This window comes from Tauraco erythrolophus, chromosome 3 (assembly GCF_009769465.1).
Source record: "Tauraco erythrolophus isolate bTauEry1 chromosome 3, bTauEry1.pri, whole genome shotgun sequence".
Classification (NCBI taxonomy): Eukaryota; Metazoa; Chordata; class Aves; order Musophagiformes; family Musophagidae; genus Tauraco; species Tauraco erythrolophus.
The window spans coordinates 42402069-42690426 of record NC_141467.1 but is presented as its reverse complement, the minus strand read 5'-3'; the positions used below and the strand labels follow the sequence as shown (position 1 = coordinate 42690426).

General features: G+C 36.3%; 3 protein-coding genes across 3 annotated transcripts in view; 1 reads left to right on the top strand and 2 right to left on the bottom strand.

Moving 5' to 3' along the window:
- LOC104370974 (protein-glutamine gamma-glutamyltransferase 5) overlaps positions 1-12258 on the bottom strand; it is a 13837-nt gene extending 1579 nt beyond the window's left edge. The window contains exons 1-13 of the mRNA XM_009982393.2: positions 12096-12258; positions 9566-9745; positions 9014-9256; positions 7935-8053; positions 7324-7452; positions 6909-7086; positions 5837-5969; positions 4714-4817; positions 4367-4609; positions 2637-2963; positions 1567-1724; positions 1121-1254; positions 1-144 (exon numbers count right to left, since the gene is read on the bottom strand). The exon at positions 1-144 is cut by the window's left edge and continues 1579 nt beyond it. Of these exons, the coding sequence (XP_009980695.2) occupies positions 1-144; positions 1121-1254; positions 1567-1724; positions 2637-2963; positions 4367-4609; positions 4714-4817; positions 5837-5969; positions 6909-7086; positions 7324-7452; positions 7935-8053; positions 9014-9256; positions 9566-9745; positions 12096-12258 (2255 nt within the window). The remainder of the gene's footprint in view (positions 145-1120; positions 1255-1566; positions 1725-2636; positions 2964-4366; positions 4610-4713; positions 4818-5836; positions 5970-6908; positions 7087-7323; positions 7453-7934; positions 8054-9013; positions 9257-9565; positions 9746-12095) is intronic.
- Positions 12259-37779: 25521 nt separating this feature from the next.
- On the bottom strand, positions 37780-67875 carry TMX3 (thioredoxin related transmembrane protein 3). Its single transcript, XM_086609179.1, has 16 exons — positions 67830-67875; positions 67500-67554; positions 63994-64033; positions 62553-62676; positions 59466-59511; positions 57796-57876; positions 56314-56413; positions 55983-56060; positions 53717-53783; positions 51093-51191; positions 49034-49091; positions 48128-48181; positions 47764-47820; positions 44119-44248; positions 41864-41932; positions 37780-40775 (listed from the first exon to the last, which is right to left on the bottom strand). The coding sequence occupies exons 1-16, from the start codon at positions 67873-67875 to the stop codon at positions 40509-40511; spliced, it is 1371 nt and encodes a 456-aa protein (XP_086465305.1). The 3' UTR covers positions 37780-40508.
- A 47674-nt stretch (positions 67876-115549) lies between these two features.
- Positions 115550-279814, top strand: CCDC102B (coiled-coil domain containing 102B). The gene is made up of 5 exons (XM_086609237.1): positions 115550-116152; positions 117947-118161; positions 123287-123395; positions 152268-152474; positions 279725-279814. The coding sequence occupies exons 1-5, from the start codon at positions 115550-115552 to the stop codon at positions 279812-279814; spliced, it is 1224 nt and encodes a 407-aa protein (XP_086465363.1).
- Positions 279815-288358: the final 8544 nt, after the last annotated feature.

The following is a 288358-nucleotide window of genomic DNA, read 5'->3' as shown; positions in this document are numbered from 1 at the left end:
CAACACACTTCAGCCTTGGTGCATCCCTTGCAGTAGGCAAACTTGTGGCATCCAAAGTTGGCCAGGAGCCGGTGGCTGCCAAGCCTGTAAGGTGTGAACTCCACAATGGTCCGTGCCTGTTGGTTAGATGCCAGCGTTCCCAAACTGGACCAAGAGAAGCAAAAGAATTAGGACCCCGGGGTAGCTCAGAGACCTGAAGCACTACAAGATGAGCACACACAATTAGGTTTGATTTCCTATGACATGTTTTCAGAGACAACCTGCTGTGACAACTTTGCTATTCTTGCCTTCCTTCCCCAAAAAACATACTGTCGTGAAAAGCATGGTAACAACTTCTGTCCCAAAAGGAGGTTTGGGAAACCTCCAGTCAATTCCGTAATTGGACCTGGAAACTCATTCATGATACCCTCTTAAATTCTTGAAAAAATGTAGCACCCTTCTGCCTCAAAGATACAGTTACTGCTTCCCATTTCCAGTAGTCTAAGTTGGATTGGGATGCTTTGTAGAATCAAGTTCATCATTATTCAATGAGAACAATTCCTTATTGCTTCCCCTAAAAACTAGTCATACTTCTGTCAGTTCTTGTCATGAAGAAGAGCTATGCATATTAATGAATAGACACATTTCCTAGGATGTTATAGCATCCTGGAAGTTTCCAGCTTCCTATGATTAACGTGTTATGAGCTTAGAATGCATATTGCTATTTCTCACTGTCATTTTCTAATTGTTCACGTATGTGGTGCCAGTTCATGAATATTTAGAGGAATTCTATTAAAAACTCAATAGGATTATAAGGGCTTGGGGACCAAGCTAGAATTTCTTGTGAAGAAAAGAGTGCATTCACTTTCAGACAGAAATTTGAAACACACACTTAAATTAAATCTTGAGAAAAACAAAGCAGCAGTATACCTCGCAAGCTTTACATGATCCATCAGTTTCAAGAGCAGTGAGGCTTTTAGTGGAGTCTCAAATCAATAAAGGGCAAAAAGCCTTGTTCAGGTTCTAAATACCAGAAGTATCAAAACTATTGTTTTGATTGTCTTCCTCAAAACCTGCTCAGATCTATCACAACTTAGTCAACCCCCAATATTGTCCCCATTTAAATAATTGATTATCTTACTCAATGGTCATCGGCTCTTTGAACAAACCACAGCCTTCTAACGTCATTACGCAGTTCTTCATATCTTCCTGGAGAGGATTGCAGAAGGAGATCTCTGCAGTACATGGTACTTTCAGTCTGGGCTGGCTCAGTAGCTAGTCAGAAAATAAACAAACAAATTTTATGTTTTGTAACCCTTACAAAATTATCAGTGAAATAAATGTAAGGGGGAGAAAAAAGGAAAAAAAATTATTCATACACGTTTCTTTCTAGTTTACTTGTATGATCTCTATACATCACTCTAACTGTTATACATTTAAAATCACACTGATCTTGCTAAAATAAAAATACAATAAAAGAAAAGAAAAAAGAATTTCAAGTTTATTGGCATTGTACCTAGGAGGTGGCCAATGAGAATTCTTACGTCTGTTTCTTAGATCATAAATATCATGTTTAGAGTTCTTTACCTTCACAATAACAGGTGGTCTGTTGATCACGATATCCCTGCTCACCATTAGAACTTCTCCACACTCTGGGTCTGAGACAGCAACTACTTTCATAATGTTGTGATCACAGAGATAAGGTCCATATTGACTATATGATATACATAGCGGAATTTTTTTCACTGTAAAACAAATTTATTTTAATTATTTTTTCTGGTTTTTTGGCTAGTATTTTCACTTTCTTTTGTCCTAAAGTGTCACTGGCACTTACAATGGCTTAATTAAACATCAAGTTATCACAGCATTTTTGAAAACAGATACGATTTTTCCTGGCTTAGGGTGATACATTGTTCTCTTCAACAAAGAGCTTCACACTTTTCAGTTAATATACCTTTACCACTGCATTTACAAGGAGATTAGTTTAGTAGTAGTAGTAGTAGTAGTAGTAGTAGTAGTCATCGTCGTCAAAATTTGGAGACTTTTATTCCAATGTAATTCTTAAAGCAATAATTCAAATGTAGGCAAATTAAAGCTTAGGAACACAAAATGTAAATATCAGGTAAGAAATTTTGTCTTATAATAATATGTTTTAATTAAAGGGATAATTTTTCTTCCGGAAAAAGATATTAACCATCAAAATGAGTGTTTATGCTCTGATACACCTTTGCACTTCCCAGCATATGGTATATTTGGAAATAATGACTTCAGTGCTCAAATCGAGTGTCTTACACTAGATAATATCTTCTGGCCAAAGGAAATAAATTGCTTTTCTGATAAACAGCTGTAATTTTATCTCTGTATTGAATAGAGAATCTAGAATTCAGTTTTTAACAGAAACAAGTTTTTAAATGATCATCAGCTTTCTAAGCCTTGAGACATTAAGCAAAGACTATGAATTACCTGTCACTATACATGCAGTATTAACACTGCTTTGATTTTTGAGTGATTACCCTAAAGTGAATTCAGCTGTCAATATTTGACATTGTATTCCTTTCACTTCCCACCACTACTAGGAAGTTTCCACTAATCCTAAAAAGCAAAGTATCTCCTGAGAACAGTAGATAGAAGGGCATTAGACAAATTCACCCTCTTACCTTCCCTCGGACCCAATGTAACATTCACACTGTCTTTCCAGAACTGATCCATTGGGCAACCACTATACGTTATTATTTGTGCACTCAAATTAAACTTTAGGTTTTTGTTTTCACTACGCAAATTTTCAAGCAGCCAGTGCAGTTGGACATCTTCACCGTACATTGGGCAGTTGGCCATCTTTAGCCTCATATTAACACCAGAGTCACTCAAAAATGGGTTTTTCAGAGCTGATAACTCTCTCTCAATATGACAGTTGGAAGCATTGCAGTACCCTGGGTGAATTCTTCTGTAAGCCCTGTAATAGGCTTCTTTGTTTTTCACAGAACCTGTTGAAGAAGATATATGATAATGAATCTGCTGGAGGCACAAGAAGTCATAGCTACACAAATAATAAAGATAATTACATTTCTTCATCCTCCTTCCTGAAACCTAATGTGGTGGTTTGGTGTACAACAAATCCACCAGATAATGAAACACAAGACACAGTAGTACGAATGTATAGAATAAAATAATTATCTCAGAAAAAAAAACATTCAAAAAATTATTTTACTTTTCGCATTTAAATTTAAAAATGGTCATGTAAATCTCAGAATTTATATTTAGTGCAAAACTCAAAATATAACTGTTCATAAGGGTTAGGGTGAATACTAAATGCTACCATGTCTCTCAAAAGGCAAAACGCACCATTCAAACAAAGAAACTGTCAATTGTTTTCCCTTTTGTTCCTGTTAAAAAAAAGAAAAAAACAACCCAAAAAAACCCCAAAACAAACAGAACTTGCAATTTTACAATCAACTGTGATCCACTCTTCATTCCTTTAAGGCAATTTTGCTCGTTAAACTTCTCTCTACCAGTGGAAGGTGAAAATCAGTAATCAGTAGCCCAAAGTAAGAACAGTAGAATACCCTAATAATACATTAATTTATTAAGTATATTTTCTGATAGACCTGGAACAAGAAGCAACAAGTAAGAAGTTAATCCTGGGTTTAAAAGAATTTAGGGGTTTTTAGATTATCTAAAGTCTGCTAATACTTTAAACTACTGTACAGCTGAGACCAAAACATACGTACGAATAGTGGTATTAAAATGGCTGGAAGGTATGTCCTGTGAGGAGTGGCTAAGGCCTTTGTTTAGTTTGGAGAAAAGGAGGCTGAGGGGGGACCTCATTGCTCTCTACAGCTTCCTGAGGAGCAGAAGTGGAGAGGGAGGTGCTGATCTCTTCTCCCCTGGGATCCAGTGACAGGGCACATGGAAATGGCTCAAAGCGGCATCAGGGGAGGTTTAGACTGGACATTAGGAAATATTTCTTTACCAAGAGGGTGGTCAAACACTGGAACAGGCTTCCAAGAGAAGTGGTCAATGTCCCAGGCCTGTCAGTGCCTTAAAAAGAGGCATTTGGACAATGCCCGTAATAATACGCTTTAACTTTTGGTCAGCCCTGAAGCGGTCAGACAGCTGGACTAGATGATTGTAGTAGGTCCCTTCCAACTGAAATATCCTATCCTATCCCATCCTAAATAGTTTTAATTATTGTGTGCTTTGTTTAAATCATCTAAATACATTTAGAAGTTTAAGAATCAAGATCTTTGAACAGAAAGGCATCTTTCTCTCTCTCCAAGAGAAGACAACTTCCGATTGTTCTGCTCATTTTAACACAGATTACCTCGATAATTTTATACGATTAGCATTTAAAGTTTCCTCTAAACCATTTAATGACTTTTCATCATACCTAGTTCATACTTGTAAGCCCCAGTGATATCTTCGAATTGCTCACTGCCAACGCGCTTGGTAATTAGATGTTGTCCACATGGCCAAGCATCGCAGAAAAATTTTGATTTTTTGGCATTGTTTTGGGAAAGCCAGCCAACATAGTTTGAATTTACTCGAGAAAACATATGATGACCATCATAGTCCAAGTCCAGTTCCCCTTCTCTGATGCTTCGAACCCATGTAGGACCGCTGCAAGCTGAACCTAAGCCAGATAATGAAAATGTTATAATAGGTTTTAACTTGAGTAGTAGACAAACTCAGCAAGATAAGCTATGGAAAACAATTACAGTTGTAGTAAACAGCTACCTCTGCCCGTTTCCAAAGGTGTTGGATCGAGACACTGCCAATCACCACAGCATTGATTTAGGTCTCTGCGAGCCATCCAAGATTCATTCCAACAGTGATATCGCCTGTAGGATGCAGGAATATGAGATTAAAGGCATCTCTTGGATCATAAAGTTCAATGCCTTACACAATGGAAGAAAATCATGTCAGAGGTACCCTTTTAATCAACTGAAGAATCTCTATGTGTTAACACTATTAATGATGTTTGGAGACAGGAATTATTTGGTTTGCTTTATATCACTCAGACTGCAAATTTGTTCCAGGACCCTGCAAACTTGTTTGTAAAACAGTCATCTTACAGCTCTTTTTTTTTTTTTTAAGTTGGTAATTTGCCAACACAGTTCTTTTAAGTAGTTTCTTTTCCTAATATTTTTCCCTTGGTTCTTTAGATGAAAATCACATCCTGTCTTAGTTGTCTTTTTAATGGCTTAACAAAGATTAAACCCCTAAGTCTTTTGTGCTAAAATAAGATCCTTATTCCCTTAGTATTTCAGTTTAACCTCATCTTTTTGACATGTGAAAGGGCAGAAAATTCACTAAAAGCTCTCGTAGATGAGACTGGGATACAAACAAAATTCTGATGCAGTGAAACTATGAACATACAGGCCAAGGGCGAAAACATGCAATTCTGCTATGATGAGTGATAATGTCATAGTCATATGAACATGAATTGAAAGATTTACAAGAATGAAGCAATCCATGATAAGGAACCTCAGGAAGACAGCATAATCATCACCTAAGTGATCATGACTGAAGATAATAGTCCTAATTTGTGATAAATTTCCCCTTGCATTTTTTTATCTACTTAATATTTTTACAGCTACTAAGATTGATGGCCTTATTCTTTCGACTGAGAAGGATAAGCAGGTAGCATCAATTCTCACAAGTGGGTTGTTTTTTTGGAAAATATAGATTGAACAGACTGCCTCTTCAATAATTTTGTATTTTTTAAATGCATGGTTAGGAAACTGAACAGCTTTGCCATACCAATGAAAGATACACGCTGATCTGCTGGATATACACTAGTCTTTCTATCTTTTAATTTTTGACAAAAATTAAAAGAGCTTGTTTATTTCTTATTTACCATAGCTTGTCTTTACCACACAGGTTTTTTCCAGTACAGTCAAAGATCTCATTGATACCAAGGGGATTCTCAATTGAGCATGGAAAACAGAAGTTAGTGACAACACGGCTTGGAATTCCCAAACATCTCATCACTGTAATGAAAAAAATATTCATGAGTCATTAAAAGTAGTAATTAATCAAGCAAATCCTTCACTTATTTTATAAATAATTTTCCTATATTCTACTTTGCAATTATATAAACACAATAGACAGGAGGCAATATTTGGAATGCAGTGATTCTGTCTTCAAAACTTCTTTAAACTCTGAAAAGAGTCTATCAGAAAGGAATGGCTGTTAATCTTCTAGCTTTAAAAAAACCCACAACAAACAACTAAAAAATATCTAACAACAACAAAAAAAAACAACCCAAAACTAGATCTCTTATAAGTTCAGAAATAATGATCCTGATCCTGAATTAATAAAACACTGCCTTTTTTTGTAAACAGAGTGTAGTACATACAGATTCATCTACAGAATATCAATTTAATTTTCTTCAATGTAGAAGCAGGTTCAGTAAATAAATGGTATGAAGTTGGAACTCAGATTTTTTGTCTAATAAACTAAATTAAATAGTTTAGTTCACTATTATCTCATCCTTGCAGTAAGAGAATATATAGTAGCCTGCTGCTTTTATATTTTGGACGAGACATTGCTAGAGGTCTTCTAGCATGTTCATAACAGCATTTTTTCTCATCCTTCAAACTTCACCCAAAGGATAAATTTTGGCTCCCTGATGATGCACTTGTGTTTTAACAAATGCTACAGTATTGATAGCTGCATGGTATAAAGGTCACAGAAAAGACAGTACTGCTTTTTTCCTTGCTCTTCATGCTGTATAGGAAAGCAATAGGTTGATGATTAAAACTATGTTAGGAGTCATGCCATAACAAGAGAAAAATACTCCATTTCTTTTCTAGTAAAATGCTTAGGAGTAATATTCTTCCAGTAATTTTTAAGGTCAGAGGTTTTTGATCCTGGTTTTCTCTCTTCCTTTTTGGACAACTGGGTAAGGGCAGACTGAAATAACATACCTGTGCACATGACTGAAGCAAGAGACCCACAGTACCCATATCTGACTGGTTTGCATCTGCCGTTGTACCACTGCTGAAGAATAGGGACGCTTCCATTCCAGGAAAATGGTTTTGTTCCTTTCAGGTAATCATTGTTTTCTGGAATCTTCATGATACTGCTAGTGGTATGGCTGCTTATCTAGAAAGAGAAAAGACAAACAACCTTTTCAAATAGCTGACCATGTGTTCACATCCTAAGCACATCATAAAATCTTCAGAGATTAGTGTTACAAGTTAGTTTTCCTATGAATTTGAGCACAGAAGAGATTTTCCCTGCTACTCATACTGTGTTAGACTACAGTGCAATTTGTCCTTCTATAATACAATTAAGTGTTATCCTGTCTATTCAGAGGTCACACACCACTAAAGGCCTTACCATGTGATTTACCACCATGCTGACATGCACAGGATCATTGCGCCAACAATGGTCACGATCAGAGCCATGATGGTAACTCGCACCCATGTCTAGAATCTTCAAGCAGATATCCAGAATCCCATCTTCAAACTGAGGAAACAGAAGTTAACAGAGGCATCATGATATTCTGACATTGGTAAAGTTTTTTTCATGTATACGAGCTGCCCTCTCTCCTCCTCTTTTTTTTTCTTTTTTTTTTAAAAATCAAACACAGCTCCTAGTGGCTGCATGGTTTTGTCTACCTGTCTGAAGGAAAACCAAAGGGAAAAACATGTGATTTTTGCTTATGTTTGACAACGGAATAATTTTCCTTCAGAAACATAACATTTTGTTTCACCTTTTCTGAGAACATTCTGCAATTTCCTTAATTGTACTACAGAAAACTTCCTTCCAGTTGTTTAGACTGCAGTGAGCATCTCAAACATTTTGTTCTGTGCATGCATAGTCTGCACTGGTCCTAAAAGCCTTTTGCACTCAGTAACATTGCTTGCATTTCTGAAAAAAATATCAATAACACTTCATTTATCCATATATGGATGACATCTACTTCTGAACAAGTCTTCAGAAAGTACCTGTCCAAAGTGCCATGGTCGAGAGGTAATATGCTTGTAAACTCCTTCATACAGTATCCCATGCTCATTCAGAACATATTCTTCTCTATGGATCTGATTGTCCATATATACAGGGTCATCTGGAAAAGATGCAGAGCTGTCAGTGAGACAATATGTACATTTCTTGCACTTCTGTATCTCTTACTTCACTGGATCCCTCTTTATTTTCCTACCTGTTTTTGATTTATACTTTTAAACACGTTCAAGAGTGTGGGCTCTTTAAACATTCACAGGCAACTCATTCCTACTTAAAGTTAGATATTATCTTTATAAAAAGTCTCTCCCTGCTGTAATACATCTGAATTACAGAACTTGAAATTTATCTTCACACTAAGCTGTTCCAGGAGTCAAACATTGTGACTTAGAGTTGGATATCTGATTTTGATCAAATCAAAAGAACAATGTTAATATTTGCCATGTAATGATTTTGGCAAGGTCCTACAGACTCCAGAATTGCTTGCTTCCAGAACCAGATCTACAGGATTTCATTTGTATTTGTAATATATTATTTCATGATGATACCACAGAATTCACAGAATCACAAAATGGTTGAGGTTGAAAGGGATGCCTGAAGGTCATTTAGTTCAATCCCCTTGCTCAAGGAGACAACTGGATCCGATTACCCAAGACCATGTCCAGATGATTTTTGAATATCTCCAAGGTGGAAGACTCCACAACCTCTCTGGGTAACCTGTGCCAGTGCTCAATCACCTTCACAGTAAAAAAGCGTTTCCTGATGTTCAGAGTTTCACTTTGTGCCCATTCTTTCTTGCCCTGTCAAGCCACTGTAAAAGGGGGTGGGCTGAGGGGGTGGAATTACACTACATCCCTACTGCCATCAACAAACCAAATCAAAACACTGGCTTGAGACAGTCTTGAACTTGCAGGAAAAAACAAAAACAAAAACAAAATCTTCCCTGTTTCTCATGATTTCTGTGACTCCATCCCTTAGCTGGTAGGTAAGTAATAAATATGTTCAACATTTTCACTCATGACTAACGTTTTTCTTAAGACTATCTGATCATCACTAGAGTTCTTACCTGCACACCAAGGGTTAAATAGGACATAAAAATCTCCAAGACAGCGCTGATATGTGTGACCACAAGATGTGATTTGCATATTGAGAATATAACGGCCGATGCAGGCATTGGAGGGAGGAAACACGCTGATATTGATGCATTTTGGCTGATGAATTTTGTAGGAAGCACTCCAGCAGGTTTGATCTAGACATCTGCCCATTGGGAAGCTACATTTCGTCTCATTTGATTCACAGGGTCTGAGGCCTTTTCAGGAAAATAAATAACAACTTCAATCAGACTAAACAAAGCACATGTAAAAGGCAAGTAATTTGCTTAGCCATCATTTGCAACGCAAAGCTCCCAAGGGTGGATCGCTTTTTCACTTGTCAATTCTGTAGAAGAAGTGAGAAAACTTTACATGTTAGCATAACTGCCCGAGTTAGGGGAAGGAAGTCTCTTGGCATAAAAAATGGATGAGTAGATACAAGATACTATTTGTCACTGAAGACTATGGGAAACACTACTTAACAGCAAAGGACTGGGAAAGACGGAACAGAGTTTGGGAGTGACTACCTGTCTCCACGGTGAAAATGGCCTGGTCCATCGAATCATCCCATTCTCGATTTTGGAAGCGAGCATAAAAGCTGAAGGCTTGCCCTCTCCTTATTATCTGTCTGTCAGTTCCAAAGAAGCGAGTATTATGAATCTGGCAGTTGGAAGGACAGTTCAGGTCGACTTCTCCCAGCTCAATGACTGCAGGATGTAGAAAAGAACAAATGGAAAAAAACAGATAATTGCATCCTCATCATTGGCTGAAGTCAAGATTACAGGAAAGAGAAGATAATGATGAAAGACAGAGAGAATTGTTTCAAAAAATTAATTCAAGAGTTCGTTCAAAATTCAGCAACACTGAGATTGAGACATATATGCATAAAAGTATTCTTAAAAGTTCACCATTTCCCTAGCTTCCAGGTGGAATCTTGTATAACACTGCTTTATAAAGCTGTGCTTCAAGTTTCACATCTTTTATATAGTGCCTTCTTGCTTTATAAATACCTGATGCCAGGGGATGATATTAGTATCTCTACTTGAAAAATTGATTTTGAATTGTAATATTCTCTCTGTATTACAACACGCTGTCTACACACTTTTCAGCCACAGCTAGACAGCCAACGTCTTGCACATGCTATCAGTTGAGAGTTGGTTTTTGTATGAGTAATAAAATAATAAAGTAAACTGAATAAATAAGAGATTTGATAACAAATGTAGGTGTTTGAAAGCTTAAGTGGCACTCCAAATGAGTCATGAAAAAAATAGATACGAATAAATAGCCCCCCAGAATTGTAAATACTGTTAAATATGCATGCAAATGTCTCAATCTGCATTTCTCAGAGTCATAAAAGGTCTGCAGACATCTTTGAGGAACTTAATGGAAAAGGAAATATTCACAAATTGTGACACTTAAAAAAATGCTGACAATCTATCCCAAGTGCTATGATTAGCTTGACAAAAGTCTTGGCTGATTCCCCTTAGGCATCCTGCTTGGATATCAGCCATTTCATAGGAATAATTATGATCCTGGTGCCAGAAGGATGGGTGGCAACACTTTTTTTTTACTTATTTGCATACAACTTTTTATTTTCAAAAGTGCTTCACTCTAATTGAAGACAATGGGAGCCACAGATTCTCAGCAGTTTTAGAAATTGGGCTTACTGAACTACAAAGTCTTGTGTGTTATTTTAATTCTAAAGGGTTAAGTTTGGTCCTGCTAAGCCTGCAGAACAACCAAACAATGCAACTTTTCCAACTTATATAGGCACTGAGTTGAATACAGAGTTGGTATTTAGGGGAAACTAATTTTTCTTATCCCGAGCAAAGAATGTATCCACATAAAAGGACACTCACAGCTAAGCTCATGGGACCGAGACACTTTTAACACAAATGAGTGGAGTTTCACAGGATCACATTCTGAAGGAATTGAAAGGAATTGGGAGGGAAGGGTGGATAGGAAAAAAAAAAAAGCAGCTTTTTCTGATTTGTTTCCTTGAATCAAAATAATTTCATTTTTCATCTAGCCATTTAAATTTGAATTGGTCATTCAGCTCTTCTGCAAAGATCAGTAGATAAATAGAGACCTGGGCGTTACCCATGTTAAAAACATGCACACTATCAACAATAACCAAAAAATATGGCAATGCATTACATCATTATTACTCATGAATGCATCATACCTGCTGACAAGAAAGAGCAGCAGAATTGAACTGAAAATCTCATCCCTTAATGACAGTTGTCAACCATAATGCAAAGTGTTCTGGTTGAACAGAAAGGATTAGAAGCACTTATAGCACACATGACAAATTCCTGTGGTCAAGAACACTGAAAGAACCTGATAGATCCTCGCCCGTCCTCTGGAGGTGTTTATAAACCAAGACAACTACGCTTTATCCACTCATTAATCCAGCTGAACCAGAATATCAGGGAGTTGAGATATTACATGTTTCCCAGGGAAGTTCCCTAAAGACAGCCCACAGTTTGCTTATCAGAGTTAGTTATCACAACTGGATCACAAAGGAGCTAACAACTGCCTTCTTGAGCAAAGGCAGCGCAGAGAAAATACTAAAGGTTAAGCTAAACAATTTCACATGTCTTACTGGTTTTCTCTCTCTGGCAGAAACCTGACCTCCAATACCAGTCACTGAGTTTTCTCTATCAATTTACATTTTGCCTTTATTCCAGAGAGAATACTTCAGCTGCTCACTGTGAAATAATTGCTTGTAGCATGAGAATATTGAAAACTGGTACTTCATAGTTTATGCTGGAAAAAAAATGTGTGCTTTTCCATGTTTTTTCTTATTCTCAGAATTGGCTGTTGTTTCATCAGTTCTCCTCTGTAGCCCTCTTTTTCCTTCCTAAAAGGAAAGGGTTTTTTTTCAAAAGTTTTTTTTTTCTTTCTCCCTAAGTCTACAAATAAAATCTAAACCATAGATGACTCTATTCCACATAGCAATATGTACAATTTTTTTTTTTTGTCCTTACACCTGATGGTTTAATTATTTCCGCCTCAGTACTGAGTCAAGAGATAGTAAAGTTTCAAGACACTCACCTTCCATTTTTCTTCTACATGTACTAGAATCTGAAGCACAGTACTGGTGTAGGTACCTGCTCCTCAGCAAGCTGCACTGCAAGGTCTGGCTGATCTCCTCTGCGAACCAACCCAAATTACTCTCAGTAACATTTATATTCAGAACTAAAAAGCTGTCACACATATTGCGTCAACAAAATACTAGCTTACAAAGAGGCCCCACCCATGTGTCTCCTGATGCTCATAAATGATTCATTTTAACTTCCAGCATTATTAGGGAGAGTCCTGGGGCTGAAGGGAGGGAGACATCTTGGTACCTCACCTATAGCATAGTACTCCCAATGTCCCACAACTTGCTATGTCTCAAAAACATTTTAAGGCCAGGATGAATCTAAACACATTTCAGCTAAGCCATTATTTTTAGCCATGTAAAGTTCCCATAAATCCCAGCACTTACTGTTCCCTTCCAGCTAGACATCTTCTATCACCTACAGGAAAACAATGAAGAACACTAGACTTAAGCTGAATTTAGACTTTCTGAATATGATGACCAGTGGACATTTTTGTTATAAAATAAGCAGACATGCCAGCTTACAGGATGTCTGCATAGCACTCCAAGTGGAGGTCAGAGTAAAACAAACAGTTACAAATTTTCCCAGCTAAACTGTAAAATAAACAGAGGCAATGCATTAAATGCTTTTGAAGTTGAAAGTAAAATTTAATCTAAAAATTTTAGAATTTATTTATAATTTGTATGTATTTATGTTCTAGCATACAACCAGTTTTGCAGCTTTTTAGTTTATTCCACCTCATTTCCTTTAAAATTATGAAAATAATTTGAGATTTTTCCAATAATTTCTGTGAAAAGAAAACATTTAAATATTTTGACACAAAAGTGTATTCTTTTATTTAAATTCCAGGCATATTTAATAAAATAAAACAACGACAACAATGTTCTCTCTGCTCACTCAGTGATGAGGACATCAGCCTGCAAATGGGCGAGATGGATTGAAATTTCCTCTGCCAAAACAAGAATGAAGCTGTTTCATGTGTCTGGATTCTAGACAGTGCTTTAAGAACTCATAGAATGAAACAGCTCAACTAATAGTGAAATAACTTGGTAAGCATAACTTAACAACTCAAGTATTGTGAAATAACTTCACAGAAATTAAAGCAAAGAAAAAAATCAGAACATCGACAGTGGGTTTGGAAGAGAGTGGTTAAAATAGCTATATGACTCATGCATATGAAAGTGAACATAATATTCAGTGTGTTCATATTTGAAATTCGTAAATATTTGGCTATTCAGTGGGCAGACAAGAAAAAAGTTAAATCTAAATATTTCATTCATTTCTCATATATCTAATAATGTTCTTTTTTATATTTGTCATTTAACTACTAAATTTCAAGTCACTGAAAAATTAAAATTAAAAACAATACTATTCCATATAAAATAACTTAGCAGCCATAAATACATAATCAACTTTAAATCAACCTGTAAAATGGGAATGGTAGTGGTCTAGTCACCCATCGGAGACCTGCCTACAAAAGTATGCCCATACTGGTGTCCAGAAAACAGAACAGAAAAGTACCAAAGTTGGTCACAGGTTCCAAGAACAGATTAAAATCCCCTCAGACACCTTTACTTCAGTCATCTGTCTAAAATATTTTGGTAAATGAAAGCCTGTGACAAATAAAAGAAAACAAATAAGCATCAGTAAGTGGCTGCACTGGTGGGTTCAAAGAGACTTAATTAAGAGTTTAAAATAATAAAGGTCTGAATCAGGAGTGAAACACTCTCTGCATGGATATGAGTCACTGACTTCAGTAAGTATGCTTGCTTAGATCCTTGAAGTTGCTCTGGTGCCTATCTGTCTCTGCAGGATCACTATATAGATACCCAGCCTCAAAGCAAAGCCTCTCAAATACCCAAGTTCCTACCTATCAGTGTTCGAAAAGTCATCCAATTGCTGTTGCCAGCTCACTGCTATCAGACTGGTTGGTCCTCTCACTCAAGCCCAAGTCTCAAGTGCCTAAAATAAGAATCTTTAACAAGGTAGAAAATCATAGCATACTAGCTCTCTAGGTGTACTCAGTCTATTCTTACCTCTCTTGCCTTCCAAGCCCTGCATCATACAAGTTGGACTCAGGTACTCCATGCAACAGGGCCCCCATCCTAAAAAAAAAGGGATGTGAGAGACTGAGCACAAACAGGAAATGGAGCTATGGTTCAAAGAAAGGTTTTGCCTCTCAGCTTATGGCCTGTCTAAACAACTGATGCGTCCTAATTACTGACCTCCAAGGCAGGTTGCTGCCCTCTCTCCAAGGAGTCTTCTCCTGGATAAGAAACTGTTCCCCTCCCTGCCTGACAGCGAGGTACATCAAGCTAGGCCTGATAGTCCCTTGGTCCCAGCTAGGGGTGCTTTACCCCTCTACCTCCAGCTTTTGCTCTAACACTTCACTCATTGTTCACTCAAGGTGTCCTCTCCACAGTTATTAGGCATCCACCATTCACTGAAACATACAAATAAGTTGATACGCCTGATGCAGGCCTGAAAATTCTGTAGGACAGCACATTTATGAGGATTTAGGCACTTCCAGAATTATAAGCCATTTATGTTATTAAGTTTCTTTAAAGATCTTGGCTTTGGCCCTTGCTACCCAAACATCTCTGAGATAATAGTCTAGGGAGGATTTTTTTAATTTCTGAAGTAATTGATACTTACAATAGTACAGACTACATTTACCTTTTACAACGTTTTTTTTTTTAAATATTTCTTGCATTACAATAGACTGACATATGATTAGCATTGACAAAGTCAAGTAGTGTGCCTGCTAAGGCTCTGAAATCTTCATAGCTTTCTATTGCCCATTATGCCACCAGGAAAGGGCAAGGATTGAAGAACAGGGCATTGCTATCACAGAAAGAACACCTGTGAACGGCACTGATGCAGTTCGACAGCATCACTAACATATTCGGGAACAATGGAGAAGTCACAGCAACCAAGCATCCAAGAAATCCTTTGAACAAAAAGGAACACAAAATGACAGCTCAACAGGGGTAAAGGAAAGAATCAGAAAATATGTGAATTATGATTAAAGCGTTTTGGTGAAAGTGTCATCTAGTGGAAAGCTGGAGTAACTACAGTGCTTAAAAAACATTTTAGCTACTCAACTTAAAGATGTGTCATAGGCAGCCCTAAAGTTCACTTTTTGCGCTTGATCATATAATTGTATTCCTTTAATCACTAGACCTGGAGTTCACCTTATTATCGAGCTTACAATTTTATAGAAATAGCAACGAGTGATGGAGTAAAATGTTACCCGTCAAGCTGGGATATTTGAAGTAATTGACTGGCATCACTATCTGCTCCTAAGAGTTCAGGAATATTCATATCTAACAAAGAAAGGGGATAGAGAAGAAAAAAATCGGATGCCATAGCTTAACTAAAATAAGCACGTGTTTGTAAGGAATCCACATCCGACATTTAGAAGCTTCATATTACAAGGGCAATACACTGGCAAACTAAGAAGAACTCCGTCGCAGAACACACCCAGAAGTTTCTTAAAATTCATAAATCGATTTGCTATGAGGGTGCCTTTCATTAAAGAACCTGAAAGTCTTGGCAGCTACTCTGTTGAGTGCAAGCAAGTATCACAACACACTATTTACAGATGAATTAGGACAAAGAAATGCTTCAAATGAAATCTTAAACAAGAAGCCTGTGTGTTTTAAGAAGTACATGGCAGCTTTGTTTTTCTAGAAGCTCGAGGAAATTAGTAGCATTAAATAATTATAGGTGGTTTCTGACACAACAAAACCACCTGTCTTCATACAAAGAAACCAAAGACTCCTTCAAGGCAGCTCCCATTGAAGCTGGTCCATAGGACTCACTTTGTGTTCTGACGGAGCTACTTGCTCTCTTGTCTCTTAGCCTTTTACCGAGTTTACATTAACTGTGTAAGCCACTTTTTTGCTTCATTCAATAGAATATTTTTCGCAATATCCACAGTGCCCATGAGAATGACACACACCTATAGTGTTGCAGAAAGGTCAAACAATTATAGGATATGTAACTCGTAAGAGCAAGCAACATCATCATTTGCGCTTAAGGCATACTGTCATCATATTTAGAAAAGAACCCAGGTAAAATGCTAACCTGAGTCATACTGTAGGGCCTTTCTTCTGTATTTCACCTTTGTTCTACAGTATTTCCATAGTGTTTTTTTTTTTTAACTGGCTCATTTTTCATGTACCTTAATAACAGCAGCAACAGTGACCAGGTGAATTTAATACAGTAAAACTACAAACATTGCATAAACTGAAATTAATAAGTTCAATAGAAAGGAAAATCTTGTCTACCAAAAAAAAGAAACAAAATAAAACAACAACAAAACACCAACCCCTTTTCACAAACTGAAGTTAGAATTTATAGCTGAGTAATTTGCCAGGTAACCTACTCTGAATACTGTAAGTTCACTTTCAAATGAGCTTGTTCACAACTGTATTTAAAAACGGAAGTGGAATAAGTTAGCAGTACTGTAAATTCAAACCTCAGGTCACTAAGCAGTAACTTTCCCACACAGAGAAACCCATAAATCACCAGGTCTGTGATTATAACCCACCAGTCTAACTGCCCAAGCAATGGAGTAGATACCATAGATCTTTTACCTGGACAGGCAATGCTAATTGGAAAAGATTCCGTCTGAGCAGCATGAGTTAAAAGAATAAAACAAGGAGGGACATTTACTGGGTTGGATCACAGGAGGTTTGAGGCTTTCTGGAAGAATGCAAGTTGGGTCCTATTCTGTTCCTTAATTTAAAGCTTCAACATTTAATGAAGCCTGTTTGCTGTTAAAAAAAAAATAAAAATCAATTTTCTTCTCTAATGCTTTTTTGAAGATGTTAATTTAAAATTTCTTTACATAGGAGTAGAGCTCAGCGTCTTGAGACACAGGGCTAAAATACAGATCTCTATCCCAGTAAAAAGTAAGAGTCTCGACTACTGATATTTACAATAAAAAGAGCTCTTACTTTTATATGGGAACTATCTAATGTTAAAAACAGAGATGAGGAAATATTTTGGTTCTGACAAACTGATTTCAGTACATGCCTGACATAACTTTTTTTTTCCAAGATTTCTAAAATTTCCCATGCATTGTTTATTTTGAAGTTAAAAAATATGTAGTTCCATTTTTATTTTAAGCAGTTGGGAGCAGAAGAATAGTAAGTTAAAATTAACAAGGACAGATTATTAAAATTTTTGGTTGTTTCAGATCTCTACAGTGGATATCTTACATACACAGAATGGTGTGTATATATAGAAGACGATATCGTGTATGAAGAGTAAGGAAGAACCCATGTATTAAAGATGCAAACCCCAGCTAGATTTTTTTTTAAAATATATATATGCAGACACACTCTTCAGTGAGAAATAGCATAGTAACTCACTTGTAAGCTCCAGTGTCACAAAGGTTTTTGCAGGGGGAAAGAATCAAATAAATTTAAACTCATTTGTAAATTGTTTAATTTTTTATTTTTTTTTTTAGACTATCAAAACTGACAGCTAGTGATTTCTCTGCTCATTCAGGAATAATTAGAGAGCAGATCTGGGCAGACAAACTAACACGTTTGCTGGAATGTCAGGCAGTGGCATTGCTCTAATGGTATTTGCCTGAGCTTTCAGAACATTCCCAATAGTAGGAGATTAGTGATTGATTTTAGTAAAACATGGAGCTCTGTTTTCAGCAGCATAAATACAGCATAAGACCTAGAATGAAAGGTGTTAAAGAGGGATAGGGAGCTGGAAGCACTGATTTAGATAGAGGCAGGCAGTAGTGCAAGTCAAAATGATAGCTAGCTGTCTTCAGTATCTTCACATATTGGTTTTAGATGTGTAATAGGCTCCATTCCACTCCGAATTGCTCATCCAACTCAGACTTGAGTCCTTCAACAGATTCTTACCTCTAGTTCATTATTGTGTCATAAGGGACAGGCAGCTCAACTCAGACACTAATGGTAATATATGAAAGGAGGTCAAAACATAAGCCAGGACTAGCACGAAGACAGCTGACGTCTCTCAATATGAAGCGGTAAATATTTCCACAGCTCCTGCACAAGCATGGTGTACAAACACAATCTTAGAATGATGCAGCAAATACTTCCAACTCTTTTACAAACACATCTCTACAAATGCAGGTATAAATGCCAACACCTTTCTTTGAAGGCACTTGTCTGCCTCTACTAGAAGTTCCTGAGTCAGTATGCTTTCTTTAATTCAGTAGACATTCTTGGCTTGCTTTAAGATCTCTGCCTTTTGGCAAGATGATCTTTGATGTGTCATTTAGCACCTTAACATATAGTGGTCATGATCAGATTTTTAACAAGACCATTTCATAGTATTTTATCTTTTCCACAGTAGTTTCTGATACACACTTCAGTTTACATTTATTAAGCTTCACTAAGCAAAATACCCATTAACATATTCTATAAAAGCTATATACATGTGCTACCATCTTCAAAATGAAAAGATATCGTAACAAAAGGAACTACCTTAGCTTAACTTAGCTTTAACATAGTTTTTATTCAGTAAGCATTAGACAGAGAAAAGCAAACACTGTTTGTACACACAGTGCAAATGTTTTGGCAAAACATGTTTGCAAAACATCTTGTAGTTAATCTCGATTCAATATCAATTTGTACTATCAAAAGATATTAGACAGTTCAAAAGAAGATAACTGTTTTGGTTGTTTGGTATTTTGTTTTTAGCAGGATCCAGTATATAATGTCATTATGCTCACTGGACTGAATTTTAAGTAAATTATCTAATTTAAGGCAAGCGTAAGGTGCAAGTTTCATCTAGCCATGCTTTATTTTGTCCTGATAATGGGCATGGACAACTGGTTTTCACAAATCTTAATGAAATTCTCTCACACATAGAAAAAAAATAGTATAGGACTGAATATACATCCTTTTGTACCAATATGACCAGTAATTCAGATATGATTGGCTAAGTACTATTCCCCATTATAAGTAGGCAACTTCACCTAACGCATCTGGGCAAAAATTCACAAAGCTGAAGTTTTTGTGTATTGAATTATTTTCAATAGAGAATCCAGAGTAAGATTCTGCTTTCAATTACTTCTATAGCTGTTTAAATACATTTCTAAGTGCACAAACTTTCCAAATTTCAGCTGATACACAGAAAGAAAATCCAGCTCACAACTTTCCTCTTGGCACTTCACTATCAGAACAGTGAGAAATACTTCATTAACACAGTAAAAAAAGTGGAATGACAACTTAATTGCATCATGAAAATAAGCATGGAGACATCTACACACCCAGGTATCACATATTTCAAACAGCACCTTCCAGTTTTTCCAGTCAGCCTTTAAATAGGACTATATTTTTAGGACGTACTAAAATGCTTTGGGCTAGTTTACTGCGTACAAGCACGGATCCTCTTCATGCAGAAGTTACAGTAGCCATGAGCTTGGTTTGCTGCCTTTTAAACTAATCCAGCTATCTTCAGTTACACCTTTGTCTAATTGTGCTTTCAATTGCTTTTTAAAACTTTTTTTTAACATCAAGCTTCTCAGTTTTGGTGCAACGAAAATGAATATTCATGAGATCTACTGCAAATAATTTTCCTATGCTTAGAAATCAGTAGGAATATCAAGTCTGTTCTTTGCGGGTTTCAAAAACTACACATTAGAGTGCCATCCTAACATCCTATACAACAATCTGAAATGAGTTCTTTCTTCATAAGCACACATCCAGCTGAGCAGTAATTACAGTGAAATGAGCTGTCATCTTTCCAAAGAACAGTAATTAGGAATATGAGCCTGGATGTCTTGTATGGTTACGGAAACATTTTTTTTCCTTTCCAGCTAGTGATCATCCAAATAGTAAATTATTAAAAGGAAAATGGCAAAGGGTGTGGATAGTGGCTGTCATCAGCCTTGTGCACCAGCTCCAAACTCTGTCATCTTCCTTTGGAAGAGAAAGCATGATGATGCAAAAGTTAAAATTCTTTGTGCTTCCTTGGAGAAGAAGACGAGCACAGGTAATTCATCTTATTTATTATTGGCAATACTTAAAGACAAACCTCCCATGTTTTTCTACAAATCTGGGAAAATATCTCTATATTAGACTAGCCTTATTATGTGGGGCAGAGTCAAAGACCACCTCACACAAAAAGTAGCTCTGTATCTATGATTATTATAATAATTTAAATCAACACCTAAGAGCACAGGCATGTAAGTACCTCTCTGTCTGAAACCTTAGAATCATCACCAGCTTTCCTTTTCCTAATCAGACCAATTTTTAACACTTACATACTAGTGTGAACTGATTGCCAAGAGGAATGAAAAAGACCTCCTGGGCTGTATCACTGCTCCATTGCACTGGGAACAGGAATCTTTCCTGTTACATACATGGGTAAGAAGTACCTAATGAACAAGAATCTGGAGCCTTTTTTTTTGTTTAATTTCTCAATTTCAAATAAACATTTAAACAAAGTAATTACTACCAGCTCTTGGTATTGTTTATATCATTTTTCAATTAACACTACAAGGGTAACTGGTACCTTCTTCAGAGTTTTTCGAGTGATACATACCAATCTGGTATATGACAAATAACAATCACATTTTCTTACGACTTACGAGAACCAGCTTCCAGAAATATAGGAGAAGCTACTTCAAAACAAACAGCGTAGGTGTGACTTTAACTCTTATCCCCCAAATCGTATGTGATCTAATCCTAAAACAGCAAAGTTTAGTCCATCATTTGGGTGAAAAATCATAGTGTTAATTAAATAAGCACCTCTTTTTGATTTTTCCCCTCTTTTTTTTTTTATCTATAACATAGCAAATTTCTGTGAATTTCCCCCTTAATAAGTGAGCACATTCCAATGAAAACAGTGGGTTTTTTTATCTACTGCTAATTCTGAATTTGTTCAGAAAAATATTTTTTAGGACATAGGATATGTAAGCACTGAAGAAAAGCTTGATAAAAATTGTGAAGAAAGAGCAAAGCAGGACTAAAAGACTATCGTTTAGTTAGAAAATGCTCCCCTCTCTTCTGAGTACTTTGATTTTTTTTTTATTTTTTTAGAATAAGTCAATGTCATCAAATCTATTAAAAATGATTCCCCTTCCAAATATTTGTTTTTCTTCCTCCAAGCAATAATACTTTTCAGGTTTTGCATTTAGTAACCAATAAACTGCATACAAACCACAGGCATTTTAAGACACAAAGCAACACATTGTGTTTCATCAACCTCACCGTGACGAAGCAGGTTTGTACATATTCCTGAAGCAGGTTATTGCACACTTCGAAGAAATTCCAAAGATGTGATGGCTGCTTGGAATATAAAAAGTTTTGAAATTGATAACACTACAACACAGCAGTGTAATTTAAACAAATCCCCAGTAAAATATAAAAGATAGGACACAGGACTAGAACAATAATGTGTTGGGGCGTTATGCAACATTTACAAACACCTTAGTTACAACCTGAATAAAGAACTACAAGCAAGCTAATAACACAGCTCATGGCTTAATCCCAACACAGTAACCAGAGATATGTATTTTTCAAACGTTTGATGTTTGACATACAAAACTGTAATTATAGGGATATTCCTATTTAGCTGTGCGTAAGTAATAGTGAACACTTTATAATAGCCTCACACGCAAAAAGAACAGGCCTAGCAGCACCTCAAAGAGCACGTCTATCTAACATTTGTCATTTACCATGGTCAACAAATCGCTCTTGCAGAACAGGTTACACGTTTGTACTGAAATTCCACTGCCTTCGTTATGACAGCAAAGAGCTTCCAACCTAGGAAAACATCAGGGCAGATCTGGATCTGAGAACGGGTTTGTCACTATGACGGTATTTTTCTTTAACTATTTTTCTTTTTATGGAGAAATATGTATCATATATTAAATCCTGCATGTTGTACCAGGACAGATACAAATCTTACCAGTCTTTTCTAAAACTGAATGTACGCCTAAATCCTTCACCATACCTTTTTTTCCTTTTGTGTAGAAAAAAAGCAACAATATATTTTCCACATGGAAAAACAGACATAGTAATTAGGTTAATCCAATATATCCTTTCAATTCTGCCTATATCACTGACCAAAACATATTCTTTTCATCATTTTCCCCATACATTTTCAGTTCTTATATATGATTTGGGGGAAACCATGATGAAGTTATGAACTAGACTAATTTGTTTTGGAGTAATTTATAATCTACTGGAAATTAGATAATGCTTTCCTGTGATTCACTGTTTATTGATATAAATCAATCTTGCTTATTTAAATCTGTATTCTGCTACTGTACTGACCTTTGAAAAGTATCTGTTGTGACAATCCATTGGTACAATATAAAACTCACAGAAATTTCATAGATTTCATAGATTTCTAGGTTGGAAAAGACCTTAGAGGTCATCCAGTCCAACCATCCCTAATCCCCCATTAAACCATATCCCTAAGCAGTTCATCCACCCTTTTCTTAAACACATCCAGGGATGGGGACTCAACCACCTCCCTGGGCAGCCTATTCCAGTGGCTGACAACCCTTTCAGAGAAGAAATACTTCCTAACATCCAACCTGAATCTCCCCTGACTAAGCTTATACCCATTTCCTCTTGTTCTATCACCCATCACTAATGTAAAGAGCCCTTCCCCCACCTCCCCACCATCCCTTCTCAAGTATTTGTAGGCTGTAATCAGGTCTCCCCTCAGCCTCCTCTTCTCCAGGCTAAACAGCCCCAACTCCCTCAGCTGCTCCCCATAAGTTTTATTTTCCAGCCCCTTGACCAGTTTAGTCGCCCTTCTTTGGACTCGCTCCAGGAGCTCAATATCTCTCTTAAAGCGAGGGGCCCAAAACCGGACACAATATTCCAGGTGCGGCCTCACCAGTGCCGAGTACAGGGACAGGATCACTTCCCTATTCCTGCTGGTCACACTATTCTTGATACACGCCAGTATCCCATTGGCCTTTTTGGCCACCTGGGCACACTGCTGGCTCATATCAAGCCGGTAGTCAGCCAACACCCCCAGGTGCTTCTCTGCCAGGCAGCTCTTCAGCCACTCTTCCCCGAGCCTATAGCGATGCTTGGGGTTTTTATACCCCAAGTGAAGGACTCTGCACTTGGCCTTATTAAAGCTCATGCCATTGGCCTCAGCCCAACGATCCAGTCTGTTCAAATCCCTCTGAAGGGCCTCCCTACCCTTGAGCAGATCGACACAGCCTCCCAGCTTGGTGTCGTCTGCAAATTTACTGAGGGTACATTCAATCCCCTCATCCAGGTCATTGATAAAGATGTTAAACAGAACTGGACCCAGCACTGAGCCCTGGGGAACCCCACTGGTGACCGGCCTCCAGCCGGATTTAGCCCCATTTACCACCACTCTTTGGGCCCGGCCGTCCAGCCAGTTTTTAACCCAAAGGAGGGTGTGCCTATCCAGGCCAGCAGTTATCAGTTTCTCATATATTTGGCTATATCTGGCATGTTAGAAAACTTTCTGAAACACTCAGCTGACTCTCCTTCAAATTAATTTTTAAAAATGTATTCAGAAATTCTTGGAGTAGTAAGAGCAAGTAAAAATGACAGTACATAACAGAAAAATGTTATTCCTTACCAGACATATTATTAACCTAACTATGACTTTTCCTTCCCACACTTAAGAGAAACTTAAACAGATTAAGCAATTATTTCTAAAACAAAAATAAAAGCCTTTCCATTAAACAGAAAAAAACCCACATGACTTCAATGATTATAAAAAAACCAATGCCAACTGTACTTTAAGTTAGAATCTAAGCCTAACTTCTCATTTTTTATTAAGAATCACTATAAAACACTGGGTTTAAAAGGCAATCTAAACACAACTGGAGTAAAATGCCTTTTTTTAAAAAAGCCTTGCTACAATAAAAAGTATTCATTGTAATCAGAAGTGCAAAAATGTAGCCAAGTAAGGTTTATATGGAGCGTTGTTGAATCTTTTGGTGACTTCTTTGTCCACCATTTAGTTAGTTCATTATGAATTTAAGAAGAAATAGCCAAAGAAGAATCATAACTCAGCAAGTGCATTACCAAACCCCTGCATTTTTTTTTCTTTCTTTACTTTTTTTTTTTTTCCCCGATTAGTGAAACTGGCACAGAAAATAAGCATTAAAAATACAAAATATTGGGGGTGGGGGGGGGTGTAGAAAGACTTACTGTAAAGGTTTCTATGATCTTTCCAGCAGTTCCTACAGGAAAATCCTATACAGCTCAAGGTCAGATTGCCAAAGTATCTAACATCTATGTATTATAAGCATGATAGAGACATAAAATGTGTTGCATGAACAGCATTCAGGCACCTAAGTAGCTGAGACTATTAGCTTGCTTCACATTGGAAGTGAAGAAGGGTGGCTTAAAGACCTTACATACTGCTCTATTGAGTTCTCAGAAAAGGAGTTTTAATGTACTGTTGGAAAAATGGGTAAAACCTAGCTCACACTCCATTGTCTTGGAGTATATTAAAAAAAGTTAGAAGGCAGCACTAAAAGTTGCATTTTAGTAGAAAATATGATGTAAGAGTCCCAGAAATTCAATAGTGACAATTTCATAAAGGATCACATTAGAAATGTGACTAGAAGAGAGAGAGTATCTCCATACTAGAAACACATACATTCACAAACTACAGTCGAGTGGAATAGTATGAGGAGAAAGATACTGAAACTAATAAACATACAAATATAATCCACTTTTATGATCCTTATTTCAAGGAATAGACTTGAAAACATTTTTTTGAAAATTCTTTTGAAAAACACTATTTTTTTTTTTCCAAAGAATTATTTCTAAATATGTAATTATATTTCAGAGACTTCCGGAGGCCTTGCACTAGGAGGACTGGATTAGGCTGTTAATTATTAAGATCCCACATTAACACACAGAGTTAGATTCAGAGACTTGGCATTTTCTAATATTATCGTATTAACAGAGAGGCACTGCTGGAAGATTAAGGCTTGAAAGCCCAATTAAATTCCATGTTCTATTTTCACAAGCAACTGTCCAGAACTGCCTTAATTTTTGTTGAAAAATGCATAGTGTTAACTACAGAGATGTTCTTTTAATTTTCTGTAGAACAGACCACCGATGGTATTCTAAATTTATTTTGCAGGGAAGACAATCTACATTTTCCCTATTAACCTCCCCACTAATTGAGTCACATTCTGTTAAAAAATTGAATTATACAACTGATTGACAATGATAATCTTTTTCCCTTTTTATTCATCAACACGAGTTTTTCCTGAATCTCAGACTATTTAAAGTCTATATAATTAAACAATCCTTTAATATTGCCCTCATGAATACATGAAACTGAAAAAGATATAAACATTAATTTAAATAAGCATATTATCATTGTTACCTGTGTGATCTAGTAACACCTATGTGATTTCCGTATGAAATTTTATTTTATTAATGATAAATTTATTTAGAAGTTTTATGCTGTCTCTCATTGAGACTCTGAGTTTTAGAGACAGTTTAATCATTCCTATACTTACACTGCCCATATTTAAAGACGTTTCATAGCAACTGTGTAGATACATGGAGTCTATAAAATTATAAATTTAGATTGTTTACCATTACACAGCAAGATACTATAGAACAGCATTACCTTAAAATTCTGTTTCTTATAGTTGTGTTTCAGAGAGTTGACAGGGAGAGGTTATTTTGCTTTGAACAATCTGTTGACTGACTTCTGTTAAATCACTACCTTAGTCTTTCAGCTCCAGACGCCATCGTTCAAGTATTTCAATGAACAACAGTTTACCAGACCTCAACTGTGGTCCTACAGGACCAGTATAATACATTTTTTTTCTGGGCAATCTAAGCTGTGTCATAGACTAAACACCGTCATATAAAAATCAAACATTTCAGCTCATTGCATCAGACACAGATATCAGAAATTACACTAACTAGCAGTGTTAATGCCTAAGCTTTAATAATCACAGGTAAATTAACTTTTAATTTGTAATGTTTGGGGGTTGCATCGTACAGCAAGAGACAGTTTGACGAATCATTGTTTTTCCTATCCCATTTTCATAGGCCGCACAGGAATTTAAAACTTGCACAACTAGATGTTTGCTAACACAAAGCAATTGACAAACAAGCAATTCACCAAAAAATTACCTTGTCAAAAGGTAATAAACTACAGTGGTTGAAAGATTTGAAGAATCCAAAAAGATCTTATCATTCTGCTCAAGCATAAACTATTTGGACTGACTAGGAAATATTCTTGTGAACATTGCAGAAGCACTGGTCATGCCTGAAACATGCAAAATGAGATATTTTCATTATGAGAACTACCCAGAAGCTTACCAGTTGCACAGGTCCCAGTAGTTTGTTTCTATGTTGATATTTATGTTAATAAAGAAGAGGAAGGAGAAAGATGCCTCCATGAATACACCTCGGCTGGATGAGAATCAGAGTGCCGTTATGGCATTCTGGAAAACAAAGAGCATTAGTTATGCTCAGCTAAAATAGTTTTGCCAAGAGAACAAACATATCAACCACTCTTTGACAGTAACCATTGTGTTTTCCACAGATATGCCATTGTGTTAAAATGACTCACTTCTAGAGCACATTATTATCTACTTTCTCTAGATTTCACTTAAAACTATCAAAACAGGAGACAGGAAGGAAAGAAAAGTCCTTTGAAAAAAATAATTGTTTTTTTCAATCTGAAAAATATATGCCCTGTGTCTGTATTCTAAATAAGTAGACATCAATTGCTGATCCAAAGATTAACTATATGAACAACAGGAGCAGCAGATAAATTTGTATTTACAGTACTTTAAGCACAGAAATCAGTAATTGGCTAGAGGGAAAGAAGTAATTTGCAAGACCATGTTTATCATTTGAGGTCCAGACAAAATTAATTAGTAAATGCTTATCTGTATGGTCTTCATTGAAAGGAAGCCTTAAATTCTTAATTAACTGTAGTAAAAATTCAAAAGAGGAAAATCTAAAATTCTCTTTTCTAAATACAGGAATGAAACACAACAATTCTCATGAGGAAAACTCAAAAATAACAGGTTTTATGTACTGCATATAAAACTGTTAAATCTCAAAACTGTAAGTTACCTGTAACAAGCATTCCCCTTATTTTAAGAATAGGAATAAATTCTGTTAATTTCAAGTCAAAATTAACGAACAAATCTATGTGAGATATCAGAATATTGAGCATGTTGGGCCACTGAGGAGACAACATCATTATGAAACAGTCTGAGAGGTCATGCAGTAGCCTGAAAAAAGATTTTTAACTACAGATTTTTTCATCATTATTTGATACTACTGGAGTATTTCTGACTGGTAATATACAGAGAAGGAAAGAAAGGAGAATCAAAACAAGCTTGGAAAAGGGCAGGAGAAAGCAAGATGGTAAAAGATTTAGATGGTACAATACAAAAGGAAGACAGACAACAAACTTTAGAAGAAAGGGGAAAAGAGGGGAAGCAAAACAGAATAAATTAACAGATATAATAGGCAAGTGACCAACTTGTTGGAAAAAAGCAGCCTTTTCAGCCAAGAAGAGTGGTCAAGGCTGTTACTAAGTCATCAGTACACATCTCTGGCCACTGCTGGTTAAAGGTGCCTTTTGCCTTTCTGTCAAGTTACTAGAAGCATAATCTATATAGTATTTGGTACTGTATCCTCTGTTTCTCCAAGGTTACAACCACAATGTTCTCATCTAACTCAGGAAATGCACTTCCAGAACAAAGCATTGCAGGCATTTGAGATTTTCATTTGAATTTCTCTTGCAACAGTTCTTAAATCTAGCCACCTCACAAAGCTCTTAGATTCTGATACAGAAAATTCTAACAAAAAAATTGCAACTGCCAGACAGATTAGTCTAAAATTCATGTAGTTACCTCTCTCTATACATGAAACAAATTTCCCTCCTAAAATGCAAGTCTGAAAACCCTGTCCCTTTCTATAATCTAGCTCCTGTTTCTCATAGTTGTTTGCATAGGTAGTCATGCACAAATGAAAAGGTTTGCTGAGTCTCAACTCAGACCTTAAGCATTGGATATAAGAAAAAAAAAGTTTCACTCTGAGGGTATTGAGGCACTGCAACAGGTTGCCTAGAGAAGCTGTAGATGCTCCATCCCTGGAAGTGTTCAAGGCCAGGCTGGATGAGGCTTTGAGCAACCTGGTGTAGTGGAAGGTGTCCCTGCCCATGGCAGGGGGGTTGGAACTAGATGATCTTTGAGGTCCCTTCCAACCCAAACCATTCAATGATTCTATGGAATCTGCCACCCAGGTAAGCTGCAGGTCTTGTTCCCCAAGTGTATTGGCTCAGGTTGCCACTGGGGAACTCACTTGTGGGAGCTGTGCCAGGGTGGAGGAACTCCTCCGCCTGGTGACAGAGCTCAGAGAGGAGGTAAACAAGTTGAGGGCCATCAGGGAGTGCGAGAGGGAGATTGACCAATGGACCAGTACCCTGTGCTCCCTCCCACAGACCCAACAGGCTACCACACCTTCTCAGACTGAGGAGCCCCCACCCTCTCCCCACCTGGCCGGGAAGAGGAATCCAGGTGGGAATGAGCAATGGCAGCAGGTCCCTGCCCGGCGCGGCAAGCCTGCCCCCTCTGCTCCTGCAACTACCTCCCAGGTTCCATTACACAACAGATTTGAAGCTCTGCAAGTGGAACCAACACCCAGGGAGGATGACGATACACACACGCTAGTATCCTTCCCTAGGACCACACATATCATCAAGACAGCCTCAGTTAAGAAGAAAAGGCGGGTGATTGTTTTAGGAGACTCCCTTTTGAGGGGTGTGGAGGGCCAGATTTGTAGACCTGACCCTTTACACAGGGAGGTCTGCTCCCTTCCTGGGGCAACAATTAGGGATGTAATAAAAAAACTCCCATCTATAGTCAGGCCCAAAGATTACTACCCTCTTCTTATTTTCCAAGTTGGTATGGATGACATTAGGAAAAGAAACATCCGGACTATTAAGAAAGATCTCAGGGTTTTGGGAAGAATGTTGAAGGGATCGGGGGCCCAAGTAATATTCTCTTCTATCTTACCGACTCTGGGACATGACACAGGATGGAAAACAAAGATCGAGGATTTAAATAATTGGCTACAAAAGTGGTGTGAGGAAAACAACCTAGGCTTCTTTAACCACGGGCTGACCTTAATGCCAGATCTTCTATCTAGGGACGGGGCGGGTTTGTCTCCACGGGGGAAAAGGCTGCTCGCTACAGAACTAGCTGGGATCATCAACAGGGCTTTAAACTAGATGTGAAGGGGGTGGGGGGTATTGTCAGACTTAGAGGATTAACAACCGAGGACGGCCCTCCATTGTCGGATGAAAGGAGTGTAGCCACTCGGGGAAGAGTGGCTGGAGAGCTGCTTGGCGGAGAAGGACCTGGGGGTCTTGGTTGACTACTGGCTTGATATGAGCCAGCAGTGTGCCCAGGTGGCCAAAAAGGCCAATGGGATACTGGCGTGTATCAAGAATAGTGTGACCAGCAGGAGCAGGGAAGTGATCCTGCCCCTGTACTCGGCACTGGTGAGGCCGCACCTGGAATATTGTGTCCAGTTTTGGGCCCCTCGCTTTAAGAGAGATATTGAGCTCCTGGAGCGAGTCCAAAGAAGGGCGACTAAACTGGTCAAGGGGCTGGAAAATAAAACTTATGAGGAGCGGCTGAGGGAGTTGGGGCTGTTTAGCCTGGAGAAGAGGAGGCTGAGGGGAGACCTGATTACAGCCTACAAATACTTGAGAAGGGATGGTGGGGAGGTGGGGGAAGGGCTCTTTACATTAGTGATGGGTGATAGAACAAGAGGAAATGGGTATAAGCTTAGTCAGGGGAGATTCAGGTTGGATGTTAGGAAGTATTTCTTCTCTGAAAGGGTTGTCAGCCACTGGAATAGGCTGCCCAGGGAGGTGGTTGAGTCCCCATCCCTGGATGTGTTTAAGAATAGGGTGGATGATCTACTTGAGGATATGGTTTAATGGGGATTAGGGATGGTTGGACTCGATGATCTCTAAGGTCTTTTCCAACCTAGAAATCTATGAATCTATGAATCTATGATTCTATGATTCTGTGGTTTTAAATATACACGCAGAACTGTAAAGCAGAATTTATCTACAAATGCATAACCTAGTGAGTAATTCTATCACTATCACAGTGATTGCCCACAGTTACACTCTGAGAAGTGCATCCTTCCCACTCTTATCTAGTTATATTCTGTGCAAGATGCATTTTGCCTAACACATCAAGACTCAAGATTTCTCGTCTTCCATGTTAACTGTCTCCTAGCAAGGAGAGGTTAAGATATGTTACAAACAATATTATCACACTACTGAAAGAGGGATCACGGGATAGCCACCCAGAGTTTCTTCAATTCAAGGACTCTGCTAAATCACCTTTGTTTTCTGCATGAAATAAGCAAAGGATGAAATAAATACCTAAGCCAGCATAGCCAGCTTATCACGAAATATCCTTAAAAAGTTTCCCGCTCTGCTGCTGCCTCCAAACTCTCATTGCTGTCCCATACCCTGGCATGACATTCTGACCAAAGACGTGCATTCACCTGGATCAGTCCGTTTATCCACTTCCAGCACTGCTTTTCCAACAGCTTGTGCGGCCATAATTTGAAGGGCAGCGTACAAAGGCATGAGGATAGAAACTCCTTAAGCCAGGACTGTCATTAAAGTTGCAGAATAATGAAACCGTGGCCTAAGTAACTTGCCTAAAACTGCACTCCAAGTCAAAGGAAGACGGCCAAAAACTGAACTTAATGCTCCATGGCATGTCTACACTCTAATTTAAACATGACAGGGCGAGTTCACTGCCCAAGGACAGGCACCGACCAACCTCCATCTCTGCTCATGAACTCACCGTCCCCAGAGTGGAGTGGCCTTGTCCTAGCTTCAAATGAGTGCACACAGGTCTGAGCAGAGGAAACACCCCACAGGCTTTTGCATTTGCTCACCTCTGTACCTCACGTATTCTTCCTTGCCGTATAATACATCATCACAGCGATGCAATGATGACTTTCTAAAGTGTTGAGAAAGAGTCCTCTCCCCTGTGTCTTCAGATGGTCATTGAAACTACCCACAGCAGCACACATCCCACATGGCAAAGCTGAGGCTCCCAAAGCCTCTGTTACTGCCACTTTTCGGGCTCACCTTCATTGTGGCCGACTTCCAACTCTTCCTGAAAACCACTGGGGTACCCACGTGTATGCGACAGAGGCTAACGGGGCCACTGTTCACCAAAGCCGCTGTTCTGCGCAGTCGAGCTCCTGCTTCTGGGAAGCGACGAGGGAAAAGAAACCGGTGTTGGAGCTCAGCCGTGCTAGTTCACACCAAGAGCCTGCACTGGGGCATTTTTTCTTCTAAAAGGAAGAAATGAAAAGAACTGCCAGTCCCATGAAAACTTCTCATTTTTTCTTACCAACACGGTGCATCATATCCTGCTAGAGCCTTAAGCTTATAAACGCTTTTTTAAGACGACTGGTATGATAGAGTGGTATGTTATTTGAACGTGAGTATTACAAGCATCATTATTTTATTACGCACTTCCATTATAATTCTTTCCCAGCCTCCATCGCACCTTAACATGAGGAATAGTCTTACTTTAAGATCATCATGCCTTTAGCCCTCACTGAGAACTTCACTCTCCTGTGAGCCTTGCTGCATGTTTCTAGCCAAGATCACACCTTTTGGATGCAACAGTTAAGGATTTCAGCATGAAAAATTCCTCCTGCCTCATAAACATTATTTACAAAATTAGAAGAAGGCTTGCAACTTCTTTCTTGGGATTAAGCCATAGATAATCATTCTCCATTAGCTGACACACAAAGCCTGTGTTAGATTAATTTTCCATGCATGGCTCAAGATTTTCCAAAGCTAAGTGAGCATCTCGACGTCTTATTTCTAGCATGTCTTAGCATTTAGATTTCTGACAACTGAAGCTGACACAGAGTTATGGTCCACTGAAAGAACCCTGTGCTTCTGCACTATGCTTGAATTCCAGGTGCTCTCCAGAAACTAAAACCCAACACACATTCACATGAATGCACTGACAGCTTTCCCCTTGAAGACAGATCACTTAAATTATAACAACACATGATGCAAAGTGTTACAATATAAATATATTATGTTCAGGTCAAGATTCATATTTGCACTTAAATTATATTCTAAAAAATCAAGTATGATTTATTCTGCTAGAAATCCTTCTATTTTAAATCCTGAAAATGTGATACAAGAAGCTCCCAGCTACTTAAAGGTCCATTCCAAAGAATATTTTTCATATTGTGGTACATCTGTCTGTCAGAAGCACTCAACATAGAACAATACTTCTGTTCAACATTTAGAAAATATTACTACTCTCCTTTTAACCACTTTGAAAGCCTTTTGATACTTCCTACTTCACAGTAGGATCAACTAAATCTTAAAAAGTGAACACCACAATATATTGCATCATCTCTTGCAATCCATAGCATTTGGGATGTGATAGAACTATTTTGGGATTTCATAAAAGAGCCACAAAGAATAAAAATATGCATTCTTTCTGCATGTTTTTTTAAAAAAGTATAATTTTTAAAAGATGGAGAAGATATGCATCACAGTATTGCCATTTCAAGGTTTAATTCAATTGTCAAGTGTTTTTTATTTGCGTAAAGTATAATTTTGCATGAAGGCACAGCATAATTTATAATTATTTTCTCCACTGAGACTTGGACACAGTTATTAAATGATAAATCTGCTGAAGGCAATTAATCTCTTTCTCCAGCTCAGGAGAAACTAATGCATTGCCAAGGACTTGTCTGGGCCGACAAGTATTTCTCCCATCACAGATGCATTTTCTGTATACCAGAAAATACCCTCAAATTTAATTTTCAGAGTGACTGAAAAGACGGAAACCTTAGCTTTCTTTCACTTTATGAAAAAGGAGATTTCTTACTTCAAAGGGGAATTCTGTTCTTAGAAACTTTTTCTCTACAGACCTCTACCACCAGGCCTTCCCCTACTTGAGATGCAGTCTACCATAGGACCGCCTTTTTTCCTATAATTCCTCTTGTTCTAACAAATGTTCTGCTAAAGGACAGGAAAGTTATTCTAATTCTTGAAGATTTAAATGTTTGGTGACAAAAAGACTGTCCAAAAATGTCACTTTTTTTTTTTTTTCCTCAGAGTCTGCTTTTAGACAATGTTGTCTAATAAATTTTAACATAGACCTGAGGACAACAGCTTATGTTTAGTGAGTTGAGTGATCCTGCAAGAAGTGTTAAGTAGAAGCAGCTCAACTGGCTCGATATGCAAAGGTGAGATCAAAAGATACATAATTTACAAAAGCAAAGAGGAAATAAACAAAATTAGTCAATGGCCATTCAAAACACCAGTCTGCAGAGTGTACTGTCAGGATATTCCGACAAACTCTTTTAGAGAAGCTTAGTCAGCAAAACAGTAAAGATTAAGTGGTGGGTTGACCATGGCTGGATGCCAGGCACCCACCAAAGCTGCTCTATCAGTCCCCTCCTCAGCTGAACAGGGGAGGGAAAATATAATAAAAGGCTCATGGGTCAAGATAAGGAAAGGGAGAGATCATTCACCAATTACCGTCACAGGCAAAACAGGCTTAACTCGGGGAAATTAATTTAATTTATTACCAGTCAAATCAGAGTAGGGTAGTGAGAAAATAAAAACAAACCTTAAAATACCTTCCCCCCACCCCTCCCTTCTTCACAGGCTCAACTTTACTCTTGATTTTCTCTGCCTCCTTCCCCAGCAGCACAGGGAATGGGGAATGAGGGTTGCGGTCAGTTCGTCACACCTTGTCTCTGCCACTTCTTCCTCCTCAGGACGAGGACTCCTCACACTCTTCCCTTGCTCCAGTGTAAGGTCCCTCCCATGGGAGACAGTCCTTCATATACTTTTCCAACGTGAGTCCTTCCCACAGGCCACAGTTCTTCACTAACTTCTCCAGCGTGGGTCCTTTCCACATGTCCTGTCCATGGAGTGTAGTCCTCCAGGAACAGACTGCTCCAGCATGGGTCCCTCACAGGGTCACAAGTCCTGCCAGCAAACGTGCTCTAGCTTGGGATCCTCTCTCCACGGGTCCACAGGTCCTGCCACGAGCCTGCTCCAGTGTGGGCTTCTCATGGGGTTACAGCCTCCTTAGGATGCATCCACCTGCTCCGGTATGGGGTCCTCCAGAGGCTGCAGGTGGATCTGTGTTCCATCATTAACCTCCATGGGCTACAGGTGCACAGCCAGCTTCACCATGGTCTTCACCACAAGCTGCTGTGAGATCACTGACCTTGGTGTCTGCAGAGCTGTTTGTCTCACATATTCTCACTCCTGTCTCTGGCTGCAGTTGCTGTTGTGCTTTAATTTTTTTCCCTTCTTAAATACATTATCACAGAGGCACTACCACCATCGCTGATGGGCTCAGCCAGCTGGCATTGGCCCTATTGAACACAGGGGAAGCTTCCAGCAGCTTCTCACAGAAGCCACTCCTGTAGCCCCTGAGCTACCAAAACTTTGCCATGCAAACTCAACACAATTTAATTAAAAAGCTACAGTCAGTTTTAAGTCAAAATAACTCAATGATGAAAGAAAAAAAAAAATTTACTTTGGGAAGAGATTAAAAACTTAGGTACCAAAGTCCCAAAGTCTGTTTTCTTTTAATACTGAGTCACTTGAAGTTTTTACAGTCTATGAACAGTACACAGTATGCTTTGGACTAAGAGTCAATATTTACTATTCAAGTAAAAAAAAAAAAAGAAATTGCAGTGACTGTTTTTTATTATTTTTAAAAGAACAGCACTTCTTTAAGATGAAAATAAAAATCCTACATTATCAATTAGATCTTGAATTCTTGAAAGTATTAAGACTACAAGCTGCCACCTTTGCAAGAATTTATATATACTCTAAGTTTCCTTCAAAGCAGCAGTGTAGCAATCTAAGATGAAATAGTTGGGTTTTGTTTTTTGTTTCAAACAAATGATGAACATTAAACTACGTTATTTTGAGTGACTTGGAGTGTATGTTTCTGGTGAGAAACAGCAAAAACATCCATAAGTAATCTTGATGAGGAAGTAATGCTACTTGCTCTGTATCAGGCAAACTTATCCAGCCAATGGCTCTCTAAAGTAAATAAAGATACAATGTTTCTTTCAGAAGGTCTCAACATCCTGCTAGCTATGCATGTATGTTAAATGTAGCTCCACCCATATCAAAACATAAGACACAGATGCGAGAATACACGGCCCTGCTCTGTTTTTTTCTCTCATTCCCATTTCTCCAGTCTGTGCATTTTCATCCTCTTCATGTGTCACGTAGTGCATACCAAAGTTTCAATCTCTTAACTCAAGACAGTCTAAAACCACCCACCATTTTGGTCAGGACAGTCATTAACCCAGCAGAAGACTATGTCAACCTTGAAACGGGGCCTGCTGAGGACCAGAAGCGATGCGATGAAAGTGGAGTGACAAAAGCACACACCAGAAAAGCAAAGCCATTTTCAGTACAAGTAAGCTGTCATTATACACTCATTCAGAGATGTTTTCACTCTTCTCCAATCCAAACTTACGGGGAAACTGAGCTACAAAGCAATACTATTCCTCTCATTCGTAATCGTCTTAAAGGTTTCCTTGCTCCTTTTCAAAGGACTTTCTACTAGATATTTCAGTTTTCCTTGTTAAAAGCCACCATACTCCATTCAAAAATGCTTTATGTAAAATATTTGTAGTCTATTTATCCTTGCTAAACAACTGCAAGCATTTTTGTACTCCTTGGTGTATAAGCAGAAGGACGTTTGCTAGCAACAGAAGAGCTCACGTCAGGTGCTAAATGGTGCTTTATGTCAGTAAATTGATATACAGGATAGTAGTGGCAATCTTTTAAAACAGTTAAAATTTCAGAAATCAGTGAAAGATATTTGTTTTGGGAATGCCTACTCTGCCCAGGCAGACTACGAAAACCTTGCCAGTTGAGTTCAACGCAGCATTGTCAAAACTGTATTTGACGGTTACAGCAAAACAACGTGCAACAGCTTCATACGATTCAATCTGCTCGCAGTGTGCTCAGCGGTGAGAACAAAACAGCAGAAAGCTGCTCAGCTCCCCGAGAAGAGTGGAGAGCCAGTACCACTCTGTCACAGTGCAATAAAACCTGAAACATCTGTAGTCCCACGGGATTTTAACAGCTTAAAGGAAGTACATTCTGGTTTTGCAGCCTTTTCACCGACTCGAGCTTTTGGCTGTCATCAGAACAACTCTCCACCCTCCCACTTCTTCAAATATGCTGACAAAAGAGGAACAGGGTAAATTAGTTCTGGGCCAAAACAGAGCAAGCTAAACCTTCTACTTAAACAGTTCACGAAAACTCAGCACTTCTGTGCCGTTTTGAACACATCAGACCTCCCAGAGTGTAATTGTTCCATCTTTTAAGCAGTGAGCACCACAGTGTGGGCAGTACCTGTTAAAACAGCCCAGGTGAATAACGAAGCAGTAAGAGATTGCGCACGTCCCAGCGTCAAGGCTGCTCAAGTTCTTCCAGAAGCAGATGTATACTAGAACAGTCTGCCTCAGGTTCCCTTTGCAACTGAAACTCTTGTAAGAATTTGAGAGTATGCTATTTTAAAATTATGGTATTTTAAAATTTATTTTTCAGAAACGAGTTTGTTTTATACTGCTATGATGCTCGCTGAATAAAAGACAAGTAAATGTTAACTCCTACGTCTAGAGAAGACCTTAAAAATATTGACAAGAAGGTATCAGACAGGATGAACTCCTTTTTTCCTTTAAAAGCTACCAGCCGTATTTCTGCACTGCATTACTCGGAGCCTAAAGTACACTTACAATGGGTGTCCCAGGAAACATGGCATTATGGTTCAACCCATCCAACGACTTATCGCCACGCAGCCGCTCACTCACCCTACCCCATCCTCAGGGAATGGGGAAGAGAATTAAAGGGGAAACGGGAAGGAGACCCGTGGGTTGAGATAAGAACAATTTAACAATCATAATAATATAAAATTAAAGTAGTAATGATAAAATAATATATGAACATATATGTATAATGACGATAATATATATAAACAAGTAATGCACAATGTAATTGCTCACCACCGGGTGACCAACGTCTGTCCCATCCCAGCAAGCAATCTTGAAGCAGGTATTGAAGTCCTGACACTGCAATCCCAGACGAGTGAGAGTCCCGAAAAGAGAGCAAGAGAGAGAGCACTCTGAGACACCGAGAGAGTCCTCAGAAGAGAAAAGAGCCCTCGGAAGAGCAAGAGCACTTCTCAGTCAACTCTTATCTATATACTGAGCATTACGTTGTGCTATAGGGAATACTCCCTTGGCCAATTTGGCCCTCAATCCTAAATTCAAATCGTAAAGGGAGTTGTGGGCCCTTTGTCGCGGCCATGCTCCCCCCCCCAGCCTGTTATGCTCCTGCAGACTGGCAAAGCATGGGAAGCTGAAAGGTCCTTGATGCCTCAGCACCAACTATAAACATCAGTGCACTATCAACGTTCTTCCCATAACAAATCCCAGGCTAGCTGCTAAAAAGAAAAACTAACTCTGTCCCAGTCAAAACCAGGACACACGGCCTTCTGCACAATGTGTAGTATCTAAGCTTAACACAGTGTAAATTAAGGAAAGGAAACAAGCTCTTTTAAATGTTTTTATTACAGAAAAACAAAAGGCTTACATTTGACTTAAAAAAGCAGCATTATTTTGTGAATTCCAAGTTATTACAGTGAAGTTGCTTTAAGAAACTTTGAGACCAAAGAAAAAAATGAAATGCCAGATCTCCCCCTCAGACAGCATTCTAGCTATGACCACAGCAAACTCCTTAATTTCACATCACTTCCAACACCCAGAATACGACTTTTACGCTCTTCTCCTCCCTGTGTCTTGTTGAACATAGCTGGAGAAGGATTTGGGGAAAACGGCAGTACATTTCAAGTTCGATTTTCAACAGCTCAGTACACATCCAATTGATACTGCAGTTCACAAGTGACGGAGACACACGCTTTCCTCCTAACCCCAGCCGCTAAACGTCACAGTTTTAACAGATCCCAGTGTGATCTGCTTCTTACACAGCATTTATCATATTCAGGTCCGTGTCTCAGAAGATTTCTCAGCAAGTTATTTGGCTGCTACTGATCATAAACACAAACAAAAACAAACACAAAAGTGAAGGCTCATAGTTGAAACAGTTCTTAGCAGTGCAGCAGAACATGGAATTTTTTTTTATTACACACCATAGAAGGAAAAGCAGTGTTCCAGTGACCACTTCAGGTTTTTACTAGGTCAAAAGCTGCAGGTTTCCAGCCTGACCCAAAATTAAATATGTAACTGTTCTGTATTTGAAATCTTAAGAGACAAAAAACAACAAAACATATTACTGCCTTAATAGTCCTACATTTTGACTAACAGCACTCAGTCGTTGTCATGGCTAAAGTCCAAAGAAATGTACAGGCTTGTCACTAAGTGGTTTTTATTTCTTTTTTAAAACAACTCAAGAGCTCTACACCATGTTAAAAAAAATTCTAAACACATTTTTAAGCATCTCACTCTTCAAATATATGCTAAAACTACACCTCAGACTCCGCAAAAAAAAATAAAAGCAAAAAAAGCAAGAAAACTCAAGTCACTATGTACAACTAGTTATAATGACAAAAAATGAAAAAAAGGCAATTCATAGAAGGAAAAAGGAGAAAACACAAAAGCAAAAAACCCCAGCATATCAGACACCTGCTACTCAGTATTCTATGAACTTTTTTTATTTTTTAATCTCCTCTCAAAAGGAAAAAGGTTGGACTCAAAATCAGACATGAAATTTTTCTTTAAAAAATTCCTAATCTCCTTAGATATAATTTATACTGTTTGATAACAAAAATCTTTGAAGTCAGGTATCTACGTACTGTACTCCTCACTGCAACATGTTACCAAGCTACTTAAACAGAAGAAACAAGTTTCTTTCCTACAAGGAAAAAGGATGCAAACGTTTTCCCTGGTTATGATTTGTATCATCATCAGGTTTACTCAAACACAGAACTTGTCTATTTAAGATTACTCATGTTTTTTATTTAAAATCCCTCAATTTAGTGCTATAGCATAGTAATTTCTTACGTGATCAAGCTGCCTTATAAGGAGAACATTATTATGTATTATATTTTACAGTATTACAGCCTTAAAAAAAAAAAAAAAGAAAAAAACAGCATGAATACTAAAAGGAAGAGCAATGTAAGTTTTGTTTCTGTGGTACTCTCCATGACATTGATGCCAAAGGCTGCTTTATAGCTTATCCTTGGATATTTTAACCCCGGACACAAATCAGTCCTTTTCACAGTCACAGGGTTGTATTCAAGGGATTTTTACGATTAAACAGGTAACAAAAACGCATTACACTGACCAATCTCTATGAATGTCATTATTACACTCCATTAACTCCCATCTTCAGAGTAGGTAACAGTCTCAAAGGAAGGTACCAACACCACCTCAAAAGATACGTAACAATCTGAATTAAACACTGTAAAACAAATTTACACCATTGAAAACGCTTGTCAGTAGAGGATTATGCAAAATAGAGGGTGTTTATATTTACGTCTTCCTTTATCAAGTTATACTGTGGATTCAGAAAACTTAGAGATCATTTGCACTATAAGTTTGTGTAAGCACTCATACAAAACAATTTAACAGGCAACCATGTTCTAAAATGTGTGTAATTTAGTTTTCCAATACTTTTAGCTGCTAAAGCGCTAATAAAGACTTCATTTAACATGTAACTCCCACTTCCTATATCAAGTAAACATTCTTGACTGCCAATAATTACATTATTACATGATAAAACAGTTCTCTAATTCCTAAAAATTTACATTTAACTTGAGAAAATAGAAGAGTTTGGGTTTTTTTTTATTGAAAATAACATGCAACAGGTAGAACGTGACTTCTTGGAAAATGTTCGAGTTGTCTTTAGCTATCAGGCTCTGAAAGACTTTACAGACTTCTTAATTTTTCTTAGTTTTTTTCAGCCTTTATTTTATATGAATAAGTGTTTAACTCAGCTGTAGTGGTAGTAGTTCATCACGTACACTGAGGTCAAGTGACATTATCTCACTGTTCTGGAAATGAACAATTCAAAACTCTTCAAAAAAATGGTCTAGAATTGTACGTGCAAATTCCTTCCAGTTGGAATTGCTTTTTGTTAATCTAAAGACGATGAAGAGAACATTCATATTTTTTGTCAATTTCTGAGAAAAGTTGAATACATGCAAGTCAAAACTACCATAATGCAGACAAAAAGGTCCTCTTTCATGAAGGTCATCAATAAATGACTACCCTCAATAAATAAGTCTATTTGGAAATTCTAAATAATTATTTTGCTAAACAACTTAGTCTTTTTTCTTTTCCACTATGTCTTTTTGTTTAAGCTCTCCATCTGAAAGTTCTGTGTATTTTCCATTCTTTTCCTCCTCTTGTTCTTCCTCACTGCCTTCATCCGTGAGCTCCCGATCACTGTTTTCCTTTTTAGCTGCCTCATGTTCATCTACCCCTCCATCTGTATCAGCTGTGCAGATTCCATAACACATAATGCTGATGACCCCCAGGGGCAACCCAAAGAGAAAGCATCCCAGAAGTGGAGAACTCTTGAACACAGACTGTTGAAACACAAATATGAAGTTAATAATACTTTCAGTGAATATACAAAATTACTGTATTATTTCTCATACTACTCTGTGTATTTATTCAGAAACATCCAAAATGCCAGAATCAGGTTGTTTGGGTTTTTTTTTCGTTTTGGGTTTTTTTTCAGAAATAATTAGTCGTCCTCATTTTAACAATCTGTAATATGAAGTCCATAAAAAAAGTCTTAGAACTTCAAAGATTACAATGTTGCATTGGGATAGTTGATGCTAACATGCCAACTGCATATCCTAGTCATTATTTGAAGCTTGAGAAACAATTGTTCTAATAGTGTTAAAATAACACTTTGAAACAACTAGTTTCATCTCTTACTTGTGCCTCATTCTCAAACTTAGTTTGAGTAATAAGGGATCTGCAGAACCGTTCTCTTATTAGATTCCTATTGAAGAGTAGTCTAATAGCACAGGAGGAAGGACTTTTGGTTTCAGAAACTGATGGCTAAATGTTGCACATTCACAGAAGTCTGGAAGCCACTCATACAAAACCATGAGATTTTTCAATTTAAATTCACAGCATAAGTTTCTTTGCTTGTGTAGGACAAGCGAAGAACTGGATTTGCATACATCTTCCCAACAAAATTCTGTTAAACATAATTAACCTATAAGAAAGCTGATAAAAATATTTTTTTAAAACACCAAGTGTAGTATTTAACTCCCTTATGTCCTAACTAGTTAGACTGAAACAGTAACATTTCTCTGAATGTGAAACTTACCAATTTCAGTGAAAGAATGTCAAAAGGGTGAAGGAAAAGATTTTGAATTCTCCCTTTTCTATCCCTTAAAATACATGTAAGACTAACACAGAAAAGGAATGAAGAATGGAGAAACTAACATATATTGAATATTTAGGACACTGGAAAACATTATTAAAAACTTTCATCAGGAAGTTTGTTTGGCTTAAATCTCATGTAAATATACCTGTAACATATACGCAATACATATAATATAAACAAACTCACCTAAAAATATTTCTAAGCCCTCTGAAAATATTTGCATCTTGACTCACAAGGGCACCATCTAATTTAACGAAAATTAAAACTTACCACTACAGTAGACTTGGCATCATAGATTATTCTCTTGATTCGTTGCAGAAGTCCATCACCACCCTGTGCCTGAAATTTCAAATGGAACCATGTCAAAACTGCTGACACTTTTCAGCTACGATTCCAAAAGTTCATTCTTCAGACCTTGCAATCTTAAGTCCCTTTAGAAGGAAACGAAAAGTAATTATTCTTGCATCTCATGATGCCCAGACACTCCAACTTCTCAAGCATGGACAAACATTTCAATAGTCTCATGAAAAATTATCTCACAGTTGTTTTAAACCATCAGTGCATCAGTAGCCTGGTTTTAAACAATCAGTGCATCAGTAGCCTGCCACTTCACTCTGTTACCTTAGAGGAACGCTAACAAAAAATACCAACTGTCCTGATGTAACAACTATAAAGTTACAGAGACGTTCTGAACTTTCCTGCAGCTGATGGATATCTACTTATGGATTACAACAGAAGCAGTTAGAAAAATTTAAGAACTAAGTAAGAAGAAGATATGAAAGTGTAACAAAGAAAACTTGTATCAAGCAATGACACACTATACCTACATTGCCACCTAATTTAGAAGTCTCCAAAATAACTACATGAATCCAGAAGCAATTTGCCTGTTGAACAGGACTAGTTTTCACCTGTCTTAAGCTGCCAGAGAAACAAATGGGAAGACAACCTTCGTTTTGGAAGTCAAATGACCAGCACTTGGCTCTCACCAAAACCCCTTAAATTACAAAAAAAGCCACAAAGATGAAACAGACTCGCAGAAGGCTACCTATAGGGCCTTACAGAAAATAACAAGAAAGTCGAGGTGAATAATCCAACGCCTCCCAAGAAAGGGAGGGGGAGAATGTTATACTTTTCAGAAATTTCACTGTGGTTCAGAAAGTCTGCATCCTACTACTCGTTTACCAGCAGACTTTAAAGACTGTCATTCCTCAACAGCTGCATAATTTCTTGGGCCTGAATGTAGCCAAAGTAGTGGCATTTTATCTCCACAGACACCATTTAGCTTACACGAAGCCTCATCCTGTGTTGTCTGTCGTGTATTAGCACTCTCACATACTACAGAGATGTGAATTCAGACAGACCTTTAATCATTCTAGCTGAAATACTGCACACAAAAGGTAGAAAGACCTAAGCGATACTATGGCAAAAAACACAAGGCATCACAAACGAATTTCCTCAAAGTTAAAAAACACACAGAAACCAATTTCACTTGTTGTTTCAATCAGAAGGATATATGTTTAAATAGAGTTAAATAGATGTTTGATAACACAATTCAATGCAATTAAAGCGTTAAAAAAGCGAGAACTGAAGAACAAAGAACCACCAAATAAGTCACAGGAATACCTCTCACCTTGCAACTGGAAGCCAGTAAAGTCATGAACAGCAAGCAAATCCACCCATATTCTGTTGCTACATCAATTTGTCAGATTAAACAAACTAAAGGACCCCATATGACTGAAACGATCTACAGTATTACTTGTCATTACCACCTGATGACCCAAAACTGCAGGCATAAAGTGGGATTCAGCTAACACAGTAAGCATTCAGTATACAGTGAACTGGGGCTTAAACTAACACAAGCCTCTCCCAAGAGGCAGCACAATGACTTGTTAGCACTGCGCCCCTTCATGGCAAAGCTTTCTTGCCCCATAAGTGCAAACGAGAGCTCTGATCCATGACTTCTTTCTTCACCCACACAACATAGTTTTCAGTACAACTTACAGAACACTGAGGGAATATGCAAACCTAAGTTAGTTTTGCCAACATTAAAAAATTGTCCAAGACATCAATTCCAGAGGGACTGATTAATTTTGTTGTTTTAACAAAAGACAGTTCATTTTTAGCTTTGGAGCAGAGACATGACTAAGCCTATGTCTGTTTGTAACACGCATCACAGGTATACCACTGGTTTTTGAATCTGAACTTATTCATCAAGCTATTGGATTTATTAGTTTACTGCTCAAAAGAAAGGGTAGAGTTGAATTATGCATTACAAAGAAAATTTTAAACAACTGCATTTAAAGTAAACCAGGAGATGAATAAAAAGCTGTCCACTTACTAGAGACACCAGTGAAAGGAATATCAAGAGAAGACAGGTAACTTGACGCTATAAACAAAAAAAGTTTGCCTTCCACAAGAGGTTCTGCACATGGCATAACAATCAGAGTCAGCAAATTTTCTTCCTACTTTACCATCTAAGGAAATAAACATCAACCAACATATTCCAAGTCACAATGAGGACTTACTTCAGCTGTACCATCCAAGATATTGTTAATAAACTGAACCATGTCTTCTGTGTTCTCAATGTGCCTGTCTGGTAGAAAATACTGCTGATTGGAGGTATTCAGTACAACAATAGTAGGGATTGTCAAGTCACTGGAAACATAAAACACAGTTTACACATTTAAAGAGCTACTGTGTAAAACACTGTAATTCAAACAATTCCTACATCAATTAAAAGGGTATCCATTAATCTTCATGTGTGTTCCTTACAGCACTTCCTTAAGGCAAGAGGGAAGGAGGGAGAGAATCACCTGAATGGTACAAGCATGTTTCTCATTAGTATTTTTTCCTTCACATCTGTGTCAGTGATGCTATTGAAGCTTATTGCCTTCTACATACCCATAGAGACTGCAAATCAGGTACCTTATGACTTAACAATTAGTAAGAGATCACAGATAGTAGCCTTGTATTTGAAATGTGCTATTAGCACAACACATTAAGTGTTTCAGTGCACAACGGGAAAAGCGTCATTCAAAAATTCAGTCCCATACAGCCATAGTCCAATTGATCAGCTCTGTCAATCAACCTTTACCTGTGGAGTCAAAAGAATAAGTCACATCAACCAAAGCTTTTCTACACCTCTTTTAGATATGGCAGATGAACTACAGAGATTTTAAACAATTATTACTCAGCATATGCGTATCATAGAATCAGAAAGAAAGGAAAAAAAAAAGAAAAAAAAAGGTTAGAAATTATCTCTGGAGATAAACCAGTATAATTCACTGTTGAAAGTAGCCCTACGTTGAAAATTAGATCAGGTTTAGGAAAATCTAATACTGCACAAGCACATTGTTCAACAAGAAAGATTAAAATACATTCAATAAGTAAGGTGAAAAGTCTCCTGTACTCTTTGCCAATTTTCCACAGTTCTGTCAATAAAGAATTTAAGTACCAGGTTGCTTTCCTTCACAGAAGCAATGCAAATCTTGTTTTTCTGTATTTTCACTCTTGTCTAATAGTGCCCCACTCATGTACATTTGTAACCCATGTAATATTGATGATGATTTCAGTCTTAACTGTAGCTATTGATCTACAATCAATTATTTCATGAAAATATTGTTTAGCATTTGCTCAAGATTCCCATTTTTCTTTGAAGTCATACAAATTATTCTAAATTTTCTCACACATTTTAGGTGGTTTGTTAGTTTCTTTTTCATTTAAATTCGAGTCCAAATCTACAAGTGAACAAGCCTAATACTCATATATGGAATTTTTCTAAACTCCTAGACAGCTGAATACTTTAAGACTTAAGGTGTGGACCACATTCCCAGTACTCAAGCTGAAAGCATGGTGACACCTCAAAAAATATAAGGCCAACTTCAGAGATAATGAAATAATTTCATCCTTCCAAAGGAACTTTAAAAAACCCAAGCAAACAACAAAACTTTGTTAGTAGTGACAATCTGCAACATAAAATTCTCTAAAACTCTTCCCTTGACATTTTAATTCTCTATTAGGAACAAACAAGAAATGTAAGTAGAAGGCCATCAAACCAAGTCACGTGCTTTTGCAAGTTCTTGGTAACAAGTTACGAACTTCTGCCAGAATACCTCATATCCCAGCCAAACAAGAACAAGTTTTATTACTTCGATGCAGAAAAGATCCCTTCCTTCCCCAAAGAAAAAAAAAAAAAAGAAAAAAAAAGTGCTTCTATTGCCTTTAACAGTCTGGTAACTGAGGTTCTTGGAGTTGGTTGTAGAGCAGCTGAAAGATAAACTCCATATAGAAATTTTATATGCTATATAGAGATTCATAAAAATACATTTAATATGTTTCTTCCAAGAGCTGAGGAATTTATACTTCACATACACCTAGAGTTGACATTCCAACGATGCTATATACCTTGGCTTACAAAAAGGTTTATATTTGCTTTCCGTAAAATACGTAACATTGTTTTCTTTTTTTGTGCGTAGTTTTAACGAGACCATTTTCAGTCCAGCAAGAGCATGTTCATTCACTGATGAAGAGACAGATAAATCATAACATCTACTCTAGGCGCTACAGCCAAGTTAATAAATGTACTTCCATCAGGGACCACTACTTCTGTCCCCATGAATTACACAATATTTTGTCCTTTGTGAAGAAACAGAATTTGTTCCTGTGTGCCCCTAGGATAGTAAGAAAAGCATTCTGCAAAAGATGTCTCCTACTCAGGAGCCTTTTTCTGTTTCCCCTGGCTGCCACCTCGTGGAAGACTGAAGCGTTTGCAACACGGTTTCACTCCAACTATTCAAGTAGCCTCATGAAGAGCAGCTACTTTTAACACTGAACATACTTTGCTGCATTCTTCTGCTGCTTTCCACTTATGCGGGAAATGTATACGTTCTGTTTAAAAAATAATTAAAAGCCTGTGAGCACTTTAACAGCAACTTCCTGTATACTACAAATTATGAAATCAGGGATTTTGCAGATTAAGTCAAACAATCCACTGGAACAGATCTTGCCACAAGATCGCTACCGCTGTGAAGTGACATTTCTGTCTTCTTCCCCCTTCATTTTCTTCCTCCCACAGACCTCATCTCCCGCCCCTGCTCCTTTGCACATCAGTTCTGGTAATCAGCAGAATACATTTAAGAGTTTTGCTGTATCAGCAAAATAACTCCCCTACTCGCCTAGCCAAAAAAGCAAATGCTTTTCTGCCAGGTAATAGGCTGGAACAGCTCAGCAGACACTCAGACAGAAGAGGCTGCAAAGGAGAAGCAACTAATGAACTCGGGAAGGTCTCACTTTTGGCAACTATAAAGCACTAGATTAATCACATCACTTCAACTGAGACACAGTTGTTGTTAAATTAATTGTATTCCAGTGTTAATCTGCAGACATTCCACAGAAATACAGACCTTGCGCCTCCTGAATCCCTGTGAAGCTCCTAGAACCTTTAGGGGCACAAATACATGCTTTGTTCATGCTTTGATCCCCAAGAAAGGGGTTGAAAAACTTACAGAGCTGGCATATTGACTCCTGTTTTTCCCTTTTTTCATTCCAAAGGCGAGAGGAGAACAAGAAGTCAACTGTAGATGCCAAGCAATTTAACTCTCTCATTATGTACTTTTAGACAAGCATCATAATAAGTACAAACATCAAGCATCTTCTTAAACTACTTATATATTTCAAAATGTACCACATACATAAAGTGCAGACAGCATCTTCCATGCATTTTATGCTTCTTCTCTGCAGAAGCATATTTCTACGCATCAATCTTAAACATGCACCAAGAATTAAATGTGCCTCTTCAGAATAAAAAACGTCGATAATGCATAACCATTATTTACATTTCCTGTTACAATTTCACATAACTTTTGTCTAGTGCCCTGTAAATTTAACGAAGGAAAAAAATCCACAGTTCTAATAGAGTAATTAATTTAACAAAGTAGACCTGAAAGCTAAGCTTTGTCAATCAGCATTATCAGTAAGAGAAACTTCTAACATTAAATTATACAGTTTAATTCAACAAAAAAACTGATACTATTTACATACTGAATTCTGAGGACAGTGATTGTTTTTTTAACCCATGAAAAGTAGGAATTCTTCAGAAGATTGTTTTCAATTAAATATACTTAGCAACAAATACAAGAAAATAAAGAATATTCAAATAAGAATTTACTTACTCCATTAGTAAGCTATTAATGTAATCATTTCCATCCATATGGCCAAACTGGAAATCCCTGTAAGAGAAGCAGTGAAAAGCAGAACGATGAAAAAGAAAACAGAATAACGGGTTTCAGCAGAAGTTCTTACTTAAACACTTTTCCTATAACTGAAGATGAGAGCACACACTCCGCAATATAATTCAGAAATTGACGATCTACAGGACAATCAGCATCCCAAAACGCACTTGGTTCATGGAATAGTCTTACTAAGTATCAGTATATGAATATAAAAGCAGGCACTGTAACATTTTTCATGTAGAAAAAAAACAACTGCTGCTTCGAAAGGTTAATGCAGAAGTTCATTCATACCACATGTGCTTACCTGTGAAAGTGATCCCGATAATCTCTAGCAACTTCCTGAATAATAGATTTTAGTCTGGAGGGGAAAAAAGTGATATTGATAATCCAGGATATACACTATCAAAATATAAACAATAAACATTGAGATTTTCCCAGTAAGCAGCAAGTAGTACCTCATCAGCAATAAGAATTCCCTATTCCATTAACAAAAACCACCTCGATCATCTTGCTTGGTTTCTAAAGGTTCTAAGGGACCATCTACCACATCACCTCAGCACGAGAAAAAAAGTCAGGCTGCTTCACTCCATCTATTGCCTTCTGATATGCAGCACTGTAACTCTGAAGAAAATTCAAAAAGGACTGGGCAAATAGCATACAGTACTCGAACGGTATTTTCTGTCTAATTATGTGTGCAATTAGAAAGGGACAGAGGAAGGTCTTGTTCCTCTCCATCTCTTCAGCAAACTCCAACCCACCGGAAAACATCCCTTCTTAAAATAAGTTCCACAGACAACTAATACACAAGTCTCACTAAATAAATTTTTAACACAAATGAGCTGAAGAACAGTCATTTGTTTAAACATACTAAGTTCATATCAAAGTCATCTGAATGCAAGCATTTTTGTCTATGTTTAAAAGGTGACACATTAGCTTTAAAAAGCTATGCAATCACTGTTTGCTCCTGTGATCTCATTAACAAATGGCAGAAGAGCAATACAGGAACTCCCATCACCTCACTGAACTCACATGTGCTTCAACAGAGCCATAAATTAACTTACTTCGGTAGGCTGAAGTCATAAATTAGAGAACATCCACAAGTTACAACCATTCATTTAACCTGGCATTTCTGAATATTTAAGAAACTTCCATGACTCTATGTCATACCAGCACGTATCTCTCATAGCGTCACCAATACTCAAGTCTGTACCTGGTATGTTCCACTGAAGAGTTTTTATCATCAATGACTGCAATAGCCACAAGTTTTCCTAAAATAAGGAATAAAATACTTGAAACCATTTAAAAAGAAACATGTATTCTCAGATGGAAAATACACCAATCTAGATCAGATACTCTCCAGGGACAGGAATTAGTTTTAAGTATAAACCAACCTTGATACCAAATAGCCTCTTCTAGCTCACTAAATCGTGGTTTTCTTAAAGCTACTGAAAATAAATTAAGATGTGGCTTAATGTCACACCACTAGCATTCTATGAAAAGCCTATCTAAAGAAAGAAGTTGAAAGGTGAAAATGCACAGATAAAAATTAATTCCCTACTCAAGCTGCATATTTGCATATAGCTAAATATGAGGCTATGAAAATATTTATTATATACTGGCAATTAAAAACTGATTCTAAGTGATTGACTCACTATTGCATGGATTCAGTACTGACTATTTTTCACACTATTGAAAATCTAGAGTATTACCCTTATAGAAAAATAAAAATACATGGAAAGTTTACTGGCAGAGACCAGAATTCATTACATCAGAATAACAACTTGGTTCACAGACCTCTGTCACAGGATCTTAAAGACCAAACACCAGAATATATAAATCTTTTCAGGATTAACTTTGTGAAGTTTTTCTGATTAAAAAAAAAAAAAAAAGAAGCCTCCTAAGGTAAATGAGATCAAAATGTGTTTAGAAAGCTGGCCAAAGGTTCTCCAAATGAAGTACTTCCTACTAGGAAAGCAGATCTGTTAACAGTGTAGTCACCAGCTGTGTTAAATAAAGCCTCTAGAGCACAGAAGAACAGTTTACGTCTCTCTAGATGCCACGATTCACTCAAAACCCTCCCCATCAAGCCAATCTACTGCTCAGTTCCTACCTACCACCATGCCACAGGAAGCATTCCTCTCAAGAAAATAAACTCACTCTTCTTCAAGTAGCACTGAAGAGTTTTGAGAGCAAGAACAATGACTGATCCTCAGGCTTGCTTTGTGAAATAGCAATAGCTTCTCCCCCCTTGCTTCTTCCTCAGTCGTCACTTTTCCCATTTTTTTTTCCACACCCTAAGACACTACCAGTGAATACACTAGGAGATGACTACTTTTTAGACCCAAAAAGAGATGTAGATAAATTTCAGGTACTGTGTATTTATACATAAAGCTCTTAAAAATAAATGATGGCTTCTCCATTGTAATAATAAATTCAGGGGTTTTTTTGTAATTTAAGAAACTGTTAGACAAAAATGTAACAGGAATAAATATGCTACATATAAATAACTTCTAACAGCACTTCTGTAAATTACCTTTTAAAACAGTTGTAATAATATTAGTTTCACAAACATGTAAGAACCTAGATGTTCCATAATCTTTAAAAGCTGAAAGAACTCAATGTTACATTGAATATAAACTTATTTCTTTTGAAACAGAATGCAGATCATAAGGCTTGGAAAAATCAACAGTATTTCTTCTGCTACTTCAGAGTATGTGTAACTTAAGAGCAGTACAAGTCATTTGCCTATTCCAGAAGTCCCTTGGCTGTAAAGCTGTCAGTTGGCTTGCAAAAGAATTTAAAGTATTCCAAGAAAAGTCCTGTTTGGCACATGCTCTCCTCCCTTCCTTACAATATTAACTTTAAAAGATATCTGAATCCATTAGATGTAAGACATATCTAAACACATTCACATCTGATACTTCTAAACCCAGTCACAAAATTCCTTGTAAGTATTCCAAGAGTTAATATGTAATTTATGCAAAATCTAAGATTCTCTTAAATTAAGTGTCTTAGTAATTTTTTGAGAATGTTACAGGATTAGACACACTAACTTTTACGTTGTGAAGAAAGGACTACTGTAGGTTTTGGATGAAGCCTCTAGTCAATAGAAAAGGTCTCACCAACATCAAAAAAAGATTGACCCTATCAACTCTAACTCTGAGATTAATTCAGTTTTGAGGTTTTAAAACCGCATTCCTAGCACTTCTTATATTTTCTTAGAATTAAGTACAAGAGATGGGAAAAGCTCAGTGGTAGCAGCCTCTCACCTGTATCTCCAAGTTCATATAGCGTAAAGCCATCTACATTAAGATAACCTTGAAATCTTTCTCTATTTATCCAGGATGACAAATCACCATCTTCATATTCTAAAAAAAAAACCCAAACCAAAACAAAACAAAAAAACAAAGAAGAGAGAGAATGCTGAAAGTTAAAAACATATCATGCATTAATTTTTTTTTTTTTTTAAGGTGGGCAATCAGATTTAGTTATTTCAGTATTATAGAGGCAAACATTTTTTTTCCGCCTTTTTTCCTTTTATTGTTGTTAGATAAGATCTCACACATTTCTGGATATTTCTCTTCAGTTTTAAAACTACTAATGGTATTTTCATTGTTGAATAAAAAGTAAATGTATTAAAGCAAAGTATGAAAAGTTGACTTGATGATTATTTTTTCCCAAATCAAGGATAAACATTACTATTCCAGAAGATAACTGTGACCCAGTGAAGAAAAGAACAGTTCGATCACTGTTTTGAAAGGGAAGCGGTCAAGTTTCAAAGTGAAGATATACAAAAATAAAGAAGGCAATACTTGTGAAAGTCCTTAAATGAACAGAAAGCAACCAAGAAAAAACAGATGCATTAACAGCATTGTGAATGTAAACGAACAAATATTTACATATGATTCAGAATCAGTTATACTGAAGGCTACAATTTCAGATGCTAGATGTTTTCAGTTGTAAAGGATCAAATTCTAACACATATCAGCAACACCTTTAAAATTAGATCTTAATCACGAGTAAAAAAGAAAAGTGCATATAAACATATATACGATGTATAGATACACACACACGTATAAACACACATTAAATAAATCTGCATTAAAGTCTATTGTATAGAGTGAATTATCAATAACTTCAGGTCAACAACTAATTGTCAAACTTTTTCTTACAGTGAGCTCTTAAAATTTCTGCCTATCACAGTAGTTGCACATATAATCTTATCTAGTCTCTTATACTGCGTCTTTGCAACTTGTCTGATTTACAGCAGTATTTCTAGTACATTATAAAAGAGTGACATTTTCAGAAAGTAAATGAGAAGCCTAGATTACAAGTTTCATGTCTGTTTTGAAAGGTGTGGAAAAAGCAAGTAGGTCACACAGCAAAAGGCAATTCAGAAGTCTTCCTCTTTGACCAGTTTTCCTTCTCCAGGCCTGTTAGGAAAAAACAAACAAAGCGACCCCAAAACAACACAACCAAAAGTCCCAAAACACTAATGCAAACCAAGGAGGCTGTAAAGTGTATTTTTATCTGGCAGATGACTGGTAAGGCAACAGATTGAAGAGGAAGAGAAGTATAGCCATTCTATGAAATCACAAAGAATATACTTGATGGCCCATCTGGAGTATTTTGCTGTGGTACTATTGATCCTCAGCAATTAAAACAGCAGAATAATCTTCTAAGTGATATTAAGTTTTCAACTTAAACTAAAAATTTGTATTTAAAACAATCTAAATCAAGAGTAGATGTACTTGTAAATAAGCAGTGTACCTATAAGCCAACCCATAAGATGCAATCAATGTATTTGCATCTAACAGACCATAAAGCACGGGCTTTACAGTATATAGTCCAAGTATCATCTAGCACTTATATACAGATATCAAACATACGAATATACAATTTTTATATAAATGGCAGGTGTACTGCTGTCAGTAGTGTTACAAAACACTACCAGTCTCAGATGGCCATGCTACAGTCTACACAACGAACAAGTCAGTCAAAGTAGTTTATCCAGCCTAAAATTGCTTATCAACTGCTCCAGTGACAACAGCTCACATCTCCTTAACCTCTTTTTGTGCAGGACACGTTCAGGAAGGGAAAAACAGAACTGAATGGTCAACCGTTCTATGTATGAATAGCACATCCTGTCAGGTATATACGGAGGTATAGGTTATGCTGTCTGATCCTTTCCCACTACCAATACCCAAGTAACACAAATGTGAAAGTCACATACGCTCAAAGCTATCAGAAAAGGCCCTCCAAATTTTCATATTGGGAATAAAGGTAGAATCAGTTTCCTCTTCCTTCGCAGTTTTTGAAGGAAGGCTTGCTGTACTAAGAAAACATACATCCTGTACTGCCAATGCACAAAAATCTCAAACTAGACCCTTTTACACAAGCTCTGAGCAGAGTACACACCTGAAAAAAGTCAAGTTAACTTCAAGAGAGAGAGATCTGTCAGGACGAGCACTTAGAGAAAATCTGATTAACTGTTTGGAACTGGAAATTCATTTTATGTGTGACTTCTCCTCAGCAAGAGTTTTCTTCTATTTTGCATATGATGAATTCGGACAGTGAGTGAAGGGATAACTTTTGTTAAGTGTATTAATGCCAGCAAAGCAATAATTTTAGAAGCTACATCTTACTGATAACACAAAGCAAACGTCATCACTTCTACTTCGGTATTGCTAAACCCAATTCCTTCTCAAATGCATTTTGTTCCGTAAGAACTAATTAGTTTTACCTCTTCTCCTTCATGAAAGAGCTGTTATTTATCATAAAATTGGGAAATTCCCAGCACCCCAATACAACCTTCAAAAAAATCCCAACTGTTCCACTTTCTCCATATATACTTTAAATGTCTTGCCTTATGGTAGTGTCCACTTTTACTTACCATCATAAACAAAGTAAGTTCCATCTTTGAAGACCACAACAGCCGGCAATTCAGGCAACGTCACATACTGAAAGAGAGGTGGTTTTCAATTAATCCATGGAAGATTAAAAGGTTGTTAAACAAAGAAACAAAATCTTAAACTGTGGAAATGCAGTCCGTGGGGAAAATCTCAAAGTACATTTAAATGATTTCTGTCTACATTTACTAAAATTAATTTATCAGCTTCCATATATGAAAAAATAACGCAACATAAACATAGCTTTGAGATGTAGGTCTCAAAGCGTAAACGAAGCAGGATTTTTACTAGTACCTGCAGTAGCATGAAGGATATTCTATTGGTTGGACATGAATTTTAGACAGAAGATCAAAACTTGAGGGTTTTATCAATCATGCTCTCTGTTCCCGATTTGTGCTGCTGTCAGCGTACCTGTCACACTGTTACTTCTACTAAACAGACAGTCAATATTGTAGGGTAAAATAGTAACGTTGATAACATGTCCCACTAAACCTGGGCTATTTCCTGCGGTTCAGGCTCATGGGAATATAAAGACGGTTTCAGCAGACAGGGATGCAAATAGTCCTAATTTAGGCAAACAGAACAATGAACACCTGTATTACCATCTACAACATGGTATTTAGGATAGTCAGCAACATACTCAAAAAAATACATTTCCCTTGGAACTTGAAAGAATATTATCCAGCTCATGTTTTCAGTAAACTGCCACAGAACAAATATCACATCTACTCCTTTTCTGCTTGCTATCATTCTAAATTAAAATTCTAATAGCATCTGTGGTTAAGAAGGACTCTATCATGAGCTTAGTTTTGATGATGATGTTCGCTGAGTTGTCTAATTTACTGGTATGTTTGGGAAACATAAGAACAGTATCATGAGTGCTTTACCAAATGATATGCCTTCTGTAATCATTCTAAATTATCTTTCTTGGAAATAAATGTAAAAGCAGTAGGTTTATAATGTAACAGCTCACATGAATGAGCAAGACAAAGGTAATTCCAGATGAGGGTTTATCCTCTATTTATCCAAAACATAGTTTAGCATCTTTAAAGCAGAAATCAGTCTACGTACAAGTTTACGGCTTGCAAAAGATGCCTGAAGCTTGGAAGAAGATTACCTAAGATGACAAAACAAAGCCAAACAGTGAACACTGTCATGCAAAGCCTCATTACAACTAGCAACCAGTGATTTCACAAGATTTTTCTTCTCTCCATAGAATACTGCATATCTTCACTATATCAGTGTAAATGACACTTGTGGGAAATGCCATTTGGTGGGAAAAAGAGCTCACTGCTTGTATCACTGAGACCACAGAATCTCAAGAGCTCCAGCCTTTTACACTCTTTCCACTTCATGAGTGAACAGCACTTTTCTTGCTCAGACGGGGTTCAAGTGCAAATAGCAATATTCAAATTGAGGTAGTTTTTGATACAAGGCTTCTGGAAATCTAACAATACACTATTTATAATGTGGTCAGTTCTACTTATGATGTTTGAAAAAGCAGGTGCCTAAAAAAAATAAAAGCTAGTTCTCACTCTGCTAATCCCAAACTAATTTCAAAGCCATGCGCTATCAGGCTTGGAGCAGACTTAGGTCCCACTTGGAGATAACAATAAATGAAAAAGCCTCTTGATTTTGCTTCAACACATAAGCAACAACGGTTAGACTAACAACAGCAGTACCAATTTTTTCCACCCTTGTGACTAACTAATTTCCTTGTTACAGAATTGTCCAAAGAGCCATGAGAATTCCACAGCCAGTAGACTGGATCAGTTGTCCCCTGGGCAGACTAACGTTTTGATCAGCTGCACTGCACACGGTGAAAATAACTTACCTTTTCACTTCTCTGATTATTAGGGTACCAGTGCTACTCCATGCCACAGATCCTTAAACTAGTTACAAAAGTTGTTGATGAAAGGGCTGCCAGGAGCAAGAAGAGCTTTGCATTGGCTAAAAATGAAAGTATCTACCTTCTAGAGCAGATTGTATGGTCCATGTTGAGCTCTGCATACCTTCTGATATCTACTGATCAAGTACTTTGGCCAATACAAAGCAATGACAGACTGAAATTTAGTTTGTATTCTTTAACCATGTAGACTCAAAAATTAAATGTTTCAGTGTAATTAGTTTGAAAATTTATCAAAGCCAAACATATTGTAAGAAGCCATGTCTGTGCCATCAAAACAGTAAAATTATAGATATGAGAACTATGCTATTTCCGAGGAAATAGTAGGAACTGAAACAGCTTACCTCAGGCAGCACATCTTCTGAGGCAGAAAAAAAGTATGTATAAACTATTAGTTCTGAAGCAACTTCAATGTATTTTTCCTGCAAAAATACAAACAACATTTTTTAATTTCTGAACTTTTAGTATGCTTCAAAAAAAAGTTGTGTGACATACCTTATCTTCAAAGAGTAATTAGAAAACATGGGTATGACACGAGATTGTAAAAGCACTTTAATAAATGTAAAAAAAAATTAGAATTTATTACAAGCATGCACTTCAGCCTTTGAACTTTATAGACGATATTACGTTTGTGAATAGTCAAAAGAAGTAACTTTATTTAACCAAGCTGCAAACCTTTAAAGGAGATTCACCACCAACATACACAAAAAGCACACGATGCCTCTTTTGCACATGCTCGAACATATGCTGGCTAGGAAGTGGCCTGATAAGAGGTCTAGGAGGAGGAAAAAAAGATAAAGAAAAACACCTCAGTTTCTGCAAGCTGCAAAAGCCAAACAAATAAAAATCCTCAATAAAATGTCATACAGTTTTTTGTTTTTTTTTTTTCTTTAAACTGCATTCCTCAGTGCAAATTCATTTAATTTTTCCATTTGTTTCAGTTTCCACTAAAAGCAAAACAACTAAAAATCCCTCTAAAATAAACTTATGTTCCTCAAATAGCACATTTAAATTTGAAATTAACATCTTAGTATATAATGCTCCTATGAGGCAAACATGCATGCCGTTGACTGGCCACAAGATCACGGATTAGGTTGCGTTGGAAGGGACTTTAAAGATCATCTAGTCCAACCGCCATGTCACAGGCAGAGACACCTTCTACATCAGGTTGCTCAAAGCCCCATCCAATGTGACCCTTGGACACTCCCAGGGACAGGGCATCCACAACTTCTCTGGGCAACCTGTTCCAGTGCCTCACCATCCTTATAGCAAAAGAAGTCTTCCTTATGTCCAATCTGAATCTATTCTCTTTCTGTTTATAACCATTGTCCCTTATCCTGTCAGTACAGATCCTGATAAAAAGTCTGTCTCCATCTTTCTTATAAGCCCTCTTCATATAGTGAAAAGCCACATTAAGATCTCAGTCATTTGAGAGAGAAATTCTGAATGTAAGCACAGCAGCTAGAAAACGTGGACTTAGAAATAAATGATCTTACAAAATTCTAGTAAAGTACTAGAGATCACTGATTTTCCTAAACCACAGAATTCTGAACATTAATTAATATTATGTACCTATATTAATGTTTCTTAATTATATCTAAGAACAAAGGAAAGAAATATGATTTTTTTTCTCCCCAAAGATTACTGCCTATAGCATTTTGAGGCCACAAGCCACTGCAGGAAAGGAAGATAAAAACAAGAGAAACTGTTATGAACAATTCTGTAAAAGCAACGCTTATGTTGCCAATTGCCATAAGTTTTCAGATGCATAAGCATATACGAAACTGATATTTTTAAGGTAACTTTTGAGTATTAAACAGATTCTGCCTTAGTAATGATGTCTATCTATCAGCCAACATTTAGGTCAGTATTCTTGTTTCTGGATTCCATGAGTTTCATTTGTTCACAGTTTCCACTACTTTGAAAAGCCCTCAGTTCTTGCACTGTAAAAAAGGTATTACGACTAGCCAGTCTCTACTTACCTTTTCCATACCACTTACCAACAGTCTCACATGCAACCACAGGTATAGTACATATAGTTTTTCACTTCAAATCAATGTCTTGTTCTTTTTTAAATTGATGTAATTTTTGGCCCAACTCAAAATCCTGTGCAAGTTTTAAGCCACCAGAACCAGTCTCACAGAAGAATATACTTACCCTGCTACTCTATTAGCAAATTCAATTATATCATCTTTAGTTCTAGGTCCTCTATAGTTGTATGCCAAGTCCCCTTTTAAGCTAGATAAATAGGAAAGACAAAAAATAGAACAGAATTGAAATCAACTAAACTACATCTGCACATGTAGGTTTACTCAATCTTTACATGTTTATTACAGCCACCTTACAGCAAGCGATAAGAAAGATAATTTTTCACATAGCCAGATAAAAGAAGTGGTCAGCAAAATATAAAACTCAGTAATGCAATACAACGCGTTTATAGAGTAAAAGCTTATTTACATAACATCTGATTTACTGACTTTTCAAAATAATAAACATTCTTTTATGATTATTTTTTCCTAGAGCATGCCAGTCATTTACTCTGTAAACATACAGGTCAGCTGGAACACTTGCTTATGACCACACAAAAAACCACACGCCCAAACTAAACTCCAAATATCCAACATTTATACCGCTTAGGGATTAGTCCTTGTAAAAACCAAACATATAAACTTCTTTAATGCTTTATAATAATTCAGAAGTATCAAATGACCTGCAAAACCTTCTGAATTTATGCACTAAATTAAGCTTCCACAAGTGATGGTCAGTTTGCTGTACTCTGCTGACATCAGATGCAGCAGATTTGCATTACAAGAATACTCAAGTAAGTTTCACTAATTCTAACAGGTTTTCTTTGAATCCATACAGGTGTAAGAAACTCACAGGAAAAAAAATAATCATCAACCACATTTTCTATGCCTCCATATGCCAATAAAGTTTTCCATCCTTAAAGATCAATAAGCTAAACATTTCTGCCACCCTTTTGAGAAAACTAACTTGACAAGATTTATTATGTATTATGAATACTATTTGCTTAAACAATAACCTGCTAACAAACACAGTACGTTCATAGTAAAAAATACTCAAAATTACTATGCCTTTATTTAACACGACCTTGTACTGGACTGCATACTTTACATGTTAAAACATCATGTACATATAACAACATCATGTTGTCCTCTATTGATTTTTTTTTTCATTCCATGAAGAAAAAAAAATACATATGCTTCTCTTGTCAAACAACTGCTCTCACACTTCACCCTATATCATAACCACTACTGTCATCTACATAAGATTTTCAAGTAAACTGAAGAGAAGAGAGAGGTAATTAAAAATAAGAAAATGCAATCGGCAACTCACAAAAGTTAACAGGAAGACTCAGGTATGCAGTTACTGACTGAATCATTGTTAAGGTGTCAAATCAATTGGTGCACAAAATTTCTTTTAAGAATAATAATTTAATACATGTGCATATTTGAAATATATATTTATACACGTAGACTTTTACAAAGTTGCCTAGAAAACAGCAGTTAAATGAATTCTGAATTTGCTAACTTGCCTTTAAGAGTTCTGTTTCTAAAGACAAAGCTGGGTATTACTGAATTTCAAAGTAAAACAGTCCAGTAGAAATAAAAGATAATGTCAAAATGAGATGGTGGAGTATTTCTGTTTGGTCTTGGTTTTGGTTTTGATTTGGGGGCTTTTTTCTGGTTTCTTTGTTTGTACAGGATTTTTAAGCAGAGTCCACTATTTTTTTTTTTTTTGTACTGTCATGGAATCAGTGGTAAGACAGGTGACTCTTAGAAATTCAATGGGATGCATCAACTTACAGCTTAATTGTTGGATAGCCTCGCACTCCAAACTCAGATGCAATACCTGAAAGAAACATGTAAATATCAAAGTAAATTGAGACTTTCTTGCTCTCCTACCTTAAATCTTTAAACATAGTTTACTGTTCAAGTCAGATAAAACAAATGAAAAACCTACCACTTAGTACAATTTACTTGCTTTAAAGAAGCTGCTGTTATGAAGCTACATCATTAAATTTTGGACCTCTTTCTGGGGTATTGCAAGGTCCCAGCATAGGCTCTCAATTCGCAGGCCACAAGTCAAATGTCGTGAGAATACTCTAAATACATCGCTTGGTCAGTTTTCAACAAAAGGTAGTACGCATTTGATATGCACATACAATTGGCTGGAAATATGAGAGGCAAGAATTAAGCATCATGGATGTAGAGCGGTAAATACTAATGCTTAAAACAAACATAAAGGACATCTAACTACTCATGCTACAAAAAAGAGTAACAATAAAAGTGTAGTATCGTACTGTAGCAGTTTCAAAAAGTCAGTTTTTAAATCATATTCTGCAGACGTAGATGTCTACAGTTATCAGCTTCACCAGAAATAGACACTTTCTAAGCAATCAGTTACTCCTGCTTATCAATGTGGTAAAAAGTAGGACAATTGCAGAACTTTTTCTCCCATGTCATGTTTGTTTAAAACCTTGTATATTACTTCCATCAATTAGAGGAGTACAATTTGCAACTACCCTTCCAGTTGCGAACATGGCAACTGCTACGTTAAACAACGCTTTCCAGTCAATTTGTGTTTTCCAAAAGTTAAACTAAGTAGTCTTCAAAAAAGACTAAAATTAGTCTAAAATTCTGACAACGCTTGTGCAATTCCCTACTGAAAAACAAACCTTGCAGTCAAAATGCACCAAGACTCAATACTTTTAACATAAACTTTCTGAAGCTACCAACCACATGCCAGAGCAGAAGATGTGGGAAGACTTGTGTGCAGGACTCTCAGCTTAGAAATCATGACCTTAAGGTTGTTTGCCTGGATCAAAACCCTAATTGCACAGAACTCCAAATAAAACTAGCAGCTCACCTACTGGCATCTTAGCCAAAGGAGACTGAACTGAGAAATACGTGTACTAGGATCAATTTGATTTTGATTCTTTTCTCTCACAGCTGTACTACACAGATCTAGAATGCATTAGTGTATTAGAACGTTCAATCAGAAAAAGCTGTTGCCAGGCAGTTAATTTCTCCTTGTACGCTCTTGAGACCAGTCAGAACTACAAAACAGAGATTTTTTTTTTTTTAATATATACTTTTTAAAACATCCCAGCCATGGAGATTATTAAAATCCTCTTGACATCATGGAAGTGACTGACTTATTTACATCATCATCATCTCCACTTGTTGATATGAGGAATACAGTACAGGCAAACAGCAGCAATTAAGCCAGATCCAGCTGCGACACATTTCTACTTCGGTCACAGTCAGTAGGCTGCTGAGTCTAACCCCCATGAAAATTCAACTGATGCCACACCGAGTGATTGTTTTGTGGATATAACTGCTGCATCCGCATTCCACCCAGCTACCAGAGGCGACACTTATTGGATGCTTTACGTGTTCAGCTGTGATCTCAACCCTCTGATGACAAGGTACCCAAAGTTCAGATTTTTCACACTACGTGACGTTCCTATTAGGAACACAGAACTATGCAGAGCCAACCACTCATCTTCCTTCCTAGTCACACGTGTGTGCCCAGCTGCATTTCCTTCTGATACTCTCAAGAATGAATTACTTGGATTTCAGAGAATCTTTACATTGGGAAGACATTAAGGAGAGTTGACTGAGCTTTTCATATCCAGATGTTGTAAAATTTCCACTTTTAAAATGAAAGTATGAAAGCATTCCGAAAGATTTATCGGACTCTATTCTTCATAAAACTGGTAACAAACCTGAGAAGAAAAACATTTTCAGGGCACAAAAGAAACCTTGTAGATTTTAGTAATTTTTAAATATGCAAAACTGAATTTTAAAACAAAATCAAAGTGCCGATTTTGTTCTAGGTATCAAATATAAAAAAATCAGGACCAGGATGGTAGATGCAAATATTTCAAGGTAAAAGTTTATATAATTTAAATGATAAAGAATTTGACATACATGATTGGAATATTAGAGATCCACCAAATCTATTCCCACTTTTGAAGTTACCTGGTTGCATGATTTTGAAACTTTTAGGTCTCCAGACTTATTTTTCTTTAGCAAATAAGTACCTTTAAGATGAAACATGAGGTCAAATTTATGGGGTTATACTGAAAAAACTATATATAATAACTGGTGTTTGAGACAAGATAATTTTAATCTCAAAAGACCAAACTCTACTACATGTAAGCACAGAAAAACTAGAGTATCACTGAAAAAAGTATTCTGTGTAATATTTTACACAAATATAACAATCCTGAATAATCACATTTAACAGGTATTAACTAAAACCATTATGTGTATTAACAGAGCTTTATCAAATACAGATGCCACTTGGGCCCCACCGCTCCCTATGCCTTCTTTCTCAAATATCCTCCTGGTTCAACATAGATTTAAGCAAAATGACAATAAACAAGCACAATAAAACTAAGAAAACACTGTTAAGAATGCAACAATCCTCTCATGTCTACCCAAACCACTCCTCTGAAGATCTAAAGTTTTGAGTTTTCTCTGAAAAGGTCACTACGTATGAAAGGCATCATCAACGACAAAAGCATTAAAATAGCTGAAATTCGTTCTTCAAGAAGACATTTACAGAGAAACTTGAGGAGAAATTGGCTCAACACTGATGTAATGACTTCAGCAGGATTTTCCTGTAACGTCCTAAGGGCTGGCTACCCGAGAAGAATACCAGCGAGAAGAATTCCCTACACAAGCAGAAACAAGTGTGATAAAAACCGCTTACTACAGCATATCACCACTTTTAGAAAGAAAAAGATCAGGAAATTGTTTTCCAGTGACTGTTTGTGTACATTTGCTATGATATGAAACAGAAGAATGAGTAAAGAAAAAAAAATAAGGACAGTTTCAAAACAGAGGCTGTCATGAAATTACCCCTAACTAAACCATACTCACTAGAAAAGGAAGTTGCATCCATCTTCCCAACTTTTACTGGAGAGCCCATGTTTTTAATTTCCATACCCACTTCATTCCACACAGGCTCCAGTTTCTTGCAGTGGCCACACCAAGGTGCATAAAACTGAGAAGCAAATACATTTGATTAAAAAAAAAAAAGTTAATGAATAGAAAATTAAGAGAAGTTGATTTTATTATTAACCCTCGAATACATTAGGAAGGCTTATTTTCCAGTTGTGGTGTTTTTTAAGTCTTAATAAAACTGCAAGTTAATCATAAAGCTGGAGTGACAAACAGAGCTTGTAGGATTTGGTGCTACTTTTAATATGAAAACACAAGTTTGAAAAGAATACATTCAATTGCTAGACTATTAAATGATTTCTTATTTCAAAATAGACTGTGTAGTAACTTTTTTTAACTGTGTAGTAACTTTTTTTAAAAAAAACCTCTTTTGGAATATCTTCCTCTTTTTTTGAAAGTTAAAAGATCATAGAATCAATCTATATAGGAATATGAATTTATTTGCCATTAAGGCAACACTATTCTTTGAAAGGAAGGGCAAAATATATATATATGCTTATACAGGTGTGTGTGTACACATACGTGCGTGTGTATTTCCCAAGCCGCCCTCTTGATTTCAGTTCTTCAGCAACCACTCTTACACAAGAACACCATAAAATTGATTGTGTTTTCTCAGGGCCAGGGAGAGCTGAGAGACTTCATTTCATCTTTCTGCCTACATCTTGCTGCAATACCTCAGTGAAATTAATAGGGAATATTATCAATGTTTTGGTATAACAAGATCAGGTCCCAAATTGACAAAGTTGGATTTTATTTTCCTATACATTACTGATCAACTCTAAATCACCATATATAGTTTTCCCCACTCAAGAATCACAAATCTGAGTTATACGATTTGGGAATTATAGTTCATATTTGAGTGAGCTAAAAAGAATTTTATCTCATTCGCAAACAAGCTCAATCTTTTTAGTAATTCCTTGCCTCTGAAACAAGGAGCACTGAATCTTTCCAAATCTGGTAGAAAAGTAAAAGCAGCCTCTCATATTTGGTGTTGTAGTGCTAAATGTCTAGAACACAAATTAGTCAGTATAACTAGAGAATGGAATTGTAAAAATTCTGAACAGAGGTTATCACTTCCTGACTGTAAGTGTTAGGTCATCTGCTTTCATTTTTTAAGGTCTGTAAAACGTAGGATGAAGCCTGTCTGTGTCCAGCACTCAGTCTAATTCCTGGTTCATCCTGAACAATACAGGCAGATTGCTTATCCATCCTGTCAAAAGAATTACTGTCATGTAATTATTCTGCACCACGTACAAATGATTTTCCAAACAATGAAGCAGCGTTACTACAGACTGTAGCATTGCAAATTTTGTGGTTCGATTTCCACTAGTAGGTCTTCCCATTTTTCTCATATACTCACATCTACAAGCCAAATATCATCTTTCCGGTTTTCTTTAAACCTAGGAGGGGAAAACAATGAAATAAATACATGATATATCTGAAAATAAATACGTGCATGTGTGAAACAGACAAAGTCTACAATTAAGTTATAAAAATATAGATGCAAGAATTCTGTTTTGTTTCTTTCTTTGGGGTGGGGGGAAGGAGGAAATAGTTCTTTTTCAGAACTAAGATTGTGTCTCTGAACATAACGCTACATACACAGTTGTACCAATTAGGTTTATATAATCATTTGTTAAGACAAAAAAAACAACAAACTAGAAAAACAGTAAGAAATCAGAAAACACAGAAAAAATATTTCATTAGGATCTGTAATCTAAAAGGAAGAAGTATTTTGCAGCTGTTCTAATTAAATAGTGCTGTTAACTGTTTAGAAAATGTTACATTTTTATAGATCAACTAAAACAGACTCTTAAAGCTTTGGTTTACACTTAATTTTTGCTTTACTGAATGTAGACTAACCAAATTATCTTCAATGTTAACATGCAAAGAAATTCTGGTTCAACCTCCTTCAACATTCTACTATAGGTGTGACAGTTTTTATCAAAGGTGCACATGAGAAACCAACTTACTGGAATAAGTATGTTCAAGTTATTGATAAAAAACAGAGATACACAGGTACTACTGAATACTCTTAATGCTAGAGCAATGACATCTTAATGAAGTGACTAGCTTTATTAAATGTAAACCTGTCAGTAAATGTTAAAACTTCTGAAACAAAAATAGGAGAACATCATAAATCAAAGTTCCTTGGTACCTCTTGAAACATTGCTCATACATGTCACTGAACTATTGCCACTACAAGATCACAGAAATTATTGCATTACTTAAGTATTTGTACGTTGAAAATTAAAGAAGCCAGAATTTCAATGTACAGTTTATTCTTGTAAAAGATGGTCTTCATAAAAGTGAATAGAACTGGGAGAAGTGTCATATGCTATAAAATACAGCATACAACATTCTTACCATAACACTCTTACTGTGAGAGGAGATGAAAATACATGTAATTACCCAACAAGTGTGTGATCTAGATTCTAAGTTAAGATACAACTAATAGAAGTTATAGCTCAACTCATGAATTACCAACATGCAGCATGCCTATACATGGCTCATAGGCAGTAAGCAGAATCAGAGAACATTTATTGCATTTTATTTAAAGTTGAGTAGATTTTTAATGGTCAATAATAGTCTCAAAAAAACCCCAAAACTAATGGTGATGCTGGTCTACCGCTTGAAAAAAAACATTCAGAAATCATGAATATAATCTAATTACAGTGCTGAATGTTTGCAACTTAGAATTGCAGCATTCCACTGGTAAATTTAAGACTTTTGTTTGCTTGATGGCGTATCAAGGTTGCAATGCTTGTAAAGCAGAAAAGCTATTTGCAGCGACTAACATAAAAATGTTGCTTTCCTGTAGCAATTTTAAGTCACAAAATTGCTTCGTCAACCACCTCACTAAAAATTTACTTCACCACCCTAAGTGCTACAAAGCTAACGAAAGAACTAGTTAGAGTCTAGCATCTCTTGAGAACTCTAATGAGGCTCCATCTAACTTCCAATTAAAAAGTCAAATAATCGGTGATGATGCAAGAGGCAGAAAGCAGCTACTAAATCATCAGATCTGGGCCATGCTTCAATTTATAATATCACCTCTGGTTTGTAAAAGAAGAATTTACAATTAAATGCTCTCCTCCCCCTGACACAGTATGACTGTTACAGAAGATTGCAAAGAGCATTAGAGCACTGAGAAAGGTAGAATGAAATCTTAAAAAAACAGTAGACAGCAAGGAAAAGAGGGAAAGAAAAGAAACTTCTGGAGGGCGAACACTTCAATGGAATTTAATAACTTTGGCCTCACATATTATAAAAAAATACTATAGTTTTTACAATAATAAATTTCAAGTTGTACCTCTCATTTACAAGGACCTATTTAATTAAAATATCAACTTCCACAGAAACTAAAATCTGAAGTGTGACAAAAAACAACTATCTAAACTCATTCTAGTTTTGGTAACATCAACGATGAAATTACTAGACAATATTAAAGAAGTTCAATTAGCTAAAGAAAAAAACAAACTAAACTCTATCCTGAACAACTCATCACTTAATTTTTCTTCCCAATTGCAAATACAGGCATCTGTATGGTTTTGTAGTTGAAAAATCCATTTTTTAAAATAGGATTTCATCAGCTTTTTTTAAAAAGTTATGTGACTACAGAATTATGATTCTTCATTCCAAAACAGCAATTACATTTAAATTTACACCTGTGGAAACATGATATGGGAACACGATACAGGACCACAGATATTTTATCACTTTATATTTGCTCACTATTTTATTCACTTAACCCCTTTATCTTCAGTCCTTGAAAATACAAGGTATGTTTCAAAAACAAGATTTAAAAATCAAGTCCAAGCAGCTCCTGTGCTTCAGTTGCTGTTTTACAACGCTTTAAACACCAGAGATGCTGATGTAACTCTCCTCAATATCCTTTCCAAACGTTCCTGTTCTCTCCCCTATAATTCCACGGTACCTCATTCGATCCTACGATTATCAGCTCTAGCTAAATCAGCAATACAATAAAAGAGTGAACAGTTTTCTTACTGTCTAGTTCTATGATGCAATTTATCATAGATTGAATCCTCATGAAAACATTGCCTTTGACTGGCTTAAATTTATCATAAGACAGCCATCGAATGCCACGTTCTCCTCCCCTATCAGCTAGTATCTTCTATACCTTCTATTTCAATTCTAATAATCGTGCTGCTTTACAGCACTTCAGATCAACTTGCTGATCTGACAAAAAAAAAATTTTCATTTTTGGAAAGTTATTTTTTAACGAGAATAGCAAGTATGTAGCCATCGAACTGCTAAAGCAAGACAGGACACGCCACTACACAACCAAGTCAAGGGCAGGACCACCCGTTTCAACACCTCCACAGTCTCAGGGCTAAGTCTTTGGTAAAAGTCCATTTTTGCACTGGAATATACTCAGCACTTCAAGCAGCCATGAACTAGTCCTGCAGGCTCCTTCTCTCTTCCATTTCTGGCCATGCATGAATGCACTTTTACCCGTTCTCCCTACTCCTTGTGGCAGCTACGCAGCAAACTAATTTGGTTAAACGCAATCAGCTTTCATTTGAGGCAGGTATCAATCCACCAATATATTCACTCTATCAAAAAGAAAGAGCGAGCAAGGATCCTGAGAATGTTTTTGGCAACAGGGCCCAAGATGACAGCTTTAAAAAAAAATTGCAAAATTGAAATGTTCCTCAGCTTCATTAATTGCACCTACTTAATACAAACCACAATCTTTCTGCCATTCCTGCTAAGGAAAAAAAACTTTTTCAGTGTAGCTTTCTTGACAGCTACACTCCACGCAAAGCTGTCAGTCTGGGGTCGTGCCCCCCCCAAAGAGACAAACGACACTTAAGTAATAAGGCAAGATGTCCCAGTACTTACGACTCATCTAGATCCTCCACAAAACCCGCACCTGATGCCACCACATGCGCAACCACTGCGAGGTGAGGAAAAGCGTACCGTGAGTGATCTCCAGACCAAAGCGGGGGTGCTCACCCCAGCGAAGCTGACCGGCTCGCCGCCACCGCGCCCTCCCCCCCTACCCTCACGCCTCCCGCGCTTTCCCACAGCCCCAGTCTCCGCCGCCCGTCCCTGACGGCCGCAGCGCTGCCCGCCGCTCCCCGCCGTTCTCCCGCCTGCCAAGCCCACCGCTTTTCCCCCCGCGCCTGCCAGGCCTCAGCCCCTAGCAGCCGGCGGCCGCCCGGCGCTTACCTGCCGCCCACAGGAGCCACCGCCGCCGCCCACTCGCCGCTGCCATGTTGACAGAAGCCCCGGCGCGGCCGGAAGGGGAAGCGGCGTGCGGCGGTTCGCGCACTGCGCAGGCGCGGGGGCCCCGGGGCCGGGCCGGGCGGGGCCGTGGCGAGTCCCTTCGGGGGGGCGGGCGGAGGCGGAGGCTCCGCCCGAGTGGGCGAACGGCAGCGACCGGCCGGCCCGGGGCGTCGGGTCCCGCGGCCGGCTCTTCGTGCCGGCGGAAGGCGCCCTTGGGGGCGGGGTGGGGAAGTGGGGAAGGCGGTCGTGACACCCTGACGCGGTGTCGGGACGCGGCGTACGTGGACGTTGTCATCGCCCGTGTGGTCACCAGACTCTCTCGTTAAGTAAAATCAATGCTCTGATTCCTTGGGAAGTGAGTTTCAGCAGGAAAACGTGTTCCATCCGGCATGTTGCCAGCTGTCTTCGATGGGTAGAGCTCCTCCCTTGCTGTGTCAGCAGCGCTGCCTCAGCGCGTTTAATGAAAAACACGGGATTGCTCCCTGTTGCTTAACGTCCATCTCGTTCTTTTCAGCATTCCGCATTCTTTCAAATCCGTTACAGTCTTTCCTGTCTTCAGTTAGCTTGTTTTTCTTTTCAGCACAGATCTGCAGGTCCTGGAAGGGCAAGTAAACCAGCTGAGAAACCTTTTCTCAGTTAAAGCAGGTCTGAGACTGTTCAGCCTGGAGAAGAGAAGGCTCAGGGAGATCTTGTCGATGTGTAGAAGTACCTGAAGGGAGGGTGCAAAGGGCATGGAGCCAGGCTCTTTCCAGTGATGCCCGGTGACAGGACCAGAGGCAGCAGGCACACACTGAAAAAGGAGGTTCCCTCTGAACGTCAGGAAACGCTTTTTCACTGTGAGGGTCACCAAGCACTGCCCACCAGTCTCCCACCTTGGATAAGTGCAAAAGCCTGGACATGGCCCTGAACAACCAGCTGAAAGTGCTGCTTGCCGCTCGAGCAGGGGGCTTGGACCACGTGACCTCCAGAGATACCTTCCAACCTCAACCATTCTGTGATTCCAAGATCTGTTCCTTTTCAGTTGTGACTCTTTCTGTGCAATTCTTTCATACGCCTTTCTCTCCCATACTTTCCTCAGCTGTGCATGCAAATGTTTGAGGTCTTTGTCGGAGAAGGATAGATTCTTTCCAGTGACAAATTCATTCCTCTGACTTCAGTGTTCAAGTCTCCTTCTCTAATGACAGGGTCTACAAGCAGCAAACATTGCCATTGCCTCACTTTTGGGTGGGGGTGTGTGTGTGCGCGTGTGTGCTCATGCATATATCTACACATATGTAGATACGTGTTCTCTAGCATACAAACAAACTGGCTATTATTATTATTATTATTACCTTCCTTGCCAGGCCGTTGCTGGCCGTACACCTTCACTTGATGCTTTGTGGGTATAGCATGTTGGATTCTTCAAATGATCCCCAGAGTTGTCCAGTCCTTTGGAAAAGCCAGCTACAATATCATAGATTTATTGACTGAGAAATGGCCAAGACCTGAGAGTGTATGCCCTAGTTCACATTAGAATTCAAAAGTATCTGACTCTGGCCTATGGTAGATGTATCTTTTTCCTACCTACATTTCACTGAAAGATTATGCAGCATTGCATATCTTGGTAAGACTTTCACTTTTTTATATTTCTCCTCGCCCTGCCCCCGTCAATAGAACTAATAAGTAGCTGACATCTGTATGAGATGAACTACGGGAATTGTTCACTGAATGCATAGAATTTCTGTTCCACAGCATTTCACTTTCTTTATACCACAGTTAGCTAAGTGGTGTCTGTATGCCTGACCAAATGAGAGTTGGCATCTGTTTTGATCCTAATCTAGCTGCTGTCTAGACTGAGACAATGAAAACAATTTACTCCATCAATCCTTCAGTGGAAAATCCATTCGGGAGAAAATGGGAATAGCCAAGTAACTGTTAAATTAGTATAATCCTATTCTCTTACTCAGTTCACAGTTGGCCTTTTTTTTTCACTTTTAAAGTGGAAAGAACATTTTATATAGTTTTGTATAGATTTGAATAAAGCTAATTGCACATCCTTTAAATCCTATTTGTCAGCTCTGAAGTTTATTCTCTCTGCAAATAATCAAATATGATTGTTCTAACTTTTGCATTTTGCAAGCCAAAGTTGTCTTCTGCAAGCCTGTACACTGTTCTTGAACTATATTGGTTTTAAATTTAAGTAGTCACTGTATATTTACTTCTTTGTAACTAAATTTATGTACACCCACATAGGCAACACTGTGCTATATTTATTTATACAATTTATAGTGCAGCTTTACTGCCTAATATGCAATATGCATATAAAAGATAGTTCTTGCACTGAAAGCCAAGTAACAAAGTATCATGGCAAAAACATGTGACATGCAAAAGAAATAAACAGGAAAACGATAGATGAAGTCTAGAGAAATCTCAAGGGATTTTTGTGTTTGTATTATTTCTACTATGGTTATTTAATTCGAAAAAATGCAGGATTAATAGATTACTATTAATAGATTACTAAACTCACTGGAGTTTAGTGTTAAGAAGGATAATGAGAGAAGAAAAGGAGTGGCTTTGGTAAATGAACTGAGCAGGAGGTATGAAAGATGAGAGAAAGACAAGAAGCAAAAAGCACAGAGAATACTGTTGAAATCTTGGGAGGTGCTGCAGGAAGAAGTGAGAATGACGGGGAGATCAGAAATCAATGAAACACTGGTGTCACGTTATGACACGAGGTCAGGGAGCAATTTGACCCATCTACCAGCTTCCCAAGAAAGATGAGACCCTTGTACCCGACCCGCCTACCCCAGCTGGGCAGCCCACTAAGTCAGAGGGTGTTCACCTAACCTATTCAGCAACCCCATGGGCAGTGCAATGGGCCAAATCCCCAATTTCTGTTATTTTTCCACAACTGGAAATTTAAAAGACAAATTCACCTACAAGGTTTCAAAGGCTCCTTCCAATCCATGTTGTGCAGGAAGATTTCATGGTCCTGCTGTCCCAGATAGTTCTTTTTTTGAATCTGATAGATGGGGAGGTGCAACAAAGGCAAGATACAAGCCTTGCCTCCTGGCTTGCTGAAGGCTGCTTTTCAGAGCTTTTTTTGCTATTGCAAGATTTTCAGTCTGTTTGTGCAGATTGTCCACTTTTCTTGCCCTGTGTGGAGGGCAAGGAAAAAGACCTACCTGTAACTCTGAATCATGCAATGTGGATTTATTTTTACTAGAATGTGTGGAATTTTGCCTTAACAGAAATAATCTCTTTCGAATAATTTTTTGTCTGAAATTCGTTAACATTTTAAACAGAATACCAACATCAGTTTCAATACACGTAGGTATGAATAAAATACTTAGAATATTGAAGTTCTTTGTGCTCGTCTTTATTATTGTGCAGTGAACAGTGCATCTGTGACACCATGCTAAAGGAGACTTTCCAGCACTGCCCAGCCAGGCATAATAGGTCGTAGAGAAGGATCCGACTAAAAGTGTAGAGAGAGGAGTGAAGAGTGGAAAGAAAAAAAAAGAATAAAGGGGAGAAAAAGACAAAAGAAAGCAAAGTGAGAGCTTGAACAAGAAAAAGAGGCATAGAAGATGGAAGAGCATTCTGAGATGGACAAAGTTTTGGAGGTGGATTTGATGGTGAGACGATAACGCAACCCACATCAAGAGGTTACAATAGGGAGGGAAGAAATTGTAAGTTACAAAAAGAAGCTGAGATGCTGCACAGAGAACAGGTTCTGTCTAATGAAGGTGGCAGAACAAGAAATTCACGTGCCTTCTCATTTTGCCACCAGTAGTATCTCTCAATGATACTACTATTTTTGTGTATATTTTATTACTTGTTTTGTATAAATTTTACTGCATATTTTGACTTCATCGTATATTTTTTACTAAATATATTTTGTTATATAACATGAAAAGTGTAAACATCAAAATGAAGTTTACAAAATGCTTTTTCTGAACATCTGCACAAAAAATTCATATAAAATATTTTCCAGCTATTCATGTTTTCCTTGCTGTTACATGAAATATGAGAATGTGTAGAAAAATATATATTTTCATTTTAGTAGAAGTAGTCCCAGAGTTAACTTAGTAATTTCAAAATGAGAAGAGATTTCTTTTTGAAAGTACAGGAAAATATTTTTCTTATTCCTTAATAAGGTATAAGTGTTCTGTACTTTGAGAATATCCACCTGCTTGGTATTTACCTTTTATCAAACAGTTAAGATTACAGTGCTCGCAGTGAAGAACTACTGTCAAAGACATGTTAAGCAAAACAAAAATCTAAATAAATACTGCTCAAGTAGCTTTTCACATAAACCAGACAAACTGTCACAATGAAGGGGAAGGGAGGATACGTACTTTAATTTGAAAGTGATAAGTGCACGTTTGCGAACAAATGCTTCTTGTGTTGTTTCATTTTCACAAAACACGTCTATGCACTCTTAGGACTACGTGCCGGCTACGGAAGTGTTTGTCTTCATGGGTAACACAAGTGCTATTGCAAACAAGAATATCAGTATTGTTCAGTATTGAGTTTTGTAATAGGCAATGTGCAAAGTTATGCTGCTCACATAGTTCGTATTAGCGGTTTATTTCTCTTCCATGACAGGAATAAGCTGTGCTGGTGTGTCGTATCTTCCCATAATAACTGCATCCGTGATAGTGGGTTTGTACCACTTGAACTGTGTCAGTACCTTCCTGTTGGTACAGCCCAAGCCTGTTTCATAAAATGAACTAAACCATTAATACGGTTGTCATTAATCATAGTTCAATTCGAAGTAGTGAAATAATTTCCTGGCTAGGTAATTAGAAGACTAGATAACTGCACATGTTCTGGTATGCTTTGGGGGACTTTTTTTGCATGCTTTGCATGACAACATTTGCAGTTTTGCAAGGCACAACATGAATTAGAATCTGAATTAAAAACATAGTTGTAATGGCATTAATATTGTTTACACTGGCAGCAGAATTATCTTATAATACAATAAGCTTATATACAAGCTTATCTTGTATTAACATTTCACCTTTTATATAACTTCAGTTTTTCGAACAGCTTGAACTGATCTTTGGGCAGGTTTTTTTTTCGGGTTGGAGATTGAATTTTTTTTTTTTAAACATTACATTTTTACATTCCTTTCATTACAGAGACATCTGGTGGTCTTTGGGTGCATTTACAAAAATAACATTTTCCTTTTTGTCTGGGTTTACTTTAAAGTTTTCTTTATCATTTATAATATATCATTTATATTTAGAACCTCCTATATTATGGTACTACATCATTTGAAAACTAAATTGAGACCATTTGCATATTATCCAGTATGTACTGAATATTGATTCTCGTGATTGATCACAGTTTTTTTCTTGCATCTTCCCTATCAGAGCTATATGGAGGAGAGATTTGGGAATATTATAGCCTAAGGGAAGTTAGAATGTATTTCTTCCAAAATTTAGTGTTAGAATAATCAGTATTTGGTTTTCATGTTTTCAGCATTCAGTTTATGGTTTTGTTTTCGATTTGTCTGGTTTAAGAGATTGAAATGATGACCAAAAAGTTACGTCAGAACAAGTTTAATGTCCAGATTGACATGTTAATACATAAAGGAAGTGCTTTCTACACTAGAAACACTGACAAGAACAGGACTATGCTACCATAGAAAAGTTTTAATAATGCTCCATGCATATGGCATTTTATAAATAATAAGCCATTACAGGTAATTACGCAGCATAATAGGTAATTACACGGGATACTAACGTTAGATCTCTTCTCACACCACGCCCAGACTGTCAGGCAGACAGAGTCAATCAGATCCTGGAGCAACGCCTGTGGTGTTACAGCAGCTTCTTCCAGTTTCCATCTCTGTAGTCATCCCGCCACAGCAGCTCTTGGCACCCACTCGCAGCAGGAACCTGTTTGCACAACTCCACCAGATTCATGACCTCTTCATAGCGCAGCTGGGCACGGCCGCAACCAGCTGCAAGCAGGAGAACAGGCAGCATCATCCAGCCATGGCCTTGTTAACCAGCAGCTAGGTTTGGCTTTTAGGTAAAAAAATCCCCATCCGCTCTTTCCACATGGGCATGTACTGCAAAGTATGTTTTAAAAGCTAGATATCTGTATTTTACTTAGGGTGGGGGGAGTGGGAGTCGAATTGGATTTTTTGCAGCTAAAATGAGTGCTATTCACTTCAAGGAATACAAGTAACATAGGAACAATCTTATCCAAATTTAGAATGTAGTTTTATGGCTTTTACCTTGGTGAAACAAAATTGGCATTACAGTTATTTTTATTGGAAATTATTTTTATGGAGTTCTGGGTTTGGTTTTTTTTTTTCATTTGCCAGTTGTTAGACCTGTCTGTGCCCATGATGTAATTTGTCAGTCTTTAAGGGCTAATTAATGCTTTTTTTTTTTTTTTAAAGAAACGTTTACAAACACTTTGAAGTGATTTTTGCAATGCTTACAACTGCACTTCAGTTGAGGACTGGTTTTCACACCTGAATTTCTGTTATGCTTAGTGCAGTGATTTTCTGTATGTTGCAACACTAATTTGATACAATCTGAAACTTCAAGAGAATAATTCATGCAAAAGAAATGTAGGAAACTCTAGGGAGCTGTCCTATGCTTTATGATTTATGTTTAGCTTTACTATAGTTTTCACTCTTTCACTGGCTGCCAGAAACCTTGCCCATCACTCTGCCTATAAGAACAAGAACAGATTCATCATATTTTTGGGTGATCCAGAGGAAATGTAAAGAGTTATTCAACAGTGTTTTCTGCCCAACTTAGCCACAGCATTTTCTAGCAAAAGATATTCAGCATATAGGAGGAAAGAACAAGAAAAAAAAAAAGACGTGTTTTAAATTAATGTTAGTTAACATAGCTGGTGGTGTAATTTAAGTCAAAATACATTAGTAATAGTGTGGTTGGATAAATTTAGAAGTATCCTTGGTGTGCAGCTGATGCCACCTGGCAAATAGGAACCTTGTAGTTTGGGTCAGCAGGCAGGCAAAAAGTTGAAGTGATGCATGTGCAAAGTTACTAGTGAATTCTTAAGGACAAGATTCAGAGTAATTAAAACAAAGATTGCCTGTCCATATTGATGATTTTTATACCTGGTCTAGAAAACCGAATGCCTGTATTTACAAGTTTTATTTTTCTTTAACAGAGAAAGATGGTTGCAGCCAAGGAAATAATGCTTTTGGAATTTACTTCAACTCATTTGGCAAGAAGTTCTTCTTTAACTTCATGAAACTGTGCAGTATCCAGGATCTGAGAGTCAGGCTTCCATTATTGTCACTCACTTAATAAGGGAATGTCTCCCAGTCGTATGGAGTGAATGACAAATATGTCCCATATGCTCTGAACCCACAGCAGATGTAAAGTTAAACTAGAATACACTTTCCCTTTAGGTTTTATTAGTTGTTTCTTTTTTTTTTTTTTTTTAAGTTTTATTGTTTCTTAGCACTAGTAAGTAGAATTATCTTTCCCATTTCAGTCTGCATTTTGCTATATATGACTTCATTCTTATTGCACCTATTCTGTAACATGGACATTTTGCTTGTGAAAAGTCCAGCTAATAATCATGTTATTTTATATAACATTATAATAATAATGTTATTATTTTATATAATTTTCATCTGAAGAAATTACTTGTGCCTGTGCAATCAAGGAGACAGCTTTAGTAGCTAAGTAGCTAGTAGAATGTTCTAATTATTCAATTGTTAACTATTGTATTTACTATAGTGTGAATAATGAGATGCTAATAGTTTCAATTTTTAATCAATTTGCTTAAAATATACTTATTCCAATTTTGAATTATTTTATGTGCCCCATTTAATTTTCATAATTAGTCATCAGTAAGCAAATCTACATAAATATCACAGCTATTGGCATAAAATGTAATAAACGAGCATTTGTATTAAAACTTGGATTTTAATTTGATTTCATACTACCAGACAAAGCAGTCAGTTACTATTCACAATTAACTGTGTGCTCAGAATGCAGACTAGAAATTACATAGATATAATTTTCCAGGTATGTAAAAGATAAATGGACAGAAATATTTTGGAGACAATTGTAAACAAAAGCAAAGAAAGAAAAAAATTAGATTTATTTTATTTAATTAGTTCACTAGAAGTTATTATCCTGATACTGTGGAAAATCTGATTTCACCCCTCACTAGGCTGTATTTCATGTATGTGGAAAGCATATTGTCAACGAGAAACTATGCAACATCGGCAGGAGGAACTGGAACAAAACGTGATTGTAGTTGTTCTGTAGCCTCCTTCTTCATTGGCAACTCCACGGTTAAAAATTTCTACAGTTAAAATGGAAAATTATTTTGCAATTTCAGGTTAAGGTGCCATATCAGATTAAATGTGAGTAAAATAACTGCTTAATACTGATCACTGTGACTGTAGTACCTATATATCTCATTAACCACACAAGATTTATCCCATTTGGTTTATGCAAGTTATGTGTCACTATGTGTATGATGACCACTATCCTTCTTGAATTTGAATAGGTTAATTTGTTTCTCTTGGTCTGCACATGTCCATGTATCACCAGATACCTAAATATTTTCTTCCACCTCCTTGTAATGGAGGATTTTTACAGACATACTGTAGTATGAGCTGTAATATGCTTTCATGGAGAAAAAAAAAATAAAGAAAAATAAATTCTTTTTTGTTTATTAAGCACAACGTTATATTGTTTTAGATGGACATGCAAGCAGATTTTTATTTGTTTGCAGTGATTCTGACATTTTTGCTTCTTCAAGAATCCTTTGACAAAGAGGGTGATTAATTCCCAGAGTTTTTTTCTTTGGTGAAACAGTGTCTAAGTCGCGGATAATAGCAAGCATCTGCAGAGCTCTATTTGTAGAGCCCACAGGATGCAAGTAGATTGTGGGGTGCTAATGTAATAGCTGTGATAAAAAACAGACGCTGTATTAAAGCAAACCAACCTCTTTGCCTGGTAACTATTACGATTTCCATATGGTATCCCCCTCTATATACTTTCTGCATAAGAAAAGTGGCCTTTCGAAAGAGAGTCGCTGCAGTACGTTATGCAGAACTTAAATTGTGTTACATTCAGAGTCTTTCACCCAGGACATCTTTCCATGGTTGCACAGGGGCAGAAAAGCTGAAGAGCAGGCCAGTGGCACAGGACGTCCATGAGCAGCCAGAGCCTGTGAGACTGTGGAACACCAAGAGAGGAGCCCCAGTGGGCCAGGAGGGCAGTGAGGGCTCCCCATGGGGGTCTGTCAGGGCAGGGCCAGCCCCCAGATAGGAGCAGGGCAGCCGGTGGGGGTATGGGGGCATCCCAGCCCTGGGCACTGGGTGACTGCTTGGTCCCACGGGTGGGCAGCTGGAGACTCACCCTGCCGGGGTGTCGCTGGGGCTGATGGCTGCGAGTATGAGAGGGATTGTTCTGTTTGAAGAGGAGGGTACAGCAGAACTCACAAAGATCGCTCTTGGTATCTCAAAACATCCCCGTGACCGTGGCAGTACTGTGAATTTGCTTTTAGAGGCAGACGTTTTCTGTCGCTGGACACCCAGTGCTGCACTGCGATGACCTTTGCTCTGTTCCGGCTTTGTGATTTCCCATTGTCCTGAGGTTAGAGGCTTCGAATTAAGGTTCGTGTTTTCCCATGGTTCAAATGTAAGATTTTTTTTTTTTTTAAAGTAACCTGAAAGTGTTAAGATATTATGCATCCTGTTTGGACTTTGAGACATAATTGCCTGTGCAAAAATTCAACATTTGCCAGACAAGATTTCAATAGCAACTAGCGAGATTTTTAGGATTATGAGCTCATGTAATTGACAGAAGTATAATTAGAGAAGAATTTTCTAAATGCTCTCCCAAAATACCAAAATTTCAAAAGGACTCACTCGTCAGCAAAATACCTGCACAAGGTACAGAATTAGATAGGCAATACAATATACATGAATAAAATATTACTGTTTTACATAACTGGTAGTGCACAAAAACGACGCACAGCTGGACACCAGGCTGAGGCCCCTAAGAAAAACTTTCTCAGCCTACTTTTTACAGCCTATGTAGAAAACAACCCTGTTGCCAGATGTTTTGTTGAAGTTAGATCTGTGATATCCCCTCTGGAATGATGGCCAGCATCTTCTTAACGAACAGCTTAGCTTATGCCTTAACTTTCCAGCATCCCACTGATTTTCACAGAACTCTATGTCCTCCTTTCAGGCTTTGAAGCTGCAAAAGAAAGTAACGTTTTGTTGGCTTGTGAACCAGTCTGTCAACATCTTGGGACTGTAAATTACAGCATGCTTACTACAGTTTGCTTGGATTGGCAGAAACTAGTTGTACACATGTCAGCATCCTGTGATTATTAGCAGCAGTAGAAACTGGAAGAGCTAACATAATAAGAGACTAAACAAGATATCTGTTAAGAATATTTTAGAGGGTTGCTGTTATTCTGTTCTGATTCTTCCATTCATGTGAGGAATTATTCTGCATTTACTGATCTGAAAACATTATGTTCTGGTAGGCAATCATACAATCTTGTTTGAATTAAAAAAAAAACAAAAAACTCCCAGCAGTTTTATTTATACTATTTTAAATTTATTTGCTTATTTTGGCACTCTCTTTTTCTCCTATATCTAAGAATTTGGTTTCTGAACATTTTTTTAAAGATTCTAATCTGACAGTGTCTAGGAGTCTGAATTCCATATCATCTGTCATTTATTTCCTGTGTGACATACATTGTATGCATTTACTTCATCTGCAAACGAAGTAAAATATTCATTTTATAATGAATGAACAGAAAAACAGAAAAAATATTATCATAAGGTTATTGTGGGATTTAATTTTTGTAAAGCACACTCTAATTCCTTCCATTGAGAAGTCTCGTGAGAGAAAATTTATGCTGTTCAGAACACTAACTCTGAATAATATGAACATATAAACTACAAATATAATTTAAAATCTCACTTTGGGAAGATTTACTTTGGCTTTGAGTTAAATAAGTCATTATGTATGATCCATAGATATTCCCTGCATTATACCAACACCAATATGAAAAAAGGATTAAGGAGTTTAAGTTCTTATACAGTGGAACGGGAATGTGGGAGAAGTTGACACATTACATGAAATAAAGTTTTCTTAATTTCTGTCTATATATATCCTGATATTCCCCTGATAGCATTGCTTATACAGTATAGTTTAACATTTTTTTTTTGGTATTTGTATTTGTAATAGCATCTATCTTTACAGTTTTATCATTAAACCTCTTAATACAATATGGATGAATTTGAAATATTCATGAACATCAAGAAAAATGTGACAGGCAGGAGGCCCAGGTAAAGTCTGGAGTAGGATTTGAAGGACAGAATTTAATAACCTGCTATGCCAGAGACTTTCTTTCTGAGAACCCACAGTCATTGTGTTCACAAGAATTTGGGTGTTTTGAGAATCTTTTGTTTCCAGATGCCTGCAGGTATTCTTTAACAGGATTTCATCAGAATTATTTGTGTCGCTCCATGCTGATTTAGATGTACTTTTATCAGCTGCATACATTGAGAACTGGGATGCCAGTAACTGAAAATCAGTTTCTATGTGGATTCTTCCATAGTGTTTTTAAATGAATACATGGTTTCTAAAAACTTCTGTTTTCTAGAGCTATTTGGCCTTAGTCTGCTTTATTTTAATGCAAGACCCACACTAAATCCAAAAGCAAAGAACTAGGTAGGCTTTTCAGCAAAATGTTTTTCACTAAAAATGTGTATCAGCAACAAAACTGTTGATGCAAAAGTGTTGTCTTCAATTGACATTTTATGGGTGCAAAGAAAAGGAGGGCTTATGTTCTAAAAATGGCATTACTTTGAAAATGAATAAAATATCTCTTCTTTTTCGGTCACTAATTTTGGATTTTGAGATGACTACATGAAGACATTAAGTTCTCTCATTTTGTCCTTTCTAAAGTTTTCCTCTGTATTTCTACAGTTGGTTGTTAAAAATTTCTGGATAATAATTGCGTTTTATTCTATTTTCTCATAGGACAGGAAAACGTTTTGCTAGCTGTACAATGGACACAGCATCCTTCCTTAGACACTGCAAACCCACCTCTTCCTCCACTTCATGTGGGCCGCTTTCACCGTGAGCAGAGCCTCTGTAGCAAGATACAACTGAGGGGTACGAAAGGATTGTTCGTTGGATAACACATGTGACAACAGGCTAGAACTAGCAAGCTCCTAGGTTAGGTATGGATGTGCTTGCAACCCCTTTGAGAGTGGCTGAGTCCTCGTGGGCCAGACAAGCTGCCGGTCAGCTGGGGAAGGGCCAGGCTCCTCCAAAGGGGATGACCTGCCCTGCTTCTGCTGCTGAGTTACTGCCTTCCAGTTCCCTTGAGCTGGCGGGAGGGAAAGGTCTTACAGTTTTACGTCAGTACTTTTCCCTTTGAGTCCTGGAGCTGTTAAGTGTTGCTGATTCGACTGCACTTCCATCTGTTTTCACTTTTCTTATCTTGCCTAATTTTAGCTCGCCTGCTTTCTCACACCTAAACAAGAATTTTCTCAGTGAATTGGAGCCAAGGTCGGGTGAAGGGGCTGTACAAACTAGGGCCGCGGATCTCAGATGGCCAAACCCCACAGCTGAGGGTCACGCAGCAATTAACAAGAGAAGTTACTGAGAGGATAGTGCTGATATAGAAGCCAGGAGGGCAGTGAAGCAAAAAATCCAAGTCAGATATGGGAAAAATGGGCAAAAGAGCATAGCATAAATGGTTTAGGATACTGGATTTGTTGTATGAGTATGATGAATCATACAAGTCTATCTTTGAGTTTCATGTCCCTGAATACAGATATGAAGTCATGGCCAAGTATCAAGGTATGATGATGAAAGATAACTGTCAAAGGTGTCAAAAATAATTATATCTTTTAAAATACATATATATAATTCAGTTGACTTCTGTAATACATTTTTGTTTTATATTGATTTGTTTTAAAATGTCCAAATTGACTGAATTGGGAAAAAAGACATCGTTAGGTGCCCTGCGTTATGGCCTTCAGGCACCACCAGCCATGCCTGTCCCTGCCCACTCCCAGGTCTCCCCCACCCTGCCCACAGCCCAGGACCCCATTGCAGCCCCCTGGACCCACCAGCCCCTGCCCCAGCGACACCCTAGCCAGGCTAGTCTCCAGCTCCCCCCAGCCCTGCCCTGCCTGGCCATGGGCCCCCAGAGCCAGGCTCACATCCTGGCCTCAGCCCATTCCCAGGGAGGTGCCCCATGCCTGGGGCTGGGGCTGCCTCGGTGCCTTCGGCTGCCTGCTCCTGGGTGGGGGGACGGACCCACTGGGAGCCCCTGCTGCCCTCCCAGCCCCTGTGGTGTCCTGGTACCTTGCACAAAACTGTATTCAGAGACCATTAGCAGTTAAAAGTCCTACACACAGTACTATTCATCAAAGCACATGACATCCCAAGGAAATTTTACAGCCTCATAATGAATATATTAGTATTGATTCAAAAAGTAGGTGAAATTTAACCACAAGGGAGATAATGTAGACTGATTAGTACTACCGCAGTGGTGCTCAGGACATTATTTTCTTTCTTTCATGGTTCTGCTACTGAGATGCTTGTAAGTATGATAAAGACAAATAACTTTCCACCTAGTCTCTCTATGGGAAGATGAGAAAAATGATATTTTTGCTTTTGTTGAAATCTGCTTTGCAGAGATTTGGGGTTTTTTACTATGATCTGTGGACAAAGAACTGAGATCTATTATTTCATATGCATGCACAATACACCTCAGTCAAGATCTGCTGAAACAGTTTCCATATCTATTGTGCTTTACAACACACAGGCTCAATTATTATTCAAATACCTTTACATTGTCCCAGTCTCACCGCAGGTTCAGGCTGGGTGGAACTTGGTGAATAAGACTGTTTATTCTTCAGTGTCTGCTCACAGTGTTCATTTCTGGAAACGGACCAGGCAAGAGATTCTGGCTTATTCATTATACATTAATTGATTTTTAAGCTTATTTGACAGTACAAATGCTTTATATGATCATACAGTAATGCTGAATTTGGATACTATAGTCTGACTCACAGTGCATAAGGTACATAGCATTCCACAGAACAGCAAAACAGCCCTTGTTACTAATTTTTAAGTCTTGTAAACATCATTATGGATAAATAATTTACAAAGTTACTTAACTGTTTATCAATATTTCCTTAGTACCCTTCATGTGAAACAGGTTATTCTTAAGCCCAAGTGCCTGTACCATTGTCTCAGCTTCACTAGTCAGCTCCAATCAGGACTCTCCTAACTAAACCATAAAAAGTTTTATTAAAACTGATATAGGAGCTGATTTAATCTTTTCCCATGCAGAAGCCACATGGAGTCAAGTTTAAACATAGTTAAGTTTCTAACTGCCTGGAAGCATGTATCCCTCCCAGAATGTAGCCATTTAATTGAGAAAAAAAAAACATCTGAAACCACTAATACGTGTATGTCCAATCTTCAAAAGGTGGCAAAACTGATGTTTTTCACATGTTTGGAAATGATAGCACTTATGCTGAGAATTGTCCCAGAACATTTTTGCTGCTGAGTCTGTTTTATTGGGAAGTTAAAAAAATTTTCCATTTACAACATTTTTTTCTCTTTGTATTTTGCCATGGTGATGAGAGCCATCATTTTAGTGTAGCTATGGCCAAGGTTTATTTGTCAGAATCTGAATCTGTATTTTCATACCTTATTAGATTTATAAACAATGACTTCTGCAGCACAATTATTGCTCCAGAAGCAAGTGTTTTCTAGAGAATATGCGGTCACTATCAGAACAAAGAAAGAAAGATAAATAGATAGGAAAATAGTTATTTAAAATATTATACAAACAATATTATAAATACGAAAATATTCTCAAAAATTCTAGTTGTTTCCATAACTCAATATAGTTAAGTTTTGCAAGCTTACAAATTATTTTTCTAATAGTATATGCAGATTTTATTTAAGCATGGATTTTATTTAAGCACAGATTTTATTGATTTCATCACTATTTCATATAGATAACATAAATACTCTTTAAATGGCTCAATTAGCTGTTTCGATTAAAATTCTCTATTTCTCCTATTCTAGAATATTAATATTATTAGCCAATAAAAATCTGAACTAACTGTGGTTATGTGCTCACAGGGAAAAAAGATACCAGAATAACTTCTAACTTCAGTTGTAGTCTGCTTCAGGAAACACATATAGAAAACTCAATTTCACGTCATGATTTTGCACACAGAAAGCCTTATCCTGTTTAATATTAGATAACCTATTCTCTTTCTTAGTTGTATTCTGTTGACTGTTACCAACCTCAATTTGTTTGTGTATTTAGTTATGTTAGTGTGGCATATTTAGTTATGTTAGTATGGCAATTGACACATCATAGATATATAAGGAGAATTATACATAAATGCATAAATATTGAGTAAGAAAGACAATATTTGCACAGGTAGTTAACATTTTGTATTAGACATTTTTACATTGTTGCAAAAAAAGGTCATATTTTTTGGCCAGTTTTTCTAAGCTATGTTACCTCTCTCTAAAATCTTGCTCCTTTCATGTATTTAGGTGATCACGCATCTAATGAGGCTCTAGGGAGAACGGAACAGGAATTCTAATTGGCAAAATGCAAAGCTGTTCAGTGTCTTCAAACATTAAAAATATTAAACTTAGGTAAAGGAGGAGCAAGCTATCACTGCTTCTTTGGTTCTGTACATTATCCACTTTCCTCAAGCGAAGAAGAGTATGTTAAGATGAGATACTACATTAGTTCTACTTTCCAAGTTGCAGTTGTTGGCATTGGTTGACAGTGATTCCTTTGTAGCATGAAGTATCAGCATAATCATAATCTTTTCTGCTTTTTAGCCTCAGTTAGAAGTTTAAAGATTCCTGTTGACGTTCTTTCTGACTTCAGTTGAATCTAGTCTTCATCTGGCAAAGGAAATATTTGTAGCTTAATCAAACATACCTCCGATAAAATATTATATGTTAGTCAACGATACTAGTACAATTTAACTGTGTACTCAGCCTTATATAAAAAAACATGGAATGAACTTCAGAAGAGAAAATTTTGTCATGTATCTCCTTGGTTTCATCTAGACATATTGCACAAGTCAGAGAGAACTAAGGGGAAGTATTAAGTGACTGGGAGAGGATTGGAAAGAAGTAATTTTTATCCTTGTGAAGAAATCTAGGGCTCTAGAGCAAGGAGGTGGTGGGTGACAGCCAACATGGCTTCACCAAAGGCAGATCGTGCCTGACCAACTTGGTGGCCTTTTATGATGGGGTGACAACATCGGTGGACAAGGGTCGACCAACGGATGTCATCTACCTGGACTTGTGCAAAGCTTTTGACACTGTCCCGCACGACATTCTTCTCTCTAAACTAGAGAGGCATGGGTTTGATGGATGGACCACTCGGTGGATAAGGAATTGGCTCAATGGCCGTACTCAGAGAGTAGTGGTCAACGGCTCGATGTCCATGTGGAGACCGGTCACGAGTGGCGTCCCTCAGGGGTCCGTGTTGGGCCCGGCCCTCTTCAACATCTTTGTTGGTGACGTGGACAGTGGCATGGAGTGCACCCTCAGCAAGTTCGCCGATGACACCAAGCTGTGTGGTGCCGTCGACACGCTGGAAGGGAGGGATGCCATCCAGAGGGACCTCGACAGGCTGGAGAGGTGGGCCCGTACCAACCTCATGAAGTTTAACCAGGCCAAGTGCAAGGTCCTACATCTGGGTCATGGCAATCCCAGGCACAATTACAGACTGGGTGGAGAATGGATCGTGAGCAGCCCTGAGGAGAAGGACTTGGGAGTACTGGTGGACGAGAAGCTCAATATGAGCCGGCAATGTGCTCTTGCGGCCCAGAAGGCCAACCGCGTCCTGGGCTGCATCAAGAGGAGCGTGGCCAGCAGGTCGAGGGAGGTGATTCTCCCCCTCTACTCTGCCCTCGTGAGACCTCACTTGGAGTATTGCGTCCAGTTCTGGAGCCCCCAACATAAGAAGGACATGGACCAGTTGGAGAGGGTCCAGAGGAGGGCCACGAAGATGATAAGAGGGCTGGAGCACCTTTCCTATGAGGACAGGCTGGAAGAGTTGGGGCTGTTCAGCCTGGAGAAGAGGAGGCTCCGGGGTGACCTTATAGCGGTCTTCCAGTACCTCAAGGGGGCCTACAAGAAAGATGGGGAGAAGCTGTTCAGGAGGGCCAGTTGTGATAGGACAAGGGGTAATGGTTTTAAAATAGAGGGAGGTAGATTCAGGTTGGATATTAGGAAAAAATTTTTTACCATGAGAGTTGTAGAACACTGGAACAGGTTGCCCAGAGAGGTGGTGGATGCTCCATCCCTGGAGACGTTCAAGGCCCGGTTGGATGAGGCCCTGAGAAACCTGATCTAGTTGGAGATATCCCTGTTCCTTGCAGGGGGGTTGGACTAGATGACCTTTGAAGGTCCCTTCCAGCCCTAACGATTCTATGATTCTATGATTCTATGAAGGCACTCAGGCCAGATGCCTTTGGCAGCTCTACCTTCAATCTACAATTGACTGAGTCTCCCTACAGCTGTCCAGGGACAGCAGCAGCAGCAAATGCAGTAACAGCTAATGCCAATGCAGGTGTTCTCACTCACCGTGAAAATCAGGCATCTACAGGATCATAATCTACTGAAAGCAGTTTTTCCAGTTTCTCTATCCTTCTGCTTGCTAATTAAATCTTGTTGAGCCATTTCCACATATTGCTGAGAATTTTGAGCTTTGGAAGATAATAATCTTTTAGATGAGATAAAGTAAGGTAAATGTGTTCTGTAAATGGTATGCTATCTTTAATGTGGAAATGGTGTAACTTGGCCTTGGAGGCCACAATCCACCTGTGCTCATATAAGATATGTTTAAACTATATGTGATGTTGAAATTGGAAAAATTAATAACTAAGGACTACCAGGTCAAATTATGGTTTCATTTAGATTTATAAAGCAGAATTCATGGATTATTAGCCAGATGACAGATCCTGGTGCACATAAAGAGCAGTTTAAAGACAAAAGCATGTGTCTGACTAAATAACCTGATGTCATATGTCTCCTCACATAGGATTTAACAAAGTCAATAAATAAGGAAGAAAAAACTCATGTCAAAGATAAGGTGTTTTTCTTATTTCATATGTGCTTTTTTGAGTACAAAAGCATATTATTATCAGAGTTATGAATCTTTTTGATTCATTCGGATTACCTCTGCCTTATATACTTGTATATCCTCCTTTTACTTATACACACAGCCTTCAGGAATGGTATTCAGCTGGTAGTAGGCTTCATATCCTATTTCAGTGAATATCAGTTTGCCATCTAATTTATCTTTTCATATAAATTAAAATACTTTGTAGCCAAACTATAAAATTAATTTTAACTAAACATTAACTAAAAACATTTTAACTAAAATATGTCCGTGGTCATATGCATGAGTGTTTTTTTCTGATCGGGAGAGATAATTTGGTCACAAAATGCATAAGAGAACACTGCATTTATTTGTGAATAAAGACAAAGCTAAAACCACACATAATTTAAACTAACAAGTTAACTTCAGCTTGACTTCAATGGATTCAAAATCAACCACAGATTCAGAAAAAATGTATCCCACTGCACAGAAAATATGTGCGTATGAAAAAAATAAATGGAAAAAGATATGATCTATCTGTCTTTTAAATTTGCTCTTTTAGTCATGGGACTGTTGACAACTAGATCACTCAAGTTGAGGCTTGCCAACAGATGTATTTAGCCAAAGGGAAATAATGGAACTTTTACCACTTACCTTCATTAGCAATAATATAATTCTTACTGCCAGCTGAATAATGGCAAGTACTGACAATTTAACAGAAAGTGGCATTGTTTCTTTTACTTAAGAAAAACGTTATATCCAGTGTTCTGAAAGCTCAGTTGTAGTTGCCCTTCTAAATGCCATATAGATTAGGCAAAATTAACGCTTACTTGGAATGTTTCTTGTTTTGCTTGAGAAGTCAAATGCCATCATCCCTTCACAATACTGTCTGCATTTCAGTTTATCTACTTTAGCTTAAAAAGACAAACGCTTGCATAGTTTTGATTTGTAATCAATATGGCACTCCTATTGCCACTAAATCTTTTCATTGTGGTACATTAAATTGCTATAATACGTCACATAATACATCAAAATATCAGACAGGTACAATGGTAATTTTTTGTTTTTAACACTTCTTGTATTTTCCTTACTCACCAGCTTTCTGTCTTTAATTGCTCTCTTTGGCGGGTGGGCAGAGAGGAGAAAAGAAACAATTGAGCAGGAAGATGCAATAGAAGTTCTATATTGAATTTTTCTGCATCTTCAGAGACATATCATCAGCAAAATTCTATAACGTTTTTTATACAGATCCTTTGATTTTTGTAGACAAAAACTCTAGATGTACAGATATGATTACAAATCACCTTTAACATTTCTGTAAATCTTTTTATGATTAATTTATTTCAACATTTTTCAAGACTATATTTCCTAGAAAATTTCAGCTATTCCTTAAACTTCTAACACTAGATGAATTCATCCTTGGCTAAGGGAATCAGTCAAAATGATGCTGATCCTAGCGAAACTCTGGCAAGTGAAAAGCAGATCACCTGCTCAGGTATTAGGCAGGCCTTAATTCTCCATCCCTGTTTGAAGAACAGTAGAACTCCTCAGGCACTAAAACATTTAAGGCTTATCACTGTGACAAACTGATAGTAGCCACTACCCATCTAGAAAGATGATCAGTAATCTAAGCATACTTGATTTACTAAATGAGTTTATTAATGGTTTCTGTTTCTAATTCTGATATCTGAATTTGCCTGCATATTTCTTCTCATTGCAAATCCATAGTTTTGAAGCATGTTTTTGATTTACAGCAACATAGTTTTTAGTGGTCATTAAAGATGAGTCTTTATAGCTCAATTATGAGGGGCAGAGAACAGAACTCCTTTCATGTTAGAAAGTGATCTCTCTCAACTCTAGCACTGATTTTCTTTAGACAAGGAATGGAGTGGAGATCAAGCAGAACGAGAAATGGAAAAGTCTCACCAATTACTTTCTGAATGTATGCTTGCACTGTAAGACAAACCTTTTTTTTTTTTTAGAATACAAAAACAGATGCTGCTGTAAGGGTGAAGGGATCCTTTCTTATAGATATTTTCATACATCAATTTGGTTGGTTTACTTTAGTTTCTCCTCCCACACACACACACTTTCCATGTTATTGCCATCTTCATATAACTATCCTAAATATTAGAATGAGGGATTAAGTTACTAATATTTTAGATTTTGAAAATGATCCTTGTAGCTGCTCACATTATCTGTCTGAATTGTATTAATGAGCGAAGTTTCCCCAGAACAGTTTTTATTGTTTCTCTTACTTTCCTGTCCTTTTCTTCTTGTTCAGAAGAAAATGCTCGCCACCAACTTAGGTCAAATTAAACAGTACAGAATGTATGTCTTTGGCTTGTCTGTGATAGGATCTTGGATATTGGGAAAGTTCATCCTTTCATTTCTGCGGGGCATTCCTATGCTTAAATAATTCAAAATAAATTCAATCAACTCATTAATAATATTAATAATTTCCTGGGAAATGGATGTACTTCTCAGGCTAATCCATAGCAGCCACTTTCATATGTGTTAACTTTAGGGCTCTCAAGGGTACAGTTAGAATGGCTTATTTTACCAAGGGGCTCCTTGTTAATGAAGGTTTATGTGGAAAAGTTTTTTAAAGAAGACCTATCGGAGGAAGTGTGAGTTATCTTAGATGCAAGACATTTGTGATAATCTTAACCCTCAGCTGTGTCATGCTGTCGTTGTGGGTATTCATCTATTCAAACTGATGCTGACATGTAAACTTTGAAATGTCAATAGAAATGGCTGTGAGACTAGATGGAAAGACCCAGATAAATTGTGCATAGTACTTTTAATAAGAGGATATTTTTAAACCACAACAAAGATTCATGTGTTTAGATTAATGTCAACTCTCTTTTACAACCACTTCTAGTACATGGTACGGTGTAGTACTTGTGGCTTATTTGTAGCGTATAAGTACAGCCACAAACACTGTTTCTGCTGTCACAACTGAAAAGTGATTTGCACCACAACTTTAATTCAAGACATTTGCCTGACACGCTGCCCAGACCAATGCATTCTTCTTTTTTTATGCTCTTCAGTAATACTGTTGGAATGAGTTTGCATATCTCTTTGTGGTACTTATGCTGTATATAATAGTCTTAGGTAATTAATAATGTTTGATTGAAGCTGTGACTAATTTTAACAATAATAACAGGTAAGTTGACAAATAATAGAGTAAAAGCTTGCAAGAAAAGATTGCAGTGTTTCTCATTAGGCTGCTGAGAAGTTATTTATTAGCTAAAATTGGTTATTGAATTATCCAAAAGACTACATTTTTGATCATACTTTAGTAAAGAAAATTGAAGAAAGATAGAAATGTTCTGTTGCTGTAGTTATTGTGCATGAAAAATGAAAAAAAAAAATTACACTGATCCTATCCAAAACCAAAAAACAGACTCATGCTTGACTTTCTACATATAAATGTGATCTGGGTTCTAATTTTGATTTAATCCCGGGTAAGGACAACGCACCTAATCAAAGTCATCATAGGATTGTGGAGCAAGGTCTTAAACACAGTCTTTTTACAGTCTCTTTAGTTGCTATTGACCTATGAGTAGTGCTAAGACACTGACTTTCAACATCTGTATGCAGCTGATGTTCATCTTCATTTGGACTGCAGAAAAAAATCAGGAACACATCTTCATTTATAATCTTTGGATTTAAAGAGCTAATTATGATAGCTTCTTTTCTGAAATAGATACAGATGAAATCCAGATATTCAGAAACCTAAATGAAAACATTCTTTTTATTAATAACATAGAACCTTCAGTCTTGCCAAATTTTGTCACTTAAAATGTTGAAGATACAAGATGTTTTCATTATTGAGAACAGCAACTCTACAGCCAGAGAGACACTGTTGCTTGTAAAAGTCAATAAACCATAACTTTTTAGCTCAGTAACTGTATTTACAGCGATTAAAGTTTTCATGGCAGCCACTGTTACTGTTTGAATATTGAGTACCTGCAGTAATGCTCTCCTAGTAAAAGAAATAACAACTTTTATATCAAAAAAGAAAATTATGAGTTTTCATTTACTGTGAAAAATTGGAAATAATCAATTTTCAGTATGGGATAGGCAGTGCTCAATACGAATTTAGACATCTTCCCTGCTTTAAGTATGGTCTGATGAAACACTAATCACATTGCATTGCTGTTGCAATCCCCTGTATAGAGCAGAGCTATGCTTGTGGGAGATACTATTATTCTTAGGATAGAGGAGCAGGGGTTGTTTCTAGAGCCGTGCTTATTAATAGCAGTCACATTCTAAGGATGCAAAGTAGCATCTCATCCTGCAGTCTTCCCAATGTGATGTTGGAGGATCCACATACTTCTTGTACACTTCTTTGCAGTATTTGTCAACCTTTTTTGAAAAAATACATTTACTTTATGATTGATATCTGAGGAAAACAAACTGAGATATCTGAACATACGAACGATTCATCAAGAAATAAATTTTTCCTAAACATGTGAGGTATCATAATTTTTATTATAGTATGGGACCTTTCACATTTTTCATCAGAAATACACATAGAGATTACTTGATTTTTTTTTTTGTAGGAAGGTATTGATTAGTACTGATTCAGATTTTTGTGTTTGATTGAAGGTGATGAAATGAAAATTTTTTTGAAGTCTGTGTCTTCTTTCCACCTACATAAGCATGTCTCTTTAATCAGTGCATTGGTGAACAAATCTAGAATTCACAGCAGCATCACACCTGTGTGCAGGTCATCACATCACACCTTTGGCAAGACGGCCTCTCCATACACTCTGGTTACTCTGAAGAGCAAGAAAAAACATATCTCTTTGATTCAACTCTTTTTATTTTTTTATATTGAAATATTAATCTAGAAACAATATTTTTTCCTTCAGAAAAAAAAAGAAACTGCTTAATTTAGTCTTAATTTGATTGTGTTTAAATTCTTCTAAGGTTTATTGCTGCTGTTTCAACATTGCATTCTTTCAACAGGAAACTGTAGTCATAAATAAAAATTATGAAGTTATATTTGTGTTTTCTCTATCAGCTGTAGCAGACATTTTTAATAATATTTTTATTGAGACTTTATTTGGAACTTATTTTACTGGGTTATTTATAATTAATGGAAAGCGGAAACATTTCTGTAGGCATTCAGTAGAAAATAATATGAATATCACAAAAGGAGAACAATTCTTGCATTTTTACTTCTATTTCTCATCTTAAAATTGCTGGAGTGTTGTCTTTTTGCAAATTCTATAACTTCTTTTAAAAATAAATATCAGCTGGTGAGGAGCCACCTGGAATACAATCAGTAACAGTTGAAATACTGATCTGACTTATCTTCATTTAAAAAAAAAATAAAAAAAATAAAGGACTCAAATTTTGCTACCATGTGGAAATAAGTTCCAGTGCACAGGAACCTTCAAATTTAGAGCCTATTTTATAACTTGCCGTGCTTATATTTCTGATTATTGAGAATCAGTGGCACTTCTGCCAAGCTGAGGCCTGTTGAAGTATACTTACCTATAATGAGCAATGCAGTTTCAGGTGTTACGTGCTAATTTTCACTAAAACGTGTAATGAACAACAGAGTGAAGCTTATATTTTCAGTGAATCTTTAAGAACAAATGTAATTTTATCACAACTTTGGTATATGTATGTGCTGTGATGTATTGAATAGCCTAACACCAGAAGCTGGCTGCCTATGGCTTGGACGGGCGTACACTTCACTGGATCACAAACTGGCTGGATGGCCGGGCCCAGAGAGTGGTGGTGAATGGAGTTAAATCCAGCTGGCAGCCAGTCACCAGTGGTGTTCCGCAGGGCTCAGTGTTGGGGCCTGTTCTCTTTAACATCTTTATCAGTGATCTGAATGAGGGGATCGAGTGCACCCTCAGCAAGTTTGCAGATGACACTAAATTGAGAGGTAGTGTTGATCTGCCTGAGGGTCGGGAGGCTCTACAGAGGGACCAGGGCAGACTGGATCGATGGGCTGAGGCTAACTGTATGAAATTCAACAAGACCAAGTGCTGGGTCTTGCACTTGGGCCACAACAACCCCCTGCAGCGTTACAGGCTTGGGGAAGTGTGGCTGGAAAGCTGCACAGCAGACAAGGACCTGGGGGTGCTGGTCGACAGCTGATTGAACATGAGCCAGCAGTGTGCCCAAGCAGCCAAGAAAGCCAATGGAATCGTGGCATGTATCAGAAACAGTGTGGCCAGCAGGAGCAGGGAAGTGATTGTCCCCCTATACTCAGCACTGGTGAGGCCACACCTGGAGTACTGTGTCCAGTTTTGGGCCCCTCACTTCAAGAAGGACGTTGAGGTGCTGGAGTGGGTTCAGAGAAGAGCAACAAAACTAGTGAAGGGTTTAGAGAACTCGTCCTACGAGGAGCGGCTGAGGGAGCTGGGACTGTTTAGTCTGGAGAAGAGGAGGCTCAGGGGGGACCTTATCGCTCTCTACAATTACCTGAAAGGAAGTTGTAGGGAGATGGGGGTTGGTCTCTTCTCCCACGTTATGAATGACAGGACGAGAGGGAATGGCCTCAAGTTGTGCCAGGGGAAATTTAGGTTAGATATCAGGAAGAATTTCTTTACAGAGAGGGTTGTGAAGTATCGGAACAGGATGCCTAGGGAAGTGGTGGAGTCCCCATCCCTGGAGGTGTTTAAAAACGGTGTAGATTTGGTGTTGAACAACATGGTTTAGGGACCCTGACAGTGCAGGGTGAATGGTTGGACTCAATGATCTTGAAGGTCTCTTCCAACCAGATGATTCTATGATTCTATGTAGTTTTTTCCTGTTTCACTTCTAATAAGCAAAGAACTTCAAGCAGCAACACAGACCTGTACAAGATAAGTTGTCTCATTTATCTGCTGTAACTGTTTGCACCTATGAGTCAATATAACTTGCACAGGTGAAGTCAGAATTGAACTAACAAGCTGAGCAAAGTATTACTTCTAGATAAACTTCTTCCTATTTTTTATGACTGTGACAGAATAAAATGAAGAAGTTTTCTCAAGATGTTACTGTTTTACGTTGCTTATGAGTTTTGTATTCTGTTTTAAAGTTACCTAGGTAGGACAGAGATGTTAAATGCATAAGTGGTTTTATTTATGTAATCCTGTTATGCCTGTGTGTAACCTATTGTTGCCTCCTTTGAAGGTTTTATGACCCTTGTTACACAATGATTATTTTGTTCAAAGATCACTGATTAAGTTTTTAGGTTAGTAGTGTTAATTGATGATGTCAAATTAATACATCTGGAGGAGAGGAGGCTCCGGGGTGACCTTATAGCGGTCTTCCAGTACCTCAAGGGGGCCTACAGGAAAGATGGGGAGAGGCTGTTCAGGAGGGCCTGTTGTGATAGGACAAGGGGTAATGGTTTTAAAATAGAGGGAGGTAGATTCAGATTGGATATTAGGAAAAAATTTTTTACCATGAGAGTTGTAGAACACTGGAACAGGTTGCCCAGAGAGGTGGTGGATGCTCCATCCCTGGAGATGTTCAAGGCCAGGTTGGACGAGGCCCTGAGCAACCTGATCTAGTTGGAGATATCCCTGTTTGTTGCAGGGGGGTTGGACTAGATGACCTTTGAAGGTCCCTTCCAGCCCTAACCATTCTATGATTCTATGATTCTATGATAATACTACTGAATTGAAAAGCTATAGAAACAAAGCTTTATTGTGATTGCTTGTTTAGTACGTGCTAGAACTTAGAAGAAAACGGAGGGAAAATATTATCCTTCTTTCGAAGTTCTAATTTTAGACAGCAATTCTAGAAAAGAATTACACTAATTGTGTCTTCTTCCTAGTCTGTATGTCAAAGAAAGAGAACTGCACCATGTTTTTCCATGCTGACTAGCCTATGTATAAGGTTGGGTGGTGTCTTATTTTTGGCGGTTTTGATTACTGACCTCATAGCTTCACAGGCTTGCTTTTTTGCTATGTAAGTTTGGGCTTTGCTGCTGCTGCAGAGACAAAAGTAAAAATGATATGACTTTTTTTCCCCTACTTTCTCCTTCTCCTGCCTTGAAAGTACCTTCTACCGTCAGTTTTCTTCTATTTATTTTCATCTTCTAAGAGAGTGTGTCTGGGGTTAAGGTACAGTAAAGATGACCCTCACAATGAATTTGAAAATGTAAGGATAGATATTTATTGCTTCACTTCTATGAAATTGTGCAGAATAACATGAAATAATAGTCAGATTAAAAACAAAGTCAATCAAAACAGAAAAACTAGCATATTTATGTGTTTTTTGAGAATACTTGAGGAAGCCCAGTTTCAAAGGTTATAATTTTAGTGCTTCATAGCCCTCTCTATTTTCCAGTTTAGTTAATAGGAATGTTCCAATTTATTGCTATTTGTACTTGAAGGCTTTATTGTTTTCGGTTTGACAGTAATGTGATTTAGTTTATTATATCTGCTAAGGAAATTGCGTCAATATAGTAAATATTGTCAACTTGTGTGTTTTGAAAAAGACTTACTCTAACTTTCTCCTCTGAGACAAATTTAAATAATTTTATTCATTGGCTCAGTAATCATGAAAAAGACTGGGTCTCTTCCTTTGTGATCTCAAAGGGATGGATCTAAGGGATTTAAAAGTTCAAAATTTGGCTTTCATGTTCTGTTAATGCTTCTCTTTGGATCTTGAAAAGCAGGTCAGGCATGTTGCCAGAGTTAAAATGTACTCAAAGTGAAGGGAGTCTACAAGCACTAGTCAGGGCTGCAACAGTCCTGTTGATAGCTATTGTCAGGTGTCAAAATGTGTTGCAGATTATTGATGCTGACTACAATCTTTATCATATTTTCTCAGTTTTCTTACAAAGATAACAACCATGGTCTTATTCTCTTGATGAGGATATGAATGTTCTTAGTATGAACTTACTGAGAATTGTTTACATACCTGGAGGTTTCTAGGAAGACAATTCAGCTCCCTATGGGAAAGTAACGTTAGCAAGCTTGTGTTGGCATCTGTTCCGTAATTATTACAGTAATAGGCCTAACATCAAGGTCAAATGGTCAAATAAGATTGAAAAGGAAGACTATGATTGCAACTAAAAATACAAAAATAGCTATTTCATTTTTTTTCCCCCCAATAAACATTTTAAATTGCTTATCAAATCTAGCACCATAAGTGTGTCAGATTCCTTGCTACCTTTCCCTAATTGTAACTCATTGTACTTTACCTAGTAGTTCCCCAGCATTATGGAGATTTGCAATCCACCAGCTTATTTAGTACAAAAAAGCTGTAGTTTTGTTGGAGTTTTTGGTTTTGTTTTAAATTTGATTCTCTTATTGAAGTTGATGATATATTTCATCAAAGTTTATAAAACATGTCATCTGCATAGTTTGGTCCATACAATTTTATGTGGTGACTTCTCAAATTTACAGTGTAATCTTTAAATTAAATTTCAATGGATCTATAACAATGGTATAAAGTCAAGATTCTTCCAAGAATTGGCGATTACTAGAGAGTGTAACAGAATAGAACCTGCGTTTTGGTTATAATTTATTAGTGATCTGTTATGTGTAATTCTGTTTCGTGCCTTTTTTTCCTTAAGAGTACAGTTTTCCTTGTCAAAAAGTAGTTAATGACAACAGTCCTTATTTTTTAAAATGAGTGTCCAGGAGAAAGAACTGAAAAAGAGACTTTGGGGATTTTTAAAACATCCATGGCAAAGAATTCAATATATACGTAGCAGTACTTCCTTTTCACTTGTGTTCAGTTATGCAATTTGCTCTCAGATAAAATGAGTGTGTGTTCTTCAGAAACTGAGAATTTGTTTGAGTATGGGCAATGGAACAGGCTTCTTGGATGCATTCAGAGATTGCAGTAAGCAAAGAATGGTGGAAAGTGAGTTCTGTATCTCAGGAATGGGTTGAAATGAGATTAGTTACAAAGGAATAACATATTATGTAAGTTATGACATATGTTTAACTTGATTTTTAAAATGTGAATTGTTTTCCTACAGTAGGAATAATGGAATTTAGCCAGAGAGGATGCTAGTGGGAGATGAGATATGGAAACCATGGAAGATGCACAAAGTAGCTGTTGTCTTATTATTTTATTGTTTTGGTGTGAGTTTTCTTGGTTTTAATTTAGTACAGACTTGGGATTTGGTTTTGCTGTGTTTTTTTTTCTTTTGTTTTGTTTGGGTTTTTTTGCTTTGGTTTGGGGTTGGTTTGTAGTTTGTTTTTTTTTTCAGTTTTTTTCTTTGTTTTTGGTTTGGGTTTTTTTTTTTGCTTTTGTTGAGGGTTAGGGTTTTTTTTGCTTTATTTTGGTTTTGTGGTTGTCTCTTGGCAGTGGAATAGATTTTGTGAGTCATGGAAGTCACATAATGCCCACGTAGTTGATGGAAGTGGATGGGAGGTTTTGCTTATTCATTGCCTTAAAATAAATTTAAAAAAAAAACTAAATCCCAGTGTCAGACAGTCCCCTTATTTCAGCGAAGAGTTCTGCAGCCACAGCTACTATTCATCATGAAAATACTGCCTGCTATACTGCTGTTAAAAAGCGGTGGGATATTAAAAGGGAAGTAGAGATATGTTCTTTAAAGCTATAAGCAGGGAAATCTGGCTTCTCAGTCTGAGATCTGTACATGATGAAGGTTTTGGTTTTTGTGTGTTTTTTTTTTTAATTAGAAATATTTAGCTTTTCAGAGCTGTGACAAACCATTTCAGCTGTGTCCGACTTTATCAGCTTTATGTCTCAAGGACTTGCCATTTAGGTGACCTGTGATATCAGTCTTGGGACAGTGGTGTCATGCTTTGTCACTTGTTTGAGCTTATATTCTTTAAAGAAATATTTATTAGCTCCTATTTTAATACTATAACCCTAAATTTTAATGCAAAGGTATTTTGTTTTTCAGAAATGAGCTTTCCAAATCCACGGTTTTTAACCTTTTCTCACCATGTTCTTTTCGTATCTCTGACAATCTAAAATACTACATTTTTCATAATAATATCCAACAGCCTCTGACTAATTACTGAGTCAATATATTTTCATAGATGATGTACAGTCATACAGAAGCAAACACTAGTCTTACTGGAGGATATTTAAAACTCAGGAGGTATACTAAGAGCAGGTAGTGGCATAAGAATCCACAACCTGGAAAAGACTAGTACCTGTGCTTAACTACTGTGATTAGAATAATTAATTTAAGCTTATACATAACATTTAGGGGACTGAGGCCACAGACTTCTAGTTCAGAAAGGGAGAGAGAAATAAAAACTCAACAAAGCAATATTTAGTGAAGAATAATTTGGCAAAGGTGGAGTTTTTTTTGGATAAATGACTTGTACTTAAAAGAAAAATGTGGGTTTAGTTTTGATAAAGCCTTACCAATGAGAATCTTTTTCAAGTTACTGTGGAGTGGCCTTAATGCTGTAAATAATCCCATTGGCCAAGTCCCAGTACTGTGCAGATGAGAAAAGGATGCAGGAAATTCTGTTGTTTACACATGTGTCTGTAACACTGAGAAGGAAGAGGAGCCCAGCAAACCCAGAGGGTAAGGGGTCTTAAGCTTGTGGGTTTACTGTTTAATTTTTATATTTCTCTTCAGGGACTAAGTGTGGGTTGCTCTCATGCTGATGGTAAGGAGCAAAACAATCTGAAATACTCAGCAAAAGTACTGAAAATCAGAAGATATAGTATTTGAAGTATGTGGCTAAGTTAGATCTAGCTAGATTTTTCTTTTCTGTCCTTTTCACTGCTATCGAATGGTATTAATTCTAACACTCTATTAAACAGCTTGTTTTTCAGATGTAGTAGGATCCTTACTTACCATAATCAGGTAAGTTTTCAAAACTTTCAGAGTGACAGGTTGTTAAATGGTTATTTCTTATTTTTTGTTTAGAAACTAGTATAAATGCAGAAAGTTCAAGGATTATACTGTTTCAATAGTGAAAACCTTTTTTAAATCACTACGTGAAATGTGTCTGCAACAGGATGAACTGTTAAAGCTTTGGCAACTTTGAATCATTATCAATATTATGAATATAAGTGTCATGAGAATACTATTATGAGTTTGCAGCAGTTCATACTGCATTTTTTTTGTTAAAAAGCAGTGTTTTTACAGTGTTTCTATTTTTGTATGAATTGTATAATCATAACTTTCTTCAAAAAATATCTGATGAGAAAAAAGTGTGTTCTTAGCTATATGATATTATTCTAAGGCAATTGATTTATTGATACTACGATCTGTTGATGCCAGACAAATATATTTAGTTCGTCATTATTTGAAAGGCAAATATCCCAGATGATATGAGACTGTGTGGATTATCCATCGCCAGTGAGAATCAAGGGTCAAATTTCAAAAGTAACGTTCATAAGTTTAATAAGTATTTATAACCAATAGTACTAACAGGCCTCCTACTGACTATCCAGATAGCTGCATTTTGTCTGTCTTTGTTCACACTGATTCTTACAACCATTTTGTGAAACAGACTCTGCTATAAATAATCCTATTGCTAGAAGCCTAGCTTTTGGTTTAGACTACCTATATTAGAAAATGTAATTTTTTTTTTTTTTTGAGTCTCTGAAAGCAATTCTTTACATAATGTAATGAAGATAAAAGTATTTCCATAATATATTAGGTATTGTTAATAGAACTAGTCATATCATTCTGTCATGAAACCTCCCAAACCTCCCAGAGAATACTGCAAAAAACTTAGTGAAAAATGTGAAATAAGACATCTGTCACTTTTCTGTATTTGCATGTAACCAGTTTTGAATTAAGGCCACTCTTTCAGCTTAAATGTAAGGTATTAATGTTGACTTCAAGTAGGTCTGAGAAATAAATCATTAGAGAATGAATACTCTAAAGCAGCTGGTAATGAACAGACTTAAAACACCGTCATTGATTTCAGCACCAAAAGGGGTAGATCTTGGAATCATTTAAAGTGTAAATTTGATATTCTACTAGTTGATTCTTCTGTAGGTTGAAGAGATTAGCAAATTATTACCCACAATAATAATTTCATAGTGATAACCATTATTCTCTTAGAATCTACTAAATTCAACAAACAAAAAAATAAAATTTTATGTTCCAAATTGCTTTCAATAAAGCATTCAGAATAAAGCAGTTTGTCTAATCGTTTTCCTCTGAGCTATAATTGGTAAGTATATATGGAAATTTAAGGCAATATTCTATCAGGAAAAACTACTAGTGCAAATTTTAATTCAATTAGCTATATTTTTGTAGCTTATAAAATATTCTTAAAATGAAGTATATATATTTTTATTTAAATACTGCTTTCTAAACTTTGTTTGTTTGTTTGTTTGTTTCTGTCTAATACTTATACCAATTGCTAATAGATGAAGAAGTCACTATAATAGTACAGATGAATAAAGTGTAGTTAGAATTCCAAGGGTAAAGCAATTCTAACGTTTTCATTCAGGCTACATTAATTGAATCTGTAAACAGGCATATGTAGCACATTCTCTGAAGCATATAGTGCAGCTTTTCATTGTTGGGTTTGGTTTTGTCCCCTTCAACAACCCACTGAACACTCCAGCATCAAGAAAAGGAATACAGGTCACCATGATGTGCACAAGCTTTCCAGGGTGCTTAGTAGACATGTCATGCTGTCCATCACTAAAAGTTTTATCAAGGTACTGAGGGGGTTGGGGGGGAAAGTCACAAAAGCATGAATTTTTCTCTTTCAAGGATCCTTGTTTACAGGATGCAAGGTACGTCAGAGAGAGATGAGAAATTTGGCTCCCTAGAGGAGGTAGGAAACAGTTCCTTCGATGTCAGTAAATCATTTATATACACATGAAGGATGCTGTTACTAATGTCATTATTGATACTTTAATTGAGAAGACCATGGATCTGGCTATGGTGCATTGCAAACTCCGTAGCCAGTGGGTCTAAAGGAATTTACCTTTCTATGATGAAGGTATCCCAAGAAAACTACATTTGGAAACAGCAGTTTGAAGGGAAGTCCCACGGAAAACAGAGATAAGTACTTTACTTGCAGTTATGTTAAACTGTATTTTAGCAAAATGGAGAAAAGGGAAGAAAGAATAACAACAAACTTTTGAGTTATTGAAATCCTCCATTTAAGTTTGCTTGTTTTGTTTTCCTAACACAAATTGATTCATAACCTATATTCCTGTAAATTCTCAGTCTCCATCCTCTTTAATGATTGTCTATACTTCAGCTTCCTTTTTCTTACTCTTCACTTCTTTCTCAGCTTTGACTCTTCCACTCTACTTAGTGAGTTATGATGGTAAATGAAAACTGAACATTAATCTCACAATTTTTAAAGGACTGCTTTAACATCAAAGATTTTCTTGCACTCCCAAAACAGATCTTTATTGCAGTTACAATTGTGTCTGGTAAGCTTCTATATAACTAACATAATAGACAAATTAATTTATAAACAGCACTTTTATTTTTATTAATAGTCCAATCCATTTGTAGGAATTCTTATTGGGCTTTTATTTTCCAGGTTGCTAGAAATGCCTTTTATAACTCTACGTCTTTTAATAAGGTATTAACAGGATTGTACAAGAGAGATTTACTTTTTGCTTAACTGACATTGCATAAAGACGTGTCAATATCTAGAAACTACATTATCTTTTTATTAGTTTCCTGTTAAGGCTGCTAGAAACCATGCTCCACATTCTTTCGGAAAAGCAAGTCTCTAAGCAAAGGACAGTATCACTCCTATTTCCTTTTTAGTCCATATGATAATCTTTCATTGACTGGTTTGTTGTGAAAATGAGCCTCCCTGAACAGCTTGATTCTCTGCTCATGCTGATTTGAGTAATCTAGGTCTCATTTACATTGGGTTAAATGAGACAGGTTTTATGCCAAATCCCTTCTTATTTAATGTAAATCACATTACTGGAGGAATACCAGGAAGGAAGTGTCATGAAAGCTCTTATTGTTTCAATTATTTTTTTTAATGTACTTTCAGTTGATTTGAAGGTTTCTCCCTAACTTTTGTAGGTATCCACATTGGCAAAAGGATGCCAACTTCCCATCTGTCCGAAGGACAGCATTCAAAAGAAATTAAACAGAAGGAGCCAGGCTGAGTAACCATTACTTACACAATTAATTTCTTCTCTTTATTGGGACTACTCATTGGCCTGCTGTGGGCACTGAGAATAAATAGAGATGCTTCTCTATAGATTTAAGTGACCTCTAGGGTACAACACATGGTACTTTGTGGATAATTTTATGTGACCACTCTAGTAACAGTAGTACCATGGCTTATGTGACAGTATGAATTATTTCATAAGTGCATTTCCCTCAAAGAACACTTACTGGAGTTGGAGTCATTGCAGGATGCTATCTTACAGAATTAAATCCCACAAAGGAGTCCTTGAACTGTTGAAACACATAAGATAGTGTTAAAATATTACAGTGGCTAAGAACAATTAAGAATAATTACATATAAATGTCCAAGAAGTAATCCTTTTAAAAGAATATTTTTTAAAGAATTAATTATAGAAGAAAATTTCTAAAACCATTCTGATAAAACTGAACGCATTTCTGCACAACAGAAATGCTAATTCTGATACGACTATATCAAAGCAGTTGAGCAAGCCAAAGGGATAGGCTCTGACCCAGAGAAAACAAAATATTCATGAGCGTTCTTACTTGTCTGCTTATGTGGGTGGGAAAATCATTTGGTTCCACATTGACTCTGAGTAGTGTTTTGCAGAATAAATTTTTTGTGTCCTAATAAGCATTGGAATGTTTCATGTCTTGGTCTGAAACAATGCATCAGATATCTGTGATTAATTTTCTCTACTCCCAGTATTATAAAAGTGCTTTTGAAAGTAGGTCATTTTTTGAATAGATAAAGATCATAAATGATTTCAACTATAACAAGACATTTCTTAATCTCTCATTTCATAAAGCACATGATTTTAAGATATTGTCAAGAATTTTTAAAAATTGAAGAATTTCTCAGAATATAAGCAGGGATTAAAAACTTAACTTTTTCAGAGACATGCCTTTACCAAAAAACCCCCGAACTACCCAAACAAAAAACCCTCAGTGTTGTTTTGTTAGTAAGCAAAAAAAGTCTGTAAATGATAGTGAAGATATCCAGTTGAAAGTCACTTTCCAACTGGGTAACTCACAAAGAGTTGTTAAAAATGCGGTATAAGCTCTAGAAGAAAAACTTGTGATTGTTTTTATTTAGATAATGAAACTTCTCTATACATTTAAGTGACTTCTACTGTTTGGATGGACAGCTTTTAGCATTGAGTCTGACCTGATTGTTCTTCAGTAAAGTGGTTACAGAAGTCTGTCTTCAGTTGCTGTTTTCAACTTTTGAAACTGAAAAGGAGCCCAGCTGACCTGATCCATAGCCCAACTTGAAATATGCAGAAAAAACTCCACAGATCTTTGAAGTCCTCACTGCCATTTAGGTGTAGCTGAGCATTTTAAATTTTGGCTGTACCCAGTAAGAACTTACAGAGGCTCTCAAAAAGAGATTAATTGGCTTTCATAAATAAATAAATAAATAAAACATTACATAGCAGAATGCTGATGTTAGTAACAGCTGGGAAAGGAACCTAACCATTGAGAACCTGACATGACACAATGGTCTTTGGTCTGAATAGTGTACTGTAAGCTTATTTAAAGCTTACTTGCAAATATTTATGTTTCAAATAACTTGAATTGATTAATGAATGCTCTGGATGAAAATAAACAGCTGAATGAATTATTTTTAGTTTTCTTTTCTTCTTTGACTTTATCTTAAAACTGGATTCAATGCTTGTAAATTTTAAACAGACTTCTAAAAACAATTATGAATGACATTGTCAAAGGCAAATCTAACCTTATGGATGATATGTGTCTTGGATATTTTTTCCCATACATTTCTGGAGTCTTCCTTCTTTCTGGAAAGTTCAGAGCAAATCCATGAAAGATATTCTGTGTCATGTCAAAGGGCTATCTGTCAGCATATGCAAGAGAGTGCATGTGTGTACTGGCTGAGCTGTGTATCCTGTACTAACATACTGACAACTCTGTGTGGAGTCTGTTGAGATTCTCTGTTGTTGACTGACAACTGAGCTGAGCAGTGTCAAAAGCTACCTGCTTCCACCTCAGCTGTGGAACTGCTGAAAAAAAAAAATCGGAAACCACTTTAATATGATTAAGAGCAAATCTCATTGTGTCTGAAGAACGAGATGCCTAGGTGTTTTCACACATCACACAAAGCGTTCATTTGCATCTTTAGCCATAAGCATTAAAAAAGATTGTATTTTAATATACTAAACTAATATTAACTATTTTGAACCCTATTCTTCTGAAGCAATTACCTATTTCAAATTCAAGAACAAATTACTATTGTTCTAAAAAATCTCTTTACGCTATTCAGGAGGTGCCTAATAGACCAGACCTTTAACTGATACTAATTCGTTTGTATGTATTAACATTGTCTTAGTTTAAATACACTCTGAATTTGGTATGAATTTAAGTTATTATTCATAGCCTGCCTTTCCTAACAATCATAAAGAACATCATTCAGACAATAAAGGTATTCTGTGGTAGACTACCAATGTCCATATAGAATCAACGAGATTAGGCGAGTCAGCTACTTACTTAGTCCAGAAGTTTGCATTTGGTTTTGTAAACCTGTTTATAAGTTGGTTATCCTGAGAAGATCTAAAACTTTAACAGTTCATATTTGTCCTAATTACCTAGGGTGTTGATTTTTGCTTCTCTTTTTCATCGATCATATCCTAATAAAAAGTGATAGGCAACCTCAAACGTGGGCCAGCCAAGCAAACTCTTGTGTCTCAAATGCCGCAGCTAGCTAGTTAAATTGGGCTAAGCTTATCTTGGCTTCTGCTTAATACTTAGTTTTTCTTAAGATTGTCTGGGAAAGTTGTTTGTTTCACATACACTCCCCTCCCCCTCTCCATGGTCTGATTATATAACATATTTTTTCAAGTGTAGTGGCTGAGAAATGAGTATCAATTCTACAGACTCTAATATATAAAAATTATGGTTGCTATACTATGAAGGTTTCTAATCAATCAAAATATTCTCGGGGAAATGAAGTTACTGTAAATTATCAGCAGTACTTCAGAGCTTCTTTTGGACTTATGAGTAGTAAATGATAACATCTGTATGTACAAATATTTGTTACCCATATTTAACCCTAAGGATTTGAATACAACTTCAAAAACCTGTGAAGAAACATCAGTTTGTCTATGTAAAAAATCTTGGAAGATATTGCAATGATATGTAATTACTTGTGTCAACCAATTAACATAAATCGCAATGAGTATGTAATACTGGTTCTCATCTTGAAGTAGCATCCAAACTGCTTAGAGTTGATTGAAAGCGGCAGCCAAAATAGGTAAAAAAAAAAAAGAAAAGAAAAGAAAATTTCGTCTTTATATTTATTGTAATCTGTGACTCCCTTCCAAATTGTATTTTTTTATGAATGTGTATGTGTACAGTATGTATATAACCTGCATAATATTATATAAAATATATTAATGTGTTTAAAAAGAAATTGAAACAGTGAACAGGATTTTACTCTAAAATGAATATTTAGAAATGAGGAGAAAGTGGTAAAAGGAAGAACAGTACATAGGGCCACAGAGAAGTGGAGGAAACTCTCTTCTGGTGCATCCTTTTACAAAGAGAATGACAGCGTTTCATTTTGAGCAAGAACCTCTAAGATCACCATTGGCAGAAATAATGTAAGATATGCTGTGAAAGAATTCTTGTCCTTAGTTACTGCTTTTAATTCTTGGCACCTTATGTCTTAAGATGACTTAAAAGAACAAAATTTATTTTCTTAGGGGTGTTTTTATTCTGTAGAAAGAAAAAAATGCTCAGTTCTTAAAAGCTTTTAGCCCTGCTACTTTGCTTCTGTGGTCGAATTCTCCTTTTGGCATAGAAAGTTTTCACTATATTTTACAGAAGCGATTCACACATTGAGAGAAATATATACCTCACGTTTACAGGAATCACAGTAAAGGTAATAGTTTCAAGGTAGAATTAAATGTTTCCTGCAAGTGACCAATTATTACCGTTACATCTTTTCTCGATTGTTTCCACTTCTACTTAGAATTGACCTTCAGCCTGTGAATTATCTGGGAATGCTTGATTATCTTGTTCACCACTTTCTTCATACACAGTGTTCTGCACATTCACAGTTTGTGTTGGCAGAGCAGGTTCATGGGGATAAAGCCAAGGTTTTTACACATTATTCTTTCTTCTTTTTCCCTATGCCTTACGACTGTACCTTTCCACATTGCTATATCAAGGCCTGCCTAATAGTGGAAATAAGACTATTAGTTTGCTTCTAATTCAATTATCTTAGAAAGTGATGAAGAAGGACAGAAGAAAATTATGCGACATCATATCTTTGTAAGGAGCCAAAGGCCTCCGTAAGAATAAGTATTAGGCATGCACCATATATCTTAGCTCAGAAAAGATGAAAAAGGATAATCTTTCACAGGGGTTTGTCTTGTCGATCTGAAGAAACAATCTGGCTACCACTCAACTTCAAGAAAAATTAAGCTATGTGAAATATGATGTTACAGTGTCTATTTTCAGAGTAGTTCCGTATTGTAGTACTTATTTGGGTTTAACATTTCCTAAAATTTTGCTCATACTTAACTAATTAAATGCCTAGTTTTGCATATATCCAGTATTTGTCTTGATAGTTGTTGCTTCATTCCAAAGTAGCCAAGTATTAAATTATTCTAAACTTTAAATACTTAACACTAGAATATGTAAATCAGTTTATCTGGTGTGCGAGGAGTAGATGTTCTTTTGATCGTCTCTTGCTTTCTGCAAACTTGTTTTAAGAACAAACCTTTCCTTTGTGTATCACCATTTCTACTCCTCTGTCTCCTGGAAACAAGAAGCAGAAACTTGCAATAACAGAAGTGGGAAAGTTAGCCAATTGAATTTTATGGTGATGTGCAATCAGGTTTCATATCTGAAGATATATAAAAACAGCATTTCTTTCTAGAATATATGCATTTGATGCATTGATGACAGTGCATAGACCCTGATATCTATTGCAGAAGCGATACAAATGTAATCCAATAAAATGATCAAATTTGTAGCAAATAGAGATTTTCAAGAGTGGATTGCAGCAGTCTTAAATATGTCGGCATTAACTGCTGCATGTTTGTGGTTTTTTTTTATTTATTTGTTTTTGATTTATTTTTTAGTTTTAGTTCAGCAAGAAAACACATTACTCCCCTTGAAACATAAGATAAACTGGCAGGGTTTTTTTTGAAACAGATAGTCTGAGTTTACTTTTCAGTCATTATAGTGAAAATGGATTAAAAAGGAATTAAAAGTTAAGAGAAAATCTTTTCCATATGTCACTGAATTCTCAAGGAGATATGGTGTGTTTATTTTTTCTGTAACTGTGTGAGTGAATTCTGATGCTAATATGTATAATGAAATATCAGGATTTTTTTTATTTAGAAGCATGTAAATAACAAATCTTTATTTGTAATATGCAACATTGAAAACAAAATTATTTTTTTTCCCACATAATCTGCTGATTTTTTAAAAAGTTCAAGAATCAAGTTGGTTAGAACAAAGTTCTAGAGCATGAATATGTTCACATGAAAAACAATAGATCAAGATGTTCCTATATTCTTCCTATCAAAAGTTATTTATATTATAAAATTACTTGATTTTTAAAAATAAGTTAGCTGTAAAGATTGCAGAAGTCAAAATATGGGTATACTGTAGGGTTCTCGACAATGCAGAATTGCTGCTTCTAAGGCAGTTCATTGTCACAAAATGGGCTTATTTCTTATGGCACTTCTCTACTTATATGGTGTTTTGTAAGCCATAGAATCATAGAATCATAGAATGGTTAGGGTTGGAAAGGACCTTAAAGATCATCTAGTTCCAACCCCCCTGCCATTGGCAGAGAAACCCTCCACTACACCAGGTTGCCCAAAGCCTCATCCAACCTGGCCTTGAACGCTTCCAGGGATGGGGCATCCACAACTAAAGTGGCAAGCCACTTGGATAAAAGTTGTGTATTCAGAGATTCAAAATTAATTCCACCTTGTTTCCTGGCTGTTATGGCAATGTTGTTAAAACTGTCAGAAGGAGACATACACAGCTCCTCAGAAATCACGCTGCTCAGAGAGTCATGGAATGGCCAAGGTTAGAGGGGACCTCTAGAGATCATTTAATCCAGCTGCCCTGCTCGGAGCAGATTACTCAGGACTTCTATAGAGCATGCCTTTGTTTCAAAACAATTGGTGCCAAACTAGAGATTTTAATTTCTCTAAAATGGGCAGGACCACTTCCACATGGAATTGTAAATTGTATTTCAAAGGACTGGAGTAACTTATGGGGAAAGACAGCAAATGAGGATAAATTGGCAATGTGACTGGTGTGGCCAGCCTGAGGGCCACTCAGGGCTACCTCACATTTCTTTATGTAAAGTTATAAATTATATCTATATAATTTAACCCTACATGTCTTTATATGAATTATGAAAACCTTCAGGAGAAGCAAGCTACTATTAACAATACAAAGAATTCCTCCTCTGGAGATCCATGGGAGATCATCCCATGAATACTGGAAGATCAAGTAGCAGCATACTTAATATTGTTGTAGAGTGTAAAATGCTTATTTCAGCGTTGTGGTGATTGCTTTATTTTCCTTTGGTTTCTGCATAATCCTGTCTTGCTTCTGACTAAATCAGAAAAATCACTTACTAATCCCTCTGTGCTTTATTACCTTTCAGTCACTATCTTTAATGTGCTCATCCTTCACCTTTTCTCCTGTGAATTTAGCTACACATGGACTGCTAATATAATAATACACTTTCTGGGGTATTATATTATATTATATTATATTATATTATATTATATTATATTATATTATATTATATTATATTATATTATATTATATTATATTATATTATATTATCATATCATATTATATCATATTACATCATATTATATTATATATATATATATACACCTTGTCTGTCTGTCACAATATTTTATATGGTAATAAAATGCAATTTTCCCCACAGAACTACCATTTTCCTGAAGTTACTTTCTGGTTTTGAACTTTTTAGGCTTGATAGAGTGGTTAAGAAACTTTTCTTCTAGATATTTTGATAGAAGGCCAAGCTGAAACTTCGATCTCTCATTTTGACTTCTCTCTCTCTGTCATATTATTCCTTCTTATCATCTAGTGGTGATCACCTCAGAAGTGGATATGACTCCAGACAGATTCTGTTAACAAGTGTTTACTTACATTTGGTCCTACTCCTTTTACTGCCTCCGGAATTTTTTAACCTCTCCTGAGATTAAATTTATTTATTTATTTATTCTCAAGGCAATGGTGTTTATACAATAAGGAAATAATGAGGAAAATATATTCAGTTGTCCCAAGATTTTTATCTTTGGCCCGACCTATAGGAAGTATAGAAGACTTTACTCAGCATTTCTGTCTTTACTGCATCTCAGCCAGTCTAAATATTGTGGGTTTATATTTGCTTAGTTCTATCTTTGGGATTTTTTTATTATTTTTTGAAAGAACATCTGAGTTTTAATCTTGTCCGTTAGGAACTTTTAAAATTAAGGAACTTTGAAATTAAGATTTAGGCCCGATATTGTCTCTTACACTTCAAAAATTCAGGCTAAGGATAGGTTACAGAAGGAAGATGAGGTTGCATAATTTTTATTTTACGTGTCAAGACACTAATGAATTGTGGCTGTGATTTCATTTGATCTCAAAGACATACTTAACAAACCATACTTTTCAAAGCGATGAAGTGAGAAAACCTGTTTCTTTCAAGCACTTCACAGACTTCATAATCGAATTAAAAAAAAAACCAAAACTCACAAGTCCACAAACATTTCTATTTTTGAAGTTAGAAAGATAACTTTATATTTTATGGTTTTCACAACATAATTGCTTTTAATTACTGGATATGAGAAGTAAATAAAGCGGGATTTGAAGATAAATTAGCCTTGTATTTAAATTTTGATATTAAAAGGAATGTAGGTAGAGAAGTGTAAATGGAGGGGAAAAAAAAGATCACATAACCCTTAACAGGGAGTAAATAATTTGCATTGTTTTTCTCTTTGGGATATTTTTTGGCTGATTTTTAGTTATGACACATGTAAGGAATATAATGTTTGGAAACAGCATAAACAACTTAAAAATATACCATATGGTTTAATATTGTTAAGTTTTATAGCTGTGGAAAAAATAAATAGAATGATCTTTGGCTGTGCATTGAAAAGTCTTGAAATCACCATCTTTTAATTTTCAGTTCTAAAATAACCATTTGATTTGCTAACAAAGACCATGATCATACCCAGACTGTGGAAGTGTAATAATCTGCATATGTTGTCATGGTCTTTTTGGATCTCTCAATTTTACAGCACAATATACGCTGTAAATTAAACTTTCTTTTATGAGCTGTAAGAAAAAAAAATCTCAACCACCCCTCCCACCAAAAAAAAACCCTACCAAACATACAAAGACATCCAACAACGGATGAATCATCTTTGTACAGACTAGTCCAACACGTGAATTCACTATTTTATTAATTCATGAACTCTCTAACAAGTTCTCTAATTTGTGACTTGTCTATGAGCAAAATAGTTTCTGAGCTGTTGGTGAGAACACTCACGTCTTCCTCCTCTGTCATGGTGGAGGTCACACTGGCAAGCACAAAAGCCTCAGCAATCTGTCTGCTGTTTGGATCTGCTTCAAAAACTTTAGGGTTAAGCTATTATGCTTTTCAGCTTGGAAATTTGTTCTATAGCATTTCCATGAATTAGCGGGTTCTGAAGAAACTGCCAGACAATTACCTTGCAGAGATGAAGGAGATGATAGCTGCAGGTGACATCAGCCCTTATCTCTTGCTGTCTATTGTGTCCTATGTACAGGTCACTCTCACTTTGACTTAATGGCACTGCTCCTAGCATACATCAGACTTTAGCATGAGTTGTGTGCTCATTTTTATCATATTTTTACTTTTTTCCTCCAAAAGTTTTCCAGGTCATTCTGGTTACCCAAGCTTCAGTTCCTCCTAATATTGACGATTTATTTGCTATGGTTTCAGTATCAAATTAGTTCAGTTCTTATATTAATTTCACCCAACAGAGTTTGAATAATATCTCTTTTAGTGCTATGTCCTATTGATCTATGACTTTGTAGCCACCAATCATAAAGATGGTCACTATAATCAGTAAAAGTTTTATTTCATGCACACATTGGTTAAGTTCAAATGTACATTCATTGTCATTAATTTTAGAGCCATAGCACTTACAAAGGCACGTGTGGTTTTAATGGTTCATTTTGTCCTATTACATTTATAGAATAGACAAAAGAAAATTAACTGGCTTAATGTGAAGCAGATATTTTCTGTAAAGTTATAGGATCCCTTTAAAAAAAAATGTTTGGCTGAGTGAGGTCTTCGTAATTAAGAGGCATGTAACTGAAGATTATGTCATGCAATTAATAAAAGAGTGTTGAAATATTATCCTCAAGTTGCTGATCTAGCTACTGAAAAACCTGAGTTCAGTGAGCAGGTATTAACATGGGGGAAGTGTAATAATTCTTTTCTTTCCTGTAGTTCTGTTAACTGTGGCACCAAGGGTTAATACTTTTCTCTTTGCCCATAACAATAATAGCCTGTAATAACACATCAAGATCTCTTCTTTTACTTACGGGTGTTTATGATTGTTAGGTATATAACCAAAGGTTGCAATATAATGAAACATGGTTTAGACCTATATTCCTTGTAGTTTTCACTAAATGTCTGCACCTTTTTTTCCCTCTGAGAACCGTCAGATCTCCCTCTTTCTCTCATACTATCTGCACTCCACTCACATGACGCAATGAATGTTGCTTCCCATATTTTGTGCATACTTATTTTAGATTATTCAGCTAAGAAAAACTACTCTCAAAGGGATTCTGTGTTACTTCTTATCCCTGAATTGTTGAGTGGAAAAATCCTGACTTTCATCCAGTTCTCTAAATTTATCTTATCTTTCCATTCAATTATCTCTCATTAAGTAATTAAGCTCACTGAAGTCCATATGCTGTGCTAGCTTGTCTGCTGCTGCAAACTCAAGCTAGCACTTTAAAACTAGCTGCAGACAGTATTCTTTTCTCTCAATTTTCAGACTTGTGAAATTTCTGATGTTTCAAGGTCTGTGTCTGTAATAATATTAACACATAGCTTTCTTCTCTTAGTTATATTTAACATATGCCTTAGAAATTATTCTCATTCTCCCCTGGAACAGATTGGCAATATTCTATAGATGAGAGTTTTCAAAGATCAATGTAGATTCACGATGTTTTACAGTGAATTATTTTTTTATGAGGTAGTCATATACCAGAGAAGAGATTTTTTTTTAAAGTATCACTGTAACCACAGAAATGATTAAAGATTCAGTATCAACTGATTCAGTATTACAACAATCTTCAGTTAAACTTTTAAAAATTATTATTTTGTCAGTGCAATATTTTTGAGAACATGAAAGATCGGATTGATGTGAAGTATAAAAAACAAACAAACAAAACCAAAACTGTGAGGTTCTTTCTATTTCAGGCACTCTCATAATAATAACACGTTTTTGTTATTTTTAAATATTTGCTTCCTTTCAAGACGATTATTTTAGTCTATTTCTTTTAAAATAGATACAAGTATAAGTCTTAATTGTTTACTGTTGAAATAGAATTCCTATTGCCATTTTTATCAGAGTTTCTCTACAACTATTTAATAACAGTTGCACTGTTCAGACATGGATATTAAACTAGCTGCATAATAATATCCATCCTTAATGCTATTAGCCTTGTGTTTTATCACTCATGGGAAGCTATTAGTCTTCTGGTTAAGTGAAAATGTTCATGAGGAATTACTGCAGAAAATGTAAACATTACATTAAAACATCCAATTCTAGACATGCTAGGATTTTTCTAGAAAATAATTAAAAAATAAACAAAATGTTTGGAAATACCAGTACAATTATGTGCGGCAGTTTAAAGGGTAGTTTATTTGCTTTCATCACCCATGGTCATAGAGGCTGACTAATCTGACTGTTACAGTTACCGTAATGGATCAGCATGATACATCATAGTCGTTTGTCAAGAAAGGAAGTTTGCAGGTAAAAACTTACTTTAGCCAAAAAAGGTGTTCCTGCCCAAGCCTTTTCTCCATAGGAGAGTGAATTTGCTCTAGCCATCACTGAAATACATTCTCCTCTTTCCATTTCATACAATATTCTCACAAAAGTCAGATACCACGTTTTAAATCTAATATTGTAAACAATATATAGATTTTTCTTGGTTTGTTTGTTCACAAACTCTTGGCTATTGGTCCCTAAATATTATGTAATTCTACTAGCTATATAAATTTAACGCAGTTCTGTGATGCTGTCAAAGGAACAGTCCTTCTTCCCTCCCATCTTGTGTTTCCACGCCATGTTTTGTGGAAACACTAGGTTTCAGGCAGCCACTAGTGAACTATGAGGGCTCTGATGAAACTGAAAAATGCCTAGCTGTGAACGTTGCATCTGTTTGATCTGATTATTTCACTGCTTTTACTTAGAGGAAGAACTACGTAGTCAAGAACATGTAGATGCACGTGTGAGAAAGGAGGGGCTGCCTTTTCAGCAGCAGTGCAGTACAGCACTTCTGCAAAGCAGAAAGTCTTAATTTCATTAATGACAATGGGGAAACAACCTTTTACTTCAGTTAAACCACGGCTGTATCCAGAAGACTTGTTGATGTTTCACTAGAAAATGAAATGGAAAATCAACAAAGTAAAAACAGTATTGTGATTATTTTTTTCTTGAGGTTATTAATAAATTAATAAAATCAAAGTCATGAATCATGCTTCCCACATTCTATATACTCATGTTCTCTCGTGTCAAGTGTAGTATTTAATTATAAGGTATTATTTGAATTAAGAGGCCACCACTGTACCTCGCTCACTAAACAGAAAATAAATCTAAAAGATTTCAAAGACATGTTGCACTTTTGTACACTTCTATTGTTTTTAGGAAGTGATAAAACTTCTAAAATAAGTTGCATAGAAAAAATGTCATGGATGAAACAGAGATCTGAAAAGCCTTCAGTGAATCATGGGCTCTTTTTTTTATTCTTTTATTTCTTTCATTCTTTTATTTTTGAGAATTTGGCTTCATCACTTCCTCTGTGCTTCAGTGATAATATTTAATTGTTTATATTGCGTTCAAAGGGGACAGAATGAGACAGTCTAAAAGCAAGCAATGAAAGCTACTAATTATTTGTACATATACCAGGGTGAAAACACACTACCTGACCAAAGAAAGCTTGGATGTGTTTCTACATAGTGAACCACCAAGATATTTTGAAGCTGTATTCCAATACAAGAATTATGGATTTTCATGTAGACCCTTCAGTGCTGTCCTTCTATTTGAAAATAAAAAATTATTTGCACACCTAGCAATAACAATGCATCCTTCTTTGGGCAATGCTTTTCAATAACTGCGTCAAGTAGTAAATTATCCTCTTTTTACAAGTAGGGAAATTCAGGCGTGTATTGATGATTTACTATTTGACTGACTTCTGTCAAAGCAGAGACCAAAGACAAGGTCTGTTGTTCTAGTCATGAACCTACTGTATCTACTTCATTGATGTTTAAGATTATTCATGGTCAGATATGAGTTAAATAATAGTTTTCACCAATATAAATACAATTTGCCTTCATAGGTATCAGAGTTTTTCTTCAGTAAGTTACTCTAGCTGTTGAACAAAAGAATTGGTGCCGTTCTAGCTTTTTTATTTTTTATTTTCTCCCTAAGACTTTATCCTACAAACTGACAAGAATGTTCTTCAGTTTAGTCAACCTATTCGACAAGCCTCGACTTATTTCAATTACATTTTAAGGACTAATAAGAAAAATTATAGGGATGATTCTACAAAGCCATCAGGTCTTGAATGATTTTACAGGTTTTTATCACTTTGTAATTTGATGTTTGAAGTTTTTTTGGTTTTCAAGATAAGAAATTATATTTTTTAAAAAATCCTCTTTGCTGAAGACCTTGCTTCAAGATTTAAGAGCAAGTAATTCTTCAATAGTAAGAAATCTCCTTTGACTGTCTTCCAGTTAAAAAACGTGTTCTTTTCATCTCGGATAAGTTTAATTTAGAAGTCTGTGGAGAAATTGAAACTTTGGGCAAGCATGATGTGTGTTATTAGGTGACATCTGTAGTACTTTGTTGTGTACTACATGACTACTTTACATCAACAGCAAAGACTTGACCTTGACCGAGCTTTGACAGTGGCTGTTCAACACCTGTGGGTGCTTGTGGTGCTACACCAGAGAGTGATAATGAAGGGAATTGGAGTCCTTTACTGTCCTTTTCCTTCTCGTCTCATATCCGTACTTTCTACAACAGTTCTCCAGAAGCTTCTAACAAATGGCAAATAAATGTCCTGGAAAGCACTGAAAAGTCGAAAACAGCTGGGAAACTGGAACTAAAAACTGCAAAACTTTTATTCAGCTGAAATGAAACATGACTGAATCATAATGCCAAGACTATCTACTCTTCAGCGTTTTGTTTAGTGCACTGGCCGTCTTCTGTGTTTCAACTACAGATGTTAACACGAATTGCTGTAACATAAACATTATTTTTGTACAGGTAGATGTTGGAATATGGTAGCAATTTTTCCACTTTAAACAATTTAGTCTTCTACTGGTATAGAAAGTGTTTTCGCTGTTTGGTGTTTGGGTTTTTCTGAGATAGTCAAGAGGAAAAAACAAGAAGGCATAAGTGGGAAAGTAATTTCTGAGACATTAATTTTCCCCTGGGCTGAATGAATAATAGCAGATAAATAATGAAAAGGAATGCAGAAAGACTTACTAGTAGAGTTATATCATCATGAGGTAGGCTATACAATATGGTAGGATAGTGCTACCTTTTCAAAAATAATGTAAAAATATACTTCCTGGATAGCTTCTGGAATGTGGACAGCAAAATAAAGCCTATAAATATGTTTGGTTTTTTTTCATGAAACAAAGAAAATCCAAAAGTCAGTTGTTTTTTTTATTTTTTTTCTTCATTTTTTTTTTCTTTGTTTAGGACGCAAATTATAAGGTAAGTTTTACCTATTAAGAAGTTCCACAGTTTGGGAAAGAAGGCAAGTGAATCTGTGATTGTGGCTCTAGACAAATACTTTCCTCTTACTAGATATTTAAGATATATATTGATTCAATTTAACTTTATCTTGAAGGAAGAAAGCTTTTGCCTGGCTTCTCTAGGCTCAAAAATTTTCAAGAACACTATGATTGTTTAACAACACTTCCTTTGCTAGCAATTCACAGTCAAGTAATAGATATGTCTGTTTATGCTATACTCAAAGTATTACATAAAATATATTTTAATAGCTACTTCTTTTTCATGAAGCACATTTCTAAAACATCAACAGTATTATCAAGATTAACTATTTTTTTACAGTTTGAGGTTTTTCATATAATTTAATTGAGGGAAGCTAAATTATTGTCTGTCTTTGTCTTTTTTAGGAGTGAAATTAGATTATGAATCAAAACATGAATTTAGGCTCTGTTCAGAAACTAATGGAAGAGACCCAGGTATTTGAGACCCAACCAAGACAACCTTACAAGTTAAGTGGAAGTTGCCAACCAGGTGACCATCTCTGTAATTCAAATCTGCCATCTCAAAGTTTCTACCCTTGTTCATCTCTTTATCCATATATGCATATAAATTACAGCAGTGATTTGGAAATTTTTGAAGCAGTAAGAATTCGGGAACTGGAAGAAGTCAAAGCCAGAGCTGCCCAAATGGAGAAGACCATGCGCTGGTGGTCCGATTGTACCGCTAACTGGAGGGAGAAATGGAGCAAAGTTAGAGCAGAAAGAAATAAAGCTCGTGAGGAAGCAAGACAATTGAGAATCAAATTAGACAGTGTTGTAAAAGAACTGAGTATGCTTAAAAAAATAAATCAAGATTTAGTAAGTCAGAAGGAAAACTTTGAAAATGTGACTGCTTGGAAAACAGAATTCAGTTGCTCAGAATTATCTTATATTAAAAAAGACCTAAATCAGTTAACATTTCTGGAACAAGAACCTATGAAAGAACTGAGAAAACCCAAGATTCCTGGGGAAAAAGACAAAAAGAAGGTAAAGAATGGGAAATTTTTTTAGTTCATGAAGAAACGGGAGGTTATGCATCTGTATCTAGAAATGGGATTTTTCAAGGATTTTGACTAAAATCCTACCTGATCCATTCAATAGTCAAACCACTGTTTTCACCTATTTAATATTCCTAATATAGAGAAATGTGAAAAAAAATCATACTCTTTAACTCTGACTAAATGTTTGAGTAACTGTTATATCCAATAACTTATTGTTCTGACTCTCATGTTTTAAGGTAGCAGACTACCTCTGTTATCTGAATTCTCTGTGTTTTCTGTACTTTTTTTTTTTCATCAAAAAAACCAATGTGGGTTCTTGGCTTCTAAAATAAAATAATTGAATTCTCCCTTAACACAAGTTCTGAAATGATGGAAGAGGTGAGACAAATTCTCCTGCAAAGTGGCAAAATTTTTATTTGGCAAGGAGAGCAATTAAATCCTTAAGCAAAATTAAACAATCAAGTATGGGCATGGTTTAATCCAGCTCCTAGTTCTATACAAAAGAACCAACTGTATTCATCAAAATGGAACTATGTGCTCGTGTTTTACCAGTTTTAATTCTATGCCTTGTCATGCATTATATAGTCTTCATAGACAGCACCATGTAAAAACTATACTTGTTATTTGTCTGACAGATAGCAGTCATTATAGATGTAGGAATTTTTTCCTACATTGTAGGATGTAGGAAATTTTTTACTTCAGTTCAAAGAAAATTATCAGGATCTTAGGCCTGAATGCGTTGTGTTCAGAATATTCACTCACTCTGTAATGCAAATAAATTACATTATGTTCCTGTGAGTTCTAAAAAAAAAACACCATAGTGCTGTAGTGAGAATAAATTTGAAAAAAAAATGCACGCCTTTCATATTTTTGGGCAGACAAATGAGCTGTAGGAAGGCAATGACACAAAATATATTTTAGCTCTTTAGTATAAAATAATGCAGTACTTGAAAACTGAAGCTTAATATTTCAATTGAAAACAGTCTTTTCAGCTACTTCTGGTATTTTCTGATGTAGATTTCAGGCATTCTTTTAAAAACTCAAAAGAATAGAGTGATATGAAATAGGACTGTTGATAATTTGCTAAAATGATACTAGGTTTTAAACACAATGCTTCAGAGGTGATAAAATTTAAACAAATCTAAAGGAAACTATAGTTTATAACAGATGTTCAGTCTTTCTAATAAAGAAGTATTTTAGGTTTTTATTATTCAAATTTTTATCAGTTTTGCTTATGTTTTGTATGTAAAACATATGTCTTAGTACTTCTAGTTTATGAATTGGATCCAAATTGCTATGTTATGCAGGTAACTTTGGTCCTTATACAAAACTTGTATAAGTCTATCACCTGCTTCAACATGATTTACATTAGATGTTTAAGAGTTCTTAATGAAGAGTTTCTCAAAATATTGTTTGTATACATAAATTGCATTCCTGGTTTTATTGGTTCCAGGATTTTTTCTGCACCAAAGTTATAGCCAACTAATGGTAATTAGAATTTATTTCTTCAGTAAAGATACATTAGAAATATTTTGGATATGAAGCTTGGAATCACAGAATGTGTGAGATGTTACAAAATGACAATGAGCCAACAGCAATGACTTCTTTTCACAGTCTATCCATATACAATGCAACTGTACAAGATGTTACGTATTCTTTTTTTTTTCTCCTACATGACGTCAATGTCTAGAAGAGTCTTGTTAGGCCCTGCAGAAGTTATGTTAGACTTTTCCCTTCATTTCTGTTTTTCTTGGGTGTCATGCTTTTCCTGTTTTCTCAGGATGTAGAGGTAATCAAAGACCAAAGCAATCACAATGAAAAAGTCACTCCAAAGCCTCTTGATTCCTTTCCCAATGGAGTCCCCAGCATCTATTTGGAGGAAGCTAAAAAAAGTTTGGACAACACAGCTAAGACAACAGAGAATGATTTAATGCATGTTTCCATATTGCATTTGCATTCGGCTGAGATGCAGAAAATCTTACAGAAAGAAAGAGAGTAAGTGCAAAATATATCTTACTCAGGGAAAAATATGGTAAAAATAAAGGTTTTTAAGACACTTTCTAAAGCAGATGTGGTGATATTTGCATTTATATTCACATATTCTCATTTCTAAGCTTTATTAATGACTATTTATTTATAAGGATTCAGAATAGGTGTTTGGGGTTTTTTTTTGCTTAATAGTGTTGAAAATCAATGTTTGCATGTTTTGTAAACATTTTGCAATGGCGTGTTTATTATTTTCCTTGGCTTGACTGTCAGTTAAATAAGAAATGCTCCATACAGAACTGTTAAGAATATACTGTTATTTAAAAATTATACTTACTAAAAATTCAATATCAATGCAGTGGTATCTAACGTATTTTATGCTCTATTGGTGTGCTTTGTGCATAACAACTTTTCATATACTCTACCAGCAGACTTTGAAAAAGTCTAACTGCAGAATGACTAATACTATTTTTTAATTAAAAAGCACATGAAAGCAGCTGCAAAATGCTGTTAATCTTAACCTCTTCACCTGTAGTAAGGTCTGTGTGAAAAGCAGATAACAGAAAGAGAATAACATACTTATTGTTCACTTATTGTATCATATCAAATTTACCTCACATAAATAGTAAATGTGCATTTTAGTGGCCTAAATGAATTCTTATGTTGATTACACACTATATGCTAGCATGTATGGACTCGATGATCTCTAAGGTCTTTTCCAACCTAGAAATCTATGTGAGTGTCTCTGTTGATAGGGATTCCTTGATATTTCATATAGAGGATCAGTATTGGGCAAGATTGAATCATGCCAAAAACGCTTTCCAAGGAAACACGCAGTATGTGATGTATGATGGATATAGCTGGAGACTACAGGCACTATGTGACTGTAACTTGATAAACAGCTGAAGTTGATTAGGAAATGAAAAGGAAGAGAATGCCCCCTCTGATGTAAATACATTCAACAGTTTCAGTTCAGAGAGTCTGTAGTGGTAAGCTGTGATGAAGAATTTATTTCTCGTCAGTTTTTCTCACAGTTGTCCTGTAGATAGTACAAGTCTGAGTAAAAAAAAAAAAAAAAACAAAAAACAAAACAAAAAACCAAAACAAAACCAAAAAAAAACCCCCAAATTCCCCCCCAAATCCTTTGAATTTCTAACTAATATTTACTGTGTTGTATTATATGAATTAGATAGATAGCTGTAGAAAATATATAATAATTCTTTATTCGAATCATATTGTTGCAGATGATCAGAATTAAGTTTCATGTCATGAAACAATATTTAGTGTTTTGTGTAAGCAAAAATCCCAGAATGCCTAAGTTTTCCAGTTTGTCATGGTATTTCATGTGAGTTAAGAGACTGATGCTTCAGATATCCATTCTTCTCTGGTTGAAATATTTAGGGTCCTAGGTACTTCATTTTTCAACAGCAACCACAGTATACACACATGGATATATAGAGCTTTCCTTTTAGAAAGGAGATAATTTTTCAATTCTTATCTTTTATTCACTACTTAGACAAAATTTTAACAAACCTTGGTTCTGCCTCCTGGTTTTGGTTTGTTTCTTCACATGCTTCTCTAGCCAATTTGTAACTGTACATTCAGAGAGACCAATTTTGTCATTTATCCCTAGATATATACCAGCTATGGCATATGGTAATAAATTTACTGGCACGTGGTAAGAACTGGGACATGTGTACACTGTGCAACGTCCGGCAGTGCCAACCTCAGGCAGTAAATGCTCAGGGAGCGGTGATTTCCACGTAACAGCAGGCATTGATGTAACAACTACCTCTCTAAGTCTCTTTGGGCAACATTTCTTATTTGCAAAGATGTTCTGTAAGCAAAATATATGCAACTTAAAAGTATGAAGCAATTATTTTTGGCAATGCACACAATAAATAGCTAGGAAAAATGTTACTAGGATAAGCACTAACATAGTCACCAGTCTCTTGAGACACCCTATAAGTTTTTGTTGGACAGGCTAGCTGTTGCCAGCTCAGAAAGGGTTGGTCTGCACTGCTTGCTGGAATGGGCTTATTTTGCTGAGTTTCCATCTTCAGTTTCCCAGTTTTTCCTCTTAGGGTTCTATACTTGTTCATGTCAGTATTTTTGCTTGTGGATCCTGGAGTTGCTAATAATGACTATCTCAACAATCTCACCTCTATTTGCATTTTTACTTTTCTTATCTTGTGTGGCTCTAGCTTAAGTACTTTCTCACAGCTTCTTCCTCACAAGTTAGCAATTTTCTCAGTAAACTTGAGCCAAGGACACACAGCTGTGTGGCGTCAAACGCAAGCTTGGATCACAGACAGTTTGAACCCCAAGGCTAAAGGTTACCTTGGCAGTCAGCATGATCTTACTCATACAGCACAGAACTTCTCAGCAGAGTTGTCTGGTTTACGTGCAGTACTCCCAAACTGTGGCTGCATTCTTTCCACAGTCAAGTTAGCTCATGCAGATCCAGTGTTTGGACTTGCCCCTAGTTGCCTGACTAATCTCTCCATAAGATGTTTTGCGTCTTCACCCTCAGAGGACCTGTGCTTCTTATATTCTGTTTAGAGCTATCTTCAGTAATGCCAATATACCCTTAGCCATGGATTAGGCTTTCCAAAATATAAAAAGAATGGAGCTCTTTAAAAAAAAAAACAAAAAACAAACAAAAAAACCCACTCCAACCAAAACCAAAAAACCTCAAAGTTTACGTTTTGACTTTCAAAGAACTTCAGGGTTGGGTTTACAATGTCAAATCACACACCAAAATCCTCTACTAGGCACTATGCATCATATTAAATACACATTTGAGGTCCTATTGACATGAATGGGAATTAAAGATCTTATGAGATATTCAGATCTTTAAAGATTCATTTGTGTAAAATAGCGATCTTTAGTAATCTTTTGGATGTTTTTAAGATCTTAATTTGTTCTATTTTGAACTTAAAAGTGTTTCTTTGGTCTAAAACCAAAAATCCAGCAACTACACTGGTAGTTTTTAACATCAAAGAGGAATTGCTTAGGGCTGGATGAGTAGTCAGGCAATGGACACAGAAGGCTCTGTCTGAGCATCAAGGAACGTTTTTTTTCCATGAGAGTGACTGAATACTGGCACAGATTGCCCACAGAGGTTGCTGAATCTGCATCTTTGGAGACATTCAAAAGCCATCTGGACATGGTCCTAAGCAACAAGCGGACCATTATTAAGGACTTTCAATGCATTCGGTACAGTCAACAGACTATTGTTCAAAGTATTTAATTGTCGTCCTTCATGCTTTTACTTTCTGCTGTATTAAACTTCCCTCTTAGTAATTCTTTTGGCTCCTCAATGAAGTCATGATACCGTTCCACTGAGATATCCCATTGCTTTAGAAGAAAAACTATTCAGTTGAAATGCATGTCTTAGGTTCTTTATTTATGACAGAAGTCATCTTGCTCCACTTTGCTGTGTGAGTGATGGTGTTTAATTTATTGCTATAATGTTAAGGGAGCCATAGGTGTTTACTAGGGTAAGCTGTGCTATGTGCTATATCTAGGTAGAAATAGGAAATCCCTGGTTCAAGAGCATCAGGTTTAGTTGTAAAAGAAGAGAGAACAAGAAAATACTTCACTAAAGTATCTTGGTATCTTGGCACAAGCCTGCAGTACGCTGCATAGAAATGCCCCAGGCAAATCTCATTAATACCCTTTGCTTTAATTCCTTAAAGTTAACAATGCTGCTGTGGAAGATTAACTTTAAACCAAATATTCTCAGAATGTAGTTGCAATCAGTCTGGCAATGATATCTTTAGTAAAAAGATTGAAAAATCCCATTAGCCTCAGAATAGAAAATAACTACTATGGCACACAGCAGTCTCTTTAATTGCTAGTATTAGTTTTTTTCTAACTATGTCATTATTTTTCTCTTCTCTGGTATAGTAGCCCTTCATTCCTTCATTTTCACAGAATTTATATAATTTAAAATTTTCTTCTCCCAACATAATAATACTTATGCAGTTTTACTGTTTTTCAGATTTTATATTTCTTCAGCACCATGACTTTATAAGCTTTATTCCTATATTGATGTTTATAGCCAACAGAATATTCCAGAATTTTAAACCGTGATTCAATTTCATAGAAATGTTAGAAACATAATTTGAAAGCTTTTATTTGTAATTAAGAATTATTTTCTTTCACTTTTAATTATTTTCCAAATTCTATTTTGTTGCAAAATTGCAAAATGATGGATATGTATTACACAAATATAAAATGAAATCATGATAAGTTCATTCTTGTCTTTGGAACTTGGCTAATAGGGTTTCCTGTGAACACAGAAATGAGTTTTTAATTGGTCTCAAAGACAAGAACATCTGTAGTACCTCTGCTGTGTCATATTTCTTTCATTATTTCCCAAAGGACTGAAAATAATTTAATTGGTTACAAGAGGGGGGAAAAGTAAATATCAAAGTTCATTGTTTCAGTAGTACAATACCTTTCTCCAAGGAATCATTGTTTATTATTTGTGAATTCTGTATCTTAAATATTTTCCTGAATGTAGTGATGAATTTTATGCTCAAATAACATTCCAGAGGCAAATGCTTTATGACCGTGTAGTACTTCTGAGCTAAATAATCAATTTTCCTAAAATTCTTCTAGCATTTTCTTTCAAGAGCAATTATTTTTTGAAACACAAAATATAAATATTTTAATGTTTTCTACGTCTAAAGTAGATCATCTTTCATTTCAATAACATCTACGTATTGTATCTATTCTCCTCTGTGTGTGTGTTTAAAATAACCTTCCGGCTATGCCCAAATAAAGCTGATACAGTACCTTTTCTTTGAGGGTCTTCACCAACTCGCACGGGATTAGGTAACCTGAATCACTAACTGAAATCTATTTCTGAATTTTCTTCAGTTTATCCCAAAATTTTATTTCATTTAAAATTTTAATTCTATACTATTGGATTTCTTTGTTCTGTTTAGCTACTATTTTTTGTAAATCTCTTATATGATGATAATATAGGTTTTCAATCGACACCAGGTATATGGTTGACAAAGGCAGCAGAATATAACTCAAGCTATGAAAAATAAATTCAAAGTAATTTGTCTGTTGTCAACTTCAAAAAGATGTAATGCTGACTTTTAAAACGCTTTTTCAGAATGAATGTGTTTCTGGAAAAAGAAATGGAAAAGATAGAAAACGAATTATTTCTTTGGAAACAGAAATATGAAGAACTGAGACAAACAAAGCTGGAAAGCTTGAAACAGGTATGTTAGTACATCGCTATCACATGGAGCAAGAATCAAAATTGAGACTTTCAATTTCTTGTGTTGCAACTAAGAGTAAAATCATATCTAGAGTTTACAGAAATGATAAATCATCCATTTGCCAAGTATTTACCGGTGTAGGCTGTGGGGAGGGACCTGCCGAGCGCATGTGGAGAAGCCCCAGCGCGACTCAGCCACCACATGCTGCCACGGTGGCAACGGAGCTGCAGAGCCGTGAGCGCAGCGCATGGCAGCGTTCTCAGGGGTCATGGGGGACTGGGAGATCTAGGCTGTAGCCAAGAGAGGTGACTCCTGGTTAGGGGGAGCTGAGTGCCCATTCAGGTGGCACTGGAGGAGAGCTGTGTAACTGCTGTGTCCAGCGCACATGTCCCAGGCTGTCCATGGGGAGCATTGGCTTGCATGTGGGAAGGGGGCTGGAAACGCGCTGATGGCAGCATAAGACAAATCAGCAACAGCAGTGGCACACCATGGGGCACGGTCCCCAGGACAAGCGCAAGCTGCGGCTGCTGCTGCTGGCACAGTAGAGACCTTGAATCAGAGATGCTGAGGGATGATGCAAGTCTCCAGGCCTTGGGCTGCAGGCAGTGCCTGATACATTCCCTTGAGGCTGGGACAGGGCAAAGGGATGTCCATGTCTACAAGAGGTGAATACTGGTTGAGGAAATGTGTTGTGCCTTTTGAGCTGCAGGAGGAAATGAGAAGGCTGGTCAGGCTCAGGAAAGGCAAAAAGGAGATTAATGGGATCTTTACAGGGTCTCCAGAGCTAAGTAGAGAGGCAGCCAGAGACTGCGATCAGTTGCGAGGTAAATGGAGTCCTCTAGTAGGAAGGCTTGAAACTTACCATCTCCAGCAACTGGAGAATGGCTCTTTTTCCACATACAGATCTGCAGTTGCAAAATAGGTTCAAAAGCCTGGTAGCAGAGTAGAAGAAAGCCATGACTGAGGAAGCATCAGAGCCAGCTTTGACCTGAGCCATGCATTAACATCATGAGGGAGCAGTGAGTGACAGCAGTAGGAGATTCCCTCCTGTGGGGAGAAAAAACCCTGTATCCCCTACTTGCCTTTTTGAGTGTTATGTGGCTCGCTGTGGACTTGGATCCAGAATATTGCAGAGAGATTGCCATGGTCTGTTCAGTTCTTAGACTACTACTGTTCCCTGCTGCTCATCTGCATGGGCACCAGCTGAGGGCATATTGGGAATGACCACATAGCTCTGGAGTTGAGATCATGGGGGTCCAGGTGTTGTCTCCTTGGTCCAACGATCTGGCCAGCCTAATAAGGAGAGGTTTGAACTAGGAATGGTGGGGGTGGGAGATTAAAGACCACAGTAAATTGAAGAAGTGGTGGTCAGGGGTGGAAAGCTGAGGGTGCAAGTTGATAGGAGCAAGAAAGACTTCAGGAATGACAAAAAAAGGTAAAGGGACACCTACCTCAAGTATTAGTACAGAAATGCATGCACCCTGGGAAACAAGCAGGAAGAATTAGAGCTGTATGTGGTTATAGAACTACAATAATGTTGGAGTAATTAAGATACTGTACCAAGTTGTACCATGCAACTGGAGTGCTGTGAAGGACTTCAAGAAAGACTTGCAAAAAAGGACTGAGGGGATGGAAGTTGCCCTCAGCTCTATAAGCAGCTCAGATCTTTGACCTCTCCTGCGATATGGGTTATAGTCAGACTTGTAGCTCAGGATCAGAGGACAGGCCAGTAAAGATGACATTGTGGTGGGAATTTGTTACAGACCATCTGATGAGGAAGCAAATAAAACGTTTAAAGAATTCAGGTCTCTTGAATTGTAGACACTGGTTCTCATGGGGGACTGACTGTACAGCTGCTAGAAAGGCAACATGGCTGCCGCAATCAAAGAGATTTACGGAGGATTTCAGGAACAATTTCTTGCTGTGAGTATTAAAAGGGCAAGCCAGTGGCCATGCATAGCTGGATCTGCTGTTGACTAATATGAAGGAAACTAGTTGGGGATGTCATAAGTAATTTCTTTGTACTAACTTTGAAATAGTGACGTTTGTAGTCCTAAGTGAAGTGAGAAAGGCAAGCAGTAGACAACAGATCCTGAACCTAAGGAAAGCAGGACTATGGCTTAGTAAGGGAACTGCTGGGTAGGATTCCATGGGAGGCAGCTCTAACTGGTAAAGAAAGGAGTTCACCAAAGCTGGCAGATCTTGAAGTGCAGGATCTTCCAAGTGCAACAAAGATTTGTCCTAATACTCAAGAAAAAAAGTAGATGTGTCAGGAGACCGATTTAGTTTAGCAGGTAGCTCTTGGTGGAGTTTTGATGCCAGAGAGCAATCTAATTTTATAGAGGAGATCAGCCTTCAAAGGAGTAATTTAACAACATTGCCTGGTTATGTTAGGAAAGAAGTGTTCATTTCAATCCAAATTCATGAGTCGAAGAATAAGAAATATTTGTGTTGTGGCTTTCAGGATTTAGCTTTCAGAACCAGAATAAGGGTTGAGGACCTCTTAGATCCAACAAAACTCAAAATGTGTATCTGTATAACTAAATATAGATAAAGAATTTAAAATTTCCTATACATTTAACATCTCATATTTGGAATAATCCAGGAAAATTTATTAGCTTTCTTTTCACATTTTGGAAAAGCTGCAAGCAGTCTATTAAATTCCAAGTTCTAGTTACAAGGTGGTACATATGCAAATGGAATTTCCTTCACAGATGAACATCCACAGCAACAAATTAACATCTATCTGTCATATTTGAGTTCCTTCAGATTTTAGTTCTTTATTTTTTGCTTGTTCATTAAGTAGGATTTTAGCTTGTCATGTGTCTGCACAACAGAGGAAGTCTAGATTTAGTTAATTGTTTTGCTTAAGAAATATAGTCTTTATGTTTTATGGCACTGTCAGAAGAATAGAACAAGAAGGACAGACTTGCTGAGAATTGGTTGGAGATTGACAGATTCCAATTTTTATAGATGTGCATGCATATACACATATATGTGTTGCTGCTTTATTCTTGGGAACATGCTGAATTGCTTTAATTGCTAACAGGAGGTGTTATTTTGAGCATTCTGCTTGTCTTCGGAGATTTATAAGACATACATCTAGTTTTTAAATTACAGGAAAACATTGGTCTTGATTAATCTAACTAATGTGAATGAAATTACTTACATTTGTTGGGTTTTTTACACGTGAAAATTCTTCTTTTATAAAAAAAAACCCTTAAATCTTGTGTACTGGCCATGTGTGTGTGAATGTCACTTACTATACATTACTGTTAAGAAATAGATCCTGGAACACCATACAAGGTTTTTGACAGTGAAAAATTTGAAAGTGAAATAAAGGAAAATGCAGACATGTACTACGTTAAGCATGGAATCTGATTTGTATACACACTTGCAATATTAAATCACAAAGGAATTTCTAGATTAATAACAGATTAATCATTCTCTCTGGATTATTTTCATGTCCTTGACTAAGAGTTTTTGGTTTTAGTCATGCTTAAATTAATCTGCTATTTCCTTTGGTAGATCACATGACAGCCCCGCTGAGAATGTGGAAAAAAAATGCTTGATTTGCAAGTCACAGTGCCACTGCAAATTAAAGCTTTTTTAGGAATAGTTAGCTCTGCTAACCTTTTGAAAGTTTGAGAGATTTTGTGTAATGTTAGAAGCATCACAAATGTCAAGATTTGAATAACTAATTACTTTCTGTTAAAACATGAGTATTCACTCACCTTAGAATAAACTAAATAGGGAAAGCCTAGGTGATCTCAATAATCATCTTTTTAAAAAATGATGCATCCTGCATCAACTTGGAAATTGTAAATAAGTTTTCAATGTATTGAGTTAACTAAAAAAAAGTAGTAAAGAGGCCATTTATGTTTGTAGTAACTACAAGCATTATATCTAGCTTCATGTGACACTGTCATTGAACTTGTCCTGTTTGGTGTCGTAAATTAGACCATTTTAACAGATGCAATATGAAGTTGTGTTTAGTCCTGAAATTGATCATTTCTTTTTCTGTTATAAAAATTTTGTAAGCACAGAATTATAATCAGCAAGACTGTTAAAGTTTTAGGTTTTAGAATGCTCATTTAATCTTATAACAGGCACAATAAAATATTCTTGTTTATATTTTTGCAAGTCTTCTTCAACATTTCATATCTGTCTATCATTTCTGAAGGACATGCTTTTCTGGTGCTTTAAAAGTTAAATAAGATGGCATATTTACAAAGCGATTTTACATTATACTGAAAACAGTGAAAAAATGCATATACTGCTATAGTCCACTGGTGTGCACTGTAGACTTACAAATGTCACTATAAGCAGTGACTTCTGTATTGTTTAAAATGGTTTTGTGCTAGCTGAAGTACAGAACGTGTCCTTACTCTACATTGTCTAGTGTGTTGGTAATTAATGAGGGAAATTCATATCCCAGTTTGTGGGATACAAGGCAAAAATTACACTAATTTGTACTCAAAGGCAATTGGAACATCAATATCAAAAAAGTATCCTTAGATGAAAAGGATCACAGGCTAAATTAGCATTTTAGATCTTAGAGACACTTCTGTTCTTCCTCTTTTTTGCACAGAGTTGAAGGTGAGTCACCAGCGCTGTTGATTTTGCACTACAGTCAAATAAATATCTTTTAACATCTTTTAAAAGAAATGCTTTCTGTCTCTCTTAGTATATAGATGTTTTACATTGCATATTTCTGCAATCTATGTATTGTTACTTAGGTGTATCACTTTCTTTAAGAGAGTGGTAAACACTTCCCTACCTGTTGTTTCCCAGGTGAAGGAAACTCCACTGAGGCAAGTGAGGCTTCTGGATAAATTGAGTCTTCTACTCTCACTGTAGATGTTTAAATGTTGTTGGAAGTGGAACGGCCTTTTTGGAGACTCAGGTTGTTAACAGCTAGTTCTTACTAAAGATTCTGCATGATTTCCACCTTTTCCAGAAATCTTTATTCTGAAATTACCTTATAATGTGAAGATGCTACAGAGCTGCTTACCTCTAACTGCTATTTTCATTTGATTAGTATATACATGAATTAGAAATAGTGATACTCTGATAATCTTACAGGAGATTTTGATATATGTAGTAGCACCATCTATTCTGACCCATACTCTTTGCCTGACCCCCAAAATGCCTTATGATTGTCCCCTGAATCCTGCAGGAAACATAATAATTACCAGATATAAAACCGTAGCCTTAATGTCTACCCTGGCTACCGTGAATTGTTCTGTTTAATTCTCATCTAAGATGCACAGAAATATTGCATACTATGCATAGCTATCATAGGAATAAAGCTCTGTCCTAAAATCATCAGAATTTTAATTTTTGTATACTACAGAATAGTCAGTAGTCTATTTGAGTGACCTAAGGGAGTCTTTGTAAAATTTAATATCAGGATCCTCAAGGCTGAGTATCAAAATATCATTAGTCAATTTTCTGAGAACAACGTCTGAATTATTCGAGAACTCAAACGACTTTATATAGTGGAAACTCAGCACAGTTAATTTTCCTGTAGTAAAATCCCATTATTTTTAGACTAGATCTAGTATTTGGAGTGTGTCTTACTGGGCTCAATCCTTCATTTGTTTGAGAGGCTGGTGTGACTTTCAGACTGAGTGAAATGAGATGATGATGCTACCACACATCTGACTTGTGGTTTGATAGAAGTAGTTAAAAAACTGCTTTAGATATACATTTCTTTTTCCTGCCTAAATTACAATAGCTTACAGATAGTTTGAGAGTAAGGAAAGAATTCTGGAGCGTGGCTGAAGCAAGAATTCTTGTAGACCCTTAACTATTCTTTCCACTGTTTTCATAAATCAGGCACCAGTTCATATTTAGTATTATCTCTAGAAATTATGTACTTCATGTGAATGTATAAAGTATAATTTGTGATGGTGCATAACGTCAAGGTTCCATTTGATTGCCTATTTTCCTGCAAACGTAATTTGGAAAGTGCTGGTAAAATCTACCGTTTCATTGATTTTTTTTCCCCACACTGGCTTCTCACAAGATATTTAAACTGTATTGAGTCGTACTTGCCAATATTTCTCGGGTCTTCATTACACGTTTGGCAATGAAAATACAGACCAAGACCAGGATATTTTATTTAAGGGCAATCTGTTACAACTGAAAGGTGAGAACTCATACTTATTTCTGTGAGGAAATATGTTTAGAAGAAGCATGTGTGCATACTGAAACACATCTCTGCATATCGCTTTTCTGATCAAGGAATACCATGCCAAAGCTGCATCATTTGTAGATGTTTTGTCGGTTTGTCTGCAACCAGCAGAAAGTATAAGCTTTTGAGAGAATGTTCCCTTTTGAGGGAATGTTTTGAAGATGAGAAAGGAATATGCATGCACGCACACTTACGTATATGTGTGTGTATATGTATTTGTGTGTTTACGTACATAAAGCCATCTTTGACCTAGACATTAGCACTGCATTTTTAACAAAAACTGTTTTTCATAGCTTAGACTGAGAAGTCCAAAATGATGACAAAGTTACCTCTTAATAATGTGATCAGTTCTCCATATGGTTCTGTATCAGATACTATTTTTTTGCAGTGTATCATTTTAAAAAATCACCCCCAAAAAAGCTTTACTAAATATGTTTAAATATTCTGAATTTGCCTTTCAGGATTAAATTTTAGTACTCAGTTTCTTGCTAAAGTAAATATTTCTGCTAGTAACAATGTGTTACTTAAAAAATAAAAATCTAATATGAGGGGAGGTTTGATTGAAAAAAAATGCCTTAGAAGAACGTTCTCTTTCTTAGTTTTTGAAAATAAAATGCTTTTTTTTTAACGCATGACAAGTATTCTTTCTTCCTACTAGAAATAAAATATTTTCTTGGCAAAAAAACAAAAGCAACAAATCATTAACTTTTGGATTATTTTTTTTTCCATGGAAACTAACCCTGTCACCTTGCAAGCTGCTGTCATAATGTTAATAAGAAATGTGTAAGAGGTACTTTATTTATCCAGGACCTAACACTTTTGTACTTATGAACAGTTTCCGTTATGGACTCAGCAGGACTGTTAGAAATCACTGCCTGTGTCGAGTCACAAGCCTGTGCAAGCCATGAAGGCTTGTGAAATCCATTGCTGTGTAGTAATCTAGAGTTTCAGGTTTACTATATGGTGAACGGATGAAGTCATTTTTTTGCGTGCCGTTGAAGGGAAAACACATGAGGAACTGGAATGAAGTTTCTTGTTCTTAAAGGATCTTGTCATGTTCTATGAAATAAAGAAGGTGCCTAAACATTTAGTGTTAGAATTAATATAGCTTCATGCCTGCCATCTAGGATACAGTTATATTCATACAACTTTCAGGAAGATTAAGTAATTTTAATTCCTAACTCGTGTGTGGAATAAAAAGTCAGACTTACTCTTTCATTGTGGCTGCTGAAATAGAATTTTCTTTTTGACTCAACTATAGTATATACAAGAGAGCTGTACTGCTTCCAGAACTAAGTAGTACTTTCATGAGAGGTAGGAAAGCAAGAGAAACCAGCCATGCTTTTTAGTTTGTTTGTTTTTGCCTTTTATTTCCTACTTTTTTTTTCCTATTTAATATGTAATAGGAATTTTCCTCTTTGGTCTCCATGCTTAAAGAGAACTGTCTGGCACTGGAAGTAAGTGCCTCTGCCCTGAACCATTATATTTTCAGATTACTTTCAAACAAAGGATTCAATCTTAGGAAAAATTAATGAGTGGTTTTTTTGGACATAGTAAAAAACTTTCATTGTTTACATTAGTGGAATACTGCGTATCTTTGAGCAACAACATGAGTGATATCCTGAAGTCAATAAGAAATCTGCCAATCAATGAACTTTGGATCAGTTCCTAATTTAAACTATGTAGTAACAGGTGATTAAAAACTGTACCAGAAGATTCTTCAGGGACCTTTGTAACTTCAAAATACCCAGACAATGTGTTATTGTAGGTATGGTTGAGATCCAACAGAAGATGTGTCATGTAACTGTACTGACAACAGTAGAACTATTTCTACAGGCACTTGCCACCAGACCATTGAGCTACAGAAATTATCTTATGTAAATGCCTATCTAGATCAAGTGACTATAGCTGTGGATTTCAGATTTGTGTTCTGTGGAGGTAATGTTCTATACTATATTTATTCAAAGTCTAAGCAACACAACAGTTGAAAATTTCTTTGAACAAAGTCATCTCCTGCATGTCTTGAATTCTGTTGAACTTTCAGTTCAGCAGAGAAAATAAGTTTAAATACTGGCTTAATCAGTTCCTTTTAGCATAGGTTGTAGTTTAAGGAGAAAGCTCACTGCATCAGAACATGGCAACTTTTGGAATCTGACGTACAGCACAACTTATCTGCACTTTAAGTAACATTGGTATAATAGTCTAGTATTCATCTGGCAAGTTTGATGTGGTCTTGATTTTCCTGAAAATTTAATACTGTGTCCAATCAGACTTGCAAATTTTTACTAAGTATGTTGGTATGGATTGTTTTGCCTACAGGAAAGTAACGATTACAAATTCTAGTGTGGTTTCACACTATTTAGTATTCCAGTAATCTAAGATGTATTTATTTTTAGCGATCTACAACTACAGCAAACATCCTATTCCCAGCACCACTTAGCTATTAATCTGAAAAGTCAACAATCTTCACCTGTAAGATGAGTGATCTTGCATAGTTCTTGACTTAAACAAAGGGTGCTTTGTCTGCTGCTGTCAGTTCTGATGTATTGTTGGCATGATTAATTAGCAGTTACATTAAAAAAAGTCCTATAAACTCAGATAATTTAACTTAGTATTTTCTTTTTCTGTCTATCAATTAGCATTATTTTTACATCTTTAATATTACTAATTTAGTAATTTCTTGTAAATTGGGTTGAACAGTGTTCTGATCTGCAGCCCATCGTACTGACAAGTCCAGGAAAGTCTTGAGACTGACGACATTTGGAACTTGGTTCGAGTGCTTCCAATCATGATGGCTACTGTTGATTTACTGTTTTCTTACAGTTCCTTATTTATCTATATGTTTGGCTCAATAAAGCAATATGAAGTCAGGATGGAAGATCACCTTAGAAATCAGTTGGAAGCAGAGAAGTGTCTACCTTCTGTATGGCAAATAAAACTTCAAAATTATTATTTTTTTAAAGAGTTTACTCATTGCACTATTTACTTTTGGTTTAAGGTGATTTTCTGCATGCCTGCATTCATTTTCTTGTGACAAATCCCTGTATTTTTTGAGTAAGGGTTACAGTCATCCTTTTACAGTGCTTATTAGAATGGCTCATTGCTTATTCTAGTCCCTGATTTAGTTATTATTAATAACCAATAATGTTACTAAACACACAGCAATAGATAAACACTTGAAGTAAATGAGGTAGGCTGCTACAGTCTGGATTACAATTGAATTTGCATGTTGTTTATCTGTAAAAATCCCAGATTTTTCAATTATCTTTGGTAAATTACAAATAAATTATCATTGTTCTGAGAGATAAGACTAAAAACATACACAGTCCGTATATGTATTTTTACTCATAGACATACAAGCTGACAAATCTGTTCCTTGTCTTCATATTGGAAAAGATTTGCTAACGTTAGCTCTCTAAGGGGGTAGTCTGTGTGCCTTATTTTGGGAAGAACTTTGTTGTATTAGATTTGGGGAGGAAAGCAACCCAAAACGCCACACACCTCCCTATTCCCCTCCCCTGATAAGAGTACTAGTAACATAAGTAAACTAACTTCAGATCTTAAAAGCTCTTAAACTGAGCAACATCAGCTTGCCATTTGTGACGAAAAGAGACTCAACTACAAGGTCCAAGCAAACGGTTTATTTGCACTGCGCCTGCAGGTTTAACTGTAAGGTTCAAGATAACAATTTTCTCGAACTGCACTTGCAGATTCAATACGCCACTATTGCAGGTTTTTATGGATACCATGGAGGAATGCACTATTGCAATTTTAAAAGCAAGATATACACTATTACAATACACTATCACAACACAAGAGAGTCACGGAATGCACTATTGCAGCACACAAAAGAGACGACACAGAAGCGCACAGACTTAAAGCTGCTAAATAATCACTTACCCCTCCAGGCAAGGGCTCTCAATCCCAGGGAAGTTACCTTGGCCGGCGTCCCGATCGAGGGCGGAAGAATCTCCTCACAGACCAGCTGTGTAGTTGGAGAAACAGCTCCCGATTCCCAACCCAAATCATAGGGCTTTTATCCCCTGATTTACGCCACTGTGTAGGTACCATGCCTGAGGGGGTCTTTGGGGGTGTGACAGGGAGTTTCCCCTTATCGATCGTCTGAATACACAAAGTTGTCTGAGTACGTAAAGTTGTCGGCTGAAGCAGAAACCTTCCAGCTTCCCTTTACCTTATCTCAAGGAACTGGACAATGGCTGGATTGAGACTCAGGGCATATTCTTTGTTGAGGGATTTCAAGGCTCAAATCAAGTTTCGGTTCTTTGTATAATGCAGCACTGACTCATCAGACAACTCAGGGCTGAGCGATCTCCACAGCTCCCCGTGGGTCGTCTCTGCCTCAATGCAATACAAAGCTGGGTTGCCTCTACAACCCCCCTGTGTCACCTGTATGCTGGGCATTGCCGAGAAACTTGATTGGGATCTATGAGCCGTATGATCCATACACCATTGCAAAGACACTTCGATGAAAAGGGAAATAAGCAGAGTTTAATAAAAGGTTTCAAGTATCGTTTAAAAAAAACCCCAGAGGTTCTCAGCAGAGGCCTATTATACCTTCTTTTGAACATAAACCAAAATGCCTAGTGTAGAACTTTTAAACACACTGGGGAACTAGTGAGCAGGTTTGTGGTTTGTTTTGGTTTGTTTGGTTTGGTTTTGTTGTTGTTTGTTTGTTTGTTTGTTTGTTTTTCCTAAAAGCTAAATTGTCACTGAGGCAAATCAAGGGATTAAAGCTCATGGGTTGTTTTAGAACCTTTTGGTTAAGAATGCTCCAAACCAGCTGCCCCTTGAGATTTCAGATTAAATTAGGAGAAAAATTGCTATAATCCTTATACCTGAAAAAAAAAAAAAATTACGATTTATTTAGGCTTAACAGTTTGTTTAATCTATTACCATTGCAACCCTTGCTGTGTTCTGTCATAATCCAATCAACGGCAAGAAAAGCATGCTACTTATGGGAATTTTTACTTGCTTGTTCCTGGATTAGAAGTTCAACCTCTCCATGCATAGTAGCAAAAACAACTATGCACTTCTTATTACATTGGAGTTCTGATTCTCCAGATGACTGATGACTTGTCAAGTTTTGAAAGACTTGGTTGATGGGTGTCCCTTATAAATTTCAAGCAATATTCTCCAAGGGATTAGCTGAAAAGAATTCGCATTTCAGCTGATTCTTTTCTTGACTAATATTAGAGAATGCTTTAAATTCACCTATACTACTGTATAATATATAATACTACTGTAATAATAATAATAATACTGTATAATATATTATACTACTGTATAATATTAAATTAATCTTGGTTGGAACTATAATTGTTATGTTCAGGTTTAGGCAAAAAAGGAAATGCAGTTTGAGAATTAAATCGTATTAATCCCATCTCAAACATCACTTGCATTTCGGAATATAGCAAATGGGTATGTTGTGCATGCTGTTTTTATGTAAGGTCATGCTTATCTAGGCACCAGTATTTTGCTAAACATAACAAAAACCTGATAATTTGAAGAGCCTGCACTAAAAAAGATGTTACAAACAGACGCCCAGTACATCCAAAGGAGTTTAGATCCAGTCTCTGTTTCTAATTATGGAAAGCACTTGAATGTGAGGGGTTTTGTCATTATTCAAAAAAATAACCTTCAAGACAAAGGCTACTTAAAGGATGACTAATATTAAAGTTATGAGTATACAGTTACTGAATTCTGGTGGAACCAAGGCTTCAACTTTGGTTTCTGCAGTCAGGAATTACTCTGACGGTCACTCGCTTCAGATTTGTACAAGAATGAATGAAAAGTGTTTGACTTAGTATTTCAAGGAACTGGGAAACCTTTAGAAGTGGCTAGTATGAAGAAGAAGTAGGCTAGGATGGATCCAAAGTAGAAATTTAATATTGGATATCCTGAAAGACCACAGCAAAAAGGGACTTTTTTAAGCCTTGTAGCAAATCTGCGAAGTCAAGTTACTGAAGTAAGCTAGTGTAGCATCTTTTGGCACAGCTGAGTAAGGCCAATATGACCTTTGGTGTAGCTGTTGGTACATTTTATAGCACAAGCATTACTTTTAAAATACAGGAATGCCATAGAAGTAGGAGGGCAATATATCTGAACAGTATCTAAGATAAGAAACGCAGAGCAGTCAAGGTTGTGAGTGATACTGACTGACAGAAGTTCTGGAGGTGAGGTTCTTTGTCCCAGTCTGAGCCAGAAGCCCGGGTTAGGGTTGAGCAAAAGAGAAAGCTTAAAGGTGCTATTGGAGTGGGGCTGGAACTGGGTAGCTGAAGAAAAGTTAGGACAGTCAAAAGATCTGTACTGTGAGGGCCTTTGTGGCACACCTCCCAGCCAGAGGTGTGAGTCAGTCCCAGTCAGACCTGGAAAATAAGATTAGGGCTGAGCGAAAGAGAAAGCCTGGTGATGTTGTTGGTGTTGGGGGAAGGGTGAAGAAAAAAATAGAGAATATTAAATAAACTTTAAATATGAGTCAGCAATATGCCTTTGTGGCAAAGAACCGTAATGGTACCCTGGGCTGCATTAGGAGGACTGTTGCCAGCAGATTGAGGGAAGTGATCTTTCCCCTCTACTCAGCTCTAATGTGGTCACACCAGGAGCACTGGGTCCGCTTCTAGGCTCCCCAGTCCAGAAGAGACATGGACATACTGGAGAGAGTTCAGCAGAAGGCTATTAAGATGATGAAGGGATGAAAACATCTGTCATATGGGGAAAGGCTGAGAGAGCTGGGACTGCTCAGCCCGGAGAAAAGAAGGCTCAGGGGGATTTTACAAATGTTTGTAAATACCTAAAGAGAAGGTGTAGAGAAGATGGAGCCAGTCTGTTTTCAGTGGTGCCCAGTGACAGGACCAGAGGCAATGACCACAAACTGAAATACAGGAGGTTCCCCCTGAACACCACAAAACACGTTTTTAGTCTGAAGGTGACTGAGGACTGGCACAGGTTGGCCAGAGAAGTTGCTGAGTCTCCCACCTTGGAGGTTTTCAAAAGCCATTTGGACATGGTCCTGGGCAATCAGCTCTGAGTGGTACTGCTGGAGCCAGGGGGTTTAGAGCAGATGACCTCCAGAGGTCCCTTCCAACCTCAACCATTCTGTGATTCTAGGATGCTATTTGCAGAATGAAAAGGAGGAGATAGAGAATTGCCGTTGGTAAGATATCATCTACTTTTTCTTCAAGTAATAAAACCTTTCAGTACCTCTACTGTCACCTATAATGTAATACAGCTATAAGGCCAATTGATGTGTCTGCATAAAATTATATATGTATATATGGGTTGGGTGTATATATAAAATGAGACAATATGAGTATTTTCTTTTAAAACCAACAGTATAAATTTTAAAGGAACAAATGATTTGATGGATCGATTATTATTGGTAATTGAATTATAATTAAATTTTTTTCAGTAGTAAATAAGTCTCACTTATCAGATTCATCTTATGGGAGAAGGGAAGAAAATTTCAGGATGTTTCCCAGTGTCTCAATAGATAGAATATTTGTAACAGACAGATATTATTAAACCAGCTTAAAAAAAGAAAAACATTATGGCAAATTTGTCAAAATTTAGGAGGATCAGGACTCAGATGTTCTGTGGAGATATCTTTTTTCTAATTTACAAATCTAGATTTTCATTTTTCTTGTGGGAGAATTCATTCTATATAAGATGCAGCATACCTCCTTCTGACAAGTCACATCAGCAACTGGGGTGTCCCCATTCCCCTCAGCAGGAAGTCTCCAATGGCGATTATTCACAGCTTTCTTCTAGTGACTCTTGAGTGGCTTAGGCTCACCCACCAGAGAAGCTTCTCATCAACGGCAAAGGCAGTGAATCTATTCTGAAAGTGCAAGTTATCTGATGGGGCATGAACCTTCCTCCTAGTGTGAGAAGGCACCAGCTTTCAGCCTTCATCATCGAGGCAGATTCCACTTTCCAGCTTCATAGGCATAGGACCTTCCTGTCCCTTTGCTACAGTTGAAGGTTTGGGCTTTTGAAGCTGCACAGTCTCAGAGAAGATCTGGTCTGTCTGTTTCTCATCTTCTCTGATGCTGTGCGGTCTGGTGGCCTCTTCCCACAGCTCCTTCACAAGGAAGCACAACGCCTTGACAATTGCACAGCCCCTGCAGGCTTGGCGACGGTGTGCCCAGCAAGAGGTCCAAGAGGACTCCTTGCAGCCTGACACTTGCAGAGCTGCATGCTCCTGAAGCTTGGAGTCCAAGAGTCTAATAGTGAAGGGACAGTTATTCAGTGGCTCCTATGTGGCAGTAGCAGGTACCCACAAGTTCCTCAGGAGGTTCCCATGAGTCCCCCAACAATCCCTGACATAAGTGCCCAGAAACTCAAGAAGGCACTTAAGAATATTTTCAACTTGAATCTGGAGAATGTAGTCAGAGTGATTATTTCATCTGGGTTACTTAAAAATTCAGTCAATGTCAATATTGATGCTAAAATTCATGAATAGTTTCTACACAAATATTTTATTTTGAGGTATGCAAATACATGGCCTGCTACCTTTTTTGACTGCAAACAGGGATACAATATTAGAGCTCCTCAAGCAGGAATACTGATAAAATATTGGAATATTTGTATTAGAAAATATGAGAAAAAACTGCACTGAGAATGACCACTGAGATGAGGCAGACATTCTGGTTTATTTTGCAAGGTGGATGAAGATGGTCATGTTTAGTTTTTTATTATTTTTATTATTTTCACTAGTTAAATTTATATATAGATGATGCATTAGTGCTCATAATAATCAAGTGCACTTTTTTTAATATATATGTGACCAAGGAATCAGTTTTGTCTGTGAATTCTCTCAGCTGGAACACATCTTGCCGATAAGAAAAATGACAAATATTTGTGTGGACTGATAACGTATGAGGTTTGCATCTTCAACTAGAGATTGCTGAGTTCTGTTCTGAAAGATTACAAAGTACATGGTTCATTTTTCGTGTGCATTAGTAACTTAGTTCCTATCAGGATATGTGAACGTTTGATATCCCACCTGACTATAAAAATGAAAAAAGCATTTGTGTATTTGTTCGCTTTACATCATGGGTAAAATACAGCCTAAAAATGGTTTACCATTTGTCTTATATATCAATAGAACCATTTTCTTATGTAAGAAGTCTTCATTCCTAAGTATTCTTGTCTGGAAAAATTCTTTACCGTTATATGGCTATTAGAATGCTCATCATCATCCCTCTTCCGCTGGATACGCTGACTTAAAAGCAAGGACACGAGGTGTGTGATTTTTCCACATGGTGTGAGTGTGAATGTTAATTTCACTATTTCAAGAATACCTGCTCCAGCGGAGGCTTCTCCACGGGCTGCGGGCGGGTCTCTGCCCCACCGCGTCTCTCACGGCTGCAGAGGGGCCGCTGCCGCCTCACCGCGGGCTGAGGGCAATCCCCGCTCCCGCACCTCCTCCCGCTCCATCCGCACTGACCCGGTGTCTGTGCGGCCGGTTCTCCCAGGTCTCAGCCCTCTCTGGATGCACTCGGCCCAGCGGCACCCCGGCACCCCGAGCTCTCCAAGCGGCGCCGTCGCGGCCGTCTCCAGCCGATGGCGCCGGCCCGGCGCGGGCAGCCGCCTGTCCGGGACTTGCGGAGAGGGGCAGCCTCCACCTCCCCCCTCTCCTCACTGCAGGTCCAAAACCGCGTTTCGGGCTCCTTTGTCCCCATTAATTAGGGCATTCACAGAGGCGCTGATGGCTCGGCCCCTGCCCGAGGGGATGGGGGGTCCGACCCGACCAGAGAGCGGTCCCACCGGTTTTGGAGCCCGGGGAGTTCCAGGGGGTGAAGCCCCTCTCCCGATACCGAAATCCTTTCACATAAACCCAGCACACATGCTTTTTATCAGATCGCCTTTTTTTTTTTTTTTTAATATGAGAAAGCAAACCAAACAAAAATATCGAATGGGAACTTCTGTTGTTTGGTGGACTTTTTTTGTTTTGTTTTTAATTTAATATATGATTGATAACTCCTTTTGAATACCAGTTGATCTTCTGGAAAGTTGATTTTGATATTAGTTTGGGGTAAGTACACGGTGCTTTGTATAAATTCTTTGTTAGTCTGTAGTTTCTGATTATGTACACTGATGAATTGGCAGCAGCACTTCATAAAGCTTATTTACCTCAGAAAAAAAGTATGTTACTGTTGCCATAATAATATCCCATGTCTCCCACCTCCTTATCCTCGTTTGAAAAATGCCTTCTATTGATACCACACTGTTTTGCATAGTTTGTTGCTATACTGGTCACCAGCTATTAGAGAAAGACTGACGAGATGCAATAAGAATTATGAGCATCCTGGACCCTTGTGGCAGAATTTATTGATTGATTGATTGATTCCTAGAAAGAAGTAACATATTTCAGGACACTACCTATCAGACTCATTTATAAGCAGGGCCGTAGAATTAAAGACCACAATTTTATTGAGCTACTGTCTCTTGAAGAGATCGTAGATGCTTTTCAGTGGAACTGGTTTTGTTAAGGGTCATTGGGTTTATCTGCAAAGCGAAATATACTTACAGCAAGCCTCTTAATCACTGCTTGTAAACATTTGAACACTGCAGTGGTTTGGCTCTGTAAGACGTATTTTCAGTTTCTCATAGAAAATGATTCAGTCAATCTTCTTACCAAGTTTTGGGCACTGGCAAGTATTGTTACTGTAGACCTTGGTTTGGCCTGTAGTACAAGTGCAGAATTTTCTCTCCTGCAGGTATGACGAAGGCAGATTTTTTTTTTTCGATTTCGTTTGATGGACCTAGATTTCAGAAGGAACCCAACTACTTCCCTTCAATTTTAAATTCTAACTCTAGTCATCAGCTAGGTCATAGTTTACCTGACAGATTTACTGTTCTCCTCCGTCAACAGTAAAATCTATCTTGGGGGACCAGTGGGGATACAGAATTTTTTATTTACTTAATGTTATATTAAATCAAGGGGAATCTGAGATAGTAGGGCTCTAAGGGAGATAATGTAATTAATTATGTAAATATGAAAATAGTAATTATGTGGGAGAAGAGGAAGCTAAAATAGCACGAAATGTATCAGAAAAAAATAATACTGTTATTTCTTTTTATTCATTCAAATATTCATGCTTTTTTGGCAAGCCTACAAGAATGACTACTTGAGAGAATTGTCCTTACGTCTTATGGCTCTCAAATATTTTATTTATAGTATGTGTTTGTATATCTTGGTTTTTACAGTCCTTTCTAGTTCTAACTGGTTTCCTAGATATTTTTTTTTTGCAGTAGCTTGTTATTCACGTATGAAAATGAAATAAGCAGTACTGCGCAAATTGGTAGACACTGACAGTTTGGATGTTCCTCTAGTCTTAGTCTTTTTATGTATCATGATTACAGTGATGAAGGCTAACATATGGCAAGAAGCTTTCTGTATTTTTTAGTAATCTCCCTTATTTTTTCCACCTGAAAATGTAAATATCACTTTTGTTTAAAATAAGAAGAAATGTAGAAACACTTCATCTATTTACAGTAAAAATGGGTGCATGGTATGTTGGTGTCCTCTTTGCTGATCTCAAGAGTTTAGATGGGTAAAAGTAGTTATTCTGAAGTTTTTAATTATTTTCAGATAATTGGTGATAGTAGAATTTTGGAGAGACATTATGGATAAATTTCTCTGATACACATTGACAGTTTTTGTTTTTCCTTGAATGCATAGTAGAGTCTCTTGAACAGCAGGCGGTTGATGTTAAACAATTCTTCATGCGAATGCATTGTTTTGAGTGGGTCTCCACCAGACACATTACAATCCATCCAAATACTGTGCTTGAGACATGAATGCAGCAAACACCTGAAATATCAGAACTATCATTTGCTGATAAGCATGCTAATGTGGACTGTTAAAGCTGCATTAAGGATTATTTAAGATGGACACCTTTCTTAGTTTTTCAGTGAAGATGTTAATGTTTGTTTAGTTTAATATAATACATAGTCCATATCAACTTGAACTTAAAAGAAACTTACAAAAGCCATACCAGAATCAACATATAAAGAAAGATCTGTGAGATCAAGTGTAATTTTCATCATCTTACTCCCAGCATTTTCCTTTTCTTGAACTTATTTATGCCTGTCTGCATATATTATTCATGATCGTTGTGAAGTTTCAGCCTTTATGTTTTTGATGTATCTATGGACAACTTATTCTCCTGCATAAATCATTTGTGGTAAAGTAGTCATATACACAGAAGAATTTTTTCTGTGTGCAGATGGGAAAGAGGAAAATAAATGCCAGTAAATCAGCAACTTTTACTATAATGTCAACGTAGTGCAATGATATCAGCTTGCAGCAGACAAACAATTGAATAGTACCAAGAGGAAGAAATACGTGATTACTAAACGTGCTGGAACTCAGATACATGCATTGTTATGAATATAAGCATTCATTAAAAAGTTCAATTTGTTGCAAGGCTTGGTGTCTCATGATACTCTTAGACACCATAACATTTATCATGCTTTCAGTATAGTTTCTGATGAACTAAATGGTGTTCTTGGCAGACTTGCTCACAATAAGGAAAATGCAGAGTAAATTTATTTTTTCCTCTATTGAATATTGAAGTACTTGTCAAATGAAAAGGTGGCCAACATTTGTCTTCCCTTTCCTGTGGAAGGAGTGCTATGAATTCTGGTAGTCTTTGATTACTTCTTTTAGATTAAAAAGGAAAAGAATTCTAGAAACAGTTACATACACTGTAAATAATCGTTGCAAAACTGCCTAGTGTCACACATGCTGAGTAATAGTTTTGCTTGCCAGCAAGCATCACATCTCTGCACAGCAACACTGGGATCTCAAAACAAATAAAATAAATACCTCCCCCAACAAAATAAAGGGTATATTGCAGGTACTGAAGATTCTTGAAAGTATTTCCTATCCACTTGGACATGGGTGTCTTGCTTACGTGAAGTCTGTCTTTCTCTTAGATCTTTCCCAAAGGGAGGTATGCAGCAGAATGACACCACTGTCATCTTCCACGTTCTGTAGACTTTTTGGACCTAAAACCAAAAGGGGTTTCGAAGAATCATTTTCAGTAATCTAACTGATCTCTTGTGCTTGTATATAGTATCTCTTAGAAGATGCTTCTGCCTATACCAGCTTTTTCCTCATCTTCCAGTACAGACTTTTTTTTTTTCTCCCAGTTGTGTTGAAAGAATATCTTTAACAGTTTGATACCATTCTTTTCAGACCATTGATAAAAATGCTTCAGAGCCAGTATTGTAAATATGTTATAAATTGTAGTGGTGTTTCACAATGCGCTGTTAATGAAGAAGCGTGATGGTAGACTTGATGGTAGACTTCTCAGGCAGAGCTTATGTATTTCTGTCTGAGTCATAGAAAAGGAACATTTGCTTCAGAAATAAAGAGCTTTCTTGTACCGAGTTTTGTAACCATGGGGACAAGATCTGCAAGAGTCAAATTCACTAATTTCTTTATGAAGTTGTATAGTTATTTCAGTTGTTTTCTCTTTTAGGAGAGAGATACGATCCCTAATTCATAATCAACTTGTGACTCATTTAACTTTCAGTTCAATCTATCTCTTGCTTTATGTTTGTAGAACAATTTGTAGTGTAGATGGGTGGAAATTACCTCCATGCACAATATAGTGAAGATACCAGGAATTTTGAAAATGTGTATTCATTCATCCTGCTTTAAAACCCAAAAATGCCCTGTGCAATCATTTAAAGCACACAAAAGCATATTGATTTTAAATTTTCATTTTTGATCTGTGCAAGCTGAAACAGATGTTTTATAGATTTGAATGAGGCTGCCAGAAGTTTCTTTTTATTAGCTAAACCAGGAATTCTTGCCTCTCTGGATCACAAGTCTGTAGGTTGTATCTGGCTTGCCTGTAGATTATTAGTATGAAGACAGATAACATTAAAAGTTAATGTTTTGGTGTGGTTCAGATTGTAAATAAATAAATAAAACTTCTGTTTTCAGTGAATTCTGCTGTAGAGAAGGCCTCACATGTAATGTGAAGTATCTTGTATGGACAGATTTTATGTAACATGTTTGGAGAATCTTTCTCAGAAAACGTTGTTAAAAAGTGTTAGTATTGTAAAAGAAAAACGTTTTGCAGAGACAGTCTCTGGTCAAATGGGCATTTTTTATTTCTGATATCATTGCCATTCAGATCAAATCAAAGCTACAGCTTTTTACCATAATGTTTGTCTTCCATCCATCTCTGTTTTAAATACTTCCTTTGGAAAGCTGGAGATCATAACTCTCTAAGTACACTTTCCTAACTTTTCCCAAGTTTTATAGAAAGCTAACAAAACTTTGTGCTAAAACCAAAAATTGTTGCTTTCTTCATCTCCCTTGATCCTGAAGGATGTATGGAAAATTTTCTATTTTCCATCTGAAATCATACTGACTGTTACATCTCCTCTTCGTCATCCTTTTTTTTTTTCTGTCAGTAATTCCGTTAAAAATGGATAGGCAGCTTATTTTTTTGTCCTCGATCCTAGAAATATCTTATTTAAATAAAACTTTTTGAGCCTCTACTGCTGCTATGTTGCCTTAAACTAAACTACAGCATTAAGATTTTCCTGCTAATGAACTGTACCAGGAGTTCCTTCTTCTATATCTGTTTTTCTTAGGGCCTCTGTCTTTTATATTAGTCATAAAATGGTGTAGGTTAGCTCTAAGACATAATTATCCAGTTTCAAAAGGTCAGTACACTGCACTTAATTTCCACCATTCACCTTAGCAATTACCACTTCACTGGCAGTACCCGGACCTCACTCTATGCTTCCACCATTATTCTGATCTTCCTGTTGAAAAGTAAAATTCAGTGCAAGTTTGTGGAGACATTTTCTAGAGAGAAAATATTCATATTTGAATGGAAAATGAAACATCCCAAGTTTTTTTCACATGTTACGTTGAGTTGCAAATGGTTTCTTTCACTTGTTGCTTTCAATTCCTTTATAAATCAGAATCTGTAGCTCCATCCAAGAGCATCTAAATACTTATTTTCTGTACTCATATGACAAGGTACGTTTTATGTGGGGAAAAAAACAACCCTGAAAGTCCTCTCATTGTAGATGTGAGATATGTATCACTGCTATTCAGTGAATTTTCATTTTTTAATTGCACTTTCAGTAATAAATTTCAAATTGAAAAATAAATATTATTGTTCCTGTGAAATGTTTTTACGTGAAAAATGAAAGGACATATTAGACTTTAAGGCAGCAATAGATTAATTTAAAGGTATTTTTTTTTTCATTTAATGAAGAGGGGCAATTTTTTTTTTAAAAAATGACAGGTTCCATTTAAAGAAACACAGGAACATGTCTGTGTGTATACATGTGTTATATACACACATATACCCACAGAAATTTTCAATAGGTCATTTCAAAACAGCTAATGCTTTTCCAGTGCTTGCCTTGTGTTGCATTTTCGATGGCATCTGGCTCAACTTCCTTAGTGAGAAAAGTTCCTCTACCTGCTTTCCTCAGCTTGCTGTGTTAGGTCTCACAACACGTGTTTTCTCTGATGGCGTTGTGGAAAGGAAATCAGGTCTGCACAAGTTACTTGCACAATGAATAAGGTGATTTTCAGCCTTTTGAAACTGTGTAGCGTGGAGCAGATCAAAAGATCCCAGGGGTGCATTCAAGCTCAGTGAGGAGGAATTGGTCCCTCACAGAGCAGCTCAAGTTGTACAGATATGAAACAGTCTATAGAGCCCATCAGCATATGTAACTATTTTTTTGTTCTTTTTTTGGTTTTAAGTGAAAAAATTACTTTCTCTATAGGCTGGGAGCTCATAATTGGAAATGAGGTTGGTGAGTTTTTCAACTGAAAAACAAACAACATTCTAAATCATGTTTCTAGAGGGAAACAGATCCCTAAAGCTTGTTTTGTTTTGTTTTGTTTTGTTTCAATGAGAGGAATACATTCTCAAAACTCTGAGTTAATACCTAGCATTGCCTTTAGTTATTGCATTTAGATTTTTCTGGAAGCTAAAGCAACAAGTTATAAAAAGATCCTTCTTACATCTCAAAGAGGGCTAAGCAGACTTTGGTGCATTCTGAAAGACCATAACCCTGCAAGATTTTGTGCACAAAATTACAATAAAGAGATCATGAAATACTTAATTTTGTTTGTTCTTCCTAACTTAATTCCAAACCCGATTTTTTGCTTTGCTTTAGTCTCCCTACTCATTTTGGAAGAATGACATGAATGATAGAGAAGCATCTTCCCAAAGTTTTTAAGTCTATATGTTTTTTTTATGAATGTAGCTTCACCTCTTAAAAATAGAACTCTTAGAATCATAGCATCATATAATCATTTAGATAGGAAAAGACCTTTAAGATCATCAAGTCCAATCATTAACCTAACACTGCCAACTCCACCACTAAACCGTGTCCCTAAGTGCCCCATCTACAGTCTTTCGAATACCTCTAGGCATGGTGACTCAACCACTTCCCTGGGCAGCCTGTTCCAATGCTTGACAGCCCTTTCGGTGAAGAATTTTTTCCTCATATCCTATCTAAATCTCCCCTAGTGCTATCTGAAGCCATTTCCTCTTGTTCTTTTGTTACCTGGGAGAAGAGACATCCCCCACGTCACTACAACCTGCTTTCAGGTAGTTGTAGAGAGTGATAAGGTCTCCTCTCAACCTCCTTTTCTGCATACTAAACAACCCCAGTTCCCTCAGCTGCTCCTCACAAGACTTGTTGTTTAAGCCCTTCACCAGTTTCATTGCCATTCTTTGGACACACTCCAGCACCTCAGTGTCTTTCTTGTAGAGAGGGGCCCAAAACTGAACACAGTATTTGAGGTGTGACCTCACCAGTGTCAAGCACAGGAGGATCATCCCTTCCCTAGTCCTGCTGGCCACACTAGTTCTGATGCCATCCAGAATGCTATTGGCCTTCTTGGCCACCTGGGCACGCTGACAGCTCATATTGAGCTGGATGTCGACTGACACCCTGAGGTTCTTTTCTGCTGTGCAGCTTTCCAGCCACTGTTCTCCAAGCGTGTAGTGTTGCGTGGAGTTGTTGTGACCCAAGTGCAGGACCTGGCACTTAGCCTTATGAAGTCGTACTTAAATTAGAAAAACGGTAGTGTGGTTCTTGAATGGGATATTACTGCTGTAAATATCTGTATTTCATCTTTGAAGTAAGGTGAACAGCAAGAGAATATAACATTGCAACTTCTAACTCACTTCTTAAAAAACATAAACTAATATGTATAACCGACCTAACTTTCTTTTTTTTTTTACGTATTCAAATGCACAACTAAAAGCTGTAATAATACCTTACATTCACAGATTTTCTGAGGCATTTGTAGTGAACATATTGTTGCTTCTATCATGAGCAACCAGTAAGCTATTAAGATGTTTTTATTCCTAATTAAATGAAGAGAGTGAAGCTAATCAATGGAATAAGTAGATGAATTTGCATAAGAAATATTTCTCACACCTGATACATACGGTACCCATACTCCTTAAAGAGTTGAGTTGCTTAATGTTTTTTGAATGCAACTCAGTAACAAATGATAAGTAAAATTGGATTTATGTATGTCACTGTAAAAATATTAAGTAGCAAATAGTTTTTCTCTGTTTGAGTTTTTGTTCTGCAATTATCAACATGCATCTTTACACTTGCTCATTATTCTGCCTGCCAGAAGTATCCTGCTTAAAGATTGTAATGAGTTAAGTTGTCTATTAATGTAGAACACAAAAATTCAGAAAAAGTAATATAAAATAATATTCTTTAAGTCTCAATGAAAATTAATATGTGTATCCTTCTTTACTTTAGGAAGATTAATTAGCAAAGATCTTATCAACAAACACTTGATCAGTAATTTTCAGTTATTTTCTTACTAAAAAAAAAATCTCCTTCATGGCCTTTTTAGTAGCAGTATTCCAGTTTTCCACTGAATATAATTTCAGATATCATTACTTTTGTTTGAGCTAAGATAAAATATGTTCAGAAGTTCGTATAGAAAGATGAGACTAGTTCAGGAACACCTGTGTTCCTCACAAAACTGTAAAGGTATCAAACTTGTTTACTACAGTCTACATTACTTTCGTATAAGCTTCTCCTGTCTGTTTTAAATGCAAGTATGTAAATATTAGCAACATAGCTCCAGTCAAGGATGGGGCGCGGAATATTCGGGTTAAAAGCAGCCCTGAGGCAAAGAGAGACTTCCCTCTGCTGAGTCTTCTTCCAGCTCTTTACAACAGTTCATATCAGCCAGCTGGCCTTGAGTGCTGCCCGCTGAACTCCTGGAGCTGAAAGGGTCCTGACAGGGTTTTTGGATTGTGGGTGGGATTATGAGCCCATTGCACAGGTATGGGAGACAAATTCTGTTTATTCAAGAGAAGGTTGATCTTTTTAGCTGGGAGTAACAAAATTACGCATGATTACTTCGTGAAGTTGGTGCTCTGACTTGAAATCTGAAAATTGGAATCCGGCACCTCACTTGTTTTGCACATTCTTTACCAAAGAGGAAAAAGAGAACAAATACTTCCTATGAGAGCATTATATGAAAAGTGTTATTTGGAATAAGCATAAGGCATAGTTTGGGAGAACTTTCATGAACCCTGATTACTGACACTCTAAAAATAAGTGTTTCAGAAAATATGAGTTATAGTATTTTGCTGGACAATGATTTATACTGAAATCCATGATACTAAAACTGTCTAGTCATGATTTTGTACAAGTTAGTATTTTTTTCTGACTTTATCATGGAATCCTTTATGTATACCACATATTAAAAATTTAAATTTATCATTATTATAGCTTGTAGACATCTTGGGCGTAATGAATCGAAATTTTACAGACACAGAGATAAGTAAGTTTATCTTTGACATCAGATCTTGGTTTAGTAGACATCTTGTGCTTAATTGCCTGGCTGAAATTCAACCTTGGATGGCTTTGTGATTTCTCTCTACTTGAAGTCTGCCAAAAATGAATTGGTATTGATTATTGTCATCACTGTGTAAAGGTGAACTTTCAGGCTTAAAATTTGAGTCATGTCTTCGGTAGATGCTTTATAAGAATACAGGGCTTTCTTTTGTTCCAAAACTTTCATGGGTACTTGTAAGACATTATGCCTGCATATTTACTTAGAAAAATACAGCTTTTTTGATTGTAGTCCAGTAGATGATATTTGAACAACTATAAATCTGCACAATTTAAGGAGGGGGGGTGGAGTGGTGATTTGCTGCTAAATAGAGGTATGTGATCCTTTCTTTTCCAGTTATTGTGTAGAAATTCAGCAGACAGAGTTTAAAGACCTCATTAGGAACACGTGAGCATCTAACATTGCCTTGTGCATTGGAGTTAACATCTTGTACTCTATCATCAGTGGGTAGATGATAGCAAAAAAACCCCAAACCCATAAACAAGGGTACAAAATTATTCTTCCCTCTCAGTACAGATGTTTATCACATTCTAAGGAATTTAGCTTGGTAAATAACCTCTAAAGACTGTGAGGTAGTATGAATATAAAATACATACGCCTTTTGCTCTGTTGTATTTTTCTTTACCCAGGTGGACCACTCTCCAAAACGAATAGTTTTGTAGCTATGTGTAGTCTTTCCATACAAGAATAAATCCATAATGTAAAGACAACTGCTGAATAGCATAATGGTTTAAAAAGTTAAAATTAGTTCCCTGTTAGTCTGACAATATGATACAGTGTAGGAAAGGAGAAAATTCCTTTCTTACTTGCTAGTTTGCCCAGTCTTAGATCAAAGCCCCATTTTAGTTTTCAGAACTATTTCAGAGTTGTCTCCAACAGTGTATCATGATGTTAAAACTAGCCAAGGTTTTACGAATTCTGTAGGGTGTGTGTGGAGAGGGTTGTTCATTTGTTGTTCTTGTTGTTTTCTTTGTTAAAGGGAGCAAATAATCCACGACAAGAAGGAACAACCTGAGGAAGTGTTGGTACTTGTCCTATGTATTTAGAATCATAGAATATCTCAAGTTGGAACAAACCCATAAGGATCATTGAGTCCAACTCCCCACTTCTCACAGGACTACCTAAAACTAAATCATATGACTAAAAGCATCATTCAGATGCTCCTTGAACTCTGACAGGCTTGGTGCTGTGATCACTTCCCTGGGGAGTCTGTTCCAGTGACCAACCACCCCTCTCAGTGAAGAATTTTTTCCTCACGTCCAATCTGAACTTCACCCTGACATAGCTTAATGCCATTTCCTCATGTCCTGTTGCTGGTCACCAGAGAGAGATCAGCACCTCCCCTTGAGGAAGATGTAGACTACAATGAGGCCAACCCTCAGCCTTCTCTTCTCTAAGCTAAACAAACAAGTGACCTCAGCCACTCCTCATAAGTCTTTCCCTCAAGGCTTTTCACCATCTTCGTTGCCTTCCTCTGGACACACTCTAATAGTTTGATGTCCTTCTTATGTGGAGGCACACAAAACTCCACATAGTTCTCAAGGCAGGGCCACACCAGTGCAGTACACAGTAGGACAATCGCCTCCCTTGACCATCCAGCTATGGTGTGCGTGATGCAGCCCAGGACAGGGTTAGCCCTTTTGGCTGCCAGGGCACATTTTGGACTCATTCAACTTGCCATCAACCCAAACCCCTGGATCTCTTTCCGTGAGACTACTCTCCAGCCTCTCATTCCCCAGTTTCTATGTATAACTAGGATTACCCCATCCCAGGTGGAGGATTCGGCACTTGCTCTTGTTTAATTCCATCTGGTTGGTGAATGCCATACAGTATGTGAATTGGCTTAGAAATGGAATTTGGAGATTACTCTAATTCATTCGCTAAGGAAGTATTTTCTTATAATGTCTTAGTTCTTTTGTCTTTGATTTCCTATTTATTTCAGGGATTATACTTTAGTATTTAGATGCAATTTTAGTTCATAAAGTGCCCATACCTAAATAATATAAGCCTCTGGACATTATATACCTCATTTGCAAATGGATAAGCTCATGGTTGAGGTCTGATTTATACAGGGAAACTGTTTGAAACATCAGCACTGCTGTTTGTCTTTTCTTGTTCTTCATCATGAAAAGATGAAGCTTGTGGAGTTTTTTGATTCTGCTTACTTTACTCAGCCTTTGGAGAATCCTCTAGTTTGTCATATATAGAATACGAGCTAGAGAAATACTTGGGAAAATATGATCATTGTTAGTAAACAATTACTTGTTATTTTCCATCAAATATTATTTTTGTCCTTACTAAAGACACTCAAAAAGCATTTCTACTTTCCTCTGAAATTCTGAATGAGCCTCTTTAACTTTATAGAGTTTCTAATTGTTTTTATTTGCTCAGAAATAAGGTGGGAACAGGCAAGTTTACTGTCTGATTTAACTAAATAATCACTTTGTTACCATTCGCAGAGTCTGATGCTGTAACACCTCATTCTCTTTGCTTCATGTTCAGTAGCTTTTCATTATTTGCCAGACCTTGATTTTAAAATAAAAGTAACCAGTATCTGAAAAGGCACACCTCTCTGGCTCTTTCTAAAGCCTTGTTGGCACAGACATCATGTTTATTCAATGAAGAAGTTCTTTGCACTGATGTCAGTCTCTACTTTTATCAAATAATCGATTTTAGTTGTCAAAGAACTAAAAATTGTAGAAGACTTAAAAATTTGACCTTTATGTATTAGCATTTTTCTTTTTTTCATTTCAGTTGAAAGAACTGGAATCTCTTTTTTTTCCACAGTTTTTAATCTATCTTAATCTCTTTTAAACTTCTCATAAGTACCAGTTAATAACAACTTGTTAATAGTAAGTACTTGTCAGTAATAGTTTTCTGATAAATATCGATTAGTATCTGAAAGTATCTGTTTTGTGCTATAAAAATAATTTTATCAGTTTTTTCTTTTGAAATCTGAGGAACATATCATACAATCTTGACAAAACATCTGTCTAGTTGTATCTGAAGAGTAAATAAAATCAGTTGCTAGATGATTACTTTATATGACTTAGTAACATGGGGTTTTGTTGATATATTTAATTCATCCTATATGTGGATTAGATAAATGAATTCAGAAAGTTTAGTTATCCTAAATTAAGGTTACAGCATTGGCCATAAAAGATAATATTTACCTTAAGACTATTAGTTGTGACCTCAAGAAACATAGTGTGAAAACTTAAAATTTTCCTTCCTCTGATTATTAGGATAGCAGTTTCTAGTACAGAAGACATAGTTTAGATTCTTCAATTCAAGGAATATTCGTTATAGTCCTTCTAAAGTATAAAGAGAGTATAACTAAAAACGTGCTGAGTTTTCGTCTGCTGGGGAATAAAAAGTGAACTTTGACACTGTCAGACTAAAATCAGTCTCAATGTTATTTAAAATAAATAATTTTATTATTTTTTTAATTACCGTTCTATAAATATCAGGGAAAAAAATAGGATTCGATTACCAGTTACTATATTAAAACATTACCTATGCTTTACTTTTGTAAAGGTACAATTCATGTAACTTATTTTTTTTTTCTTTCAAATTCAAGTACTTTACAAAACATGGAAAAATTATATCTTATACTGATTTCTAAGATGCCCACCTTACTCTGAGGTGAGGCCATTAGCCTCACCTTTTAAAGAACAGGTTTTTTTAATGATATAATTCCTCTTTCTTTTTCTCTCTTTCCATTGTTTTTTCCCTGCCCCCTAACCCTTCCCAGCTGGAAAGAATGCAGTTTGACAATACCTCTGAATGGGGAAAAAGAGAGAAATGTGAAGTAGAAAGACAAAGTTTAGAAGACAACAGAAGACTGAAGTTGCAGGTAAAAGAAATTCAGGGAATTCTGGAGATGAAAAATAAAACAAAACTAACTAAATCAAGTTGTGATCATCAAAATGCACAAAGTAAGCTGCTGGTTAAAAATAAGGTATGTGAATTGCTTAGTTTGATTACTTGGGAAGCATTACTGAAAATAATTGCTATTTCATAATGTCAAAATGTATCTCTAAAACAAGGGTTGTGCAAGACAGAATAGCCCTGTTTGCCTCCCCGACTTGAACACAACTCAGTGACTTTGAATTTCTGCTAGGGTACAGAAACAAAAGGAAATATATTTTCATTTTTAGAAGGAGCAGAAGGAAATGATGAGTCTGACAAGACTCAGAAGCAAAAATGAAGACCGGGAGGAATGAAAGAGATTAAGTAAGCTTTGGTAGCTACAGAGTCCTGATGAAAGTCAAAGCAAAAAAAAAAAGCTTAGAGACAATTTCTCTGTCTTGCTGAATATTGAATCTCTTCTTAGGGAAGTGAGAACTGAAGGAAGAGCCTTATTTCTTATTTTTTATTTCTGTAAAGATCTGTTCAATTTTAAACCTTATCGTACTGCTAAAAATGATGTGATAGATTATTCTGAGACTCATACCTGTGGGCATTTCCTTTATTGTATGGTTTTCTATGCCAATAACTAAGTAGTAATCCAAAAGGCTCCCATTTACGTTGAGATTCTGAAAGCTGTGTGAGAGAAATCGAAAAAAACCCAATCCTACCAATCAGTAAATGTACATACTTGATGTTGTGAGTTGGGCAGTGTGAGACAGTAACATTCTTATATGCCTAAATAAGAAATAATTTAAAGTAATTTAAGTGAATTTACTGTTGAATAATGGCAGTCTGAATAACTAGAACCAGATTTGGTGTATAGCTACACTTGGTAATTTCTCTTGGGAAAGATTAAGAGAGAGAGATTCTGTACTTGAGGTCTGCTTTTAAACGTAATGATACGATTTTTCTATATTTCCGTGATGGCTCAGGAACAGCAAATTGCAATTCACACATACAGCTTACCTTCATAAAATCTTCTGCATAACAAACAACTGGTTTGGACTTTTCTTTACTGATATTTGTTTTATCATATCACATCGTATCATCGTATCTTGTCAGCATTTTCATGATTTCTTGTAATATAAGTAGTTTGAGGTTGGAGATGTGGCCAGAAAAATGCTTATATGCTAAGGCATATTACTGTGTTTCAGATATATTTCAGTTATATGGATGTATGGGTGTTTTTTGTTTATTTGTTTTTTAAAATGTTACTTATATAGAATATTAGACACCTGTGATCAGCTCTGTCTCTTAGTATCACACCTTTGACACTACTTCACATCTTTTTATCAAAGTCAAAAGGCAGAGACGGAGCCCAGTCATCTCTGCTTCCTTGTCATAAAAGTGAACTTCCCTGCGTGTTTGCCTTTTCATAGCTGATGATTTTAGAATAAGATTGTCTTCAAAACTGTTGATTATCAGTTTAAAGGAGAAAATTAAAAATTCTATTTTAGTGTCAGCTGAAACTATGTAATCTATCATCTGGTGGATTGGTAACAGTTATTGTCCAAAGACTAGAGTGGGAAATGATTTAATTGCAGCTGTTTCTATCTCTGGTTCACAAGAACTGCAAGTCATGTAGTCACAGAACATGTCAGGCTGGAATGGACTTCAGGAGATCTTCAGTCCAACCTCCTGTTCAAAACAAGGTCAGCTCTGAGGGCAAACCAGAACAAAGCTCAAGGCTTTGTCCAGTGGGGTCTCACAAACACTCCAGGACTGCACAACCTCTCTAGGCAGCCTGTTTGTCATGGCCAGCCATGTGTGGAGAAAATAAGGGTTTGTAGAATTAGCACATTTTTTAGCCTTGCTGCTGCCATTAAATGAAAACAACAGTTAAGGAAGGAGAGAGTGGCTTTTTCAAGGGTTGCAGCCTAACTCAAGTTAGATCTCAGGAGGAACTGATATGTAGATATGTAGAGATAACCAAATGTTGCTGTTGAGCCTTTCTAATTTCTGGCACTGCCCCTATCGAATTTGCTCTAGTACTGTCAATAACCTGAAAAGAATGGCGTTGACTTCTGATTCAGGAGCCTTTTTTTCTGGATTGGAGTTCAAATAAAAGAACGTTATATGCAGAATTAGAAGAGTACAGAAGGCTAATTTCTGTAAAATATGGGTGATGGTTAGATGTTTAGGTCAGCAAAGGGGAGCATAGGCAAGATGGAAACCACAGCTGTCCAAAGATCTTTGTGCATCTTAATCTGAATGATTAGGGCTTTACTTTGCAAGTAGACACAAGGGATACAGGTAATGTGTTATGGAATGAATTCCAGAGCAAAGCACAGTTGCCTAACTCTCTAACTTCTGCAAAACCTGTGAGATGATTTGGGAGATCCATTGTAGTTGTTTAGAATAATATACAGTGTTATTAATTGATGTATGGCTGATTAATACTTTTAAAGGTTATAGACAAACAATGGCAACATTTTTTCTTTAATAATATTTTTAGTAAGTTTAGAAATGGGATCAGGGCCACAAAGATGATCCAGGGGCTGGAGCACCTCTGCTACGAGGACGGGTTGCGGGAGCTGGGATTGTTCAGCCTTGAAAAGAGAAGACTTCGGGGGGACCTAATAGCTGCCTTCCAATACCTGAAGGGAACTTACAGGAAGGCTGGGGAGGGACTTTTTACAAGAGTGTCCACTGATAGGACAAGGGAAATGGGTTTAAGTTGAAGGAGAACAGATTTAGATTAGATTTTAGGAAGAAATTCTTCAGTACGAGGGTGGTAAGACTTTGGAATAAATTGCCCAGAGAAGTTGTGGATGCCCCCTCCCTGGAAGTGTTCAAGGCCAAGTTGGACAGAGTCTTGAGTAGCCTGATCTAGTTGAGAGGCGTCCCTGCTCGTGACAGGGAGGTTGGATTAGATGATCTCTGAGGTCCCTTCCAGCCTATGCCATTCTATGATGCTATGATATGAAGTCCTTACATCCTTATTTAAATGATTTCATGTTGACAAGTAATTATCTTGCTCTGTAATATGTATATCTTTACAGAATATAGAATTTGTGCAATCTCTTGCCACTTACGATAGTAAATCATGCAAATTGAAGTTCTGAACACAAAAGTTAACATTTATTATGTTTTGCACAAAATGTGAGTCCTTAATATTATTCTTAGCTGGCAGTATGTTAGTTTAAAATGTTTCCATAGGCAGTTTTTGAAAGGTTAACTTTGGTTGTACAAGATGAGCAGAATTGATGAAACAATTGAGATCAGACAATTGAGATCAGACATTGTTACTATGCAGTTTTATCGATTGTACTTCTCGGAATGGAGAATACTGTTTAAATTAATAGCTGTGTTATTTGACAAATAGCATGGCTACAAATACTAAATGGATCTAACTGGTTCATCTAGGAAGGGATAAAATGAAGAAAAACCCCCTCATTTGTGGTATAGATCGATGCCCAAAACATGCTGTTTATGGAAAGAGATTTTCTATTTCATCTGTGAATATAACCTTGAAACAAAATTATAAATTAATTTTTAGGAATAACTATTTTTTTGTATGATCTATAATTACTATTGTAAATATCTGCTTAGTAAATGTTTGATTAATTTCATATATTTTGTAGTGGACTGGTACAGAATCTAAGTGCAAAATGCTAAACAATGTGGAGTTTGTGAGTGCATAGACTTAATTTATTTTTTTAATTTAGTTTCCATTTTTAATATGACAAGATTGTAATGTTCTTAGGGAAAAGTTCCATACATTTTAAAGATGGAATGACAGACAATATGTATTTTTAAGATGAAACCATTTTAGTGTAACTTTACCTAGAAAGATGGTTTTTAGATCATCAACATTTTAGGCTTGATTTTTAAAAAGTAGGAAGCACTCAATATTTTTTATGTATTGAGTCTACATGGCAAGATTTTTGTAGCAGGGGGGCTGCAGGGGTGGCCGGTGTGAGAAGAGATCAGGAGCTGTCCTGTGCCAGACATAACCGATTCCAACTGGCTCCAAAAGGAACCCACCACTGGCCAAAGTGGAGCCTGTCAGTGGTGCTGGTGGCACCTCTGTGAAAACACATTTAAGATACAGTAAAAATGCTGAGCAGTGATGTGAGATAGGGAGGAGTGAGGTGAGATGTGAGAGGAAGAGGCCTGCAGACACCAAGGCCAGACAAAAAACAGGTCAGGAGGTGCTCCAGGTGCTGAAGCAGAGTTTCCCCTGCAGCCCATGGAAAAGACCATGGTGAAGCAGGTTGTCTCCCTGCAGCCCACGGAGGACCATGGTGGAACTGATATCTGTACTGCAGCCCATGGATGAACTCACATCAGAGCAAGTGGACATGTCTTAAAGGGTGCTGCAGCCTTTGGAGAGCCCACGTGGGAGCAGGACTCTGGCAGGAGTTGCAACCCATGAGTGACCCACACTGGAGCAATCTGCTCCAGAAATGTTTGCCCTATGGAAAGGACCCAGTGTTGGTGGGAAGTAAAGATTGCATCTCTGTTTATGGATTGGGGGGGTGTTGTTTTTTTGGATTTTTTTTTTGCTTTACTTCCACATGTGACCCTTTTTTTTTCATTATACTTCCTTTATAATGAAACCCATGAGGTTTCTCATCTTGTTTCCCTCCTGTGCTGCTGAGGTGGGGGATTGAGAGAGCAGCTCTGTGGGCATCTGGCAGCCAGCCACAGTTTTACCACAGTAAAACACTTCTAACAGGAGACAGCCTTTTTAGTCCAAGTTCCGTAAAAACTTATCTCGAATTATTAACCAGAACAGTATTTACAAGTACAATTGTGAAATAAAATCTAAGAAGTGGTCGAAAAAAATAAATGGAATGGGATAAGGTGACAAATGCTGCAGCTGCATTAATGTACTTCAGCATTTTGGTATAGAAGCAATGTGGTTTTAAGGCAGATTCCTTCATCTTTCTCCCTTGAATTGGTATTGCTTTAGTTCAGAGGGTTTTTGTGCACACTTAATTCCTTCTGAAGGAAACTGTGGGAAGCTTTGCTTCACATATTCATGATCCTTGCTCCAGGCCCTAAGGGAGTGGACAAGGCTGGACTAATTCCAGTTTTTGGGATGACCTCATATCACATGTGGATTAAGGGCCATAGGACCAGGCAAAACCTAGATGCCTGTGTTTGAGCACGGACCCCAGCACCTGCTGCTGTAGTCTACTTATCAACTTCTGCTGTGCTGACTCACTGGTGTGAAAATGGCCAAATACAAAAAGAGATGCAAGTTGCTTCCATGTCAACAGTGATCATAGTAGACAGTGATCTGTCTACTCGCTGTCTAAATGCATGTGATCTGCCAGACGTGTTTCACGGAGGCACAACAGTACAGAGAAGGAATTTTACAATTTCCCTGGATGATGTAGGAGAAGTTTGAATAGTAAGGGCTTATACTAATTGCCATGTGTTTCATTCCTTGTTTTGTGTCACGGATCTCTTGAATTGAGTTTATATTTGCTCTTCATCGGAACAAAACTCAAGAGAAGGCATAATTACGGTAGTATTGTTAAACACTTTGATACTTTACTTAGCACTGTTCATCCAATGGAGAATTAACTTTGTTTCAATGCACATCTCTGGGGCTGATTATTGTCATGGTAAAGCAATACTGGCTGCACAATTTTCTTTCTTAGTAGATTTTTAAAACGCAGTATGTTTTGTCAGAATTATCACTTGGGAGACAGTTGGTTTTATACAAATATTTTTCTAATTACTTTTCTGGTGAAATGCTCATTTCTATTCTGTAGAAAGCCCACTAAAATATAGAACTAAAAGCAAATAAAAAGAGAGTTTTACAGGTATCTTCATTTCCTTTAACGAATTACACTGATATTTAATAATAGCAAGGAAAAAAATTACTAGAGTATAAACTAGCATGGAAACTCTGTACTTTCCTCACCAAATTGTTTCTAGTTTCAAAAATATTTACTTCAGATTTTCTGATTACAAGAAGCTGAAGGTCAAAGACCAGATTTAACAATGGATCTGTCATTTGCATGTAACTAGCGGCATAACTTGAGTACTAGTATGCTTCAAATTTTTTGTGTAAATTTAATATTTTATCTCCTATTTTCTAAATTCTTGAATGGCTCTGTAAATTGTAGTGATAAAATTTTCGAAGAATGTATAAAAATTTTGATACACATTTTATAGCAATGAAAAAAACAGAAAAACTCTCAGTTTTGCTGATGTATGTGTATAATCAACTATTCCGTATTGTATTTTTTCTTAATTAGGACAAGATTTTGGTTTAAGTTAAGGGTACCTATTTAGTATTGGCCTGTAACTTTCACAAAATAGGTGTAACAGTATGAATATCTTAATATGATAGTTTACTAAGGGATATATTCTAATCATAAAATAAAAGAAAGTCTAGTTGGAGGAGATCTCTTCAGTCATTCAACCTCAGTGATGAGACCAAAGTGATGAAACCTGTAGTTTTTCACTGAAATGTAAAAAGTATTACCTATACTAGTTAGAATATTTTCTTCTTTTCATAATGAATTTCTTAGTGTTGTCTTCTGTTTAAGTCGCTGGTGACTATTCGTGGCAGACTGTCTTGAAGCGCATATGGGAGATAGACACGGTTTGACTATCGTCCTTGCAATTATAGATGCTTATAAAATGCAATGTCTTCACTCCTGATTCTCATTAAACAGTAAATTACATATTTATAGCAATGTGACAGGTTTTGCAGTTCAGAAAAAATTTTATTTCATCTTTTTTTTCCTATGAAATGTATGAAGCCAGTATTGTTTTTTTTTCCCCTTCGACGTTTTTCTATACATAGCTTTTCAAAGGTTAGAATGCTCAAATGAAAAATTAAGAGAAAAAAGAAGAAAAATTTAACTTCTCAACTTTATTGCACCACCTCTCTCCCTTTTTTCCCATCCAGTTGGGAAAGTTTGCTTTAAATGCCAGTTATCTTTTTTATTTTGGCAAAGTAGCATGAGAATACTTGCATGCCATCAGAACAAAAGTTCATAGATCCCTATATCCAATTTTTGACATTGACCAAGACTGGATATGTGTGGAAGACTTACTAAGAACAGAGCAGAAATGCTTTCCCACAGCACTGTCACATCTTCTTAGCAATTTATGGCTTAGAAGTTCCAGAATGAGAGTAGTGTTTTTCAACTGTAATAGTTCCTACTGAATATTTATTCTGTGAATTTTTAAATTTCCTTTTTAACACTTGTAATCATTTAAGATTAACTATGGCCTGCCATGAAAAATTATAAATTTAGCCATACATTGGGTGAGGTACTTATGTTGTTTGCTTTAAACTTACATCTGCAATTTCATTATATTGGAATAGAAGATGAATTCAGTTCCCTCTTCCTTCACTCCATCCACCCCAGGATCCTGTATGTCAATTCAATTTGTTTTTTTCTGCTCCGACTGAAGTACCATATACCAGCAGTTCCTTACCATCAATCACTTACTATTATTTCTCTGACTTTCCAGTTCTGAACTTAAGTAATTGGAGTGTGCATGGGGAGGACACAGTAATAAACAAAAATACACTGTTGAACATATTAATTTATGACTGTAATACTTACCTTTTCTGTTATGCTTAATATTCTTTTCCTAATAACTCTTAATCTTCTATTTACTTTTTTACTGCTATTTCACAATATTTTTTAAAGATAAAAAGCTGGTATTTTTAAATAATACTCTTTAAAAGATTAAGATCTGATTTTTAGTGATGATAGTAAACTCAGAGCTGCACCTCTGTCAGTAGAATCAGAACTGTGTTTTGATTGTCATTACTTTATTTTTTTTTCTCTTTTTATCTCTAGATATTGAAGGCCTTTACTAGTTTTAACACCCTAGTATCTTTGTTTCTGTTCGTATTTACCTTGTTTCCTCAAAAATTTTAGTTATTTTTGTTTTCTGTGGCAAAAGCCAAATATGGTTCTCTTTGGGTGTCTACTGATACGATCTTCCTATATCATGGAAACTGGTCATTTATTCCTCTCTTCTTGTTCATTCTCCCTTATTTTTTCCTAATTTAATAACTAGACATTCCAGCGTGTGAGGGCCTTTTCTTTTTCAAAGTCAGCTAAGTTTCTGTAAGAATCATTGTGGAAGGCCTTTGTTAAATGCCTTTTGAATGCCTACCTAGACCTCTGACCCAGCAGAGTCAATTTATTGACTCATTCAGAAAACTGAAATAGATTTTTTAGATCTAAGCTTCCATGCACAAATATGGTTTTGATTCTTCTTCAGTATATCATATTTGGCCATGTGTCATCTTGTTTTAAATTCAGAATGTCAGTTTTCCGGTTTCCAAGATCTTTGGCTCTTTTTGATTCCCTCTTGAAGCATGTTAAAAATTACTAGATGTTTTTGAGTCTTTCTGAATTCTTTTATGATTGGTATCTGTTCCTGGGGCTTTTTAACTACCCATTTTGTCTGTTTGTTTCATGACAGTGTTGAATTTGAGACAGATCTTATGATGTAGCCCATGTATAAAATATGGGAGCAGGATTATTTCCATGCTTCTTTTATGTGAAAATAGAAGAAATTCAAGTAGCTCTCATTTCCTTCATTTTTCATATTGATTGTGCAATAGTCAATAGACCACCAGGTTTCTTGCTGTTGATTTGTTAGAAAAAGGAATAATAATAGTTCTTATAACTTCTGCAAGTTATTCCTCATATCCTGTTTGGCCTGCCTTATATCTTTACAGAAAGACTACCAGGTTTTAAGATCTTTTCTATTTTTCCCCTTTGTAAACAGCTAGTTATATCATGTGATACAATATTTTATATAGTTCATTTTATGAAATAAATATAGTAGACTCCATCCTAGAATATACGTATGAAAAATTGATTTAACTTTTTTTCTGCCCTATTCTCAGACTTTAATGTGTTTTCAGATTATTCTCCAAAATCTGTCATAAAAATAAAATTCAGATCTTCTTTAATTCTTTAATGACAGGAAACAGCCCCAAGTTGCGCCAGGGGAGGTTTAAATTGGATATTACTAAAAATTTCTTCACTGAAAGGATTATCAAGCATCGGAACATACTTCCCAGGGAAGTGGTTGAGTCACCATCCCTGGGGCTGTTTAAAAGATGTGTAGATGTGCTGCTTATGGACATGGTTTAGTGGTGGACTTGGCAGTGCTAGGTTGATGGTTGGACTTGATGATCTTAAAGGTGTTTTCCAAACTAAATGATTCTATAATTCTATGATTCTAATTCTGTTTTATTCCCTCACTATTGTATTAATTCTTGAAATAAGTTCTTTACGTTATTGCTGTTGATAGAAGGTCAGGAATTTTATTTTATTTTTTTATGATTTTTTAATTTATTTTATTTTTTTTTGTCTCATGATTGTCAGTTGGTGAAATGGGATGTATGCATCAAAGTGTATTGATGCTCAGTTCAAGTTTCATTTCTTGAAATTCAGCCTGTCAAATCTGACAGTTTCAATGATTAATCTTTTCAGTTAGGTAGAAACTTTGGCCCTATGTGGAATACCTGTAAGCTTGTCTCAGTTGGCAGGGTACTTCCTAAAGTTACTGAATATTTGAAATGAGTTCTGGTTAACTTCTGACTTGTGGCTTCTTTAAATTAGCAGACTTTCAAATTCAGTTGTTGACAAATTCCTTTCTAAGAAAAATAAAAGAAATAAAAGAAGCCAAGAGACACTAATTCAGGAATTCAGCATTGAGCTTTGGGCATCTTTGCAGTCTTGGAAAAAGTGAGGACAGGATTGTTCTTCAGCAGTATCCCTCTTAAAAATGCATGCTCACGAGTTTTAACTGTATTTTGTGATATTTCTCATCAACTTTAGAAATGTCAGTTTTTTAAACAGCCAGCTGCAGGTGCTTGGAATATTTTCTGATTTGTCTTCTTTTCTACACACACCTCATTGCTTTCAGGACAGCTGTCTTGGATTATTGTGTTCATTGAGGAGACCATGGGATCAGTTCTCCCTGCACTGCCCTCTCATTTTTTAACTCTTTTAGCTAAGTTTGTGTAGAAGATTGTGTGCCTCTGTATAAAGCTTCATAAAGTTTCTTATTCCTTCTTTTATTTATGTATTTATTTTTTTTTTAAATTTAGTTTCCAGTATATGGGAAGAGTAATCTCATTGTAAGCAGTCTGATTTTTATTTGACACTTGCCTTTTGTGCTCATTTGAGTTAGTTACAGAGGATTGCCTTTTCATTTTTATTTTATATTCACTTTTCAGAGGATATATTTCTTCACTGAATCCTTATTTAAAAAAACCCCACAAAACCAAAAAAAACCCACAAAAACCCCAACACAACACCCCAAGGCTCAAGAATTGCCTTAAAAAGTAAATCTTATGCCAAAGGTGATAACAGAAATAATAGCTTTTGTTATTAGATAAAGTTATTTTGCCAGGAAATTGCTTAAAAATAACCCTTGTTGTTTCTGTACATTGGAGCTAGATAGTTCCCAGTTCGCATAAATATTGATTTATATAGCTGAACAACTCTTGTCTGTCCCCATGGCTTCCTGTATGCTTTGCTTTTCTCAGGTTAGGCATATTGACCTCTCTGTCTTTTTCTGTTTCAGAAAATTTGTAAGGAAGAAAAATTATAGTTGATGTAAGATTACCAGTTATTTCTCTATCTGAAGTTAAAATCCTTTTTATTGGTTGTTTTTTTTTTCTTATTTTAAGATGCTTTGACTAGAATTTTTTTAATAAGTGAAGAATATTTAATATTTGTAGACACCATTTAATTATAGTTGAAAAGTAGATATGTTAAAAAAAAATTCAAGACTTAATCTCTGTTGTCATGTAATACAATTTCAAAGGAAAATAAATAATCTTCATGGCTATTTTTCTTTTTGTCTACAGTGAGAAATATCAAGCAAGAAGTCATTTAGCAGGAACATTTAGATGCCAAACTAAGTACATTTATAGCTGGGATGTTTAGGTGATTGCTGTATTATATAGCTCTCAGCTTGTGTTACACGTTTTCTCACTCACTGCTTCCTTCCATTTTCCTTTCATTTTCCTTTTTGCATCTTTTTTCTGTGCTTCTTTCAGATAGTTTACATTGTGGGGCTACTTCAAGCCATGCATCTTACCAAGAAGATTTATTTTCATATTACAAATATAAATGTAGTGGCAACCATGTTGGAAGGAGATTTGATTTCTTTAGTAATGAATAGTGTACTATATTTAATAAACTATTGCATAGCCTCCCTGAGCAAGGTTGTAGAAACCTTTTCAAAAGCTGTCTAGAAATTATTTTTCTGTCGTCGTAGTGTTTGCGAGAGGTCTTTGTTACTCAGCAGGTGACTAGTCTGTGAAGACTGCTTTTTTTGCCAGTGCTGTATAGATATGTTGTGATTGGAATTTGTATTGGGAATCCAGAATTCCTCTTATGTTGTACTACTGTAATTTTGGTATTAGTGTCAAAATCAGTACATTGACCTTTGCCCCAATATGTCAGAGGGGCACATGTTCCCTAAGCGGGGAGCCAGGAGTTGAGCATGAGACCAAGACCAGGACAGGCAGAGAGGATGCAAAGCAGAGTAGGTCTGGTGGTAGCATCCAAGGTCAGCTGAAAGGCCAGATCATCGAGCATGTCCATAGTGACACTGATGCATCTGTTATTGGAGCCCAGGCAAGGTTCATTGGAGAGCCTCAGCAGAAAAACTCCCAAGGCAAGGAGAAACAAACCTTGCTTTTGGTTTCTAGCAGAGCTGGAAGAGCTTTATTTAAGATCCTTTCTAAGACGAGAGTAGGGGCATGCCCTCAGATGCACTATCTCTAAATTGGCCCTGAGCCAGCCAAATCTCAAGAAGGGGAGGATGTCTTAGAGCCCTGATGTTCCCCACTTAGTATCAAATGACTATATTGATACCTGAAAAGGAAATTGAACTTTCCAAGACTCGTTTTGGAGTTTTAGAAAGCAGACATTCTTTATTGCAGCACTGGGTGCACGGGGGATTTCTCCTCCTAGCGTGCACACCTGGCTTCTGGACAGAAAATTGATTATACACTACAATCATGCATAATTCATAACATATTTACATATTCTTAAACAATTGGTTAATTTTCTCTCGCTTTACATGTAAATTACTTTACATGCTCAGTTCTCTTCCTTCACCCCTTTCTTTTGGGTTTGGGGTGTATTTAGGGTAGGTGGTCCGTGAGTTGGTGGTCGCGATCTCCCCCTGCCGGAATTACCTTTTCCCCCAAGTCACTGCATGTTCACAGTTCAGAAAAACATGATAACAAAGTTTATGCAGTTTCTGGGATGTTCCCTCCAAGAGCAGACAGTTCTTTATAAAGAGTCTCCTTTTTAATCACTCTTGACAGCTTCAAGGATGGTCATCTTTCTTTAGGTGCATGTAAATCACCTACTGCTGACTAAACCCTTCATGAAACTCTTACCTAAAAACTTTAACCCCTTTATTGTTGGGTAACAATATCAGCATTAGAGCATGACTAAGAGGCAACAAAACAGTAGAACAGGGAAAAGTTCAACCCAGTCTAGTCTGATTCACCAAAATATGAAGTTCCTTTTGTCTTTATAGTGATTAAAATGATGTGGTTTTTAGTATTGGTTTGAGATTGTTGGTGGTTCTGGTAAATTCATTGATGAACAGCTTTTATGTCCTGTTGAAGGTCAACACTGGTGATTGCTGACTTTCAAATGAAAATGACTGTAACAGGCTCCTGTATAGTTGAGTGGAAATACCATTTACCAAGTCTAATGGCCTAGAACTGATTAGGTTTAAATCAGTTACTCTACATTCACACTCTTGTGGTTTTATGATTACTAAGTGTAAAGGTATCTGCAGTTCTGAATTGTCTTAGACATTTACATCTCATCACATGACATACAGAAGCCGCATACCGTGATTGAAGAAGCTGCTTTTTCGTGAGAACTTACATTTGCAGCAAACTATCTGGAAGTGAATGCTTTTGGCAGTTCTGCATCCCTGGCTCCAGTAGTATAAAATGGATCAATTTACATGAAGAATATTGTTGATAAAATCTGAAAGGTCATGGTACTCACACATACATAATAGTCTGCCTTCTGAAAATTCAATCTGGCTGCAATGATTAGGTGAAGAAAGCTATTGATGCTTCTGCTTGTTTTAGAAACTGATGGTTGTGTTGAGAGTAAACTTTTTTCATTGACCTTAGTTTAATCTTACAGATTCAAAAACATCATTAACCTGAAACATTACAAATAATTTGTGAAAAGGAGTAGTCAGTGTTTGGAATCAAGGAGGTTTTTTTCCTTTCTCTACACTTTCTTCATTCAGCTGGACTCTCTTCTTCCTACTTGGAACTCTTCAGAAAATAAGAGTTTAGATCCTTGATGGACATTGCAATCCAATTTGAAGACAATTTTTTTACCTTTAAAGATGTACTTTAAAGTTTTTGCAGTAAAGAGTTGAAACTGCAATGAGGTGTAAATTAATCTGTAGTGGTGATGATAGACTTTTGAGTTCCACTTTCAGAATTTTTTTATTAAAGAAGATAAAGTGATTGTTAAGTCCAAAAGCTGGACTGTTAAGGTCAATAGCTGGTCTGTCTCAAGTGTTATTGGTAGAACAGAGGTAACTGTACAATTTTTTTAGCAATACTTGAAACATAAGCTTAATGTTACAGTTCAATTCATGCAGACCTTTTTTTATTTTATACTGCATGAAGACACTTCAGTGCTTTATTTCAGTTCTGTTCTGATATTTGTGTACATAACAGTGGAATGCTTTTAAATTTGTTTGTCACAGCAAAATTTAATTAGTGGATTATTTTTCATCTTACTGAGATTTTTAAAATTTGCATAACTGTCCTGTCTTAATTATACTAATTACTAGTTATCCTGGTGTATAATAGAACATACTGCCAAGGTAACCTAACTTTCATACTTATCTTAAAAGAAATGGCTTCAAAATTTGTATCATATTAACATACCTGAATCTACAGGTATGGCCTCTGAGTGCAGTTACTAAAAAAACCCAGAAATTATTTGGTTATCCTATCAGCTTCTTCAAGGTGAAGAAAACAGGAAGATCTTTGTTAACCAGGTCTTCGACTATCAAACTTCATATGACAGGGACTGTAACTCATAGAATCATAGAATGGTTAGGATTGGAAGGGACCTCAAAGATCATCTAGTTCCAACCCCCCTGCCATGTGCAGGGAAACCCTCCACTACACCAGATTGCCCAAAGCCTCATCCAACCTGGCCTTGAACACTTTATTTATACAAAGCTCCTCTTTGCATTTGGAAAATTTATGTATTTGAAAAATTGGTGTGGATTCATATGGATACAAATAATTGCAACAATGCTATTAGTTAACTCTGATAGATGAAGACTTTATCACAAACCACTAGACTCATATCATAGCCACTGTGTCTGTGCATCACTAAAGTTTGAGTACTGAACCATATACAAAAAAGTCTGTACAAATAGCATGCTAGTAAAAAATTGCTGTGTTCTTTAGCAAAGGACACAAGAATAGTCATATTCTTTTGCACTGTAAAGAGCATAAAACCAACCTGAACACTTTGGTTTTTATGGTGAGATGATCAATAGTTTCATGATTCCCTGTGTTTGAAATGATGTATTGATTATTTGACAAGTTCTATGAATACTCTGAAAATCTGGAGGAATTCTCAGTATTACTCTTTTTGTTGATACAAGCTGTAAAAATAGCCTGTAAGAAGTCTGTATTTTCTTATATATTTTTCATATGTCTCAACATTTACGTTGTCTCAATTTCTTCAAGTTTCTGTGTTAGTGATAATCCCACTTTCAAATGCAAATCTTAGCATTACGTGCTTTAAATGGCAAGATGTAGATACTGTGTATTTGTATAAATATTTATACAAAACTACAGGCCATGTATTATCACTTTCCTTTAAAACCTAATCCATAAGTAGCTCTCCTTCACCTGGAAGCGGGGAGTACAGTTTAGCATTTTACACATTGTTCATATGGAAAAAAATTCTCATTTTCATTACCACATGATTGCAATGAATTCAAATCTCAAAAATAAAATAAAATAAAAATCAGAGGCAACACTCAGATATATCCTGTCTAAAAGTTTATAGGGTTATAACACATCTTAATCTAATCTTGGATTGTGGACGTTTTTTTTTCTTCATTTTCAATTATGAAGGAAGAAGCAAGGCATTAGATTCTTTGAATTATATATTTTTTCAGAAGCAACACCATGAAAATTACACTTCAGTCTTACCATATTACAGTGATATAACTGAAGTAACACCACTGAGATGCTATGCTGTGGAATAAAATATTTCAAATAATCTTTATCAGAATCATTCCTCACATGTGAGCAAAATCCAGTGGTTTTGTTGGTGTAAGATGAAATTGTACTGAAGGTATAAATACACATGCTTTTTAAAGAAAAAAAAATATTTACACTTCAAATTGAAAATTAAGATCTTACTGTTTAATAAAAAAAAAGAATCATATTGTCAAAAATAAGTGTTCTGTCACTCTAGTAATTTACAATTTAGATGGGGATGAAAAATATTTTTTTTCCCGTTGTTTCATACAGCTACAACTTTTAAACTCACCTTAGCATCTTTTTCCTCATCCTTTACTCAATATCATATCCTGAGATAACTCAGTTGAATGTTTTATTTTGATGATTATGTCATTAATTTCCTTAATAAATTTAGTTCAGAAGTAAATCCTTAATGAGTATGTATGTGGCAAAAGTTTTGATAGCTGGCTACATTATAGTGTTTCACTGTTTATCTGAAACATTGATGAAGTGGTTAGGTAAAAATTATTTAAGTAAAAAGCAACTAGAGTAACTTTTAAAAATTAGAAATAAATCAAATATTTTAGCACAGTCACACGTGTTGTTCCTATATTCTTAAAAATAAAAGAAGAAATAAAAAGCAGACTGGGGTGAAGAAATAAAAATGAGTACTTTTGAACAGTACTCTGATGAAAGACATGGTATAAATTTCTATATTGAAAAAAATGGAAATATATTCCAGTGGTGTTGCAATCTGTGGAGATACAAATACTGTAGTATAGAACATTTCTCAAATTTTGTCATAGGAAGGATTAAAGGGTGGCAGTGAGTTAACACTCTCTGAGATGCATGTTCCACTTTATTAAACTTTTACACTTTATCTTAATGTCTGTTTTCATGCCTGGGTAATAAGGTTTAATTTAGGAAGAACTCTAGGTAGTATAAATATTTTTGTGTATTGTCCCCAAATGTGAAAGACAAAGATCTATGAAGGATTAATTTAAAAGTGGTCTAATTTGCCACATCTGTGATGTGATGCTGGACAAATGCAGTAGCTGTAATAGTTACAAATTGTTGTCTACTTCATATGTGTTTTATTCAGTAAAAATAAAGTGTGTTATTTTGATAAAACAAAGAGAAAACCATACAACAAAATGTGAGTAGCTAATGTAGGGCGTCTACGATGTAATCTCTTGCATACATTCAAAGTTGGTTATAATGCTGTTGTTGGTTCTTACTAGATAATGGGTGGTAACTATTGTTTTTACGATGTGGCTCAAGTTATTTGTCATAATGTCTTGTAGAAAAAGGAGGAGAAAGCAATTTGTCCAGGTTTATTGATGAGGTAATACTGGAGTTATGGATTTATATAGCCGTATCCTTTTGATATTTCTACATTTGCGGCTGTGTGTGGCTGCTTCTTTGTCCTAAAACAATAAAGCCCAGTGTTTCTGCACTGCTTTCTTCCTAGTTAAGGCAAATGTATTTGTAGCCCTATATGTATATGAAATAACTGCTGCATTGTATATTCATAAGTACAGTAGAGAAAAAAATATTTTTGGCAATATTTTAGATCACAATTTATTCAAATTCAATTGAAGTGATGGTGGTGATACTTGAGAAGATGATAAGCCACTGTGCGCTCACTCCACTGGAGACACCTCAAAATCACTAAATTATAACAGAACTCAAGATATTGATCTAAGGAGGAGAGGTATGTGTTTTTGAGCTTTTGGGGTGAGGTTGTTTGTTTGTTTAAACAAACAAATTGAAAGAAATTGTAAATCCAAAAATAATCTAGTGTGACTCATCCTTCTGTATAAAAAAGTACGAGACAACAAACTCATAAATCATATCTGCCATATGCGAATCCAATGGATGTTAGGTTCAATGGTCTTCCAATTACTGTTAATTAAAGAATAATATTGTAATATTTTTCAATACCAAAAAGTTTGCTTTAGTAGTATTTCTATAACTATGTTAACCTCAGTTACTTTGTAGCAGTGCAAAACACTTTCATGCGGCCTTCAGTTAGGATTAATTGTTATTATAATGAAAGAATAAATAAGTATGGTCCAGATGTAAGGCAAACAGTGTTAACTAGTTTGTGGTACTATAACAAATTTAACAGTGGAACTATAATTTTGTGAATCTGTTACTTTGTAGGAGAGTAGTGAAAATCTGAACTGATGACCATAGTGCTTTGGAAACAATTGGTTTTGGAACAGGAGACTCTAAGTTGGAAAAAAGTGAGTTAAAGAAAAGTTTGGAAAAATGTGGAAAAAATCCCACAATTCTCAACAAAACTTAATTTGACCTTTTCATCTGTTCTGTTTTCAAACATTCCACAAAAAGCTTGTACCTTATAAGCTATTGTTTGTTTCCATGAAGAAATAATGAATGTCTCAATAATGTCAAAAAATTGTGGTGTTAACACTAACAAATGAAGTATATTGAAGATAATTAGAAGCCTTGAATGCTTATAGTTTTTTTGAATGAATTTATGCATTCACTGAAATAGGAAGAAATTAATATGTTAAAGCAGTGATAAACCCTGACACTATTGTGACTACAATTCACTAATCTGTTACTAATTGATTAGGTAACAAAGGATTAGAAATCACTTTGGTTTTTTTTTTTAATTTCCAGGCCCATTTTTCACTCTACTAGTTGTTTCTTATCCAAGAACACTTTATTGTTTGTTTTTTTTAAGTACTTATTTTTCTGGAATGTTACAGGTCATGAAATTCAGCTTATAATTTGTTTATAAGGAATTTATTACTAGTGACCCAAATTTATGATGATAACTCACATGAAGTTTTCAAGGAGACCTTTCAGAGTGTATGGTGCTTACTAGCTTCTAAATGCAGATGGGTTAATTTCAATGAATAGTGGACACAACCTGCACAGAAATGTGAAATGAAATGCTCCAGGATATTCTTAAATTTCATAAGAATGAATCAAGCTCATGTGTGTGAAGCTGAAGTTTTGCACTGTGGAATGCTGAAGGTCGTATGCCAATCAAACACAAGGCCTTAAAAAAAAAAAAAAAAGACTATAAACTTGTTTGGCTTGAAAGCATATTCTAAACTGCAACTGGGCTCTTTTATGAAAATGAAATATTTGTTGGCTGATGCATGGGAAATGTACATTGTATTTCAAATATACTTTCATTTGTCAGCATTGTTTCTAAGCGGAACATAAAAAGTAACTAAAAAGCTTTTCTGATCATGGGTGAGACATGGGAAGTACAAAACTTTGGTATTTTTTCAAACCTAAAACACTTGATATGAACAACAGAGAAAGCAATTAATAGAATGTAGCCCTGTTACATACTCCCAAGTAGTATATATAGTATGTTTTTATAAAAAAAAAAATTTACATACAAACAAGCATGTTTTATAGTCACAGAGAATCATAGGATAAGTGTGAATCATCCAATTTTTGGCATATTCCAAAACTCAGCTACATTGATGTGGATTCACTTTCTTACAGCTCTAACCAGTAAATCAGCATAATAGAACAATCATTCATCAGAAATGCTTGACAGATACTGTTTATGAACTCCGAAATAGATACTGTGCAATCTTTTGTTCTGTGTGGTGCATATTTCTTTTAACACAAGAATTGTTATGAATTCTGATATTCAGTTGTCTGAAACAAAATGAGTGCTCTGTGTATAGACTAATAAACTGTGGTTTTGGACTAGTGAAGCTGATGAAGTCCAGCTTGGATGTGTATGTAGGTTGGAGTATTTCGTATCCATCTTTGAACTGTAGGAAAAATTATAAGGCTTTGTATTTTTCTTAAACGGTGTTACCAGGCTAAGGAAATTCTCTTGCACTAGCGTTTGTTCAGTTCAGCTCTAGAGAAATAGGAGCTGTGTTTCATTAAATCAGCTAAATTGGTATTTAGAAATGTCACCCATGATATGGTGGCATTTTGTAATACATCCCAAGGTAAATATAACCTTTCACTCAAAATTTTTGTTGTTGAAATTATGTGTTCATATAGCCTGTTTCTTATTTGGAGGCTTTATTATTTAAATGATATTAAAAAAATCATTGGATTTGTAAGCAGATTTAGTTTTTTAGAGACGTTTTAGGCAGTAGTTTCCCATGAATTATCTTTCATTACACTAGATAATAACACATAATGTGAAGTATTTGAATATAAATATGCTGTAAACAGTCTCCAGAGAAATAAAAATTAATTTATCAGTATTACTTTCATGATGCTTTGTGATAAGGTCATCAGCATGTGTGTGCTGTGATTATGCTTCATTTCAGACGAAAGATTTGTCTGTATTCCCTACTTAAAACATAAGAAACATCATTTAAACTATTATCTTTTTAAAATAAAAGTGATCTTTCAGCATGCCCACTGAACAAGGCTTTGGTAACACCGTAGTTGTTGCTAGTGGTTTGTTTTTAAGGTAGTGTAGAGATGACAGAGAATGGAGAATACTTCATTTTTTATGAATGTAGTTATTACCTAGCCACTGGGCCTTCTCAAGAAACAAAAATACAGAGTAGTCTGCTGTCTTGCATGATCTGAAATAGCTACAAATTGTTGATGCTGACTGTCAAACTGAAGATTATCCAGTGTTGTGCATATCTTAAAAAAAACTAATTTACACAAGCAAAATACATTGTTTATAATTCACTCAAATTTTTTAAAATTTCGTTTTTTCTTCATCTATTATGGGCTTCATTGAATTATGTGTAAGTATATGTATGTATATGTGTATTCCCATATTTTTTGGCCAGCGGTTGCCATAACATTGTATCAGTCACTTTATCCAGACTTTATATATTCAGACCTTTTTGCCTCTTAAGATCACTGATTTCCACTATTTATACATATGGTAGAAAGCATGTCCTTGGCATGATAGGAAGTGATTGAGCAGAAGTTTAATGGCTGATTAAAGAATTCCCACTGAGAAGGGGAAAAATGGACCTTGTTAGACCAGGCAAAGAGGAATTTTTTGTTTGAGAAATGTATATGGGAAATAGTGGGAAAGCATACATACCAACTAGAAACTTTTATGAAACAGTGTTATCTTTCTATGCATAGCCTTCAGAAACCAAGAAGAATACCAGAAGACTTCTATCTTTAAACTTTTTAACTTTTTCTGTGTATTTTGTTCTCTTACCCTTTTACCCTAGCCTGCTGCAAAACTAGGCGTAATTCCCTTGATGACACCAGCAAAACTTGACAGGAAAATTATGCTACTTTAGAACAGTCCTCAGATAAATTGCCTGAGTGAGCTGTCAGAAGTGCCTCAGTGGTTGCATAGCACATGTATTAGAGGTACCTTCTGAGTGGTCTGAGGGAAGAATAACACTATATGCTTTCTTTTTCAAGATCGGAAATAACAGTATTATCCTGCAAGGAGACTTCAGATGTGCTCTGAAAATTGCTTATTGTGAATTCTTTCCACCACGCTGTACTAAGTCAATGGCTTTTAGGAACATGTCAAAATTATACAGTTTTGGGGTTTTTTTTTGATCCTTTGAGCCTTGTAGCATTTCTGTGTGGTTACTGCAGAGATCTGTTGTTCACAAAGAAAAACCCCAATCCAAAGCAACCAACCAACCACCCTACCAAGGTTATTATATTGCTGTGAGGTGGGCAGCTTTCAATCTACAAATACAGTAAAATACAGTGGATCAGTAAACCAGAAAATTTTAACTAGAAAGTATGAATAAAGTAATATATTGTGCTAATATAACGTGCTGATTCGTATTTAGGACAACTGTATGACATTGCTTACACAAGTCAATAAGATAATGTAGATGGGAAGGTTGCTATTAACTTTTAAATGTGTGTTAAATATGCAGCAGCTGCATGGCATTAGTAAATTGAAGTAGACCAAGATATGCATTAGATATATAAGGTAACACATGCTACAGAAGTAATTGTATAGAAGAATTTCTAATTACAGAAGTACACACTAGCAAAATTAATACTTTTGTCAACGTGATAGCATCCAGATCAGGATGTAGCACAAGGTTGAATTGAAATATAAGCAGACAAAAACCTTGTTGTTTTAGACTAAGGCATTCATATCTCTTCTCCCCTGCCCCGAGAAATTGTATTCCAGTGGCATTCAAAGGTCTTGTTTGTAGATGTTTGGGAGTGGTCTTGTTTCAAGTACAAATCTTGAATAGATTACAAAATTTCATAACTGAAAATCTGGGAATCTTGGACATGTCAATTATGCAGAACAACTTCATAAGACCTGTGCAGTGATGCTCTGATTTCAGGACATGCAGAAATTGTATTGAAGATGCTCTGCATCGCTGGTCTGACCACCCATAGAAAATGTCACATGAAGAAAAAGCGTTGATTTTCCTGAATGTGCTCATACTGTTTGTGCATGTCATACCTAATAGATCTGACTTCTTAGAAATGTTAATTCACTATACTCATGTGCTAAATAGAACACATGTACATGTTGCTGAACACTAGAGCAGTATGACTACCTGAGAAATGTAAATGATGATAAAGCTCAATGTTTCTTATGTAGCTTTCCTACGTATTCAAGCTGTGATACAGTGGATGATTTGAATTATTTCCCTAGCATGATTCTGTTACCTTAAGTATGTTTAGCTCTTTGCTAATGGCACCAAATCATGCTTCCAGGAGCAGAGCTTGAGGAACAAACAAGATGCAGTTGATTTCATGACATGCCCAAGAAGTACTTACGAAGATGTGATGTATGGATGCTTGCTAAAGCAATTTTGTATTTTTTTTCCTCCTTTTCTTTTCATGTTGTGCATTGAGTTTATGACTGTTATATTCCTTCATTTTCTGTGCAGTCTTTCTTTTGATACCTAAAAATTACCTCAGTAATCTAATTATAGTTCATGTAATCTGTTGGCCTGGTTAAACCTGGGTAGGCAATTTAGTCCCACACAGTCATTCACTTACTCCCCCACGTGGTGGGTTGAGGGGGAGAATCAGAAGGGTAAAAGTGAGAAAACTCATAGGTTGAGATAAAGAAAGTTCAATAGTTAAAGCAAAGCTACATACATGCATAAACAAAGCAGAACAAGAAATTAATTCACTACTTCTCATTGTCAAGTAGGTGTTTAGAGCTATCTCCAGGAAAGCAGGGCTTCATCACAATGTTTACTTGGGAAGACAGACACCATCACTCTGAATGTCCCTCATCCCTTCTTCTTCCCCCAGCTTTTACTGCTGAGCACGATGTCATATAGTATGGGATATCCCTCTGGTCAGTTGGAGTCAGCTGTCCCAGCTGCATCCCCTCCCAGCCTCTTGCCCACCTCCAGCCTACTCGCTGGTGGGGTAACATGAGAAACAGAAAAGACCATAATACCATGACACTGTGCAGGAACTGATAACACTGGTGTGTTATCAACACTCTTTTGCTCACAAATCCAAAACACAGCACCATATGAGCTGCTATGAAGAAAACTTACTCTCTCCAAACCAAAGCCAGTACATCTATGAAAGATCCCTTCAGGTTACATTTCACCCTTCCTAAAAGATAAGTCTTAGCAGTATTACTTTGCTTAAAATGAGACATTACTTTTCTGTTTAAAGCATCTACTTGAATAATTTATTCTGCTTCTTTATGTTGATAGAATCTAGGCTATGAACAGAGAGAGCGGATGAAATTAATGAGAGCAGAGCGTAGTTATGTAATTATGTTTATGGAAAAAATATCATTATGCATTTCTATTTGGACATTTGCTTCTAATAGAATCTAATAGAATAGATTCTAATAGAATCTGGCATAATAAAACTTTAAAATATTGATGAAATAAGCCTGATACTGTAGGGGAGAGGGGACCATAGCTGAAATTCCACTTAAATATCAGTAAAAATTACAGATTTCTTTTTCTCTTTTAAGTTTGTATGTTGGAAGTCTAATAAATCAACCTTAGAGTTGTAAAGATGGAATCTACAATACAAGTTAAAATGAGCTGCTTGGTATGTTCTTAATTGGCCTCTTTTCCTATCTAGAAATTCTTATATAATAATATTGTCTTTTCTAAATAATTATTGTCTCTAATTACTTTACCATATTTGAAGATACACTTTTTCAAGATAATTCCTTCTTTGTTTGCCATAGTTCAATCTTAGCTGCAATGTCAGCATTTCATTACAGGCACACACTTCTTAAGACCATCTCTTCTGCTGGCAGGATTAAGAACAGAAAAAGAAAACCACTGCCAGTTACAGTCCCCTTGCAGTATTTTAGGTTGTTCTTTAAAATCTTGTTATTTTTTTCCTGTGTAGCATCAACATAAACAGATCAGATAAAATACGAGTAACTAGAGTTTAGCTCTGTTATTTCAGTTGCTAATTCATTATGTATCAACAGCATTAAGAGTACTTAATGGGATTTTTTTCTCACCAATTGAGCTCTGGAAAGACATTAAATCCCATCTCTTCCTGTTCTTTGAGGGGCATGCAGTTGTCATGCAATGCACTTTTTCTATAGATGTGCAAAGTTCTCCTTCACATCTCAAAATAAAACTGTAATAAAGCAGAAAATATCTGATTAGGTCTTCCATGCCTGTCAGTTTGTCAGATTATTACCTTAATAAACAGAATAGCCATCCAAACTAAAAAAAAAAAAATAAAAAATTATTGTGCACTGTAAATAGGCATTTTTGTTAAAACCAATGAGGACATTAATTTTCAAACTTCATTTGTTTCTTGATTCATAGCAATAGATGCTGCATAGGAATTTTCTCTGTTTTTTCTCCTCTACTAAGTGGGAGTAAAAGCAGAGTACAGAATGTTACTGCCAGTGGTGGTTTTTTACTTTGAATTCTGTCAGTAAGCAATAGATTGGGTAGTAAAGTAACAATTATTAGAATGTGTTTAGATAGCATTCAGGTGCTCCAGTATGGCACCAGTCATTCTTATCCAGCTGGACTGAGTTGAGCTAATGAACTACTAATTAACTACTCAACTCAAGGTACCTATCCTGCCCACAAGAGGCAGGCCATTTCCTCCTGGCTGTGGAAGATGCAACAGTGTCCCTGGTGCCGCAGCCCAGGCTGGTGAACAACACTCCAGGATCTGAAGAACACTTGTCCTGTTAGAGGAAAGAAAAAAATATAAATGTAGTCTCTTCAGAATGCTGATCATTTTTTTCTTTTTTTTTTTTTCATTTTACTGCCTTAGTGACATACACACAAGAGAAGAAATCATTAATTAAATGCTATTTTATCATATTCTTTAGTGAAAATTCACTGTTACTCTGTTTAAGATTTGGACTTCACTACTGTGAGTAAATCACAGTTGGTGATTGTTACGTTGTTGTTTTGAGCATAACAAACTTTGAACTAGTCCCTAATTTGTTTCTTTTGGAGTGATTGATGAATGTTGTGGAGTGGCAGTTGTGTCAGAATAAGACAAAGAAAGAAATCAGCAAGAAAAGGATTTAATAATGAGGTTATCTTGAATTTAGGAGGTGCATATGATGGTTGTACTAAGCTACCAATGGTACTTTAACAGGAGCCAGGATAGCTCCTTAGCATGAAACCCTTTGCATATTTTATGTACAGTATTCATCATCTTGTCTGTACTTTGAACATTGCGTTTAAAATTACATGTGAGACCAAAAACATTTTTAAACAAAATGTGTTCTCAGCTATACTGCAGAAATTGCAGGCCTTATTTAGATGTTCCTAGGAGGCAAGAATTACATGACAGCATAAGTTAGTTTTCAGGCAACTCACTCTCTTTTTTCGGAAGTAAAAAATATCCACTTCTTTAAAATATCTAATCATACTCTATACCTCCCATATATCACAGAATATAATGGACAGTTTTATCTTGAAGGAATAAATCCAATAGTCTGTGATGTAGGAATAGTAGGAAGGGAGATGAAACTTGATGATCTTTAAGGTCCCTTGCAACTCAAACCGTTCTATGAATCTACGAACAGTGTTTTCACTTCCCGAAGGGCTCCGTTTACTCAAGACTCCTGGTTTCCACTTAATCATCTATATTCTCTGCACTATGTGGTATTTAGAGTATCTGCTTAAAGCTTGACGTTTTAAGGGCAAAAAGGAACACACTCTACATGCAGAGCCAATAATTGTTAATCTAATTGAAGTCAACTGTCTAATCCAAATATGCAGTTACTATTTCAGTTACAGTGACACTAGCACCTACAGGCCAGAATATCTAGGTAATAAAGAAAAATTTAAGTAGTAATACGGTTTAATTTGTTGTACCAAAAGTACCCAAGTTTTCTACTCTTTTTCTCTGATGTTTTGTTCATCTTTCTGGTATCAATCTAGTATCTCAGGTTGGTAGTCATCCTCAAGAGGGATGGGGTAAGGGGAAGCATTAAAAAAGGTTATCTGTGTCCTGAGTTCTTTGCATGGAGCAGTATATGATTGGTGGTGAGCATTTTTTTCTTCTCAGACTTAAGTCTGTCTTGGGATTTTTTTTTATGTTTTCAAACACCATCTCTTTATATGATTTTTCTTCATTGGTTGCTACCTAGAAGTATGACTGTCTTCTCTCCTGTGCTATTAGTTTAGGGTCTATGATAGCCGCCTTTAGCCTCACCTAACGAAAGGGTCAATGTTTGTTAATCATCAACGTCATAGATTTTTTAGACCTTTGCCATAAATAATATTTACAGGCAATAGACTTTGTATCAAAACTAAACTCAGTTCTGGTCAAGACAAGACCCGAGATGCTGCACTGCGAAGTTAATAGAAATCCTGTGACCTTCTACTAGTAATGACATATCATCATACATATAGTGACATCACTACCATACTCTCAGTATAAACTTAGAAATATATTCCATATAGACAGCCTTTACTGTGTGGATTTTTTAATTTTGGTTTTACTCTGTTGTTTGGTGTTTTTCTTCTGCTTTTTTGTTTGTTTGTTTGTTTGTTTTAATTTAAATGAGTGAGACTACTTAATGAAAGAGGAATTTGTTGGAAACTTAAATGCTGATCCTCTAGCACGTAGCTATAACAAATCTACAGTATAATTTTTACTGTTTTTAGCTGAATGTTACAAATCAAGTTGCATCAGGTTCATTGTCAATAGCTTAAGAGTATTTGAGAGAAAAAGACTAATAAAAATTTAATCTTTGAAAAATGAAAGTGAGATATAACTCAATATATAATGCCAGAGGGAAACCTGTGAACGTAAATACACTCCTGTTTTTCAAAAGATGCAAGGCTTGATATTCTTCTACAATCTTTATTTGATGACCATTCTTCCTTTTTAATTTTTCATTTAAGAGGAGTGAGGGAAAGTGATGTCTCCCAGAGGTATGTTCTGAAACTAAAGTTTCAGTGGAACAGTCTGCTTTTCTCATTTTTTGCTTTCCCAGCTCCTAACAGATGAAAACAAAGAAACAAAAACCACAACAAAAAAATTTGTCTCTTTCCTTACTCTAAAATGCTTTCTTCCAGATTATAATAAAATTTAGTTATATTTATGTACATGTCCTAACATATGTTGCTCAAAATTCTTCTGCCTAAGGAATTAAAGAAAAAATTTTGCTACAGTGCTATAAATACCTATGACTGAATGACATGAGTTTTATGGGTTCTTTGAAGGTAGCTTGTTTAAACCCATACATAACTGTTTGTACCACATCCCAGCAGAGTCTGATCACATGATGACCTAGAAAAGCTGGGAGGTGGTTCTGCAGATACCTGGAAGATCTGTGATTGGCTTGCGAGTAGCAGGAAAGGCTCATTCTGTCACAAATAACTTATTTCCTAAGATATTTCCAAGACACTACTTGTAAAAGAATTTGCTAGGATCAAGGCTAAGGGAAAAAAATCATAAGGACAAGTTTATCTTGAAAGTGCTCATCAATAAATGTGGAAAATAACAAATAAGCCTCGACTAGTAATTTTGTTTCTGTTCTTATGGCTTTGAATAGCTTAAACCTTTAAACAATATTTATTGTTTTTTTGACAGGGAAGTAGAAGAAAAATCAAGAAAAGAAGGTTATCATCCCAATGTATATGTATTAGTAGGCTTAAAAATTATCTTTGAATAGCCTTTTTACACTATTAAGTATTTTTGTAGTGGAGGGTTGTAGCAAGTGCAATTTCTTTCTCCAGTTTGTCTTTCTGACTCATTGAAATTCAAGGATTTTTGGATTCAGTAAACTGACAGTTCCTTATGTCCTCTGAGCAGAGAGGAGAATGATTCTTTTACCCTGAAAATCTAGATGTTTGATGAATCAAACTCCTGTGGGTAGAAAACTAAGGCAATGTGAATTAAGTCGTATTTGACGGATTCTACCTGTTCAAACTTGCAGGTTTGGATCACTATACTACTGTAAATATCTGTACTGCAGTCTTAAAAGTTATATTTGCTGTTGACTTTTATTTTCTATTTCTGAGAATCAGATGAATGTATAAGAATTTCTGTTATTTCTTCCTGTCATTCTCTGACAATTGTTGGCAACAGATATGAAGAACTGTCAAAAAAATGAATCATAATGGCTAGTTGTGTGATTTTTAACAGGAAAGGGACTCATAATTTTGTAATGTTTACATCAGTAAACTTGATAGCAATGTGGTGCTGTTGTCAGGATATACTTCATGCCTGGTAAGCAGAATTTAATATTTGACATTTTACATCTGTATAGACCTGTCCTTGTTTAGCAGAAGTGCAGAGTCAGGAGAGTCTTAGCTTGAATTCAGTCCCTGTGTAGACATATTTGCTAAAATACCAGTAATACAGGCAACTGCTTTTTGACCCAGTTTAGAGGTACGTGGATTTACTCAGAGACTTTATATTAGGCAAAAAAGGCTGGTAGAATCAATTTCTTACACTCTTTTTTGCTAATTTTTGGTTAGACAATCATGCTGAGTAAATAATTTTCCCACTCCATGATTTTTGTTAGTCTTTTTAACATACATGTTAGTGATGTTGAAAATACCTCTGAGAGTGAAAAGAAATAATTATTGGTAGTAATTAATGGTAGTTTAAAGAAAAGTTTCAGCGCCTTAAGAGCAGTAATCTGTATGATAATATGAGGGTTTTATTTACTGCATCTACCAAACTGACAATCAATAAATGTGGAAGGTTTTGTTGTATGCTATATTTCATGCCTTTGGTATCTGCCCTGGAGAATTTTTAAGCATTGTGAGAGGAATGCACATAAGTTACATCAATAAATAGACTATTTACAGTCCTTTTTTTTACAGTACTCTAAAAATTCACTGTTCTTTATTTGCTCCTGACCAAGTATGAAAGCAACAATAATCCTCAACAGGAGGCATTAGTGGGAGGTCACAGTAGTATTTACCATAAATATCTGCATGGCATCAATGTGACTTTTTTTTTTTTTTTGTGTATGATTTTGAAATACAGAATCATGTTGCATAGGTGTCTCCAAAATTCTGGTTATATGAAGTTTAAGAGAAAAACTCCTAGTTGAGCTCTGTAATGGTATATCTCCTCTTCCTTCCTCCCAACAATGATCTTTTTGAGGGAATTACCCCTTAAACCTGCTGCACATTGAACATCATTCCTTGCCAGTCATTAATGAGGTGGTCATTTAGAAAAGAAGCATGAGAAGCCTTAACAATATGTAAATCCTGCTTACACATCTTTATGTAAAAGTTAATGAATGGCCTAAAGGATCAGCAGAGACTGGTTGCTCTATCTCAAGCACATCATTCATTCAGCACAGCTTCATCTTTCATAACATGTCAAATTCTTGTGGTTGAATGTCTGTATCTCATAAAATTGACTGCATAATAAAATAAAAAAACCATAAATACATCAATATTTATATTTATGTATTTATAACAAATACATAAAAATTTGTGTAAGAATGCAGGTTGCCTAAGAGATACACTTAGAAGATGAAATATTTAGTTAATTGTTATTCAGAATTTCATTATAATCAGTCATAATTAATATCTAATTAGTATATTGGATGAGTAGTGCTAAATAATTTGCTATGTGTCCTTTATCTGTAGTAGCTCCAAGAGGTGATATCTGATTAAGGATTTAAACCAAAATCTACACTAATAAAGTTTAGCTTTAAGTTTATGTTTAGTCCTCTGTGCTTCAGTGGCGCTAATTTTGACTTACATTTACACAATCTGGCAACTGTAGCTGAGAAATCATTCAAAGGTAGGAAATTGCAAAGAAGAGTTGACTATGAATAGAAATAAAAGTAAAAAGAAGATTCTTGGCTTACTTTAGTGTTGATATACTATACTGTAAGTAACTATAACTCAGTTATATTTCAGCATGCTGTATTTCAATAGAGATCTCTTAGATTTAGAATTTCTTTATCTTCAATGATTTTTTTGGCTTAAGTAATCAAAGTCTTCCTGAATAATCTTCTAACAGTAATTAGCAGGGAGTCCACCACTGATTGAATAGGATAGGTCCTGAAATTACTGTATCTTGGTTTTCACTTAAGTTTGGCATAGCTAGCCTCCACTGATAGTTCTCCTAAGCAGAGGCACTTTTTAAAATCTTTATTCTTAATTGAATTTTATTTGTAAAGTCCTCTCCTTATTTTCATTACTTTGATTTAAAAACAACCTTTAAATACTTAAAATGAGTAATAAAAATAATTGAAGTATCAATAAAACTGCAAATCTGTGATTTTTAACTTAAAAGAAATATAAGTTATTATATAATGTGTAATATTATAATTCATTTGGATTCTGCATATTGATCATGCTGAGAATATCAAAACTTTGAGAAAGTGGCAAAGATTGCAATTTAAACAAAAGGAAATGTAGCTGAAACATTAAGCAAGCCTTTGGATTAGCATCAGTAAATGAACTCTTAAAATTTGTCCACATTCTGAACATTCTTTGTTTCATGTAAACTGGAAAACATCAAAGCTGGGAATGAATATAATTTTCTGTGAACACTAAGGATTTATTTTTCATATTGAGAAAGATTCTACCCCTAAATACAGCTGCTACAATCAAAGAACAGGGACAGAATATCAACTTGTATATAATACTAATTAAAAAAAAATGCAGAGAGGATAGTGACATCATCTTCCAATGGTATTTAACTTGGATGTAATTCAGAGACTCTTCAGACGTTTTCAGGTGCCATTCAGAGTAGTCATGTAACAAACTGTTGAACATATTAGAAAAGTGAAATATAACATTCTTAGAGTTGTGAGAGCCTGAAGAATACTGCTGTGCTGACAGGTTGCTCAGTCTGTTTGGTCAGAATCGAGATTTTTGGCTATTGCTAAGTAGCATCAGGGCTACTGCTTAGTTAACATGGCCATCCTGCAAGAACATAAATGATTCTGTGCTGCTCCACTGTTTCACCATCATCATTTGTCTATCCTAGGTTTATAAACTTCTCCCTGGACCCTGCTGTGTTTGCATCACCTGAACAATCTGCTGAGATTTTTAATTACTTCGCTGCACATTCATTTGTCACTATAGTATTTTCTTGTTTTGTTTTTGTTAGCCTTGCCAAGGAATGACAGTAAGGCTAGATGCATCTGCACTTTCCTTCCAATAACTTTTGAACCTGTTAGTCGATAACAGTCAAATGATTAAATCAAATGATAAATGCTTCCCAATAACTGAGCTCCTACAGGCTTTGTGAAAGACGAAAAAGACTCAAATTAATTTTAACTTCCTGCTCCTCAGCGGGAGGGATAAAGAAAACAGACAAAATTTGACTTTATTTGTTATCTGTGGCAGCAGCTGACCAACCAGTCAGTGTTGCTGGATTAATCACAGTATGTACTGTTCCTTATCCACTATGTGTCCTATGGACGATAAGAGAAGTTAAAGAGCAAATCACAATAGGACAACAGACTAATTCTACTATGCATAGAAATGGATTTGGTCTCCAAAACAGTTGTGCAAAAATAATCAGTTAGTATAACCATCACCTCGGACTTTGACTAATGCTTCCTGGTTTTATCTTGTAAATTTTTTTTTATTTTAATCTTGTAAATAAATTTTCAAGTACACACAGATTTCTGTGCACTTGAAAGGGAGGAACTGTAGGGGATTAAAGGTAAAAACTCCCATAGTTTGGATTAGTGTTTGACAGTTTGTGGAACTGAAGGTGAAAACTAAGTGGATTAAGTGAGAATTACATCCATAGCAAATATTTTGCTGTACACATCATGGTTGAGGGGGGTAGACATATGAGCTCCATGCTCCAAACACCTCTTAATGCTTGCAAGAAGAAAGAAAAACTTGATTCCAATACAACACTCAGTAGTGTTTTTTTCTCCATCTCCCACTCTTGGATGAAGATTATTTGAGGAGTCAGCTGCAGAAAACAGCTCTTACAGTGCCAAAAGTTCTTTTTGACCTCAGTCAATTAGGTTTTAGATGTGGGTAGAATAAAGAAATAAATGTAATGTACTAAGATTCTGTTGGCAACAGACAGCAGCAGAATATCAACAATTCCTTTATTTTTTTGGTTACCATGGAAACAATCAAGTATGAGATGTTGCTGACAAAACTGCAGACTGCAGCAGCAATCATTAACTTTAGAAGGGCTGTGCTTTGTGCTTGATATATCTGAAAAGTAACAGTGGGCATTTTTTTCTTGCATTTGGTGGTTTGTTCTTTTCAATGGGATAAGCAGGGGCTAAAAGAAAGGAGTGCTTGAAGTAAATGTGGGTTGTTGGGTATTCAGGCTCTGGCTACGGAAATATCAATGCTTATATCTCAGTTTTTCTGCTGGCATGTATATGTTTGCACGTGGTCAGGTTTATTTGGCAGAAGCTCAATGGAATGTAATGGTGTAATACGTTTTATGTGAGAAGAAATGAAACTGAGATTTTGTCATGGTTCTCATGATTGATGAGATTTGTAAAATGAGAGGGAGTCCAATTACTAAACAGTGTTTCAGGCAAAAAGATCACTGAGTTTCTCAGTCACTGTTGACTGCTAATCAATTTGTTGAGTGATGATTAAAATGTTTTGCTTTGACCTAAAATAACTTAGCAGTTTGAGTCCTAGCTAAATGACTCTGATAAGGAACCACATTCCTCTTCTGTATATAAACTCTCAGTTCCCTAAGAAGAAACACTGTGAGTTAATCTTTTAAGGTTTTATAATTCCCTCCATTTTCACCTTATTCAAAACAGGAGTTTATCATCTTCATAATACTTAAATCGTTTTTTGTTCATGGAACTAGGAAAAGAGGATGAGGTGTGTCAGAGATAAAGATGATGCCGATGTTATAGGAATATGTTTTTTAAGATCTTCCCCTTTAACATTTTATCGTACTAATTTTCTGTTTTATAAAGGGTTGTGGGGACAAGGGTGCAAAAAAGTATGTATGTATATGCAGGTACTTCATGTTTTATGCTAGATAGAAAAGTCATGTTTCTTAGATAAGTCAAAAAAGATAAAACACATTAAATTGTAATAAAAAGCTTTTGTAACTGTTTTCTCTAAGAAAGATTCCATGCAAGAGTGCCAGCATATTTCCATGATTTTGTCTGCTTTACTTAGATATTATTAGAAAATATATGATTCCATAGCGATTGCATTATTATATTACCAATCAAGCACAGCAAATTTGAGAAAAAAAGAAATTGCTAATAGAGTAGTATCCTGTGTACAGGTAGTTCAGATTTCAGTGCAGCTCTTCAGATGCATACAGGTGATGCATGGGTACGATCCAGTTAAAATTCTGTAGAACAAAGTATCATTCCTCAGAGCCTCAGTAATTCTTTTGTAAGATTTATCTAACAGTCAGATAAGATCATAGTAAAGTTTAACTTGTTTGGTCTGGAAAAATAATGCTGGTACATCAAAATGTCAAGGTAACTGATAATATTGAAGATAATAAACCTTTTCCTCATAGTAACATATGAAACCCCTGAACCCACCATTTTCCATAGTAGATTTATGGTATAAAAGCTTAGTGCAGAAGTCAGATATGATTCAGACACACAATTTTGGTCAAAGTCGCAGCTTAAAAACTGTAGCATTAAATCTGTTACTTGTCTAAAATCCAGACTTCTTGTAAGTGTCTGTATTGTTTCTGAAGTGATTCAAAACCTAAAAAGCTCTTAATACCTCTAAGCAGGTCCATTTAGGAAAAAGTTAAATTTGCTTTAATTTTTATTTTGAGGGAATGTTGGCTTAAACATATTAGGATATATGCTACCTATAGAATTAATATATGCTAGCTTAGAGAATTGAAATGTCTTCGGAGAGTTTTAACAAAATACTTTGATAATACTTGATAGTCTGTATTTCACTGTTAAAATTGCACTGAGTACAATTGTAGTAAATTTGTAGAATTCTTATTTCAGAGTTGATTTTCGATTTTCTTTTGGATTGATCACATTTAAGAGAGTGAATACTCTAATTCAGGGAATATGGAAATCAGTAAGAGTGTTACTTTCATGAATTAAGAGAAAAAGTCATATTCCATATGTAAGGTTGTTTTATTTTTCTCTTTCTGGATCTAACTAAAATCTTCAAGCACTGTAAATATTCCATTAAAATATAGAAAGTTAAATGCAGACAGCAGTATCAAGTCCTTATCTGTGTATGAACATCTCTAAGAGCAGAACGTGTAATAAACTTTCTTGAAAAATGCAAAGTGGGGAAAGCTGAATTAGCTAATTATTCACCGTCTACTAGCAAAGCCAAGCTGTTGTTTGGAATAGTTTGCTTAGCTCACGGGCAGAAGTAGTGCCAGTGTTTCCCTCTCCACATTTACTCTAGGTAGCACAGATTTTTTGGGAAATCACTCTAAGCAATGCTGAGCAGAAAGTTGGAATTGCAGAGTAAGCAGACTTTGCTTGTGGGGAAATGACAATCTGACTGTGCTTGAAGGAGTAACATCTCACTTTAGCAAGATTTATTGCAGCTTCAAGCTGAAACAAGTTTCTTGGTAAAAAAAAAAGAGGTTGTGGTGGTCTTGATCAAAGAACTGTCCTAATGATTAATTGATCTGTGCTGTATGTTCAGTTTTGTACAGGCTTGAAGAAGACAGGTAGTAGTTGCTTGCTTCAGATTTCTCATCAATCAAAATGGATGATACTTTCCTTCTTTGTTAGTCTGTTATAAACAAAAATTGAGCCTAGAGGCTCACAGGGCCTCTAGGTGCTGTGGGTCCATAGTACCAGAGTGAAACTTAAAATAGTAGTATCCAGTACCTCTATATACTTGTAGACTAATGCTTCATTGTACTGTGATCTCTGCCATGTGATTGGCCCACGAGGGTTTTTTTGGGCTTTTAAGCAATTCACCTGTGTGACACGTAAATGGCTGTGAGCAGCTTTACCTTTCATTTCTATGTGCATACATGGAGATGAATTTTGCTGCTTGATTTTAGCTATATGTCATTCATGTACATAATTATATGAAAGTTGTTGCCCTTTTAAAACTGTAAATTATTAAAAAAAAAGAAAATTGCAAAAATGTATATAGACTTAGTCGGCCACAGATATACACTTAATAAACATTATGATTGAATCTGTAATGAATATATATGTCCATATGAGATCAATAAAAATTCTCTATACTCACTGCATGATGAGGCATGTCTCCTTCTGTGTATTACCAAATATTTATAATTTTCCATTTTTCCATGATACCCTTTTTACAGAGAACTGGTGTAGCTTAAATATCTTGAGAAAAACCCAGGTGACCTACCACCAGAGAAGTATTTCTTTAATGAATAAGCCCTTTAATTATATTCTGGTTCTGCTATATGCTCAAGATTGTAAAATTGCTGAAGAGAAGAGTAAGTAATTGAATAGCAATTTAAGTGTGAATTTATTAAATCAATTAGATTTACAAAAGTAATTTGAGACACAGTGCTGCTATATTGGGCACACCAAGTATATAAAAATTTAAAATAGATGCTTCTAAGTGTAGCATAGTTTCTAATGGGAATTTGTCTTGGTTATAATACTAAAAATGATTGATTCTTCGTGTCTTGCAAAGCTTATTCTGTAAGTTATTCTTATCCTAATAGTACCTCAGAGATAGGCCATTTTGTTTCAGATTGCTGGGGAATCTCTAGGCATAATAAAAGATTTCATAAACTGATGAAAATTTATAACAGGAATTCAAATATTTCTGTGCTTTTCTTTTCCTCTAAAGCAAACAATATCTTCCATATTAACTAGTTTGATAAAGCTAGTAATTTCTCTACACTAAAACTTTCCATGTAAATTATGTTAAAAGTTTCTAATCTAATGTACTATGCAATATTTTATATGGTACTTTATAAAACTAAAGGAAAATAAATTTGAGCAATTTGGTAGGTCTATGTACTGTAAGTAGCCAGATGGAAGGAGAGAAAATAATTACAAGGACTTACATGACCAATAGCTACTTTAGCTTATCTGAAGAGATGAACTCATACCCAGGTGTTGTGTGCATTATATCAGGGTGTGAGAGAACTTACTGGGTATCAAAAACGTCAAGGACTGAGTCTAAGATGAGGAATGTGGCTACCTATTAATTTCTTACCTTTCCTACCTTCCAAATAGTGGGAAAAGGTATGTCTGTTCAAGCTTTCCTTAGTGTGATAAAATAAAATGTAATATTGTCTCTTAATGGAAGCAGGACCTCATGATACAGTTTTCATTGTCCCTTCAGTTTGGTGACAATCTCCTTCCTCTTCTGTTTCCTGTAAAATATCTGCAATCCTTCAGAACATCTTGACCACATTTCCTATCCCATGAGTCTCTGTTTCACTGCTTGCTGTCTGGAGATAATCAAGACTTTGAAATACAACTTTATTCTCAGAGATTTTTTCCCTCTCCATTTTCAAATGTCCTTTGTCATCTGATAATTAAAACTTCAGTCACTATTGTTATGTTCTTCCTTCTCCCTCTCACTTTACCTCCATCGAGTTGCTTGGATATTCAAGGTCCCCTCCCTCCTCTCTGATCAATTAATATTTTAGTTTCCAGATTCTGTACATTAGTTTTTCACTACTCTCCACAGTCATCTGCATTCAGGAAGTTTTCAGTTTGAATAGAAAAATACCAGGTTTGATGAACATTTATTATTATAAGAATTTGTTCCTGATTACTTCCCTGTGTACAAGGTCAATATGGGGGCTACTTATTAGTATTAACAAATGGAGTTGGAGAACAAAATCAAGAATATTGTTCACTAAAGAGTACATACATATTCCCTTGATGTACAGTGAAGTATCATAAAGATCAAAACAGTAAATGAAGTGTTCAAGTTTAACTAGATAGATTGATAATTTATTTAACTAAAAGTGAGAGTCAAAAAAACATTTAGTTTCAAAGCACAAAAGCAAGTAGGTGAAATAGTATTAAGACTACGCACAGTTAATTTTGTCCACAGAGGGTGGTCTCAGAATACTGGTTTAGGCAATTCCATTCAGTATCTGGTTTTAAGATAATAAAAAATAAGTGTTTGTAGACTACCACTATCTGTATCAGCTTGCATACTTTTTCTATGGCCTCTTTGGGTATTAGGCAATCATTTATGGAACTAAAGTAATAAAATCCCTGGTCTTAAAATATTGCAGCTCAATGAACATGGAAATACCCTGAAATTCAGATCCCTATTTTGTAAGTTATGAAGTGTTGGAGAAGCTAATGAAAAAAAGTAAACTTGAACTGGTTTGCTTCATTAAAGTTCCCACTTATTTTGAATTTATAACCACAAAGAAAAGTGAAATGTGGAGAATGGAAAACTGTTACAATTAAAATCTACTTAATGTCTAATTGGTTGGTGGAACAACCAATACAAAAAGCTGATTTGACATTTCTTCTGAATGGATATTTATGTTCAGTCATCAGTAGTGTTAATAGTAGAGAGTAACACTCTCTGTACTCCAGTAATATTATTAGAAGCAGGCATCACTAGCACTTGGGAAACACAGCAGTACCTGACTTTTTGCTAGGTTGGGGCATCAATAGACAGATCTATGTCTCCAGTAGCCATGACCCTTACACTCTGCTATCTCATAACTCATGATAGTAACATGAGTTATATTCCAAATCTCACACCATCTTCTAGGCCTGACCCTGCTGTCTTAAACTAGCCATGAGTTGCCCCATCTTGCGCTACCATCGAACTCCATGCATCACCTTGTGTTCTGTCATGTACTACACATACATACCTCAGTCCCTGCCTCTCAGTAATTACTTGCATAGAGCCATTGTCTAGCCCATTGGGTAGGCAGTTATTTACTAAAGCACAAGAGTCTTTTAACTACCCTCACTTCTCTCATTTGATGAGGAAAGAACACATAACATACAAGAGACAACCAAAGAGCACTGATGGTTTAAATCGACACTGCTGCAGATTCTTGTCCTAAGGAGTCTACTTGTTTAAGATTCAGAAGTGTATGTTCTGCTGTGAAGTAGGCAAGTAGCATGCTAGTCATTTTTAAGCAATTTTGTTGACCCTTTTGAGGGAACATGTCTGTTGTCAGTGGGTGTAAAGTAAGCATGCCTAGTGGAAAACTTACTGAGAACTGACTAGTAGTAGAGGCCATCAGGAAAAACTAAAGAAGCTTTATGGACTCATGAGAATTTGGTGTGAGGTGAAGGCCTTGAGATTTTGTTCTGTTTCTTTAGGGTTAGTGATTTTTTTTCACTTTCTCTCTTCATCTAAAGTCCCAATGCATCAAAATCTAGCAGCATCATAACTCAAGAAGATAGTAAATTTGGTGAAGATGGTGTTTGTTGCTTTTCACCTGCAGATGAAAGGATCACAGATGAAAGGAATGTTTTCTTCTGGTGCAGTCTGACCAAAGATGTGACTAATATCTTATTAATTAATGTATTTTAGGTATGAGCTCCTACTTTCAGCAGAAAGAGTATGAATTCTAGGCCTAGTAGATTCTGGATTTGACCAGTGATTCTTGTGAAGGCAGATGCTATCCTCTCTACACAAGATATTTAATAGCAAGCCTTTAAATTAGCAACACCTTGGTGACGTGCTTGAAGCCAGGCAGATATGGTGAGGTAGTATTGATGCAACAGGTAATAACAATTCTGTCACTTTTCAGGCTGGTCTAATATATCGATTACACTAATATAGTCAAGAGATACTGCACAGTTCTTGGGGGAATGACAAATAAGAAGACTCTTCCTTTCTACTGACCTCATCATTCATGACTAAAATCTTAATGAGAAAATCACACTAAGGTGCTGTGGTATAGCAACGTGCCCGAAGAACCAGTTCAGGAAGTGAACCATCTTCTTATTTCTCCTGCGATTGTCAGATTTGTTGAGGATTTTCAAATAATTATGGAATATAGTCCAAAAAAAAGCATTAGAGTTAGAGTCAGGTGTCACTAAAAAAAAGTCTTAATGAATGGCTTAGTTCAACTATATTAGTCTTATCTAATTTTTTTTTCATATACTGAAGGTAATGTTCAAACTTGATTCCTCAAACTGGTAAATGAAAGTTCTAAGGAATCTTAATCCAGCTGCCCCTTTCAAAAGAAAGAATACAGATTTCCTTTAAGTATGAAATGCTAGACTGTTGGCTCTTAACAATTTTGGTATGTTCTGTCTGGACCACATCCTCTGGAATTCTGGAGAAGTTTGAGGTATGAACAGAATACCCCACCACACTTGCAGAACTGCACACCCTGATAATAGCATGATGTTCTGTAAAATCTTATGATTTTAAAATCTACACTGAGTGTTAATTTACTGGAGGGGTGAAACATTGAATTAAGTGTCCAGATTAAAAATAATATTAATATTATTGTTATTGTTAAGGTTATTGTTATTGTTATTATTAATAATAATAATAATAAAAAAAATCAGTGGGCAGTTAGGATTTGGAAGAATAGGGACTTTTGGTGAAGTCCTTCTAAACCCAAGACGGATTTTGGCAGTAAGAACTTACCCAGAGTTCATACCGTAAAAGAGTTAAAACTGTTGCAGCTATCTTAAGTTTCTGTGTGATAAGGCTCTAGAAAAGCATATTCAGAATGTATATCTTTAAAATAGCATTTCTTCAAAGCCTGAATGTCATTAAAGAATTTGTGTAGAATCCTGTACATTCTGAACAGGGAATAAAGGCAGTACTCTTACAAGAGAAGGGGTATGGTGTACTACGACATCTGAACTAAAAGTTCCTACTGTAAGAACAGAACTTCATTCTTAAGAAAAAATGCCTGGGTGTAATGTGGCAACTGAACTTCTTGAGACCTTTTTAGTCACTGTGATCAATAATAAAAATGAGCGTCAACCTAGTGACTAGTATAGATCGACATCGTGCTTATGATACATCATTGGTAGGGAGCAAATAGATGGAAAGAATGGATGGAAATTTACTTCAACATGGCACTTTTTGTGATCCTATATGTCACTATCACTAATTTAATGTAAATTTGACTATGTAAAGCAGAAATGAACAGAAAATGAAGAAACTAATGTGGTCATTATAAAGCTGAGAGACAAAAATACTACTGACTTAGCATATGTGAAGAGATCTTGTGAGAGACATTTTGATTTTGTAGCATGTAATGTTAAAATTGGAAATGATATAGGAAAATATTGTAATCAAATGGTCTTTATAAAATTTGGAAGACTATACTGAGGAAGCTACTTTGGAAATATTGTATGGTTTTTACATTCTGTAAAAATACAGAATGAGAAATGAACTTGACACAAATCAATTCAAACATAGAACTGAGAGTAAGAATTTAAATGGCATTTTTAAAACAGTAGCACTCTGAAATGAATTAGTGAATAATAACAGTTGTTTTGTTTGTATAATTTTTGTAAAAATAAATAAGATACAACAGGATGTGATTCATGCGAATCTGCTGGAAATACTGCATTCAACTGCTCTTTCCTACTCCTTCCTCATTAAACTTCTGTTCCCTTTTCTCTTTAGGAATTTCAATCTGGCATACTTGTTCTTCTTCTGAAGCTGACAAATAACAGGTTCTTTTTCAAGTAAAAAAAATGTACTTCAGGAATATGCTTGAGCGACTTGATAGTTTTATAAAGTATGAACAGAAACGTGAGCTAAACTTAGCTTAATTACCAGATAAAACTTCAGTAGTTTTGTGCTCCTTTTGTAAACATAAGCAAGTAGTTAAACTGTGATATTACTTGACAGGTGTTTGTTTTTTTTAAAAATCATTGTTTTTTAAAAAAATGTGTTGATGATAGGTGATTGGCATGTTATCACTTTTTTATAGATTAGCTCTCTTCACTACTGCTGACCTTTCTAGAAATTTTGGTGTAGGTTTCTAAAATCAGAATTTTTATTACTTTTTTAAATTTTTGCTGTTGAGTATTTTTAGTGCCTGATCTCTCTTGATGTATATTGAGTTTGCGTGGCAAGGTTTTGGTGCCAGAGGGGCTGCAGGAGAAAAGCAGGAGTCAGGAGAAGCTGCTGGAAACTTCTCCTATGTCAGGTAGAGCTAATGCCAGCTGGTTCCAAGATGGATCTGTTGCTGGCCAAGGCTGAACCCATCAGCGACGGTGGTAGTGCCTCTGTGATAAGATGTTTAATAAGGAGTGGAAGGGGAGAGAACTGTGATGCAGCAGCAGCCAGAGAGAGAAGTGAGAAAAAACTATGAGAAAAAACTCTGCAGACACCAAGGTCAGTGAAGAAGGAGGGGGAGAAGGTGCTCCAGGTGCTGGAGCAGAGATTCCCCTACGGCCCATGTTGAAGACCATGGTGAGGCAGGCTGTGGCCCTGCAGCCCATTGAAGTTAATTATGGAACAGAAATCCACCTGCAGTATCTGGAGGACCCCATACCGGAGCAGGTGGATGCACCCTAAGGAGGCTGTGACCCCATGGGAAGCCTGCACTGGAGCAGGGTCCTGGCAGGACTTGTTACCCCATGGGGGACCCACACTGGAGCGGTCTGTTCTTGAAGGACTGCACCCTGTGGAAAGGATCTATGCTGCAGCAGTTCATGAAGAATTGCAGCCCATGGGAAGCACTCGCATTGGAGAAGTTCATGGAGTACTGTCTCCTGTGGGAGGGACCCCACGCTGGAGCAGGGGAAGTGTGAGGAGTCCTCCTCATGAGGAGGAAGGAGCTACAGAGACAATGTGTCCTAAACTGACCACAACCCTCTTTCTCTGTCGCCCTGCACCACTGAGGGGGAGGAGGTAGAGAAAATAGGGGGTGAAATTGAGCCTAGGAAGAAGGGAAAGGTGGGAGGAAAGTGTTTTTAAGATTTTATTTTTATTTCTCATTACCCTACTCTGATTTGATTGGTAATAAAATTAAATTAATTTCCCCGAGTTAAGCCTGTTTTGCCTGTGACAGTAGTTAGTGAATGATCTCTCCCTGTCCTTATCTCAACTCATGAGCCTTTTTTTATACTTTCTCTCCTCTGTCCAGTTGAGGAGAGGGAGTGACAGGGTGGCTTTGATCCAGTCAGAGTCAACCCACCACATAACAAAGTTCATGTATGCTGGCATTCTTGATTGAAGTTAAAGTTTGTGTGTAATAAGATTGAGCCCAGAGACACCAGACATACTTCAATAGTCTGCTTAATGCTTTGTCTGTTTTTTTCTTTTCCTATTATATGCTTCTTTTTGACTTATGGTTGATGTGTCTAACTCATTTTCAAATGAACAGCTTTGATTATGATGTTAGTACTTTCTGCACTTGTGTTAGCTTATTTCCTTGGAAAAATAACTGTTCCTGTACATGCCCCCTATTAAACCCAGCTGGAGTGTAACAAGGCTATCAGCACAATGCAGTCAAGCAGGACACAGTTTTGAAAGTATAGTTCTACTATAATTGTTGAATGAAGCATTATTACTCACTTGCAAACAGGTTCTCCCTGAAAAATGGCATGAATATCCTAGTTATAACTGCAGATGGTACTCCATCTTATGGGGCTGATATGATCAAGTTATTCAAAAAGCAAATTTTAAAAAAACCGTGAAAAATCTTAAAAAACTTTTCTCTGAAATGATGTCTTTTTTTTTTTTTTTTTTTTTTTTAGAGGACCCAAGTTGGTCTGCTCCTATACATTATTTTCAGCTTTATTGCAGCTGTTGTATTGGTATTAGATGTCTGGATGTTTAATGTTCTCTTGCCTTTTTCCAAACTCTTAAAAAAAATATTTTAATAGCTTTTTTGTTAAAGGAAGGTTTTTGCATGTCATACATTTAATCCAAAAATTAAAGCTTTGCTCTTTATCATATCAAAGCCAAAAATAACTTAAACATCTCTATAAAAACTACATTTATGGATAACAATAATTTACATTTCCTATCACTTTGTTAACCTTTATTCAGCTTTTAAATGACAGCAGTTAAAAGCTACCAAAAATTACCAAGAGTAGGAGGTGAATATAGGTGGAAATAAGACCAAATGCAAACATTCATCTTACGTTACAATTTACTTTTGGAAAGAGAGTAGAGTGGACAAGAAAGAACAACATGAGTAATTTCTGTTGAGTTCACCAATAAATGTTAAAAATTTAAATTTCAATAGCAGAATGTCTGTATATAACAGACAAACAAAACCAAATTAAACCCTTCAAGTCCCAATATATCTTGTTATTCTAGTAGGTATTTCTCTCTCTCTTCTCTGTTGTAACTAATTTCTGAATCACTCTGTAAACGGACTACAAAAAATATTTTGGGCAAATAGTTAAAGTAAGGTTGAGTCAGACATCAAGCACTTCATTAATTAAATGAATAGTTTCTCAGTTTATTGGCCAAAATAAAGGCTGCTGTCAAAATGTGACTCCTTTGAACCCCAAAGAAGGCCTTTCTCTATCCTTCTGTTTTCATGTTAATATCACATGCTGCAGCAGAAAACAAAACTATTACTGCATCTTCAAGGAGGAATTTTTCTGATTGATAAGTGGAGATTATGATAGTTGCCACATTATACAGAAAGTTGTTAGGTAGGATAATATATAGAGCAGTCTGTATATATTTTTTTTCAACTTTTTAACAGTTGCCTAGTAGCCTAAGGTACAGACTTAGATTATGATATGTGTGATATTGCAAAGCAGCAGATGTCAAAAAAGACCACTGGTTCTGCTTAATCATGAGATAAGTTAGATTTTGCAGATTTCCCAGATTTCCAAGAAAGTTGTCCATCTTCTGGCAGTCCAGGACAACAGCTGATTCTTATGTAATGAATGAATTTCATTGTTTGCTTTCTGATGCTTGATATTAGAAGCTGTATTTCAGATTTGGAATAGCATTTCGTTAGTGACAACTGTCACTTAATTTTGTTACCCTTTCATATATTGGATGCAGTTATAGCTTTAATACTTAATTGACGGTTTTCAATTTTCTGTTGTATTTTTATTTCTGTTGTATTTTCCGTTTCACACTCATATGAGAATATTTGTTAATAGTTGCTTAATAGGTCATGTAAAAGGAGAAATGCTAATTGCAGAACAGTGAGGCAAAGAAGTTCTTCCAAGTGAGTATTTATTTTTATTGCTGTAGTAGCTAAGTTCTTAGTAAGGGACCAGTGGTCCATAGTGGTCAGCACTTGTAAAACCACAGTGTATCAAATTCACTCTTACAGCTGTTTAAAACCTGTGTGTTCCTTTGCTCTCTTTTCTCTTTGGGGGACTCCTCCAGTAATCACAATTGTAACATGCACTTTCTGGTATCACAGAATATTCTGACCGCTGTGAAGGTTACCTAGACAGAAAACAGGATTTCCACTGTAACAGGGACGGTGGATGATATTTAGAGTTAGGAGAAATGCTGCAAGTGTTCTGCTGATGTTCTTCAGTGAATCTATGTTAGCTCAATATGCTAGTGCCCTTAGCTGTAGTACAAGCAGCCTCAGATTAATTTGCACTTTTGGCAGAATCCTTTTAAGCTCACAAACTAGTTCAAATCTTCACCAACTTGATTAACAAATAAATTGTGAATTGGAGGAGTCAAACGTAGGTATGTATTTTTTTCTTCAAATTCTGTTGTGGAGGTAGAAACCAAAAGAAGAGAGGGTCAGGGATGATAGAAACCTTTTCAAACATTACAGCTAAATGCACCAGAGCTGAGCTATTGATGCTGATTTTTGACAGCTTTTGGGTAGTGATTGATGTGAATTTGAGTAAAATGTATCTGTGCACAGATTTGCACTTACTGTTACAAAGAATTACACAATTCAAAATTAAATTACTATATTCTGCTGTGTAAATAGTGTAATACAGACTTTGCTGGTTTATTGCCATGTGGTTGCTTCTCTTCTCTCCTCTCTGTGCGGATGTATACGCACACGTGCATGCGCACACACACACAGTTTTTTCATTCACACATTCCCTGACAGAGTTCTTTGCAACCCTTGGTTGTGCCATGGAAAGTTGTGATAGACATAATTGTAAATATCAGTCAAATTTTCTTGCTGTTGTTTTTTTTTGTTGCTTTTTCTTTGTTAAATTTTTTTTTTCCAAACAAATGTTAATTTCACTGCAAGACTGTTTTGTTGTTTTTTTTTTTTACGCATAGGCAGTCAGCACTTCATGGCTTATCTGTAGTCAGGTTCTTTTTATGTTGGCTTTTTTGGTAGGTAAGAAGGATAAAAGTTTTAGTATTATTCTGTGATTTACCACTTCATGTAAACAGCCATCTTTCTTTGACAAAGGGATATTAGAAATGTTAGGAGATAAGAGATCTAAGACTGTCACGATGGCTTATTATTTCACAATCTAAACTGATGTGATTGCATCCCACACCTGTGAAGCAAAAAAAGGAAGCAAAAGGCAGTTTCTTGGTATGCCTTGTGTATCCAGTATGCTCCGTATTGCACAAAACCTTGTCAAAACTTGTGGTACTGAACTGGTAAAAGTGGTTTTGGTGTAATTTCCAGATTGAAAATTAGAGCCATGATGAGAGATAATTTTTGTTTCCTTCTTCAGCTATCACTTCTAAGATTTGATTGCCATGTATTTGTAGGACTAAAGCACTCTAATATGGATAAATAGTGTCACTGCATGTCAATACTCAACTTTTTCACTGTGACTCTACTTATGGGTTTGACTTACAAAGAAGAGGTCAAGTACCGTAACTCTCAGAAAAATATCTTTTTTTTTCAGTCACCCTAAAAGTAAACAGTATGTTTTAGCTGTTAAGGAGACTCTTATTTATTTGGCTCTGGGTGAAGAACCTGAATAAATGTTTATTTATATCTACTTTGCTGAGAAGTGATGATCTTCTGGGACTGATATTTAGGTGATTTCCTGTGATTCTTCAAGATCTCATGAAGTTCACAGCATCTCTGTAAAATAAATTTCTAGTTCACTTTGTAAGTAAAAAGAGCTATCCTCATCTAGTTAATATTCTTGCATTGATAACAGAGTGCAGAACTGAAAGACAGAAAACTATAACCTGTTCCAGACAGTAATGCATGTGTTTACAGCAGCTGAATTAATTTGCAGCAGCTAAAATATAGACATATAGAGGAATTAAAGCTATTTTTAAATTATGTATCTGTTAACATTCAGAATTCTCAGACTGAAATTTTGTATACTAGTTTTCTGCAAGTCTCTTACTTAATCATAACTTTTTATAGACACTGCTATCTCTAAAGTGCTTTTTGGTTCTGTCAGAGAATTGGACATAAGTATTTCCAAATATCTGGAGTGAACCTTGTCAACTTTGGAAGTCATAGAAGCAGTAACCTATTTGAAGTCATGGCTCTTGAATTATTCCAGGCCATTTTTACTGACGTATACGTATTTATCTGTGTGGGGCAAGGGAAGGAATTAAGCACTTGTAATACTAAATAGCAGTAGAACTATACTTTGTAGTTAACTTAATATTAATGATAAGGGTGTACTCTCTGAAGGAGGGTGAATATTTTTACACCTTAGCTCAGAAAGGATGCAGGTTGCATAACCTTGATCTTATGGATGTGGGCTGGTAACAGTGCAATTTGCTGAAAAATAGAGTGTATTTAGTAAAGTAATTTACTATGTTACACCATAATAGCAGTATTTCTCGGTTAATTGTAATTGAATAGAAATATTCATTTTGTCTGTCTTTCTGTTTGCAAGTTCTCTGCCTGCATGAATGCAACTCAAGCTTCAAGTGTAACTTTGGATGCAAATAATGAAACTCATTTCACTTAATTTAGCGGAATGGGTTATTTTAAGGTACAGTTCATTTCATCCTAAAGTGGATGTCTCTCTGAAAATTTCTGTTATCTAACAAGTTATATATGCTACATAAACATAGTGGATGAGGTGTGCATGTGCAAGGTCTAGAAATGACTAGTTCACTGCACTTAAAGGCTCAAACCAAATTTTATTCAGTTCAGTCATTACAAATGTCATTCTGACATATTGTTGACCATTTGGGAACTACAGGAGCTGAAAATTACAGTAATAGATGGTGGAGATGGGAATTATGGATCATTTCTTTTATATAATAACTAATATGTTCTTTCAATACTTAGAAAAATTAGCAGTGTGGTAGTCGATAATAATTGTTCAACTTTGCAACTGATGCACCAGATTTCTTCAGATTTTACTTTCAGTTAAGTTTCATTTTATTTATGTTTTAAGTTGTTCAGGGTAAGGATTACCTTTTCTGTTTGCTCTTACCAGAGTGTAATGGTACTGCACCATAGTCCAGTGCTACCAAGCACCAAGATGATAAAACAGCATTTGCATTGAAAGTTACTTTCACACATTTATAGGCTATATTCCTTTTGCTTCTTTTAAAAGTTGGTTCCATGCTCTACTTTTACAAACAGAAGATATAAAATAAGCCCTGTTGATGTTTCCCCACCTGCATTGATTTTACGATTTCTGACCAAGTGTCAACTTAATCACAGGGGAGGTACAGTATAGTCTCAATGTACATGTACAATGCTAGTGCTTAGGAGGAAATAGCAGATTGTGCAGAGGATTGGTAGGAAAGCACAGGATGATAGTGATAGCTAGACTGTAATCTTTCTCCTGCAAGGACTATTCTTTCTTTATCAGTGTCGGAGACAAGGGAATCACCATGCTGTGATAAACTGTGACAGTGACCTCTCACAATTTACACCAGCCGCAAATATGTCACAGTGGTTTTTTTTAAAAAAATCCTATTCTCTTTTCCAAATAGTCTCTGCCATTGCTTAAATTCCGAATACAGAAATATACTTGGTAGTATAAAGGAGGAATATTTTTAATAAGTCCTAAATAAGTTTTTATCTCTGAAAGTCTTACCCTAGGAACCTAGATAATATATGTCAAATGTGGTCAGATACAGATTTTAAAAAATACAATACATGTTCCAGTTATGTACCATTACACAGCATCTTTATCCGTACATACTAGGAAATGTTATAATCCTTTCTTTTCCTAGCAGTAGTTAGATTTTTTTTGGTAAATCTAGAAAAGATCTTGGGTCTCAGTTGTATTTTTTTCTGATCTTAGTTAAAAGTAGCTCCAAAATCTGCAGCATGTTTACACCAAAATAAAAAAGGAGCATCAAGAAAAAGTAGCAGAACTGATATATGCAAACAAAGAAGTACAACAGCATGAAACTGAAATTAAAACACTGAGAATTCTTGGGAAATCTTAGGAACCTAAAATAGTTAAAAGTTGAGGTAGGTCAAAGTAGAAATGACCAGTAGCATACTATTTTGTCAGAAAGAGTTGACTGCCATATGAAAAATTAATACTATTAGTTTTGCAAATGTATATATTTATTGGAAATTAGCCAAGACTTAAACTCTGAATGTAGACAATGATCAGTCTAATCCATTGTTGATACTGATCTTTCTATATCTCTCCTCTAGACACATATTTGCTTTCCTACATCTGTGTGTGTTTGTATGTACACACTTCAAAATTTTTATCAGTGTTTTTATACATCATTGAAACTGTGACAGGGCAATTTATAAAACACTGCATTGTTTGATGGTAATATGTTAATACATGTTTTAAAATGTAATTAACTAAATTTCAACAGTCATGTTAGTATAAATTAAAAGGAGTTGATTTTTGCTCAGGTCTCAGAATGATTTCTTTTAAGGGGGCTGAAGCAGTTATAAATTAAAATTGTTAATGAGATGCAAATTAAACTAAAGTTCGGCATCTAGAAAATGGTATTGGGCAGAAGCAATGCACTTGGTAATTAACTGTAATTGTAAATAATTTTTAGCACTTTCTTTAAATTCATGCTTAAGATAATCATGAATAATTAATTTTATACTTCCCTCAAAAGAGACATTATGAGAAAAAGAGATTAATCTGTGCCTGACAGATTTGATGGCCTTCTATGATGGGGTTACAGCATTGGTAGATAAGGGAAGAGCAACTAACATCATCTACCTGGACCTGTCTAAACCATTCACTGGCAAGAGCTCCAGCAGCACAGCCCAAGTCACAGAAGGCAAAGGCAGGGACTGTGAGAATGAAGAACCGCCCACTGTAGGAGAAGATCAGGTCTGAGACCAACTTTCTTAAGTTGGGCCCCTCGCTTTAAGAGAGATATTGAGCTCCTGGAGCAGGTCCAAAGAAGGGCGACTAAACTGGTCAAGGGGCTGGAAAATAAAAACTTATGGGGAGCAGCTAAGGGAGTTGGGGCTGTTTAGCCTGGAAAAGAGGAGGCTGAGGGGAGACCTGATTACAGTCTACAAATACTTGAGAAGGGATGGTGGGGAGGTGGGGGAAGGGCTCTTTACATTAGTGATGGGTGATAGAACAAGAGGAAATGGGTATAAGCTCAGTCAGGGGAGATTCAGATTGGATGTTAGGAAGTATTTCTTCTCTGAAAGGGTTGTCAGCCACTGGAATAGGTTGCCCAGGCAGGTGGTTGAGTCCCCATCCCTGGATGTGTTTAAGAATAGGGTGGACGAACTACTTAGAGATATGGTTTAATGGGGATTAGGGACGGTTGGACTTGGATGATCTCTAAGGTCTTTTCCAACCTAGAAAATCTATGAAATCTATGACATCGTCTACCTGGACTTATCCAAAGCATTTGATACTGTCCCGCATGACATCCTTGTCTCTAAACTGGAAAGACATGGTTTTGATGGATGGACCACTCAGTGGATAAGGAATTGGCTGGATGGTCGCACTCAAAGAGTTGTGGTCAACGGTTCAATGTCCAGGTGGAGGCCTGTGACGAGTGGTGTTCCTCAGGGGTCAGTACTGGGGCCAATGCTATTTAACATCTTTGTTGGAGACATGGCCAGTGGGATCGAGTGCACCCTCAGCAAGTTTGCAAATGACACCAAGTTGTGTGGTGTTGTGGACACGCTGGAGGGAAGGGATTCCATCCAGAGGGACCTTGACAGGCTGGAGAGGTGGGCCTGTGAGAACCTCATGAAGTTCAACAAGGTCAAGTGCAAGGTCCTGCACGTGGGTCGGGGCAATCCCAAGCACAAGTACAGGCTGGGCAGAGAATGGATTGAGAGCAGCCCTGAGGAAAAGGACTTGTGAGTGCTGGTGGATGAGAAGCTCAACATGAGCCAGCAATGTGCGCTGGCAGCCCAGAAAGCCCACCGTATCCTGGTCTGCATCAAAAGAAGTGTGGCCAGCAGGTCGAGGGAGATGATTCTGCCCCTCTCTCGTGAGACCCCACCTGGAATACTGTTTTCAGCTCTGGAGTCCCCAACACAAGAAGGACATGGAGCTGCTGGAGCGAGTCCAGAGGAGGGCTGTGAAGATGATCCGAGGGCTGGAACACCTCTGCTATGAAGACAGGCTGAGAGAGTTGGGGCTGTTCAGCCTGAAGAAGAGAAGGCTCCGGGGTGATCTTATAGCAGTCTTCTAGTACTTAAAGGGGGCCTACAGGAAAGCTGGAAAGGGACTTTTTAGAGGGGTGTGTAGTGATAGGACAAGGGGAAATGGCTTTAAATTGAAAGAGGGTAGATTTAGATTAGATGTAAGGAAGAAATTTTTTACATTGAGGGTGGTGAGGCAGTGGAACAGGTTGCCCAGAGAAGTTGTAGATGTCCCATCCCTGGAAGTGTTCAAGGCCAGGTTGGATGAGGCTTTGAGCAACCTGGTGTAGTGGAGGGTGTCCCTGCTGATGGCAGGGCGTTGGAACTAGATGATCTTTGCGGTCCCTTCCAACCCTAACCATTCTATGATTCTATGATTCACGTAAGGAATTAGTACAAAATAATTTAACTTCCTTTACTGAAATATACAAGTTATGGTGCAACAAGGGGATTTTGTAAAACCACAGCTCATCTTAAACCTTTTTGTTGTGTGAAAAGGCAGATTTCAAGTCTATAATGCTGTTTACCTACTGAATTCCCTAACACTCAGTAAAAGTCGTCTTTCTCAGTCTTTCTGGGGTAATAAGAAGAACAAAGGAAAAAGGCCTCCAGTAGTGGAGTCATATGTTTTCCTTTATTGCTTAAAAAAACTCTTGTATAAAGGGAGAGATAGATACCTTGTATTTTTAGAGAAAGTATCACATTTGTTCTTTTCCTTAATACAGTAGTTTATCAGTGATTTAGAAGAAGTTTGAAAATCCGCTTTTCAGTTTAAATCTGAGTGATAGGAATAAAGGGAGAAGACTAAATGTCAATTTAAGTTTCTTTAGATAGCACTTAACTACAGTATGTTCACTGTTAATATACATTGCACAAAAGAAGTGTACTTAACACTACAGGTAATATGTCTTTAACACACCACAAAAGCAGTTTGTTGTTCTCTCTGTTTCATTGCCAGGCAATTATGTTGTGCATTCAGATGAAATATGCAATGTGATTATTTGTATTCTCAGTCTCATTGGAAGACTTTCTGACTGATACTTTTTCTGTTACTGAATGATACATATTAATTTCTGTTGGCCCTCTTAGGAGTACATTAGCACATTTAGCCTAACCTTTTAGGTTTTGAAGGGATATTTGACATGCAGTTAATCCTCAGTCTGATTTATGCAGATTAATGCAGCAATCTGAGGTGCTGTCAGTTTTTCTCATTATTTTACATACTGTTTAGGACATGAATCATTGAAGCGATCAAGGCTTTTCTGAGGTAAGCGTGATTCCAAACGCTATAGTACTAGTTGATAGTAAACTCTCCAATTTCGAGGATAAAGGGGTTATTTTTTTCTTTAGATTTTTTCATTCTCAAGTGAAATAAATTTTATGATGTGTAGTAACAATATGGAGTAGTTAAGTGTTTTGTGAAATTATGTTCCTGTATAGCTCTAGATATTGCTGCAAATAGTAATATTACTTTATTTCAAACAAGCTAAGAGATCATTATTATAATATCTTCCTGAACAATGGAGTATATCTTCTTTTTTTCCTGTGATTGTAAATATTTCTATTCCAATCGTGTGATTATAGATGAACTTCTTAATAATGAGTTAGGAAAACTATATTTTTCTCATGAGAGACGAGAAAGAGATACTCCTTTAAAGATTTACATCAAATATTTTTTATTGTATAAAAACATACTTACACAGCTAGACTATATATGCTGAACAAGGAGTAAGCAATGCCAGTTATTTATAAACAAACAGAATGTTTTATCCCCAAAACAACATCATGTGGAGCTGGTTAGAAATTAGGAGAATTTTTCTCTCAATAAATAAAATCAGAAACACTTATATTTTATAACACCATTACAATATTGCAGGATTCTTCTTCATTAATTAATTTCTTTTGTTAGCATGAATTCTCATTTGGTCTCTACTCTTCATAGTGTCTTGTGGTCAGTCTTCTTAATGAGTAAATAATGGGGATATTTTATTCACTTAGTCATTTTAGAACTGTATTTACATTGTTCCAAAAGTTTTTGTTAACTATTTTGTGTTTTCACTTTACCACCACTACCAACAATAGAAAGTTAAGAATGAAAATGTCAAAAGTAATGTTAAGCCTGTCTCATGTATTTTCTGCAGTTAAGGATACGGTGAGATTTGCGCTTCACAGAAGTAGCTGAACTGATTTAAGTCTTTCAAAGATGGGAAGTATGCTTAAGCGTCATCTGTACTGAGTCTAATCCCAGTGAAGAATGAGAATCTTTACACTTAACTTGGAAACTGGCGGTTGGAATGGTAGGGAATAGAGAAGAAAGAAGTACGCCACAGAGAAAGCGTGTAGGACTATGAACTAAAAAGCAGCAGGACAAAAGCAATAAATCTATGGATGGAAAATGAGATCTTCTTAGCTCTTGCTTTAGGGATAGTAGATGAAAAAGTGGATAAGGCCTTCTACATACATCTAGAAGCAGCCTCACTTTCACAGGCCCTGGTCCTCATGGAGGACTTTGATCACCCCGATATCTGCTTGAGAGACATAAGTAATCCAGAAGGTTACTGGAGAACACCAGTGGCAACTTCCTGACCCAAGCAGTAGATGAGCCAGTGAGGAGAAGTGGGCCCCTGCTGTACCTCATACTCACAAACAAGGAGAGACTCAGAGATGTGAAGGTCGAAAGTAGCCTTTGCTGCAGTGACCATGAGACAGCATGGTCCTGAGGACAGTTCAGGATCCTGAGAGGAGGGAGAGGGGCACAAAGCAAGATCACAATGTTGGATTTCAGGGGAGTAGACTTTGGCCTCTTCAAAGATCTTCCTGGTAGAGTCCAATGGGATCAGGCCCTGAGGGAAAAGAGGCCAAAGAAAACTGGTTAATATTCAATGATGTCCTCCTTTGAGCTCGAGAGCTGTCCATCCCATTGAGCAGGAAGTCAGGCAAAAATGCCAGGAGGCCTGGGTGAAAAAAGAGCTCCTGGCAAAACTCAGAGCAAAAAGGAAGAGAGTGGAAGCCAGGACAGGTAGCTTGGGAGGAATACAGAGACACTGCCCGAGCAAGCAGAGATGCAGTTAAGAAAGTGAACACCCAAATAGAAATTAATCTGGCCAGGGATGTCAAAGGCAATAAGAAGGGCTTCTTTAAGTACATAGATGATGAATGGAAAACTAAGGAGAATTTGAGTCCACTGCTGAAATCCACAGGAGCCCTAGTGACACAGGACATGGAAAAGGCTGTGGTCTTGAATGCCTTCTTTGCCTCAGACTTTACTAGCAAGATCAGCTTCCAGGAATCCCAGGCCTTGGAGACCAGAGGGAAAATCTGGAGCAAGAAAGATGTACCCTGGCTGGAAGAGGATCAGGTCAGGGAATACGTAAGCAAACTGAACATGCATAAACCCGTGGGCCCTAATGGGATGTACTCACGAGTGTCTAGAGAGCTGGTTGGTGTCATTACTAGGACACTTGTTAATCTTTCAAAAATCATAATGATTGAGAAAGGTGCCTGAGAAGTGGAGGAAAGCCAATGGCACTCCTATCTTTAAGAAAGGCAAGAAGGAGGACCCAAGGAACTACAGGCCAGTCAGTCTCATCTTGATCCTTGGAAACTTGATGGAGCAAATAATCCTGGAAACCTTTTCCAGGCATGAAGAGGACAAGAAGGTCATCAGGAGTAGTCAGCATGGATTCACAAATGGGAAGACATTCTTCACTAGTCTGCTGATCACCTTCTATGATGAAATGACTGGCTTGGTAGATGAGGGGAGAGCAATGGATATTGTCTATGCTGACTTCAGATGGCTTTTAGCACTGTCTTCTCCAAGATCCTTGTAGAGAAATTGATGAAGTACGGACTGGATGAGAAGATAGTGAGGTGGATTGAAAATTGGCTGAATGGATAGGCTGAAAGAGTGGTGATTGATGGCATGAAGTCTAGTTGGAGGTCAGTAACTAGCAATGTGCCCCAGGGGTCAATACTGGGTCCAGTCCTGTTCAACATCTTCATTAATGATTTGCATGATGAGGCAGAATATACTGTCAGTAAATTTACTGACACTAAACTTCGGCTGATCACCAAAGGGTTGTGCTGCCGTCTGGAGGGACCTCAACAGGCTGGAGAAATAGGCTGACAGGAACAGTTCAACAAGAGAAGCGTAAAGTCTGGCATCTGAGGAGGAACAACCCCAGGCACCAGTTCATGCTGAAGGCCAACCAGCTGGAAAGCAGTTTTGAAGAAAATGATGTGGGGATCTGGTAGACACCAAGTTGAACATGAGCTATCAATGTGTGCTTGCAGCAAAGAATTGTAATGGTATCCTGGGCTGCACTAAAAGTGTTGCCAGCAGATTAAGGGAAGAGATCTCTCCCCCTTACTCAGCGCTGGTTAGGCCACACTTAGAGTGCTGGGTCCAGTTCTGGGCTCCCCACCACAAGAGAGACATGGACATACTGGAGGGAGTTCAGCAAAGGACCATAAAGATGATTAAGGGATGGAGCATCTTCTGCTTGAGGAGAGGCTGAGTGCTGGGACTGTTTAGCCTGGGGAAGAGAAGGCTCAGACGGATCTCATCAATGTCTATAAATACCTGAAGGGAGGGTCAAAGAAGACAAAGTCAGGTTTTTCAATTTGATGGTCACATGAAACTTTTCAAGAAAAGAAGCCTGTAAACCTCTGAAACTGAAAAGTGGAGAAAAACTTTCAACACAATGACTGACTGTTTTCTTTCCTAGCTGTATTTGCCTGCTTTTGATCTCAATTCTGCTCCTTACAGTGATAGGCTCATTTTTTTTTCTCTCCTACACACTTTATCTCACTCTACACTGATGCCTTTGTAATGTATTGTTAAAACAGTGTGTTCATTTTAATTTCTATCAAATCTACACCTCTCTTAAATGATAGTAGTTTGCAGAAACTAGTGATGCAAATTTAATTCATTCGGTTCAACAGGGTTTATTAAAATCTCTTTACACTGCTGCCTTAAAGAACTAAGTGAACCGGGTCATTCTCATGCATTTATTCACAAACATCAGAAAACTCTGCTCTGTATATTCTAGAATGTAGATTAAAATAGGTGTGTAGAAATCCTGATATAAAAAAGGTTCACCTAAGATCTGTATAAAATAATCTCATATGGTAGCATATACATTTGTTTTAAGTGATGTTGATATAGTCTACTGTCAAATAGCAGAAAATAATTGTAACAGTAACTGTTATTACTATCCATGTTGATGCCACTCAAGTGACAAAATGGGTAAGAAAAGTGGGATTCTTTTGTGGGAAACGCTGTAATAAAAGAAAACTTGTGAAACTAGTAATCTTAGAGGTCTTTTCCAATCTGAATGATTCTATGATAATGTAAATAGAAGTGATAGAGAATGCCTCAAAGCTACTTGCTTTCCAGGAACTCTTCTTCATTTACTTGATCTGTCTTCAGTGAAATAAAATAGTTGATAAACACAGAATTAGGTAAATGTAGGCCCTTCTTTTGATGGACTGGGCACCAACAAATCAAGAGAGATTTGAAAATGACAGAATGGCAGGCTAGCATCAGAACTAAACATATAGCTAAAATAACACATGGTGATAATTGAGGTGTTTCAATACTCGTTGTAGATGAGAAGCATATTGAAAATGTTTCAGCCACGTTAACCCAGATGAAGGCTAAATCAATGAAATGCATGTGTTTTGAGGTATGATCAGCACAGAATGAAATTTTAAAAGAATACATAATTGAACTGCAAGTGGTATCAATATTTAGTGAGTTGTTTTAAAACAGTATAGTGTACAGCAACACAGAAACAACTGACAGAGTGCATTCACATTGATAAAGTGCATAAAGGTGAAGCCTTGGAGCTTCCAAATGAGATAATGAAACTCTTATTAGGCAGGATCATGACTCATGTTTTTCAGACTTTGGTATTGATTACAGTTTGTTAGTTAGATATAATGGCTCCAAAAGAAACAAGAAAGAAAAGACGCACTAATGATACAAATTATTTTGTCTCACAACATGCTAGGTGGAAAAGTACAGCAGACTAACCAATGACAATTTTTAAAAAAACAAAACAAACAAAAAAACCCTCACAGAAAGCACAAATGATTCTCTGCTGAGTGCAAAGTCTTGTGGAGTGACAGAGTGAAGTCATGTACACAAGTCTTTATACCTGTCACTAAGGAGATCTATTGATCAGGATGTCCAAAGAGAAATAAAAAATGTAGCAGGTGGAGATGACTCAGAAGTGCTGCTCAGAGAGGGAGAGCAACAGATGGTGGTGATAAGTTAACACAACATGATCCCATGCCCTGTCAAATGCATCCACTGCTTCTGTCACTACTGCAAGCTTGGGCTTCAGGGAATGTCTGTTTTTCCACACTGCGGCCAGGATCAGGATTAGTGGTGCTGGCAGCTTCATGTCTGGGAGGTATGCTCTGTATACTCACTGTAGCACCCAGAGAGACAGCTTCGTGAGGTGAGAAGGTTCCCACAACCTCAGAGATGAAAAACACGAGATTGGAAAAATCTTTGAAGGATTCTGCAGAGAAAGGAGTCTAAACCTCAGGAGGACAAAATAGAAGGTACAAATAAGGCAATGCAAGAGCAAGAAGAGGATATGCACTTTCTGATTGTAGAAGCTTGTGACTTCTGCCAGCAGAAGGAAGGGTCTCCATCTCCACCTGGGACTGTTCCCATAAAAGGTTCAGGGCCAAACAAGATTAATGTTCTACTTCACCTGTTGCTCCCAAGCAGTGACAGGTGTGGTCATCTTGGGCAACTTGGGCTGTTGCTACCATGATCTGACTGAATTGAGGATTTGCAGGAAGTCTTCCAAGGTGGGTAGAGGAGTTCAGACTCTTAGGAAACTGGATTTCAGCTTGTTTAGGGAATTATAAGGTAAAATATTCTGGGAAACTACTGTAAAGGGAAGAATGCCCAGGGAAGTTGTTTGAGTTCTAGAGAAAACATACTGAGTGCTCAGAAATAAGCCATCCTGTTCTGCAGGAAGACTGGAAAATTTGATAGAAGATCACATAGCCTTCTTAATGAACTAAAACACAAAGCACTCAAGATGTCCAAATTGACCAAGTCTACAAAGGAGCAGTCTTAAAACTCAGACACTTAGGGATAAAATTAGGAAAGCAAAAGCCCAATAGGATATAAAACTGGAAAGGAATGATGAAAGTTTTGCTACTAATTTGCCTAATTTATAAATCTTGTTTTGAATCTTACAGGTGTTAAGCTATGAAACTTAGAAAACACTATAATGAAGCCATGTTTGTTGAAACACTTTTCTAGGTTTAGAAAAGTTGCTTTAAGGATTCTTTGGACTGTCTAGAGTGAAAAGATGTGCTTCTTCTGAAGAAGGGCTGGAGAAAATACCTTGGCTGTCCATCTTAATACTATCGGGCAATAAAAAAGAAGGAAAAACAAAAGAAAAACCACAATAATGTGGAAGAAAAAAAAATGTTGTAGAAGTAACAGAAAAATTCACGGTTACTTTCTGATCAGCTGAACCTACTATAAAGAATAGTTAATAGTTTGAAGGTACAAAAGTTCTTCATACTTTTTAAACTGTTTGGAAGAGGCTTACCCTTACCATACATGCCTTCAGAAAGTTTTGTTGGTTATTTTTTATGGCAAAGATATCCGTAAGAATCATATGGATAGTACCTGAGGGATTAGTCTAGATTATACTTGCTATGCTGCAATATTTATATTTGAGTGAGTGTATGTGACTAATCTAGCTGATTGATCACTGGGAGCAAATGTAATATTTTATAGCTTTTAAGCAAGGAAGTCTGAGAAAGGAATAAAAAGTTCTCTTTTTTCCCCCTTCTTCCTTTTTAGTAGAATCATAGAGGGCACTAATATGCTGTGTAAATGTGTGATAATTGTCCAAAAACAGGTGCATAGTTTCAGTCCAGGAGATTTATAAATTTGTTACTTGTGCTGATAAAGAGAAGACATGATAATAGCCCCACGTCTCATAATTCTCTCTAACACATAACTCACGTAGTTGAGAAAGCTGATGAATTCTAAAGTGAAATGTACAGCATCATGCTAACATTGATTTGAAAGGATGCAAAATACTCAAACCAATAGACTTGAGAAGATAAATTGTCAGACCTTTTTCCCATTTCTTTTCTTCAGGGTTCCAGGTGACTTTAAGTCTACAAAACAAATTCAGCAGGAACTTCTGTGACATACTTGATTATAGTAAAGTGAAAGTTATTTAAAAGATGGTATCCTAGCATAAGAAATTATTGAGTGGTCTTAGATATTACTAACAACATTTACTTTTAATAAATAATTCGGTTAGCGGAATATTTGGCCATCCACAAAGCTCTTAGGAGCAATAATGTTCCTGCAAAATAAGAAAAAAAGGAATCTATAGCTGGAAGAGTACAAATAAATAGTTTTTATTCTAGTCAGGTCTTGCTATGAGTGAAAAAATGAACTGTTTCTGTTCTTAACTACTTTTCTTGAAAGTAAGTAATAATGTCTTTCATACCTCAAGAAATAATACCCTTCATATTTAGCTCAATATTGTCCGAGTAAGCCTTCTAGCATCTAATAGCAAAATCCTTACAGATTTGTATTTTTATCTTACACTGCCTTGAAGATCATTGCAATTTTACATCCCTTACATTTTAAGGCAAATATTAACAAAAAAATGGCTCAGTGTCTTTATTTCTGTTCAACAGTTGCCATGAGGTAGACTGTTTTAATATATGCTCACTGTGGTATTCGTTTTATCTAGTTTCTTCATTGTTTCAAATACAAATGTCATTCAGATGTGTGTAATACCAGTGCACAGCTGTATATGTACAGTTTTAGATTTTGTTTTTATAGTTGGTTGGGTGAAGGTTTAAAATAAACTTATCGTGAACTAAACTGTTGTTATATGGAAAAAGCAAAGCCATCCCCCTTATGAAAATGTTTCTCATAAGAAGGGCCACTTTTTTCTATTTGGAATTAAAATTTTTCTTCTATTTATTGAACCATAAGTCTTTCAAAAGTGTATGAATTCTCTTGACAGTGTGAAAGACAAGAAGTTTAAGAGGGAAAAGAAATTTTAGACATACATTAAAAGATCAAATATTTTCATTAAATTATATTTCAGATAAATGTCATAAAAACTTGTAAGAGACATTTCGGATCATGGATGGCACTGGAATGCAACAGATGATAGAGCACTGCATTATGATTCAGAAACCTTGAATTCTCATTCTAGTTCTGCCGCTGAGGCATTATGATGTCAAGAGAGTCACTTCTCCATGCTTCAAATTGACACCCTTTAAAAAAGTGATAATTGCATGTTTTCTGGTTTAGATCTTTTCTGATATACTGGTGTTTTTATGATGGACCATTTCAACTGGCTACAAACCATGGGACAAAACCAATTCAGAAATAAAAGATGACTTTTCTTTCAGAATTTTAATTCTCCAAAAGAAGTATTATCAGTCTAAAATATAACCTATTTCAGATATGATACCTCATTCTCCTCCTCCATATCTCCAGGCTGTCAGGTTCATGTTCTAAGCCATTTGTGTGGCAATAGAAGTTTCTTACTGTTTAGAAGATTGAGAGGGTTTCTATGAGAGTCAGCTGTTTAAAGATAATCTATTAAATGTCTGCTCCTTCCTTAAAAGAGGCACAGATCCAAGGTCCTGACCACTTGCAGTGATTAAGTCCCATGACTCAAAGGGTTTAATTGATATTGAGCCAAACTCTGCCCATTGATTTTAGTGAGGTTATATGACTGTAACAGATGGTAGAATTTGTCTTGTGTTTCTCTGGCCTCTTTCCACATTGGGTAATTACATTCTACATAACTACAATTATGTACAGTTTCAGTTCAGCTTAGTATGTTTCATTCCCTACATTGCTAAGCAGCCTTCATATTTGAGTAACCTGTATTTCTGTTGTATGGGTTGTATAGATGGTATTTTTCTATGGTTAGACCAGTATTTTTTATTTGTACCCATGCAGCGTACTCATGCTCATATTATTGCTAAGAATCTGTCTTCACAGAACCAGACACAGAGCAGCTCTTGAGGATCTTAGAGTCTAATCAGTTTGTTGCACTTCTAATGTAATTAAAGTCTGTTTGAGACCTCTGTTTATACAATGTCAAATGCACTACCACTGTAACAGGCACCAATTCCAGTCCTGCAACTCAACTGAATTAAGGATGGTGTACTTTGTAGAGGAACTTAAATAAATCATCTTACCATCAAGTAAAATTTATTCCATCTAGGAAAAAAAACAATAATCACAAAAGAAAGCAAAAGAAAACAATACAAAATGCTTTTATTAACAAAGAAGTATTATATTCCAAAATATATTACTATTGGCTTGCTTCACTCCTTTCATAATTGTGGTTAGGAGAAACAGATGCAAGATAAGAAAATTCTGCTGTAAAATCTGGCCTAAGATATGATGGGAAAGCAATATTGAGGATAAATCAGGTAAAGAAATGAGAGTACAGGAAAAGAAATCTCTAAGTACAGAAAAATTTACACATTTAGGCATAGGCTAACAAAGTACTTATAATGATAGAAGTTATAATGATTGCAAATCTTACTAGAACTAATTCTAGACTTTGTGAAAGCCTTGATCTCATAGCTGTTAAGGTTATCTTAGAAACATCCTTTTCAGAGTCCTTGAAGAATTCCCACTTCTCCTCCTCTAATCTCTGTCATAGGTATCAAAAAGAATTTTCATTTAAAGGTACAGATTTTTACCAGATACTAGACTAACGATACTGTTTTGAGGTGTCACTATTTGACCGTAAACATAATCTTAGTTTTAAATTAAATTCAACAACAGTGTGATTCCTGTTTTCTCATCTTTCTGTGTTCTTATTAAGGTACACTGAGTTCTAAGATTTTTTGATTTCAAGGTTTACTGTTCCAAAAAATATTCCAAGTGTTTTGGAGTCCATCACAGTGGAGTACTTATTAGCTTTCCTAGTTTCTGTGTATTTATATTTTTTTTTAAATTCTTATCCTCTTAACATCGTCCATCACTACAAACCTTAAAGTATGTACCCCACGAAAAGTGCTCAAGTTTAACTTTTACATTTAATTGACAAAGTCAATGTAAATTTGTGTTAATTCTACAGATGATCTCATGGAGATACTGAGAGTGACTACATTCCTTTCCTTGCAGCTGAAGATTGACTGTAGTAAGGAAATATATGTAGTGTACCCATTGAACCCATTTGTCTGAAACTGCTCAGGAATTCACAGCAGAACTTCAGGGATTTCAGAGGTCATGATTAGGAAATATAGTTACATATCTTTACTTTTCTTAATTACTGCACTTTTAAAGGGCTTTGTTCTCTTGACTCCTTTACTATGACTAAGCCATCTGGATGGGATATATTTTATTATTTCTTAGGGACTGTGCTAACATGTCTCATTATTGTGGCTTTTGTTCACAATAAACTTTCTGTAATGATAGTTAGATCCTCCCAGATAACATGATGATGTTATTCCAGTGTGAATAGAACTTAGAAGAAGTGATGCAGGTATGCTTTGGATGAGATGAGCCATTTGGTATATTTTGTATACAGCGAAACTCATCATGTGCATTATGCGCTAGAGGAACTCTCTTGTACACTGAAAACTCATCAAGAAAAGGCAATGTTTGACTTCTCCCTCAGTCAGCATGCCAGCCATTGTCACCAGTGTCACTAGTTATTGTCAGTAACATTCATGCAGGATTGGAGAGGCAGATGAATAATCATGCTGCGAATTGTTGAGAGGTAGTCTGAGAAATGAAGACAAGGACCTATGATCTTTTAAACTGAAAACTTGTCCATTACATCTAGACAAGAAACGGTAGGGTATCAAAGTGGTTACACTGAGTTTCTTTTGTGCTCCCTCCGGTTTAAGTCTGGTGAATACTATACCATGTCCACTACTGACATCCCAAACACTGTTGTGAATGGTTCTTAGGAAAACTTTTATTAGTTTTAAAGTCTAGGTTGCCCATGTTATTTAATTTGTTTTCCTTTTAAATAAATACTTTTAGCTTTTCTGGGAAACCTACAGAATAGCATAAACGTTTCCTTTTCCTCTCCCATTCAGAACCTGTCTGTTTGTTGTTTTTATTCGTGAGAACAAGAAGTATTACTTAATTTCTGTCAGTGAACATCATCAGTTTTCTTCAGTCTCTTGTAGAAAATTGCTTTCTTCATAGAGTTATTAGGATGCCTATCACTCTTCTGTCAAGCTCTGATGATGAACTTTATTATCAAGATTTAGTTCCCTCGTGAAAACAGTGAGTTATAGATTAGCTCTAGGATGCACATGAGCAACATGACAAGACAAAGTTATTAATACTTGTGTGCGGAAATAACCCCTATAATTATTGCATACTCAGCATTTTTTTCTTTTGCACTTAGTTTCCAGGGACCTGTACTTGTTTGGTCAAAGCATAAAGGTGAGGCTGCTCTTTACTTGGAAACAAAGCCAGATAAAACTGCTATATCTAGTGGAATACTTAATGAATTCTCTGTGCCTTCTACTTGTAGGCAGAATAATTTAAAAAATCAACAACATGGAAATGGTATTCTTTCTTCATGTTCCAAATTGGCCCAAGAGGTAGTACTCCTTGTACTGAAATACTTACATCCAGCAGAGCTGCCAGACTCTTTTCTCATTCATTTTTGATGCTCTGTTAAATTCATTTCTGTTATATTTATATCTCACAGCTTGATAACCAAAAATAATTTCACAAACAATTTAAATAACATTCCTTGGGTCTCCACTAGACATTATGTCCTTTCTTTTTTAAAAACTACTGGACAAAAAGCCTACTTTATCTCATTCTGACTCTGCACAATAGGCTTAAATGTCTTGTTTAAGGAGGAAGAAACATGTACAACACTTGCAACAAAAGAGGCAGAACTCACACTAAAAGGAATGAATGCATTTTCAACTAGTGACCTAACATTGCCTTAGTTTTCACCAGATTCATATATATGGCTTATGTTTGATAGATTTATTTGTTTATAATGAATAACTTATACGTTTGGGTTGTTTTACCATATCCTGTTATAGAAAGGAAAACTTTATTCAGTTCTTTAAGATTAATCCCTACAATACTATGCAACAACAAATCTGATAGGATTTAGTAAGCTGAATGTTGTCATGAAAGCTGGTACTAGTGACAGGAGTCAACTACTGTTATAGAAAGTTGATATGACAACTTCTAAATGCTCATTGTGATTCAAATAGTCTGACTTTTCCTGAAAAGAAATGCTTCTGATTTCTTCAACAGTGTGAGATTCTGCCAACCCTAATAATTTTTTTTTAAAATAGTTTAAAAACAAACAGAAAAAAACCTCACCAAACAATCAACAACCCAAGATCAAGATTTGCATCTGAAATGTTTTGAAAATTTATCTCAAGGAATCATGTGCAAAATTCCTGAAAAGTTTATGCTTCATTCTTTTTTCTGAGTGATTGACTACTTTTAGTTCCTGTCTTTTAAAACTAGCAAGCTCAAAACTGAGCAAAAGAGGATTTATGTCACTGAAATGATTGCATTCAGATTTTGATCAAAAAGAAATACACAAAATAACATTGTGAAGTTAGAAATAGAAATAACTAATAGAAATAGAAATAACTAATATTTGGGAGGAAATCTCATCTACAATGTCAATGGCATTGACCTGACAACCGATAATAATAATAATAATACTGTATCCTTTTTTCCAAGGTAATCAAGTAACAGGATCTGTAGAATAGCAGTTTCTACTGTGTCTAATAACAGTCAGAATTGCAATACAATCATAGTAACTGAAAAATGTGCTATTTTTGTATGGAGTCATAAGAATACAAGAACAGATCTGGAAGTCCTGGAGAACAGTTTGTCCAATGGCATTTCATTTCTTAAGAGGATATTCTTTCTTTTAAATACTTTTATTGTATACAAATAATTTATTTTTAGCAAGTATTGGAATGAAAGCTGAATAGAAACCGAAGTTTTCTTTCCACTTAAAACTGTATTTCAAGTCTCTTTTCTGATATGGGACATTGTTCATGACTGATTCATATTTCCTGTGATGTAAATTTGTCTCATGTAATGATGAGTAACACATATAGTCTGATTAATGAGAACATACTGAACTATGATTGAGTACCATTCCAGAAAATCAATATTTTTAAAAATAATTTGATATATATAATTTCACATCAGTTTAGAGAACTAAGCTATTTTTTTTTTCATTCAGGCATATCAAACATTTTTGTTTCCATTTTCAATAAGATATGTTTCCAGAAATTGTAATTTATGACACTTTATTTAATATGCCAAATTATGAAATGCATTCAAATTGTCTTGTGACAAAATGACATGTTGTTAACCAGAAAGAAATAATTCAGAACATCAATCATTATATTCTTTTACTGTTTTTTTCTAGAAAAGATTTAGAATATTTTATAAGTAACTTGATGCAGATTGCTGTCCCAGTTTTAGCTGGGACAGAGTTTTTTTTTTTTTTTTAACAGCCAGAAGAGCTCCCTGTTTTGGTTTCACTCAGAGGCTCACTCTGAGAAGAATGTTGATAGCAAGCTGATGTTTGTGGTTGGAAGTGAAACTCCAAGGACTTTTCAGTGTGCGGAGTACAGAAACACGGCAGGATAAGGGGGGAGCATAGCTGGGACAAGGGGGACACGATTCCCCTTGTCATTTGTGTGGAACTTAAGACTGAGGGCCAAACTGGCCAATTAGTATTCCATATCATGCAGCGTCATGCCCAGTATAAAAGCGAGGGTCAGCCGGGAAGAAGGGCTTTTGCGCTTTTGCTCTTTTTGCACTTTTGCTCTTTTGCGCTTGCTGCGCTGTTGCTCTGCTGTTTTTTTTTTTCTTTCTCTCTCTCTCTCTTTCTCTCCCTCTCTGCCCCTCTCTATTTCGGGGCCTCGCGTTCGTCCGGGATTTGCAGTTTTCGGGACGAGACGGGCTTCGCATACGAGGGGTGGTGAGCACCTACATTGTATTAAATCATCTGTATTAAATCACTCTTATCTCAACCCACGGGTTTCACGTTTATCCTTTAATTCTCTCCCTCATTCCTGGGGGTGGGGGAGGGGGAGTGACCGGCTGTGTGTGGGGCGGTTCAACATAACCCACGACAGTCTTAATTGGCGCCCAACGTGGGGCACGAAGGAGTTGAGATAACGATGTGGCTGGCCGGAATGCTGTTTGTTATGCTTGCGTACATGTTACCGGACATTCATAATTTATTGTCTTATCTACCCTATATGATGTTAGGCGGAATGTTTATGCGGTTTTCTGGCTCTGGGTGTTGGACCGGCATGAAAAGTATGTTATCGGTAATTAAGGGTTTTGCTATACTGTACGGTGTAACTCTGATAAGATCATCGGTGCTGGGACCGGCTCAGTCTTTGTATTCGGCGGTGCAGAGGGGGATGGTGATGTGGAACTCGTTTATTAATTTTGAGCGTCACCTGGCGGATATCATCGCCAATTATACCGGTGACTTTTCATTCACAAAAGCTTACGTTGATTTTGATAATGCCGAACATCATTGGAATAATTTAACCGGTTTGATTGTCCTGCAAGGTCTCCTGAATATATGTTTAATTATCTATATATTCAAAATCAATCGGCCATTTAGGGGTGTATATCAATTTATTTCTCGGGTTATTGTGCTTGCCATCTCAACTCCCATGACAAGCACTATAGCTACTCAGACTACAACGTTATCAGTTGCCCCCGTAAGGAAAAGAAAATGTATACAAAAGTTAGACGACGAAGAAGAGGAATCAGGGCCATCACAACAACCAAATGAGGAAGAGCAACCAGGACCATCAAAGCAACCAGACAAAGAAGAACAACCGGGGCCATCACAACGATTGGAGGAAGAGAAACCAAGGAAATGTCTGCGAAAGTCAGAACGCAGAGGAGAGGATGATGATGATGATGAAGAGCGACCAGGGCCATCACGAGAAATGAAGCGGGAGCGTTCTGTTTCGCCCCAGAGGAAATCTCAATGGAGGAGGAGTGACATCATAGATGAGAGGATAACCACCAGATCTCTAAAAATGAGCGAGCTGCGAGATATTCGAAAAGATTATGGCCGCCTTAAAGGTGAGCCCATTGTCTCTTGGTTGCTCAGATGCTGGGACATGGGAGCCAATAGTCTGGAGTTAGATGGTAGTGAAGCTAGGCAGCTGGGAGCCCTTGCCATGGATGGAGGCATTGATAAAGCAATTGGAAGGCAGACACAAGTCCGCAGCCTCTGGAGACGACTCCTGGCAGCCATAAAGGAAAGGTACCCCTACAAGGACGAGGTGCCATGTAATGTAAGCAGGTGGACCAACATAGAAAAAGCTATTCAGTATCTGAGAGAACTGGCTGTGCGAGAGTTGATTTATCTTGACTCGAGAAGCGGACCAAGACTCGAAGATCCAGATGACGTCCGGTGCACACGACCAATGTGGCAGAAGATTATACGGAGTGCGCCAGCCGCATATTCCACCTCATTGGCAATAATGGACTTCGGGGACGATGAAGCACCACTATCCGTAGGTAATCTGGTCACCTACCTCCGAGGATATGATGATGACACTTCTATACGAACCTGTGTTGCGGCTGTGGAAAAGCTGTCTGAAGAGGTCCGAGAATTAAGAGAAAAAGTAGATTTCCCACCACCCGAACGTTCTAGAATTTCAGCTGTCAGAACCAGGCGTTACCCTCCTCGAGAGAGACAAGAGAGACGGTACAGATCACGGGGTGAGCTATGGTTCTACCTCCGTGATCATGGAGAAGACATGAGAAGGTGGGATGGAAAACCCACCTCCGCTTTAGAGGCCAGGGTACGCCAGTTGGGAGGAAGAACCAACAGGAATAGAACTTTCTCCAATTCCTCCAGGACAGCTGTTGCCCCAGTCTACAGTGAGCAGTCCACTAGTCAAAATGGGAGGGCTGATCCTCCTAGCCATCCTGACTCCAATCCTGCTGATTCCTCTGATGAATATGATAACAGGCATTAGAGGGGCCCTGCCTCCAGCCAGGTGGAGGAGAGGGATAATCGAGTGTACTGGACTGTGTGGATTCGGTGGCCTGGCACATCATACCCTAGAAAGTATAAGGCTTTAGTGGATACTGGTGCCCAATGCACTTTGATACCATCGAACTTCAGAGGGGCAGAATCCATCTCTATTTCTGGAGTGACAGGGGGGTCTCAACAACTGACTGTGTTAGAGGCTGAAGTGAGCCTAACTGGACAGCAGTGGCAAAAACACCCTATTGTAACTGGCCCAGAAGCCCCGTGCATCCTTGGCATAGATTATCTTAAGAGAGGGTATTTCAAAGACCCAAAAGGGTATCGGTGGGCTTTTGGCATAGCTGCAGTAGAGACAGAAGAAGGCAGGCAGTTGTCTACTTTGCCTGGTCTCTCAACGGACCCTTCTGCTGTGGGGTTACTGAGGGTCGAAGAACAGCAGGTGCCAATTGCTAATACAACAGTGCACCGACGGCAATATCGTACCAACCGAGACTCTCTAATTCCTATCCATAAGTTGATTCGTCAACTGGAGAGTCAAGGAGTCATCACAAAGACCCGCTCCCCTTTTAACAGCCCTATATGGCCTGTGCGTAAGTCCAATGGCGAGTGGAGGCTGACGGTAGACTATCGTGGCTTGAATGAAGTTACACCACCATTGAGTGCTGCCGTGCCAGATATGCTGGAACTTCAGTATGAACTGGAGTCAAAGGCAGCCAGGTGGTACGCTACAATTGATATCGCTAATGCGTTTTTCTCAATTCCTTTGGCACCGGAATGCAGGCCACAGTTTGCTTTCACTTGGAGGGGCATCCAGTATACCTGGAATCGACTGCCCCAGGGGTGGAAACACAGCCCCACTATTTGCCATGGACTGATCCAGACCACACTGGAACAGGGTGATGCCCCAGAACATCTGCAATACATTGATGACATCATTGTATGGGGCAACACAGCAGAAGAAGTTTTTGAGAAAGGTGAAAAGATAATCCAAATCCTTCTGAAAGCAGGCTTTGCCATAAAACAGAGTAAAGTCAAGGGACCTGCCCAGGAGATTCAGTTTTTGGGAATAAAATGGCAAGATGGGCGTCGTCAGATTCCGATGGACGTGATTAATAAAATAACAGCTATGTCCCCACCAACCAACAAAAAGGAAGCACAAGCTTTCTTAGGCATTGTGGGTTTCTGGCGAATGCATATTCCTGACTACAGCCAGATTGTAAAACCCCTCTACCAAATAACCCGAAAGAGGAATAATTTTGAATGGGGCCCAGAGCAAAAACAAGCCTTTGAACAAATTAAACAAGAAATAGTCCATGCGGTAGCCCTGGGACCAGTCCGGACAGGACAAGATGTCAAAAACGTGCTCTACACCGCAGCCGGGGAGAATGGTCCCACGTGGAGTCTCTGGCAAAAAGCGCCAGGGGAGACGCGAGGTCGACCTCTTGGGTTTTGGAGTCGAGGATACAAAGGATCCGAAACCAACTATACTCCAACTGAAAAAGAGATATTGGCAGCATATGAAGGAGTCCGAGCTGCTTCTGAAGTGATTGGTACAGAAGCACAGTTGCTCCTGGCACCCCGATTGCCAGTGCTCGGCTGGATGTTCAAAGGGAGCGTCCCGTCTACACACCACGCAACTGATGCCACATGGAGCAAGTGGATCGCGCTGATCACACAAAGAGCTCGGATAGGAAACCTCAATCGCCCAGGAATTTTGGAAGTGATCACTAACTGGGCTGAAGGTAAAGACTTTGGAATGTCACCAGAGGAGGAGGAGGTGACACGTGCTGAGGAGGCTCCACCTTATAATGAACTATCAGACAATGAGAAGAAATACGCTCTGTTTACCGACGGGTCCTGTCGCCTTGTAGGAAAACATCGAAAATGGAAAGCTGCTGTATGGAGTCCTACTCGACAGGTCGCAGAAGCTACCGAAGGAGAAGGCGAATCAAGCCAGTTCGCAGAGGTGAAAGCCATCCAACTGGCTTTAGACATCGCTGAACGAGAAAAGTGGCCAATGCTCTATCTCTATACCGACTCTTGGATGGTAGCAAATGCCCTGTGGGGATGGCTACGGCAATGGAAGCAGAGCAGCTGGCAACGCAGAGGTAAACCCATCTGGGCTGCCCCGTTGTGGAAAGACATTGCTGCTCGAGTAGAGAAGCTGATTGTGAAAGTAAGACATGTAGATGCCCATGTACCCAAGAGTCGGGCCACAGAAGAACATGAAAACAATCAACAGGTGGATCAGGCCGCCAAGATTAAAGTGGCTCAGGTGGATCTGGACTGGCAACATAAAGGTGAAAAATTTCTAGCTCGTTGGGCCCATGATGCCTCAGGCCATCAAGGAAGGGACGCCACATACAAATGGGCTCGTGATCGAGGGGTGGACCTAACTATGGACACCATTGCAGAGGTGATCCATGAATGTGAAACGTGTGCTGCAATCAAGCAAGCCAAGCGGTTGAAACCTCTTTGGTATGGAGGGCGTTGGTCAAAATATCAATATGGAGAGGCTTGGCAAATTGACTATGTCACACTTCCACAAACTCGCAGTGGCAAGCGTTATGTGCTTACAATGGTGGAAGCGACCACTGGATGGCTGGAAACCTATGCTGTGCCCCATGCCACCGCCCGGAACACGATCTTGGGCCTTGAAAAGCAAGTCTTGTGGCGGCATGGCACCCCAGAAAGAATTGAGTCGGACAACGGGACTCATTTCCGTAACAATCTTATAGACACCTGGGCCAAAGAGCATGGCATCGAGTGGGTATATCACATCCCTTATCATGCACCAGCTTCTGGGAAGATTGAACGATATAATGGATTGCTAAAAACCACACTGAAAGCAATGGGTGGTGGAACCTTCAAACATTGGGATACGCATTTAGCAAAAGCCACCTGGTTAGTTAACACTAGAGGATCTGCCAATCGAGCTGGTCCTGCGCAATCAAAACTTCTACGTACTGTAGAAGGAGACAAAGTCCCTGTAGTGCACATGAGGAATATACTCGGGAAGACAGTTTGGGTTATTCCTGCCTCGGGTAAAGGTAAACCCATTCGTGGGATTGCTTTTGCTCAGGGACCTGGGTGTACTTGGTGGGTGATGCAGAAGGACGGGGAAGTCCGATGTGTACCTCAAGGGGATTTGATGTTGGGTGAAAATAGATGATAAAATGAATTGAATTGTGTGATATTAATTGCTGAATAACCCTGTCCCTGCATACCATCATCACTATGGTTGTCACATTGTACTAATGTCATTATATTAAGAATCATCCAGGTTAATGAAGAATGAACTTCGTCAGAATCAGAACTGATTCCAAACAACCAGCAACTTCTTCAAGATCAACATCTTCAACCTGCAGACAGCGGCCGGATACACCAACTACGAGCTCCAGGCGCCACACGCAACAAAGACTACATGTCATCCGTTCTACCGACTGAGCGAATTCCACGTCATCTTTCCTGCCCTGAGAGACTGCTGTAACAGATGAAGACACATTTTGGAGGGATGACCCATGGCTAAGGGAATAGTATATATGTAAGGTTTGAGCATGACATGCATGGTATGGAATAAGGGGTGGATACTGTCCCAGTTTTAGCTGGGACAGAGTTTTTTTTTTTTTTTTTAACAGCCAGAAGAGCTCCCTGTTTTGGTTTCACTCAGAGGCTCACTCTGAGAAGAATGTTGATAGCAAGCTGATGTTTGTGGTTGGAAGTGAAACTCCAAGGACTTTTCAGTGTGCGGAGTACAGAAACACGGCAGGATAAGGGGGGAGCATAGCTGGGACAAGGGGGACACGATTCCCCTTGTCATTTGTGTGGAACTTAAGACTGAGGGCCAAACTGGCCAATTAGTATTCCATATCATGCAGCGTCATGCCCAGTATAAAAGCGAGGATCAGCCGGGAAGAGGGGCTTTTGCGCTTTTGCTCTTTTTGCACTTTTGCTCTTTTGCGCTTGCTGCGCTGTTGCTCTGCTGTTTTTTTTTTTCTTTCTCTCTCTCTCTCTTTCTCTCCCTCTCTGCCCCTCTCTATTTCGGGGCCTCGCGTTCGTCCGGGATTTGCAGTTTTCGGGACGAGACGGGCTTCGCATACGAGGGGTGGTGAGCACCTACATTGTATTAAATCATCTGTATTAAATCACTCTTATCTCAACCCACGGGTTTCACGTTTATCCTTTAATTCTCTCCCTCATTCCTGGGGGTGGGGGAGGGGGAGTGACCGGCTGTGTGTGGGGCGGTTCAACATAACCCACGACAATTGCCAAGAAGCTCCTCAATCAGAACTATTTCTGAGCCATAAAGCTTTCATAAAAAGCTTTTCCTCTATGTTAATTTATTAAATCTTACCATTACAAGTATGCATACAGATGAATACACTCAGAATTATTTTCAGAAATATAAACACAAGCTTTTGACTCCTCCAGGTTATGTCTTTTAGAAACTTAATTGCCACATTATATTGACTTCTACCTTTGAGACTGATTTTTGTTCTTAAGATTAAGAATACATGCCTCAGTCCATCAGCAATTTTCTGCAAATACACAAAGCCATGCAGCACTGAAATCAGCTCAAGCTCAGACAGAAGTTTTTTAACGAAGCCTTTACAAAAATGCTGGTGATACATCAATTGTTTATTTATCAAAAACAGAAAAAAAGAGTTTCATCCGTTACCAGTTTTCATTGCAGAGTTTTCATAGGGCTCAAATTACAGTTCTGGAATGAAAGTTATATGTGGCCTATTTCTAAACCATGTCTGTACTATATTGCATTTCTAGTCTCGGGACATATATTTCATTGGCAGTTGCACACAAACTGGAGAAATATGTTAAGATAAAGAAACGCCCTTGTCTGTGATTAGAAGGCAAGTTGTATGTAATATCCTGTTGTCCATAAAATGTCACATAACATTTTAATGGAAGAATTTCAAGGTAGCTAAACCAATGGGACTCTGTGTCCAGCCTAGAATACACAGTACAATTATATACATACGATATAAATCTGACAGCTTTAGTTTAAGGCATGCAAAGCAGAATACTACTCTTTGAAGTTAAACGTTTCAAAAAGTGAAACGTGCATGTATACAGAACAGCTTCAAATATTCTTGGATGTTACTTCGCGCTATAACTAACATCAAAGCAAAAATGTGCTTAGGATATTTGAAAATCAGTCTATTTATTTTCAGCTCGATGTTTTGCTAAAATAGATTTAAAAACTGCAACAGTGCCTGGATAAACAGAGAGAAGCCAAAGAAAATCTGCAAATTCAGTTTAGACATTTGAAAAGTATATAGATGACACTAACAGTGTGTCAATGGTGATGTTAAAATAGGTTGATTAAATAAAGATGCACTACACATTGTTTTGTTTTGCAATTTACAACAATAGCTATAATTAAATTTATCTTAAAAAAAATTTCTATTCTACATCTGTCTTTCAAATCTAAAATGTTTGGTTTAGGGTCAGATGTAACAATTTTAAGACAAAGTACAGGCAAACAGTGGTGTTACTGAAAAAAAAACAAAAGTCATGAATCATGTTCCTGGGAAAGGAACTTCATGACGGACAGGTAATGGGGTTGTGCATATACATACTGTGCTATAAATACTGTTCCTAACTGTTCCTGGAGAAATTAAAGATATTTGTCTAAGATAATACATAACTGGTTATGTATTTCTTGTAAAATTCATGGCAATGAAAAGACTAATTGAAAGGAAATTGATGTGGAAAACGATAATGGAGAAGTCTGACTCTTGAAAGTATATCCCTTTGTGATAAACCAGTTAATAGTTGGTTCACTGCTTAATACAAGAGTACAACCTCAAAGAGGTTTTAGACTGAATGACAAGTGCTGATTCTTTATCTAGATAGATTAATATAATATAATATAATACTAAAGCTCTGCTTCTGTATGGTAATAAGAGCGTTCAGTTTTACAGGAAGTTAATTAGACTGAAAATGTTCTGGAATGATATCGTGATGAAGAAATGGAATAGGCTTCTAGGAAACCTAACTTCACTTCATGCAAGAAAACAACATTGGTCCAGATGAATCTGTTTCTCCTACAGGTTTTAGCTGACCTCAGGACTGAGCAGGGTCTCCTGCGTTGTCACAGAAATACACCCATTCACTACATTGAGTTTACTGTAGCATACTTGAATTGCTTAAACATGGCTTGGCCAATTGAATAGCATTGTATAAAACTTCCAATTTATTTCAAAATTTGGTGTCCTTTATGTTATTACAGTGAGAATTAATTTCAATCTATTGGATACAATGCAATGGTCAGCTGCCTTATTCTTAAGTAACTTATTTTTTTCTTTTTTCTGTGGGTGATCTCTATGAAGTTCAAGTGTTTGCCTTACAGTGCCAGAACTTAATAAACATGACTACATGTTTTTGACAGAGATGGATATTAAGAACAGTAAGTAATGAAATGTCAGGGAAATAGCATTGTATGATGCTAGTACAAATGTATTGGTGACAGCAAATTTAACAGCTGCTCTTTTCTTTTTAACAACATGTTTATGTACTTTGCAGCTTTAGCGAAATCTGAATGCTATAGACCTCCTAAGAATTAAGCCTTCTGAATGAAAGCTCCTTTGTTAAGGAGACAATTAGAAAAGTATTAAATAAAAAGGATTTAACATTTACTCCATTTGTAAATACCGTTTTTGTTGTTTGTCCCTACTTTACTAAATAGCAAACCAGCTGGCTGTGTGAGACTTTTTAATATCAATGCTGTCAGCCATGTTACAAAAAATAGTTACTGTAAGTAAACAGGTAAGCTTTTAAATACCATATTCTTGTTGCTGTTGTGGTGTTACCTTCTTAGGATAGTTGAAGGCTTATGGATTTAGCAAACCAAGAAAGTGTTAAGTAATATACTAAAATTGGCAGACATCTTTGTGGGGTCTCAGTGTACTTCTGAAAAAATCTGCAGGTATTGGAAAAGCTCCAAACCACATAGGAGATCTCTATATCCGTGTCAGCAGATGGGATTGTATTTGAAAATGCAGAGTTGCAATAAAAATTTGGGCTACTGCTGGAGTTGTTCAGTTCCATGAGCTTTTAATGACCAGCTGTTTTCTGTACCCAAGGTTAGCCTGAATGTAAAACTATCCTTTTCCAAACAATTTATCTGTGTATTACTGGTTTTGCCTAAGCAAATACACGTAGGTGAAATACCCTAAGGACATGTAAATGAAAAAAAGTCTTGTTTCTTTATAGTTCTTTTCTTCTACTGATTAATACTCTTAAAAAATCAGTCACTGTATAGTCTAATAATCGTCTTATCTTAAAAATGTGATCATAGAAGAGAAATTCACCATTTCAAGAAAACGATTGCATTTAAATATTACACATTGTAATGTGTTGGCTTTTTTATCGAAGTACTGAAAAAAAAAAATTACAGACTGGTTTTTCAAACTCTTGAGGACTTTTTTTCTAAAATACTGATTCTTTAGCACCCAAGATGCAATATTTTTTGTGCTCTTATTGAATTTCAGTAGAATAGCCAGAATCAGAGAAAAATATTTTTGATGATGTTAAGTTAATTAAGATAGAGTTATGAAGTCCCAATAAACAATAATTACATTTACGGGACTAACTATCGCAAAACATCATGTAGCTTTTAAGATACATAGAAATTTTTACAACTATGACTGCCTTAGACTTTGTACACAGCTTCAAAATATACCATTCCATCAGAATTAAGTATCTTTTTAACAAAGAATTATTTTTTCATAAAAACTTTTTCTTCATAACATTTCTAGGATGTTATGTTGCATTATGCTCATAAATAGAATTATTACTGTTAAGCACTTCTTTTAACACTCGTCCGCAGCTTTGTATATACTCAAGGATTTCAAATATTTAAATATATTCTAACACTGCCAACCAGTCCAAGATATTTTCCACAGTTTTTCTTTTGAAAATGACCTGTTGTTGCCATGCAGTCAACGAAAAGCTGCTAAGCATCTTAAATCGAATTAATAGTGAGGAGACGATAGTATGTCAAGAAGAAATCAGGATGCTTAAATATATATGAAACAATGTTCTTCATTAAAAGAGAATGTCATGTTGAATCTGCTCCTCTCTCAGTCTTAGGGGCAGCCAAGGGAGCTACCATCACACATTTCAGGAGAGCCTTCAATCCTTCTGAAGACCATTTTAACAACGTATTCTTTTTTCATCTTTGGATAATAGATTTCACCTATTACCTAATACCATAAAACCACTTTACAGTAAATGGTTTTAGAAGTGTAAGTTACTTCAGAGATCTTTCTGACTTTGCTGACTTTTTTTTTTTTTTTAATTTATCACAGAATCACAGAATGTTAGGGATTGGAAGGGACCTCAAAGGATCATCTAGTCCAATCCCCCTGCCTCAGCAGGACCCCCTAGATCAGATCACACAAGAACGCGTCTAGGCGTGTTTTGAACATCTCCAGAGAAGGAGACTCCACAACCTCTCTGGGCAGCCTGTTCCAGTGTTCTCTTACCCTTACTGGGAAGAAGTTCTTCCTCATGTTTAAGTGGAACCTCTTATGTTCCAGCTTATATCCATTTCCCCTTGTCCTATCATTGGATGCCAGTGAAAAGAGCCTGGCTCCATTCTCATGACAGTCACCCTTTACATATTTATAAACATTAATGAGGTCCCCCCTCAGTCTCCTCTTCTCCAAGCTAAAGAGACCCAGCTCCTTCAGCCTTTCCTCATAAGGGAGATGCTCTACACTCTTAATCATCTTTGTGGCCCTACGCTGGACTCTCTCAAGCAGTTCCCTGTCCTTCTTAAAGTGAGGGGCCCAGAACTGGACACAGTATTCCAGATGCAGCCTCACCAGGGCAGAGTAGAGGGGGAGGAGAACCTCTCTCGACGTACTAACCACACCCCTTCTAATACAGCCCGGGATGCCATTGGCCTTCTTGGCCACAAGGGCACATTGCTGGCTCATGGTCATCCTGCTGTCCACCAGGACCCCCAGGTCCCTTTCTCCTGTGCTGTTCCCCAACAGTTCAGTCCCCAACTTTTACTGGTACATGGGGTTGTTCTTACCCAGATGCAAGACTCTACACTTGCCCTTGTTGTATTTCATTAAATTTCTCCCCACCCAACTCTCCAGCCTGTCCAGGTCTCTCTGAATGGCAGCACAGCCTTCAGGTGTGTCAGCCACTCCTCCCACTTTAGTGTCATCAGCAAACTTGCTGACTGTGCACTCTATTCCCTCGTCCAAGTCATTGATGAATATGTTGAACAATACAGGTCCCAGTACCAACCCTTGAGGGACTCCACTGGATACAGGCTTCCAACTGGACTCTGTCCCATTGACCACTACTCTCTGGGTCCTATCCTTCAGCCAGTTCACAATCCACCTCACTATCGGATCATCCAGACCATACTTCCTCAGTTTAGCTGTGAGGATGCTGTGGGAGACTGTGTCAAATGCTTTACTGAAGTCAAGATAGACCACATCCACTGCTCTACCATCATCCACCCACTGAGTGATGTCCTCATAAAAGGCTATCAGGTTTGTCAAGCATGACTTCCCCTTAGTGAAGCCATGTTGACTGCCTCTAATGACCCTCTTATCCTTGATATGCCTAGAGACAGCACCAAGGATAAGTTGTTCCATTATCTTTCCAGGGATGGAGGTGAGGCTGACTGGTCTATAGTTACCTGGGTCTTCCTTCTTGCCCTTTTTGAAGACCAGAGTGAAATTTGCTTTCCTCCAGTCCTCAGGCACCTCTCCCGTTCCCCACGATTTAGCAAAGATGGTGGCGAGTGGCCTGGCAATGACATCCGCCAGCTCCCTCAGCACCCGCGGGTGCATTCCATCAGGACCATGGATTTATGGATGGCCAGGTTGCTTAACTGGTCCCTAACCTAGTCCTCATCAACCAGGATAGACTCCTCCTCTATCCTGACTTCGTCAGGAGCCTCAGGGTTCCGGGGTTCATCAGGATAGCCTCCAGCAGTGTAGACTGAGGCAAAGAAGGCATTCAGTAACTCTGCCTTCTTCTTATCCTCTGTCACCAGGGCACCCTCCTCATTCACCAGTGGGCCTACATTGCCTCTAGTGTTAGTTTTATCTGCAATGTATTTGAAGAAGCCCTTTCTCTTGTCCTTGACCTTTCTTGCAAGGTTTAATTCCAAGGAGGTCTTAGCTTTCCCAGTTGCCTCCCTACATCCTCTGGCAGCAGACCTATATTCTTCCCAAGTGGCCTGCCCCTCCTTCCATGATCTGTACACTGTCTTTTTCCACTTGAGTTTGCCCAACAGTTCCCCATTTAACCATGCAGGTCTCTTGGTGCCCTTTCTTGACTTCCTACCTGTTGGGATGCACTGGTCTTGAGCTCGGAAGAAGAAGTCCTTGAAGGCTAACGAACTATCTTGGGCCCCTTTACCCTCTAGTACTCTGTCCCATGGAATTTCTCCTAGCAATTTTTTGAAAAGATCAAAGTTGGCCTTACTGAAGTCCAGGGTTCTAGTTCTGCTAGGTGTTCTCTTCCTGCCACATGAGATCCTCAACTCCACCATTTCATGGTCGCTACAACCAAGGCTACCCTCGACCTTCAGCGCTTCAACCAGACTCCCTTATTAGTGAGAATAAGATCCAGCAGCGCTCCTCTCCTAGTAGGCTCATCCACCATTTGCATCAGGAAGTTATCATCAATGCACTGAAGGAACCTCCTGGACTGTGGATGGCTGGCTGCGTAGGCCTTCCAGCAGATATCAGGATAGTTGAAGTCCCCCATGACAACCAGGGCCTGCATTTGTGAGACCGCTATCAGCTGTCTGTAGAAGGCCTCATCAACCTCCTCATCCTGATCCGGTGGTCTGTAATAGACACCAATAACAGTATCACACATACCAGATTGTCCTTTAACTCACACCCACCAGCTCTTAACTTGCTCCTGATCCGCCCCTGGACAGAACTCAATGCACCATAGTTGCTCCCTCACGTAAAGAGCAACTCCACCACCTCGCCTTGCTGGCCTGTCTTTTCTGAAGAGGACACAGCCATCCATGACCACATTCCAGTCATGCGAGCTGTCCCACCAAGTCTCAGTAATTGCTACAAGATCATAACCCCCTGATTGAACACAGATTTCTAACTCCTCCTGTTTGTTCCCCAATTTTGTTCCCAATTTATATTTAAAACCAATTAAAGAATATTTTCAAAAAGCTTACTTTTAATTGTCACTAGATTTAGTAGAATCAGTTCAAGGAATGAGATTGTAAGGGACAAAGGTGATATGCAAATATTGCCATACTCCTTCACATTACCCTTAACTTGAATAAGCTTGAAGTCCTAAGTAAATATCTTCATCTACTGATTTCATTTGGAGGAATTTTGCAATTCGCTTTTGATTGAAGTAATTTTTTATTGACACAACATGTTCGTAGTTTAACCTTAAACAATCAGGATCTTGGCTGTGGTCATTACCTCCTTATTTAGTCTCTGCCAGTATTTTAAGATTGGTTTCATTTGTAGTGTTACCTAGAAAAAAAGACTTCAGCTTCCCATAAAAATGTACATCAACATACCTCTGATAAATTTGGCTTTTGATATCGAAAAAGTGACATTTTTTTCTTAGGGATAGATCTGAAGAGTATCTGAGCTCATAAAATCTACATAAAACTAAAAAGCCTCCCTTAGAGCTGCTGTGACTTTTAGGCCAAGTCAGGTCCCAGTTGCTTTCAAGCTAAATGACTTTGAAAGATTTAGCTAAAGCATAGTGATGTCAAAAAGTAAAAAAAAAGGGCTTTTATGTGAAAAGAGTATTACTATATATAACATTCTTTCAATTTCTCATTGTATGTAGTTATATATGTCTACTGGATAAGATATATTCATTATATAATGAAAGCATCATTTCTCTTTGGTGGCATGAATGCTATTGCTCTGAGTTACCAGTCAGCTGATTAAACTAGCATTTGTGACATGCTGTTCTCTGCCAGTGACTCTGCAGTAGATTTTGTATCAGTTCTTCTCTGGGCTGGTTCTTCCTCCTTCTGCATCTTATCTTTATCTCTTCATTTTAATATCTTGTCTTTTTAGGCTATGAAATACTCCTTATTATACACTTCTGTAACATCTAGAACAGTTGAGATTTCAATTCAGCTGTAATTTTAGGACTTCAAGGTAGAAATATTCCTGAAGGACTTAAAAATCACTGAGGTTGTAATAATTACAGTTATATGAAGTGTTTAAGGTGAAATAACTTTCCTGAGTCAATGCTGTAAAACTAAGCCTGCTAGGTTCTGAAATATTTAGCATGAAGTTTGTGTCAGAATATCTCTACGTCTTATTGTTGGAGACCACTACAAATCTAAATTTCTTATTTGTGATCTTGGGGAGGAAAAAAGATACTGCAGCCAACCACTTTCTCTGCCTCTTTCTTTCTCTCCCTCTCCCCCTGTCTTTCCCTATCCTTATTTTCCTTTTGTTTTCTTCTTTTATTTTTTCCAAATGCAAATTTTCATTCCAGATGAGAGGGAAGATTGTTAACACCTCTTTCTGTTTTGCATGGTAGATTGCTCGTTCCTCTACTTCTATACTGATTTTGTTCTGGCAGCAAATGGATAGTAAAACCCCTTATTCTCTCTCTCAGTCTCATTTTCTTGGTGTTTGTTGTTGTTGGGTTTTTTTGTTTTTAAGACAGACTAGAAGTTGAGTGCACCCTCAGTAAGTTTGCCGATGACACCAAGTTGTGTGGTGCCATGGACTCACTTGAGGGAAGAGATGCCATCCAGAGGGACCTTGATAGGCTTGAGAATTGGGCCAGTGCTAACTGCATAAGCTTCGACAAGTCAAAATGCAAGGTCCTTCACCTGGGTCGGGCCAATCCTAGGCACAAATACAAACTGGGCACAGAGTGGGTTGAGAGTAGCCCTGAAGAGAAGGATTTGGGGGTGTTTATAGATGAGAAGCTCAACATGAGCCAGCAGTGCGCTCATGCGGCTCAGAAGGCCAACCGCATCCTGGGATGTATCAAGAGAAGCATGGTCAGTAGGTCAAGAGAGGTGATTCTTCCCTTTTACTCTGCTCTTGTGAGACCCCACCTCAAATACCGTGTCCAGTTCTGGTGTCCCCACCATAAGAGAGACATAGATCTGTTGGAGCATGTTCAGAGGAGGGCCACAAAGATGATCCAAGGGCTGGAGCACCTCTGCTACGAGGACAGGTTGCGGGAGCTGGGATTGTTCAGCCTTGAAAAGAGAAGACTTTGGGGGGACCTAATAGCTGCCTTCCAATACCTGAAGGGAACCTACAGGAAGGCTGGGGAGGGACTTTTTACAAAAGTGTCCACTGATAGGACGAGGGGAAATGGGTTTAAGTTGAAGGAGAACAGATTTAGATTAGATTTTAGGAAGAAATTCTTCAGTACGAGGGTGGTAAGACTTTGGAACAGATTGCCCAGAGAAGTTGTGGATGCCCCCTCCCTGGAGGTGTTCAAGGCCAAGTTGGACAGAGCTTTGAGTAGCCTGATCTAGTTGGGAGGCATCCCTGCCCATGACAGGGAGGTTGGATTAGATGATCTCTAAGGTCTCTTCCAGCCTATGCCATTCTATGATTCTATGATTCTATTATCATGGGAATTTTTTTGTGAAATTTTGACTTTGTTAGAAGTTAGATAAAGTAAAAGGAAAATTGCTGTCTTCTCAAATACAGGTTATCACAATACTCCATTCAGAGATCAGTATTTGAATAATTGTGCCAGTGCATAAAACAAATGTATAAAAGTCAAACTTTGTTGCTGATTTTTGTGAGCTCCAGCTTGATCATCTGGGAACCAAATGACAACAAAAAGATCCATATATTTTATTCTGCACTGGAATTTTATTTTCACATACTGGAAATGAGAATCTGTGTCTGGGATGTCTGTAGCACATTGTAACTCTGTCCTCATAGTCAGCTGATGGTAACAATGTGCACTGATACTGTACTCTGAGAAGGAAGCTGCTTTGGTATTGTTTTGGAGAGGTAGCAATAAGCACAAAGAAAGGTGCTGATTTTTGAATTTTGATGTTTTATGTAAAGTAGAACTTTGATATTTAAATGTAAAGTAGAAAAATCAGTTAGATATGCCTCATTAAAAAAAATCAAACTAATCCTAATAAAATTTTTAGTATTTTGTGCTAATCTTGCTATATTTCTAATCCTTGATGGTTACAATATTACAACATAATAGTTAAATTCTTATATACACAGTTTTTTGGGCAGTCAGCGATTATATTTTTAGCAATATGTCTTTTGCTTTATTTATGTTAATATCTTAATTTAAATATCTTGACAAAATCTAATCTGGCTACATTTGGTACCAAGAATACAAAAATATTTTGAGTGCCTCATTTCAGTTTGAGTTATATTTATCTGTAACTAATTGTAACTTAGCTGTAACAAGAAATCCCAACCTTGCACTAAAACATAAATTCTAATTGTAGTTAAATTACTAATACATTTACAAAACAAAATTCAAGAATGTTATTGTACCGTGATATCAAAGTTATAGTGAGTCTAGGAAAGATATACAGGCTAGATGGTATTTGAGAATTGCATAGTGGCTCAGTTTCTCTGTATGGATAAATTTTCTGTACGTTCTTTCTTTGCTATAACTCTGCTCACTTGATTAAAAAATAAAGAAATAAATGTGTTCAAAGTTTAGATTTACTTTTCACTGACTTAATGTAGAAGACTTCTTTGTAATGCTAACTCAGTTATGGATTACATGTATCAATAATTCTCGATGCATTATGGTCTCACTAACTTTCCCAAGAATTTTATTCACAAGGTAGGATGATAACACTACCTAACCATTTTTCTAGTAAATGAAGTCAAGTAAATCATAAATATGTTATTTGCTTCCTTTGAGAATGTGCTTTGTGGTTCTGCTGTTCATATGACACATCTCAGCAAGGTCAGGGAGTAGACCATGTATCTCTCCAGGCATTTTATCTCATTTTAGAAAGGATGCTGATAATAAATCATCCAGAAGCACTTTTATTCCCGTTTTCTCATTAAGGCACTGTTCTGCCAACTAGTCTATTTTTTAATAGCCCACCATTTATATATTTTTATGTGTGTACTAAAATATTTTTCTTCCTTGAGCTCAGGGTCACAGTCCATGAAATGCCCCTGTGAGCACTGAGTAGTATGCTGCTTCCTGTGTGAGATAACTCTGAACTTTAGTATAATTTACTGTTCACATTTGATGTACTCTTACTCTCTCAGTAGATTGTTACCCCTATATCTTCATATATTTTGAGTCTGACTTCTGAAATCCTGCCATTACAGTGGCTTGAACTGTGTAAAATTTTAAAGCGAATCATACAAAAACAGTTAAACTTGCTGAGTTTCACGTTTGCTTATGTATAATAAATGTTGTGATCAAGTTTATTATTTTTTTCTCAAATTCTTATAAAGGTAGTAGTTGTGACTTGGAGCCAGACTTCAGAAATAGTATTTATACTTTCATTTTTAGAAGAGAAATTTTTAGAAGAGAAAATCTAAACATGATTATTTAAAGGTTATTTTTTAATAGAAGTCACTCAGTATGTATGACAAAATTTCAAAGTTTCCAGACTATTTGGAGAAGGGCAGGATAAGAAAGGAGGTGTTTGTATGTTAGCCTGTATGTATAATACTTAAATATAACAGCTTGCTTTGAAATAATTTTATAGAAAACCTGAAATAATTTACATAGAAACTGCCAAAATAGCTCTTTTGATAGTTGGCAATGAAATGATGCCAAATTTCTCTATGAAAATATGAAATGCCTCAGTGGGAAAAGGCTTTACTTTAATAATTTTCCCAGTTATTTCTGACTACCTCATTCTTCCCATTATGCAAAATAGTGTCTCCTTGTGTAACGTTTATGTAGCATTTGAAAACAAGGAAAAAATAGCTGAGCTTCAAATATACAGCACTGCATTTCAATAAGCATGAAAATCTGTGTTACCTTAGAATAGTACTATGTATCAGAATGTTTGAAAGGTACAGACTTCCCTGTTTTCTTTAACTTCTGTATTCATTCTGAATCTTAATCTCAAGTAAGATTTTAAGAAAGAAAGAAAAGAAAGAAATTGCTACCCAAATGTCATTTGACTTATCCTAACAGACAAAAGTTTTTAAATTTACAGTAATATGCTGGTTTTAGCGATCTAGAGCTGATGTCCAATTGAAATTAAAGTTCTAGTGAAAAATAGAGATGTGCTGCTGTGCATTGGTGTTATTACCATTGAAAATCATAGATGCAGTAAGACTTCTCATGAAAAAGTCAGGTAACAAATTGAAGTAGAATAGTAAGAAACAAAATATTCTGAAAATTCAGATTTTCCTGTGAATAGTCAGTAGGCTGTTACAAGTCTGTGAATGTTGATTATTTAAGGCGAGGACAGAGTATTGAATAGTTTGTCTTTCAGAGTTCTTAATCTTTAATTGCTAGTATAAAATAAAGCAAATTTTGACTTAATATGTTTGATCTCCAAAGTGTATGTCTGTGTTTAGTAGATGAGCACAGATTTAGAAATGTGCGTGGGGGCATTTGTTACAAACTTCTACTTGCAGACAAACGTTTATGACTAACAGAGGCTTTGAAACAAGTAGCAGAAATCTCAGCAAGGAATAAGTTTCACTGTATCAGGGTTTGGGTTTTCTATTTGTCTGGTTGTTTGGGGCTTTTTTTAAATGAACTTTTTTCCAACTTTATTTGCATGAATTAGCTCGGAAGAGTGCATAAAGAAAAACTCCGTGGTCTACTGGCCAAGTTCTTTGTGTCATAAAGGAATTAAAGTAAATATCAGATTTAATCAAGCGTCATGAATGAATAATCAGGTTGTACATTAAATCTTAATTGCTTTGTCTGAAATACAACAAAATTATTTGAAATCACTGTTGGAGTGAGGCAGCATTTACATTAGCACTACTCAGTCTGATGAGAACATTTCATGTTCCTAGTGTTGTTAATGAGTGTCTTTTTAAATTCTTTTAATTATTTCATTATCTTTATGTATAACTGTTTACATATTTTTTTAGAATTGCATGGAGAAAAAAAAACATTTCAGGACCTCATGGGTTTAGACCTTTTGCTATGTTTCCGTGAACCATAGAGTAACAAAATGATAAAGCTGAATTGTTTCAGTAAGCTTTTAATTTATATTCACTGTTTTTCCACACTTGGGATTATTTATCATGTCTGATTCTACAAATGCTGTATCTTCTTTGCAAATGATCAAAAAACATTTAACAGCTTTGGAAAAGCAGCATACTTCTAATGAGTTACAAAGATTGATAGAGGTGTTCTGGCTTGAAAAAAAGGAAATTGACATATTACTTTTTTTTAAGATTTAAAATTATATTTGTGAAATTTAAAGAAAAAAATAAGTTTGAGGTATATCCTGTAAATAAAACATGTAGGTTATAAAAGGAAATAACCAATGTGATGTTTGTAAATTACAGAATGTGCCAGCTTAAATCAAATTAAAGTAATAATGTGAATATTTGATAACAAAAGTTGAAGATTATTTCAATTAGAAATACATACATTATTTTTTAATCATCATATGTAGAAATCACTTGTTTCCCAGAAGACAGTAGTGTTTAACTTGAAGAGGGTTGAATCTAGCTACTGAAATTTTTTTTTTTTTTTTTTGTGAAGAATTACTTCTCACATTACCAAGCATCTCTAGCTGAATACTAGCTGGCTACAGCTCAGAACTAACGAACAGTTACTAACTAGCTGTTGTCAAACTGATAGTAAGAAGATGCATTTGTAATGTTGAACTGAATGCCAATATTGTCACAACTGTCAAAACCAATAAAGAAACTCCAGAGGTGTAACCGGACTATGCTGTCAAACATAAATACAAATACTTTAAGGTAATGTTTCTGTCATACCTACGGATGAGTATTTTTTTCCTATAATTGTTGAAATGTGAATATTAATGGTTATAATGACAGATATGACTGAACCACTAGAAGAAGTTGCTAGTGGTTACCAATTAAACCCAGTGACTGATAAATATAGTTTTTGAAAGTAGACAGACTGTAATTGATTCAAAATATACTTTATGTACTCCCTGTTGAAATATTTCTGATCAAAAGAAGGAACATATGAATGGGTTTCTTTTTTTCTGCTCTTAAGAAACTTTTCACTAGATGCCTGGATAATACTGTCTAAGAAAAGCAAAGTGTAACTTAAAGTTAGTGGAAAAATGTGTAGTGCATATACATTGTATCTGTTCTGTCCAAGCCACTGAAGTAATTTTTTAATACCTTTTCCCAAGGGACTTTTTCTCTTCTCCATTAATAAAGCTAATTTTTTAACTTTTAATTTTTAGAATAGTGTATATTCTTATTCTTAATTTTCTTGTCACAGGTATTTCAATGAGAAAAGTTTATTACTGTAAGTGCTTCACTCTAATTTGCATCAAACTAACTGAAGCATTTGGTTTACTGTATAAATTCCTGTTAGTAAGGCAAAATAATTTTTAAAAATAGACTTTGGGAAAAGAAAGAGCACACCTGAAGTTCCTTACCCATTTCTGTTTGTTTATATTCAAGTCAAATAATAATTTCATGTAAAATAATGAGATAGTCCTTCTCATGAAAGATAGAATCAAAATATCTGTCCTCTTAGATGAATAGCAGTAGCCATGAAGTTCCTGTTTACTCTTTCCCTGAATTTTCTTTTATTCATTACAGAATCAAGCTATTCTGACACATAGTCTATTGATTTAACTTTACTTAGACATTTACTTTGTAACTTAGAGTTCTATTAAGTGGAAAATGTGGGTTCAAATCCATTTAGACAGGGAAAGAATTGAATCTAGAGCTTTTACAACCTGAGTTCTAACCTCTGAAATAATTCATCTGTACGTTATGTATGAAACAGCTGATTTTCCAGGCCTCCCTAAAAGCAGCATATATTTTCCAAACCTTTAAGGGTAACGAATTGCCACCAAAGAATCTTCTCCTGCTCAAGGTAAGAGGTCTGAATCTATCAGTGTTTCATGGTCTGTACTTTTGAATAATAAATTACAAGGAAAAGTGTCCTGTTTATAATGAAATTTTTCAGAATTTAAATTTGCATTTACAAGAAGTTACTCTAATTTGTTCTGATGGCTTCATGGATTAAGACACTTTCTTGTTTAATAGCCTTGCCCAAGTAATGGTAACTCGTGTATTTCATATCCCTAATACTTAATGGTTCCTTTTAGTGACACCCTGTTTGACATAAATGGATAATATTGAGTTATATAGTGTTTTCAGTATATTTCAGGGTGTATTTGCATTCCAGTTTACTTCTTTAGGGTGAAGAAATATTTAGACCTCAGTAACCATTGTTGTTTCTTCATATTGTGCATTTAACACATTATCTCATTTAATGCATTATGTTTTTTTCTTCTCTCTTTCTAACAGTGATTTCTGCTTTAGGATTATTATGATTATTTGTTTGATTGGTTTTTATCACATCCCTCATAAGATATTAAATACTGTGGTTTTAGTTGCCAGGACTAAGCTGTAGTTCACACTGCCCTAGCTTTCCAACCTCAATTTTTACAGATCATTAGTTTTGTGTAAATCTGCTCGTTGCGTATAAAGTCAATGTTGCTTTGCGGTTTGATCTAACAATTCAAACATAATGTATCTAAACTACTGCAAGTTCATACTGCTCATACTTTTGTGTTTAAGATTTCCAAGTTCAATATTTGTCCCATACAGTACAGCTTGATTATCCATGTTTTCTTCTTTTCTTTATGCTAGAAAACAGTGTTTCCAAGAAATCATTGTGCTAACACATCAATTTGTTAGTTCACTGACAAATTACTTTAGCTGTTTGTATCTATTGTGAAGATAAAGTGGATGTAAGTGCTTTGAGAGCCTTGTCTATTCCAATATACTGCTTTATGACTCTACGAGTTCGAATTTTGGCAGTACAAACCTGTAGATCTAAGGTTTATCTGCAGTAATATAAATTCTAATTGTGTTTCTCTTTGCTAGAACTTCTGTATTTTTCTGTTATTACATCAAATAATATTGGTTATTGATATTTTCTTTTTTCTGAAAAGCCTAAATCATCACTTCTAAACATAACAAATCATAGTGGCTTTTACAGTCAATTAATTTGACCCAAACCACTTCCAGCAGTGATGTGCAGCCTGGAACCAAAACAGAAAGTTCTTTTTAGGATCCAGGTTCAAGACTAGGCTGGTACATGAAAACACTGATAATCTTCACTATCTCCGGAAACGAGGATCGTTTTCCTAGCATGTGTCCATTCCCATATTTTCATAGTCAAAAAACAGAACTCTGATTCCCTCATTCATTTCATTTGTGTGTTAATATTTTTCATTACTTTTTTTGCCTATATTTTTGTAACAGGAAAAAAAAGTGTCTCTATTGTAGTAAAAATAACATCAGATAATCTGTTTGCATTCTAATGTAAAATGCATAAAATCAGTAGTTGGATTTGTTTACTTTATTTTGGTTTTTTGTTTGGTAGGTTTATTTTGGGTGTTTTTAGTTTCATCAGGGAGCCTAGGACTAGTGCTCTTATCAGAAGATATGACATGTGGAAATGGTAGCAGAGAAATTTTGAGAAAATTCTATTACTGCTGCCATTATATAGATAAATAAAGAATATTAAATGCAATTCTATTCTAAAAGGGATTATGCAAATGTTACGCTGTAATATACTGTATATGATGGCCCTCTGAGAATAAATTGTTAGTTCCTATATGTAAGTAGTCCCTTTCATTTACTCATCGACTGATCAAGATGAGTGATCAGTGTTTCTTTATAATTTTTTTGATTTTTTTTTTTAGTAAACCTGCAGAGACAGTTTGGATGTTTTGTTTATTTGGGTTTTTTTCTTCTTCCCCAGACTCCCTTATTTGACTGAAATTATTGCTTAGGGAAAGAGGATATAATGAGTATTTCAGGCTGTACTCGTCAGAAGATTTCAACGATTCTCCAGAAATTCTGGGAAAGGGAGTTTTATGTCTGCAGTAGAAGTTGAAGCATATTGTGTCTACGTTACTCTTTCTTTGCTGTTGCTCTCAAAAATGATCGAAGTCCACAAGACTTCTTGGTAAACATAAAAAGAGAGACTATTTACAGAAGGAAACTTTATGAACACAACTCTTGAAAGACCAATCAACTGTTGCATAAAAGTAAATTTATTTCGGAATATTCAGAAGAATGTAAGAATTAAATAATGATTCTAGACATAGATTGAGGGAGAGGAAAGAAAAAGATACTTTATTTTTATAGCATTCTGAAAGAAGAATATTGCTTTTCTACTTTAAATTGTATACTACACTTTCTTCTTTTCTGTTTAAATTTTGTTTATATTGCCATTTTTCCTTAATACAAAGTAAAGATACTGTAAAATCTATAACATGCAATTAGAAACATTAGAAAAAAAAGGATTTTCAGTTTGTACAACAGAAGATATGATTATTCTTAGTAAGTTATACGTGTTACCTAAACAAATTCATATTCATGCTTTGTGTCTTTGGAAGTTTAAATTCTCTTTCCGTAAATTAATAAGAAAGAGGCTTGAAGTTCTAAAACTCATGTAGATTTTAGATAATGAAATTATGTTTTCAGGATTTTTCAAACTGATTTAATTGCAACTGATACAAATTTTGACTCAGATCTGATCCTCAGTCTACAAACAGCATCATACTTAAGCTTAAGTCTTCATCAGTAACTAAGCTGCAAATGATTAATCATCCACATTTCTTCTTTTTTATTATCAGTTCAGTATATTTCTTCAAATCAGGCTATTAAATGTAAACTATGTGAATTTATTATGCCTAATAGCACAATGGAAAATAGTCAATGTACGTAAATGTAACTAGGATTCTCTGTTGTGGAATCTAGCATTATGTCTTATTTCTAATTAAAATATTTGGTAATAAAAATCAATTGAGATGCTGTGTTTTCCAAACATTTCAAAGTGCTTAACAATCATTACTTTTTCAGTAAATTGAAAAGCGAAGTTTTGCATTTTAGTCAGACCTAAATATTCCAGGCAAGTTTCAGTAGCATTTTGGAATCACAGAATAATTTAGGTTGGAAGGGACCTAAGAAAGGGAGGACATCTCACCAACCCTATGCTCAAAGCAGTTTACTTCAACCAAATGTGGTTGCTCAGAGCCTTACTCAGTCAATGCTTTGAATGTTTCCAGGAAGAGAGGCTCCACAGTTTCTCCAGGCAACCTCTTTAGTTGGAAATTTACATGTGTGCATTCAACAACAGTCCCTCTCCTAAACACAACATATGGTAAGCGTCTAAGAGGAAGCTAACTACTGATGAACAAATGATTAGTAAAATATTGTCTGAGGGAATGAGCAGTTTGCTTCTGAGATACCAGCTATCTATGCGTTTGCAGCAGTTCTATGGCACCAAAGCAAAGCTAAGTTTTTGAGAGGACTCTGAAAGATTGGAAGAAATGGCCAAATTCATATCTAGTTTAAGCAAGCATAATTCCGTTGCTTTAGTCAAAGTAATGCATTCTTATCTTAGCCCAGAAACTTCCTTAAACCTTGTCGGTTGTAATCTTGAACTAAGGTATTTTTTTATTTTCCTATTTTCTGTGGCTTTCCATCTACTTTTTTATTTAATGTTACTTTTTATTTATTCAAGATCACTCAAGTTTTATATAAACCATTTTGATTTTTTTTCTCACTAGTATTTGTTATGACAATTATTGTTCATTAAAAATGCTGAAAGTATGAATCATAGTCAGGCTTCAAAGTCCAGAAAAGATGAAGGAAAGTCTTTGATAAAGTGGCGACTCCATTATTTCCACAATATGGGAGAGTAAAATACAAGTTCCCTTTTTTATAAATAACTGAAACTTAGAAACTAATACCTGGTACCATATAGTGGGATTAGGGATAATGCTGTTTCAGTTACAGTCAGGGACAAAGATATTTGTCTCCAGCATTGAGAGAAAGGGCAAGATGGAGATGTGTCTGGACGAGAGCCAGAACAACAGGTTAGATATACAATATTGTATAGACTTTTCTGTGTTCAATATAGACTCTTGGTGCATGCTAACGTGAATTTGTCTCTCAAGGGGGGTGGGGGGGAAATATCCTGGAATTTGTTTTCTGAACAAAACAATTACCTTTCAGTCAAAATAAACAGACATCGTTTCTGCAGCTGTCCAAATTATGGAAGCTTACTGTATCATTTTTCCCTGTGGTCCAAGACTAAATGTTCCATCTGCAAAATGATTAAATGAATTTCATAGGTAAACACATTTACCATTCCATTTTAATGGAGTTGCCCTTCATTAGAGGTTGTCATTCAAAATTAATATGAGGAGTAATTACTGAGATGTCTTAAACAAAGAGCTGAATAACATAGTATTCATATTTCAGAAGTATGGATGGTTTTGAAATGGGAATTGAACACTGATAGTGTTGATGTAATGATTACTTCCATTTTTATGCCAGCCACTCCTGTCAGACAGGATGTGGCAACCTAAAGGAGAAAACACAACAGAAGAAACATTCAAAGCAACAAGTACAGAAAAAATAATGTCCTTCTCTTGTCCATTTGGCTTATAACACTTCCATGAGCATGGAAGAAGGATTTTGAGGGGTTTTTTTTGTGGGGTTTTTTTTGTGTGTGTGTGGTTTGTTGTGTTTTTTTTTTTTTTTTAATAATAATAATAACTCAAATTATTGACTATTCAATTAATTCAAATTTTAAGAGACGTAATGGGCACTGAGTCTACATCAGCTTAGTGAGATGAAAGGCAATTTGTAAATCAATATTGGACTAATATTTTTTCTAGCGTGTTTGATGGCAAAAGAAAGGTAAAAAATATGATAGGAAAAACTTCAAGTCTGATTGTATTTTTAGTAAATACTGTGTGTAAAATCTCTCTGTTAGTCTTTCTGATTTATTTACTAATAGATCACCAGAATAATGTGATACGTTACTCCATAATGTTAATCATTTGATTTTCTACTTTTCTTTCCCAGCAGATATTTGTGTTTCTGTTCTCTTTAACGAAAGTCCGTATTTCCCTTCATATGTAATCGTAACTGTTAGAGTATGACAATATTACGGTCATACTTTGTGTGAGTCTTTTTTGAGGTGTGCATTTTTATAGGTGTCCTTTTATAGCATATGGCATCTTTGGCTCTCTGCTTGTTAAGAGAGAGAAACATTTCTTGTAGCTGATATCCTACCAATTAAGTTTATACTTTCTCGTATCTTGACGCTATCAAAATTTACATATAATAATTAGTATTGTTTAGTTTGATTAGAACATGCATCTGCTCCTAAAAATTACGATGCTTCAGTTTTATTTTACTGTTTACTCTCATTACAATGACAATCCATTGCCAGCAATTAGATTGTTGTTTACTTCGAGACCTGAAACTGAGCTGTAGTCATCTGCCTTCAGCAGCATCTGTATGCACCTACCATCTGTTCTTCTCATGTGGTCATGAAGCATTAGCTGTAAAAATTCATTTTATGAATGGTTTCTAAAATTTCTTAATATTTGCTGCTAAGGAAATTAGCAACTTTCTTGTGGTTAGAGTTAATCAGATACAATATATTTTTAAAAATATATATCTCTGGAAAGTCTAGTTTTCATTACTGCTTTAACATTTTATAATAATTTCTATGAGAAAAGTGTGCTTTAAAATTTAGATGACAATAACCTGAAGCCTTCTATCAGCTTAGAATTTATTTTAGTATCTGTAAAATTAAGTAAATTTTTTCACCATGATGACCTGTTGCTAAGTCTGTAAGATTACATGTAAACTATTGATGTGTTAGGTAGACGAGTTTTTTCTCTTGAGGAAGTAAAGAAGTCAAATAAGGACCATTTGACATGTGCAACTCATTTATATTGTTACAAAAAATCACATGTATTCTGGGAGAATCTGTATTAATCCTGGGACATGGCTAATAGTCACATTTGACATTTAAATGGTATAGAGGAATGAGCCAAGTTTTACCTATTTAAAATTATTTGATTTCATCATAGTTTTTTAAGTGTCTTTAAAACAACAGTAAGTGACCATTCTGCTTAGTTTTAATGTATCATCAAAGTTTTTTTTCCCCCTACCTCACTTTTAAGAAACACACACCTAAAGAAGTGACAAGAAAGGAAAATATCAGCAATATTTTTATAGGAATTTAAATTTACATTATTAAAGTGCTGATCCTTCCTAATTCTAGACAATATTCATCAGAATAAGTAAAGATTGATCTAGTGCTCAATATAAACTTAGTTCCAGGAAACTAGAAAGATGAAAAATGTCTACTTAATACATGCATTGAACTAGTAATTTAAGTAAGTTTTATTGGTTTCCTAAAGCTGAAGTTGTATGTTCAGATCAACATTCAATGAGAATATATAACTAATAAGTAAAAATATTATTTCTATTAAAGATTCTTAATAAACCATAAATGGTAGAGTGGAAAAATGATAGTTGTCCAATTTAAGCATAAATAAAGGAAAAACATGAGAAAATTATCTAATAAGCTTTTATAGAGAAAAATCAATTTTTAAAAAATCAGGAAGAAAAGTTAGTATTTTGCTGATAAGCTGTAATTTTCTGCTTAATCGTTATCTTTAAGGGAACACTCACATTTTATTAACGTGACTAATTAACTCACTCTACTGTCATGCTACTAGTGAAGGAAACACAGTAACTGGATATTGATAGTATGGGTTTTTAATAAGAGAAAAAAGTTAAATATGTGTTCCACATATTCCATAGCAGCAATTTACATGCAAATGTACAATGCAAAAAGGACCTCCATTTTCTTCCTACCTCGAAGAAATGTATGCATTCTGGTAAAGCACATTTTTATTCAAGAACCTTTCTGAGAAAAGAGACAAGCTAATGGGGGAATGTCAGTTTTTAAAACACAGGTTAAAATCCTAGTCTTCTAAAGTCAATAAATTCAGCAAAGTCAGATTTCAAGCAGGATTGTCTTTCTTGAAGTAAGAATTCAAAAGCAGTAATTTCCGAATATCTAATTTCTTGAATCTTATGTTTCGCAAAAATTGCAAAAGCCACTTGTCCTCTTGGAGTAAAACTGAGACTACAGATTTTTGGAGAACAAAAAGCTTTTCTCTAAGAATGGAATAGATGGATATAGTATATGACTAACTGGGGTATCATTGCTACCAATGACACTTCTCTGACATAAGATTCATAATTCTTGCTCTACTTAATGGACAAACATAGCACAAGGGGCAGGAGAGCTGCATAGAACATAACGTAAAGGCATGAGTGTTGAGCTGATGGAAATTTTTGCTAAGAGAACCTGAGAAACAGTGAAATGAAAGTACAATGGAGATGTTCACCAATCCATATTTTCCCATGTCTAGTCAGAAATTGGTTAAGCTTCTGCATAGGCCTATATGAATTTTGTAGTCAAATTAGAACTCACATTAAAGAGGAAGATGAGAGTTACGTAGTGCTTCAAGGCAAAGGTGAACAACAAATTAGAACTGTTCTATACATTGTTCCCAGCAAGCAAGATTCGTTTTCAGAATGGCCCTTACTGTCTGTAGAGAAAGACCCGACATCCAAATTTTACATCCAGCTGGATATTTCAACACTGCTATCGTATTTATAGCTTGATAACCTTGCTTTGCTTTGGCATTTCTAATTTATAACACAGAGAGTCATCTAAATAATTCAGATTGAATATTTACACTTGCAAAGTGGAGAAAGTTGAAAGACTATGAAAGGAAAACCTACGATCTTTTTCTAGTACCTTCCAATTGTGCTTCAGGAAGGATGAAGGGAAAAACAGATACTAAACTGACGTGGACTTATTAAACAGATGCAGTGCTACATTGCATATCAATACGAGATTTAATCCAATGATGTTAGTTGTGTCACTGCATAAGGTTACTAATGTATTTTCCTATTATGGAAATCTAGTATGGAAGCACTTGCATCAAAAGGTAAGCAAAATACAAAGAAATACTGTCTATGTAATTTTTAAGATGGTATTGTAGGTTTCTACTATTATTATTAGGTTTCAATTTATTTTTTTATGGAACAGCGTCCTGGAATCGCTTGCTTTCTCACACCGTGTCGAGCTCTTTAGTTGAGAGGAACTCTTTTTCTTTTCTTTTGTGCCTTGTTTTATTTCGCGTGCTCTTACTACACTCTAATTAGGGTAACCACTAATGTGAAAATTATGGTTTCTCGATGTGAATTGAGGCAAGGATTGATGAAGGGACTTTCACCCTGAATTTATAATGGGAGTTATAATAACCAATTTCTTCACAATGTTCCTTTTTATATAATAGTTCATAGCTAAAAGTACTGAGAAATTATTCATGTCAAAATTAGAATAAAAAATGAAGCTCAAAAGTGCAGAAAGCAAGTATTTGACTTTCACATGAAACTGTAACCCAAAACTAGGTCCTTTAGAAAATTGGTGGGTAAAAGACAAGAGTGGAAATTAACACTGCAAATCAAAAAGTGTTATGAACTGTTTCCAGGGCTAGAGGTAGATATGATTAAATACAACTTTTCAGGTAAATAATACTGCTAATCAAATGTAATCTGTTAATAATAGCCTCAGACGGGGTCACACTAGACGCAGTGCATTGTTGTATACTATGTTCCTGCAGATGAGTCTCATATCATTTGTCAAGAGTTACACCTTTACAAACACATCTCGAAATAAGTTTTGTACTGGAATTTTGTTCTTAATTATTTTCAATTAGGAGCTGCTCGTGTTCTCAAACTATACTTGTTCCTTACAAAAGTATTATACTCTGAAATTTCCTGTTTTCCTGTCACCTTGTAATAGCTCAGTGATGAGACCACGGATTGGGTTCCTGCATGGCTTTACTCAGATTAGCAATTTGCCGTTCCAGCTATGAAACTGAAAAGTAAATATTCGAGACCCCACTTCAGTGCATTCCTCCAGCCTCAGTTCTGTGGTAGCCTTTCCTGCCTGTCAAATCATATTCAGTGCAAGTATTCAAGTACAGAAGATCTTTTATTTTGCAAATAGTAACTGTAGTAATATTTCAGATATTAAAAATGCTCATTTCTAGAGCTATTGGTCGTATTTTTGACTCACGAAACCGTACATGTTTATTTTTAAATTATCTCTACTTTAGTGGAGTTACTTGGCAGCAAATTAATTGAATAAATAAACAGAGACATTTTCTTATACTGGTACTCCGTGAAAAGCATTTGATCAGAAGTTTGGCTGTAGTTTATAAATTAACTACCAGTATGATTTTTAGAGATACTGCAGTGACTGAGAAAAACAAGAAATACATACTATGCCAGCCTGTAACCTTTCTTCAGTGAACAATTAAGTTGTGGGCTCCTTTTTGGTTTTACTCTTTTCTTTTAGCAGATCATCTTCAAACCTCCTTCATTTTAGCCATTAGGAAAGTAATGCTGAAGAGGCTCATTTGAGATGTAAACAAACAACTAGATTACATAGGGAAATACTCATATACAAGTCAAGTGCTTTCAAATAATTTAAATGGTCAAATCTATTAACATTTTTTTTACTCTCTTTTCTTTTGATGAATACATAGGCAAGAACCTGTTCTCCTGAGCTTTTTGGTTTCAGAGTTTCTAACTGGAAAAACAAGTTGAATATTTTCTATCCTGTCATCTGTAAGAAATTAGGATATGAAGGAAAGCATACTTGCATAGCTTCAAGACATTCATACTTATTGCAGTCAAAATATAGCATAGCCTCCATAGTCTCTGACCTGTGTTGCAAATGACATCAGTTTATAAAATGCACAGTTTTCAGAACAATCGAAGACTAGTTGTTCTTAGTGACTCAAGGCTAAACCTCTATAGATCTTTTTATAATATCAGATGATATATTTGTTAACACATCTTTATATAACGTTTGTCATATGTTCTGAAATTTGATACAAGTCGAGGTTAAAATGTAATTAATTCATTTGTGAAGAAAGTACCTGTAACATACATTAGCTTTCTCAATGATTTCATTCTGTTTCAAAAGTTAAAGATCTTTCTTAAATATTCGCACTAACAGGAAGTTTATTTACAGCTCTGGTTTAGGAGATTTTGTTCTTTTTTTTCACATAGGAAATATCTGGAAGTCTCATTGGAATGTAGCAATGATTTTCCCAGTAGTGTTGAGAAATTCTCATTTGTAATATGTAGGCAACTGTTTGGACACATCGAGAAAAATCCATGGGAATATTTCATAAAGGTATAATTTCTAGTGTGAATCGTCAAATTTGTAGCCCTCTTGGACTGTGGTATTGTGTTGGCTTAATAAAGACTCTCAGATAGTAGGCAGTAGGCAGTCTTGGATCCTTGTGACTTTCCATTATAGAAGCTCCAGAGTGTTATTCTTTCATATGCTGAATGTCATCATCAAACCATGAGCACTCAGAAAAAAAAAAAAAAAAGCAACACATAAAGTTACTTTACTGAGTCTTTTGGGGTTTTTTTTGTTGGTTTTTTTTTTAATTAAATTTTGATAACGAGGAATGTAGTGCTTATGCAGTTCTTTAACATTAATATGAGCTGCAAATGCTTGCAGTAAACAATGATTAAAATGTAGGACTCAAAACTATGGTTGCTGTGTTGGCTTTTTTGTAATTTAAAAATATCAACTAAACGCAAAATTATGTGCTGTATGTAGCAGAGCACCATATAATTACTGTCAGGAGTGACACCACTCAGACTGCTAGTGAGAAGGCTGGGCTTTGGGGGGTTGTTTTTTCTTTATTCTACTATAATAACTGTGTTTATGTATTAAACTGCCAGACAGTCTGATTAAGTTATTATTGTTGAGATTGCCTTCTTCAGAGCAAAATGTTTTTGGAATAGCTGGGGTGCTGGCTTTGTTTTGTGTCAGTATTGTTAGCATTTATGTAACACCAAGAACAAAACCAAAATCCAACTCTTTTTGGTTTTGATATTGTTGAAATATTTGCATCAAATCATATAGGGAAAGATTTATTGTATTTGTTGTATTGTTTTATCTTAAAAAAACATAAGATAACATATTGCAAGCTGCTTGACTTACTTCCACTGTTGCCATCATCTATAGATGTCTTATGCTCCCCAAAAAGTTTCTAATTGCTTCCTTGAATTTTTAATCTAATGTGAATACTAACGTAGACTCATAAACAATGATAAGTTCCTGGCACAAAGATTGAATCTTTAGATTTAATAGAGATAAACCCTGTTAAGAAAAGCCATTGAAGAAAGTTAGACTTTATCTGATGTTATGTAGAAATATAAAGAAAATCTTGGAAAAATCTCATCATATTCAAGCTTACAAATATTTTGAATAAACTTAATTGTAACACACACACACACAAAATACAGCATCCGGAAACAAAAAGCCTGAAAAATAGTCACAACTACTCTACCAAAGAAAGAAACCTTGCAATTGAGTAACTTAGGAAGTTAATTGCAAAATGTGTTATTTAAAGAGTTTAGGTTGGATATTACTGTGTCCTTTGCAAGTAATGATTTGCCAAATGAATTAACAGAGGTTACAATAGTCAACAAAGTCAACTAAAGTTCCCAAGTAATTTTGACTTTGTCTCATGGAAGATTAATGAGCCCTTTTGGAAGATAAAAAATGCCTGAGGAAGAAAGGGGTAGAAAAAAGAGGAAATTTGATGTTGTGATAGATCAAATTTTGGTTGAACTTATCATCTTAATACTCAGTGGCTGTAGTCTTTCTATTTCCATAAAAACAAGTGAAGAATAATTAAAATAGACTGATTTATCCATAATGACGGTTTTTCTTATGAAGCGTAGCTGTGTATAAAGAGCAATTGGTGGCGACACAACTGTAGCATATTAAATTATTTTGTTTAAAATAATATTAGAAAGTCTATCTCAAGTCTAGGAGGCAGTCACAGTGTTGTTACTTGAAGTGTGTATTTCTTAGTAGCTCAGCAATTGATTTAAGAGAACAGTTCACTTAAATAAGAGAACAAAGTGGGATTGACCTTTCATAATTATATAAAAACCTAGGTAATGCTGCCCATGTTAGACTGTGAAACAGCTCTCAAAATGTACTCTGTGAAACCTTAAATATTCTCCAAGTGTTTTCTAAAACTAATATATCTCCTTATATAAATAACATTCAATGGTAGACGAGAAGTGAGCTGAACATACGAGGAACTGATGTATATATGTGACCGTAAAGAGCAGATATTCACAAAAACTAATATTGATCAGTGACACTATCATCCCTAACCTTCCCTGATGTAAACCAAGTTGTCAAGAGAGAACAGGAGTCTAACTTTTGTTGTCACCTTGCTACAGTATTTTTTTAATCTCAATTTACTATTAAGGAATTCCCTTTGAACAAGCTTGCCTGGCTAGAATAAAGATATACTCTGTTATTAAGCCTCAGTTTAGCATTTCATATGTTATGGAAATAAAATATACCAAAATATGCTTCAGAGATTTTTGTAATCTGTATTTGGGTTTTGGCTTTGTTTTGTTCACCACATAACTGCTAATTTATCTGTTTGAATCTTTTGTTAAGAGAAAGGGAGGAACAGTTTTTCCAGAATATTTCTTTTTCTGTCTGTGATTTGAATGAGAGCCTTTCTTTAGGTAAGGACCATGCTAGTGCGCTCTATTAGTTAAGGATTACAAACAACCTTTCAATCATATAGGAAAATTTGCACATCTTTAGCAAAACAGTTTAAGATGATAAAACCCTTGACAAGCTTAGCAAAATGATTTGGTCTTCAACTTGACAGCTGTCCTCTAACATAGTTTCTAGGAATATTTTGGTGACAACATAGTGTACAGAAGTAATTTCTTTAATTAATCAGTGTGCAATCATGTAAAAACAAGATCTGCCTAAATACACTTCAAAATATTTTTAATCAAAAAATTAAGTACAGTAATGATGCAGTATGTTTCACACCAGCTGTGTAAATTCAGAGTGACAGAGCTGTTGTGCTGGCACAACAGCTGCCTTAGCTGAACCTTTAGGGGGAAAACAGTGTTTAGCAGTGTGTCCTGAAAGCTGACAAATCCCAGTTCTGCCAGATTAACATAAGAGTACGAAAATGGGGAACTGCTATGAGAGAAGTACTATTAGCACATTCCTGTCTCTCAAGCTCCCATCTCCTCTTACTCTCTTCCCTCCCATTGCTCTCCCCCCATCTCTCACTCTCTTTCTCTTCCTCCCTCTCTCTCCCTGTCTCTTTCTCTCTTTTAATTTTTATTTTTTTTAATTCCATGCATCACCAGCTTCAATACTGCTTTTTTCAACTATGACAGCAGCAGGAGAAGCAGATTTTAAATCACAGATTATCTAACGTGGATGAGTTATCTCTGTTTATTTAAAGCTCATGCAGACCATAGAACACTGACCTATGGAGACTGGTTGGAATGGTTGGTTATTTAAACTTATTGCACCTTACTCATGTCTTATAAATGGCATACGTCCTGCCCATAAAGACCATGGGATTTATATTTTATGTTAAACAGAAATGCCCAATAAAAGATTTCAGATTTGATTTCTTTTAATCTAAGTTTTTTGACCTCACTATGCAAATATCATGGTCTGGCAAAAGGAACAAATTTCATGCTGTTTAATCCTCAAAACACCGGTGAGACTTTTAGGTATAAAACACTGTAAAATTTGACCAATGAGAGTTTCAGGTAAACTTTTTATTTCAGATCCACTAGATGAAGATTTAGTTCTATGCTGTGAACATGAATAAGGAAGCTATGTAAGCAAAACCACTCTGAACAAATAATGGTTTTGACTATGATATATGCAACTACACTGGAGGGGGGAGATGTTTTTTAAATCATCTCTTTAAAAGTGTAGAAAAATATTTAACATCATGAATGAAATAAGTTAGAAATTTTAAAGATTCTTAAAGAGTTAAGATGGAAGAATTTGTTAGAATATCTTCCTTTTTGGAGGAAATAATTTAAACTTTTGCTTCACTTTTTAGTATTACCAAAGGGTAGACTTCTTTTTGGTATGAATAATGTCCAAGAATACTAATGTAATTTCTACTGTAATATTTAAAAAAAAATCAACTAAAACTATTTTTCTGTACAATGTAATAGTATTCAGAAAGTTAATTGAGTTTACAAGTAAAAGCTATTTCATTCCAGCATCTAGAAGGTTTTTTTTCTAGGAACCTAAGGAAATTGCATCTTCTAGACTAATATATTTATTTTCTTCCATAAAATATTCTAAGTCAAAACTTTTAGAAGCTTGTCACTTAAGGTAATTAAATAAAAAGGGAAAAGAATCCAATCATAGCATGTAGTACTTATATGTATCTTATCTATTTAGATCTTACCCCTTGTAATTCTACATGAAATCTGGATTTATCTCAGGGGCTAATGAAGGGCAAAATACTCTGGCAGGAATGTGTCCGTATGCCAAGTACTGCTTATTTTTACCACAGAAGGTTAAAGTACCATTTTTATTTCTTGCCTGCAGTATTTTGCATAGCACTGTTGACTACTCCTGATTATCCTAGATTGTCTGACTGAAATGAGATATTTATTCGCTTGTTGGCTCAGAACCTCCAGCAGTGTTTTGCTTCTCTGAAATTGGCATTAATATTGCCCATTGGCTTTGATAATTAAATTGTACACCTGTTCAAAAATAAGCACCAGATTGTTAATGATTCTTGGCCATCACACTGTCAATAGTTTTCCAACAATGTTTCGCTTCAAATTATCAGAACGTTTTTGTATTCCTCTAATTGTGACATGAACTGCTCCACATCTTCCATGGCAATATATCTGTAAAAACTTAAGTATCTTTATTCTAAATCAGTAACACTGTAGCTGAAGTGATAAACCTGCTGAAAAGAGGGTCATTCTTGTTAAGCATTTCATTAATTAATCAGCTCCTAATTACTCTTAATAAGACATATTCATTTTGGATATTTCTACAAAGGTATAACAACTTTGCGTATAACTAAATCACTGGAGATTAAGTAATTATAGTAAATTGATATCTATCATATCATATTCTCCGAGAAAAATAGCTTGTCTTACATTTAAAATTGCAGATTATTGAGTAGCTATGAGAATAGCAGAAACAGAGAATAATGAACAATAGACTGTCCCGTACATAAATGTTATTACTTGCTATCTTTTTTCTGTAATAGATATGATCATACCCTGTCACTTTTAACATGTTAACGCTTTATGAACAATTCTTTCATTCACACTCCTTTACTATGTGTGTTATGAGTTTTGTGTTTCATGTAGGACCTTTCCACTGAGTCAAGGCTTCATTGCACAAACTGATTGTTGAAAGAGCAAAGTACGAATGGGCCTAATACAGTATATTAAAGCCTCTCCTTACCTTCGTTCTTTGATTTCATTATATTATTATAGTCTGATCCATACACTTCTAGACACCAGGAGAGGCAGAAAGAAGCATCATTGAACACTTCCTCAGTATTACACAAAATAAAGTGTCTTCTGTTGTTATTCACTCTTTGCAAATCTGAGTTCCTTATACAGTTGAAGTTAGGCTTCTCAAGTATTGCTCTATTTATTTATTTTTTAATGACATTACCTGCATTTTAGAATTAATGTTTACATCCTTGTAAACACAGTTCTATCTTTCCTTTACAGCCAATATTTTACCTGACAGCTTGTGGTCTAGACAAGCTCTAGAGCATGAACCGATTTACTCTGCATAGAATCTCATCCTGCTGAGTTGGGTCTTAGGTTGCTGTGCCTCTCAGACCCAGAAGCAAAGGTATGGCAGGACGTAAGCATGTCTTTCTTGTTCCAGAGAGCCATCTGTGTGGTATTCTGAAGTTGGTTACTGCATCTGGCAACAGAACTACTTTTCCTGGGATATGCCTTATTCTCACCTTGCAGAGCTAGAATCTCAATAGCTGGCACTGCAGTTAGATGAGCGTTGCGTTCAATCGGGCCATCTTCATGATATATTCTAATAGCTTCTGCCCAGACTGCACATCTGCTGTATGGCCAAAGGCAAATTGATGAAACAGTCTGTGCAAAACAGCATAACCAGTAACTCTCTCCCCATCACTCATCCCCTTTTTATATGCCCAGGCTGACTCCTGCTGCCCTATTGAGAAGCCTTGACCTATTCCAGGGGGAGTCTAATTGCTTTCTTCCTTCATTAAAGTCCTTGATTTTTATCTTTTGTTCTGATTCAGTTTGTATTACCTGTCTCAAGGTTTTGCAAGCTTCAAATAAATATGAATGGAGAAAAAAAATCAGACCATATGCATTGTTAAACTGTATTCATATCTGTCGGCCAAGAAATTTACAGCGTAACTGGCACACTGCTTATACATCTCTCTATAATATCCCCAGAGGTCAATATTTTAAAGGAAGGCTTATCTGCTTGCGTGCTGCACTAATCCAAGCTGCTTTCTGTTTTGGAGTTGTGCTTCACTTTACCTGAAAAGAATGTTCACATCCTCTCCAAAGATCTAGCCTGAAGATAAACAGAGAATAATCCTTCCGTTCTCCCATCACAGGCAAAAAAAGAAGAAAGAAAAAAAAAAAAAAAAAAGAAAGTATGTGCGGGAAAATAAGTTTTCTTATTTTTGTAAGTGGAAAAGACAGGTTCATCCACTGCTTCTGACATTTTGTAATTTATCAGAGTAATTTTCTACAGGGTCTGTATTGACTACAATCCCTCTATTCTAATTATTCAGAACTTTTGTCTGTATTAATTATTGTCTAACACATTAGGGACTAAAAAGGAAGTCCGAGCTTTGGTTACCTATATAGTCAATTATACTGAACGTAAAAGGGTTATTCATGCTGACACTGCTTTTCTCACCATATTTGGAAATCCTCAGCTAGAACAAATAGACTTTGAATACTGTTCTGGAGTTCAACAAAACCCAAAAAACTAAAACAAAAACAAAAACCGAACAACAAAACAAAACAGCAACCTACCATTTATACAAACAGGCTGGCAGATAGTTGGGGAACCTGAGAAGTATATTTATGGAGAAATTGCAGGCCGTCATGTAGAAAGAACGAGAGGAGTGCTGCAAATGTGAACTAAAAATTAGGAATGTCCAGTAGAAGTTATAGAAGAGTACGTGATGCCGGACATTGTATCCTAGCATGTATCAATCTCAACTGCAGCCATTGTTTTATTTGGGAGGGGATTTTTTGTTGCTGTTTTTTAACAAGGAAATATCAAAATAATACTTCAATGTAGTGAAGCCATAGAGCCATCTTCTGAGACACGTTATAAAGTAATTTAAACCTATATTCTCAGTGATGTATCATTTTAATGAAGTCAGGAAGCAGTTTGAGAAGCAACCACATTTTCATCCAGAGATAAAACTCAAAGTATGAGTTTTGTTGCTGTATAGGATTTTGTGCTTTGGTTTTGTTTTTTTTTTCCCAATTTATGTGATAGCTGTTGTCATTTCCAACACAGCAGCCATGAGTGACAGCAGTCTAGAGCTGTTGAAGTATCTGCATTAAAAATGCAGCTAGAAGTAGCTGGAGAAATATGATGGAATGGCATATGTTTTCCGATATTAATGTGTTTGTTTAACAGCTGATAAAATAAATGAGGAGCAAAATTATAAACTTTAAGAACAAGGAGGAAGTTCTTAGAAACAAAGCACCAATATTAGGAACATAAACATTGCTTGCTATGACACTGTCATATCAAAGTGAAACCAAAGAGGAAAGTGATCATATGTAATACTCTTCAATAAGAGTTCCTAACATCTTTGTCACAACCAACCTGTGTTGTAAATGTCAGGCTCCAATCATCAAGATTTCAAACCTGTGGCACCACTGATATTAAAGGATGCATTCTCAAATTCATTAGGAAGACTAGCTAGGGATTGGACATTTGAATGGATAACAAGACAGAGTCAGCATATGTAAACAAATCATTTGGAAAGGGTGTATAAAACTCTTAAATCCAGGATTAAGGGAAATACTAAATATCTTCTATTACACAAGTAGATTATTCCCAACCAGCCTTTGGTAGAATTCATATATATTCTTGTAAAATGGCTGATACTATCTGACGGGTGGGGAGAATCCTCACATTAAAAATATACTGGCTTAATCAACATAGACATCTTGTAGAGCTATTGCACTGCCTGAAGAAGACTGCACTTTCAATACAAAATCATTTGTGGAGGAAAATAAGTGACGTGATTACATCTCCTTGTTAGACAAGATACTAATACTGCAACTCATTTGGTTCATATGATGTGTTGGCTTTTCTAAAAATATAAGCACTGTAATGTTATAAAATAGGACATTTTAAATTTCGAAGATTTTAGTGTTTTATTTCTTTTCCCATGTGCCTATAATGTCCTAGATAGCCATCAAGAAGACCTCGTCAGCTTTCTCAAGATTGTTGAAAATAATTCAGAAACACATAACCTGATTCTTAAGATAAATATATCTGTTTTGGGGGAGGCTCCTAATTTCTTTGTCTTTTCTGAATCAAATGGAAATTCTAGTAACATTTCGTCCTACTAATTTTCAAAGGAAATAAGTACAAACAAAATATATAAAAATTAAAATTTTTTTAAAAGCAAATGCATAGATTTCAGTCTACTAGTGTGCTCGTTTTTAAAATAATATTGTTAAAGCCTTTATCTAAAAAGTCAGTATTTGCACAATTTCATTGAAACTGTTGATAATAAATGATGAAATGTAGCTGAAAAATATACTAAGTAACAGAAAATTAAAATATCTAAGAGATGTCTCATAAATTCTTTAAAATACTCATATGTTAAGTCTGTATTGGATATTACTGGCATTTAATTAAAGTTTTTGAAATTTAAATATTGATCTTTGAATAAAGAAAAACATTTGCAGGTATTTCAGTCACACCTGCATTTGTAGTGAAAACCTGAAATAACTAGGGAGATGGTTTAAGTTTTTTTAGTCTTCAAGGGATGTAGAACTTTTATTTGACTTCTGGAACTGTAGCGTTTATTCAGTATTTATTTTGGGTTCATTTTTAACTCAGTGTTGTCTCTAATGTTTTAGCTGAGGAGGGTCCCACTTCCCCCTTTCACCTTGCACACTCTGAGGGCTGCAGCTCTGGCACAGTATCCTACCTGTGCTAGCCTGTGCTTCCTTCTCCAGTGTGCGGTGGTGCCAGACTTAGTACCAGTGCATTCAGTCCAACAAGGAAATAAGTCTGAGAAAGAGTTAGCAGGTTATAGAGTTAGTGGTGGTGGTGGACTCTGCTGTCCCTGGTAGGAAGAGACTTCCTCTTTTCATTTATTAAAATTTACTTTTGGATAAATCAACCGAAACAGAGTAAAATCTACTATCTATTTGATAATAAGCTATATAAACACGGTGCTGGTGTTAAAGCTGAGAGATGACATTTTAATATAGGGATTAAATTACTTTATGCTTATATGTATTTATATAAAATATGATATAAATAATATGATGAGACATGTAATTTTGTAAAAATATAAAATCCTATAATTTTTATAAATTTAAAAAAAAATAAAATTATGTCTCCTGATGAACAACAGATCTCTAAAATGGATTTAATAAATGCAAAGTATTGGCATTCTCTATGTGTCCATTTTGGTAGATAATTCAGTACTTACTATATGCACTGTGTGCTACAATCAACAATTTATAAACAGTTATATGCCAGATTCTACATCAGCACAGAGCTTAAGTTGCCCATGTGTTATTCCTAAGTATCTTAATTGAGTCTTCAACATTGAAATTAGTTTCTTGGGTGATGTTGTTCTAGTGCCATGTATACATTTGCCTGTTACTGACATATGAATGTGAACACAGAGTGCATGCATACAGACAGCATAGAAAGCTGTCAATACTCTGTATATTGATCTTGCTATCCTGAGATCTGTAAACTGATACCATCCAAAAAGTTTAGCAATTGTATAATAAACTTTGGGATGGTAGAGGAAAATCACAGATGATTTTCCTGGAATAAAGATTCATGTACCTCCAGCTTTATATATCTTCCTCTAGTACTATTGTTATACTTTATTCTGTAGTTTAAGAAAAGAGATTGAACTAATACCTACGCTATGAGTTTTGTTCATGTAAATTACTAGAATAATATATTTGCCACCAAATGAAAACCAACCCATTCTGTACTTTTTCTCCCACACCATTTGCACAACTCAGTGCTCTTCCTCAAATGCATGTTGTCATTTTTACTGAACTAGGTTTGATTTGGAGTAAGAGTTCAACGGCTAGTTGACAAATCAATGCTACAGAGCTTGCATTAGCATATTTTTCAGCCTCATCTGTTTTGGACTTCAAACACTTGACTCATTTGTCCTTTGAAATTCTTTTTGACAAGCTATTAATCTCATGTATTTCCCATTTACTTACAGATATTAGACAATGACTGAAATGATGGAAAACAATCTAAATGAAACCAAAAGATCCCCAAATGAGTTAGACCAATACCCAAATGCACATTATAATACAATATGAAATATAGACGTGTTTTTTTGAAGATTGTATTTCAGAATATAAAATAATGTGTATTTGCTTTTAGAACTGGCTCAGCAGGAAAATGCTGGGCTTTCCTGTTCAAAATCAATTCATCTCTTTTGAAATACATGAATCAACATTGCTGTTGTCTCAGTTCTTTCCATTCTAATTTCACGAGTGACCACGTAAGTGTGAGTGTTGTTGTACACTGGGAAGCATGTCATAGCTTCGTGTCCTCTTCTCCTGCAGTTTACAATGGGAGGATGACAATATTTTAGGTCCTGTAATCACTTTAGACTTTAAGCCAGAGGAGGCCATAGAGGTTATTAAGAAACCTGTAGCTCTCTGAAATTAATGAAAAATACAGCTGTGCAATAAGTACAGTTTTATTTCTGTGTTCAGTAGATTTGAAAAGAATCTCCTGGTAACAAAGAGAATTTCACAACTCTCCTGTGGACATCAGTAAAACTGTACCCATAAATGCTGAAAAGCTCTGCTCCAGCAGGGTAGCATGCACAAACAGCTCATAGACAACAGGAGAGACCAATCTTGATATTCAGAATGTTGGATGCATCAGACTCATATAAGGTAGACTTCTATTTTCAAAATCTCCTATGGTTGCTTGTGTACAGAAAAAGACATTTTTGCATTGGTTTGCTTAAAAAACAGCTTATGAGTAGAGCAATCATTGTACCTAGATGTGATAATAATAGTAACAATTAAAATCCTTCGTCTGTCATCTGCTTATAAGTTTGGCAAACTTCTATGGTAGAGCATTATATTATCCAGGATGACCTGAAGCTCTGTGTGTGTGCCTCTGTGTGTGTGTATAGCCATATAAAGCTGCTAAAAGGGTTTGGCAGCCTCCAGGACAATGCATTGATTTTCTTACGTTAAAATATTTCTGAAGTTTAAACTTTTTCACTCATAGTGCTTTGGAGTAGGGACTTTAAATTAGGCAGATTCATTTTTCTGCTGTCGGGTATGCAACTCTTGCCTTGCCCATGAAAACTTGAATGTTCTGATGAAGTCTGTAGAAATCAATTTCCCACATTCATTGGAGACTTGTTAGAGTTTTGCAGTGAAACGCTTCATTGCTGCTCTGTGTACCTGGCATTCGTCAATCCTGACTTGCAAGGTAATACAATATTTGCTATAACTGCTCCTTCCAGCCGCAGAGAACATCTGGAAGCCATAGTGTTTAGGGGCAAGTTCTGCCTGTGTTTGCAACACTCCTCCTTCTAACATCCACACCCTGAGAAAGAACAGTGTGACTAAGACTGGCAGAAAGCAGCAGTGCTGGGCCTGGCATGGTGCAGAGTGGAGGAAATGGGGACAGAGGCAAGTAGGAAGGGGAAAAAAAAAAGAATCAGATAGAAGGACGAGATGGGACAGAGGGAAAGTAGGAGCAGAAATGGTGATTAATAAGGCAGATGGGAATAGGGAAACAGTCCTCAACCATGCAAAATGGTATTACAAGTAAAACTTGGGTGCACTAAAATGTTGAGGATCTCACTTCTGCAATTTTTAGTCTTTGAGATACATCTTTATAGGTTTTGTAGCAATGGGCAATAGGACAGCCTAGCTGTGTCTTATGTTTCCATAATACATTTCCTCTACCATTTGAACTTTTCACTTTTCCCTGTGCTGAGGGGAGGATAAAATCTACAGTTCTGTATCACTTCCCTCTATCCAAAATGGGTGTGAAGACAAATTCTTTTTCTGCTTTTTTTTGCCAGTAACAATATGTCTTCCAGGAGCAAGGGAAGAGTAAAAAGCAGACTTAACTTTTCATAATGACTGATCTGATTAAATTGATCAGTATCTCCATCTTTACTGAAGAAAATTGACTTTTTATTATCTAGGACTGAATAGCTAAAATAAGTGTTTTGTTTGTATTAAGAGACCTCAACCTCTCGTCTGTGATATTACGAATCAGCTATCTAGTGTAATTCACTTCTTTGTTGGAAGTATACGAGTTACCTCCGTGGAAGAATAGTTTGAAAAGAATATATAAAATTTTCATTTATTGAAATTAAATTTGGCATCTGGGAATAAGGTTCCAGGTTTCAAATTATATGAAAAATGAAGTATTCAAATGCGTACAGGGGCAGTAGTCTTACTTGATCTAGTTTGACCTTCTTTCACTGAAAACTTGCCTTCCCTAATAGCCATCAAACATTGGGGTTCAGCCAATGTTTAGATATAAATTATTCTGAGTTTGCTTTCTTTTCTATGTTTTGTGTTTACTGGATAAAAAACTTCAATGAGGATGTTATCATAGTACTTTAGATATTTATGCACACAGGAGAATGAAAAAAGTTTAATTAAAATTATATAGTTGATTATTTTACCAATATCATTAAGCAACAAATCTATAGAAGTATTGAAATAATCATCTAAATAACTCTTTCTGCTAAAAATAAATATGTATTTAAGCAGACCCTGCTATTCAGGAAATGACAAAAGGTGAAGGATTCAGTAACGTAAAGCTAAATACTTGAGATTTAGAACTGACCAAATCCAAAAAATGTAAAATCTGATTGGTGTGCATTCTACAGTATTATCTCCTGCAGGAGCAGTAAGTTATGACTAAAAATTATTAAATTGTAACTTCAGCAAAGTTGGTAAAGGTTTATGCTTGTATTGAATTCAAAATGAAAAGTTTATTTGAAAGTTGTCTCTAAAAAAGAATTTTTTTTCCCTTAGCAGAGCAGTGTGAAGAATTGCATTTGACGCTGTTGTTACTGCAGAGGGGATATCAAGTACCTTGAAAGGATTTATTTTTCTTTAATAGATATATGTATTAATTTATCATAGTGGAGGTGATAATTCAAAGAACTGTGAGTCAGTAGGTCTTGGGAAGTGAGTCACTTCATGGGGATTGATCGATTTTAAACTTGTAGTACCATAGCAACTCTCCCTCTAACCTACAGATTGAAATATTCACATTTTTACCTACCAAGTTGGCAGCCAAGAATCACAAGGATAATGTTGCAACGAACATGAGAGATTAAGTTATGTTGTGCAAAATGAATGTGGGAAAAGAAAATTGAGTGATACGTAACAGTTTTGTAAAGACAAGATCTTACATACCTATTCCACCAGATAAAAAATTTCAGGCAAAGGAGAAACTGTACGGTATCCTGGCACTATTAACTTCTGTAAAATAAGAAAATAGTAACACTTTCTCTATAGCTTTAGAATCGGCCTTCCAGAGTATTTAAATTCATAATTAAATATATTTTTCTTATCTTTCATTCTCAAAATTGAATCTGTTTTCTAAATTGATATCAAGAATGAATTTATCTCATGACATATTTTTAAAAAACTAGAATAACTTGTTTTCATTGATAGAGTTTATGAGGAATTATCTGTCAGATGTAGACAGGTCTTTAATTCAAGTAAGAAATCAAATAATTAAAGGAAATTATAAATTTTATTTCTTTCTTATTTTTTTAATACTCTTTTTATTCAATTAGAAAGTATCTGAGATAAGCTGCCATTCTTTTCGAATGCTTTCACCTATAGCTCTTTGAAAATGAGAAATACACTTGTGCAAAATGTTTTTCTTTGATACTTCTGAAATCTAAAAATGCAGACTGATTTTGAGTAGACATTTCATAAGACGTGTTGTTTGCATGCTTACAATCTCTACAAAAAGTCTCTTTATCAGTAATTTTTTAGTTTGGTGGTGTTTAATAAGACCTACGCAGAAGCAAATATAAAGATGAATTATTGGATGAATTATTGGTGGATGAATTATTTATGAACATTCAGAGGAACGTAACAGAAAGAGAGTAGCATGGAACACTCCGTAATTGTATTTGCCCTGTCTGTTAAATTGGAAAGCCAAACAATAGTCTTTGATCAATGATCTGTTGAAATCATAGCCTGCTTCTCTGCACTTAGCCCCTCATAGAAAGTTTTCATCCATTTCTTTAAAGCTTCAAAACTTGCTAAACCGTTCATGCTAGTGATTTAATGTCAGCACAGAAGTAACTTTCTATGTTAGAAAAAAAGATGTAGTAATCCAATAATCCAAATCCATTTATTTTTCATTGTGACTGACAATGTAGTAATGCCTACAGCATCACCTCCATTGCTTCTTGCTGGTTTGGATAAGTTCAATATATGAGGATATTTTCACGTTATGCTGGTTATCTCCAGCATTAACAGTATATATGTTATTATGTACTTATCCGCAAGGAATGTTTTCTTAACATTATGTCCTTTTGTATCTGAACTAAATACCCACCCCAGCAAGCACAGACATTTTCACATCATTCTATAAGCAATCCAAAAGGAAAAATCTGACATATGATTCCATGAATGAGATACATCCATTCTATTTCACTTTATTCTTTAGAAGTCATTAGATCACTGGTGGAGTAAGTATTTGGTAAAATCTTTGACATGTTTTAAGGCAACAAGCAATTAGATTCAATATGTGATTTTTTTTTCTCCTTAGGCTTCTTATTGATGGTAATAACCCATATTTTTTCAACAGGATTGAATTCATCCAATGATTATTATATAAATATAGACATTATATATATAATATATATTTATACATTATATAAATGTATACATGTGCATATATAATTATATAAAGATAACCAGTGTATTATTCTGAAAGCTAACCTGAAGTAGTGAATGATTTTGTTAAATATAAGATTCAAAAAAGGTGGAGTATCACCATAATTGCTCACAAAATGAGTAACTGATCTTTCCTGAAGTTGTTCTGTCACTAAACACAAATACCATTTGTAGAATTACTAGTTTGGTAATTAAACAGTCAAATGCTTTACTGCTGCTACTAAATATTATTATCTTGAAATGTAATTTTATGGAAAAGTCTTTTATATTTTCACACTGGTTGCATATCCTTTATAAAAAAAATACATTTCTTTTTACAAATCATTTCAAATTTAAACTATTCTGAATGTATCAGAGTAAGTGGATGATGTTATACCAAACTTTATAAATGTGTATCATGGCCTAGATTAGCTAATTGTCCTCAGTAAGAGGTTTAAAACATTTTCTGTAGTCAGTTATGTGTTTTCTAGTTCTTAAAGATTCTTCAACAGATAATTTGTCATGACAGTTTCTCTGTCAGTAGCTCTTTTCTTTATTCCTGAGAGCTTTAATTAAATCTTTTAGATGTGCTTATCACTTCTCAGCACATATTTCAGTTTTATTTTATTCTGAAGAACAGAAGAGTCACTTTCTTCTAGTTTTCAGATAGCAATGTGAAGCATTTTTATGAGATAGCTTCTTTGTACAATATTTCCAAAAAGTTAAAGCTTACATTACATATATTTTTTTTAGGGTAACATGTTTATTGTCCATCAGCTCCATACTTGAAAGCCTTCTGTTGTGATTTGCATTTACTGTCACTTACAAAAAAATATTAATGTATGTTACTCAATTTCTTGTAAGAAGCTTCTGAGATGCTTTTAAATAATTGATTTTGTCTGCTTTTCCACACTGCAGGCATGTTTAAAGATATATTAGCAAACAAAAAGCACAGAAGACTTTTGAAACATCATCACAGATCTGCAGTGGCAACCATTACAAATTAAAACTCTTATGACAAGTCTCACACAATATAATCTGAGAAAGGTGTGGTATCATCACATCACAGCAGTGGTGATAGTAAAGTTACTTTTCACTAAAACTCTTATTTGTGATCATTGGCCTAAATATGAGGAAATCAGATGATCAATATTTAGATTTTGAAGAAGTATGAATTTTCAAAATTTAAGCCAAACTGTTTACTTGACATACACAAATCAGTTTTTGATGATATTTTATTCAAGAAGCCAGTTAGTAAATATAAATGTAAATTCTTTATTGCATTGTAGCTTTAAATAGACAAATTGGAATTATTCAGAAACCCCAAAATTTTTTTATTTCAGAGCTAAATAAAAAATTGATGCTTCTACCCAGAACTGAACTACCGGAAACTTTGTCATTTGTTGCAATGTACATTAATTCAGAATAATTAAGAAATTAATTGCTACAGTTCAACAAAGAGACACAATAGAAAAGTGAGAATCTGGAAAGTAGTGTGAAAGAGGTCCACTAATTAGAAGGTGATGTATGACCAACTGCTGGGAGTTGTAAGCAATAATGCACTTTGCAGAAGGTCCTGGAAACCTGTCATTTTCATGATTAATTATTTTCTTAAGCACTTAGAAAGTCTACTTTCATATTCTAGTGTCATGGCCCTTTTTAAGAAGGAAACTTGCAACTAAAGCTGGTTTCATATGATATGAAAAATGAAATATCTTCTAACATGATGATGGGAAAGTGCAGCGCTAGAGAAGCAATATTGCAAAAATTTTGCCAAATGAGCTATTTTGTATTAAACTGGAGCATATATAGCAAAGTTGCAAGACAGTTGTGATGTTTCCAGTTTTATGTATTTTAACAAGGTGCAACTTTGTTGAAGGCCAGTACTATTCTAGTGGATTTTAATTCTCAAGTGATAAATATGGAGAAGTTATTCTGACAGATTTAATCTCGAAAAGGAAAAAAAAAATGAATTACTTAAATTCATCAAATTAACAAGAAAATTAACATTGATTGCAATGAAATATAAGATTATAATGTCTTCCAAAGGAGAAACTGTAACTTATCTCATCCTTGAAGTCATAATACATACAAAATACCACTGGGTTTTACTGGACAGAAAGAATTCATGATCTGAAATACAAAAGATTGAGACATTGGTACTGATTTCATGTTAAATAGAAACCCATGCGTATAAGTCTGAAATTTCTCCCTGGTCAGTAAGACTATGTCTCAAATGTAGTTGGAGAAACAAACAGCTGAAGCAAAAAGTCCTCCACATCCTAGCAGATTGCATTTCCCATTTATAATTCTTCTGATGCAACCTTAGGTATGGGTCTGAAAAAAGAATGTTAATTTCAAGTGTTGTTCTGTATGCTCATTAATGCTTGAGGAATATAGCAGAAAAATACCACACAAAGTTCCTTCTAAACTGGTATCTTGTTTCTGATGGTGGAAAAAAAGGGGATTTATGTAAGACTGAAAGAGCAAAGCAGGCAGGTAGACATACATCCCTGGAGTACAGTACCAGATTCCAGGAAAATCAAGGTCAATGATTCCTCAGTCAGAGATGGTATCTTTTAAGCCTTATATTGAGTTTTCTTCTATTAAATTGTTCAATAGCTGTCTGAACCCCAGTAAAGCTTTTGTAACAGCGTATTACAAAAGATCTCAAGATTTAACTGTGTTCTGATAAAAGTTGTTCTTTATTGCATCAAACCTGCCTTTTGCTGGTTTCATCTGATGCTCCCTACTTTCTATGCTGTTAGAGTTGGAGACCTGTGTTCCTGTTCAGTCAATCATATGCATCCTAAACTTTGTTTAATCATCCCTTCTGTGGAAGCCATCTCATACATTTGTTTACATGTTTATTGTTCTGCAAACCTTTTCCTAGTTTGTGTGATTTCTTCTCAGGTACATTAAATATTGTATTCAGTATTCAAGATGTGGTCATTTTATTGGATTAATATGGTAGCATAATAACTGTTGTGATCTCCATTTCTTTTTTAATAGTTCACATCATCTTTTTTTTTTTACTATTCCAGATCACTGTTACATTATCTTATCACTTTTCATATTCAGCATAAATAAAAATTTTTTCTCTTTCAAGGAAGATAGCAATATATTTTCACTGCAAAAGCAATGGGATATCTAAAAAAGCAATTAGTTTTGTAAGTGGAATAATTTAGAAGTTTTCTACTTCCAGTCCTGCCTTCAGATTATTTAGAATCAGCTTGTCTGTAACTAGTCAGAAGTTAGCTATTTCTGTATGACTTTTTTTCTTCTTTTTTAAATATTGACAGTCTGATGATCACTTCTCACTGAATTGATCTCACTGTCACTTCACTGACCTGAAACTATCATCTTCTTAGGCATATTTTTACAATTTTCAGTAATTTATGTTCTTAATTTCATTATATTGGAGTTTTTTTCTATACCACAAGGTGTTCTTATTACATTTTTTTGATAACATTCTCTGGATTTTGTGCAACAACCCAGTTTGAATCGTTCTGTTCTGCTACATAAAGACCGATAGGAAAAAACTCTTCCAGAAACCTCCTCTCTTTGTAAATTTTCACCTTAAGATTACTAGTTATGGGTTTTTTTTCCCTTTTCTTTAGTTATAAAACATTCTAAAAATTCTTCTTTTTCTACATTAGATCAAGAACAGGAAAAAAATTTAAATTTTGATTTTCCACTGGGCAGCTTGCCATCTGTTCAAAACTCACACCAAATTTGTATATAGATTTACATGGGATTTTAATCAGATGTATGCATACGATTACTTTCCTAATCGCATAGAAAAATATATATGAAAGACTGCAATAATACATATGTTTATATATATAGGAAATTTTACAGTGGAAGATAATAAAAAAACAAAGCAGTTAAAAAGCAAGATACAAAGCAGCTGAAAAAATAGTCTTTGCTTTTTAAGTTTATTTTTACAGTACAGGTATGTCTAGTAATTCACAAATAATTGAAATACTCTCTTCCTGCTTGAAAGTGCCTGACATCTTTAAAGATCACTCTGTTAATAAAAGCTGCGTAAATGTGCCCACAAGGTGTTCAGATGTTTTTGTTGATTTTGAGAGACAAATTAGAAGCTGGCAAGGAATAGCTCTTTTCTGTATCTCAGTGAGCAACTATGATGCATCTCGTTCTTTTAGAGACCTTGAATGATGATGTGCAAAATTGTTTCTTGAGCCTATTTCAAACTCAAAGTACTGCACTTTTTTCTTCTACCTTTCTAGACAGAGAAATAGTAATGTATTTTTTCTGTATCCATTACGGTGTGCCTTACACAGACATATATATTTATCTACAAAAGATGAACAGAAGTAAGGATATTCATGGGCCTGTCAGCATTTTTGCTGCTTGTAACCTTGTGCTTCTTTACTATTACCTGTACAGTATTTGTCAAAGTTACTTTTTCATTACCATTTTCACGCTTCAGCTATGTTCCAAAATTTAGAAACTTAGCAGAAAAGAGAAGACAGAATTCAAAGGTTCTCATAGTTCTTAGGTTCAAATCTAAGAAGTCTGTTGAGGGGAGGATATTTTGGGCATATATTCCTCCCCCAGACTCAAGATCTTTTAAGCCGAACAGCATCTCAAACCTGTAGAACGCAAGTGTGTTCTTCTTGGAGGGACTTTAAGTACTTCATTCTGAAGATCACACTGTCATTAAGAAACTTCTTTCCCTTCCTAGTACAGTGGCACTTGCCATAACAATTCCCAAGTGATAGTTGTGCCAAACAGAAAGAGTGTAAAGTAAAAGTTGAGCTAAGGTTATTCATATTATTTGTATATTATTTCTGAATTTCCAGGTTATAAGGAGGGAAGATTTAAGAAAACTTACAAATTCTTACTAACACTAAAAATGTTGTTCCACAGAAATGATTTATGTATCCTCTTAATTTGTGTTAGTTTCATGAAAATAACTCATCGAATGTTAAAGATACATCAGTGTGGAGCTGTCGGCGATGCTTCTTTCACAATTTTCAAGGGAAAAAAAATGATTCTCACATCAGGTTTAGGAATAATTAAATGCTATGTTTTCTTATTCTGAGGTAAACTAGCTCATACACGTACATGTATTTGTAACAAACAGCTGTCTGTTTTTTCATCTGTCGTTATATTACTCTCAATTTGCCATCTAATATAACTTGAAGGAGATGAGCTGCTTACTTTACCAAAATGACATAGCCACCCATTACTAGAATCTGACAGCAAATATTTCTGATATTCTTCTTGTATCAGTTTATGAAGTTAATGGAATTATACTGGCACAAATTTGATCAAATCCAGCACCTACAACACAATATATGAACAGAGTTCAGAAACATATGAAGAAAAGAATAGCTTTTTTGGTTTCATTTTTTTTATGTTTCTTAAATTTAGCAAAGATAATGTACGTGCCTCTGATTTCTGCATATTCTATGGTGGCATCATTTACATTCTTACGATAATGTGTATTCTGTATCTTCTACAAGATCCTGTAAAATTTCCTAAAATCTAGAAATATCTGCCATGCAGACAATTTTCTCAACCTGTTTTTGTTATTTCTGATCCTAGTAGAATGATAACTCGCTCTAAATCACCTGCTGTGATTCATAATTTTCAGGAAATAAAGAGAATACATTGAATCAGTTATGCCTGGTTTAACAGCACAACAAAAAGTTGGATTCTGTTTCTGGTCACAGAAGAGCTTCATAGCATCTCAGTCCAATATTCTATTATTTTTTGATGCCATAAATAGAAAAATAAAGATTTTGTCATTTGTTTCTTTTTGGGTTTTTTTTTTACTTTTGAGGATAAATATGCAATAAAACCACATATATGCTCCAGCTTCTAATTGGGTCAAATGGGTGGATGGGTTGCTTTTCAAGTGAAAGAGTCTTAGACTCACTGACTTGAAAAAAAGAGAGCTGAGAGGGATATAAATAAGATTTACAGAATCATTGAGGGCAGTGAATAAGTTGGATGTGACACTGTTGTTGACCAAATATGAGAACTAGGTAGCGCTGAAGCCAGGAGGAGAGCACAAAGGCAGCAAATAGGAGCAGTGGTTTGTGCAGCCTTTTGCACAGAAAGGGACAGAAGGTGGATGTGGGAAACCACAGACCAGTAAGCCTCACCTTGAACCCCTAGGAACTATTTCCAAGCATGTGGAGGACAAGAAGATAACTGTAAGCAAATAGCATGGATTTATAAAGCGGAAATTATGCCTGATCAACCTGATATAGTCTTCTACAATGAAATGGCTAGCTTTGTGGATTATGGGAGAGCAATGAATATTTTTTATGTTGACATTAGCAATAGTTTCAATGCTGTCTCTCATAACATACTCATAGACAATCTGATGCAGTACAGACTACATAAATGAACAGTGAGTTGGACTGAAAATTAACTGAACTGTCAGGCTAAAACATTTGCTGTTAGTGAAATGAAGTCCAACTGGAGGGCCATCACTAGTGGTGTACCCCAGGGGTCAATACTGGGGCTAGTACTGTTTAACTTCATTAAGTTAGACAATACATATCTGTATTATGGGACACAGTGCACTCTCAGCAAGTTTGCAGATGATACAAAACAGAAAACAATCATTAACAGACCAGGTAGTAGTGCTGTTATTCAGAGGGACCTCAAGAAGATGGAGAAATGGGCAGACAGTAACTTCATAAAGGTCAAATAGGAATGCCAAATCTTGCACTTGAGGAGGAACAATCCCTTGCACTAGGGCAAACTTGGGGCCAACTGTATGGAAAACAGCTTTGCAGAAAGGGAGCTAGGGATCCTGTTGAACAACAAGCTGACTAGGAGTCAGTGACATGCCCTCAAGACAATGAAGATCAGCAACAGTAGGACGAGCATGGCCAGCAAGTAGAGGGAGGTGATCCTTTCCCTCTACTCAGCACTAGTGAGACCACATCAGGACTGCTGGGTTTAGTTCTGGGCACTCCGTATACTGGAGGGAGTCTATAAAGGGTCCAGAAAACGATTAAGGACTTCATTACTGTGAATCTACCTTAAGAGATTACTCAGGCAGAGTGTATTGGCTGATTCCAAAGGGGATTGTCTGAATTGCTGGGCAACAGATCAATAAGAGCATCCCGAAAGTGCTAAACAGGAATGTATCTGCAGACATTCTTGATACAATGATTCTGGATGCTGGAGGAGTACCATAAAAATAGACAGTAGAAACATAGTCAGCTCATGTCACATGAGCTGTCACAGTCACAGACATTAAAATTAAACTTTTCAAAGGAGTTTGTAGATAATAGGTCATCTTGTTCTAAGCTGTATCGAGAATTAGATACATTATGAATGTAACTGAGATGTGGAAAACTTCAGGCATCTTTTCTTACCAAAAAATTCAGAAAAACACATTATTGTTTTTTCCAACATGAAAGCAAAACTAGAAATGGTATTTCACAAATGTCAATTTGTTATTCCAACACATTGGCAAATAAGTAAAATATTGTTACAAAAAATGGACAAGGTGAAAAAAGGAAGAGTGCTCTGTATCTTATCTAATCATGTTTTACCTCTTGTCTTTAACTGCTTTACTCTTTGTCTGCTTTTATCGTTGTCTGCTTTACTGCCGTTTAGGGATCAGTGCTTTCCCCCTGCTGTTTGCATACTTAAGATAAATTTACTGGTTCTGAGAGCACTTGTACTATTTTATCAGACATGGTAGGTCCTAAGATAACAAAACTTTCACATCACCAGATTACCATCAGCATTTGTTGCTTTTCACTTAAGCTCCCACATGATTTCAGCAGTCAAAACCTTACAAACCATAGAGCCAGAGATTAGTGCTTTGTGATATTTGAAAGCTGAGGTTCAAACTCCCAGTTAGATAATTTTCTAGCTGCATGCTATCTTTAACAGTTTGTGAGATAGCAGCTACTGTCATGTCAGAATTTGAAGCTGGGAGGAATGGAAGGGAATAGAATAAGTAATTGTAATGTACGCATTCACATTCTGTCTCTCAGCCTTACAAGTTTTAAAAGAAATCCTGTCACTGTTGCACAGGTTGTAATCACAGCGCTGCAGTGATGCACAGTATTTGTTTCTACTCCAGCCAGCTCAAGAAATATCAGACTTCAATACTGTCAAGGATGAACAGAGTTTTGGGCAATGGTCCAAGGCAGAACATAGTGTATGGCAGAACTCTCCAGTGCTTCCCAGAACTCTCATATAATTTTCATTCAATGACTGTAACTATATTGAATCATGTTGCAGTATGATAAGTAGGTTTTTTAGGAATTAAGTGGTTTATTTTGTTGAGTGTAAGTGATTTTTTCCTTACTTTGAAGAGAACTTAATTTTCAGTTTAAATATTAATGTAGTCTAGTGTTTTCACACAAACAGTACACAACAAAGAACCTACCTGACATGATTCTGAAGATAGCCCACTTAGTTTCAAGACAAATTTGGATGGAGAATAGGAAGTGGATAAGGGGACGGGGGGGAGGAAAGTGAATGTCTGCTACAAAGTTGAATACCTTTCATATCTGGAAGAGATGAGAGGAAAGTAATGAAGATGCATGTTGAGCAACTGTTAAAAGTTAAGAATTCTGAAAGGGTAAATGGAACTAAATTGAAGCTGGCAACCATGTAATTACTAGGAAGGGAAATGATCATGCTTTTTATTGGCCTGGAGATTATGCAGGTGAAAATATTACTGTAAAAAGTGAATCTTAATGTATTAATGTATAAAAAAGGAATGAGAAAGAGCTTGTGCCAAGTGTACTTTCTTATCTCTTTTTCAGCTATTAAATAAAAGCCCAGAAAAAAACCCTCCATGCAAATCACGCTTTTTAAAACAGAAAAAAGTGTATATATTATTCATATCTTCTTCTCTGTAGGACTAGAAGAACTGTGCCTGTGTTCAGAAATCGGAAAACACTTTGTAAAGATATAGTAAAGCACATTGTACAAATAAGTCTTATACTATCTACTTAAAACTCTTAAAATAGCCACTGATAATATCTGCTTTCCTGGGTAGAATTTAGATTGTTTAATAATAAGTCATTTAGCTAAAAGTTCACAGGTTTGGTTTTTTTCCTATTTTAACCTGACCATATGAAAAAAAAATAGAAAATATTGATTGTACTGTGTTGATGGCTATTTAATGTTTCTGACATCTCCTTTTCAATTTTTACTTTTAAACGTATCTACATTTTAAGTGCTTTCAATATGAATGTCAAACACAACAATTTATAGAGAATAATGACGAAACCAATTTATATTTGGCCTTAATATATGCTTAGTAATAGCAAAAGAGCTGAAGTATGCTTCATACTCAAATACAAGGGCATTTTCTGTTCTCTTATTGTAATAAAGAATTACAGATTTGTTGGAACAACTGAATGAGACTGATAAATAGTAATGGGCATAGAACAAAAGAATTTTCAATCAAGTTGTGAAAAGTCTACTCTTTTCTCCATTATTTTACTGTAACAGCAGATGATATGAATATCCTGGTTCATTCCAGTTGGTTCAGAGTATTTTAAAAACCAAAGCTAGAAAAGCCAGGAAGTTGCTGTCAGTTCTCTAAAAGCTGAAATTATTTATTTCAAGATGTGTCCATTTTGTTGGGGAGATTAGATAGATTTTTTTCTCCTGTCATGTAATTGAAAGGAAGCCTTTTCTTCAGAAAAATGATTTTATTTGATATATCATGCCATAACCTGGCATGATACACTTCTAAAATATTAGAATTGAAGAAAGAAGTTATTATGCAAAGTCAACGGAGCAGAAATATGTGATTATCTGAGAATTAAGGAAAAACAGTTTTAAAAAAATCCAGACATTTTTAAAGGTCATCTTTATTCTTAATATGTGCCAGAATGGTGAAATTGTTATATTATAAATGGGAATGATACTTCTTTTGGAAAACCACACTGTTAACAAGACCTGAATTTATAAATGAGTGTTTGAAGGGGTCCTTCTCTGTCAGGTAGCCACAGTGTAATGTTAATCTTCTGCCATTCTTAAAGTGCTTGCTGGGTGACTTACTCAAACTATTTGATCTCCAGCAATATTAATTTCAGATTCTGATCTGTACGACTATGATGGTGCAGTTGCAAAGTGTTGTTCCTAGTTTGCAGTAGCAAAAGTTTGCTCAAAATTGTAATTTTTGTCATATTCCACTCTATGGAAAATATTGCATGTAATTGTTTCGTAAATTTAAGTAGTAGTTATTGAAATACACTGTACTCAGAATTGTACTAGGGAAATTCATTCTGAGAAGAATTTTGACCTTAAAAGGGGATATATTTATATGGCAAACCACAAATATTTCTTGTAATGAAAATGAAAATCGAAAAGCTTAATTTTACATGAGTCCCAAAGAAGCAAAAATGGTTGAATGAGAAGTACAGAAAACCATGACTTGGGGTCTTGTGGCTCTCAAAGGACACACATTTACAGAAAAAGTCATACTGTTTAAGAGTTCATATAGTATTTTTGGAGATTGGAATTGCATAGTGGATGAGTTTACACAGGGTCTAAGCTATTTCTGCCTTGTAAAGATATGAAACCTAATTCAATATCCTTATGTTCACTCATGGTCTGTAACAGTCCCTTAATGCTAAATGGCAAATGTGTTTTAATTAAATAAGAAGGTGACATAAATCTATGCTACTATAATTTAGGCAAGAACCTTTAATTCCACTCAGAATATTAATTATTTTAGGCATGAATAAAAGCCTAAAACTGAGGCATAGTTTATACCAGTGAAGATACTAACTCAAGCTTGTCACGATTTCCTTTTTTCATTCTGATTTCATACCAGAGATCTCTTCCTTCTCCATCCACACTTGGAAATAAACTATGCATGATTTTTCAAATAGTGTTGCTTAGCGCCACTGTCATGGATGAAAGAGTAAATGGCAAATCCTTGTGGATCTGGATACTGATGTTTATTATTTATTATTATTAAATGAACTCTCACCTTTTACTAAATATTCAAGATTAGTTATTTGTTCTAATCAGTTATTAGATCTAAACATTTCTGATGCAAGCATTTGACAAGTTGGTGCGTTTCTTTATTTTCACTAATTTAATTGTCTATATCAAACTCATTAAACAGTTTATGAATTTTTTAGAAAGGCAGATAAGATAATTAACAATATTCCTTTGAGAAGAGAACAATTTGTTGTTGTTGTTTGTTGGTTGTTTTTTTTCCCATAGAGAGTTCTGAAATCAAATAAGAATCTTGGTAGGATTGAGCTAGTGTGGGAAAAGTTCGACACTTCTAGGAGGCATATGGAGTCTGTAAATATCAAAGAAAGAGACAACTTATCTCACAAACAATCTGCATCTTGGTTTTGGTAATCCTGAGATTCCTTAATCTTCAGATTTTTGAGAATATCCATGAAGGAGAAAAAAATCCTTCAGATGTCCTGGTTTCCCTCTCTTCTCCATATGTACAAGTGGACATTTATCAGTTTATAGTCACCTTATATTTCTGGTTGTATTTTCTTTAACACTACTACATTAGTCCCTTACTATTTGTCGTGGTTTTAGGCTGATCCAGCAACTAAAACTCACACAGTCGCTCCTTCTCCAGTAAAGTGGAGAGGAGAAAAATATAATAAAGGGACTGAGGGTCGAGACAAGAACAGAGGGAGCACCCACCAACCACGGTCCCGGGCAAAACAGACTTGGCTTTCTTAAAAGCAAAACAATTTATTAACGGTGACTTAAAAGGACAAAGGGAAACAAAACTGGTTACTTGAGAGGATAAAAAGAAAGAAAGCCAGATCTTAAAACCGACACCTTCCTTCCCTCCCCCCCCACCTTTCCTTTTCCTCCCGGCTCTACCTCCTCCCCCCAGCGGTGCAGGGGGCAGGGACTGGGGGAGTGCAGGTCAGTTCATTCCGTGCTGTTACTGCTGCTTCTTTCTTAAAGGAGGAGGAGTTCTTACACCCTTTTTCCCTGCTCCAGTGGATCCCCTACCCACGAGGAAAAATCCACAAACTTCTCCAGCGTGAGTCCAGCCCACTGGAAACAATCCTTCCCCAAAGATTGCTCCAGTGTGGGCTTTACCACAGTCTCGGGTACTTAGGGAGCTGTAGCCACTCGCTCCGGCGTGGGTCGTCACGCAGACTGCAGATGCCTTTCTGCCTTGCCGTGCATCCCAACACAATCGTCCTCAGGCTCAGGCATCTTCTCCCCACGAGCTGCGAGTGGGTCTCTGCTCCACCAAGGCTGTCCTGGTTGCAGGGGGGCCGCCTGCTATCTCACCATCAGCCGCAGGGGAAACTCGGCTCCGGCACACCTCCTCCCGCTCCATCCTCACTGACCTGCTGTCGATGCGGCTGTTTCTCTCAGATCTCAGTCCTCTCCAGGTGAACTCAGCCCAGTGGGCACCCCGGGAGTGGGGTGCCCCCGAGTTCCCCAGCTGGCTCAGCTGCCGCCATTCTCCGTGGGTGGCGCCAGCCCGACACAGGCAGCTGCCCGGCCGGGAGCCAGGGAGCGGGGGCAGTGCCCTCCTCCCTTCTCTCCTCGCTTCTGGGCAAAGCACCTTTTCCGGTTCCTTTGTCCTGACTTAAATAGGGCAATTCGCAGAGGCACGGATTGGCTCAACCCTGAGGGGGATGGGAGTCCGATCTGGTGGCCAGAACTAAGCCTAACCCGGTTCCAAAACCGGGGAGGTCGCAGGGAGCAAAGCCCCTCTCCTGCCACCAGGAACGCTCCCCCGCCCCATCAAACCATGACACTATTTTACCTCTAATCTATGCTCCTGTGATATACCCTCATCTGTCCTTGGGGAGTCTTCATTGTTTCAAATCAACAACAATTTTGTAATGTCTCTGTAACACGAATACAGCAAATTATGTGAGGACTTAAATGAGAAGACAATAATAATTATTTAAGTATCATGTGTAGCTACATTAAAATAATTTTATCTAGCTCTCCCATATAATTAAGGTTTGGAGAAAATTCTACCTTATGTTAATACTTACTGTGCACTTGCACTAAAAAAAAAAATAAAATTGAAAAAGCAATGAAAAATTTTAAAATATTCTGCAGAGAAATGCACACACAAACTATATTAATAGACCTCTAAATTAGTGATGCTAAACAACAAAAGCAAGGAAATGCACAGTGAAGCAGGAAATGTACCATATGTTATTGTATACCTGGGCACAATGGGGACACTGTCTTAATGGCTTTCTTAATGTTCCTGTTGTACTAGATATTGGTGGACATATGGTATGCTGCCTTTTTATATGCCTGTGCATTTTCATGATTTTTGTTAGCTGACTTTGATAGCGTTTTCTGCTTGTCTGCTGTTAGGGAAATGGCTTAAAAATGTTTTGCTCATTTATCTGGAGTTTAAAACCCATGCCTTTTATTTTGGTTATTCATTTGTACCTAATTTTATCTTTTTTTTTAAATTTTTCTAGAGCAGTTGCATGTTACTTTTTTTATTAGGCTTTCCACAATTTTAGTCCCTGTTTGGCAGTAGTTTGGAACACAGTTGTGTAGTCCTTCCACATACAGAGGGGTTTTGACTCACTCTCAGTGCTGGCTGAACAGACGGCTAAAGCAACAGAAGCAGCTGCAGAGCTGACCAGGCTTTGCATGACCAGGATGGGCACTCGTGCAATCAGCTGCTTCCCTGCCTGCCCTGAGGAACCTCAGCATGCTCCAGTTGAAAGCAGACATGGTTCCCACTTCACCTTGCTCCTTAGTGCCTTTTCTCTACGTGACTGAGAGACAAAAAAGAAAAACTTCTTGCCCCAGCCCTTCCCAGATGCCAGGTGTTGTCAAGGCGATTGGCTGCTGCAGACTATTAATGGGAAAGATTTCCCTAATATTTTTATGGCACCGGCTGCATAAGTGTTCACATATAGGCCATTCATTACTGCTGTTGAATGGAATACACATATTGAAGACCCTGAAGTGCAGAAGTAGGAGGATTATTGAGTATATTATGTAAACAGAGAAAAGCAATTGAGCCAGACCCTTTTGACATGCATATATATATAACATACTCCAGTCATACTTTGGCAAAAATTCCCTTCCATAAAGCAGTGATCTCAACCATTCTTACAGGAGATGCTTGAAGACTGTTTTAAACCAGTGTGGGAATGAAAGGAAGTTATTGTACATTAGCTTGTCAATAGGCACTTTTAAGTTTTGTGATTCATTACGGATTGGGACTAGTCTTTTAAATAAGATTGTCAATATGCTAGTGATTTCTGGCAAGCATGTATGCTTTTATATGAACATTCAAAGCTTATCATTCCATGTATTCATGTACTGATTCTAGTAGTAGCTCTTTATATGCGTAACTACATTAATTTGATTATGAAATGGAAGTCAGAGTGAAACTCTCTTACTGTTTTATGGATGTTAGATAGACTAACATTACATCTAGAAGCAATAGATGAGGTATTTCTAAAGCACTGAAGTAAGAAATATTTTAAAAACAAGTAACCTGATTTATCTTGAAAAAGTACTATGCCTATTGCCAGAGGAACAAGATGTAATTTAAGCCCATTCCCATCAGTTATGGCTAATATTTTTCAGATATTTTTAGGTTTTTTTCTTTAAATTTAATTTTAAAATCTTTCAGTTGCTAGTTCTAACATTAATATTTTTTTGGTTTACATTACTTTTTTTAAATTAGCAAAATGAATGGAAAAGCAAAAACCTATGAGTGATGTACTGATATATTCACACAAGTATTTTTAATAACAAGGAGTTGTTAATAGAACTTATCTAGAATTTTTAATAAAGCAAAGTTATTATTGGAAATCATTAAAATAATTAAAAAGGAAACAGCCATCTGTGTCAAAAAATTTTGAGTGAAATTCAGTAACAACAACTAATTTTCAGATCAGCCTTGTCTTGCATATCCAGCAGGGTGAGAAATTTGCCAGCTTATTGATTCTTACTGATGTAGACTTGGCAATCAGTCTGTATCTGGAATGATTAGTGGGCACGTTCATCAGTAGACAGGAGCATCATGGGATCTGTGACACTGTAAGCAATCACATCGCTATGCTAGCTGAAAGCCTTTTACACTTTGTCAGCTTACTTGCCCAGAGTGATTTTGATATGTGATGCTGTTTTTTTCTTAAGAATATAATGGGCTAACTTATTTTCCAAATAATAGACATGTTAGAGTAGATGTTTATGCATCATAGCATGACTGATCCATTCACACTGCCAGGAACTGGGTTACAGTTATGAAGAAGTAACTGGGGACCACTGCGTGCCACAGTTGACTAAAAAATCTCAGGTTCCTTGACTACTTGTTCAGAAATTGTTCACAAGATTTTTAGGTTCCCAGAGTCAAGATTAAAGCAATGGGCTTGTGAATTCCTTTATCTGAAAACCTGTTCAAGATATCTAAAAAATACAGGAGTTGCACTGTAACTTATTATAGGATTTCATTGAAAGTGTAAAGATGACATGGAGAGAATTGGAGATGTATGCCTTAAGCTTAAAGCACTGAAATTTTCAATTAACCATTCATGAGATAAGAACTAGTCATACACAGAAACAGTTTCAATCTGCCAGAATTTATTCACTCTTATATGAGCTTTTATTGGGTTGGTTTGTAGTGTAGCTACTTTGGGCAGTACTTGGGCTTATAAATCTGGATCAACCTGTGTTGTTCTGTGCAGAGCTACAGAGTGTCTGTTCACTGTACTCTGAATTCTGGAGAGCATAATAGCGTGTTGCTGGTGCCCAACTTGAGTGAATGCTCTTGTTCTGTTGCACAGTTACTGAAATGTGATTTATCAAACCAAGGTATATAATATAGGTTTTAGAGTTATTTTTTTTAATGATAATCTTTACAACGGCAATGTTTTTGTAAACAATCTCTCCCTATTGCCATTAATGTAATAAGAAGACATTATGCTGGACTAGTGGCTAGAATTCTATCAAATGAGAGGTCTGAGATATCTTTGATCTCTTTCACTATTCTTCGCTTTCCCTTCTTCCAATAAAAAGACTCATGAGTTATAGGTAAGTATTGTAAATGTACTTTGAATAGCAGTAGTACTGCAGTTCAGAATGGTCAATCGAGAAATAATAGTTCCTAGTCATCAGGAGTGAAGGAAGCGAGTGTGGCCTGCTTCTCACTCTGAAAATTGCTCTGAAACCCTATACTTTTTTCTTCTTTATAAGGAATCAGTTGAAAAAGTATCCAATATGTACTGTAAAGTTAACAATACTGAAAAATAGTCTCATTTAAATTCTGCTGACTCCTACTGAAACTTTTTTCTGAGAAGGAATCTCATCTGCAACTGTTTTAAACTTTTCTGATTAGTGTTGTGGTCATACTTTTTTAAAAATTTCATTTCAGAGTAAAGAGACAGAAGAAAGTGAACTCAGGATTTGGGACCAGACAAAATTCCTTGTATGTTGCTGGAGATTCTACCAAGACAGTGAGTAAAGATGCAGAAGATCATCAAACAGCCCTGCAGCAATAAGGCTAACAGTAAAAAGGAGGGATAAAGAACCTACACTCTTTGTGAAGACTTACAGGAAAATTTCATTGAAAAAGTGCATGTCAGACATATATAGGAACATTGTATGCATTGTGTGCATATATTCCAAAAATTTTTTATAAGAACCAAGGAAAATATGCTAGTGTCAGTGTGTACCAACTTAGAATTTTTTTGGCAGTTTTTTGTCCTTTTACAGTTGTCTTAATTGCTCTCTTCTAAAGGAAAAGGTGGACTTTAACATGACCCATAGTTTATCTTTGGGAAAAAATAAATTAGAATGTAAATACCATAAGAGAGAGGTCCTGGGAAGACAATGAGTCTGTAATAGAAATCAATTATTTGAATGTTTTTTTCTTACTTTACTCCTCTTTTTTTTTTTTTTTTTTTTTTCCCCCATACAGCAATGGGTAAATAACTCTGTTTCTCAGTTTCTCCAGTTCTATCAGGGTGACATGCATATTACACCTTTCTTTCACTTTAAAAATCGTAATATTTAAGGAAGAGAAGTTCTTTTATTTAAAATGTGCTAATATTCTCACTTATATGTTTAGATTGAAAAAATACTATTTCTCTTTGTTTCTTATACTGAAGACATAATATACACAGAAATAATGAATCTCAAGTTTATCTTAATGCATATATCACATTTCTGTTTAAATTTGAGTTTATTAATTGTCCATTGAAAAATTGTAAATATCACATACAAAGTAACATGAATGTATTAAGATAAATTGCAAAAAGAGATTTTAAGAATTTTAGAAAACTCATGAGTAATTAAAATACCAGCAACTTTCAGCCATCAAGTCAGACAGAAATCATAATGGATTGCTCTTTGCCATATATAGTTTTTAATGAGTATATGCAGACTCTGTTTCACAGAGAGTCTGTGAATTTGCTTTAATTGTTCAGCAATGTGTTTGATTCATACCTTATGTCTCTATAAACTGAACACTTCTAAGAGAATTGTAGTTGTATTTAAATCCAACAATATTTCTCCTTCCCCTAATATGCTCCATTCTCATTCTAAGTGTGCTGCAGATACTGTGTGATCCCCTCTTGATTTCTCTTGTAATTTACCTAAGACCATACAAAAAGAAGCAATTATTTCCTCAGCTGGTAACTGTGCTGTAGAAGGCTTTGTGAAGACTGTGTGTATATTTGCAATTTGCTTAGATTCATGTGCAGTTTGGTCAAGCTCATGAATGGAAAACATTTAAGATTATTAATTACATAGGAATCATGTTTTGCCCAGGAATTCCCAGAGATGCAAATGGTTGAAGGCTGGGATCAGCCAGCAAGTTCTACCTAATCTTATGGTCTTTCCTCACAGCAGTGGCTTTTGGCCACTGCTGGAGATGGGATGCTAAAATAGAAGGATCTGTGTTTTGACTGCCTTCCTATGTTCTTAACTTTCTTTCATGTTTACAAATGCTGACCTAATCCCAGCCATTACCTCTCAGGATACACTATGCACTATGCATGATGTGATGCATGGTGAAGGGATGCTGTCTTTCTCTGTTGCCAGTAGTTGATACACAAGTTTGTCAACAAGGTACAGAGATACTGTGAGAAAATTTATTTTCAAATGAAGTTTAAACATTAAAAAATCATAGGAAAAGACAATAAAATAAGATTCATAATTCAAGGTTTTATATTAAACAAAAGAATTCTGGCCTTGTTCCATGCATTGTGAAATGACACACTGACTTTCTCTAAAACTGCATCTGCTTTTCCAATGCTGGCATCTTCCTGACACCCTAGTGTGCAGCATAGACATGTTGAAAATGTCAGTGTGCGCAATAGAAATGGAAAGTGCATAATTATTGATTTTCAAACACTGTAACAGTGTTACGCTGAAGCACTTGAAAATACAGTAATGCCACACAACAACTTAATCAAGTTGAATAATTTTATGAATTACTGGGGAAACTAGGATTCTGTCTTTCCCCCTCTGAATCTCCAAATGAGTAAGAAAAACAGATAATGTTTGATTGCTGTTGGAGAACATTTCTGTGCTGGCGGCTTGGTAATGTAACATGGATATTGATTGAAATCAACAGCTAGAAGCTAGTTTCTGCTGCTCTGTCTTGCTCTACCATACAAACCTTTAGTACATGTTCATTGTATTGTAATACCCTGCAGGTGTGCTATACCTGGCTAATCCAAAGGTCATGGTGGCAACAAATAGATCATCAGATGATTCTCATTTTAAAATTTATATTTCAGAATATCAGTACAATGTCTCTTGAGGAGATTACAGTTTCTTAAGAGGTAGTTAATACTCAACTTTATCCCACAAACTTCTTTGTAAGCATTTTATTGATCATATTTTTACTTCCAAGTGCCCTCTTCTTAATAGTGCCATTTAAGTTTTGTTGCTTGACTGTGATAGATCACACAAGATGCTTTCATTTTTCATAATTTCTCCCTATTCCCTGAGTAAGAGAAAACTCAGCTACTTCATTAAGTATATAAAATATTTATTTCAGCAACTACATGCAGACAATTTCAGAGATCTCTGTGAACCCATAGATTAGTCACTTGAAAGTAAGCCAAAATAAGATGATACATGATTGCCCTGACTGCAGTTGAGAATGTCAGAAAATGTTAATTTATGACCTTTTCATCATAACACTAGAATGTCTTATGATCTTGAATATACATCTATAATATTTGCTACATACCCGTATTCCTATCCATTCCTCTTCACGTTTTACTCATGGGCAGTTAATACACTCAGATTTGTGCAGAAAAAGAATGACTTGCTCAAGGTTGCTGAGGATAAATATGGGAAAGTCAGGAAAACTACTAACCCTAAACCTGGTTGCAAAGCATTGAGCTGTTTTTCATCTCTTGAGATGAGTGGTGTCTAAAGAAGTGGATTTTCTCTAGAAAAACTTCACAAAATCTAGTCTTTCTTGTTTTGCTTTTTAAGACGATAAATAACATGGATGTTTTATGTGACTCAGTTTTAAAAACTGATTATAAACATAGTGATAGAAAGACCCACAAATAATTTTCACAAATGGCAAGTTTCATTAAACCTTGTTTAATATCAATAATGTGTATATTATTTAATATTGGTACAAATGCAGAAAGATAGAAAAGAATTGTTAATGTGGTCTGGTGGTCATCTAGTAGTTGATAGGGATACCATGGTTAACACTGTGTTATACTTCCTCTTTCCTAAATAAAGTGCTACCTTTCTGAGATATGTCTCAATCTCCCTCTGCAGTACTTTTGTGAATACTTTTCAAGATATATGCCAAAACAATGTGTTCTTATTGCAGTGTTCACTTGATAAACAGTAGAGAATAAATGTGAAGAGAATATGACTGATCCTGAACTTTGCCTCCAGTAGGGTGGAAGCTATCAGAGTTTAATTAAAACTTCTTACTTTTTCCTGCTGAAATCTCTAGCCTTTTATTCGCCAAGTCCTACTGTCTCCATGACTTCCACACCTACACCTTACAATTGAAGGGTTATCTCAAAGTAACCCAAGTCTATTTTCGTCACTTTAAGAGGAGAATATCCTCCGATATTAAATTAAAAATATACCTGTAAGTTATTATTTCTCAGGAACTGCAAAGATTCTTTGGATGCCTTTTACCATTACAGACCTTTTATCACATGACTTCAGGAAGAAGGTGTTCGTGTTTTAGCTTGGCTGGCAACTAAATGCCACATAGCCGCTTGCTCACCTTCCCCCACCCCCAGGGAATGGAGAAGAGAATTAAAGGGGAAAAGGGAAGGAGATTCGTAGGTGGAGATAAGAACAATTTAATAATATATGAATAGAAATCAATAATATTAATAATAATATCTACAAACAAGTGATGCATAGTGTAATTGGTCACCACCCGGTGACCAGCGCCTGTCCTGTCCTAGTTAATGAGCCTGAAACAGGTAAGTCCTGACACTGTAGTCCCAGATTAGCAAGAGGCCCCAAAAAAAAAAGAGCGAGAGTGGGGTAGCACTCCGACCATCCCAGAGACAGCCATCCAGAGAGAGTCCAGGAAGACTCAAAAGCCTTTTTTTATGGTCCACTCTCTTCTCTACACTGGGATTGATGTTCCATGATATGAAATACTCCATTGACAGCCCTCAATCCTAAATCTAAGTTTGAATCATAAGGGGAATTAGAGACCCTTTGTCTCGGCCATACTCCCCCCCTGCCTGTTGTGCTCCTGCACACTGGCAAGAACACGGGAAGCTGAAAAGTCCCGGAGGTCTTAGTGCCAACTATAAACATCAGTGCACTATCAGCATTCTTCTCATAACAAATCTCAGACTAAAACCAAAACACAGAGCTCTTCTAGCTGCTAAAAAGAAGCACCAACTGTGTCCCAGTCAAAACCAGGACAGAAGGCAAGCAATTTTATTCAATTGAAATCAAAAAGGCGTATTCATACATTTGTACAATCTAAATTGTCCTGGTTTTGCACACTTATGTTTATCGTTGGTACTGAGACATCAAGGACCTTTCAACTTCCCATGGTTTTGTCAGTGTACAGGAGCACAACAGGCTGGGGGGAGCATGGCCGGGACAAAGGGCCCACAACTCCCTTTTGATTTCAATTTAGGTTTAGGATCGACGGCCAAATTGGCCAATGGAATATTCCATGCTTGGCCGTTCCATATCATGCAATGTCATGCTCAGTGTATAGATGAGGGTAGACCGGGAAGAAGCTCTCGCTCTTCCAGGAATTCTGTTCCGAGGGCTCTCTCTCAGACTCTCGATCTCTCGGTTCTGTCTCACTCTCACTCTCTTTTCGGGCCTCTTGATTATCCAGGATTGTGATGTTGGGACTTCTCTGTTTCAGAATCATTTTCCGGGATGGGATAGGGGTTGATCACCGGGTGGTGAGCAATTACACTGTGAATCACTTGTTTGTATGTATTATTATAATTATATATTAATATAATATTAATATATTATTAAGTTATCATTATTACTTTCAGGTTTATATATTTTTTTATTAAATTGTACTAATTTCAACCCATGGGTCTGCTTCCCTTTTCCTTTTAATTCTCTTCCTTATTCCCTGGGAGTGGGGGAGGGTGAGCAAGTGGTTGCGTGGCATTTAGTTGCCGGATGAGTTAAATCACAACAAAATCAAAATGATCTAAAAATCAAACGCTAATTTCAAGGGATATTCTCAATATGTTCCACAAATATAACTATGTTAGACTGCAAATATGATTCAAATGCCTGGTTTAATCATGAATAGAGAATTTTCCAGGCAATGCCGTTTCAGGAGCCAATTGATCATGATTAGAAAAGGGCCATGAATGACTGCTTATGCTAAAATTGGATAAAATAATTCTAAAGGTTATTAACATTTGAAAGGAAGAAAATGCAGATAAGAAAAGGACAAACAAAGCCATGCTACTTATCATTTAAGCTTTGGAGCTTTTCTTTGTAAGAGAGTCTAAAATGAAGAAGTATTAGCATACCATCAATCAGTGAACACATGAGATGAAAATGGATTTGCTAATCTCATTACTATGGTACACATACAATAGACTGTATTTCTGTTAATAAATGAACACTTTTCTTCCAGTCAGATAATCAATAAAAATACAAATGGATTCAACAGCCAATGTTCTACATAGCTTCTCATTACACATTTATTGGTATCCACAAACAGAATTTAAGAGGCACAGCTTTGAGAGTTTTGAAATGGCAGCATATTTCTAAAGGCCACTGTAGTTGTTCCCTAATGTCCTGTTGGCATTGATTAGAGCTCAATGAAACCACAGAAGTCTCTGAAAAGAGAAAAAAAAAATAAAAAAAATAGAAAATGTGTGCAGTAGTTAGCGCCATGGTAATTCTCTGAGAAAATAAATCAGAAGGAAGAACCTCAAACTTTGAGACTCTGCCCTTAAAAGCCAAAACAAAGAAACAAAGTATCTTTAATGTCTTTTGACATAACTTAAACATGTATTTTGAAACATTCATCTTTAAAAACAAAAGAAGAAAATTAATTCCAAAAGTTTTTTGACATTATATGATTAATCACGTATTTTTCCTTCCTTGTTGCATGTTAATTCAGCATTTTATTTTGCTTTTACTATGTATTGTTAGATATAGTGTTAAAAATCATATTGAGTGGAATAGGAAGTCTAAAACCTTCTATGACATTTAATGGAACAATAATTTGTTTTCCAACTTAAATGTCTTATGAAAGTTTACATGTAATTAGGCATAAATAAGCGTTGATCAGATTCTCTTTTTGCAGTGAGTTAACCATGGCCGGCTGCCATGTGCCCCCCAAGCTGCTCCCACTCCCCCTCCTCTACAGGGGAGAGAGAAAATAAGATGAAAGAGCTCAAGGATCAAGATAAGGACGAGGAGGTTGCTTACCAGTAACTGTCATGGGCAAAACAGAATTTATTTGTGGAAGTTTAATTTATTGCTAATTAATAACAGAGCAGGATAGTGAGAAACAAAAAAACAAAACTGAAAACACCTTCCTCCCACTCCCACCTTCTCTCCAGGCTCAACTTCACTCCTTCATTTCTGACTCCTCTACTTCCTCCCTTTGAGCCTCACAGGTGGATGGAGCATGGGAGTTGTGGCCAGTCTATAACAGCTCCTCTCTGCCACTCCTTCCTCCTCACATTGTTCCCTTGTTGCAGCATGAGGTCCCTCCCACAGGATACAGCCCTTCATGAACTGCTCCAACATGGATCCTTCCTGTGGTGTACAATCCTTCAGGAATGGACTGCTTCAGCATGGATTCTCCATGGGCTGCAGCTCCTGACAGAAAACCGGCTCCTGCGTGGGCTCCTCCCCAGGGGCTGCAGCTTCCTTTAGGTCACGTCTTCCTGCTACAGTGTGGGGTCCTCCATGGGCTGCATGGGGACAACCTGCTTCACTGCATTCCTTTCCAGGGACTGCAGGGAAACTTCTCCTTCAGTGCCTGGAGCACCTCCTACCTCTCTTTCTTTTCTGGCCATAGTGTCTGCAGGGCTGTTTCTCCCACATTTTTCTCACTCCTCTCTCTCACAGCTGCTGTGCAGCATTTTTAACCTTTCTTAAATATGTTATCACAGAGGAGTCACCAGCATCACTGATGAGCTCAGCTTTGGCCAGTGGCAGATCCGTTTAGGAGCTGTCTGGAATTGGCTCTGTCTGACATGGAGGCAGCTTCTAGTGTCTTCTCACAGAAGCTTGCAGCCCCTTCCCATTTACCAAAACCTTGCCACATAAACCAAATACAAGTGTCTTTACTCTGATAGTAAAACATTTCTTTCCGGAGTAATCTGAGCAGTGGATAAAACATAAGTTAGAGTCAACTTACCCCTTAGTCTTAATTAAACAGATCTGTGCTACCATTATTCAATTGTTGTGATCTCTTGTAAATCATTGTATCAACTCTTTTTAGGCTACATGAATTATCCCACAACACCCTGGCTGTACTGCAGTATAGTGAACTGTTTGAAAGTGGTAATAATTCTTCTCTGTGGTTAACAAGAGCTATTTCCAATACTGTCGTTCTTACACTAATTAGCAATGAAAAATCAAGAGTACTAAAATGACACAACTTGATCAACAACCATAGAAAAAATGTACCTAGTTTATTACTGGCAAATTATAACTGTTTCAAAAAAAACCCCAACATGCTATGGGTTTCTGTTCCATTAAAAAAATACAGTCACTTTATATAACTTATGAGTTACCATGTATAGGTTGAAGGAAAGCTTATATTATGTGATGGGTTACTTTTCCTAGAGCTTCAGACGTTTCCAGCACTTTCATTCAACCTTGACATAGGTATGCTAGATAAAATCTTGTTTTTCTCTGCACTTACATAGCTACAAATGTTCTCTCATGAGAGATATGTCTAATGCTTAAGAAATACATATTTTATTCAAAGTGGAATAGATCCAGAAAGAATAATTGAGGAAAACTCTTTTTATAATGTCATTATCTTGGTAAGTATTGCTCAGTAGCTGTGGCATAAAGGCACTCCACTAAAAAACAGAAAAATCCACTTGGAGAGAGCTAGCATCAGTTTTCTTCTTGTGTTTTGGTTATTTGTTTGTTTGTTTTTCTTGCACCCTGGTTGACTACTTTAACTGCTGAGATTTGAAACAAAAGTAATTACAAGTGATTTATGAACCTTACCTTTCATTTGTTTTTCTTTCTTCTAAGTGTATCAAACTACTGAGCTTTAAGATGAACAAAAATATAATGTTTAATAACATTATGAATTTTTTTTCAACTTTTATTGAAAGGCTACATATTTCTTTTTTTTCACTTTGAGATACTTTTTCCCCAGTCTGGCTGACAAACTGGAAAATCAGTTATCACAATCCTTTTTAAATACTCTGCATGGAACAACACAGGCTTCTGGATAGTCGAAGGAATCTGTCCAAAATTACCATATAAACATCTCAAGAGTTTCAGTTTCACAGCATTTGGTTATCGAATATAGACAAAACCAAACCAAACCTAAACAAGCAACTTTACTTAATAAGCA

What these genes read in the sequence shown, in the direction of transcription:
- CCDC102B (XM_086609237.1), top strand. Translation starts at nt 115,550, where the DNA reads ATGAATCAAAACATGAATTTAGGCTCTGTTCAGAAACTAATGGAAGAG. An exon ending in ATCTTACAGAAAGAAAGAGA is followed by an intron (nt 118,162 to 123,286) that starts GTAAGTGCAAAA and finishes ACGCTTTTTCAG; the next exon opens with AATGAATGTGTTTCTGGAAA. An exon ending in AGCTGCTGGTTAAAAATAAG is followed by an intron (nt 152,475 to 279,724) that starts GTATGTGAATTG and finishes ATTTCATTTCAG; the next exon opens with AGTAAAGAGACAGAAGAAAG.
- TMX3 (XM_086609179.1), bottom strand. Translation starts at nt 67,875, where the DNA reads ATGGCAGCGGCGAGTGGGCGGCGGCGGTGGCTCCTGTGGGCGGCAG. An exon ending in TCTTGGATGGTACAGCTGAA is followed by an intron (nt 41,933 to 44,118) that starts GTAAGTCCTCAT and finishes TTGAAATTTCAG; the next exon opens with GCACAGGGTGGTGATGGACT. An exon ending in ATGCCAAGTCTACTGTAGTG is followed by an intron (nt 40,776 to 41,863) that starts GTAAGTTTTAAT and finishes GTGTTTCAACAG; the next exon opens with TCTGTGTTCAAGAGTTCTCC.